This window comes from Hypanus sabinus, chromosome 21, assembly GCF_030144855.1.
Source record: "Hypanus sabinus isolate sHypSab1 chromosome 21, sHypSab1.hap1, whole genome shotgun sequence".
Taxonomy (NCBI): Eukaryota; Metazoa; Chordata; class Chondrichthyes; order Myliobatiformes; family Dasyatidae; genus Hypanus; species Hypanus sabinus.
Genome location: NC_082726.1, coordinates 56,087,290 through 56,314,951, shown reverse-complemented (window position 1 = coordinate 56,314,951; position 227,662 = coordinate 56,087,290). Strand labels below are relative to the sequence as shown.

The window sequence follows — 227,662 nt, the reverse complement described above, 5'->3', positions numbered from 1 at the left end:
CCCTCCCCTCTCTCTCTTCTTCTATTCCTCTATCACCTCCCTCTGGTGCCCCTCCTTCCCTTACTCCATTGATCCAATCTTCTCCCCTACCAGATTCTTTCCTCTCCAGCCTCTTAAGTTTCCTACCCCCTGTTTCACCTCTCACCTTCCAGCTAGCCTACCCTCCCCCCAACTTTTTATTCTGGTGTCTTCCCCCTTCCTTCTCAGTCCTGAAGAAGGGTCTCGGCCTAAAACGTCAAATGTTTATTCGTTTCCATAGTTACTGGCTGACCAGCTAAGTTCCTCCAGTATTTTGTGTGAGTCGCTTTAGATTTCCAGCTTCTGCAGACTTTCTCGTGTTTACGATCTGCAGAATCTCTTGTGTTTAAGAGTGTTATCTAGACTGTCTGGAAAACATATACAAGCTTTATAAAATATATTTTAAAGTAAGACTGTGTTTAGTGAGAGCCATCAAAGTTAATTGTTGTCTTTGTAGTAGTTTGATGTTAACAATGGCCTAGAATCTGTGCTGAGTATACTTTTCAGAGTTTTGATGCAGAAAATTTTGCAGTGTCTTCTGCTCAATTCATTAGCACAGTTAAACATGAAATCTAGAAGTCAGCTGTCAGTCATTACTGCTGTCAGCTCTACCTCACAAAGCTGGCATACATCATTAAGGACTTCTATCAGGCAGGATGTGTCACTTTCCTATTGCAACTATCAGGGAGGGGATACAGGAGCCTGAAGACACTCATACAATGTTTAAGGATCAGCTTCTTTCCCTCTGACATCAGATAGGGGCGTAGTGGTTAGCACAACACTCCACAGTACCGGTGACCCGGGTTCAGTTCCCGCTGCTGCCTGATAGGAGTTTGTACCTTCTCCCCATGACTGCACGAGTTTCCTTCAGATGCTCTGGTTTCCTCCCATAGTCCAAAGATGTATCACTTGGTAGGTTAATTGTCCATTGTAAATTGTCCCATGGTTAGGGCAGGATTAAATTAAGGGATTGCTGGGTGGCACGACTCAAAGGGCCTATTTCCCATGTTGTTTCTCAATAAGTAAATACATTTCTGAACATTACCTCACTATTTATGCTTTCTTTTTCCATTGCTTACTTAATTTAACTATTAATATATATATATATATATATTTCTTCTTTCATTTTGATTCTGATTCTGAGCTATAATTGCTACTAAAAATGCAAGTTCGTCTATTTCCTTTCCTCTCAGCTTCAGCCTTAGTGCGTGTACAAGTCATGCTCTTTATTTCCTTTCCACTTAAAATGGCTGTGAGTTTAGTGGCAAGTTCAAGTTTCCTTGATTGCTCACTTCAGCCTGTTTTTTGGATGCCATAGAGATAGTGGGGTGGCGGGGGAATGTCGATGGCATCCAAAAACAGGCTGAAGTGAGCATTGTGTGGGAAGTAGAGTTCATTGTGTGGGAAGCTTTCTTTGAGGATAGCCACATTCCACAGAGTTCATGCCATTTTTTATTGCCAAAGTGTGGAACTGAAAAAACACACCCATTTATTTTCAGTAAAGCAATACAGACTATTTCAGAAGACAAACTTAAAAAGGAGCCACACACACGTAAAATGCTGGAGGATCTCAGGAGCTCAGGCAGTAATGAAGGAAATAAGTAGCTGATGTTGTGGGCCAAGATCCTTCATTGGTCATCAGTCCTGATGAAGGGTTTTAGCCCAAAATGTTGACTGTTCATATTCCTGCCGCTGACACTGCCTGACCTGCTGAGTTCCTCCAGCGTTTTCTATGTGTTCCTCAAGATTTCTGGTATGTGCAGAATCTTATATGTCTCAGGTGTTAAAAGGAACTTGAAATTGCATGTTTACTGAATCTGGATGCCAAACAGAATGAAGTATTTATGCAGTACGGGAAAACTTTTGTTATTAGTCCTCTCGACTGAGAGGAGGCATTCACAGGAGATTGGGCACTTGTTCAGTAAAAACCATGGGACATAATCCTTCCTTAATATCAAGTCATGCAATTACTTTGTAATCTGTTTTAAACACTGTTTAGACATCTTCAGCAGTATTTGAGTCACTCAAAACTTAAAATTTGATTCAGGTTGCTGGATCATGTAACAAGGTTAATTGCTGGGTAGCAAAATGCATTACAAAGATAATTATTATGGGCTTCCTTTCTTAAAACTACATTGAAGCTAGTTACACATCAGTGGAGTTATTCCTGCCAGAGCTGTTTGGCTGTGAGGCAGTGTTGCTTCTTACACAATGGCTAACTCCCTGCCCAAATTTTATGGTTAAGTCACGTATCAGTAGTTGTACAATCTCCAGAGAACATTGTCCTCCACAAAGATTTTTTAAATATATAAGATGATAAATGATGGAAAAACTGTATGTTACACCTGTATGATTGTGTCATTGAATCCTCCTAATAACCACAGGTGAGATTGTAATAAAGAATTTTCTGTGTGACAACTTATCAGTTCATCTGAAGGTTACTTATGGAAAGGGGTCTGAAGCAGTAAAACTGTTTGGAATGGCTTGTGGGAGTTGTCAGCCGCCTGAAAGGTTTTTAAAAATCATGTGGTCTTGCAGAAAGACTCAAGCTGTCAAGTGAACATCGATACATACAGAGAAATGGGGCATTTGTGTTAATGACCAATACGCCCAAGGGTGTGCTTAGAGCAGCCCTCAATTGTCATCACACATTCCGACATCAACATAGCATGCCCACAATGCTTGGCAGAACAATGCAGAACACAACAACAGCGAGAAAAGCCCCATCCCTCCCTCCCACCTATTCACAAACACTCCAGGACTGTCTCCAGTGGGCACATATTCCAGGTTGCAGAGTTTGACCGCCCCGGTGGACTCACAGAGATTACAAACTCTGCTCTGCCCAGCTGGCCTCGACTTCCAGACCTCTGATTCATCCTCTAGCCGCGGCCCTCAGCATTGAACGCAGTACACGCCAATCACCAAACATCGGTCCTCAAATTCTGGATCTGCTGATGGTGGGACTGTGAACGCTAGGCCTCGAACTCTGGTATCACCAATTCATGAATCGAGGTTTATTAGAACCCATTCCTTCTGCCAACACAGAACTCCAAAACCAGTGTCCACTGACAACTCACTGAGCTGGGGGAGGGTCCCTCATCCACTCTCCTGTCACACATCAAAAATTCCCTGTTTGCTTTTTGATACTGATTGAATTACAGGTGTGAATGTCTTTGGCAAATGCAAATTTACAGCGGTGAAGGTCATGACAAACAGTTGGTGCTCATCTGAATTCGTTCCTTAGGAGGTGAGATGAAATAACAGACGCCCTCTGCTAAGGGGAATTTATCTCATTGACTGTACCATTGATGGCCCTCATAATTTTTCCTACTTCAGATTGGTCTCCCTCAGCTCTTTGCCCGCCATAAAACAACATCTACCAGTCTCTTCTGAGAGAATATCAATTAAGTGAAAAGGGACTTTTGCTCCATTTGAAGCGTACTGGCCTTTGAAAAGAAAGAGTTGCCTACAACTAAATCATAAACATGAAGAAGTCCACAGATGTAGGAAATCCAAAGCAACACATGCAAAATGCTGGAGGAACTCAGCAGGTCAGGCAGCACCTATAGAAATGAATAGACCATCGAAGTTTCAGGCTGAGGCCCTTCTTCAGGAGGTCTGCAGGTCCTCCAGCATTTTGAGTGTGTTACCGACACCTACATGCTCTAATGTCCAGGATTATGTACTGTGGGCACCTTCAAACCCCCCTCCTTTTTTTATATTGGCTTTCTCTCCTCTTTCTTTCAGTCCTGTTGATAGGTCCTGACTGCCCTCTTCCCTCCATAGGCACTGCCTGATCTCAAGTCCCTCCAGCGCCTTGTGTGTCCCTCCATATTTCCAGCATTGGCAGTCTCTTGTGCCCTTAAGTTGAAGTATTCCCCCTTTTGTTCCTAAAGTACAAAAAGGCAGTTCCCCACAGTGCCAAGCCCAACATTTAGCCAAGTTATTGAAACAAGTTATTATTTTATCACTGGCTTTCAAATTTGCTGTACCTAAATTCCAGAATGATTTCTAACATTACAATAATGACTATACTTCCAATGCATTACTTTAAGATAGCACAAAGTGAAAGACAAACACAGTTTTCACCTCCCTCTGGTGCCCCTTCTCCTTCCCTTTCTCCCATGGTCCACTCTCCTCTCCTATTGGATTCCTTCTTCTTCGGCCTTTTGCCTTTTCCTCTTAGCACCTCCCAGCTTCTCACTTCATTCCCCCCTCCTTTCCCTACCCACCTATGTTCCCCCTTACCTGGTCTCACCTATCACCTGTAAGCTTGTACGTCTTCCCCAACGCCCCCCCATCTTCTTAATCTAGCTTCTGACCCCGTCCATTCCTGTCCTGATGCAGAGTCTTAGCCCAAAATGTCAGCTGTTTGTTCCTTTCCATAGATGCTGCCTGATCTGCTAAGTTCTTAATCTGGATTTCCAGCATTTGCAGAATCCTCTGTTTACATTTTTGCATATCTGTTCAACATCAAGTTGCTCTTGATAGAACAATGCTTGTTGCTCTGCATTGCCTTCCTGATACCATTATTGATAAAAACGCCGAATCCATTATGTGATTAACCTTTCTAACAAATAAAACATGTTTGACAACATTTCTAAGAAATTTGTTTGCATGATAAATTTCAAAAGGGTCAATGTTCTTCTGCAGAACTCAGAAGTAATGCGTGAGTATTTGAGTTACTGTAACTTTCCTGTCAGTCAGTCTGGCCACTCTCCTCTGACCTCTCTCATTAACAAGGCAATTTGCCCACAGAGCTACTGCTCACTACATGTTTTTTTGTTGTTTTTTGCACTGTTCTATGTAAACTCTAGAGACAGTTGTGTGTTAAAATCCCAGGAGATCAGCAGTTCCTAAGATACTCAAACCACCCAGTCTGGCATCAACAATCATTCCACGGTCAGTCATTCAGATCACATTTCTTCGACAACTACTGAACCTCTTGTCCATGTCTGCATGCTTCTATACATTGAGTTTCTAACCACGTGACTGGCTAATTAGATATTTGCATTATTGAGCAGGTGTACAGGTGTACCTAATAAAGTGGCCACAGAGTGTCAGAAAGTTTAAACAAAGAAACAGGTCATCTCACACAAGAGACGAGCAAATTTAGGATGAGTCTGCTTGCTCTTTGGTCCTTAGTTAGCTAACTTACAAGGTAAAGTAAGTTAGGATAAAGTTGGCACAGAGTATAGCAGATTCTATAACGCTATTGCAGCAGCAGCAGTAAGGCAAGAGTTCAATACCCACCACTGTCTTTAAGGAACTTGAATGTTCTCCCCACGACTGCATGGGTCTCCTCCGGCTGCTCCAGCTTCCGTACACATTCCAAAGACGTATGCTTAGGATTGGTAAGCTGTGAGCAAGCTGTGTTGGCACCAGAAGAGTGGTGACACTTGCAGTTTGCCCAGTAGAATCCTCTCTAATTTGACTTGATAAAAACAACGCATTTCACTGTATGTTTTGATGTACTTGTGATAAATAAATATAATCTTTCCAAAAAAAAGCTGGTCAGTAATAAATCCAGTTGGGAACTCAGGAGAAAATTCTTTATGCATGCCCCAAGAACGCAAGGTCTATACCCAACGCCTTGACCGGTGATGACCACTGTTCCAATGCGGTGGGTAAGCCTAGTCATTTCTAAGGTCAGGACATGTTCGGCACAACTTTGTGTGCTGAAAGGCCTGTATTGTGCTGTAGGTTTTCTATGTTTCTATGTTACCTTCTTCACCACCCTCTATAACTGTCACGTGTCTTTTAGGGAACTATGCACTTGTACCCCTAAGTCGATCTGTTCTACAACACTCCCTAATGCCCCCCGTTAACTCAAAGTCCTGGCTGGTTTGATTTGACAAGATACAACACCTGATGTTTTTGTGTATTAAATGCCATTCATCATTCCTTGATATATTTATCTAACAGGGGAAGCCCCCCCCCCCCCCGGTAACATTGATAACCGTCACTGTCTACCATGCCATCTATTTTGGTAACATCTACAAACTTACTAATCGTGCTCTTTCTCTCTTCTCACTACACAATCAGATAGAAGGTTCAAGAGCCTTGGGGCTCACATCACCAGGTTCAAGAGCAGTTACTACCCCTGAACCATGAGATTCTTGAACAAAAGGGGATAGTGACTTGCCTTGTCATTGAAATATTTCTACAACCAATTACCTTACTTTAAAGGCTCTTAATCTCATTAACTCATATTCTTGTTATTTATTTATATTTACATTTGCTCAGTTTGATGTCTTCTGCACTCTGGCTGATCTTTTATTGATCCTGTTGTAATTACTATTCTGTAGATTTGCTGAATATGCCCACAGGAAAATGGACCTCGGGGTTGAATATGGTGATATATCATATATATATATTTTGATAATAAAATTTAATTTGAATTTTGTACCATCTAATCCAAATTAATTATATAAACAATGAACAACCATGGGCCCAGCACTGACCCCTGGGATACACCGCTAGTCACAGGCCACCAGTTCAAAAAACTAACTATCATCCACTGCTTCCTGCATCGAGCTAAATACCAATCCAGTTGGCTATCTCTCCTTAGATCCCATGTGGTCTACCTTCCATATAACCATATAACAATCACAGCACAGAAACAGTCCTTTCTAGTCCGTGCCGAACACTTACTCTCACCTAGTCCCACCTACCTGCACAGCCCATAACCCTCCATTCCTTTCCTGTCCATATACCTATCCAATTCTTTTTTAAATGACAAAATCGAACCTGCCTCTACCACTTCTACACTCCAGACTAGGCTTCCATGCGGAATTTTGTCAAAGCCCATACAAACAATATCCACTGCCCTGCCCTCATCCATCCGCTTCATTACCTTTTCAAAAGATCCTTAACAGATTATTGGCACCCTCTAATTCTCCTACCAAGTACTTTCACTTGATGCCCACAATATGTTGGAGGAGCTCAGCAGGTCAGGCTGCAACTATGGATGGGAACAAACAGTTGACGTTTCGGGCAGAGACCCTTCATCAGGGCACTCATCATTCTTCATTACCGGATGAAGGGTCTCAGACTAAAATCTCGACTGTTTATTCATTTCCATAGATGCTGCCTGACCTGCTGAGCTCCTCCTGCACATTGTGTGTATTGCTCTAGATTTACTGCATCTGCAGTACCTCTTGTGTTTTAAGGTTATGCCCTCTAATTTTTAACCAAAGGAGATAGGCCACATCTGTTTACTTATTTTAGTTCTCTCATATTTTGTACCCTTCAAATGAGTCTCCACTCAACCTCCCCTACTTCACCGAATCTTTCCCTGCAACAGTTTTTCAGTCCTGGCAACATCTTTATAAATCTCAGATGCCACCATTCAATTCAACTCAACCAGAGCTGAATTTTTACACCTGAATATTTTCTCCTGTAATAATAGATTGCCGCAATATGGAAATACAAATTACTTTATCTAATTCCATTTTCTCTCTCTCTCGATACCAGCCAAAGCTGACTCAGAAATCAAATTATGAGTAACTAATGCAACATCTTTCGGGGACTGGGCCAACAATTACTTTTAATTCTCACTTCTGTTCGCAACTCAAAACTTTGCTCTCAAATAACCTTTATCTGGCATTTGAATGGTGCGTCAATGTCTAAATAACTTGGCAAAAGATAATTCCTGTAATTTAGCAGTAGGTAATCAGGATTGCTCTTCAGATACCTCCTACGTTTCGGAACTGGAGGGTTGGATGCCAAGATTTAAGATTCAAGGTAGACTTAGCAGGGAGTGGAGGGATATGAAGCATGTTCAGGCAGAAGACGTGGGTTTAATTTGGCATCAATACAGTCACAATGGGCTGAAGGGCCTATTTCTGTGCCATACCATTCATGTTCTGTGTTCCAGGTAGTAATAGAAAGTACTGGACACACTGAGCAAGCAGAATTTACTGTGTAATGGGTAAGTTGTGTGAGGGTGGGGGGGAGGATGCTTCAGGAGCGTTGATGTTTTTATCATTCATTCTACGGGGTTCTTACTTCTTGGATGTCTGTAGAGATTAAGAATTTCAGGTAGTATACTGTATATGTTCTTTGATAATAAAATGAACCTTTGAACCTTTGTTAAGTTGTTCTTGAATATATCTAAAAAACTTCTCTCCCTGGTGTAGTGGTCCCTGGATCTTCTGAATGAACGACAACCTCAGGACTTTTCATAGCTACAGGTAAAAACATAATACTAAGTCTGACTATATTGGAAAATGCATCTAACTACTGATGTTGAGCTTCATGCACTATGGAAGGAGTTTAGGAAGTAGCTTATGGAGCTTTGTTTGGTCCTACCATTAACAGTCCTAGTTTACTGTACTGACCATAGTTAGGTCACAGTCACCATATACTGTAGCTTCCAACTCATGTGCATTAATCTGTTGAAGTTTTAATGCAATTGATGACATAAATAAGTTTGTTTCCACTGCCTGGGTAAAGCTGACAACATAATGAAAGACCCTACTCAACACAGGTATTCTCCCTTCTCACTAGGCAGAAGATTCAAAAGTCTAAAACTACATACCACCAGGCTCAAGGACAACTTCTACCCTGTTGTTATAAGGCAATTGAATGATTCCCCCAACTATGATAAAATAGATTCTTGATGTCACAATCTACCATGTCATGTACTTGTTTGTGCCTTACAGTCTACCAGCGCTCAATTGAAACACTTGATTCTGCATTCTGCTGTTGTTTTTCCCTTGTATTACTTCAATGCACTGTTGTGCTGAAATGATCTGTATGGATGACATACAGGACAATTTTTTTTCACTTTACTCAGTACATGACAATAATAAACCAATTTTAAAACGGATTAACACATGGAGAGGACAGGCTTTCCAGGATTTGGGAACTGCGTGTCATGGCTGAGAGTTAATCAAAAGCAATCATTGACGCAGAAAAGGTAAGCATCTAGGAAATATATAACTCATGGGAGAATCATAGGCTCGAAGACATTTTGGTGACAGAAGCTGTTGAATGCAGAGGAGACTAACTAGTGACAGTTGGTCCATTGACCAACTGTGAATCCATTATGTTCTAATAAAGAGAAAAGGAAACTTGTGCCAGTGATGAATGAGATACTGAATGTCTCTGCATCCACTGAAGCCATTAAATTGCAAAGCAAATCCTTCCACACTGGTAACAATTGAGAAATATTTGCTGGTCCCCACTCTGGCAATTGTGGATTGTGCTCCTGTATTACTGTTGGGTGGTGTGAAAGATTTAGATCTAGTAATGATGACCATATGACAATATATTCTGAGTGACCACCTTATTAGGTACACCTGTAAACTTGCTCATTAATGCAAAAATCTAACCAGCGAATCTTGTGGCAGCACCTCAATGCATAAAAGCACGCAGACATGGTCAAGAGGTTCATTTGTTGTTCAGACCAAACATCAGAGTGGGGAAGACATGTGATCTAAGTGACTTTGACTGTGGAATGATTGTTGGTGCCAGATGGGGTGACTTGAATATCTCAGAAACTGTCAACCTCCTAGGATTTTCATGCACAACAGCCTCCACAGTTTATGGAGAATGGTGGGAGAAACGAATAACACCCAGTTCCGTGAGTGAAAGTGCCTTGTTCATGAGCGAGGTCAGAGGAGAATGGCCAGACTGGTTCAAGCTGACAATAACTCAAATAACCACATGTTACGACAGCGGTATGCAAAAGATCATCTCTGAATGCACAACACATCAAACCTTGAAGGAGATGGGGTACAGTAACAGGAATCCACTTACACTCAATGTCCACTTTATTAGGTACAGGAGGTGTCTAATAAAGGGGCTACTGAGTGTATTTTGAAATTGTTGGCATTGGATTATTTTTGTCATATGCACCGAGATACTGTGAAAAGCTTTTCTTCTGCATGCCATCCAGGCAGATCATTCCATATATAAGTACATTAAGAAGGTAAAATGAAAAGCAAAATTCAGATTCAGATTCAGGTTATTGTCATTTAGAAACCACAAATGCAATGCAGTTAAAAAATGAGACAATGTTCCTCCAGAATGATTCTAACAAAAGCATATGACAAAACAGACTACACCAGAAAATCCACATAACGTTTGGCAATCCCCAATCCAGAGTCCGGAGAGGCTGCTGCGTATTGATATTGCGCTACCGTCTTAGCGCGTTCCCCGGAAAGGAGCTCCAAATCCACCAGACAAACAAGGCCAAAAACTAAAGCTACAAGACCTGCACAAAACCACATAGTTACAAGATATAGTTACAACAGTGCAAACAATTGCATAATTGATAAAAGAACAGACAATGGGCACAAGTAAAAATAGTCCAAAGATGTTAAAGGACTATAAGTTCAAAAGAAATCACCACAGTTTCCACAAATCCCCAGGGTCCCGACAGACTCGGCTTCCCACGCCGGTGGCAGAAGGAAGTACCCCCGCTATGGACTTCCAAGGCGCCGCCCGACTCAGTCTCACAGGCGCAGCACACAATGAAAGCTCTGTTGAACCCAGCCTCACAGAAGCAGCACACACCGAAAGCGACCTGACCGCAGCGGACTCCGAGTCCGTCGAACCTCCGATCCGACGACCATCCCCTCCGGCACAGCTTCTCCGAGCACCATCCTCTGCCGAGCATATTAAGACGGCCCCACCAACGGCCATCGGCAACATGACCCCGAGGACTGGGGGCCTGTTCTTCCCAGCAGAGTCCCGGACCTCACAGCAGCAGCAGCAACAAAGAAGGTCTTCCTGGAATTTTCCAATGTTTCTCTGTGCTTCCATGTCCGTTTTCAATCGATTATGACTGCACACGGCACCCCACTTCACAAATAACAGATAATCAGCTCCGGAGTGGCCTCTGCAAGCTGTGTCGCGCTGCCATTTTGGAAGGAAATGCAGAATTAAGTGTTCCAGTTGCAGAGTAAATGCAGTAAAGGCCAAAAAATAAATGCAAAGAGGTTTTGTGGTTCGGGAGGGAGCCTCCAGCTGTTCACATAAGACATAGGGCCATCGTCCTTTACGTGGTCGAGGTCAAGACCGTGCCCTCATATCTCTGTGTTCAGCTTGGTGATCTGCCTTTGCTTGTTGTGACATTGCTGCTGAACTGGACTCTGAAAAATCGCTCTTGTTCCTCCATCACACTTTATTTACTTATGCACAAGAGGAACGGCATGGCCCCTGTCACCACACTGCTTGAAAGATGAACAAAGAAATGCCATTTTTATGCAAAATCGACTAGCAGTTATGGGTATCAGTGAACTTTGTATGTTCAAATTCTTACTTACTAGATCAATACCCATTTACAATACATGTATTAAATGTCAATAAGAACAACAAGCTAACAACTGAAGCTACTTTGAAGTTCATAAAGTAATTGTCTCTTAGTTAATGTGTGTTCCTTGAACCATTCCATTACACTCTTGTCTTGACTCAGTAAGCCAAAATGGCTGCTTTCTCCTGCTGTGCAAGAGGGGTGCTACATCCATAAAAGACCTTACTTCAAAGGACTCTCTTGCCTGAAATTCACTGCACTCAATCTGTAAACAACTTCTGTTTGTGCATTAATTAACCCTTAACTTACAGCTTCCACAGCTGAACATACAATTTGCGATGGGGAGGGATGACTGTAACTGGCATGTTTGTGTTCCACCAGCATTTTGTGTGTGTTGTTGTTTGTATTTCCAGCATCTGCAGATTTCCTCATGTTTTTTTCAGACTGTGACTATAAAACTTGCTTAGAGTAGAGTCTTAAAGCAGGGTGCAGGATAGGAAAGGGAACTTACCTCTTCATCCTGACACCACATCAATACATTATTCAGTAACACTGCATGTTGAGTGTTTAATATTTCAATAACATCTAAGTCATCGTGTGTGTGTGTCTGCATAAATATATATATATATAGTATATAGTTTGATAAAGCATTCTTGTTCATTTAAAAAAATCATTATGGGTTACATATATAAATACGTTAATTGCATATGTCATCACACTACCAAGTCATACGTACACACCTCGCTTGAAGTAAAGATGAAGTTAAATCCATATTTTGGATTCCTCACATCTTCCTTTGAATTACTTTAATGTTTTGAAGTTATGAAACATGACACCGTGTGAATAATTGTTTTTGCTTTTTAACTTTTCAAAGCTTGAAGTAAAATTATTATCAAACTACGTACCTGTCACCATCTACTACCCTGAGATTTATTTTCTAGTGCGCATTCACAGAACAACGAAACACGGTAGAATCAGTGCAAAGCCACAAACAAACAAAGACTGGCAAAGGACCAATGTGCTACAAAGACAAACAGTGAAAATGAAATAAAACACAAATAATAATAACAATAAATAAATAGGTAAGTAAATAATATTGAGAACATGAGTTGTAGAGTTCCTGTGGAATCATTTCAGCATTGAGGTGAGTGAAGTTATCCACACCAGACTAGGAGCCTGATTGATGAAGGGTAATAAATGTTCTTGAATTTGGTGAACACGAACCCTCAGGCTTCTATACTTCTTGCCCATGATAGAAGAGAGTAGGGAGCGAGGCCTGGATCGTGGTGGTCAATAGACAATAGACAATAGGTGCAGAAGTCGGCCATTTGGCCCTTCGAGCCTGCACCGCCATTCAATGTGATCATGGCTGATGATCAAGGCCCGTTCCTGCCTTCTCCCCATATCTCTTGACTCCATTATCTTTAAGAGCTCTATCTAACTTTTTCTTGAAAGCATCCAGAGAATTGGCCTCCACTGCCTTCTGAGGCAGAGCATTCCATAGATCCACAACTCTCTGGGTGAAAAAGTTTTTCCTGAACTCTGTTCTAAATGGCCTACCCCTTATTCTTAAACTGTGGCCTCTGGTTCTGGACTCCCCCAACATTGGGAACGTGCTTCCTGCCTCTAGCGTGTCCAATTCCTTAATAATCTTATATATTTCAATCAGATCCCCTCTCATCTTTCTAAATTCTAGTGTATACAAGCCCAGTCACTCCAATCTTTCAACATATGACAGTCCCACCATCCCGGGAGTCAACCTCATGAACCTATGCTGCACTTCCTCAATAGCAAGAATGTCCTTCCTCAAAGTTGGAGACCAAAACTGAACACAATACTCCCGGTGTGGTCTCACCATGGCCCTGTACAACTGCAGAAGGACCTCTTTGCTCCTATACTCAACTCCACTTGTTATGAAGGCCAACATGCCATTAGTTTTTTTCACTGCCTGCAGTACCTGCATGCTTACTTCTGGTGACTGATGAACAAGGACACCTTGATCTCATTGTACTTCCCCTTTTCCTAACTTGACCCCATTCAGATAGTAATCTGCCTTCCAGTTCTTGCCACCAAAGTGGATAACTTCATATTTATCCATATTAAACTGCATCTGTCATGCATCTGCCCACTAACCCAACCTGTCCAATTCACCTTGCATTCTCCTAACATCCTCTTCGTATTTCACACTGCCATCCAACTTTGTGTCCTTGATGATGGATGTTGCTTTCTTGTGGCAACACAGTTCACAGTGTTACAAAGCAAACTCTAACCCTCTGGCAAGGATTTAATTATTCCACTACATGATTGAAATTAATACAGTATTCTCAATTGATTTTCATACTTCCTGATTTTTTAGTCAATGCTCATAAGCAGTGACAGGTGTGTTTTATAACTCTTTGCTGCAATGGTATGGCTGCCTTGAGCAAATACTTCCTTTTCAGTGCTGACTAGCCAGACCAGTAAGATGTTTGGGAGTACCACACCTTTCCCCCAAACCATCTGTCAGTCTACATGATGTACCGAACAGGAAGTATAAACCTTCACTAATAACTATTTTTCATTTGATCTCCAGAGATTAACAGATTACCTCAGAAGGACATTCTTCTATCTTATCTCCAAAGGACTGGTTTGACTGAGTTTGCTAAAGAGAGGATAATTTAAATTCCGGATGAAAGTTTAAAAATAAGTGACTGCAGATCACCCACTGGGTAAGGTTGCATCTCTGGAAAGAGAATAACGTATCTTGTTGAAGAATCTTCATCAGAACGCTGACCTCAGACCTGAAATATTAATTTTGTTTCACTTCCTATTGGAGCTACTTTGTTTGCTGACTGTTTCCAGCATTTTCTGCTTGCCTTTTAATTCCAGGCTCTTTGACAGAAGACAAGTACTCTCTGTGGTCGCTTCATTAGGTACAGGAGATACCTAATAAAGTGACCAGTGAATGTATGTATGTATGTTTATGGTCTTCTGCTATTGTAATCCATCCACTTTGATGTTCAATGTGCTGTGCATTCAGAGATGTTCCTCTGCATACCACTATTGTAATGTGTGGTTATTTGAGTTACTGTCACCTTCCTGTCAGCTTGAACCAGTCTGGATATTCTCCTCTGCTCTCTCTCTCTCATTAACGAGGCATTTTCACCCACAGAACTGCTGCTCACTGGATATATTTTTTTTTTAAATTGCACCCTTCTCTATAAACTAGAGAAAGTTGTGCATGAAAATTGCAGGAGGTCAGCAGTTTCTCAGATACTCAAACCACCCCATCTGGCACCAACAATCATTCCACAGTCAAAGTCACCTTGATCACATTTCTTCCCCAATCGATGTTTGGTCTGAACAACAGAACCTTTTGACCATGTCTACATGCTTTTATGCATTGGGCTGCTGCCACATGATTGGCTGATTAGATATATGCATTGACAAGCAGGTGTGCAGGTGTACTTAATAAAATGTGACTAAGGCATTTGGGATTAGTGTAAATAGGTATCACATTGGTATGGATGAGGAGGGCTGATAGGGTTATTTCATGTCATATATGTTCCTACGATTCCATAATTCTAATGTCACAGCAGCAGTCAGTAATGAATTAACAGCGACTGTAAGAAGCTAAATTGCAGAGGGTGAGACTAGCTTGATGAGGTATTCTCAATACACAAGAAGTGGTCCACAGCCGAGATGAAGATTCGTAGCCAAAGAAAAGGGAAGTGAAGGCTGCGGAAGGAAAGTTCAACATCTTTCTGCATATGAAATTCCTTGAGAGGGGATACAGTAGGATGAAGCCAAGGTTTCTGGTTAGGAGCAGAAGGGGGAGATCAGGAGGGGTAATATTAACACAATAAGGGTAAGGGTTGGGAGGAAAGATCCAGAGGATCCAGAAGATGCTGGAGGAGCTCAGTGGGTTCAACACTTTGGGTCTTGACCTGAAATATCTACTGTCCAGTTTTCTCCACAGATGCAGCCTGATCTATTGAGTTCCTCCAGTGTTTGTGTGTTGTTTCAGATACCAGTGACTGCAGTCTCTTGTATCTCTAAGGTCCAGAGGAATATTGGAATACAGGATTTGTTGAGGTTTGAAAGGAATTGATGGGTGAAAGGAATGTCAAAGTCTTTTGTTAAACCTGTTGAAATAGTGAAGAATTGTGGACTTCAAGGAAAATCTACCCAGTTCTCCTCAAAACCTTGCCACCCAGCTGGGAGCGTAGGAGTGGATCTGGCTCAGCATCTCAGATGATAGTGTTCACTTCCTTGGTACTCCACTGCACCAAAAGTTAACCTGGAACTTGGTATCTGAGTCATGCACCATCTTCCATTTATACACACGCAAATTCACACGTGAGTGCCTGGTGATAGGGCTGTGAAGGTCCAGAAAATGGATACTGTCCAGTTACTGTCTGATGTTCAAGTGGAGTGACTTTGTCCTGATAAAGGATCTTGGCCTGAAACATCGACTGCTTATTCCTCTTATAGATGCTGCCTGACTTGCTGAATTCCTCCAGCATTTTGTGGGCGTTGCTCTAGATTTGCAGTATCTGCTGAACCTCTTATGTTTATGCTTGGCTGAACTTGTTTTAAACTGTCGTAATGAGGTCTGTCCAGGAGGGCCCTTACATTGTCTTGGTGTCATGTCAAAAATAAGTCTTGATGTGAAATTTTTTGTGCTGGCACATTGCCCCTCCACTCCCCACTCAGCCACATGACTCCAAGGCTCTGACTAAATGGAGATGATCCGCTGACTCCTGAATACAGGACCCAATGTGAAAAGCTTCCAACACTTTGGTATTATACTAAGGATGGTTGACTCCATTTGATTGTGGTTACCAACCTTGAGTGAAAAGTTAAGTTGCTGTTTTGTAGTTTCTTAGTGTTTTGAAGTTCTTTCTGGCACTTCAAGTGTTTTAATATTGTTAAAATTTGATAAAAGTTACTAACATTAATATCACTAACTTTTATGGAAGCTTGTATCTCTCAGGTACAGGAGCCTGAAGACTCACACTCAACATTTTGGGAACTGCATTTTCTCCTTTGTCATTAGAATTCTGAATGGTCCATGAACCTACGGACACTACCCCTCTATTCTTCTTTTGGACTATTGTTTATTTATTTTTATTGTATCTTTAATATATATAGCTCAGGGGAGAATGCACGTTGTGTATGCATGAAGGTTTGGGTTCAATTCCTGGCCTCTCCATTTTGTTGACCATGAAATTTGCAGTCCCATGGTAGCCTAGCAATAAGTGTTGTGCTATTACAGCTCGGGGCATCAGTGTTCGCAGTTTAATTCCAGCACCATCTACATGGAGTTTGTACATTCTCCATGTGACCACATGTGTTTCCTCTGGGTGCTTCAGTGTTCTTCCACAGTACAAAATATACCAGTTAATTGGTTACTTGGCCATTGTAAATTGCTCTGTGAATAGACTGGTGTTAAATAGGTGGATTGGTGGTCAACGCAGCTCGTTGGGCCATGAGTGACAATAAACCTGATTCTGATACTAGAATGTCAGCCTACTTTACACATGAAGATTCTTGCTAGTTCAGTTGTTCCTGAGCTTGATTCCAAATAACATTGCGTTCCATCAGCTAGTCTCCTTAAGTTTCTGCAAACACCATGCCTCAGTCTATTTAATAAGCCAATTCTTCTCAAGAATACATTTTACAGAAAATTGCAGGTACTAATTACTTAAGGTCCAAAAATTCTTTCCATAACATAAAATAATTCTTTGTTATATTTCAGGTACACTTGAAGAACCAGTTTAAAGAAGTATGTAGCTTTCATATACTGTAATAATTGTTGCTCAATATTGTCTTCTGACTTCATGTGGTAGGGTGTGTATATATAATATTTTTGAGACATACTGCATCCTGCATTAACATTACTTCTCTTAATGGCACAATACCACTTTGTTGAAGTCTAACTGTATAATATTTCACTGGAATCTAGCAATAAATTATTGTGGAAAGCAATAAATATCAAGGGAATCTGTATGCTTACTTCTTGGTTCAGAATTCACCGGCAGTAGGGATCTGAGGGTCTGCTGTTAATTTGTTTTTTTCTTGAGTTGGAGTTGATTCTTCCATATCTTCAACCCTATCTATGACTCTCATAATTTTATGAGCTTTTTCTGGAGTCTACACTTCAGAAAAAGATAATCTAAGTTTGTCCAACTTCCCCAAGTAGCTAATACCCTCTTGTTCAGGCAGCATTCTGAACCTTCCTCAAAGTACCTCCACATTCACCTTGTAATGGGACAGCAAGAACTGCATTCAAGTGCAGCCTAACCTTATTTGCCAGTGTTTGGTTTACATCCCTCTAAACTTTTCCAATGACTGTACCTGCCTGAATGTCCTTTATACGTTGTTATTCTATCTTCCTTCACCACTTCTCTGGCAGCTTATTGCATATATCCACCATCCTCTGCATGAAGAAATTGCCCTTCAGTCCGTTTTAAATTATTCCACTCTCACTTGAAGCCTACGCCCTCCAGTTTTTGATTTCTGCTCCCTTGGAAAAAAAGACTGTGGGTATTCACCCTCTCAGTGCCCCTCATGATTTATACATGTCTATAAGGTTACCAGTCAGTCTCCTACACTCCAAGGAATGAAAACTCTTCTTAGAACTCAGGCAATGTTCTCATAAGTCTTAATCAGGGCAAGTGTAAGGTGTTGCAAATTAAGAGGTCAAATGTAAAGGGAAAATACACAGTTAATAGAATTATTAACAGCATCAATGTACAGAGGGATCATGGGATCCTAGTCCATACACCTTTGAAAATGGCAACACAGGTAGATAGGGCATGCTTGCCTTATTGCTGGGGTTTAGAGCATAAAAGTCAAGAAAGCACATAGTCTTTGTCCCAGGGAAAGGAAATCAAAACTAGAGGACATAGACGTAAGGTTGGTGCCATACCTTGAATAGTGAGAGGTGATTGTAGTTGCTGGGAGCCAATCACCTCAGTTGCAGAACATCACTGCTACAGTCCCTCAGGGCAGGGTTCCAAGCTCAGCTGTCCTTGCTATGGAAATTTATCATTTCATACAGTTATTCCTTCCAGCGTGAGGTCAGCTGGTTCCTGGTTACAAAACGTTAAAGTTCGATTCACTAGACAGTAGACAATAGATGCAGAAGTAGACCATTCGGCCCCTCGAGTCTGCACCGCCATTCTGAGATCATGGCTGATCATTCACTATCAATACCTAGTCCCTGCCTTGTCCCCATATCCCTTGATTCCCCTATCCATCAGATATCTATCCAGCTCCTTCTTGAAAGCATCCAGAGAATTGGCCTCCACCATCTTCCGAGGCAGTGCATTCCACACCTCCACAACTCTCTGGGAGAAGAAGCTCTTCCTCAACTCTGTTTTAAATAACTGACCTCTTAGTCTCAATCCATGCCCTCTGGTACTGGACTCTCCCAACATCTGGAATATATTTCCTGCCTCAATCCTATCAAATCCTTTAATTATCTTAAACGTTTCAATCAGATCCCCTCTCAATCTCCTCAATTCCAGCATGCACAAGCCCAATCTCTCCAATCTCTCTGCGTAAGACAGCCCTGCCATCCCAGGAATCAACCTAGTGAATCTACGCTGCACTTCCTCAATTGCCAGAATGTCCTTCCTTAAACCTGGAGACCAAAACTGTACACAATATTCCAGGTGTGGTCTCACCAGGGCCCTGTACAAATGTACAAATGCAAAAGAACATCCTTGCTCTTGTATTCAATTCCCCTTGTAACAAAGGCCAACATTCCATTTGCCCTCTTCACTGCCTGTTGCACTTGCTCATTCACCTTCATTGACTGGTGAACTAGGACTCCTAGGTCTCTTTGCATTTCTCCCTTACCTAACTCGACACCGTTCAGACAATACTCTGCCCTCTTGTTCCAGCTTCCAAAGTGGATAACTTCACATTTATTCACATTGAATGACATCTGCCAAGTATCTGCCCACTCACTCAGCCTATCCAAGTCTCCCTGTATTCTCCTAACGTCCTCTTCGCATGTCACACTGCCACCCAGTTTAGTATCGTCAGCAAACTTGCTGATATAGTTTTCAATGCCCTCATCTAAATCATTGACATAAATCGTAAAGAGCTGTGGTCCCAATACAGAGCCCTGTGGTACCCCACTAGTCACCTCCAGTCAGTCTGAGAAACACCCATTCACTGCTACCCTTTGCTTTCTATCTGCCAACCAGTTTTCTATCCATGTTGAAACCCTGCCCCCAATGCCATGAGCTCTGATTTTACTCACCAATCTCCTATGTGGCACCTTATCGAATGCCTTCTGAAAATCTAGGTACACAACATCCACTGGCTTACCCTCGTCTAACATCCTTGTTACACCCTCAAAAAACTCCAACAGATTAGTCAAGCATGATTTGCCCTTGGTAAATCCATGCTGGCTCGGCCTAATCCTATTTCTGCCATCTAGATGTGCCACTATTTCGTCCTTAATAATGGACTCAAGCATCTTCCCCACGACTGACGTTAGGCTAACAGGGCGATAGTTCTCCGTTTTCTCCTTCCCTCCCTTCTTGAAAAGTGGGACAACATTAGCCACTCTCCAATCTTCAGGAACTGATCCTGAATCTAAGGAACATTGGAAAATGATTACCAATGCATCCGCAATTTCCTGAGCCACCTCTTTTAGAACCCTCGGATGCAGACCATCTGGACCCGGGGATTTATTAGCCTTCAGTCCTACCAGTCTACTCATCACAGTTTCTTTCCTAATGTCAATCTGTCTCAATTCCTCTGATATCTTATGACCCTGGCCCATCCATACATCTGGGAGATTGCTTGTGTCCTCCCTGGTGAAGACAGATCTAAAGTATGCATTAAATTCTGTTGCCATTTCCCTGTTTCCCATAACAATTTCTCCCAATTCATTCTTCAAGGGGCCAACATTGTTCTTAACTATCTTCTTTCTCTTCACATAGCTAAAAAAGCTTTTGCTATCCCCTTTTATATTCCTGGCTAGACTGAGCTCATACCTGATTTTTTCTCTCCGTATTGCTTTTTTAGTTAAGATCTGCTGTTCCTTAAAACTTTCCCAATCATCTGTATTCCCACTCATCTTAGCCCTGTCATACTTCTTTTTCTTTAATGCTATACAATCCCTGACTTCCTTTGTCAACCACTGTGGCCCCTTCCCCCTCTTTGAATCCTTCCTTCTCATTGGAATGAACTGCATTTGCATCTTTTGTATTATGCCCAAGAATATCCGCCACTGCTGATCCACTGTCTTTCCTGCCAGGGCATCCGCCCATTTAACTTTGGCCAGCTCTTCCCTCATGGCTCCGTAGTCTCCTTTATTTAATTGCAACACTGACACCTCTGATCTGCCCCTATCCCTCTCAAATTGTAGATAAAAACTTATCATGTTATGATCACTACTTCCTAATGGCTCCTTTACTTCAAGATCACTTATCAATTCCTGTTCATTACACATCACCAAGTCCAAAATAGCCTCGTTCCTGGTTGGCTCAAGCACAAGCTGTTCCAAAAATACATCCCTTAGACACTCCACAAACTCCCTATCCTGGGGTCCAGCACCTACCTGATTCTCCCAGTCCACCTGCGTGTTGAAATCTCCCATAACGACTGCATTACCTTTAGCACATGCCAATGTTAACTCCCTAATCAACTTGTACCCAATATCCACGCTACTGTTTGGGGGCCTGTACACAACACCCATTAGGGTCTTTTTACCCTTACTATTCCTCAGCTCAATCCACACAGACTCTACTTCCCCTGTTCCCAAGTCACCTCTTGCTAAGGACTGAATCTCATTCCTCACCAACAGGGCCACCCCACCCCCTCTTCCCATATTTCTGTCTCTACGATAGCACGTATACCCTGGTACACTCAGTTCCCAGGCCTGATCCCCTTGCAGCCATGTCTCCGTTATCCCAACAATATCGTAGTTCCCCATTTTCATCTGAGCTTCAAGCTCATCTGTCTTATTTCTGACACTACGCGCATTCAAGTATAGAATTCTTAGCCCATTCCTCCTCTCTTTGCTTAAAACACTGTCTACTGTACCTAACCCAGCTCCTTGAACTTCCATCGGGCAAATTGCACCCTGAATTTTGATGACCTTCTCAAGATCACCCAAACCTTGTACACATTTAACCCCATGCACCTTCTGACCAACCCTTTGGATCTGGATCCCTGCCCCCTGCACATCTAGTTTAAACTCCCCCGAGCAGCACTGGCAAATACTCCTGCAAGAATGTTAGTACCCCTCCGGTTCAGATGTAGACCATCCCTTCGAAACAGATCCCAATGTCCCTGGAACAAAGACCAATTATCCAAAAACCTGAACCCTTCCTTCCTGCACCATGCTCTCAGCCTCGTATTAATGTGCATAATCATTCTATTCTTCGCCTCACTCGCACATGGCACAGGTAGCAATCCCGAGATTGTCACCCTGGAGGTCCTGCCTTTCAGCTTCACTCCTAACTCCCTGAACTCTCTAAGCAGGACCCCCTCACTCACCTTACCTACATCATTGGTCCCTACATGGACCACTACATCTGGGTTCATGCCCTCACTCTCAAGAATAGCCAGCACCCGATCTGAGATGTCCCGGACCCTGGCACCAGGGAGGCAACATACCATCCGAGACTCCCGATCTGCCCCACAAAATCTCCTATCTGCCCCCCTAACTATAGAGTCCCCTAAAACTATCGCTCTCTTCTCTTCCCTCCTCCCCTTTCTAGTTGAGGGTTCAACCTTTGTGCCAGAGGCAGGACCACTACAACTCATTCCTGGTAGGTCATCCCCATCAACAGTATCCAGTACGGTATACTTATTGTTAATGGGAATGGCCGCAGGGGTGCTCTGCTCTCTCTGCCTGCTCCCCCTGCCTCTCTGGACCGTCACCCATCTGCCTACTTCTTGGTTTTTTGGTGTGACTACCTCCTGATAACTCCTATTTATCTCTGCCTCCACCTCCCGAATGATCCGTAGTTCATCCAGCTCCCGCTCCAACTCCCTAACTCGGTCTGATACGAGCTGCAGCTAGACGCACCTTTTGCAGGTGTGGTCATCAGGGACAACTGTGTTGACCCTGACCTCCCACATACTGCATACGGAGCACACCACTGCTCTGACTGTCTCCCCCATACCTGAACTGAATTAATAGAATAAGTCTAAAAAGCACCTAGCGACCTTACCTTCTTCCCCTCAGCGAGCAATCCACAAGCTTGCCGAAGCCCACTTAGCCAAAGCCCAGGACTCTGCTTCCACGGACTCCGCTGCCCGCTCTGAAAAGAAGTCCTGCCTTTTAAAGTGCGCGCTCGACGCTGACGTCACTCGCACCTGCGCAGTTCCCCCTCCTCCACAGGTATTGACCAGGTAGGCTTAAATCCTACCTACACGGTCGAATTCTCTGAGCTCCCAGCTGAATCACAAGCTGTAACTTGCTCCCGATTCAAATTCAGGTTCATTTTATTTATTGTGTATTCCAGTTAATTGGCCATCAGTTAATTTGGGTAACTGCTTACCTAGGATAACTTTTAAAGGACAAAAACTAATCAAGAAAATAGCTGGGATTTCCTTTGTTTATTTGGGACACTGTGCTGCCCAACTAGTGTCAGACATTCGCACGTGTGTGGCTGTTAGATGCGACGCTGTGGTATGAGCGCACAGTTTTAAAATAGCATCAGTTGTGTGGGATTCTGTTTAAAAAACAGTGATTTTTGTCACTGATAAACAGTGAGAAATAAGCAGTAAGAGCTCATTGCAGTCAGGAGCATTCTGACTTGGAGATGCCGGAAATGGCCAGGAGTGAAAATGAAACAATTTCACTACTTCAGCAAGCTAGGATTTACAAAGAATTTGAAGACATTGGCAATCATCATTGAAAATGGTATGAAGGCAGTTCATTATCTACACTAGGTGTCTGTGGTGATTTTGTTTATTTTCAGTCAACCAAAAGAACGTGCACCTGTGGCCCAAAGGAGATGTTTTGTGTCACAGCTGTCACACCCAGGTACGCTGCTTGGAGAGGAGGGCAAAGCCAAGTGAGGGTAGCCAGCAGGCCTTATGGCCCGGTGAGATCGGGACATCCCTGTTCTAGCATGCAAAGTCAGCTCTGGCAGACTGGGCAAATGAGATCAACAGTGAGATCCAAGGTGGTTCGACAACACTCTGTGCAGAATGAAAGGTATGATGAGACACAGAAAACGACATGGTCAACCACTGCAACCAAGGAAGGCCCCAGATGTGATGACTTTTGTACCACTAGACCTAGACTTCTGAGGTTGAGAGAGTGGAATTGCCCCAGTGCAATGGCTTTTCCACTTTAAAACCTCTCCTGAACAGGTTTCCTGTCATTCTAAAGTACGACAGACAACCACCAAAACAACTATTAGGAATTAATAGAGAGTTTTATAGCACTGTAATAGTATTGACAGTGTTTTAAATTGTTCTGTATTTCATTAAATAAATAATTGATTAGTCCGTTCAATAGTAGTTTGTCTGTTTTATATCATTTTAACTATTTCCATGAAACTTCGGTTTATTGAGGCTGCCACTTAATTGGGCCAAAATGTACTGATCCTGATGTGTCCTAATTAACCAGAATCCACTGAATGTATATTGAACTGCAACATTTGCACTAACAACCAACACAACCTAAGGATGTGCCGGGGACAGCCCACAAGTGTGGCCACACATTCCATATCCACAGTGCTTGGCAGAACAACACAGAACACAGCAAGCAACAGAACAAGCCCCATCCCCCTCTTCCACACACGCATGTTCACAGTTGTTTTGTACAGCCGTTCCCTAGAGTCAGACCATACCTGCAAGCAGACAGACCTAGACAGGCTGACACCAACTTGGCCAGTTGACTGCAACCCCGATCGTGATGGAGTAGTCCATGTTCTGGGAGAAATTTTGGAGGCAGATGGTCCAGAATTGTAAGCAAGTGCAGGCCCCATGTCTAAAGAAGAATATGTTGTCCCTGGAGAAGATCCAGAGGAAGTATTCAAGAATGATCCCGGGGATGAAAGGCCTAGCATCTGAGGGCCAGTACTTGACAGAGTTCAGAAGGATGAGGAGAATCTCACTGAAACCTATCAGATCCTCAAAGGCCTGTTTAGAGTGGATGTATGGAGGATGTCTCCACTAGCAGGAGATTCTAGGATCTAAAGAGATAGACAGAGTAAAGGGACATCCCTTTAAAACTGAGATGAAGAGGAATTTTTTCAACGGAGGGTGGTAACCTGTGTGGCCACAGAAGGCTCTGGAGGCCACATTTTGGATGTATTAAGGAAGAAGTGTATATATCTTGACTGGTAAGGAGCACTGTTCTCTCTAAGCTGAATGGGTGCATGGCTACGCAATAACTGAAACGCTCCCGTACTCACAGCCTTTGTTGCCACACAGCTGGAATAAAGACAAATGAGAAAGTGTTTACGAAACGTGATTTACAAAACTGCATTTCATTATACCCTTCAATTAACAAATAAAATCAAAAGTATGCGATGTTTAATTTTCATTTGAAATATTCACAGTATGCATTTTACAAAAAAATACTTACGTCGTGTAAAAGTTTCCATCTCAGAGCAATTGTTGATCTGTCCAGCTGTGAAACAAAGAAAGAACATTGTTAAGGAATTTAAGAATTACGGAGAGAAGGTGGCAGAATGGGGCTGGAAAAAATCAGTCATAATTGAACAGGCAGAGCAGACTCGATAGGCTTAATAGCTTAATTCTGCTCTTATATCTTGGAAGGCACATAGTTTGCCTTCCATACTGGGTGTAGATGAGCGAGGCAGTAAGTTTGGAAGATATCCCAAGACCACTATAAATCATCCCAATAAATTGGCATCATTAGGATTAATCAGAGGGTTCTTGATTAAGACAAGTGGATTGTAGTGGAATCAAAGGTAATGTAGATTGGATAGATTCCCCGAGACATTACTCATAATTAGGCCTTTCAGTCGGGGATCATTTTTCCAGTACCATCACATCCTTCCTTAGATTGAAGTCTCTGGACCGGAAAATTGGAGATGAGTTCAAGGTGAGATCGGTTGAGATGCTTTTGAATGTTTAACAGAATTGAAAGGTTGAAGAACTCACTCCTGTTCCTATTTCTTACATCCATGTATGCTTATGTATCTACAGCTTCAAGGGTTAGATTATAAGGGAAGGTTTCATGGAATTGGCTTCTGCTATAGTGCTTGGAATTGGGAAGGTTTAGGAATGATAGGGGCCCTATTCTGGGAGGCTGCCAGTGACTAGTGGGGTTCCACAGGCGTGGGTATTGGGACTGTTCATTTTCACATTATATGTCAATGATTTGGATGATGGAATTGATGATTGTGGCCAAGTATGACAATGATACAAAGATAGGTGGAGGAGCGAGTAGTGTTGAAGAAGCAGGGAGTCTGCAGAAGGACTTGGACAGTTTGGGAGAATGGGCAAAGAAGTGACAGATGGGATACAGTGTAGGGAAGTGTAGGGTCATGCATTCTAGTGGAAGGAATAAAGGCATAGATAATTTTGTAAGTTGGGAGAAAATTCGAAAAAACACAGGTGCTAAGGGACCTGGGAGTCCTTTTGCAGGATTTTCTGAAGTTTAACTTGTAGGTTGAGTCAGTGGTAGGGAAGGCACATGCAATGTCAGCATTCATTTTAAGAGAACTAAAATGTAAGAACAAGGATGTGATTCTGAGGCTTTATAAAGCATTGGTCAGGCCACACTTAAGAATGTTAAGAGTAGTTTTGGGCCCCTTACCTAAGGAAAGCACCGACATTGGAAAGGAATCAGAGGAGATTCACAAGTATTATTCCAGAACTGGAAGAGTTAACATATGAGGAGCTTATAACACTCTTCATATGTTATTCCGTCAACCAAATCATTGATGTATAACGTTTAGAAGACTGGGGTGGGGGGGGGGGGTAATTTCATTGACACCTATTGAATATTGAATGGTCTAGGGAGAATGGACGTGGAGTTGATGTTTCCTATAGAGGGGAAGTCTAGGACCAGAGGGCACAGCCTTGGAATAGAAGGACATCCCTTTAGAACAGAGATGAAGAAAAATTTCTTTAGCAAGAGGGTGGTGCATCTATGTAATTCGTTGTCACAGATGTCTGTGCAGGCTGTGTCATTGGGCATATTTAAGGAAGAGGTTGTTAGGTTGGTGATTACTAAGGGTGTCAAAGGTTACAGGGAGAAGGCAGGAGTTTGGGGTTGGGAGGAATAATAAATCAGCCATGATGGAATGCTGGAGCAGATTCGATGGGCCGAATTGTCTAATTCTGCTCCTGAGTCTTATGATTTCAGTGAGGCATTTTTGGATTTTGAGAGAGTCAGATAGAATTTCTGACCCTTCCTCCTCCTGCTGTGGACACTTGGACCTCAACAATCACCCTGATCATCTGAACTTAGCAACGGTCCTAGACAGTCCTCATGTAGTGTTTCAAACAGAAACATGGACAATTCCTCCACACGCTGCCGCCCCCCCCCCCCCCCCCAACAACCATCCACTTTCTCCTCCACCACAGATGGTGCTTGACCCTAATTGAACAAATTAGATATGATGCAATTGGTGAATTAGGAAACACAAACATTTGTATTACATTGGTGGATTAGGTTAAAATGCAATTTTGACACTGAATTAGAGAACCATTTACAAGTTACTTTGGAATTTAACAGCTTTGGTGAGAAATACTGTTTCCTTGTGAACTCCCGGCAATAATTGGACGCTATTGAGTACAGGCTGCCAATTTCACCTTGGAAAACAATCGCTTCTATTCAAACAATGCAACATACCACTAATGTTTAAAATGCACCCACAAAATAGACTATAGGTAATAAAAGCTCCTTTGTTTATAAAAATAAAGTGAGAGAGAGCGTCACACTCAATGTCAGCAGAGCTGAGAAATTGATTGTGAAACTGATTCAGGAAGAGAAAGTCAGGAGAGCACACTCAATTCCCATCATCCTGAATTGTAGTTTCTCTGTAACTGCTACATTTTATTCTGCATTCTGTTGTTTTCTCCTTGACTACCTCAATGTAATGGTGTGATGAAATGATCTGAATGAACAGAATTCAAAACAAAGTTTTTCTGTCTATTCCACACATAATAACAAACCGATGACTCTGCAGTTTCTTAAGTAGCAACACCGCCCGGCAAGTGCAGAGAAACACACTCAGTGACCTGCTCATTAATACCAATATCTAATTGGCCAATCATGTGGTGGCAACTCAGTACATAAAAGCATGTAGACGTGGTGAAGAGGTTCAGCTGTTGTTCAGATATAACATCAGAGTGAGAAGAAATGTGATCGAAGTGACTTTGACAAGATGATTTGAGTATCTCAGAATCTGCTGATCTCTTGGGATTTTCACGCACAACTGTCTCTAGGGTTTACGGAGAAACCAAAATCATCGGGTGAGTGGCATTCCTGTGGGTGAAAACACGTCGTTAATGAGAGAAGTCAGAGGAGGACGGCCAGGCTGGTTCAAGTTGACAGGGAGGCGACTGCAACTCAGATAATCATGTGTTACAACAGTGGTGTGCAGAAGAGCATCTCTGAACACAGAAAACATGGAAGTAGGCCTTTTGGCTCATTGAGACTGTGCCAACCCATTTTTTTGCCTAGTCCCATCTGCATGCATCTATCCAAACTTCTCTTAAAATGAACCCTCATAGAACAAAGAACATAGAAATCTACAGCACATTACAGGCTCTTCAGCCCACAATGTTGTGCTGGCTATGTAACCTACTCTAGAGACTGCCTAGAATTACCCTACTGCATAGCCCTCTATTTTTCTAAGTTCCTTGTACATATCTAAAGGTCTGTTGTATCCACTTCCACCATCGTCACCGGTAGTGCATTCCATGCACCCACCACTCTGTGTGAAAAACTTACCCCTGACATCCCCTCAGTACCTGCGTCCAAGCATCTTAAAACTGTGCCCCCTCGTGTTAGCCGTTTCAGCCCTGGGAAAAAGCCTCTGGCTATCCACACAATCAATGCCTCTCATCATCCTACACACTTCTATCAAGTCACCTCTCATCCACCGTCACTCCAAGGAAGAAAGGCCACATTCACTCAACCTATTCTCATAAGGCATGCTCTCCAATCCAGGCAACATCCTTGTAAATCTCCTCTGCACTCTCTCGATAGTATCCACATCCTTCCTGAGGTGAGGTGACCAGACTGAACACAGTACTCCAAGTGCGGTCTAACTAAGTTCTTATATAGCTTTAACAATACCCCATGGCTTTTGAACTCAATCCCACAGTTGATGAAGGCTATCACACCATACGCTTTCTTAGCAACAATGTCAACCTGCTCAGCAGCTTTAAGTGTCCTATGGACACAGACTCCAAGATCTCTCTGATCCTCCACACTGCCAAGAGTCTTACTATTAATATTATGTTCTGTCTTCAAATTTGACCCACCAAAATGAACCACTTCACACTTACCTGGATTGAAGTCCAAGTATCACTTCTCAGCCCAGTTCTGCATCCTATTGATGTCTCACTGTAACCTCTGACAACCCTCCAGGCTATCCACAACACCCACAACTTTTGTGTCACCAGCAAACTTACTAACCAAACCTTCCACTGCCTCATCCAGGTCATTTATAAAAAAATCACAAAGAGGAGGATTCCCAGAACAGATCCCTGCGGAACACAACTGGTCACCAACCTCATGCAGAATACGAACCATCTACAACCACCCTCTATCTTCTGTGGGTAAGCCAATTCTGGACCCACAAAGCAATGTCCCCTTGGATCCCATGCCTCGTTACTTTCTGAATGAGCCTTGCATGGGGAACCTTATCAAATGCCTTACTGAAATCCATATACACTTCATCCACTGCTCTACCTTATTCATAAAAAACACAAAATGCTGGCAGAATTCAGCAGGCCAGACAGCATCTATGGAAAGAGGTAATAATGATGTTTCGGGCTGAAACCCTTCATCAGGAGTGAAGTAACATGGGATAGTCGAGGGGGGATAAGAAGTGGGGGGAGGGATGAAGTAGAGAGCTGGGAAGTGATAGGCTGGAGGGAAAAGGGCTAGGGGGAAGGTGGAGAATTATGGGAAATAAAAGAGAAAGAAAGGTAGGGCTGGGGGGAGAGATTATAGTGAGGGGGGAAAAGGAGAGAGAAAGAGGACCAGACTAAAATAATAGATAGGGATGGGGGTAAGGGTGGGGGGCAGGGGTATCAACGGAGGTCAGTGAGTTGGATATTCATGCCAGCAGGAAGGAGGCTACCTAGGCGGGAGATAAGGTATTGCTCCATCGACCTGCGTGTGGCCTCATCTTGACAGTAGAGGAGGCCATGGACAGACATGTCGGAGTGGGATTGGTCTGTGGAATTGAAGTGTGTGGCCACAGGGAGATCCCGCCACTGCTGGTGGACCGAGCGCCGGTGTTCGGCGAAACGGTCTCCCAGTCTGCGGTGGGTCTCCCCAATGTATAAATGGCCACATCGGGAGCACTGGATACAGTATATCACCCCAGTTGACTCACAGGTGAAGTGGTGCCTCATCTGAAAGGACTGTCTGGGGCCTGGGGTGGTGGTGAGGGAAGAAGTGTGGGGGCAGGTGTAGCACTTCTTCCATTTGCAGAGATGAGTGCCCAGAGGGAGGGATGGGGGGGATGAGTGGACAAGGGAGTCGTGTAGGGAGCGATCCCTGCGGAAAGCCGAGAGTGGGGTGGAGGGGAAGATGTGGCTGGTGGTGGGATCACATAGGAGGTGGCGGAAGTTACAGAGGATTATGCGTTGGATCTGTAGGCTGGTAGAGTGATAGGTGAGGACTGGGGGACTATCCCTGGTGGGCTGGCGGGGGAATGGGGTGAGGGCAGAGGTGCGTGAAATACAGGAGACGCGATGGAGGGCAGAGTTGATAGTAGACGAAGGGAAGTCCCTTTCTTTAAAAAAGGAAGACATTTCCTTTGTCCTAGAATGAAAGGCCTCATCCTGAGAGCAGATGCGGCGGAGGGGGAGGAATTAAGAGAAAGGGATAGCATTTTTGCAGGAGACAGGGTGGGAGGAGGAATAGTCTAGGTAGCTGTGAGAGTCTGTAGGTTTGTAGTAGACATCGGTGGATAGGCTGTCTCCAGAGATAGAAACAGAAAGACCTAGAAAGGGGAGGGAGGTGTCGGAAATAGACCTGCATCACTCATTAGCGACAGGTTTGATAACAAACCCGTTGAATCCTGATGAAGTGTCCCAACCCAAAATATTGACTCTTTCTTTCTTTCCATAGCTGCTGCCTGTGGGGATGGGGCTTGTTAGCTGTGGTCAGCAGCTCATCTAGGAGACTGAAAACTCTGATCTCAAACCTCCACTGCCTTGAGGCTATACCCACTCATGGGGAAAGCTTCGGGAGTAAACCCGAGGGAAAAATTCGGAGCTGGTGTCCCCAAGGCAGGCCTACGTTGAGTTCAAGTTTGACTGGCAATTCCTGCAACACTGCTGGCACCAAACTGTATCGGTCTCTATTTTTCCTTTGGATTCATAAAAATGTGTGTGGGGGGGGAGCTTGCTGCATGGACAAAGCTTGCTCTCCATATCGTGCTCCCCAGGCTTGCGTATCTAGACAGCTAGGATGTAATATCCGTGGTCTACTCTGACCGATGCAGGTCCTCACTAGATGCTGCCTGACCTACTGAGTCCCTCCAGCACATTGGGTGTTGCATAGGCTTGATAACAATATTAGGCAGAACACAACAAGTTCAGAGAGGTGTAGGTCACAGTGCAGCAGCTAGAGGTAAGTAGATCACAGGTGTAAGTACATAAGAAGGGTGTTTGTAGATGGGAATTCTGAACTTGAGAGAAGTACGCTATCTGGAACAATCGGAATCAAATTTATCATCACTGACATATGTTTTGAGGTGGCAGTACATAAAATTACAAAGGTAATGAAATAGTGCAAAAATAATAAGAAAATAACGTGGAGGCGAGGCAGCAAAATATGAAGCAACACGCACAAAATGTTGAAGGAACTCAGCGGGTCAGGCTGCATCTATGTAAATGAATAAGCAGTCAACATTTCAGGCCAAGACTCTTCACCAGGACTGGAAAAGAAGGGGGGAAGATGCCAGAATAAAAAGGTGGGGGAGGGGAAGGAGGCTAGCTGGAAGGTAATAGGTGAAGCCAGGGGGTGGGAAAATTCAAGGGCTGGAGAAGAAGGAATCTGATAGGAGAGGAAAGTGGACCATAGGAGAAAGGGGATTAGGAGGTGACCTACTAGGTAGGTGAGAAGAGTTAAAAGGTCAGAGTGAGGAATAGAGAAAGAGGGATGGAATTTTTTACCAGAAGGAGGAATCAATATTCTTGCTATCAGGTTGAAGGCTACCGAGACAGAATATAAGGTGTTGCTCCTCCATCCTGAGGGAGGCCTCATCTTGGCACAAGAGGAGGCCATGGACCAACATGTTGGAATGGGAATGGGAACCAGAATTAAAATGTTTGGGCACTGGGAATTTCCACTTTTGGCAGATGGAGCAGAGCTGCTCGATGAAGTGGTCCCCCAACTAATGATGGGTCTCACCAGTATAGAGGAGGCCGCATCGGGAGCATTGCGCACAATAGACGACCCCGGAAGGTTTGCAGGTGAAGTGTTGCCTCATCTGGAAGGACTCATCTGGAGGTAAGGGAGGAGCTGAATGGGAAAGTGTAGCACTTTGGCCACTTGCAGGGATCAGTGCCAGGAAGGAAATTAGTGGAGAGGGATAAATGGACAAGGGAATCATGGAAGGAGTGATCCCTGTGGAATGTGGAGAGTGGGGATTAGGTAAAAATATGTTTGGTGGCAGGATCCCTTTGCAGATGGTGAAAGTTGTAGATGATGATGTGTTGGATGTGGAGACTCGAGGGGTGGTAGGTAAGGACAAAAGAAACTCTGTCACTGTTAAGGCTGTGGGAAGATGGAGTGAGCATGTAATGTTAGTGAAATGGAGGAGATCCGGGTGAGGACAGCAACTATGGTGAGGAAGAGAAATCCTGTTCTTCGAAGAAGGAGAATATCTCTGAAAGGACGGCTGCATTTATATAGGAGGCAGAATGGGAAAAGGTATAGTCAAGATAACTGTGGAGTCATAGATTTATAAAAAAGGTCAGTTGTCTTTGTGTACAGAGGTGGAGAAAGAGAGATGGAGAAAGGAGAGGGAAGTGTCAAAAATGGACCAAGTGAATTTAAGGGCAGGGTGGAAGTTGGAGGTAATGTTGATGAAGTTGTCAAGCTTAGCATGGGTGCATGAAGCAGCACAGAGGCAGGCACCAGTGTAGCAGAGGAAGAGTTGGGGAGCATTACTGAGGATGGCATAGAACATGTACTGTTTCACAGTCAACAAAGAGACAGGCATAGCTGGGGCCCATGTCGATGCCCATGGCTACTCCTTGAGTCTGGAGAAAGTGGGAGGAGCTGAAGAAACAATCGTTGAGGATGAGGAGCAGTTCTACCAGACGAAGGAGAGTGGTGGTGGAGGGGGTTTGTTATTTTGTTGAGAAAGAAACAGAGAGCTTCAAGGCCTTCTTGATGGGGGATAGAAGTGTTATAGGGACCTGACGCCCTCAGTGAAAATTAGGCAGTAAAGGCTAGGAAATTGAAAGCTACAGAGGATATCAAGAACACGAGAAGTGTTGCGGATGTAGACAGGAAGGGACTGAACCAAGGAAGATAGAATGGAGTCGATGTATGTCTGTTTGCGAGACCATGTTTATTTACTTTTATACATTGAGTTGTAACATCTGAATTTAGTTATACACTCAATGGCCTTTTAGTTAGTTGTCTCCTGTACCTAATAAAATGGCCACTGATTATGATTGTGCTCCTTCGATGCTGTCATATATGTCAAACTCAAGGCCCGCGGTGGAATTATCTTTGGCCCGCGAGATAATATCTAATTACTATTAAAGCTGGCCCCAGTAATCGAAGCGCCTATGGCGTATGATATGGCTAATGCTGAGTTTATTCAGGTACCAGGTTTTCAGGGTTTTTAGTGTTTATTCGGCAGTCTTCTTCATAAGAAACGGAATTTGTGAAGTGAAACACTTTGTAGTTATAGCAGAGACAGAGACACATGAGAGCAGGCTGAAAAAACGGAGGCAACGAAAGCTGCGTTCGCACGCATCCGACTGATCCGGCCCGCATGAAGCTGCATTTTGCTCAATCCGACCCGTGACCTAAAATGAGTTTGACACCCCTGCGTGTAGCCCATCCACATCAAGGTTCCACATGTTGTGCGCTCAGAGATGTTTCTCTGCACACCACTGTGGTAACGTGGTTATTTGAGTTACTGTCACCTTCCTGTCAGCTTGAACCAGTCTGGTCATTCTCCTCTGACCTCTCAATAACAAGCCATTTTTGCCCACAGAGGTGCAGCCCACTGGACGTTTTTGTACCATTCTATGTGAACTCGAGAGACTGTTGTGTGTGAAAATCCCAGGAGATCAGCATTTTCTGTTTCTGAGACACTCAGCTACCAGGAGTAGCATGAACAATCATTCCACAGTCAACTTCACTTAGATCACATCTCTTCCCCACTCTGATGTTTGGTCTGAACAACAACTGAACCTCTTGACCACGTCTGTTTGCTTTTATGCTTTGAGTTGCTGTTACAGGATTGGCTGATTAGATATCTGTATTATGAACAAGTGTACCTAATAAAGTGGCCACTGAGTGTACGTGGGGCTCAGAATTCTTCGAGTGTTCAACTTTCTGATTCTCAATCCTCCCAAGTTCAGGGCGAGTAGAGATGGACAATAAATTCTGGCTTTATCGGTCATGCCAACACCCTACTAACAATTAAAACCAAATACTCTTACAAAGATTAACTCTGGTCATCTGTGGCAGTCGAATTCAAAGCTCATTGAGAGTTACACTTGAAACTGCAGATCAGATTCGAAGTTCACTCATCCAGAACAAAGCCGAGGCTGATCGAGTATCTTTTCATTGTCCTTACGGAACATGGCGTACCAATTACTGGGCTCATAAATAGACCCATTGTCCAGGGGATGGAAGAAATGAATCAGCTGATTCCAAAACTTTAAATGCTCAAGGATTCCTGCAAGAGGAAATAGATTCGCTTTGAAAAAGTCCTCCGCCGCCTGGATTCCATCCCTCTCACAATCTTCGAGGGGAGGAACAATATTTGCATAATTCTAAAGGATAGGGGAACGAATGACTATAAAATAACTCTGAAATCGCGCGCAGAAGCTGCCAAAGAAAGCCACATCTTGTTCATACTGAAAGTGCTTTGTCTGCTAAAGCGAGGTAAGTGCATGTTATGAACTTAGATATAACGACAAAACGAGAAACTATTGACTTGCAATCGGTAATAGTTCACGAGGATCTTGTTTGGTAAAATGAAATAAATAATGTATGTAAACAGTTTAGTGATATTTTTAAAGAGGCAAATGTCCCGAAGATGTTCAACAAAGAAGTGTAACGTGCTGGAGAAATAAGAGTTTTGCTGTTTGATTTTGAAGGTCCGGGGGCTTCTTGCTGCGCAGATTAACTGTGGAATGTCTGTGAAAATAGTTCACGCGAATATCAAGACATAATAAAAAAAAACAAGTTTATACCAACCACCGCTCATCTTAAATTGAATAAAAACAGGACTCGAGAATGTAGAGTGAATATTCGACGGACTGGGCAGCTTGAGTGAAGGAAGACAACCACAAACGAGAAAATCACACAAAATGCCACCTGGCCTGCTGAGTTCTTTCAGCATTTTGTGTGTGTTCAGTGAAGGAAGAACCTACTTTAATAACACTTGGGATTTAGATTTTGATGGGAAAGCCAGCAATCATTACCGGGTCTCTTATTATTCCTCACGAAATTGATGTGAGCAGACTTCTTGAGTCGTTGTCTGGATTATTTTATAGTCTATTTCACGTATTTAACACCAACGGTTCTTTCATTTAGAGCAGCTGTAACTGGAGATCCGCTGAACGCTGTAGAGTAGAAAGTAAAAGTAGTGGGTCCCATTATCCATGGTCAGAAGCATAAACCTTTGTGAATAAATCATTTAATGTAATAAAACAAAAAATGTTGCAGATGGCCAGTTTAACTTTGTCAAGATCAAACTGGTAGATTTATTTCTCCAACCATGTTACACTTGTTAGCTGAACTTCCGGACATTGCCTCTTTAAAAATCCTAGAAACATTCTATAGGTCAGGAAACATTCTGTCGTTCAGGCAGAGATTATGGAGAGAGAAGCAGACTTAATCTTTCTCTCTGTCTGTCTGTCTGTCTCTCCAATGTATTTGCTAACTTTAAACTCCAGTCAAGAACCTGAGATACAGTTTAACATCTGCAAATCCCATTTCCAGAAAAGTTGGGATATTTTCCAAAATGCAATAAAAACAAAAATCTGTGGTATGTTAATTCACATGAACCCTTTATTTAACTGACAAAAATACAAAGAAAATAATTTCAATAGTTTTACTGACCAACTTAATTGTATTTTGTAAATATACACAAATTTAGAATTTGATGGCTGCAACACACTCAACAAAAGTTGGGACAGAGGTAAAATAAGATTGAAAAGTGCACAAAATATTCAAGTAACACCGGTTTGGAAGACTCCACATTAAGCAGGCTAATTGGTAGCAGGTGAGGTATCATGACTGGGTATAAAAGTAGCGTCCAGCAAAGGCTCAGTCTTTGCAAGCAAGGATAGGTCGTGGCTCACCCCTTTGTGCCAAAATTCGTGAGAGAATTGTTAGTCAGTTCAAAAGGAACATTTCCCAATGCAAGATTGCAGAGAATTTAGGTCTTTCAACATCTACAGTGCATAATATTGTGAAAAGATTCAGAGAATTCAGAGACATCTCAGTGCATAAAGGACAAGGTCGGAAACCAGTGTTGGATGTACGTGATCTTTGAGCCCTGAAGCGGCACTGCCTAAGAAACCATCATGCTACTGTGACAATTATAGCCACCTGGGCTCGGGAGTACTTCGGAAAACCATTGTCACTTAACACAGTCCGTCGCTGCATCCAAAAATGCAACTTGAAACTGTATTACGCAAGGAGGAACTCATACATCAACTCTATGCAGAAACGCCGGCGAGTTCTCTGGGCCCAAGATCATCTCAAATGGACCGAAAGACTGTGGAACCGTGTGCTGTGGTCAGATGAGTCCACATTTCAGCTAGTTTTCGGAATAAACGGGCGTCGAGTTCTCCGCGCCAAAGATGAAAACGACCATCCTGATTGTTATCGGGTGCAAAAAGCCAGCATCTGTGATGGTATGGGGGTGCATCAGTGCCCACGGCATGGGTGAGTTGCATGTATGTGAAGGTACCATTGACTCTGAGGCGTATATTAGGATTTTAGAGAGACATATGTTGCCATCAAGGCGACGTCTCTTCCCGGGACGTCCATGCTTATTTCAGCAGGACAATGCCAGACCACATTCTGCACGGGCTACAACAGCGTGTGCTTGACTGGCCTGCTGCCAGTCCAGATCTAACTCCTATTGAAAATGTATGGCGCATCATGAAGAAGAGAATCAGACAACGGAGACCACGGACTGTTGAGCAACTGAAGTCTTATATCAAGCAAGAATGGACAAAATTTCCAATTGCAAATCTACTACAATTAGTATCCTCAGCTCCAAAACGATTAAAAAGTGTTATTAAAAGGAAGGGTGATGTAACACAATGGTAAACATGCCTCTGTCCCAACTTTTGTTGAGTGTGTTGCAGCCATCAAATTCTAAATTTGTGTATATTTACAAAATACAATTAAGTTGGTCAGTAAAACTATTGAAAATATTTTCTTTGTACTCTTGTCAGTTAAATAAGGGTTCACGTGAATTAACATATCACAGATTTCCGTTTTTATCGCATTTTGGAAAATATCCCAACTTTTCTGGAAATGGGGTTTGTATATGCAGTTTGCCTGGGCATTTATTGAATTCACTTATCATTATAATGGTACAAGTATAACAGTTAAAGAGCTTGTAACCTATTGAACCACATCCTCACAACTTGATTAGAACCAAGGTTAACTATTTGAACTTGCCATTTGACTTTTAAAACTACGATGACAACCGTGCAGCTTGTGACAAATAGTTTTCTAAGACTTGAGGAAGTCACAGAAAAGTACAACAGGGTGTCTAGTGGGAGGATAAGTGACTAGAGGCTTGTGGCAATCTGCAACCAGGAAAATAATTATTAAAAGTTCAATGTAAATAGTTTCAAATTCCACAGCATCTGAGGTAGTGGTTTGAAGATTACTCCCAGTAACAAAAATAGCAGTGCAGCCTATTAAAAGCAATCTGCCTTAATGTCCTTACATCCGAACAGTATCTGCTCACTTGCTTATTGGACTCCACCCATGACTGTACGAAACTGCAGAAAGTTGTGGGTACAGCTCAGTTCATTGCGGAAACCAGTCTCCACTCTGTACACAACACACAGAAGATGTTGGAGAAACTCAGCAGGTCAGACACTGGAGGGAAAGGTGAAGCCCAAAACATCCACTGGCTATTTCCCTCTGTAGATGCTGCCTGACCTATCGAGTTCCTCCAGCATTCTGTGGGTGTCGCACATGATTTCCAGCATCTGCAGAACTTCTTGTGTTCTCCTTCCATGGACTCTGTCTACTCTTCTTGCTGTCTTGGTAAAGCCACCAGTAAAATCAAAGGCAGCACAAAATGCCGGAGAAACTCAGCAGGCCAGCCGGCATATAGGAGAATAGTACAGTCAACGTCTTGTGCGGAAATTTCTCCTGAAGGGTCTCAGCCCGAAACATCGACTGTACTTTTTTCCTAGATGCTGCCTGGCCTGCTGAGTTCCTCCAGCATTTTGTGTGTATTGCTCAGATTTCCAACATCTACAGATTTTCTCTTGTTTGAGTGTAATCAAAGACCCCACCCAGCTCGAGCATTTGGGCAGAAGCTACATGTACTTACCACTAGCCTCAAGGACAGCTTCCAGCCTGCTGTTATGAGACTTTTGAATGGCCCCAGTACAATAAAATGGACTCTTGACATTACAATCTGCCTTGTCATGGCTTTGCACCTTTTTGTCTGCCTGTAGTGCACTTCCTCCGTAACTGCAACACTTTATGAGGCATTCTATTACTGTTTGACCTTGTATTGTTGTAATGAAGTGATCTGTATAAACGGTTATCGCTGTTGTGACAGTGATACCTCTCACTGTAGTACCCTAACTGTCCCTATGCACAATGTCTGTTAAATGGTCTTTTCTGCTGTCCTTGTTGTGTTGATAATTATTGAGTCTGTTCATACGCTCACATTTCTTTAAGTTGATTATTGACATTTGCACATGTGACCGCAATCAAACTGTTGACTGCTCATGGCTGCTTACACTATTGTCTTGTAACTTGTTGATTACCATTGTGTTGTCTGTTGTGATGTCCTGTGTTTTATGCTTGGCTCCCAAACCACAATCAATTCTGGTATGTTTCTCAGAACTGGCAATAAAGTGATTCTGATTCTTGTATTGATATCATTCATTTCCAGGCAACCACAACGGACAGCAAATATGACCTTTTATGATGGCCGCTACCCCTTCTATCCAATAGCACGGCCACCAGTCGTGTTCAACACCATTCAAATCGTGGTTATTATCATCTTTTTAGTCTTCCTGCTAGCTTTTCTCATTGTACTTATTGGCATTCGTGGAACTGAAGTAAGTACTTGTATCATTTGGTGTTTTATTCACTATTTTAAAAAAAACATGGGAATTATCAAGGAAGACTTATTTAATCAAAGGCTTTAGATCAGAGGTTCCTAACAAAGGGTGCAGAGGAGATTTACAAGGATGTTGCCTGGATTAGGGGGCATGCTTTATGAGAATAGGTTGAGTGAACTCGGCCTTTTCTCCTTGGAGCAACGGAGGATGAGAGGTGACTTGATAGAGGTGTACAAGGTGATGAGAGGCATTGATCATGTCGATAGTAAGAGGATTTTTCCCAGGGCTGAAATTGATAGCATGAGAGGGCACAGTTTTAAGGTACTTGTAAGTAGGTACAGAGAAGATGTCTGGGGTAAGTTTTTTACGTAGAGAGTGGTGAGTGTGTGGAATGGGCTGCCGGTAATGGTGGTGGAGGCGGATATGATAGGGACTTTTAAGAGACTCCTGGATAGCTACTTGGAGCTTAGAAAAATAGAAGGCTATAGGTAACCCTAGGTAATGACATGTTCAGCACAGCTTTGTGGGCCAAAGGGCCTGTATTATGCTGTAGGTTTTCTATGTTTTTATGTTAGGAACTATATTAAAAAATTGTTGGTTATTGGAAAAAGTGTTAAACATGAATGTTTTAAGGGGCTAAGAATGGATAATTTACCAATTGAGCACTATGCCAACATTTACTAGATGATATTCCTCTGTTGGTAATCATTATGAACTAATATACAGTTTTATAGTACTGTAGTGATACTGGTAGTATTCTACTTGGTTCAGTATTCACATCAATACATAATTTGTTAATCAGTCAAATAGTAGTTTGGCTTTTTTAAAATACCTTTTTTTAACTATTTCCATGAAAATTCAGATAATTGGTGCAGTTACATAGCCCAGCACATCACACAAACCAATCTTCCATCCTTGGACTCACTTTACACCGCACGCTGTCGGAGCAGTGCTGCCAGGATAATCAAGGACACGACCCACCCAACCAACACACTTTTTGTCCCTCTTCTCTCCGGGAGAAGGTTCAGGAGCATGAAGATTCGTAAGGCCAGATTTGGGAACAGCTTCTTTCCAGCTGTGATAAGACTGCCGAACAGATCCTGACCCAGATCTGGGCCGTACCTTCCAAATATCTGGACCTGACTTGCACTACCTTACTTTCCCTTTTCTATTTTCTAATTATGATTTATAATTAAAATTTTTATTTATATTTACTTCAATTTGTACTTCAGGGAGTGCGAAGCACAGAAACAAATATCACTGTGATGATTGTACGCTCTAGTATCAATTGTTTGGTGACAATAAAGTAAAGTTGCTTAATTGAGCCAAACATAATTGGTCTTGATGTGTCCCAACTAACTGGAATCCACTGTAATTAGTTTGAAATGCTATGAATGATTGTAGTCACAAAACTTTAATTGTGCCATTGCTCTAACTGAGATATTTAAAAAATCTATTTATTTGAACATTATCTAACTCGAAATAAGAACCAATGATATGAGTAGCTTTCGTGCACTACAACAAAGTTAGAGTTGGTGTGATTGACTGTAAGAGCTCCACTTTCTGATTTAGGTGGATGCAGCCACTGCCCAAGGTTCTTGGTGGCCTCGTGGTCTTTAACCTATGACTAGATTAATAGGGAACTGAGAACATACAAAGCATATATAACACATAGAACACAGGAGATATAATTAGAGGTTTTTGGACTGTGGGAAGAAACTGAAGAACCTGGAAAAACCCGTGCAGTCCACGGGGAAGCGTACCAACTCCTTACAGATAGTACCAGAATTGAACTCTGAACTCCAGAATGCCTTGAGCTGTAATCATGTTGCACTAATCACTCTGCTACCTTAGTGCTGATCTAGAAGTAGCTTTCTGCTAAATCGACACTGCAAATCCATTGCATTTGGTGGCCAGCTGTGTTTTATAGTATTTCTCATGTGGCCTATGCTATGTTTCCTATAACCTGAACGTAGTTTCTACCCTCATTTTGAAGCACTTGGATAAGTACATGGAGAGGAAGGGTTTAGAAGGATATGGGCCAAACACAGGAAAATAGGACTAGCTCAGTGGGCAATGTGGTTGGCATGAACTAGTTGGCTCAAAGGGCCTGCATTTGTGCTATATTGCTCTATAACTCTTCTGCTCCTGTCCTCTGTGTATAAAGTCCAACAACCATTTTGGCTTTTTGATTATTTACCAATTCTATCCATGGTATTTCATTGATTACATAGTAACTTAACAATCTTTGGACCGACCAATATAGTTGACTTTTACTGCTTCCTCAGTACTAGGGAAGTTTGGAATAAACCTTTTGTGATGGCATTGTAGTAATGAACGCAAATTAATAAATAAATGTATCGCTAAGACTTTTTTTGACTTATCTACTGGTTTCCATGTACATTATAATTGATATATTGGTGAGGAATAGTCATTATAACATCTGCATTCTCTATTAGTGGATGGTATTTTGTGCTAAAACTCTTTGTGATCGTTTTACAGAGACTTCATGGGCTTATGAAAGTAACTCTAAGTCTTTTTATCGGAGTTGTTATCGTTGGTGAGTATCAACTCTTGTTAATGTCATTCTACATTGATTGTGTAGCAACTCTTAAGACAAAAAATATAGCAGGCTGAGAGGGCTGTTGAAAGATAGGTACTTATCATTCCCAAAGGAAATTACAGTGTCACAGTAGCATTACAAGTGTAATACAAATAGTAGAAGAAAAGAAAGAAAGAATAATGAAATAAATTACTTCAAACAGACTAACAGGAAGGGAGTCATCACTTCTCTATAGGTTGACTCATTAGGGCCTAATGGCCGAGGGTAAGAATGACCTCTTATAGCACTCTTTGGAGCAGTATAGATAAGGTTTAAGGTAGTGTCTTATAGGAGGTGAGAGCAATAGAGATGTTTAAGGAGGGAATTCCAGAGTAGTGATGTTGCAGCTGAAGACAATGTTCTAGCATGCTCAACCTATCTTCTTAAAACATTGTTCTTCAATCCAGGCAGCATCTTGGTAAATCACCTCTGCATCCCTCCCCTAGTGAGGTGAACAGAACTAAACACAAAGTACCAGGTGTGTTCTAACCAGGGTTTTATAGCGATGCAACATCAGCAGTTGGCATGACTCTATTACAGCTCATGGCTTTCCAGAATTCAGAATTCAATTCTAGCACCATCTGTAAGGAGTTTGTACATTTCCCTTGTAAGTGCATGGGGTTCCTCTGGGTGCCCCAGTTTCCTCCCACAGTCCAAAGGCATACTGGTTAGTAGGCTAGTCATTGTAAATTGTCCCATGATTAGGCTAGTGTTAAATGGGTGGTCATTGGGCAGTGTGGCTCGTTGGGCTGGGAGGACCTCTTCCATGCTGTATTTCTAAATAAAGAAAAAGACAACATGACCTCACAGCTCGCGGGGCTGCTGAAATTGATTGGTATGCTGTTGCTTCTATGAATGGAATGAGGCTCAATTGGTTGTTTGTCATGGGTTCACTAACCACACATTGGCACAGTAAGGCACGCTGATGTTCTTTTCCTGATGAGGGTGAAAAGCCCAGAAATAAAGGGGCATTCATTGTCCAGCCTCTGTCCATGAACCACTGCGATACTTCTGGCCAGAGTCCTCCCACCATGCCGTGAAATTGCCAGGATTTAAAACCTCTGATGATACAGGGACAGTGAGAAGCTTCCTGGTCAGTATGGAGATGTAGCTGGAGCAGTGGGCTTTGTCTTTCTCAGTGGTGGGGTTTGCAAGTCTCAGTGGTGCAGGCAGAGTAATGAGAGTGTCAGGGTCATAGAGAAGTACAGAAACAGGCCATTCAGTCCATCTAGTCCATGCTAAATGATTTAAATTGCCTACTCCCACCAGCCTGCAGCAGGATCACAGCCTTCCGCCGTCCGCCTGCCTGCTGTCCGCGTACCTATCCAAACCTCTCTCAAATGTTGAAATCAAGCTCCCATGAACCACTTGTGCTGGCGGCATGTTCCACCCTCTCACAGCTCTCTGAGCAAAGAAGTTTCCCCTCATGTTCTCCTCAAACTTTTCACCTTTCACGCTTAACCCATGACCTTCTCAAATGCCTTGCTGAAGTCCATATAGACAACATTCATTGGCTTGCCTTCGGCAACTTCCTCAAACAACTCGAAAATTGGTTAGACATGACCTACGATGCATGAAGCCATGTTGACTATCCTCAGTCAATCCATGTCTATCCAAGTATTCATATCTCCAGTCCCTTAGAATATTTTTCAGTGACTTTCCCACTACTGATATCAGGCTCACCAGCCTATAATTTTCTGGTTCATTTTTAGAGCTTTTCTTTAACGATGATCTGCACAGCTTTTTGAAGATGGAACTCCCTGTCATCACAGTGCATAATGGTGGAGAGAGTGAATATTTCAAGATTCAAGTTTATTTATCACATGTATATCAACACATATAGTGAAGTGTGCTGCTCATGTTAAGAATCACCATACCAGAGTGTTGATGGGTTGGAACACAGAACGGAGAACATAACAGCACAGGACAAGTTCTTCAGCCCCTGATGCTGTTCCAACCTTTCGTCCTGCTGTAAGCTCAATCTAACCCTTCCCTCGTACATAACCCTCCAATTTTCTACATTCATGTGATTATCTGGGGTTTTCTTGAATGGCTGTAATGTATCTGCCTCTACATGCACACCATTCCCTGTGTGTTTTTTTTTAAAAAGCAAGAAAAACCCAAAAAAACCTTACCTCTGACATCGCCCACATACTTTCCTCCAATCACCCTTAAGTTATGCCCTCTCATATTAGCCATTTTCATCCTGGGAAGAGTCTTTGGCTGTCCACTCTATCTATGCCCCTTATCTTGTACACCTCTATCAATTCATCTCATCCTCCTTTGATCGAAAGAGAAAACCCCTAGCTCGTTCAGCCTATCCTCATAAGACACACACTTTAATCCAGGCAGCATCTTGGAAAATCTCCTGTGCACCCTCTCTAAAGCTTCCACATCCTCTCTATAATGAGGTGACCAGAACTGAACACAGTATTCCAAGTGTGGTCTAACTAGGGTTTTATAAATATGCAACATTACCTTGCGGCTCATGGGGTTGTTGAAATTAACTGATATGCTGTCGCTTGCTGTGGAATGGAATGATGTTCTATTAATGATTTGTCATCTGTTCTAAGTATGGGTTCTCTAACCCCATATTGGTGCAGTACTGTGTGCTGGGGTTCCTCTTCTGAAAGGGATCCAGGTTAACAGTGAAAGCAGCAGTCAGGTGGAGGTGGTGGTGGGGGGGAAGAGAACTAGGTTAAGAATTAACTCAATATTTCAGAATTTCTGTGTAGGCAAACCCAGGACACAAGAACATAAGAGCAGGAATAGCTCATTTAGACCACTGAGATGACCCTGATCTGTCCCTGGGCCTGTCCCTTTATCTGTGCCAATTTCCAATGTTCCTTAATTTCCTAAACTTCTACAAATGTACTTGCGTCCTCTGGATATCACCGATTACCTAGCCACAACAACCTTCTGGAGTAAAGGCTTAAAGGATTCATCACAGGAACAGGGCTGTGAGAAAGGTTTCCTATGCACCCCAGTTTTAAATGACATCTCCCTAACCTTGTAACTATGTTCTCTCATTCAAGGTTCTCCCACTAATGGAAGCATAGCAGGAAAATGGGGTTGAGGGGGATAATAAATCAGCCATGATGGAATGATATAGTAGACTTGATGGGCTAAATGGCCTAATTCTGCTCCTATGTCTTATTTTTATTTCTCTCAGACCCAGGAGTTACTGCAAACAAGAAACATGGCTAATATTAGGATTAAACTCTTGTCCATGTTAATTAAATGCAACAATTCATACCGTTTGTATATTTCTAAGGCAGAAGTAGATAGATTACTGGCAGACAAGAGGTTATCAAGGGTGGATGGTAAAGCAGAGTTGAGATTATAGTCAGCCATGATCTGTTGGAATGGTGGAGCAGGCTTGAGCGCTGAACTCCTGGTAAAAATATTTGTATGTTTTTCATTCATTGGATTCTTTTAGAACCAGTGAATCTTCAGGTTGGGCTAGCGTCACGTGCACAAACTGTATTCAGTCATACCAGATCTAAGATAGATTTAAAAAACATTTGGATGAATACATATATTGGAAAGGCTTGGAGGGATGTAGGGCAGACATAGGCAAATTTACTCAGAGATTCAGCACGGAACAGGCTTTTCTGATCCAAATAGCTGTACCACCCAGCAGGCTACCTGTCTAATCACAGGACAATTTACAATGACTGATTAACGCAGTAACCAGAATGGCTTTGGACTGTGGGAAGAAATTAAAGCTCCTGGAAGAATCACATGCAGTTCCTGGAGAGAACGTACAAATCTTACAGAATTGAACTCCAAACTTCAGATTGTCCTGAACTGGACCAATGTCACTCTAACTACCACACTATTTTTTTATTAAACAAAATATACTTTATTCAAAAATAAAATTATTTACAAAGAACCATTCTATGACATTCAATCCGTTACAGACATTTCCTCTACAATTCTATACATTTCCACACTTTCAGCCACTCAGGTGGCCCTATGTTGGTTCATCTTTACCCACCATTGTTGAGGGGTAAACTCCCCACTACCTGACCCCTCAACTCCTGTGGGAGAAGAACCCTAGACTGTGGTCCTTCCCCACCGGGCCCTTGCAGTGGCTGTACCAAGTTTGAGTGCGTCTCTCAGCACGTACTCCTGCAGCCCAGAATGTGCCAGTCGGCAGCATTCCCCCACGGACATCTCCGTGTGCTGGTAGACCATCAAGTTTCGGGCCGACCAAAGAGCATCTTTGACCGAGTTGATGATCTGCCAGCAGCACCGGATGTTGGTCTCGGTGTGCGTCCCCGGGAACAGCCCGTAGATCAGAGAGTCCTCTGTTACGCAGCTGCTGGAGATGAATCTCGACACTGCCCCTTCCATCCTCCTCCACACCTTCTCCGCGAACCCACAGTGTGCAAAGAGGTGGGTCACTGACTCCTCCTCTCTGCAGTCCTCCTGTGGGCAGAGGGGTGTGGAGACGACGTTCCGGGCGTACAGGAGGGATCGGACGGGGAGGGCCCCTCTCACCGCCAGCCAGGCGAGGTCTTGGTGCCTGTTGGTGAGGCATTCTGCCAGATGAACTGGACTGTCTGCTCAGGGAACCACCCCACTGTGTCCATCTCATCCTTCTCCTGCAGTGCCTGCAGAACATTACGTGCTGACCACTGCCTGATCGCCCTGTGATCAAAGCCGTTGACCTGGAAGAACTTTTCTATGAAAAACAGGTATGGTGGCAACGACCAGCTGACAGGTGTTGCGCAGGAGTGGTGCCAGACCCATCCTTCGTAGCCAGGGTGACAGGTAGAACCTGGGCACATAGTGGTACTTGGCGCCCACGTACCTGGGATCCACACACAACCTGACATTGGGAACCTGAGGGCGACATTGGGAACATTTTTGCCCCCATTGTCCAGGGATTTGCTCTATCTACTACACTACTTTTTTTTAAACAAAATATACTTAATTCAAAAGTAAATTATATACAGTAAACCATTCAATGACTTTCAATCCTTTACAACTGTTGCTGTCTTTACATTTTCACACCTTTTGCCACCCATGTGGCGCTCTGTTATTCCATATTTACATACACTTGTTTAGGGGTATATACCCCACACCCCCTACCCCTCAACTCCCACGGGAGAAGAACCCTAGACTGTGGTCCTTCCCCACCGGGCCCCTGCGGCTCTAACTACTGCGGCACCCTGTCAGACCACCTTAACCGGCGTGTGAAAGGTGGGGCAACAGAACTGGTTCTGTGCTACATGACTCCATGCCTCCACTAACTTGCAACTAAAGACAAGGAAATAGATTGTAAGTGGCTTCAAAGTTGAAACAAAAAACACAATGTGTTAGTCCAAGTTCTTCAATGCCAAAAGTCTCCACAATACGCAAGTAGTTTTGCAGCGTTTTTCAAGTGATGTAAATTGTTCAGCCCTGTTCCTGTAATGTCACAGCATACCACAGTAGCTAGAGGGGAAATTCAGCCTGAAAATAAAGACAATTATAAAAGTGTACTTTATGAAAGGAAATTCACAATCATGGGAGAAATGTGCCTCTGGGAAATCCCCAGCTTAATAATTAGGCACATCTTTCTACAGTAAGAAGATAGCAACATCACTCCTGAGTTGTGGAGTATTTAGACAGGCATTATACAGTAACATGTGTTTCCAAGAGAGGGCAGCAGATAAACCCAGTGATCACTGATTTGGAATGGACCATTGAAGTTAGCTGCAGGCATCTGTGAAAATTAACAGAAAGTTTATTGAACTAACAACAAAAAAATCCTTGCGCAAATGATAAAGGAGCAGTTATTTTTACATAATGAAGTACTTGAAGGCTTAAGTATGTGGCCAGGCAAAATGTACTTTACACAACACTTTTACAGGTTGAATGAATTGGAATCATAGATCAGTACAGCACGTAAACAGGCCTTTCAGCCCATCTAGTCCATGCCATACTACTAAGCTGCCTGCTCCCATTGACCTGCACCCAGATCATAGCCCTCCATACCCCTCCCATCTATAGTATGTACTTACCCAAATTTCTTCTAAATGTTGAAATTGAGCCTGCATCCATAGTGGCACTGGCAGCTCATTCCCACACTTTCACTACCCTCTCAGTGAAGAAGTTCCTTCTCATGTTCCCCTTAAATATTTCACTTTTCACCCTTAACCCACGACCACTGGTTCTTTTCTCACCCAACCTCCATGTTAAAAGCCTGCTGGCATTTACCCTAACTATATTTTGTTAACCCCTATCAAATCTCCCGATTCTCCTACCCTCTGGAGGATAAAGTCCTAACCCACAGGGTGCCGCGGTAGTGTAGCAGTTGGAGCGACACTGGTAAATTCAGGAACCTGAGAAATCTGGCAGGGAGGAACCGGTGACTTGCGGTATTTCCACCTAATGAAAGAAAATCTCCAAGCATAATCATGATGACTTAGATATAAAATAGAGAAACTCAAAATCACACGTTGGTTTAGATTAGAACCTCCTTGCATGTTGGTCAGTTACAATCCAATGAAGTGGGACTACTGATGCCATCTCCCACAGCTATCATCAGGCAGAAGGTACAGAAGCCTGAAGTTCCACACCACCAGGTTCCAGATCTGCCACTTACCTTCTTGAACCAACTGGCAAAACTCTGATCACTACAACATCTAATTTACACTAAAATGGACTTACTTCTTTTTATTCTAATTGTGTCCTTTCCTGTAAAAATTGCATGTAATTTATATTATATTTATGGTTTTCTTGTGAATACTGATTATTTGACGCAATGTACCTGTGATGCCACTGCAAATAAGTTCTTCATTGCACCTGCACACACAGGGACTTGCGCATCTGACAATAAACTTGACTTTGAAGAATTTTTTCATGAATGATGGGGCACTTCAATCATATCATTTATTTCTCTTGCAGTTGTTAATTTCACCACAAACTGGGAAAGGGGATTTGCCATAGTGAACACAACGTATAAATCATTCAGCAAAACTAATGTTGTGGCAGAAGTCGGGCTTCACGTTGGATTGGCAGGACTAAATATAACCCTAAAAGGTAGGGTTTCTTTCCTCCTTGACTGCCGAATGTGACTGTGACATCAGATCAGGAACCCAGGCTTAGTACAAAATTTTGATGGGTTTAATGGAAGCTGATAGAGAGGAACAGTTTCTATTAACCAAGGGTGTGAAGACCGGGTGCTTTGGGTCAGAGCAGAAGCTTAAAGTGATTGGCAAACTTCAGAGAAGGGAGAGAGGTGAAAATTGATGCTCAGGGTGTTGGAGTTTGGAGTTCAATTCTGATAACCTTCTGTAAGGAGTTCATATGTTCACCCCGCGGCCACATAGCTTTCTTCCAGGTGCTCCAGTTTCCTCCCACAGTCCAAAGATATACTGGTTAGAAGGTTAGTTAGTCATTGTCCATGGTCCTGTGATTGGGCCAAGGTCAAATAGGTGGGCAGCTGAGTGGTGTGGCTTGTTGGGCCAGAAGGGTCTGTTCTGAATTTTAAAATACTTATTAAATTCTCTACCTGCAAGAGTGGTGGAAGAAGGTGATTATGTCATAAGGGGGTGCTGGGTAGTGGGCCCAAATGCAAGATATAGGCACTGAGGTACTAGGAACAGGACTAGGTGTGTGAAGAAAGCAAGGGAAGTGGGGATGAAACGACACTGGACAATGACACAGGCCCTGGATGAGACTAGGACACAGGGCCTGGGCTAGGACTAAGACTAGGAAAGCAGGACCAGGATAAGGAATTAAGAACTAGGAGCCTGGAGATGGACTCCGAGCCAGAAGCCAGACGGGGACCTGGAGCATGGGTCTTGACTTGGGCTCAGAACCCGGATCCAGGCGGGGACATGGGACTAGGATCATGGCAAGGACAGGACGTGGCTACAGCACAGGACAAGGAATCTCCAGCACCGGGCTGGGCAAGGAACTCCTGGGCTGGGCGAGGACACGGAGCTCAGACTTGGACAGGGCTGGAACATGGTACTCCAGAACAGAGCCTGGACAAGGACCCGGAACCTAGGTCTTGGTTGGAACTCAGAACCAGAACCCGGGTCTAGGCTAGGACAAGACGTGGCTACAGGACAGGATGACACACATGGACAGGACGAGAACACAAAGCCTTGACTGGGTCTTGGGAAACTGGAAACACGGAGCCTTGGCCTGGGCAGGACACAGGACTCCTGGGCAGGCAAGCCTTCATACATGGCTGCACAAGGAAGGGAACAGACCAACAGCCTGAAGCTGAATCCCAAAACTATTTATGGAGCCAGCCCAAAACGAGAAACAGGTGCCTTAATTAAGGCACCCAGTGGAACCAGGGAAAACAGGAAAACCCAGAATAAGGATCGATGGACCGGACCATGAACCGGAATGCAGACTTCATGGACTGGACCGTGACAGATTAGGGCTTTCAGAAGTTTCATGCAAGCAAAGAATTTCATTGCACCCTGCAGTATATGACAGTAAACTTCTCTGAAGTCTGACAGGCATAAACAGGACTGTGAGGAAACAGCAAGGGAAAGAGAAAGCTGAAGTTGATCTAAGGAAAGCTGGTGTTGATTTGGAGGGACAAACATCCTAATGCTATTCTACAATAATTCCAGAGCAAGTTGCGAAAGTGAATTCAATAAATCTGACTATTTGTGTGCTGGGATTTTAAAAAAAAGATTGAGAATGAAAGATGTCAGATTAATGTACAATTCTCCTGAGGGACGGGAGTCTATTAACAAGACTTAACAAAGGAGTTCCATTGGCCAGCATTCTCAGTCTAAGCCAAGGAATAACAACTCTCACCTTTAACATTGAAAATTATCTCAAAGTGCTTTGCAAGAATGCTATCAATCGAATATGAGAATAAGCTACTTAAGACACCAAAAGTTTATCAAGTCTTAAGCAAGACCTTGGAAGAGTTGAGAGAGAGGGAAAGGTTTCGGGAGGGAGTTCCATTTCGGTGCCTGGCACCCAAAGCTCCTGCTGCCAGTGGTAGAGTGATTAAGTTCAAAAACATTCAAGGGCCCAAGGTTAGAGAGGCAGGGATAAGGCGGTAATTCTGGAGGAGGTTACAGAACAAGCGAAGGGTAAGACTATGGAATGTGTTGAAAACAAGAATCTTAAAGATCATGACAGTTCATTAATGGAGTCGAGTGCCAATCGGTCCAGGTGTGCAGCACATTAGTGCAGCAGCTGGTGCAGCTCTTTACACTGCCAACTGTAAGATTGGGGTTCAATTCCTGCCGCTATCTTTTAGGAGTTTGTACGTTCTGTCTGTGACAGCATGGGCTTCCACCTGGGCAAACCCCAGCTCATCCCTAATATGCTGGTCGTTGCCACAAGTGATGCATTTCACTGTATGTTATGATGTTTCAATGTATATGTGACAAATAAAGCTAATCTTTAATCTGTTGGTGGAGACAGAGCGCACGAGCGAAATGCACGTGGCATGATGTAGAACATGGCAGCGGAGATGGACTTAGCATAGTGACTAACTTAATGGCTCTTCAAACTAGATTTTAATTTAAGTTTGTTTAAATTTAAGTGCTGAATTTACTAATAATTGGCTCAATGGCCAGGAGTTTTGCATTAATGACATACAAGCAGAGGAAGAATTTAAGTACATTTTATTAAATAGAAGAGTTTGCATAATCACTCAGGGTATGCATGGAGTCACCACTTTACATCACTTTATTGGAAACCTCTTGTACCTAATAAAGTGGCCACTGAGTGTATACTCACGATCTTCTGCTACTGTAGCCCGTCCACTTCAAGGTTCAATATATTGTGCATTTGGAGATTCTTTTCTGCACACCACTGTTGTAATGCATGGTTATTTGAGTTAATGTCACTTTTGGGCCAATTTAAACCATTCTGGCCATTCTCCTCTGACCTCCATTATCAAGGCATTTTCTCTCACAGAACTGCCACTCACTGGATGTTTTTGTTTTTCTCACAATTCCCTGTAAACTCTAGAGACTGAAAACCCCAGGAGATTAACTGTTTCTGAGATACTCAAACCACCCCATCTGGCACCAACAATAATTCCACAGTCAAAGTCACTTAGATCACACTTCTTTGTCATTCTGATGTTTGATCTGAACAACAATTGATCATTTCTGCATGCTTTAATGCATCGAGTTGCTGCCATATGATTGGTCGATTAGATATTTGCATTAATGAGCAGGTGTACATGCGTATCTAATAAAGTGGCCACTGAGTGTATTTAGGAATGACCAGTACTGTAGGCAAACTCTTACTTGCTTTCATTAGGTTTCAGGGAAGTAATTTGTTCGTTGTAAGGCTAAACCTCAAGGGAACGATGAGCTTATTCGATATCTCATGATAATTTTCTTGCAGGGCTCCCTCAAAACCAGCTGAATGAAACTATCAATTACAATGAAGAATTTTTGTGGATGAATGGAAGAATCTATGAAAACGAGTATCGCAAGGGGCTGGAGAGGGGTCTTCCAGATCCAATTTTGTATGTAGCAGAAAAGTTCACTCCAAGCAGCCCCTGTGGTGTTTACTTACAGTACAGAGTCTCTGGTACTTATGCCTCAGCTACAATGTGGTAAGTCACACAACAAAGCAAAGAGCACACACATTATACTGTTCACTTATAGTCCCATACATGACTTACTGTGCAGAGGTTTGGGGAAATACATACAAAACAAATACAAATTCAATTTTTCTACTCCAGAAGAAAGTTATACGAATTGTAAATAAGACAAGTTATTATGAGCCAACCAATCCACTATTTATTCAACCAAACACTTCAAAATTCAGAGATTTCATTGACTTTAAAATAATGCAAATTATGTATAAAGTAAAAAAAAATGGACAGCTACCACAAAGTATCCAAAGGTCATTTAAAATGAGAGAAAGTCAACATGATTTGAGAGGAGCATGTGCATTTTAAATTCAAAGGATAAGAACAAATGTAAAAAATCACTATTTCAATCAGAGTGGTGAATCTATGGAACAGTTGTAGTAAGAATTTAAAAACATGCACTACACTTAACAAGTTTAAAACATTATTTAAAAATTATTTAATGGATAAATATAAAATAATTGATTTTAAATGAATGGGAGTAATGTAAATAAATGATATTTGGAATTGGATTTTGTGGTAAAAGATTGAAATTTTTTGTTGTGATGTGATGATTGACTCCAAATATGTTTTTGTATCAGTAAGAGGGGTAGGCGTAATAAGCTGTAGCTTCAGCCTACACCCTTTCGGTCTGTTTTAAAGAATAGCTGTGTTTCCTGTTGTAATTTTGTCCAGTGAAATCATCGTAATGAAATCATTGTTGTAAATGATGCTTTTTGTTATGTTTGTACTGACCGGAATAAATTAATTTCATTTCATTTCAAAAAAAATACTGGAGGAAGTCAGCAGGTCAAGCAGCATCTAGGGAAGGGAATAAGTAGTTAACACTTCAGCTGAGACTCTTCATTAAAACTGAGAAGGAAGGGGGAAGAAACAAGAATAAGACAGGGGAGAGGAAGAAATACATTCTGGCAGGTGATTGGTGAAACCAGATGAGAAGGAAAGGTCTTCTCTATAAGACTGTGTTCATAACTGTTCCTGAAACTGGTGGTGGTGAGTTTTCAGTCTCCTTCCTATCGGCTGACTCATCACCACCTTCAATTCAGCCAGCAACAGCATGTGGTTTGGAGCTGAAAGGCTGTGGCAAAGTCCAAACTAGGCATTGGCAAGGAGAACATGCATCCTCACAAGAAACATAGTAACAAGTAACATAGAATCACGGAGTCACTGGGTAACTCAAAACAGAAATAGATTCTTACATTCTTATTCTGGCTTCTCCTTCCTTTCCAATCCTAATGAAGGAACTTGCTCCAAAACATCAACAGTTTAAACCCCTCCATAGATTCTGCCTAATTTGTCGGGTCCCTCTAGCACTCTGTGTGCACCTTGAGTCTAAATTAAGCAACAATTATGGACAAACTAAGCGCACAGGCCTAACCTGAAGGAAAGATTTGGCCATTTTTGGAAGATCAGAAACTTGAATAAATGTGACAAAGCTGGAAGTGTTGTTAAAGGAATTTACTGACTGAGCATCACTTAATTGAATTCAATATGACTGTGAAGTTCACAGTGTTAAATAACAATCAATCACCTTTAATAAGTAACTTTAGAAGCCTTGATTAAATATTTGAGGAAACAGTGAATCTAACCCTTACAATTGAAAGAGAAAAGGTTAGCTTTATTTGTTACATTGAAACATACAGTGAAATGTGCCATTTGCAGCACCTTTTGTGATGTGCTGGGAGCAGCCCACAAGTGTCGCCATGCTTGTGTTGCCAACTTAGCATGCCCACAACTAATCTAACCCGTACGCCTTTTAGGGATGTGTAAGGGAACCGGACTATGCAGGGGATTCCCACACAGTCACGGGGAGAGCGTACAAACTCCCTGCAGACAGCAGTGATCGCTGGCTCTGTAAAATGTGGCACTAACCACTACGTTACTGCACTTTATTGTTTTTTGGGTGCTGTGACCCTGGAGATTTGGAAGGGGCTCCTTAAAATCAAACTATACTTTAAAGATTAGATTTGCTTATCGTCTGCATGAACGGCCAACACAGTCCGAGGATGTGCTGCGTTCAGCCCAGAAGTGTTGCCAAGCTTCAACGCCAACAGAGCACGTCCAGAACTTACTAACCCTAACCCTCATTTTTGTTTGTTTTTTGGAATGTGGGAGGAAACCGAAGGTCCCAGGTGAAACATACCGACTCCTTACCAGCAGGAGCAGTAAGTGAAGCCCAACCTTTTGATCGTTGGCATCGTAAAGCATTATTCCAAACTCCGCACCATACTACCATGCCATGCTTAACCCCTCTGTTCCAAGTTGTACAAAAGAAAGATGTATGCTATTAAGTTAATTATTAAAGGTGTAAATTTATTTATTTCTCTTACTTCCCAGGGTTGCCCTTGTTGCTTGGATGCTGGCCAATATCCTGCTGTGGATCAATGTCCTTTTATATGGAGCCTATATGATGCTGGTATCCGGTTTCTTCATGATATTTTCAGTGATCTCCTTCGGCACGACAAGGAAGACACCACTCTGTGATATTCAGTTTGACCAAGTGAAGCTGGATAGTGCTCTTGGCCCATCCTTTTGGCTGTCATTGGCAACAGGTGAGCACCAACTCAGCCGATGGGTGCACTCAAAGCAGAGGTTCTTGATTAGTAAGAGTATCAAAGAAGGGGAAAGATGCCAGAATAAAAAAGGGGAGAGAGGAAGCTGTACAAGCTGGCAGGTGATAGAAAGGACAGAGGAGGGAGGTGGGTGAGGGAGCTAGGGAGATGCAGTTAAAAGATAGTAGGTGATAGGTGGAAAAGCTGAAGGGCTGAACAAGAAGGAATCTGATAGGAGAAGAGTGTGGACCATGGGAGCAAGGGAAGGAGGAGAGAGAAGCTTTCATTCTTGTTGTCAGAACAACTGGAAATGCTAGAAAACCGCCATTGGGTGAGGCAGCGATTGTGATGAAGACCAGCGATAATGAGCAACTAAAATGATGGAATCAATTGAGGGAGAGTGGGTGAGAGTTACTGAAAAAATAAAGATAAACCAGGAGGAGGTCCACATGGGAGACAATTGACAATAAAGAAGAAAATACTGAAACTGGAAATGTGAGATAACAAGGCTGATTGTCAACAAATGTGGAATTCAGTGTTGATTCTGACACCAAACCATGTACTCAACCTTGCCTCAAGACAACCTTTCAAGGAAAACCAGTTTCTGAGCTACTTTAACAAAGAACTGGGTGGGGCAGGCCAGAGTGAGGTGGCAAATTCATTTCTGCGGGTCGTAAAGCAACACACACAAAATGCTGAAGGAACTCAGCAGGTCAGGCAGCATCTATGGAGGGGAAAACAGTCAACATTTCAAGCTTCAGAACTGGAAAGGAAGGGGCAAGTGCCAGAAATGAGGGGGAGCTGTACAAGCTGACAAGTGATAGGTGAAAATGGGTGAGGGAGAGGATGAATTGGTGGGCAGAGGAGAAAGGGGGGATGAGAGAGTGGTTGGCAGATGAGGGGGAGAATGAAGTAAGAAGCTCGGAGGTGATGGGTGGAGAAGCTAAACTGCTAAAGAAGGAAGATTCTCATAGGAGAGGACAGTGCAATGTGGAATAAAGGGAAGGAGGAAGGACATCAGTGGGATGTTTCAGACAAGTAAAGAGAAGGGGTGAGGGAGTAACCAGAAAGAAAGATGGCAAAAAAGAGAAGTGGGCATGGGAGAATAATTACCAGAAGTTAGAGAAATTGATACTCATTGCATTAGGTTGTAGGCTACCCAGAAATAATGTGAGGTGTTGTTTCTCCAACCTTAGTCTGGCTTCATTGTGGCAGTGGAGGAGGCCATGGACAGACATCTCAGTGTGGGAATAGGATGGCCAATTGAAATGGGAGAGCTAGTATTAGTAAAGTATTTGTTTGGCCTTGGAGAACTTTCACCCTGAGCCTACCTAATGGTCAGCCAATCAAAATTGGGGAAACGATGGGTCCTGGCCGTTGGTAACCAAGACCAGGTTGGTTCATGTTTGGGGTAAAAAAAAACACCACAAGACTCTCTTCAGGAGAGAGGGAATTATTCAATGTTTTGTGAATCTTTTACACAGAATTACAGAAATGTGAAAAGTGAAAGCAGTTTATCTCTTTTTGTATTATCACAGCATTGTTGACTTTACTCATTGGAGCAACCATCACTGTGCTGAGCTTCTTTGCTCCAAAGGTCTTGAGCAGAGTATTTCTAATAAATGACGATAACAACGATGAAGATGCATCGATAGATCATTATTATAATGTCAGCTTCCAGGAGGAAAACAAGCCTACCAATGGTTTACAACTGAAAGTGAGTACTAGACCATACACTTTCCTGAGATCTCCATGCTACCCTTGCATGATAGCTGTGGACTTCAGTTGGAATTTTCTCCCTGAACCTCTGACCCCTCTCTGTCTTGATGAGGAGTCTTGTCCCAAAATATGAACTCTCCATTTCCCTCCATTGATGCTACCTGACCCACTGAATTCCTCCATAATTTTGTGTGTGAGAGTTGCCCCAGCACATGCAGAATCTCTTGTGCCCCTCTCTCTCTTCCTTTAAGATGCTTCCCTGTAACTTGTAACCAAGGTTCTCGTCATTTATCCCTCAGCAGCTTGGGAACTTGTCAGCACTTTTTCTTGACGGGCAGCAATTAGTGTGGGGCCAATAAAAAGAAAGGAGGTGTAAGCAGAGCAGCCGTTATTGGAGTGGGGCATTGTTAGAGTGGTCTGGCTTTGGCTCAACAGGCTTAAACAAGAACAGGCTTGCACAAACACAGGTGAAGATTCTAAGAAAGTAAGAAAGTTTCTAGTAACTTTCTTTTCTGTTAGTACATAGCTAGTGCACAGAGGATGGATCCGGAGGTAGTGGTATGTTCCTTGAGTGTGATGTGGGAAATTTGGGAGACCTCTAGTCTCCCCGATAACTACATCTGCAGAAAGAGCATTGAGCTGCAGCTCCTTAGAGACCATGTTAAGGAACTGGAGCTGTAGCTCAATGACCTTTGGATCATACAGGAGATTAAGAAGATGGTAGACAGGAGCTACAGGGATGTAGTCACCCCTAAGTTGCAGGAGGCAGGGTGACTGTCAGGAGAGAGAAAGGGAATAGGCAGTGCAGAGTACCCCATTCCCCTCAATATTGAGTTTGGTTCTGTAGGCTCAGAAGGGAAGGTGAGGGGAGGAGAAGAGGAATACAGTTGTGATAGGGTATTCCATAATTATAGGAGCAGAAAGCGGATTGTGTGGATGTGAAAGAGACCCACGGATGGTATGTTGTCCCACAGGAGCCAGAGTCAAGGATATCTTGGATTGGATCCATGGCATTCTAAAGAGGAATGGTGAACAGCCAGAGGTCTTGGTACATATTGGTACCAACAACTGGGACTGTTTTCTAAGTGACATGCAGAGTCAAATTTGGACTCATTAGGGTATATGTGTACTGCACTTTGGCCACACCACCTGTGGCAACAAATGACAGTTTTTCTTTATCAAGTTTTTCAAAAATAATCTTTCAGGATTTATGCGCTGCTGCCAAACCTACTAATTATACCCATGGTAATACCCTTAAGATAAATGGTATTGGGTCAATCATCTTCACTGCAGTCCTTCTGCTGAAGTTGCTCCCACAGTTTTGCTAGATGGGAAATTCCAAGACTAAGATCATAGAAACATAGAAAACCTGCAGCACAATACAGGCCCTTCGGCCCACAAAGCTGTGCCGAACGTGTCCCTACCTCAGAAATTACCTAGGCTTACCCATAGCCCTCTATTTTTCTAAGCTCCATGTATCCATCCAGGAGTCTCTTAAAAGACCCTATCATTTCCACCTCCACCACCGTCGCCGGCAGCTCATTCCATGCACTCACCACTCACTGCATTTAAAAAAAACTTACCCCTGACATCTCCTCTGTACCTTGTTACGAAATCCCGTAACTGGATCACTTACTAACAAAGATAGAGAAGTCCGTTGAAGTCTGATGGTACTATTTTTAAAAGTCTTTATTTATGAAGGGGCGCAAAAAGAAGATTAATACAAACATTCAGATAATATACGTCGTCACTACTCAATCTAAAAGCACGGGTCTAATAATAACCATCAATAAGAAATAGCTCGATTGTTTGTCTTCGGCCCCTCAGAGCTGTGGTACATTCATAACAACCTACTTCCAAGCACCTTAAAACTATGCCCTCTCCTGCTAGGCATTTCAGCCCAGGGAAAAAGCCTCTGACTATCCACATGATCAATGCCTCTCATCATCTTGTACACCTCTATCAGGTCACCCCTCATCCTCCATCACTCCAAGGAGAAAAGGCCGATTTCACTCAACCTATTCTCATAAGGCATGCTCCCCAATCCAGGCAACATCCTTGTAAGTCTCCTCTGCACCCTGTCTATGGTTTCCACATCAAATGGAATGGCAATATATTTTCTTGTTGGAATGGTGTGTGACTAGGAAAGGAGTCTATATGTGGTAGTGGTCCCATCTGTCTCTGCCCTTGTCCTTGGTGACAGAAGTCACAAATTTGGGAGCTGTGTTGGAATAGTCCAAGTATCTGCAGTTGGAGGGCTCTGCAGTCACAGTGCCACTGGTGGGAGGAATGAAAGATGGCCAATGGGAAGTCAATCAAACAGACTAACATCACCCCCCCCCCCCCCGAGAGTGTCGACATTCATGGACATTGCTGGAGCTACGTGCATCCGGGCAAGCAGAGAACAAAGCAGCACATTCCTGATGTGCCTTGTTGATTAAAGAAAGGCTTGGGGTTTTCAGGAGGTTAATTTTCTCAGCAGGGTCTGTCAGACCAGTGGAGAAATAAATGGAACAACACCAAATCCAGGTCACTTTCCAAATTACACACCCAAGTCTGGACACAACTCAGAAAGGTGTTCCCAGCCTTTTTTATACTGATGAGCTGGGGGTCTGTGGACCCCAGAGTTGGGGACCCCTCTTTTAATAGAAAGTTCCACTTAATTCTCTCTAACAGCACAGACTCGACTGGGTAAGAAGCTAACTTGCTATAACCTTCTCAAAGTGAACAAAGGATGGGAATAAATAATGAACTTGTCAGTCATGATTATAGCTCCAGTGTTAATACACACAGAATAAGAACCTCAATCCCAACAAACAGTGACCCTTTCATACAAACCTAATAATATGCTTTGGGAAATTAATGTTTTGAAATTCAAAGCAATTGTTTCTTTCATTTCAACAAACATTATAAACAATTTCCAAAACTTTTTTATGCTAATCTTTCAAACATTACACATGAATAACATATGTTTTTGTGTTCTTTGTTTCCAGAGTATGGAAGGTGCTGTATAATCAGCTGAGGGATGATTCCATGTCTCCAATATGTATCTACTTGATATCTACTTAGTACTTGGACGTTAATCCACATCTGTGCAAAAACTGAAATTTCAGATGTTAGATGGAAGGAGAGAAACACTAATAATTTTAAACTTATTTCTAATTTACTATGAAGTTGGACACAATTGAAGCCTCTGCAAGGTGAATGTTGAATGTTAGATCAACATCAAATTGTGGTATAAATAAATTGAGCACTACTCAAACCTCATGAGTTAAATATTACAAGTGATTCCGGAAATGAAAGGGTTAACATGAGGAACATTTGTGGAGTTTAGAAGAATGAATGGCGATCTCAGTGAATATTGAAAGACCTAGATAGAGTGGATGTGGAGAGGATGTTTCCTGTAGTGGGGGAGTCTAGGACCAGAGGGCCACAGCCTCAGAATAGAAGGACATCCCTGTAGAATCTGTTGAGATGAGGAGGAACTTCTTTAGCTAGAGGGCAGTGACACTGTGAACTTCATTGCCACAGACATTGCGAAGGTCATGTCATCGTCTATTTAAAGTGGATGTTGATAGGTTCCTGATTAATAAAGGGGTCAAAGGTTACAGGGTGAAGATAGGATGAATGCGGTTGAGAGAGATAATAAATCAGCCATAAGGGAATGGTGGAACACACTTGATGGGCCAAATGGCATAATTCTGTGCCTATGTCTTATAGTCTATTGTCTTGTACCTGTAGAATATGAAAGGTGTCGCAATTGCTAAATGATTGAACAGGCAAGTGTAAGTGACAGGCAGATGCAAAGTGAGCACCTGCAAATATTTCTCGATTGTTACCAGTGTGGAAGGATTTGCTTTGCAATTAGTGGTTTCAGTCAATGCAGACATTCAGTATCTCATTCTTCACTGGCAGAAGTTTCCTTTATTTGTTTCTTAGGACATCTTGGATTCACATAAACATTTTTACAATCATTGAATTTGTGTGTGTGTGTGCACAAAATGAAGAATAATACATTTTATTCATTTTCCTGAGCTGTCAATGGATCTAAACATTGTCCTTTGTAAATGTACATATCATGATAAGCATGTTAATTTTATATTTGTTTAAAAAGTAAATAAAGTACCATTGCTATACTCCCAGTGAGACGTTAAGTATTTAAGTACCTTGGCAAATGAGATGCCTCTTCTCAATAAGAGGAAGGCATTAGTAACATATTCTATGATCTGTGGACACAAGCTACAAATGCTGAAATTTGGAACAAAAATCAGATTGCTGGAGGAACTCAATGGGTCAGGCAGAGGGATGGTAGACAACACAGTCTTGACTTGAAACATCACCTATCCCTCTGCCACCAATGATTCTGCCTGATCCACTAGGTTTCTCCAGCACTTGTTTCTTGTTATTGGACATGTAGTGAGTTCCAGTGAAAAGTCTTCACACTCAAAACTCTGGAACACTCAGCAGTTCAGTCAGCATCTACAGAAAAGAGTAGAGAATGTACATTTCAGGCTAAGATCTTTCTGTAGAACTGAGAAGGGAGAGGGAAGATGCCAAAAAAGGTGAGGGAGGTGGAAAGAGGCTAGCTGGAAGGTGATAGGTGAAGCCAGGTGGGTGGTGGGAAAGAACGTGTCCTTACCCAAGGGCTGCAGAAGAAGGAATCTGATAGGAGAAAGGGAAGGAAGGGATGCAGGGGGAAGCAATAGGTGAGAAGAAGTGAAAGGTCAGAGTGGGGAAAAGAGGAAGCGGGGTGGGGAGGGGGAATTAGTTCACTGGAATGAGAAATCGAAAAGCTTGTCTTGTACACTACCTGCACAGATCACTACACAGTCCATTGAGGTGGAACAAGATAAAACAGGGACAATGCAGAATAAAGTGTAACAGCTACTGAGAAAGTGTAGTGCAGGTAAGCAAAATCATAACGAGGTAGATTGTGAGGTCGAGAATCCACCTTATCATTCTAAGGAACTTTTTAAGGGTGAACTGAAAACCCTGAAAGAAGTAAGTTGTTTTCAAGACAGCAAAAGATCAGTTACATTCAGTGGCCACTTTACTATCTACCTCCTGTATCTAATAAAGAGGCCACTGAGTGTCTTCTGCTGCAGTACCTTATTCTCTTCGAAGTTCAGCGTGTTGTGCGCTCAGCTCACCACTGATGAAACTTGTTTATTCGAGTTGCCGTCACCTTCCTGTCAGCTTGAACTCGGCCGGCTGTTCTCCTCCGACCTCTCTCATTAACGAGGCATTTTCACTCACAGAGCTTCCGCTCTCTGGATGCTTTTTGTTCCTCGCACTGTTCTTATTGCCCCACAGTGATGTAGCTGTTAGTGCGATGCTGTTATAGTTCAGAATGGCAGAGTTCAATTCTGCTGTCATCTGTAAGGAGTCTGTACGTTCTTTTGGAGTGGTCTGGTTGTCTCCCATAGTCCAAAGACCTACCTCTAGGTAGACTAACCGGTCATTGAAAATTGTCCTGTGATTAGGCTGGGGTTAAATCTGGTGTTGCTGGATGGTGCAGCTTGAAGGGCTAGAATCTTAATAAATAAATAACTAAATAGATTTGAATACTGTTGTGCATGAAAATCCCAGGAGATCAGCAGCTTCTGAGATACTCAAACCACCCCGTCTGGCACCAACAGTCATTCTGCTTTCAAAGTCACTTTGATCACATTTCTTCCCCATTCTGATTTTGGTCTGAACAACAACCGAACCTCCTGACCATGTCTGCATGATTTTAATGCATTGAGTTACTGCCACATGATTAGCTGATTAGATACTTACATTGACGAGCAGGAATACCTGATTAAGTGGGCACCTGGTGTAGCCAATAAACATCTGCCTTGTGCTAGTCACTTTGATCAGAATTCATTTCAGTTGCTTTGAGGTTTAATATCTGAGGCATCCATAGAAATGTGTTTGCAAGGTTTATGTAATCACAAAACAATCAGGATCCTTCCCTTTATTAGATAGAATATGTAGTTCATATATTTAGTTTTATTCCTTGGAATATAGGACAGTTAGAGTGAACTGAAAGAAATATTTAAAATTATATCCGGTTTAGATAAGGTTGATGGTAAAGTCTTTTTCCCAACGTAGGGGCATCCCTCCCTCTCCAAGTTCCACCTATCACCTGGTGGTTCTCTCTCCCCTCCCCCCACCTTTCAAATCTGGTCCTCAGCTTTTTTTCTCCAGTCCTACCGAAGAATTTCAGCCCAAAATGTCGACTGTACTTTTTTCCATGGATCCTGCCTGGCCTGCTGAGTTCCTCCAGCATTTTGTGGGCATAGACTTGGTATGAAAAGAGAAAGATTTAAAAGGGAACCAAGGGGCAACTTTTCTTCATGCAGGAAGTGATGAGTATATGAAATACGACCATAAGACATAGGAGCAGAATTAGGCCATTCAGCCCATTGAGTTTGCTTTGCAATTCCATCAGGGCTGATTTTGGATCCCACTCAACCCCATACACTTGCTTTCTCCCCATATCCAATCAGGAAACTATCAACTTTCACCTTAAATATACCCATGGGCTTGGCCTCCACTGCGGTTTGTGGCAGAGCATTCCACAGATTAACTACTTTCTGGCTAAAAAAAAATCCTCATACCTCTGTTTTTAAAAATTGTCCCTCAATTTTCAGGCTGTGCCCTCTTGTTCTAGATCAGGCATGGGCAAACTACGGCCCGGGGGCCATATGCGGCCCGTTAAGCTTTTTAATCCGGCCCGCAGAACTTGATGAAATTATATTAATAAACCTTGTTAAGGTTTTTTCCCCGCAATTCTGGCGTTTTCCCAATAGATGATGCACTCTATATACATCTGTGGCGACCCATTTCCTGGCACATCCGAACTGGCTCACAATTAGCCAACGTTCCGGCTAAGGGAGATAGCCTGCGGGAATTTGCGAGCACAGAGCTTTGGAGCCTCTGCGCCACGGGGGGGCAGGTTGAGGGAGGCTTAAAAGTGAGGCTGGGGATTTCGAATAAAGTTTTTTTCTTCGACTGCAGTTACCGACTCCGTGTCGTAATTTTAGCGCTGCATGTAGCACACCGCTACACATTGACCTTTGTTGAGGTGCAGCGTATTACTCCACATTTGCGCTTTACTCTTTGTTCGGCTCGACCTATTTGTGTGAACAGGCGTTCAGCGTCATGAACATCAACAAAGCCAGCCACAGATCCAAGTTAACTGACCAACACCTCAGATCCATCCTGAGAATCGCCACAACAAAACTAAATCCAGACTTTGATGCGCTGGCTAAAAAGGGAGACCAACAACACTGTTCCCACTGAAATTAAAAATAAGTTTCTTCGTTGTGTTATGTAAAAAATACATTTGAAAATATTTTTTTCAATAAGCCTTACATGTTACATGTCATTTCTGTTAAGTGATGGACATGAGTAGTGTGCAGGTGCACGTACATTCTCAAAATAAAAAATGCGCTCCAGATCAAATAACGCGCTCCGCATACTGGCACGCTGTCGCTGTTCTGTCCTTGTGCTGGTCGTTGTTGAGTTTTGGCACAGGGGACAATTGAATAAGAAGGAGTAGGACAAGTAGACCTGCATCTCCTACCGTTTTTGAAATAAAGACAGGAGGAGAGTGATGATGATAATATCTTGAAGGATAACAGAATTTTCAGTGCTTTAAAATAATAACTGTTACTATTAAAAAAGCTGTATTTTATTCATTTAATTCTCAGTGTTTTAAAAGTCATTTCAATAAATAGCTAAATACCATGGGACTTCAAAGACAGATATTTTGTTGTAATGCATTTGTTCATTTTCAATTGAAATTAAAGCACATGTTTTTAACATATCCCATGATATTTTATTTTCTCTTATGAGGTGTATTACCAAAACACTCCATCCTGGTCCGACCCCCTGTCAAATTTTAGAACCCTTTGTGGCCCACAAGTCAAAGAGTTTGCCCACCCCTGTTCTAGATACTCCCACCATAAGAAACATCCACTCCACATCCATCCTATCTGGTCCTTTCAAAATTTAATAGGTTTCAATGAGATGCACCTGATTCTTCTAAACTCCAGGGAGTGCAGGCCCAAAACTGTTTTCCACCTGCCACTTTTTTGCCCATTCTTCCAACTTGTCTAATCCTGCTGCAGTCATATTGCTTCCTCAGCACTCCTTTACCTATCTTCGTATCATCCTGCTATAGGGTCTCGGCCCAAACCATCGACTGTACTGTTTTTCACAGACGCTGCCTGGCCTGCTGAGTTCATCCAGCGTTTTGTGTGTGTTGTTTGGATTTCTAGCATCTACACATTTTCTTTTGTTCATATCATCCACTTACCCACTGTAAGACCTTTCAATTTGCCTAGCACTTCTTCCTTTGAAATAGCAATGGCATTCACTCCTGCTCTCTGACACTCATGAATCTCTGGTCTATAGCTAGTGTCTTCCAATGTGAAGGCAGACAGAAAGTACATATTTAGTTCATCTGCCATTTCTTTGTCCCCCATTGCTACCTCGCCAGCATCATTTTCCAGTGGTCCAAAATCAACTCTCAACTCCCTTTCATTCTTTATATAACTGAAATAACTTTTAGTATCCTGCTGTATATTATTGGCTAGTTTGTCCTCATGTTTCATCTTTTCCCTCTTATAGCTTTTTAGTTGCCTTTTGTTGGATTTTAAAAGCTTCCCAATCATCTAACTTCCCACTCACTTTTGCTACTTTATTTGCCCTTTCCTTGGCTTTTTTGCAGTCCTTAACTTCCCTCGTCAGCCACGGCTGCCTAACCCTGCCATTGAGAACAACTTCTGTGGGGCATTTCTATCCTGAGCCTTGTGAACTATTCCCAGAAACTTCAGCCACCTCTATTCTGCTGTCCTCCCTGCCGGTATACCCTTCCAATCCACCTGGGCCTATAGCCACATCTTCTCTTGGGCCTTTGTAATTCCCTTTGTTCCATTGCAATATTGATTTATGTGACTTGTGCTTCTCCCTCTCAAACTACAGTACAAATTCAATCATATTATAATCATTGTCTCCTAATGGTTCCTTTACGTTCCGAATAAGATTTGAATTATTACACAACACCCAATCTAAGATAGCCTCTCCCTGAGTAGGCTTGAGCACAGCTGCTCTAAAAAGCCATCTCTCAGGCATTCAACAAATTCCCTCTCTGACGATCCGACACCAACCTGATTTTCCCCAATCCCTTTGAATGTTGAAGTCCTCCATTACAATTTTGTCATTACTCTCATTGCATGACTTTTCCAACTCCCTTTGCAATCTCAACCCCACATCTTTGCTACTATTCGGAGGCTTATATATGATTCCCATAATAGCTTTTATTAACTTTTGCGGTTTCTTAACTCCACCCACAAAGATTCAACATTCTCTGCTCCTGTATCACCTCTTTCTAAAGACGTAATTCCATCTCTTACCAACAAAGCCACACCACTGTCTATGCTTTCTTGTCTGTCCTTTCAATATAAAGTATATCCTTTGATGTTAAGCTCCCGACTATAGCCTTCTTTCAACAACGACTCAGTGAAGCCCATAACGTCATAGCAACCAATCTCTAATTGCACCATGAGTTTGGCTACCTTATTCTGAATGCTACGTACATTTAAATAAAACACCCTCAGTCCTGCATTCTTCACCCTTTTGAATTTTGCCTCTGTGGTACAATTTTACTCTGCTCTGTCTGCATTTGTACTTGATCATTGGCTTGTCCTTCCTTATATTCATGTTACATCCATCATCTGCTTGTAAACCTCCTGGCTCATTCTCAGCTCCTGATTCCCATCCCCCTGCTACATTATTTTAAACCACTCCCAACAGTTCTAGCAAAGCTGCCCGCAAGAATATTGGTCCCCCTCAGATTCAAGTGCAACCCATCCCTTTTGTACAAGTCACACCTGCCTAGAAGAGGTCCCGATTATCCAGAAGTCTGAATCCCTACCCCCTGCCATGCATTTATCTGCCACCTCATTCTATTCCTATCCTCTCCGTCACGTGGCACAGGCAGCAATCCCGAGATTACTATCCTTGAGGTCCTGCTTCTTAGCTTCCTTCCTAACTCCCTATATTCTTTTTTCAGGACCTCCTCCCTTTTTCTACATATGTCGTTGGTACCAGTATGTAGCACAAATTTGGGCTGCTCACCATCCCTTTTCAGGATATTGTGGACACTCTCAGAAACATCACTGACCCTGGCACCTGGGAGGCAAACTACCATCTGTGTTTCCTTTTTACATCCACAGAATTGCCTATCTGTCCCCCTGACTATAGAGTCCTCTATCACTGCTGCCATCCTCTTCAATTCCCTACCCTTCTGAGCCACAGGGCCAGACTCTGTGCCAGAGGCACGGCCGTTGTTGCTTCCCCCAGGTAGGTCATCACCCCAACAGTACTCAAAGTGGAGTAGTTATTGATGAGGGAGACAGCCACATGGGGGCCCTCCTCTATCTGATGTTCCCCCTTCCCTCTCCTGACAGTCACCTAATTATCTGTCTCCTGTAGCCTTGGGGCGACTACTTCCCTGTAACTCTGGTCTATCACTGCTTCACTTTCCCTGACAAGTGAAGGTCATCGAGCTGCAGCTCCAGTTCCCTCACATGGTCTCTAAGGATCTGCATCTTGATGCACCTGGCACAGATGTGGCCATCGGGGAGGCTGGGAGTCTCCTGGAAATCCCACATCTGACCCCCCAGAACAGAACACTGGTCCTGTAGACACACCCCCTATCCTCTCAAGAGTTAAATAAGAAAAAAGAAATAAGGAATGAACTTACCTACTTACCTTACCTCCTTCTGTTCTTGCTGAAGCCCTATTGAGCCAAAGCCTTACTACTCTGACTCAGACCACTCCGATGACGACTACTCCCATGATGACTGTTCCTCTAGGCCATACCCCTCTTTTATAGACTGGGTTTTTAAAGCTCTTTATCAGAGCTGTGAGATGGCATCAGAAAGGATTTGGCAAGTGTGGATTGGGATGGGTTGTTTTCTGGCCGAGGTGTACTTGGTAAGTGGGTGGACTTCAAAAGTGAAATTTTGAGAGCACAAAGCTTGTATGTGCATATCAGAATAAACAGGAAGGATAACAGGTTTAGGGAATCTTGGTTTTTGAGAGATGTTGAGGCCTGGTTAAGAAAAAAAGGAGGTGCATAGCAGGTATAAGCAGGTAGGAACAAATGAGGTACTTGAGGAGTATAAGAAATGCAAGGAAACATGACAGGAAGAAATCAGGAGGGCTAAAAGAAGGCATAAGGTTGCTCTAGCAGACAAGGTGAAGCAGAATCCTAAGGGCTTCTACAGATATGTTAAGAACAAAAGGATTACAAAGAACAAAATTGGTTCTCTGGCAGATCAGAATGGTAATCTTTGCATGGAGCCAAAAGTGATGGGGGAGATCTTAAATGGATTTTTTGCATCTGTATTTACTTAGGAAATGGGGACGATATTGATAGATGTGCATCAGGGGCTCTCTGCAGATTACAGAGGAGAAGGTGCTTGCTGTCTTGAGGGTAGACAAATCCCCAGGAAATGACAAGGTGTCCCCTTGGACCATATGGGAGGCAAGTGCAGAAATTGCAAGGGCTCTAGCAGAGATATTTAAATCATCCTTAGTGACTGGTGAGGTACTGGAGGATTGGAGGACAGCTCATGTTGTCTGCTCTTTATGAAAGGCTCTAAAAATAAACTAGGAAATGATGGGCCAGTGAGCCTGACTTCAACAGTGCGAACATTACTGGAGAGTGTTCTAAAGGACCCGATGTAAGAGTATTTGGATAGACATGGACTGATAAAGAATAGTGTTGGTAAGAAAGAATGACAGTGAAAAAAACAATGAATTCAAATGAGTTGAGGACAGTCGAGGCAAACAAATTAATTGTCTTTGTTCTTGCCGCATGCTTTGGGATGGATGTTGCTATTTTGAGTAGGTACTCTGGTCTCAGTTTTGAGGGCATGATCAATGTCTTAAGGTAGACACAATAATGCTCCAGGTAATCTGCTGGACTAGATATCATTTCCAAATAAGTTACTTGTTTGTTTGGATGTAACATGCAGGTTTATCAATGTTGGGGTTGGTGCCTGATTGAGAACAAAGAGGCATTAATAGTCGACTGTCACTTGCTGGGAAGAGGGCAATAAGTGGATGATAGCCTGGAGCAGAGCCAATAACAAAGTGTAAAAGGTCAGGCACATGACCTGTGGCCAATGACACTGGAATGCAATAGTTGAATTGAAAAGAAATGGATATAAAAGTGAAAACTTTGTGTATGCTGGCAGCAGTAACCTCAAAGAACAATTATAAAGAACAGATATAAGATATAAGTGTGAGTGACCCTGCATGGAACATGTGGTGAGTGAATCAGGATTACGAGAAATACAAACACAAGGAAATCTGCAGATGCTGGAAATTCAAGCAACACACACAAAATGCTGGTGGAACACAGCAGGCCAGGCAGCATCTATAGGGAGAAGCGCTGTCGACTTTTCGAGCCCAGACCCTTTGTCCCAGCCTGCTGCGTTCCACCAGCATTTTGTGTGTGCTACGAGAAATACCTTTGCCTGGGTAATACCTTTGCTATTCTTTGACTATTCAGGAAAGTCAAGGATACTTAGTGCATGTGCACACAAGGTATTCAGTGTACTAATTCATGTACATGTTTGTTTAAACAATAAAGGTACTTGTCAGTAAGACCTCTCTGTGTCTCTCTGATCATTATTAAAATATTCAGCATGGCATTGTGCATGGCAGGGCATGTCAAACCAATCTTATAGAGTTTTTCGAGGACGTCACCAGGGAAGTTGATGAAGGTAAGGCAGTGAATGTTGTCTACACAAACAAGGCATTCGACAAGTTCCTGTATGGGAGGTTGGTCAAGGAGGTTCGGTCGCTCGGCATTCAAGATAGGGTAGCAAATTGGATTAGACATTGATTTTGCAGGAGAAGCCAAAGAGTGGTACTAAATGCTTGCCTCTCTGACTGGAGTTTGTTTCTAGTGGAGAGCCACAGGGACTGGTGCTGGATCCGCTGTTGTTTGTCATCTAGATCAGTGATCTGGATGATAATGTGATTAACTGGATCAGCAAATTTGCAGATGACACAAGATACAATGGACAGCGAAGAAGACTATCAAAGCTCACAGTGGAATCTGGACAGCTGGAAAACTGGACTGAAAAATGGCAGATGGAATTCAATGCAGGCAGGTGTAAGGTATTGCATTTTGGGAGGACCAACTAGAATATGTCTTACACATTGAGCGGTAAGGCTCAGAGGAGTGTGGTAGAACAAAGGGATCTGGGAAAACAATACATTGACAGTAACGCCACAGGTAGATGGGGTCATTAAGAAAGCTTTTGACTCTTTTGCCTTCATATATCAAATTACTGAGTACAGGAGATGTAATGTGATGTTATGTTAAAGCTGTATGAGATATTGGTGAGATGTAATTTGTGTACAGTTTTGATCACCCACCTACAGGGAAGATGCAAATGAGATTGAAAGAATACAGAGAATACTTAACAAGGATTTGCCAGGACTGGAGGACCTGATACAGAGAGAATGAAAGTGAGCAAGAAAAAGAAAGGTGTGAAAGAGCGAAGGAATGTGAAAAAGAAAAGTGCAGGATAAAGAGAGAGAAACAAGTTGGGATTGAGAGAGAAGAAAGGATTGAAGCAGATCCAACAGCTGTCAGAACCACTTCCTGAAAACTCGGAGACAACTCTATATCCACCATGGAGGAGGCCACAGAATCTGAGATTGTTTTCGCAGTTACAATCTCACCTGCCAAGCAAAGTGATCCCCCTTGTCAGGAAAGGCGTTTACCCACAGGAGTATGAAATTCTCCACAGTGATTAAATCATTAGACCTGAATGAGACAATTTAAAATTTTTGTTGCTGTAAATGTCTATAGGATTTGTATTATATAGTACACAGTGTATATAGTGGTGATACATTCCATATTGAGTTGTAGGGTGTTTATAAGGAGGACTGTTGTGCATTTAATGTTTCAGTAGTATTTAAGAAATATTGTAAATGTATTGTTTGATTAAGCATTCTTGTTCATTTAAATAGTTTGTTACATATTATATGTAAAACTAAGTGAACTGAATATGTCATTACGCTACCACATCACATGTGCACATCTTGCTTTAAAAAGGAACGTACATGAGTTATCTTCCGGCTCCCTTGTCTTTCTTTCAAATAGTTTCATGTTTTGGAGTTACAAACCATAACAGGAAGTGGTTTATTGACCAATTATTGAGAAGTTCACACTATAGGGAGGACAAAATCGGCAGTCACAGGCAGAGGCTTTTACCAGTGCTATTAAAGGGTATTTCACATATTTATACTACGAGAACATACTGTCAATGTTACTATGACAGCACAAAATGTCACCCGTGCACAAAACCCCAACACTATGTTCCTGACCCCTGGCGAGGACGATGGGGGAAAGCCAAAGATTCCTGTTCCTGTCTGCTGTTCTGTAAAGTCTGTGGCAAACGGCTGTCTGTGGACAGGACATGGGAAGCAATGGTGTGGGACTTCATTCTTGTGAACCAAACAAACAACCAGGGAATGTTTTCAGTAGGTGACCTATGAGCTACCAGAAGGCCACTAACACCAGAGAAAAGGTCTGTGTGCTCATGGCCTCTGGAAAGGTGGCAAGGGTGATGGCCTTACTTGGAGGCAGCAAAAAAAGGAGGAAAATGCTGGGCATAAATGAACAGTTAAGAGTGATGAGTAAATTAATGCAAATAACTACTTGTTACCACCCCACAGACCTTTCTATCCTCCAATATGCTTCCCAAAACCTCTCTTTTTGACTTGAGTTTTCAATCATCTATAATTTGTCTCTTCTCTAAGGATGAGAGGTAGAAATTGAGAGGAAGTTAATGGTAATTAACTTCGGACCGGAAGAGATATACCCTAGGTTACTGTGGAAGGTGAGGGAGGAGATTGCTGAGCCTCTCCTCTCAGTCATTCTATAAAATGAATTTGAACAGTATTTCAAAGATACCAAACTAAAACCTGTTGAGAACTCATACTGGAGCAAAGATAACATCTGTGGGAATGACATTCGTCCCATGAAATACAACAACCAGCAAGCCACATTGAGCTTGTATGTGGCTAAAATGGGAGGACAGGCATTGTGGGGGCTTGATTGGCTGAGACAAAGCCAATTTGATTGGAGATCCAGCCAACATTTGCATGCCACATCCCTGGCAATGAAGCCAACGAGAAGCGAAGTAAGAAAGTTACAGGATGATGCCACAGCTGGATGTGGAATCAAGGATTCATTGCTTGGCAAGGATGCCATTGGAAAACTCAAACATATCAAGGGTAAAATAGTGTTAAATGATAATTCTTCACTCAAGATTTGCAAAGCCCCTCCAGTTGCTTATACCATCCATAATAAAACAGCCAATGAGTTAGATTGCATGGAGACTGGAAGAATTCTTTCTAAGGTTGAGTGGAGCCCATTGGCAATGTCAGTGGTCTCAGTAGCCAAGAAGAATGGGTCTTTCAGAATTTGTAGTGATTTTAAAGTTACAATGAGCCCAGTGAGCCAAGTAGATCAATACCCTCTGCCCAGGATAGAGAATATATTTGCAAACCCTTCTGGAGGAAAACACTTCAGCAAAGTGGACTTAGCTAAGGCCTATTTAAATATTGAGGTGGAAGAAGAGTCCAAAATGTTTCTCGCCACAGACATTCGCAAAGGGCTTTAGTGTTATAATAGGCTTAATTCTGGAATAGTGTCTGCATCTGTACTCTGGCAGAAAGCTATGGACCAGGTCCCATAGGGCTACCCAGGCACCCAGTGTTACCTGGATGACATGACTGTTACTGGTCAGGATGACAAAGAACATCTACAAAAACTCAGAACAGAGTAAAAATGTTAGAAAATTATGGGCTCAGAGCACAATGTGACAAGTGTGAACTCTTTAACCCAAGCATCACTTACTGTGGCCACACCCTCAACACACAAAAATTATACAAGTGTGTAGAGAAAATTCATGCAATGGTTGATGTCCCAAGGCCAAAGGACATGTCACAGTTGTGATCCCTTTTAGGTTTTGTCAATTACTATAACAGGTTCCTGCCAACCCGGTTACGGTGCTCCACCCCTTGAACTCATTATTGCAGATCGGGAAGAAATGGCAACGGACAAAGCAGTGTGAGATGGCTTTCAAAAAGGAAAATGAAATGGTGACATCAAACTCTGTTCTCACATATCATGATCCACGTTGTCCAGTGAAACTTGCCTGTGATGCCTCACCTTATGCAGTCATGTCATGTGTTATGAGTTATGGAAGTGAATGCATTTGCATCATGATCCCTTACCACTGCAGAGAAAAATTACACACAAATTGACAGAAAAGCCTTGAGTCTGGTTTGGGGTGTAAAACATTGCAACCAGTACTTGTATAGGAGATAATTTACTCTCGTTACTGATTATCAACCACTAGTGTCCATTTTCAGTCCACAGAAGGGTGTTTCACTAACAGCAGCAACACAATTACAGAGCTGGACTCTGATTCTTGGAGGACATAATTAAAAGATTGAATTCAAGAGGACAACTAATCATGGAAATGTTGATGGATTGGCCCATTTACCCTTGGGAAAGGAAACACTGGAATAATTTACGGAAAAAAAAGACACTTCGCTGGATGTGCTCTCCTCAAAGTAAATCAAAAGTCTCCCAAAGGGCAACCAGAAAAGATCGCACACTGTCTCAGGTCTACATGGCCACCAAAAGCAGCTTGAATGTGCAATAGAATCTCCAGTTTCCTCATTGTCACCAGTGCCGAGGTGAACCTGCACTTGATGGATTTGTGAGGATTTGTGTACCTTCCAAGCTGAGAGCTGAAGTGTTGGCGGAGCCACGTGCTGGTCACCAAGGCGTGGATTAAAATGAAAGCATGGGCTCAAAACTTTGTCAGGTGACCTGGGATAGATCAGCAGATCGAGCAGCTTGCCAGGCACTGCGCAGGATACTGACATGTCCAGGAGATGCCAAGAGCAGTGCCTCTCCATCCTTGGGAATGCTCTGCATTGCTCTGGCAAAGTATTCATGTGGATTTTACAGGACTATTCATGGGCACACATTTCTTGGTGGTAGTAGATACAGCTATGAGGTGGCCAAAACTATTCCTAGTAGCCTCCACTACAGCCTTGCCCACTGTTGATGCGTTGAGAACCCTCTTTACAAGGACTGGTGTTCCAGAACATTTAATCTGTGACAATGGACCACAGTTTGTGATGGAACAGTTTCAGTCATTCCTGAAAACTAATGGAATAATATATATTACATCTACACCAAAAGTTTTGTTCAGAGCCTAAACGATGCACTGTGAGCAGTGTCAGCAGAACACACTAGAGTAACACTTGCCAGTTTCTTCCTTGCATATCACAATGCAGCACACCGATAGCTCACCAGCTATGCTGTTCCCGGGTCATCCTTTGGATCATGCTTGGATCTCCTCAAACCCATTCCCAGAAGGAAGATGCAGGACAAACAGCTGAGGCAAATTGAAGGCTCCTCAAACAAGGAGGTTCAATGTTTCACTCCTGGACAAGCGGTCCTGGTGAGGGACTACTGAGGTGATCAGAAGTGGGTAACTAAGAAAGATTAAGGTCAGAACTAGACTGCTCTCCCACGCAGTGAAGGTTACATCTGATACCATCTGGAGGTGACACATCAATCATTTGAGTACAACAGAGTCAATTGTTGAATACGAACAGTAGTTACCATTGTCAGAACCACATCCTGCATTCTCAGAGTCAACTCTTACAGTTAGGATGCATTCTATTGAGTTGGAGTTTATATCTCAGTAACATTTGAGTAACCTTGTATATAAATTGTTTGATAAAGCATTATTGTTCATTTAAATAATTCATTATGGGTTACATGTATCAATATCTGAATTTCATACGTCATCATGATATGTACATGCCTCACTTAAAGTTAACCACAAAATTACTCACATTTCCGACACCCGTGGCTTCCTTTGAATTAGTTTAATGTTTTGAAATTACAAAACATAACAATTGCACTAACCGCCATGCTACCGTGGTGACCAATCCGGGTGCTTGATGGTTGTTGTGGATTCAAAGCGCCATTAGGGCTTGTACCTGTGCCATATCATTTCATGACTCTATCTAATATCTCCTTCTTCACCCATCTTGAGATCCACCTCAAGCCATTTTGCTGCATTAAATACTGAATAAATAATATTCCTTTTTTTTGGCACAATTTGCGTATTTTTGTAATCTATAGTAATTATGTCTTTGTACTGTTCTGCTACCGCAAAACAACAAGTTACACATTATTTGTCAGCGATAATAACTCTGATTCCGATTTCCGAAGAGCTAGAATACACTCAGTGGCCACTATATTAGGTACACACCTGTACGTTAACACAAATATCTAATCAGCATATCGTGTGGCAGGAACTCAATGCATAAAAGCATGCAGATGTGGTCAAAAGGCTCATTTGTTGTTCAGACCAAACATCAAAATGGATAGGAAATGTGATCTAAGTGACTTTGACCATGGAATGATTGTTGGTGTCAGACAGGGGGATTTGAGTATCTCAGAAGCTGCTGATCTCCTGGGATTTACGTACACAACCTTCTCTAGAATTTACAGAGAATGGTGTGAAAAACAAAAAAAAACAACCAGTTAGCGGCAGTTTTCGTTAGTGAGAGAGGTCAATGGAGAATGGCCACATTGGTTCAAGTTGACAGAAAGGTGAAAGTAACTCAAATAATCATGTGTTACAACAGTGGTGTGCAGAAGAGCATCTCTGAATGCACAACATGTCAAACCTTGAAGTGGATGGGCTACAGCAGCAGAAGATCATGAATATATAATAATTGTCTTTGTACTATAGTGCTGTGATAAAATAACAAATTTACGCCATGTACATCAGTTATAATAAATCGGGATCTGATTTTGAGTTTCAAAGTGCCTAGGGAAAATGAGTTTTCAGATGGAATATTTGCTGTTACTTCTAATTGCAACAGGTACAGTAAAGATCAGATTCAACAAGTTTAATATCCCCTTAACATCTTAAAATCATATCCTACCAGCCTGTAAGTAAAGATTGCTCTACACATTGAAGAGGTACGATAGCCCAACACATATAAAAACAAACAAACAAATATAATGAACATACAGATATGAAACACTAGATATTGCTACCCTTACATTTTGTGCATAAACACATTTGTTTGGCATTAATAGCAATGATTTAAGAGCATTTGTTAAAATTAGAAAGCATGCAAATCTGGAAAGACACAGAAATGCCTGAATCTGTTTGCCCAGCCTAGTTTTAAAGAGAAAGGTCCAAAGAGGAAGGAGGGAAAAGGAGGAGAGAGAGAGAGGGGAGGGGGAGAGTGGAGGGGGTGAGAGGGAGAGAGAGGAGGGAGAAGAGAGAAAAGGGGCAACAAAGAATCAAGTAAAAGAGAAAGAAAATGGAGAGAAAAGAGGTGTGAGTGAGGGAAGGTGGTAAGAGAGAGAGAAGAAAGCAAGTGAGAGAAGGGGTAAGAGGGAAGGGGAAGAGAGAGAAGATTGCAAGAGGGAGAGAAGGGGGTGAGAGAGAGAAAGAGGCCAGAGAGAGAATGGGGCCAGAAAGAGAAGAGTACAGAGTGAGAAAGACAAAGAATGAGAGGAAGTGAGAAGGAGAGCGAGTGGGCCACACAATACCAGAGTAGTTGGTACCACTACCACACCGAGCGTCAGGTTTGATTGACCGCTGGTGCTCTCTGTGTGGAGCACACACGTCTGCCTATGACTGCATGTGCTTTCTCTGGGTGCTCCAGTTTCCTCCCAAAGCCCAATGATGCATTGCCAGGTTATTTGTCAAATGTACATAGCTCCCTAATGAAGGGAAACAAGAGAGCAGTTGATAGAGATTTGAGAGGACAAGGTCACAGGAAATAAGAAGGGGAAAGCAACTGCTTGGAATGATCATTGGGGCATAGTCTCAATGGGCTGAATAGCCCCCTTCTCTGAAATATGACAAAAAGAAAGAGTGAAAGAATGAGTAAATAAAATGGTGAAGGAGGAGGAGAAGATTTAAGATTCAAGGTAGTTTATGGTCATTCTTCTGTACACAAGTGTAAAGAAGGAAATGATTGTTGCTCCAGATCCAATGCAGCATAAAATTCATAAAGGGGAAAGCGGAAGGAAAGAGAGAGCGAAAGGAATGGTAAGTGGGTGAGAAAGAGAGGGAGAAATGATAAGAAAACAAGAAAACTGTATTTGTATGTATGGAGGCTCTGAAGGATCAAGTTGGAGAAACAGAGACAGAGAGAGAGAGAGAGTGTGAGAGAGAGAGAGGATGTAAGGGAGAGAGAGAAAGGGGGAGGGAGAGGGTGGAGGGAGAGAAACTAATGGATGATGATATATAATCTTCTGTAGTTCCAAAACATCCAAAATTGTCATTATGTTGTAATGAAGAGAGGATTCCAGTTTGGATTTAAACAGCTCTAACACACCATCTTCATGTCAAGCATTTGGTTCATACAGCAACAACAACCTTCATTTACACTGCAGCTTTGACATAGCAAAATTTAACAGTCAACTTGCAGGAATATTAGCTCCCGCTGCCCCAGGGTTTGGACTCTCCCTCCACCATAAACCTGTCTGCACCCTAAAGACTTTTTTGCTTTGCTGTTTGTCTGAAGAGGAGAGCTAGAACTTGGGGAGGAGTCAATGGGGATGCAGAGAATTGACTCTGAGGGTGAGAGTAGCATTACTGCAAATATGGGTGCCTGATGTTGGTGTGGATTCAGTGAGCTAAAGGGGCCTGTACCTGTGCCATATCATTCCATGGTTCCAACTCTATGACTCTAATATCTCCTTGAGGTCTTGAGATCCACCTCAAGCCATTTTGCTGTGTTACAGATGCTACATAAATAGAAGTTGCTGTTCCTTAGGGTTTCTTTTAAGTAGATTGGAATGGGAAGAGAACCTTTGTCATTATTTCTACAACTTCATTAACAAGGTCACATAATTACCTCAACTAGATAAAGTTTACTGTGTCTGTATATCACTTTTACAGGGAACATTTCTGTCACTAGCGTAATGAATGACAGAGGCATTTGTTCCCCAGGGGTTAGTGTTTATATTTAGAATTCCAAGCCTAGATCAAATTTGTTCTCTTAAAACACCAGAAACAAAGGTTAACAGATTGCTGGTCAGGGTGATAGATTGACGGTCAGAATTGACAAGAATTGCTGACTAGTATATACATCATACACACAGCGTATTGCAAACAGGAGCAGATCTGTGTCTAACTATCGCATTGCCTTCACTGGGATATTACTTTATAGATCAATGTTTAACAGGCTGCAAGTTTGCAGTTTTGATTCAAGTCACTGTGAACATTATGAAAATAAGTCCCATAATTTTTGTTTCACATGACACAACACTTCTCTGCAGTATGCTTGAAGTCTTCCAAGGTGGCTTGGGCCTTGTCCTTCAAGCTGTCAATGTCGAGGTTCTGAATGTTGCTGAGCTGTCCCATCAAGGAGTCCTTCTCAGCTTCTTCCTCATTGTCCTGTTCAATCATCTTGGCCAGCTCCTTTGGCAGTTCCACCTCGCCACCAGCCAGCTGGATCTGGCTCTCATCTATTTCACTCTGGTGGAAAGAAATCGTTGATTGAAACTTTTATACCCCCTCTGAAACCTGGCTGATTATACATCAAGTCAAAGTCAGAACTTATCAAAGCACTTACATAGCACCATAGGCTACCTAGAGATTCATTTTCTTGCAGGCATTTACAGAAAAGTAAAGAAATACAATAGAATTCATGAAAAACTGTACATAAACAGAGACTGAAACAACAAACGTACAAAAGAAGTCAAACCGTGCAAAATAAATAAATAGATAGATAGATGATACTGAGGACACCAGTTATAAAGTTCTTGGAATGGAATCTGCAGGTTGTGAAATCATTTCAGGGTTGTGAAGTTACACCAATTCAGGAGCCTGGTGGTTGAAGGGTAATAACTGTACCTGAATCTTGTGGTGTGAGACTTAATTCCTGTACCTCTTGCCTGATGGAAGTCATGAGAAGAGAGCATGGCCTGGATGGTGTTTTATTCTGGTAGCACTCCTTGTAAATGTGCTCAGTCTTTGCCATGTGATGGACTGGCACCGCATTGGCAAAGAGGCCACGGCATGCTGGTCTGGAAATATAGGTTGCAGTACAAAGTCCTTTTCTATGTTTGGAAGTAATCAGAATTGGGGAGGGGAGGTGATGGACTGGGCAGCATCCACCACTTGCTGTAGGATTATCCATTTCTGGGCATTGGTGTTTCCACACCAGGCCATGATGCTCCCACAGTGCATCTGTAGAAGTTTGTCAAAGTTGTTGGTAACATGTCGAGTCTACATAAAGGCTGCTACAGGATTAGTAATGCGTCAGATTTACTGGAAGCAGGACCAAACAAACACATGTCGACGTATGAGCAGCTGTATAAAGATCAAGAAATTAATTCTTCTGGTTATTAATAGTTCACTTAAGGAAACCTTTGCTTCGACAGGGGATTGATCCCAGTAAATTATTATCCTCACAGGGACCATTTAACATTCAAGGTCAAATTACAAGGTTGAGATTGTTTCTGCTGCAGGTGTCAGACTACCTTTTAATTAGACTCTCATTCGCAGAAGCCGACAGCCACCCCCATAACAATGCATCAAAACAGACATCAGGGCAACCTCATCTCCCTCAATTGTTTAAAACACTCTTTAATAAGGTGGTACTCATTCTCTCTGCTTGATTGGTACAAGAGTCATAGTTCTTTTGGAACGCAAACCCATTCTGAGAGTCACGTTGTCCTCACATATTCTCTCTGCAGTGCGTATGTTTCCTGCATGAAAACAGGGCAAGACAATCTAGAGGCCATCATATTCATAAGACATAGGAGCAGAGTTAAGCCATTCAACCCATCGATCCTGCACCATTGTTCCATCATGCTGACTTAATATCTCTTGCAACCCCGTTCTCCTGCTTTCTCCCCATAACCTTTCGCGCCCTTACTAATCAACACCCTATCAACTTCCGCTTTAACTGTACCCAAAGACTTTGCCTCCATAGCCGTTTGTGGCAATGAATTCCATAGATTCACCGCCATCTGGCTAAAAAAAAAAATTCTCAGCATCTCTATTCCAAAGGGGCATCCCTCTACTCTGAGGCTGTGCTCTTTGGTGCTAGACTCTCCCACTAAAGCAAATAGCTACTCCACAACCACTCTATCTTGGCCTTTCAATATACAGTCCAATAAGTTTTAATGAGTTCTCTCCTCATTCTTCTTGAACTCCAGCGAGTACAGGCCCAGAGCTATCAAACTTCCCTCACACATTAACCCCACACTCTTGTTACAGTTCTCCCTGCTCCCACCCTCACAAGGGTTAAAACAGAAGCCAGGTTCTTTTATTCAACCAGAGATGTTCCAAACCTTTACTTTAATTATATTGAAATACCGTTCAGATTTGAACCTTTCCTCTATGTGATTGGAGAGGGGGTTCTTAGAATCTCACTGGAGACAGTTCAAACTATTGGGAAAAGCCACAAATACCAAGCTAATAATAAGGCACATGCAGAGATCAGGGAGTATATTGAGCAGCAAAAGTTTTTCTCCCCTTATCAGTTTACCATACTATTTCTTCTTGCAGAGGGTGGAATGGTAGCGTAGTGGTTAGCACAACACTTTACTGTAAAGAAGACCCAGGTCCAATTCCCGCCTCTGCCTGGAAGGAGTTTGCATGTTCTCCCTGTGACCACTCGGGTTTCCTCCAGGACCTTCAGTTTTCTCCCACAGCCCAAAGACGTAATGGTTGGTAGGTTAATTATTTTTGTAGACTCAGATTAAATTGGGCAATTGATGGGCAGCGTTGCTCAAAAGGCTGGAAGGGCCAACACCGTGCTGTATGTCAATAAATAAATAAATTCTCGCTGCTGTCACAGAGAGACTCCTCACATCAGACATTACTGTCTGGTTTGGTGCAGCATCCTCTCACATTGTACAAAAATTACAGTGATCTGTCTGGACTGCAGCAAAGGTCACTGGCTGTACTCCACCATCACTGCAGGACTTGTACCTGACCAAGACGAAGAAACAGGCAGAAAAATCATTGTGGACATTACCCACCCTGCAAACTGCCTTTTACAGAAGTTCCCTTCTGGAAAGCTGTCAGCAGAAATGGTGGATGTGGGTTTGATTTCAACATTTAGGAGAAATTTGGATAGGTACATGGATGGGAGGGGTATGAAAGGCTATGGTTTGGGTGCAGATTGATGGGACTACACAGAATAATAGTTCAGCACAGACTGGATGGTCCAAAGTGCTGTAGTTTTCTATGGCTCTATGACTCTAAAGCACAATAGGGCTATTCGCCAAACTTCTCGCCATCTTAAATGTGTCTTCTCTCAGGGCATTAATCTGATCAACCATTCTAGTTTGCCCTCCCGTTGCCCTCTACCTATAACCTCATGACTCAGTACTGAATGTGCACTGTAAACCAATGTAAATTGTAAACACAAGCTGGTATTTATGTATTTTTACATATTTTATTCCATATCGGTACGGCTAACTTTATTTGGTATAATTGTTAAACATTGTTTTTGATGCATGTAGCTCCAATACACCACAGCAATTTCCTAATACATGCTGATCTATATGGTGAAAAAGGGTGTTCCTTGATATTAAGTGTGCTGACTAACCAAGAGGACAAGCTCCACTCATGACTAGAGCAGGTTAGGATCCTTTAGAGAGCTTCTGCTTCTTCATAAAATACTATCTGATTACTTCATGAAATCACAAATTCTCACAACTGGAATGTAATGTTCTGAAGTTTCAGTTAATAAAGGTGTCTGTTAGAAGCACCTTGAGCTCACCCTACTTTCCAGCCAGACCAAGCCCACAGAGATGGATATCACCGAGACTCTCTCTCACCACACTAAGTAAAATCTTATGATCACATCTCTTCACCCTGGAAAGGACTGTTAGGCAATTGCAATGCGTCAGATCGCAAGGCACTGCAACGGATAGTGAGGACCGCTGAAAACATCAGCGTTCTCTGTCTCACCCCCCTCCCCATTCGGGACATCTATCAGAAGTGTTGCATTAGTAATGCCTCCCACCTTCCCCGCATCCTGCAGACAGGCAGAAGGTATCACAGTATAAGAACCAGAACTGTTCAGCTGGGCAACAGCTTCTTCCCCCAGGCTGTTAAACTCATTAACACCCTGCTGCCACCCAGCACACGTGTACACTCTGTCTGAATATCTTGCCAATCCCAGCACCCGTCCCACTTCCCAACTTACAGACACACTCTCATCCTGCACTGGTCCCTCTTCATCGTTTATTGCTGCTGTTTCACACATTTATACGACTGCTTGTTTTATTATAACAGTGCCAGAAACATCATACAGTCTTATGGCAACCTGTCAATCTTTAGGCCTTGTCACTCAGGGACATGTGACAGAATGTGCTGGATCGTAACTATATGTATTGAGTGTGACTGTATGCACTGTGTTTTGCACCTCGGCCCCGGAGGAATGGCGTTTTGTTTAGCAGTATACAGGTGTATGGTGGAATAACAATAAAGTTGAACTCAAACTTGATACTAAATATTCAGAGTGAATCCTTTTTAAACTAATATTCTAAATTGACCTTTTGCATCTCACTTCTTGTGAGTTCTCCATTAACTGTTTACATTGAGTTAATTCAAACTGCACCTGCTGTGATTGCACTGGGAATAACCCACAAACCAATTAAGTGCATCATTAGGCCTAATTTTTTTATCTCTTCATTCAGTTACTGACTCATGATTTCTTTCTCTCTCGTGGCATTAACTTCAGCTTAATTATGACTTTATTACCTTTGAGTTTTCAGATTACATTTCTTGGTGGATCGAAAAGATATTGCAATTAATATCACAATATATTTTGCATCTGATAATTTTGGAACTATTTACTATTCTAAATATAACAATGATAAAGTATTTAATGTCCTTTTCAACATGAGGATGTCCCAAAACACTTGTACCAAATAAGATTCCAGATATAGAAACGTAGTAATGTCATCGGGGCAGGGAATGTTTGCTGACTGTTGAAATAATTGCTAGCCAGGACATATATATTTAAAAATTAATCCACACTGAAGAATTAAGGGGTTTTTTTTAAGTTATAATATTCACAAAAGCTTCCTGGTTACAACACATAAGGATAAAAGTTCACTTTATCATTCATGTCAGTAGAACTATGTAATCGTGCATAATGTTTTTCCTTTGTAATCAAGATAATATCGACAATGAGTCATATCAGTATCATGTTTGCATGAAATTCATTGCTTTACATTCTGCATAGAACAATGCAGCACAAGAACAGTCCGTCCGACTGACAATGTTGTGTCAAACCAGCTAAAGGGCAAATCAAAAACACTAAACACTACTTGCACAATGTTCATATCTCTCCACTTTCTTTACAATCATGTGCCTGTCCAAATGTCTCTTAAAAGCCTCCAATGTATTTACCTCTACCGTCATACCAGGCAGCGCATTCCAGGCATCCACCACTCTCTGAGTAAAGAACTTTTCCCTGCACATTTGCCTTGAGCCTACCCACTCTCGCCTTCAATGCATGCCCTCTGGTACTAGACAGTTCAACCCTGGGAAACAGATACATTCTGTCCACTCACTCTATGCCTCTTATAAACCTCTACCAGGTCTCCCCTCAGCCTTGACTGCTCGAGAGAAAACAACCCAAGTTTATCCAGCCTCTTATGATAGCTCATGCCCTCTGAACCAGGCAGCATCCCGGTGATCCTCGTCTGTACCCTCTCCAAAGTCTTCATATCCTTCCTATAGTGGGGGTGGGCAGCAAAAGAATGCTTACCCATTTTAATTAATTCTTTGTTCAATTAGATAACAGAGGAATTCTTCTGCTTCAAATTGCAAGACATCTGACTACAAATGATTGTGAAGGTGACTGAGAGAATCACTGGGTCTTCTTTTCCATGCAGTTGAGATATTTACCAGGAGCGCTGTGTACACAGGGCCCTTAGCATTGTCAATGATCCCTCTCATCCACCAAAACAATCTGTTTGACCCCCTGCCATCAGGCAGGAGGTACTAAAGCATTAGGACAAGAACCATTAGAGTGGGAAACAGTTTCTTCTCCCTGGCCATGAGATTATTGAGCTCCCTGCCACAACCTAGGGCTCACCACGTATGAAGAACCAGTAACATTATAGTGCTTACTTTTTAATTTGTGTTGTAAATGCACCTTATTATTTGTTAATTTATTTGTCCTGCCGAAGGGTCTCAGCCTGAAACGTCGACTATATTTTTTTTCCATTGATGCTGCCTGGCCTGCTGAGTTCCTCCAACATTTTGTGTGTGTGTTGCATTTGCAGATTTTCTCTTGTTTGTGTTATTACTTTGTGTGTTGTGTGTGAGTTATATGCACTGCGTTATGCACCTTGGTCTGGAGGAATGCTGTTTCTTTTGGTGATATACATTTATGCAGTTGAAAGGCAATAAACTTGACCTTCAACTTGAAGTTGAATTTGATCTCTGTTAACGTAATGAAAACAGAAAGTGAAAAATTCTCAGCAGCTCAGGCAGCATCTGGGTAAAAAATCTTCAGACTGAAGAAGCAGCCTCCAAATTCATAGAGTAACGCACACACGATACTGGAGGAACTCAGCAGGCCAGGCAACATCTATGGAGAAGAATAAACAGTCAGCGTTTTAGGCCAGGACCCTTCATCAGGATTCCTTTCAAAGTTTAAAGCAAATTTATTATTAAGCTGTATGTATATCACCACATACTATCCTGAGATTAATTTTTCTTGCGGGCGTACCAATAGATGCAATGAAACACAATAGAATCAATGAAGAACTTCACACAAATAAAGACAAACAACCAATGTGCAAACGACAGCAAATTGTGCAAAAACAAAAAAAAATCAATAAATATAAATAATATTGAGAACAGGAGTTGTAGAGACCTTGAAAGTAAATCCATAGGTACTGCAATCATTTCAGTGCTGGGGTGAGGGAAGCCTGATTCAAGAGCTCTAACTCTGGTTTGGGAGCCAGAAAGTTGAAGGGGAAAACTTTTCCTCAAGCTGGTCCTGTGGGGTCCAGGGTTCCAGCACCTCCTTCCTGATGACACCAGTGAGAAGAGAGCATGGGCTGGATGGTGGGGGGTCCTTTTTCATCAATATGCCCTGATCAGGCAAGTGTTTCCAACACATTCAGCTTTTATTTCAGATTTCCACCATTTTGATTTTCAAGCATTTTTTTTGAATCTTCATTTACAATTTTCAGTTTTGCAAAGACAAAACACATTGAAGACGTGCAAAACAATACAAAGGAGATGGAGCAGAGACAAATCAAATCAAATCAAAAACAAAAAACAAAAAGATGCCAGACAATTTACAAGATTACATATATAGACTTTCAAAAAAAGTTGGCACAATAGCGGTATCACGAAAGCAATGTAAAATAAAATGAATAAAGGAATCCGGTAAGGCACTACACCCACTCGTGAGATGAGACAGGTCAAGGTCACCATGTATGTAAGGTAACATGACACTGATCCAAGAAAGGTCCCCATATTCTCTCAAATATATTCTGTGTATTGGGTTTGTGCAGACATAGTCTTTCCATTTGTATAATAGATAACATCTCCCTGAGCCAGTGTGCAAAGGAAGGTGGAGTAGTCAACTTCCAGGTCAGAAGAGTAAGTTTCTTAGCCACCACCATTCCTAGATGCAGAGCAATCTGCACGTCGTGCGGCAACTCAAGAGTCACTGCCGAACATTCAAAGATGGCGAGGTCGTGATTGGGCTGAATGTCTCTAGAATAGGCTTTTGAGAGCCACTCAACAATTGCAGTCCAAAAGTTGTATAATGTAGCTCAAAGCCAGAAAAGGTGTGCTAGTGATCCCTCAGCAGAGCGGCGCCTGTCGCAATCAGGAGACACAGATGGGAAGCTGCGATTCAGTTTTGTTTTTGATTAATACAATCTATGCATCACCTTGTACTGGATTAACCTGTAGTGTGAATCAATAGAACAACAGTGAACCCGGGACATTGCCTCCTCCCAAAGTCCCGCTGATATCTCTGAGTTCAAGTCTCTAGCCCAGGCTTCCCTAGGAAAATCTGTAAAAACCAAAGGAGTAAAGCAATTCACAAATTTCGATATGAACTGTTCGGAGTCTGGAGGGAGCAAGAGGTTTTCAAGAAAGGGATGGGTGGTGAAAATAGGCTCGAAGTATGGGCACTTGGAGATAGTGAAAAAATGTGAATTTGGAAGGTTAAACTTGGTGCTTAATTGTGTGAATGATGCAAATTGGACATCGATGTACAGATCTAAGAAAGTTTTGATACCCCTCTCTCTCCAGACTGCAAACACCCTATCTAATTGTCCAGGCTTAAATGAGTGATTTTGACAAATGGGAGCATGTGTGGAAATACTGGGAATTTGGTGAGCCACTTTTATCTGGTTTAATATTCATAAAGAATTCTTTAAGGTAAAGTTTTGTTGGATTGGCTTGGCTGTTGAGGCATAAGTGGAAAGCAGAAGAGCAGGAAGTGAGGAATATTTAACAGCAGAGGCTTCCAGCTGTAGCCATGAAGGTTTTTCTTCGGTCTCAGCACCTCCACGTTTCCAGTGTGTAAGAGCCCTGGAGTTCGCTGCCCAATAGTCATGTTTGAAAACTGGCAGACCAAGACCGCCCTTCTTAAGAGGTTTGTGTAGGTGAGCCTTAGATATCCTGTGTGATTTATAGCCCCACACAAAGGGCAATATGATAGAGTCAAGTTTCTTAAAAAAGGATGCATTTAAGTATATAGGCAGGTTTTGAAAAAGATATAGAAACCCGGGTAGGGTCACCATTTTGATCGCATTTACCCGTCCAGTCATGGATAAGGGCAGCAACCTCCAGGACTCGATATTTGTTCTGAGTTTTTCTAAGGATCCTGTAAGTTAAATTTGAAAAGAGGCTTTGGGTTCTTAGTCAGTTTAATCCCAGAACAGGTGAAACAGTCCTTCTCTACTCTAAAAGGCAATTTTTTCAGGAAGTCTTCAGTAAATTGATCCACAAAGGGCATGAATTCACTCTTTCCCCAATTTATGGTATAGCCAGAAACGCTCCCAAAGGAATTTATATATTCTAGTAGGATGGGAATAGACACCGCTGGGTTGGCTAGACAAATGAGATCGTCCACGTACAGGGTCACACGGGTCTCAATATTGCCCAACTTAATACCTTTAATGTGTGGGTGGCCCCTAATGCCAATCGCCAGGGGCTCCAGCGCTATGTTAAACAGCAGGAGGGACAATGGGTCCCCTTGGCGAACACCACATTGCAGGGAGAACGGATCGGATTTATCCCCATTTGTGAAAATGGAGGATTTTGGATTGGTATATAATACTTTACCCCATTCTATAAAAGTGTCGCTGAATCCGAACTTCTTGAGTGTTGCAATTAGATAGGGCCACTCTATCATATCGAATGCCTTGTGGGCATCTATGGACAGTATAGCAGCTCTATCATCTTTCCCATAATCGGCATACAAGATATTGAGAATCTTGTGGATTTTACAAAAGGAGCACCTGCATGGGATATGTCCCGTTTGGTCCGGGTGAATGATATTTACTATATGCTTTCCAGGCTGATTCGCTAACGCTTTTGTAATTATTTTCAAATCATAATTTAGTAGTGCAATGGGCCTATAGCTTCCAGGGTCCATTTCATCTTTATCTTTTTTTAATAAGACACAAATATTTGCTTCACTGAGAGAGGGTGGGAGCCTCTTGTTTTTAAAGGTATCCTGAACCATTCTCAGCAAAGTCGGTGTAAGGACATCTCGGAAGGCTTTGTAGAAATCTAGCCTGAACCCGTCAGGTCCAGCTGCCTTCCCAGTGGGAAATGCTTTGATGGCATCCTGTAACTCAGATAGCGAAAAACCCAAATCCAAATTCTCCCTGAAAGCTGCATCTAATTGTGGGAAGTAAAGCGGATCAAAAAAACTTATCAAAATCTTCCTGTGCAGCTGTTGATTTGGAGGTGTAAATTTCTGAATAGAGCTCACTAAATCATTTGTTAATATCTTTTAAGTCCATAAGCATCGGGCCAGACTTGGATTTTATTTTGTAAATGGCTCATTTTGCTTGTTCTCCTTTTAACAGCCTTGCCAATAACTTCTGTGGTTTGTCACCAAACTCAAAATCTCACTGTTTAAGTTTAAGTAGAATGTTGCCAATTTGTTCCCCTAGAATGGAGTTGTATTTGGATTTTAATTTCAGAATGTTATTATAATCAGATTGGAGCAAAGAGATTTTGTAAGCCTGTTCAGCCGCTGGTAAATCTTTCTCAATCACTTCCAATCTACTTTGTTCAAGCATTTTAACAAGTTAGTTTTTCAACTATCATACACCTCACCATATTTTCTTGAAATTTTCTTCTTCAGGCCTTGAGGCTGAATTATAATTGAATGGTAAAATTATATCTTTTGATTTAGAACATAAAACACAGAATGGTAATCCACAACACCACCGGTTTTGTTATCATCTGCAAACTTACTAATCCACACACCTACATTTTCCCCCAAATCACTTATATACATCATAAATAGCAGAGGTCCCATTACAGATCCCTGCAGAGCATCACTAATCACAGACCTCTAGCTAGAATAATTCACTTCAACCACTACCATCTGTCTTCTATGGGCAAGCCTGTTCTGAATCCAAATGGCTAATTCACCATGGATTCCATGCATCTTAATTTTCTGGATGAGTCTCCCATGAGAGAGACCTTGCCAAGTGCCTTACTAAAATTCATGTAGAGAACATCCACAGCTCCACCTTCATCACCTTGTCAAAAAATTCAATCCAGTTAGTAAGACACTACTTGGCCCACACAGAGCCATGCTGGCTCTCCTTACATAGGTCATAGTTTTCCAAAAGCTCAACAATTCTTTCCAGTAGCTTCCCTACCACTGAGGTGAGACTCATCAGTCTCTACTTTCCAAGATTATCTTTGATTCCCTCCTTGAATCATGGAGCAACCTTAGCTACTCAGTAGTCTTCTGGGACCTCGCCTGTGGCTAGAGAGGACAGGAAGATATTGGTCAAGGCCCAAGCAATCTCTTCTCCTCATCTCAATAACATGGGATATATCCCATCAGATCCACCTTAATTCTCTTTAAGAGACCCAACACTACCTCTCCCTTTACCTTGAAATGCCCTAGCATATCAATGCACTTGGCACTAATCTCCCTATCCTTCATGTCCTTCACCTTGGTAAATTCTGATGTAAAGTACTCATCAAGGACTTCACCCACATCCTCCGCATTCAAGCATATGCACCCTTTATCCTTAAGTAGTCCTACCCTCTTCCTAGCTATCCTCTTGATCTTGATGTGTGCATGGATGCCTTGGGATTTTCTTTAATCCGAACCAAAGTCCTTTGCCAAAGGCTTCCCTGACTTTCCTAGTTCCCTTCTTCAGTTCTTTTCTAGCTTCTTTATTATCCTCAAGAGCTCTCTTTGATTTGAACTTCTGAGGCTTTACACACTTTTCTTTTATCTTCTTTACTAAATTCATCACCTGTAGACATCTAAGGTATGATTCACAAGATGGAATTGGATAAACTCGTTTCAAAGAAACCGATTTTAAAAACATAATGATTCAAAATACAGAAAATAAGCAAATTTCCAGGGTAAATAAATTATCTAACTCAAAATTGGAGTTTATTGGCACAGTTTTTCATTGAATCTTGTATGCAGAAGTGCAATGAAAAACTCACTTGCAGCAGCATCACAGGTACATAGCACCAAATAGCAGCATTCATAAATTATGCACAGTTTTTTAACAAGAAAATCACAGTTAGAACAAAAATAAAACCAAGTCCACTTTAGTGCAAAGTAGATCATAGTGAGGTGGTGATTAGGGCTGTGTAGTTTGGTTCAAGAACTAAATGGTTGATTTGGCATCAGTGTTCTGCACAAGCATTGTATTGTATACAAGTAAAGATGAAATATTAGCTTTATTTGTTAAATGTACATTGAAACAGTGGAGTAAGGGGAATTACAGAGGCATGAGAGAGGAGCTGGCCAAAGCTGATTGGCAGGGAACACCCGCAAGGATGATGGCAGAACAGCAATGGCTAGAGTCTCTGAGGGTAAGTCTGAAGGTGTAAGATAGACACATCCAAAGATGAAGAAGTATTGTAAAGGGATGTAACCATGGCTGACAATAGAAATCAAAGACAGCATAAAAGTGAAAGAGAAGACATAAAAAAGCAGAAGTTAGTGGGTAGTTTTTTACAAACCAACAGAAGGCAACATAAAAAAAACTTAAGGACACAAACAATGAAATATAAATGTAAGCCAGAGAATTCATAGAGAATATCAAAAGTTTTTCAGATATACAAAGAGCAAAACAGAAGTGACTATGGATATGGGACTGCTGGGAAATGATGCTGGAGAGGTACTAATGGGAAACAAAGAAATGGCAGACAAACTTAGTAAGTATTTTGTGTCAGTCTTTCCTATGGAAGACACTAGCATATGCCAGAAATTTGCGAGCTTCAGGGGACAGAAGTGAACGTCATTGCTACTACTAAGGTGAAGGTGATGAGGAATTTGAAAAGTATGAAGGTAGGTAAGTCACCTGGACAAGATGGACTATACCCAAGGGCTCTGAAAGGGGTGTCTGAGGAGATTGTGGAGGCACTAATAATGATCTTTCAAGAGTCACTAGATTCTGGAATAGTTCCAGAGGACTGGAAAATTGCAAATGTACTCCACTCTTTAAGAAGGGAAGGAGGCAGAAGAAAAGAATTTATAGGCCCATTATACTGATTTCAGTGGTTGGGAAGATGGTGGAGTCCATTATTAAGGATGAGGTTTTGGGATAGTTGGAGGCCTGTGATAAAGTAGGCCAAAGTCAACATGGTTTCCTTTAGGGGAAATCTTGCCTGATAAATCTGTTGGGATGTTTTAAGGAAATAACAGGCAGAATAGACAAAGGAGAGTCAGTGGAAGATGTTTACTTGGATTTTCCAAAACGGCTTTTGACAAGGTGCCACACATGAGACTGTTTCCCAAGATAAGAGATGATAGGAAAGAAGACTGATTGACTGGGAAGAGTCAAAGAGTGGGAATAAAAGGGCCTTTCTCTGGTTGGCTTCCAGTAACTAGAGGTGTTCCACGGTGGTCGGTGCTGGGACAACTTCTTTTCACATTAATGTCAATGATTTGGATGAGAGAATTGGTGGCTTTGTGGCACTCCACCTACCTTGATAGGCAGAGGGACAGGTGGTGAAGAGGAAGCAGGGAGACTGCAGAAGGACCTAGACAAATTGGGAGAATGGGTAAAAGAAGTGACAGGTGGAATATAGTGTTGGTCATGCACTTTGGTAGAAGGAATAAAGATATATAGTGACAGCATTCATCTGTGGCTGTGCTGCGCAATATAAGGAACAGCTGCAGGTTTGTCCTTGCAGAAACATGGCTCCAGAACAACCATTATCCATCAGTCTACAGGCCATGGCCTTCAGCGACTTTGGCTATATTATTACTTCTTTTAGTAACTGTATGTTTTTCTACAATCATAATTATATGTGCCGTGTGTGACTGTTGGCTCTGTGTTTTGCACCTTGGCCTTGGCTGTTTCCTTTTGCTGTATTCATATGTATGGTTGATTGACAATTAAACTTTAATTTGAGAAAATTCAACAATCAGTGGTGCAAAAAGACTTGGGAGTCCTTGTGCAGGATTACTTGAAGTTTAACCTGCAGGTTAAGTCAGTGGTAAGGAAAGCAAATGCAATGTTAGCATTCATTTTAAGAGAACTAGAATATAACAGCCAAGATATAATGCTGAGCCTTTATAAGACATTGCTCAAACCACACCTGGAGCATTGTCAGCAGTTTTGGGCATCTTATCTAAGAAACTATGTACTGGCATTGGAGAGGGTCCAGAGGAGGTTCATGAGAATTATTCTGGGAATGAAAGAGTTAATGTCTGAGGAGTGTTTGATGACTTTGGGCCTGTATTCACTGGAGTTTAGAAGAATGATGGGATATTTCAATGAAACCTATTGAAAGGCCTAGATAGAGTAGATGTGGAGAGGGTATTTCCTAGAGTGGGTGAGTCCAGGACCAGAGGGCAGCTCAGATAGAAGGATGCCCGTTTAGAACAGAGATGAGGAGGAATTTCTTTAGCCAGGGGTGGCGAATCTGTGGAAATCTTTACCACAGACGGCTGTGGAGGCCAAGTAATTCAATATATTTTAAGCGGAGGTTGATAGAGATTCATGATCAGTCATGGCGTCAAAAATTACAGGGAGAAGGCAGGAAAATAGTATTACGAGGGATAATAAATCAGCCATGATGGAATGGCAGAGAAGACTCAATAGAACAGATGGCCTAATTCTGCTCCTATATCTATAGACTTATGGTCTTAAAAATAGAAAGTCTACCTTTGGGAGCTTGTACTTGTCACGTAAGTGTGTCCTCATTGTTGCACGCTCTGCCTTTTTCTGAGCAAAACTGGCATCACGCTCCATCCTGTAATCAAATATATAATCAGTGACGCTTGACACCTACATTCAGCAGGCCCAGCACTGTAAAATGTGCAAGGAAGATCTTCTATAAGAAGTCACATTGTGCCTTGGATAGAAAACAGATCTATGTGCATCCCAAGTACTCTGGTTGATTAAATCCATTTATAGTGCAGATACAAGGGGCTTGGATCAATAGCTCCGGTTCCCAATTAATATCTTTTATTCTTCAACTAAATCCATCAATTTATCTCTCTATTCTTTTCTCCCTCTTGTGTTCATCTTGAATCCTATTAAATGCATCAATGGATTTTGCTTCAGCTACTCCCTCTGGTAACCACGATTTGTAGGTAAAGTTATTACTTCACGGATTATTCCTGCCGGTTAACTGTTGGCTAACTATTACTTGGATTGCACTACCTGTATGTATAATCTATATTTTCATTTATATTTATTATTTTATTGTTATGAGCAGAGAGACAACATCTGCCGGAAGTAAATTCCTTGTATGTGCACAGGTACTTGGCGATTAAAGTCTGATTCTGATTCTGATAAAGATATTTCCCTCAAATTTATGTTTATTTAAGTTTATTGTTCCCACCAATGGAGTCATTTGCTCTTGGGCTACTCTGTTTGAACCACCTCATTATTTAAAAAATCCGAATCAAATTTGTTTTTTTTTATTTTAAGGAAAAGACCATTAAGAGCTTCAACATTTCTTTCAGGTATTTCAGCTGGCATTTGTCTATTTCTCATTCCAATCCTTAAGTAAGAGGATTATAGGTAAATTTATTCATCAGCTTTTCACTGATGAATCAAGATACTTATAACCTTCTTCCTTAAAACCCAATGGGTTTCAGGGAATAATTCCTCATGTCGGAAATTAGTGCTGTCAGCAATTCGTACAGCAATTTACCTGGGAACAAATATCCAAATACCTTGGGGACAAATGGAAATCCAACTGAATAGAGATGGAACATTGTCAACTTTCATTCATACCTGATTGATAAAGCACTCCAAATCTTCTGGTGAAAAATCTTTGCAATTTCTAAGTGAGGCTTCATTCCCTCTCCTGTTTTTAAATATGACCTTGTAATATTTCTTATTCATATGACTAATAGAACAATGAGTAACTGTTTTAAACATAATAAACCTTATTTGATATATCACCAAAACTGTCCTTTAGCTGAGATATTGAAAAGGCAACATAGTTTACATTGGCTGGACTGAAAACAGAAAATTTTGGAAGCACTCGGCAGATCAAGCTGACCGTGAACGAGAAGCTAAATGTTGCAGGTGAAAGGGATGAACTTTCAACCTCAAACATTAACCCTGTTTTGCTTCCCGTAGATGTGTCTTTACAGCATTTCAGGAAGTCTGAAGTGGCTTCAGGTGCCATTTCAGACCTAGTGTATGACAATTTTTTATTTTCATCTAAACTTCTTCTGCTCTGACTCCTGTGAAATCCCATTACAGGAAGAAAGTGGAAGCTTTGGAGAGGCTGCAAAAGATCTTCACCAGGATGCTACTTGGAGGAGGGAGTATGAGCTGAAAGGACAAGCTGGGGAAACTTGGATTGTTTTCTCTGAAGTGCTGGGGCAAAGTGGAGACCTGAAAGAGGTTCATAAATGTAATAAGAGGTATCGCTCAGGTGTTATTGATGTGGATGCTGTGACATGTCTAGTGTGATAGTGTAGTGGGTAGTACTTGTTATTCTCACTCTCAGCTTCCACCGCTGGCTAGCAGTCTCACAAATAGGAGAGCTGAATGTGAAAAGTCTCTCCCTGTCAGTATATAGCCTCTCCAACGCAAGCCTCATGTAGCACCTCCTCGCTGGTGACACATGGAAAAATGAACTCCTTTCAGACTCGGGCTAAAATACAGAGGACAGGGAGGAAGTCTGGTCCCTGCACACGTAGCACACAGGTCAACCGACGTGTGGATACACCCTGGTGCTCGTGAACAAGATCCCCAGCTATGGGTAAGTAGCTGCACTGCCTTGTGGGCAGCCTCAGGAGAGAAGAAGGCTACGGGAGTACATCCAGACAGCAAATCCAGAGTGGAGCCCCTAAGGCGACTAGACATCATTGAACATCCTTCCGGTAGCTCCTGCAGCCAAGCTGGTGCAAAACATATTGCTTCATAAGCTTTCCTTTGGATTACACTGATGAGCCAAGAGGACGATCTGGACAACTGGGCATCTCAGGATCTCCATACCTTCCACCCAGACTTGTGATGATCATCATCTTTAACCAATGTCCTTTGAGACAGACGGATGCCAACCATAACTAGGGTAGTTAGTGCTTTCCCAGGGATGAAATGTCAAATACTAGAGGACATGGATTTAGAATGAGTGGGGGAAAGTTAAAGGAGATGTGCAGAGTAAGGTTTCTGCACAATAATAGGCACCTGGAGCTTGCTGCTGTGGACAATGGTAGAAGCAGATGTGATGGTACTTAAGAGGCATTTAGACAGGCATTTGAACATGCTGGGAATGCATGGGTGGTTAGGTTTAGTTTAATTGGGCATCATGGTCAGCATCAACATTATGGGCCAAAGGGACTGTACCTGTGCTGTACTGCTCAATGTTCTGTGTAATCAGTTTGCTGCGAATGTGAGCCAGAGAAAGTGAAAGAACATCAGTATGAGAGAATGTGCATGAGCATCGAGAGTTAGTTAGTTCCAGCATGTCAACACAAGAAAAAATTGGACAGGCTGGGGCTGCTTGCTTTGGAGCTAAAGGCATTGGAACTAGAAATGGATTTGGCTTGTTATTGTAATATGTACCATGATACAGTGAAGAGCTTCTCTTGCATAATGTTTATCGCCAATGGCATCTGGCTGGCAACTGAAAGTCGATCTTGGCAAGCAATTAAAGTTCCCTGACTTCAGCACGCCATCATCACTGAGGCCTGACATGATTATTCTGTCAGAAACATCAAAGAAGTGGTTTTGGTAGAACTGACAGTTCCTTGGGAAGACTGGATGGAGGAGACATTTGAGCACAAGAAAGCCAAATACCAGGAGCTGTTAGAGGGGTGGAGGGCGCGATGTGAGCCTGCAGAGGTGGGGTGTAGAGGTTTTGCTGGCTCCTTGCTGTGCAGAACCTACTCTCCCCTTGGCATGAGGGGGCTATCAGGACCCTCACAGAGGCTGCTGAGTGAGTGTCCAGGTGGCTATGGATCAAGAGGTGTGACCCGTGGTCCAGTGCTGTTGGGACACAAGCCATGCCCTTCTCAACCCTGGCTGGGTTCCCTGGACAAGAGTGTCTGACATTGAAAACCCTGAAACACCTGATGACCCCAGCTTACATCACTGATGATGTGTTCAGAGCATCCTAGGAAGCATCTCAGCATCATACAATCCAAATCATTACACAGCATAGTGAGGTAGTACTGTACAAGGTAAAACAATAACAGAATGCAGAATGAAGTGTAACAGCAAAAGAGAAAGTGCAGTGTCAGCAGCTATTGGGTTCAAGAACATAAACGAGGTAGATTATGAAGTCAAGAGACTATTTATTATATTAGGGGACTGTTCAATAGTCTTACAACAGTGGGGTAGAAGCTGTCCTTGAGCCGGGTGGTTCGTGCTTTTAGGCTTTTCTATCTTCTGCGTAATGAGTGAAAGGAGAAGGGACAATGTCCAATGTCTTTGCATATATTGGTGCTTTATCAAGGCAACGAGAGGTATAGACCATGGAGGGGAGACTGGTTTCCCTGATCTCCTGAGCTAGACTGTGGCCATTTGGGACCAGATTTTCGCTGCCTGAAAATGAGGTAGAGGCAGGAACCCCATCAGATATCAGTGACTTCAGAATGCGTAGTGAGAACCTTGACCAGCGAGGCTGCAGATCCACATCTGGAAGATGGGATTGGGTTGTGGAGCTTTTTATTGGCTGGTACAAAGGACTGCATGACCTCCTTCTGTGTCATTAGTGTCCTCTGAATATATAATTTTACAAGGCTGAACTTTAGCTTTATGTTGGCATTTGAAATCAACAGAAATACAAGCTTACACTTACACTGCACACCTCATACCCTGGGTATACTGACATAGTCACTGCCCTACTGTGTTTTCATGTACCCTGCTGCTAGCCAGAAGAGTTCCTCTGGTCAAGAGTCACCTCGTCACCTCATCATTTCCTGTCAGAGTCACTTTGTACCAATTGTCACTTTATGCACGTACATTCAATCTATGTATATAAACCAGTCTTACATACAGGTTAAATACATTAAGGACACACTCAACAATTACTTGTATGTTGTGTTTTATAGAATTGTTTTAATATTTATATTTATTTTCTATTTGTTTCCTGTTGTGTTCTTTTGTGCTCATTGTGTTTTCTTATGATGCATTGGATCTGAAGAAACAATTATTTTGTTTTCCTTTACATTCATACTGAAGAACAATAAAGAAAAATCATAAATCTTGAATTGGTCCAGTCAGCCATCCTCCCATCGATAGGGAGGACATCTAGGTGACAATATAGATGTGATGGACACACAAGAGACTGCAGACACTGGAACCTGGAGCCAGGCTGGATGCTGAGTCTGAAACCTGAAATGATTACTGTTTCCTCTCCGCGGATGCCGCCTGACCAGCTGAGTTCCTGCAGCATTTTGTTTGCGTATATGATATTCCAAGAGGACGTGTATGTCTGGAAATCATCATCTGAAACTACATATAGGTATTGGCAAATAGGTCACAGCCTATTGTAAATATCAGCAGCGGCACAGCAGGAGATTTCAAATGAAGCTCAGCTAAAGAACAGTTCATGTTATCTTTCTTCCGACCACTAAACATCATTTAAGTTGCAACATTTAAAAAAATTAGATTTTAAATTCAGTATTAAATGGACTGATGTAAATTATGTAACTTTTATAGTTCGCAGAAAAAAATTGGTTAAAAAAAACACTTTATGCAACATAATTCAAGATTCAAGATTTTTTTGTCATTCTTCAGTACACAAGTGTGAAGAAGAGCAAAATGATTGTTACTTTGGATTCAATGCAACATAAAAAACATAATATCAAGAACACAATAAAAAAGCAAAATAAATGTAAATATGAAAGCAATCCTATAAAACACAATATAATTGTTATATACTGCACATAGGCTGATTGTATATACAAAGGGTGTCACTAGGTGACGTGTATGTGGTGGTCGTGGGGTGGGTTGATGGATGGAGAAGTGGATCAGCCTGACAGCTTGGGGGAAGTAACTTTATAAATCTGATGGTCCCGGCATGGATGCTGCGTAGCCTTTTCCCTGATGGGAGTGGGATAAACAGTCCATGAGCAGGGTAGGTGGAATCCTTCATGATATTGCTGGCCTTTTTCCAGCACATTTCTATACATACAAGTCCTTCATGTTGGGTAGGCTGGTGCTGGTGATGCATTGGACAGTTTTAGAGCCCTCCTGTCTGCCTCAGTGCAGGTTCTGTATCACACTGTGATGCAGCATGTCAGGATGCTCTCTACTGCACACCTGTAGAATAACATGAGTATAGATGTGCATAGAGCACCTCTCTGCAGCTTCCTCGGAAAGTAGAGGCATCGGTAAGCTTTCTTGACTGTTTGCGGTGCGTTCTGCGATCGTGAAACATTGTGCAAGATGTGGACTCCCAAGAGTTAGAAACTGCTCATGGTTTCCACTGCTGTGCCACTGATTTAAAGAGCTGTGTGTTGGTGTGAGTTCTCCTGAAGTAGAGAACTATTTCCTTTCTCCTGCTGAATGAGGAAGAGGTTATTTATCTGGCACCAGGCCTGGAGCTCTTTTAGAGTAAAATGTTCTTTGTAGTGAAAAATATTTAAATATTGACATTAAATTATGTCTGCAGAATGTTTTACTTTGGTTAGTATTGCTCTTATGCCAAGTCACATCACTTGGCACACAGTAGTTTGCTGTTTCAAACTAGGGATGTGATTGGCTTGCCGAGCAGGGGTTACTTCAGAACCCAGTGAGCATGGCATCCAGGATGAGTTAAGCAGGAAGGAAACAATGACTGTAACTGAGCAGGAAGATTGTGAAGTCGAGAGTCCATCTTATCATACTAAGGAACTGTTCAATTGTCATAAGCATCAGGGTAGAAGCTGTCTTTGAGCCTGCAAGTATGTACTTTCAGGCTTTTGTATGAGAGAGGGGAGAAGGGAAAATATGCAGGGAGGGTGGAATTGTGTACTGTATATTTGGATGTTTTGCTGAGGCAGCAAGAGGTATAGATAGAATCCACGGTGAGCCGGTTAGTTTCCCTGATATACTGAGCTGTGTGCACAACTCTACAACAAACAGTATAATACAAAGATGAGTCCAAATGCAGTGCAGAGGAAAGGGCCATTCTTCTCTGTAGATGGACTATAGCCCAAGGTAATTGGTAGTAGGATAAGTGAGGAGACCTAGCAAACTCCAAAAGGCTGGGATCTGGATTTCACTGACTGAAACCAAGGTATAGTCAGGAGCCCCATCAGATTTAGGTGTCTGAACGTGTAGTGAGGAGCCATGACCAGTGAGGCTGCAGGTCCACTACGAGAGGATGGGATTAGGCTGTGTAGCTCTTTATTGGCTGGTACAATGGACTGAGTGGGAAGATACACTCTCTGGAAACAAATGCAGTGGAGCACAAGGTCGCCAGAAGTAGAAGCGAGGCATGTTTGGACAATCAAATCCTTCATAGTAAAAATCAGATCACATGAAATCTGCTATGTCCCCAACACAGCAGAACACCATTAATGTTTGTGGCTTTAGTGGACTATTGACTGTTATTTCTATTAATATCCAATACACTTACAATTCTCTATATTTGGATGCTACATGCTGTTGTTATAAATCTTTCACTAAAGCAAGTAATTTGAAAGGGATGGTGGTAACTGGTCCCTGGGTGAGAGGTAAGACTGTGAGAGTGAACTAAAAGCTGAGCTGTTGAGAATTTCAGCGTTTTACTGTATTAGACTTCAGGCAGGGTCTATAAAACAATTTAGTTGGCTAACCATTTATGATTAACACTACCACTATCATTGCCAGAGAAAGAGCTTTTGTTCCTTAACATGCTACGTTCATGAACTGGAATAGGCCTTTCACAGTGAGAATCAAGCCTATTAGATCAAAATTGAGTTGACTTTATTACTTACATCCTTCTGTAGGAGGATTTTTACACGAGGAGTAAAAATGTTTTACCTTACGTCTCCGTCTAAATGTGCAGCGTGCAATTGATAGTAATTTGCAATAAATAGTATGTACAACAGGACAGTCAATATAACATAGAAATACAGTTGTATCAGCGTGAATTGATCAGTCTGATGGCCTAGTGGAAGAAGTTGTCTCGAAGTCTGTTGGTCCTGGCTTTTACGCTGCGATTCCGTTTCCCGAATGGTAGCAGCTGGAACAGTTTGTGGTTGGGGTGACTCGGGTCGCCAAATGCATTTAACCTCATTTGCTGTTAAATGCAACTTTCCTCTTTAATAGAACAGGTTAATAAGGGGATGCTTTACTTTGAATCATCCCTGGAGAAGTATAGGAAATCCCAATGACTTTTTCCAACTGGAAGAGATTGTATTCAATTCTCTCTCTTTTTTTCTGGCCTGGCCATCACCGAAAAGCAGAACAGTTAAATGTTCTCTTGTGATCAGTTTTCATAACATACAGTCCTCTCCACCCATCAACACTACAGTTGATTATTCATTGTACAGTTGAATTCGGCCAGCGGTTGGAAATTTACAGACTAGTGCGAGACCGTGCAATGAAAATTAATCTGCAGCACAATTTAAGCAACTTTTATCTTGAGATGAGCTGGATAGATCTGGAATAGCTGGACTTGTTCCTCTTAGGAAAAGTAGAAATTTGAAAGATTTCAGCAGACACAGTGCATCAAAGCAACAAAATCTGAGGGGTAGCTTTTTCACTCAAGGGTGGTGTGAGTGTAGAACAAGCTGCCTGCAGCGGAAATGTTGGATGCCGGTTCGATTACAACGTTTAATAGAAAGTTAAATATGTAGATGAAAAGGAGAGGTATGGAGGCTAAGGTCCGGGTGCGTGTCGATGGGACTAGACAGAATAACAGTTCGGCATGATTTAGATGGGCTGAAGGGCCGGTTTCTGTACTGTAGTGCTGCATGATTCTATGACTCTAACCTCCTTCCAGTTTCTGAATGGTTGCTCGCCACCAATGAAACCCGTATGGTAATAGCAAACGGTGGAAGCAGTTTAATAAATTCACAGTCCTCTCCTTTGCATTCCTCAGCTCCACATAGCAATCCCATCCAGCACTTCTTCGTCCATACCCTGTCCCGGGGACAGGTCGCCAGGAGTGATCTGTCAATTCGTTTTAGTACACCAGCACGCGTACTCGGCCGAGGTCAATGGCGAGCGCCCTCAATTCGGCTGAGTTACTTTGCGAGTCTGGTCCGATCGTGATTTTTATGGATGTTATCGTCGATCCACAACACTGACATTAATCCTAGGGATTATACACATATAACCGTAACACTCCTTTAAGAACACTATTTGATACTTCCCATCAGGTTTCCGGAAAGTCATATTTTCAGGCAGAATAAATGGGTCAGAGATTTTTGAAACCCTTATTCTCCCGGGCTTCCTAATGTCTAGACAATGTATAGATAACTTAAGTTTGTGCGCTTTATCACAACAAAGCTGGAGTGAATTTATTTTCAACGTTGCCGTGGCATAAATAAATAAGACCTATAGTTACGCAAGCTGACGTTACAAGGTTAAACACAAACAGCTAGAAAGGCCCATGTAATTGTTGATAAATTTTGAGGGCATATAATAATTGCAATATCTAGAAAAACGGTGTGTCAAAACTGTTTCGTGCACCATAGGTTGATTTGGATCAAGGGGGTTCGGCCTTTTGTACCGGAAATGAAACATCAGTTATTTTTATTGCAAATTGTATAGGAACGGAATTTAAGAGTAGGCGACAAGTCATACACATCAGGGTGTTAGCAGGCAGACAATTAGCATCCCCTATGCACTCTCGGATATTTCAGCAGTGGGGAGCACTGGCAACGAATGAGGCTTGTCTCAGCACGATGTTTTAACGCTGGGAGTTGGAACTCATTAATGATAATGGAAGTATCAATTACAAATATATCAGAGGAAGACATTTATAGTCCATGCTTGGTTTTCAGAAAGGACCCGCAGATCTTAGAGAGGGTATGGTTGAGACTTGTTCGTGGTGCAGACGAGAAAGTGATACAATGAGGCCGTGTTTCTTCTCTTTAGAGGAATTCCACATTCCCAGGTTGTTTAGTAGATCAGAAAGGAAGGCACCGCTTCCTCTGGCAGATGAGTGGGAATGAAAGGACAGAAGTTTGCAATAACGAGTAAAGGTATTAGAGGGAAAGTTAAAAGTGATGCCTGGATTACAGAGCACGTTGTATAAGGATAGATTGAGCGAGCTAGGGATTTTCTCTTTGGAATGAGGGAGGATGAGAGGTGACATGATAGAGGTGTACAAGATGATAAGAGACACAGATAGAGTGGATAACCGGACATTTCCAACAGGGCGGAAATAGCTAACACAAGGGGATATATTTTAAGGTGATTGGGGAACTTTAGAGGGGAGTTCAGAGGTAAGTTTTTTTTTACAGAGAGTGGTGAGTGCGTGGAATGCACTACCAGGGGTGGTGATAGAGGCAGATACACAAGAGTTATATAAGAAACTCACAGGTAGGCACCTGGACGATTGAAAAACAAATGGAGGGCTGTGTAGGGAAGCAGGGTTAAAATGATCTTAAGGTATATTAAAATGTTGGCACGACTTCGTGAGCCAAAGGACTTTGCTGTGTTGTGATGTTCTATAAAGAATTTCTTCGTGTAGAGGGAATGGTTAAAACTGAGAACTTCCTTAAGGATAGGGGGCACCATTTTCGACAGGTGTTGCTAAGGAAAGAAAACTAATTTGGCGGGGCCGGTAGTGAAACTACCAATAAGTTCCTTAGAAGAGCATGGAATCCCGAGGGTATTCTGGCCCTCGAATCTGCAAAGCCGTTCGACGACATTGCAGCAAATATTGTGTCTCAATTCAACGTTCCTTCCAGTTTACACACAGATTTTTTTAAAGTGCTTAATGTGCCCAAGAGCCGACCATCCGGGACGAAGGAACTCCTCCTTCCCCTAAATCTCCAACGTTTACCCCGAGAATGTAGACCCTAGTTGTAGAACCAGTAGAATTAGCACTTTCTCTCTCAACCACTGTCACCTCCTCCCCTCGGAACCCTGTATATCCCAATGACATCACCACATTTCATATCAGCTCTACTCCACTGATCCAGCCACTGATGATCTCGCGCAGAAAGTTGCGAGACTGGCTTACGCGAACAACTTTTGACAGAATTTTGGCACGGAATTGTACTCTCTTGGTCGAAAATACGATGAAAACATTGAAAACATCAGTTCAATGAATTTGAAGACTCTCGCCGAATCTCAAAATCTCGAGTGTACAAAAGTATTTGCCAATTAGCAGACAAGATTTTGTTCTCTATTATTTAACATAAATTGTAACGGATGAAATGGTGACTGATAATTAACGAGGCACCCTTTACAGAAACTAATATTTAGAATTAGTTTTCAGTCCTTATTTTCTAAGAAAACATGTATTCCTGCTACTGGGATCATATGAACTGCATTGAAAAACAGCTGAAGAACTATTTACGTTATTAAGATGAATTTTACCCTGATATTCCTGCCAATAGGTTAGATATTTAACTGTTCGCTTTAATTTTTTTGTGAATGTAATAGAACAAGGACCTTAACAGCCTTGGCTGCGATCCAGAATTCAGTTCACTTACTTTTCATCGAGCAGCTGCCTTTCGTATTCTTCGAATTCCTCTCTCGTCATCCCTTGAGCTGCGGCGTCAGATTTCTCCCCGTCTCCTTTTTCCTCGCCTCCGAGTCCTCCGGTCAAATTCTTCAACTGTCCCCCGACCATAGACTTCACCATGAAAGCCATAGCTGGAAGTTGCTGCCTGCAAGATTCAGTAGCGAGACGACCCAGGAGCAGCGCCCAACGCAGTGTGGGTCGGAGGGAGTTTCAGCACCAAGCTTTGTGGACAGCTCTCTTCTCTGAATGGACAGAGGACAGCCCACACCTCCTCCCCTCTCAAACAGCCAGAGTCTGCTCCCATTCCACTAATAAAAGCGGATTACATCTGCTGACGACTTCGGCACGAGGTACACGCTGCCAGGAGGAAACAAATAGATGCTGATAATTTCAGATAATAATTCGTGTCCTCTCATTTACACCCCTATAGACTAATCCCTTGTACCCTTCACTTGTAACGTCATTCTTTTCAACTCTCGATCGCTACTGGCTTCCGCCCTTGCAGATCTCCCCTTTCGCTCTTTATATCACGCCTCTCCCCCACAATATTTTGGTGGAACTTTTCGATATTTTGGCAAAAGGTCATTGTCCTGAAACAGAGTCATGAACACTACAGCACAGAAACAGGCCTTTCGCTCCACCGAATCCTTGTCGAACTCCCTAATCCCATTGACCCGCGGTCCATGGCCCTCTCATCCATGTACCTATTCAAACTTTTCTTAATTGTTGAAATTAAACCCGCATCCACTATTTCTGCTGGCAGCTCATTCTGCACTCGCTCCACCCTCTGAAAGTTCCCCCTCATATTTGCCCTAAATATTTCATGTTACTATCCCCATTCATAATAAGTTTTATATTAAATTTCATGTTAAATGTTGGTACTCTCCCTCTGTAGGTGCTCCCAAACCCATTAATTTTTATCTTAGTTCTTGATTATGCCTGTAAAAGTCGTTGAAGTTCCATTACATGATCCAATCTCAACCAAACTTTTCTGCTTAGAAAAAAAAACTGCACTCCCAACGAGCGTTCTCGAAATAGTAATCGATGTGGATGTTACTTTATTTCGTCCATCCAACATACAGTGGGTATTTACTAATCTCTACACATCGCCACAAATACCTATAGCGAAGATGGGCGATTTGGACGATGGTTAAGCTATCAATTATGTTTACCGTAAAAACGACAACCTAACGGGAATGAAGAGCACCTTCTGCATGGTTTACATAGTGTCAGACAGCACAGAAACCAGCCATTCCATCCACTAAATCTGTGCCGACCATCACTTTGTGACTAATCCTACACCAATCCTCCCACATCCCCATTAGCTCTCCCCACGCGCACATTAAATAATGAGCAGTATTTTGCTCTGTAAAGGTAACCTTTTATTCTGCACTCTTGTTTTACCTTCTGCCTCAACGCACTTTTGTAAAGAAATGATCCATATGAACTGTAAGTTTTTCCACTGGACCATGAAACTTGTGGAAATGATAAACCGATTTATTTTGCTGAAAATGCGGCCGGAAATATTAGAAATAAAACACATCGCATTTACCACAAAAGACTGCAAATGATTTGACTTAGAAAATATGGTTAATTCGCATCAACAAATTGCCATTTCAATGAGATTTAGGTGGTGTTTTCATATAACTTGCAAAAAAACAGCCTCTAGACCGTAAAACTTGAATAGAATTAGCCCGTTTGGCCTACTGATTCTGCTTTGTCATTCGATGACGGCTGATTTATTTTTCCACTCAACCCCATCCTTCTGCCTTCTCCCTATAACCTTTGATGTCTTTATTAATCAAGAACCTATTCACCTTTGATTTAAATATACCCAACGACTTGGCCTCCAAAACCGTCAATAGAGCAGCCTAACAATTTGAGTACATCTCCCATTTGAACTCTGGGCACAAATATTGATACATCCCAATACAAAAGGATATCTTGCTGACCACTGATTATGTTTACAGCCCTGGAGTAAAATCCAGCTTAAGTGGATAAACTGATTATTGCTGAAGGCTAACTAATGCTGTTAAAATAACAGGACCTGATCTCGAGGTTTAATAAGGCATTGTCCAGACTGCTGGAGGTAAGATCTTTAGGCACATCCCCTGCGAATGACTCCGGCGAAGTGGCTTCCAAATCAAGAGCCTGTCTCTCTGACCCGCGACCTTTCACCTCGACAGAGGCCCGGGGACGCACCTCACCCCCAAATGGTATCCTTCCATGACAAATCCATGAGAAAAGTAGGACTGAAAGCAGAACTTTACCAAATGATTTCTGGTGGTATGTACTTAACTCGCCCATAATCTTCCTACTACCATGTAAGGACATTTAAGGAATTGAAGGAAAGATTTAATACTCTTAGATATGCACACGGATGATAGAAAATGGCGGGCTCTGGAGGAGGGAAGGGTTAGATTGAGTACGTTAAACGGTCAGCACACTATTGTTGGGCTGAAGGGCCTGTACTGTGCTGTAGTGTTCTATGTAACACTGGTTACAGGTTGAACCACGCAACTTAAAAAGTCTGTTCTAACAAGAGGGCTCATAACCCCAATTTACAATTGATTAACTACTTATTTTTCTGTATTTATTTTTTTTTAAATCAGCAGCTGGGGCGAGAACAGTACCAATTGGTTGCAATTGAACACAATTGCCAAAGCTGAACACAACAGACATCCGGAAACAGCGTCAACAATCCCCCGGGCCCCGATTCGCCATCCAGATTGGGCCGCTTTGTCTTTATAAATTTCTTCTTTCTAAGTGAGGCTCCAGGAGCAAATATTAGAGATATTTCCTTCTGGGTCATAATTGGAAATTGGCTCGTGTGATCCTTAGCCCGCACCTGAGAGGGCAGGCGGGACTTGGTTTGTTCTCTCACGCGGAAGACTGCACAGTTTTACCTCGGGGCTCTGAAATGTCTGTTTAAGTGGTATGTTCAATGGATTTGAAAGAACATCTGTCTGTTTTAAGGGGCAAGTGTGCAGCGACATAACTAGATGATTATCAGTCTTGCACATGACTTACTAACACTGGGAACTTAGGCTGAAAGGTCTGAATTAGTCTGTTCCGTTAGTGGAGCGCACTTGCTTTGACGAATAATTTCAATGATTAATACAAAGCCGCGTGCATTGTACAAAAATATCAGAGCACGGAAATAGCACCGAGTCCGCACCGATTTTTAAAACTCATCAGGCACGATCACAATTCCAAATTAAGGATTTCATTCATCAGCAATGGTGTCACTGTTCAAGTTTAGACCAGAAGAGAAAAGAGCTGGATTAGGCCACTCGGCCCATCGAGCCTCCCCGCCATTCCATCATGCCTGATTTATCATCTCTCTCAACCCCATTCTCCTGTCTTCTCCACGTATCCTTTTGCCATTCTTACTAATCCATCTCCACTTTTATTATACCCGATGACTCGACCTCCACAGCAGTGTGTGGTAATGGATTCCACGATTCACCATGCCCTAGCTAAATAAATTCCTGCTCACCTCTGCTCTAAAGGGACGATCTTCTATTCTGTGGCTGTGCCCTCTGGTCCTAGACCCTTCCACTACTGGAAACATCTTTTCCAAGTTCGCTGTCTAGAAAGGTTGCAATGAGATCCCCTAGTCATAAGGAGCAGAATTAGACCATTGAGCCCATCGAATCTGCTCCACCATTCCGCCACGAGTCATCAAACATATGGAATAGAAAATAAATATCCGTAAATAAAATCTGAACCACGTCAAAGATGCAACACATTTCATTGCCATATGAAGCAACAACTTATCCTGGCAGACAAACAAGAGTGTAAATTTAGGTATAAATTTCCACGCATTCTGACAGTGTTGTTATGGTCTTTATCACCTTTCCATCTGTGACTTGTTGGATTCTGAAGCTTTTGTGTTCCAGAGATTCTTTGGAAGCGAAGAATAAAGCATAAAACTGACTGCTAACAATAATTTTAATTTAATATTATAAGGCCAGAAAAACAAACCAGAAAGGGAAGCCAAGAGACCAAAGGGAAGACAAAAGAAAAAGTAGCTGTGGTTTTCTCATACTCAGACTAGAGATAACAAAAATTCCCGTAATAACAACTAACCTAGAAAATAGCCAGATTTAAGCAGTGTGACACATGCTACTGAAAACTAAGAAGCTTCTACTTGACTACAGAAGCAACTGTACCCTAATTACTAGAAAAACTTCTGAACAATTACATATATATAGAGATTATATAAAAATATAAGCATGCATAGGAAAGTTAAACTACAAGAAAAATAAAAGTTCTATACTATAGTACAACAGGCTTAATCTCAGAAATTAGCCAATGGCAACAAAAATATTACTAATTAGAAAATTTGGCATACCATGAACACACAATAGAAGGGCAGCTGTCCTTGTAATAGTTACTTAAAGTACAGCACAGAAACAGGCCTTCAACCCATCTAGTCCGTGCTGAACCATTTAAACTGCCTGGTCCCATTGACCTGCACTCAGACCATCCTGCCATCAATTCTAACCTCTCTTAAATGTTGAAATTGAACTAGCATGCAGCATTTACATTTGCAGCTCATTCCATATTTACATGACTCTCTGAATAAAGATACTTCCCCTCATGTTCAGCTTAAACTTTCACCTTTAACCCATGACCTCTAGTTGTAAACTCACCAACCTCAGTAGAAAAAGCCTGCTTGCATTTATCCTATCTATACCCATCATAATTTTGTGTATCTCTATCAAATCCTCCCTAATGTAATCCAAATTTATCTGCATTCAATGATACACAAGTGAGAACAAACACCTTCACACATTGTTACTAACGGAAAAAGAAGCATATCCTTCTGATCCAGCACCTAGGGAAACAATGTGATTAGAAACTTAATTCTACAAATTACATGAATAAATTCAATCCAGAACATTACAATTTGAGAAAGGTCAATTCCTCCAGAGGTACTGAGCAACCTCCCTCTCTCAAGCAATACCAAGAAGAAATTAACCAGTCGTTTTTTTATAATTATTTATAGAATAATGGGATTTGATTATCTCCATATTATTAAAAGTAGAATATAATGAATTAGTAAAGTGTTAAATGGACCAGTATTCGATATCTTGGCAATTATGTACTGGATGGCATCAGCAAGACCTCAGACACATAATTACCACGTTTCATGTATGTTGATTAATTTCAAAGTTTTTAACTGTTATTATATGGTTAAAAAAGTCACATTCTGGAGATTCCTTTAAGGATATTGCAAATTCTCTGCTGGAACCAACAGATAAGTGGCATCATGAAGAAGCCATGACAGTAGTTATTTCTTTTAACTACCGGTGTTCGTAGGTTCAGCACACCACCAAAAACTTTGACAAACTTCTGTAAGTGCATAGTGAAGGGTAGACTGTCTGGTTTCATCATGACTGAGTATAGAAATACCAATGCCTAGGAACAGAACAGTAAACAGAAAGTGGTGGATACAGCCCAGTCCACCACAGGCAAAGCCCTCTGCACCATTGAGCATATTTACACGGAGTACAGCCACAAGCAAGCAGCATCTATCAAGGACTCCTACTATCCAGGCCATGCTCTCTTATCGCTACTACCATTGGACATGAGGTACAGGACCCTTAGATCCCATACCACCAGATTCAGAAACAGTTACAACCATCATGCCCCTGAATCGGCATGGGTAACTTCACTCACTGCAACTCAACTTACAGTTTCACTCTCAAGGACTTTTTACAACTCATGTTCTCAGTGTTACTTATAGATTTGTACAATTTGTCTTCTTGTATACATTGGTTGCTTGTCTATATGTATAGTTTTTCATAAATTCGTATGAGTTTGTTTATTTTCCTGTGAATGCCTGCAAAAAAATGAATCTCAAGATGATATATACGTAAGCTGACAGTAAATTTGACTTTGACTTCGCACTTGTTTGTTTGCACAACACTTTCTCTGTAACTGTAACACTATTTTCTGCATTGTTTCCTTTTCACTACCTCGATGTGCATATGTACAATTTGGTCTGCTGGAAAGCACGCAAACAATTTTTTTAATGTATCTCAGTACATGGAAAGAATACAGGCCAATAATAATGATTAATTCAATTTTGAAGCAAATTTCTCTTGTCCTGTTCAATCTCCCATTCACTGCATTTGCTAGAGAAATTGCTATGTTTTAATTTGACAAGTGTTTGCTGCTGCAGTCATGGAGTGATAATGTTTAAACTGAACGCACATGCTGAATACATTCCTGACAGAAATTCTGCTCACTTCTCACTGTGGCTGACATAATGGTACCAAAATTCACTTTGTATTTACTAGGGCATACTTTCATTATACACCACTCTGCTTGAAATATGCAATATCACAGATTGTTCATCTCAAGATGCCAGGATTTTGGAAAGAGGAATAGCACTTCACATATCTTAACTGGATTAGCCAACTTTCATACTAAATGAAATTTCTATCATCTGTTATACAAAAAAAATTAAATGAAAAGGAAGAATAATTGTTAAAATAAATCAGCTACCTTCCAGGCAGATTTATAATTACTGTCTGTTATAATGAGGTTCTGAACATTGGTTTATTGAAGCAATGATCCAAGAGATGTTTGAATGGTGTTGCAACAATACCCTTGCACTCAACAACAGTAAGAGCAAAGAATTGATCATGGACTTTAGGAAGGGGAAGTTGAGGGAAAACACATGGGTCCTCATCAGGACTCAGCAGTGGAAAGCATGAGCAGTTTCAAATTCTTAGGTGTTAACAGCTCCAAAGTTCTATCCTGGGCTCAACATATTGATGCAATTATGAAAAGGGCATGCCAGCAGCTATATTTCATTGGAAATCTGAGAAGATTTGGTAAGACACCAAGGAGCAAAATGGGGGCCAGGATCAGAAAAAGCAGTAGAGGGTTGCAAACTCTGCCAGTTCCATCATAAGAACTAGGCTCCTCACCATTAAGGAAATCTTAAAAAGGTGATGCTTTAATCAGAATCAGAATCAGGCTTAATATCACCAGCATACGTTGTGAAATCTGTTGTCCTCATGGTAGCAGTACAATGCAATACATAATCAAAATGTACATTACTATATAAATATATGTTAAATTAAGTAGGTAGTGCAAAAATAGAAATAAAAAAATTAAAAAATAGTGAGGTAATGTTCATGGTTTCAATGTCCATTCAGAAATAGGATGGCAGAGAGGATGAAGCTGTTCCTGAATCATCAAGTGTGTGCTTACAGGCTTCTGCACCTGCTCCCTGGTGGTAGCAATGAGAGCAAGGCATGATCCCGGTGATGTAGTTGCTAATGATGCTTCTTTTTAAGACATTGCTCTTTGAAGATGTCCTGAATACTATAGAGGCTAGTGCCCATGATGGAGAAATTACAACTCTCTGTGTCTTATTTTGATCCTGTGCAGTAGGCCCCTCCCCCATGCCAGACAGTGATGCAGCCAGTTAGAATACTCTCCATGGTACATCTGTGGAAATGTGCACGTATCTTTGGTGACATACTCAATCTTCTCAAACTTCCAATGAAATATAGCCACTATCATGTCTTCTTTGTATCTGCATTGATATGTTGGGTCCAGGATAGATCCTCAAAGGTGTTGATACTCAGCAACTTGAAATTGCTCACACTTTCCACTTCTGATCCCTCTCTGAAGACTGGTGCGAGTTACCTCATCTCACCTTTCCCAAAGTCCATAATCAGTTCTTTGGTTTTACTGATGCAGAGTGCAGGGTTGTTGCTGCAACACCACTCAACCAGCAGATCTATCTCACTCCTGTCTGCCCTCATGTCACCATCTGAAATTCTGCCAACAATATTTATATCATCAGCAAATTTATATATGGCATTTCAACTCAGTCATGGGTGTATGGAGAGTAGAGCAGTGGGTGATGCACACATCCTCGAGATACACCAGTGTTGACTGTCAATGAGACAACACCCATCAATGACCTCCACCACCTTGGACATTTTAGAATCAGCTTCTCCCCTTCTGCCATCAGATTTCTGAGTGGACTGTGAACTCACAAATCCTACCTCAATTTGTTTTGCTCTCTTTTGCACTGCCAATTTAATTGGTATAAGGAAGTGTTTCACCAGCTTCAGAGATTTAATATTTCCTAGAGGACAAAGTACGGATTAGAGAAAATGCCAAATCAGTTTCAGCAGTAATACAAATTTCCCATCTGGAGGGGGTTTCTGCAGAACACCAGGTTAACATTCATAAGTCAGGCAAGGATTACAATCATCTATAATTTGTAGATATTAGGAAGATGATGGGTAGCAATTTGCCACATTATAATTCCATACTTGAATTAAAATTACCTGCAGAAGGCAGACGTTTATTTTGAGGGTAACTTTATAGGAATGTTCAGTTTATGTACAGTAATGTTCAAAATCATTCATAAAAATTCTCAATGGGAGGTTTCAAAGTCATGAGTCATCTTAATATTTTGATTTGAGTTTAAAATCTTAATTGAGTAAATCCATGCACAAGGAAGCAGATAGCAGGTTATGAAACAAAATCTATAAACCTAAGTACATAAGGAGTCAGTCATTTTGGAAATTTGACATTAGAACAAAATGCTGTACATTTTCTCCACAAATTATGGTAATTCTTTTTTAAAAATTAAATTTCAACAGCACAGCACAGGTCCGGTGGTCCACAATTATCTGCACTGAACACGGCGTCAAATTAAACTAAATCTCTGCTGTCTACACATGACCCATTTCCTCCTGCATTCATGTATCTGGTTAAAAGCCTCTTAGAAACTACTATTGTATCTGTTTCCAACACACACTATATATGAGAGAGAGAGAGAGAGGATATACTTCTATTGTAATTTATAGTCTTTGATTATTTTGTATTGCACTGTACTGCTGCTGCAAAACAACAAATTTCACAGCATATGCCAGTAAAATTAAATCTGATTCTGAAATATCTAATCATCCAATTATGTGGCAGCAATTCAATGCATAAAAGCATGTAGACATGGTCAAGAGGTTCAGTTGTCTTTCAGATGAAATATCAGAATGAAGAAGAAATGTGATCCAAGTGACTGTCCGTGGAATGATTGTTAGTGCCAGTCTGAGTGATTTGAGAATTTCAGAAACTGATCTCCTGAGATTTTCATGCACAACAGTCAGTAGAGTTTACAGAGAATGGTGCGGAATACAAAAACGCATCCAATGAGCAGCAGTTCTGTGAGCAAAAACACCTTGTTAATTAGAGAGGTCAGGAAATGGCCATATTAGTTCAAGCTGACAGGAAGGCAACAGTAACTCAAATAACATTGTTACATTCTCATGGTCTATTGAGACTTTTAAGTATTCTGCAGCTGGAATATAGTGGTTAGCTAACTGGAGTAGTAATCCAGAAGTATAACTTAATAACATAATATCGAGTTCACATTCCACCCTGGAAGCTGAGTTATTTGAGTGCTCTAGAATGGGTGGCATGTAACTTTTTTTTTGTTTTTGTACCATTCTCTGTAAACTCTAGAGTCTTCTGTATGTGAAAATTCCAGGAGATCGGCAGTTTCTGAGATACTCAAACCACCCTGTCTGGCACCAGCATTCAGTCCACAATCAAAGTCATTTTCTTCTCCATTCTGATTTTTGATCTGAACACCAATTGAACCTCTTGACCATGTCTGCATGCTTTTACACTGAGTTGCTGCCACATGATTGGTTGATTAGATATTTGCACTAACAATCAAGTAAAGGTCTACACTAATAACGTGGCCATTGAGTGTAAATATCAGTCTTGTCAGTAATATTTCAGAAGATTAATGGCTCAAGTCCATTGGTAGGTAGAAAATTCCTTCACATGCAGTAAAAAGGAAACGGTTAGAGTTGCCAGGATGGCAAACTACGGCACGTGTGCTCACGATGGGACATGCAATGTTTTGCTGAAAATGGCACACAATGCGTCCCCTTGATTCTTTAAACACCACCCATAATAAAAAGATGTGAAATGATTATTGTTATTACTAAATGAAACAGCAAACAATTTTTTACACACACAAAATGCTGGATGAACTCAGCAGGCCAGACAGCATCTATGGAAAAAAAGTACAGTCGACGCTTTGGGCTGAGACCCAAACATTAACTGTACTTTTTTCCATAGATGTGTCTGGCTTGCTGAGTTCCTCCAGCAATTTGGTGTGTTGCCTGGATTTTCAGCATCTGCAGATTTTCTCTTGTGTTTAATCATTTTTATAACATGAGAGATGTTTACACAGGAATCGTCTCATGTCAGCTTGCTGCCAGCTAGACAGTTGGCTGACACATTTTGAAATCCTCAAAAACCTGGTGTACACATCATTATTTGGATAGTAAATTATAATACTATGTAGAAATTATGTTATTTTTCAGTTTGTCTTTTTAAGAGTAATACTAGTAAGTTTTGAACAGGTTTTCAAAAATTTTTCAGTTATTTCAACCTGTCTCTTACAATTTTATCAATGGCAAAACAATTACATAAATAAACAATGGGATTAATTTTTTTCCATAAAACCTTTTCGATTTCAGGTTTAAACATGAGGGAATCTGCAGATGCTGGAAATTCAAACCACACACACAAAATGCTGGCGGAACACAGCAGGCCAGGCAGCATCTATAGAAGCACTGTCGACGTTTCGGGCCGAGACCCTTCGTCAGGACTAACTGAAAGGAGAGATACTAAAAGATTTGAAAGTAGTGGGGGGAGGGGGAAATGCGAAATGATAGGAGAAGACCGGAGGGGGTGGGATGAAGCTAAGAGCTGGAAAGGTGATTGGCAAAAGTGATACAGAGCTGGAGAAGGGAAAGGATCATGGGACGGGAGTCCTCAGGAGAAAGAAAGGTGGGGGGGGGGGGGGAGCACCAGCGGGAGATGGAGAACAGGCAGGGTGATGGGCAGAGAGAGAGAGGAAAAAAACAAACAACTAAATATGTCAGGGATGGGGTAAGAAGGGGAGGAGGGGCATTAATGGAAGTTAGAGAAGTCAATGTTCATGCCATCAGGCTGGAGGCTGCCCAGCCGGTATGTAAGGTGTTGTTCCTCCAACCTTAGTGTGGCTTCATCTCGACAGTAGAGGAGGCCATGGATAGACATATCAGAATGGGAATGGGACGTGGAATTAAAATGTGTGGCCACTGGGAGATCCTGCTTTCACTGGTGGACCGAGCATAGGTGTTCAATTTCAGGTTTATTTATTTACTTATCACATGTATATCAAAACATTCAGTAAAATGAATTGTTCGCTTTAACAACTGACACAACCTATGGATATGTTGGGAGCATATCCTAAGGGCCATGGCCCAAGACATCAACTGTGTAATCATTTCCACAGACATTGCCTGACCTGCTGAGTTTCTCCAGAATTTTGTTGCGGGTTGCTCTGGATTTCCAGTATCTGCAACCTTAACTCTGAGCTGGACGGATATCGCAGTTCAGCACCAGCTTGACCAGAAGTACTTTACATGACAACCTTGCTCCCACTACTCTTTGAATCAAATCCAAAAATAGATTATCGGGGCATTCAAACCTCAATAATCTTGCACAACAGCTCTTGCATTCACCTATAAAACAGCTAACACTTCAAAGTCATTCATTGCTTTCTGGACCAAAATCTGCTTGGGAGGTTTAAACTGCCTTTCTCACTACTTACAGAGCCATTAGGATGATCTGTCCAGCAGTTATAGTCAAAGTACAAAGTAAATTTATTATCAAAGTACAAAAATGTCACCATATACAAACCTGAGATTTATATTCCTGTGGGAATGCTTAAATAATCTATTGAATAGTAACCATAACAGAATTAACGATAAATGCCAAACTAGGACTTTTAACTGGAGTGCAGAAGACAGCAAACTGTGCAAATGTAAAAAGAAGAAACAACAATAAATAAATAAGCAATAAATATCGAGAATGTGAGATGAAGAGTCATTGAATGTGGGTCCACTGGTTGTGCAAACCAAGGTATTTTATTAACACATTATCTGCCATCAATTGTCCTTGGCTGTCAAGATTCAAGGTTCAACTTTTTTTTATCATGTGCACATCGAAACGTTTGAAAGAGTGAAATGCATCCTTTGCGTTAACAGCCATCACACGTCGAGGGCTGGCGGGGCACTCTGCAACTGTTGCCACTCATTTCGTTGCCAACATCGCTTCAGAGAACAACGCAGAACAGAATTAGCAACAAAACTAAATAAGCCCAGTTTCTCCATCCTCTGAACCCAAGACAGACTGTTTCCAGCAGCACAAGATATTCTAACCACTTATCTCCCTCCTGGCACCTATATCTTGCCAGTAGAAGTGCTACACCTGCTGGTTTACTTCCTCCCTCATCTCCATTCGGAGCCCCAAACAGTCCTTCCAGATGAGGCAACACTTCGACTGCGAATCTGTTGGGGTCCTTGACTGAATCCGGTGCTCCTGATGAGACCTGAAGTAGATTGGGGACCGTTTTGTCGAGCACCTTCACTCCATCCACAAAAGGCAGGATTTCCTGGTGGCTAGCCATTTCAATTCCAATCCCCATTCCCATTCCAACACGCCACTCCATGACCACCTCTTCTGCCACAATGAGATCACTCTCAGCTTGGAGAAGCAACACCTCATGTTCCATGTAGTCAGCCTCCAACCTGATGGCATGAACATCAATTTCTCCTTTTTCCAGTGATCTTTCACCTCCCCCTTGTGCCTTTCCTTTCTCTCATGGTCTACTGTCACCTCCTATCAGATTCCTTATTAACCAACCATTTACTTTTTCCACCTATCACCCCCCAGCTTCTTACTTCACCCCCGGCTCCAACTACCTGGATTCATCTATCATCTTTTAGCTTGTACTCCAACTCCCCCACCTTCCTATTCTGGCATCTTCCCCCTTCCTTTCCAGTCCTGATGAAGGGTCTCAGCCTGAAATGCCGACTGTTTATTCTTTTCCATAGATGGTGCCTGACGTACAGAATTCCTCCAACATTTTATGTGTGTCACTCTATCTTCATTTAACCTCCAGCATACTTGGATTCAAACACGAACAATCAGACATTGGGCTTCCAAATATCCCAGTAGACTCACAGAGATTACAGACCCAGGGGTCCGGCCCATTGGCCTGGATTTCCAAATCAACCCTCGGGCCTTGATACACAACATTGATCCAGGATCTGCCGATCAATGAACTGCAGGCCTCGAACTCCAGACTTGATGATTTGATCCCAAACACCAGGCCTCAAACTCCGGTCTCACCAATACACGATCCCTGGAGGTCATTGGACCTGGCTCCCCCTGCTTGCATGGAAACCTACTGACAGCTGGCTGCCCTTGGTGGGGGGAGGTGGTCAACAGCCCATGCCCACGCTGATCTGCCCTGCTAGCCCGATATCTCGCTGGACATCCTGGCCTACTCTGCAGATGCCTCATGTCTATGTCACTGGCACTTGAACACATCCTGTATTAAGTCTTAACACAGAATAGGGACTTAAGACTTTGGCCTGTGCTCTAATTCCTCTACTTCTCCCAAATCCCTGTCCCTAATCCCTAACATGACCACTATCTCTCCTCTTTATCCCTAAACCAATGACCCCAAAAAATACTAAAATTCAACTAAAACTGAAAGGAGTTTGCAGCTTGCCACCATCTTGAACGAACATATAACCCTAACCCTACAGTGGCTCGATGATATGGTAACCAATTTCAAAGCTTAAACACGTGGGTGAGTCGAGGAGCATGGAAGTCTATGCAAGCTGATATCCTTCAGACTTAGGATTAGCAAGTCCTTAACTCCCACACATTCATACAGAAACACTCCGGCAAGGATTGCAATTCATTTTATTGTCAATTCCAGTTGTCGCCACGATGTTAAAATATTTATAAGACAGGCTGAAATAAATTAACATGTAACATTTGGATTATTCCTTTTAATTAAATGAAAATAGAATAAAGATCCGAGAACACACTTACACTCATATATCTGATATAAATCTATAAGTTTTACATTTTTAAAAATTCCAAAGTAAACACATTCTAGGGTAAGTTAATGGCTAGCATTTCTATAAAGTGAATTACTTTTTAAAAACATTTCGGTATTAAATTTGTTCACTCTATATTATGGTGGTAGCTGCAGATTACTCATCTTTTAGGAGAGCAGCACATTAAAAATGGCATAATTACTCAAACATTTACAAGTACTCCTTAAAACTATATACCCAAAGATGATCCAGTAAGTCCTCAGTAAACTTTCTTTAAATTTGTTTCCCTTCCGTTCCTGTAAAACAAAAAAAATTGAAGGTTTTTATTGAAGATCAAAGTAAATTTTATTATCAATGTAGATTATATGCCACCATTTGCAATCTTGAGATTCATTTTCTTGTGGGCATACTGAACAAATCTCTAGAATAGTAACTATAACAGGATCAATGAAAGATCGACCAGAGTGCAGAAGAGAACAAACAGTGCAAATACAAATATAAAAAAAAGAAATAAATGAGAACATGAGATAAGGAGATAAAGAGTCCTTAAAAGTGAGATCATTGGCTGTGGGAGCATTTCAATGTTGGGGCAAGTGAGTGGTGTTATTCCCTTTTATTCAGGAGCCTGGTGGTTGAGATGTAGGAACTGTTCTTAAACTGATGGTGTAAGTCCTGAGGTCCTTGTACCTTCTACCTGATGGCAGCAGTGGGAAGAGAACATGGTGCATTTATGTAACCGCATACAACCATGAGATTTGTTTTCTTGTGGGCACACTCAGTAAAGCCAAGAAACATAATAGAATCAATGAAAGACTTCACCTAAAAGGACATGCAAACAATCAAAGTACAAAAGACAACAGACTGTGGAAATACAAAAGAAAGGAAAAGAATTATTAATGATAAATAAATAAGCAAGGAACATTAAGAACATGAGAGGAAAAGTCCTTGAAAGTGAATGCATAGGTGTCGGAAACAGTTCAGTGATGGGGCAAGTGAAGCTGAGTAGAGTTATCCCCACTGGTTCAACAGTCTGATGGTTGAAGAGTATTAACTCTTCCTGAACCTGGTGATGCGGATCCATCAGCTTTTAACTGATGGCAGCAGTGAGGAGACGGCATGACACGGGTGGTGGGTCCCTGACGATGGATGCTGCTTTCCTGCTAAGCGCTCTGTGTAGAGGTGCTCAATGGTGGGGAGGACTTTACTCATGATGGGTGGGCAATATCCTCAATTTTTGTAGGAATTTCCATTCAAAGGCACTGGTATTTCCATACCAGGCCATCATGCAACCAGTCAATATACTCTCCACCAAGCATCTATAGAAGTTTGTCAAAGTTCCAGATGACCTGCTGAATCTTTGCAAACTTCTAAGGAAGAAGAGGTGCTACCGTGCTTTCTTTGTTATTGCACTTAAATGCTAGCCCAGGACAGATCCTCTGAACTGACAACACTGAAGAATTTAAAGTTACTGACCCTCTCCTCCGCTAATCCACTGATGAGGACCGGCTTTTGGGCCTTGGGTTTCCTCCTCCTGAAGTCAATAATCAGCTCTTTGAGGTTGCTGTGTGGCACCACTCTGCCCGATTTTCAGCCTCCCTCTTATATGCTGATTTGTTACCACCTCTGATTTGGCCAACGAGAGTGGCACTGTCAGCAAGCTTAAATATGGCATCGTAACTGTACTTAGACATGCAGTCATTCGTATAGAGCAAGTAGAGCAGGGGTCTAAGCACACTACCTGTGGTGCACCTGTGCTGATGGAGACTGTGAAGGAGATGTTGTTGCCAATCTGAACTGAGTGAGGTCTGCAAGTGAGAAATTCGAGAATTCAATTGCACAAGGAGGTGTTGAGGATAAGGTCTTGAAGCTTATTGGCTTTTTTTGAGGGGACGATGGTATTGAATGCTGATTTATAGTCGATAAAAAGCCTCTTGACGTACAGAACTTTGCTGTCCAGATGCTACATGGTTGTGGCAAGAGCCAGTGAAATGGTATCTCCTGTGGACTTGATGTGGCAGTAGGCAAATTGAAGTTGCTTCTCGGGCAGGAGTTGACATGTTTCATCACCAACTTCTCATCGCACTTCATCACAGGGGAAGTAAATGCTACTGAATGACAGTTATCGAGACAGGTTACCATATTCTAAGGCAACAGTATAACTGAAGCCTGCTTGAAGCAGTTGGGTACCTCAGACTGCCAAAGCAAGAGGTTAAAGATATCAGTGGAAAATTCAGCCAGTTGATCAGCACAGTATCCCATCTGGGCCGATTTCCATTGGTTCACACTTCTGAAGGATGCTCTCATGTCAGCCTCACAGATTGATATCACAGTGTCATTGGGGGTTGCAGGAGTTCATGAAGGGTCATGAATGCTTTGAGGATCAAAGTGAGCACATAAGGCATTGAGTTCATCTGGGAGCAAAGCCTTGTTGTCATCTATGTTGCTTGGCTTCATTTTGTAAGAGATAATTGCATTCAAGCCCTGCCATAGCTGCCAATCCTTCACCAAGTTTGGTCTGGAATATTGACTTAGCCTGTGAGATGACTTTCCAAAGATCGTACCTGGGCTTGGCCAAGACGTCACATGGTGATGTGCTGCGGGCTGCTTACAAAACTTCTGAACAAGGCTCTTTTGAATCACTCTCATTGCAATCTGCAGCCCGTAATTTCCTGCTAAACAATCTACTTTTGAACCTTTTTATTGAACTATCAATTTCCTGATCTTCTGAAGGATTCAGTGGACTTAACTCCCAGGCACACAGATATGGCACCTTTAAGCAGACAAATGTACATCGCCGTGGCCAAAAGGGAGAGAGAAGGGGAGGACTCCAAGACAGACTGAAATGCAGAGTAATGAAACTCCTTCTACCCAGCATCTTGGTAGCAAATGTACAGACACTGGAGAAGATTGAGAACCTAAGGGAAAGATTGCAGTATCGGAGGGAAATGAGGAATTGCTGTGTTCTGTGTTTCATGGACACATGGCTCCCTCCAGAAAAGCCAGACGCGTTGGTAAGACTTGGAGGCTTCTTGATATACAGGAAGGATTAAACTGCTGATACAAAGAAGGAAAAAGGTGTGGGGGGGCGGGGTCTGTGTTTCATGATAAAGTCATTAAGGTACTCAGTTGTGGTGGTTTTGTCTTACTCTTGCTCCCCCCAGCCTGGGACATCTATCGATTAATTGCAGACCGTTCTACTTACCAGGAGAGCTCTCCTCTGTAATCCTGATACTTGAGGTTTTTTTTAGTTTATGGAGATACAGCACAGAATAGGCTTTCCCGACTCTTCAAGCCCTGCCGCACAGCAATCCTGGCCTAATCACGGGATAATTTACAATGACCAATTAACCTACCAAACCTGCTTGTCTTCGGACCGCGGGAAGAAACTAAAGCAGCCATTGGAAACCCATGTGGTCATGGGGAAAACATACAAACTCCTTACAGGCGGTGGAAGGAAATTAACCTAGGTCGCTGGTACTGTAAAGTGGTGTGCAAATCACTATGTTACCATGCTACCATGCTACCCTCACCAAACATGTTGCTATCACCAAAAAAAAAGAAACAGTTCACTCCAAAGTATTTCATATCAATAGTCAGACGTTTCATGAAATCTCTACCCAGTTATCATCAACATATAACCTGCAGCACCAGGGGTCGCACACACTAGACTAATGCAATAGCAAGATTACAAATAAAAGGTTCTTTCAGAGAAGGCTGGACGTTATTTTATTAATTGTTCACTAATATTTCCACTTGTATAGGAAATTAAGAACAGCATTGGCATTTCATCATCTCCAGCTTGTTTTATCTTTGGGGAGCTCCTCGAAACCTACCAAATGTTGAAAAGCCTAGATAGAATGGATGTGGAGAGCATGTTTCCAATAGTGGGAGAGTCTAGGACCAGAGGGCACAGCCTCAGAATATCAGGATAACCTTTTAGAACAGAAATATGAGGAATTTATTTAGCCAGAGGGTAGTGAATCTGTGGAATTCATTGCCACAGATGGCTGTGAAGGCCGTCATTGGGTATATTTAAAGTGTTTGATAGGTTCTTGATTAGGAAGGGCATCAAAGGTTGTGAGAAGGCAGAAAAATTGGTTTCAGAGGGATAGTAAATCAGCCATGTTTGAATAGCAGAGCAGACTTGATGGGCCGAATGGCTTAATTCTGCTCCTATGTCTAGTGGTCTTTCACAAAAACACAATGCTGAGCGTTCAAACTAGTCAGGACTGAGGCTATTCTTCCATCAGTCCACAAATCCTGTGATCAAGGAGCATTTACTCAACTCATTCACCATGATATGAACTCTGATCTCACAGATAACACGTTTCTATGTCTGCATCACCAAACCCCTGACAAACTGGGAGTGTTCAACGATACAAGTTTGGAGGAACTAACAATGTATCTTGATGGCAAGACATTATTATTGTCAGGTACATAATTAAAAGGGTTTTAACACACACACACACACACACGTGTCTTCTTTTATTTATTCGGCCTCCTGATTGTGTGGGCAATGACAATAAACCTTGGTGCAATGGCACCTGTCCCCAGGATGACAGTTCAACACTTCGATGCCTTGGATGAGTCATTGTGTTTTCATTCCTGAATGATAATCGGCCCAGATCACAAGTCAAGTCTAAGACATTCTTCTGTATTTTCATAAGCTAACAGATACTGTATAGCAGAAGGAAGTCATTATAGAGGATCATTTAACTTAAAAGCAAATTCTACCTCCCTCCTGTTCTGATGATAGGGTTGTGGCCTGTTCCATTGACACATTGTTTTGTAGAAAGTTCAAAATACTTGTGATTCAGTACCCAGTCAATGTTCATTGGAGATAATTTATTAGTCAATATGTTCTGATACAAAACATGTCCCAGGAATCTTGGGTACTTGATTCATCTTTTCCTCAACCCTCAGGAGTTTAGATGAATGAGATGGGGTGGGGTCTCTTTGAAACCTAACGAATATTGAAAGGCCTAAATAGGGTAGATGTGGAGTGGATATTCCTTATAGTGGGGGAGCTAGGAGCAGAGGGCACAGCCTCTAAGTACAAGTACTTCCCTTTAGAACAGAGATGAGGAGGAACTTTTTGTCAGAGGCTGGAGCATCTGGGGAATTCATTGCCACAAATGGCTGTGAAGGCCAAGTCATTAGGTATACTTAAAGCAGAGGTTCTTGAATAGTGAGGGTATCAAAGATTACCGGGAGAAGGCTGGAGAATGGGGTTGAGAAGGGTAATAATTCAGGCATGATGAAATGGCGGAGCTGACCATATTGTCTAAATGGCCTAATTTTGCTCTTGTGTCTTATGGTCTTGTGAGTGGAATTATCTAACTGCCAGGATTGGCTGAGTTAAACATGGGATCTCCTTTGTCTGTTGTTACCTGCCTTCAAGCAAATTTGCGCACTTATCCATCAATTAATCCGAGGAACCCAATGCAACATTTCAGAGCAGGCAATGAAGCAATAACCCATAATGTTTTCAATACCACCACACCGACTTTTGGAGGGCATGGAGGGGCTACTGTACAACACTAGATAAAGCGGCAGAGGGTTGTAAACTCATCCAGCTCCATCACAGGCGCTAGTCTCCCCATTATTGAAGACATTCTCAAAAGGCAGTATCAGAAAGGCTGTATCTATCATTAATGACTCCCACCACCTGGACATGCTCATTACTACCATCAGGGAGGAGGTACAGAGGCCTGAAAGATTGAAGTTGTTTAATGTCATTTCCTGTACACAAGTGTAAAGGAGAATGAAATTTAAAAAATACAATAAATTTAAGCACATAAGATAGCTTATATGTGTACATAGATTGATTGTATGTGCATAAAGTGAAACTTGACACAGGAGTGTCTGTACATAAAGTGACTGACAGGAAATGATAAAATAGTGGTGGTGGGATTTATGGAGGGGTGGGTTAGTGAGTGGTGGTGTTGACCAGACTCACTGGCTGGGGAAAGTAACAGTTTTTGAGTCTGGTGGTCCTGACATGAACAGTACGTAGCTTCCTCCCTGATGGGAGTGGGGCAACAAGCATTTTGGGAACAGCTTACTCACTTCTGTCATCATATTTCTGAATGGACAATGAGCCCATGAACACAACCCCACTATTTTTGCTCTCTTATTGAACTACTTATTTATTTTTGTTTATATATGTGATGCTTATCGCAATTCATAATTTATTTTATGTATTGAAATGTACTGGTGCTGCAAAACAACAAATTTTGCAACAAATGTGCGTGATTATGAATCTGATTCTGATTTTTTATTGCTTCTTGGCATTATAAATAATGAATAGCAACATAAGAATGCATTTTAATAGTGAAGCTGAAATCTGTGAAGCAGAGATTCCCAACCTTTTTTATGCCATGGATCAATGCCATTACTTAAGGGGTCCATCAACCCCAGGTTGGGAACTCCTGAGGCAAACTGTACAGTATGTGAAATATCCAACTAGCTTTGCAATTTTTGCCCTGTGTATGAACAAGCCCAAATGCAGTGTCAACAGTCCATTCTTTGCCACTTTGCACCTCTTTCAGGTGCCCCAAAAAAAAAAATTACCTGTGTATTAGGTAGTAGAGAAAGAAGACGGACTGGAGGACGATGAATAGCAAGAAGTGCCACATTGAGAGGCAGGAAGGGACAGGAGGTGACTTTGGACAGCTGATGTGTTGAGCCTGCGGAACAAATTATAAATACAAGTTATACCATTCTACCAGATCAACAACTCACATTCTTAGCTGCCAAGTGTTAGCTCCTAGAGATCTGACTATAGTGTTGCAAAAGGTAAATGCAAAATTGAACACAATTATCATATCACAGCAGGGCAGGCTGTTCAGCCCATTAAGACGAGACTTGGCTCTCAGTCTAAACAAATTCCACTCTCCCACCCTGCATAACCAACTTTCTCTTAGATAAGACATAGGAGCAGAATTGGGCATTCAGCCCGTTGAGTCTGTTCCATCATTTGATCATGGCTGATTTATTTTCCTTCTTAATTCCATTCTTCCGCCTTCTCCCAATAATCTTTGACGTCCTTACTAACCAAGAATCTTCACTTTAAATCTACCCAATGAGTTGGCTTCCACAGCTGTCTGTGGCAATGCATTCTACATATTCACTACACTCTGGCTAAGAAATCCCTCCCTACCTCTGTTCTAAAGGAATGTTTTTCTGTCCTGACGCTGTGCCCTTTGGTCCTAGACTCCCCCACAATTGGAAACACCCTGTACACATCAACTCCATCTAAGCCTTTCAATATTCGATAGTTTTTAATTAGATTCACCCCCTCCCCATTTTAAATTCCAGCAAGTACAGACCCAGAGCCATTAAATGTTTTTATATATCTATAAAACTCCCCAGATCTACCTACTGTCCACCTACACGAGAGGGGTCAATCAAAAAGTATTCTTTGGAACGAGGGAGGAAACTGGAGCACTTGAAGGAAACCCACAAGTTCACAGGGAGAACTCCACAAACTGGGGAAATTGTCCGTGCAAAGCTTTGAAACCAAACACTTCTTCAAAGCAAAGTTCCACACTTCAGAAGTAGCCATGGTAACTAGGTTGAGCCACATCAGAACTTGAAAAGAGCACAGGCCTTAAAATGATGAGCAGGATATTTTTATTCAAAGATGGATGAACAACAGAGGGTCCAATGTGAGAACCAAAAGTCCAAATTTAAATCAACCTTTGTGCCACTTTTGCATCATGTTTTTGGACGTGTGCTGATTACATTCCCGATAAATGCACTTTCATTACGTCTACCTACAAGGCAGTTTTTGAATGTTCTTCCCAATGCGTTTTATCAGTTCTAGTGTGGCACTTACCAGATAACTAACTACCAATTTTGGCAAGGATGTGGTTAAAATGGAAAGCAGACAGAGCACATTCATTTGGATATTACCAGGACTGTGGGACTATGGGGTTGGGACTTAAGTTATGAGAACAAACATTCAGGATAGGTTCGTTTTATTTCTCCTACAGCATAGGAGGCTGAGGGGAATTGATAATTCTTTCTCCCAGGTTCGGGAGTCCAACACTGGAGCAAAGGGTGAAGTTTCAAAGGGGAACCAGGTTTTTCCACTTAGATGGTGGTAGATATGTAGAACAAGCTGTTGTATCTGCGAACAAAGTCACTGGAGAGGCACTGAAGCTAGTGGATACAGAAGTGCTAATTCTGGCAAAACCAGAATTCATGCATCATATTCGAGACACTCTTGGAAGAAGATGCCTGTCCAACCTAATATTACATGATATTTTTATATGATAAATATCAAAAGTAACATCAGGACAATTCTATAGTTACAATGTATCTACAATGCTTCCTTTGAATTACATATAGTTTCTAAACACCTCCTTCATCACACTCACACTCCAGACACCCGAATTAAATGTTAATCCCCACTGACTCCAGATTGCATTCATGCATATACAGGCATCTGAGGTCTAAGTGGACTGTTTTTTTGGTTGCAATTGACCCTAACCTCCAACTCCAGGAAACAAATTGTTCTGAGCTGCACTTTGAAGTCAATCTGCAATCCACATTCAAATCTGAAGAATGGCTGCTGTTGCAATTAATATTTGCTCTATACCAGGCATGGGCAAACTACGGCCCGGGGGCCACAAGTAAAAAAGTTTGCCCACCCCTGGTCTATACCCTAACTCCAGAAAATGCCAGAACACAAGCTGCCAGTGGGAATATAAAGGTGAATACAATTATAATGTTAAAGGACATTTGGGTGGGTACATGGACACAAAAGTTCTAAAGCAGCATGGGCCAAATGTAGACAAATGGGATTAACTCAGGTAGACTTCATGTGAGATTAGTTAAAGGGCCCATTTCCACGTAGTATGAACCCAGCTTCCCCAGTCGCCATCTTCCACCAACTCCTCAGTCATCATGGACCCAACTTCACTACTGAGCAGGTGAAAAGAGCTCTGGGGAAACTCGGACATGGCAAAGCATAGGGACTGGATAGTGTGAAACCCAAGGTCCTGAAGGAGTGTGCCGGGCAGCTGTGTGGAGTTCTCCAGCCCATTTTCAATCTGAGTCTCAGCATGGAACGGGTCCCCACTGTGCAGAAAACATCGCGTGTGGTCCCAGTACCCAAGAAGGGCCAACCGAACGTCTTGGATGACTACTGTCCAGTGGCCCTGACCTCACACATCAAGACCTTAAAGAGGCTGGTCCTGGCTCACGTCAGATCAGCCCTTGATCACCTGCAGTTTGACTACCAGGAGCACATTGGAGTCGACGATGCTGTCATCTACCTGCTGAACAGAGCCTACTCCCATTTGGATAAGCAGGGCAGCACTTTGGGGATGATTTCTGATTTCTCAAGTGCCTTCAATACCATACAGCTCTCAATGCTGGGTTGGCACTTCCATTGTATCCTCGACTGGCAGACCACAGTTTGTGTGGCTTCAGAGCTGTGTGTCAGACATGTCTACAAGCAGCACTGGGGCCCCACAGGGATTGTATTGGCTTTATTCCTGTTTACCCTGTATACCTCAGAATTTAGATGCAACACTGAGTCATGTCATCTGCAGAAATTCTCTGATGACTCAGTAATAGATGGGTTTACTAAGAGACACAGGAGGATGAATACTGGGATCTGGTGGAGGATTTTGCCAAATGGTGTAAGCTGAATCCTCTGCAGCTCAACATCAGTAAGACAAAGGAGATGGTGATGGACTCTAGGAAGACTAAGCTTGCACTGTTCCCTGTTACTATTGAGGGTGAGGATGTGGATGTGGATTCGGGAGGAAGGCCCCTGAATCCTCGGCTTTGCCTGTTGCTTGGCAGCCGGTGCCGGGGTCGAAGCGCTCGGCAGAGATGGTGCTCTGTGTAGGAGGGCTGGTCGGAGGCTCGAAGTTTTCGGACAGACTCGGAGTTGGCTGTGGTCGGAGCTCCCAGAGTGCTGTATCGGCAAGCTGCGGCGCTGGAGGTTCATGGCAGGAAGAGTTTTTCTTCCTTCTACCGTCTGCGTGAGATGATGGGCTGTCGGGACTTTGAGACTTTCTTTTAAACCGTGCCATGGACCGCTCTTTATCAGATTACGGTATTGCTTTGCACTGTTGAAGCTATGTGTTATAATTATGTGGTCTTTGTCAGTTAGTCTTTTATCAATTATGGTATTGTCTGCACTGTTGAAACTATATGTTAACTGTAACTATATGTAACTATGTGGTTTTGTGTTGGTCTTGTAGTTTTAGGTTTGTCTGATGGGTTTGTAGTTCCTTTCTGGGGAACGTGCTAAGACGGTAGCGCGATATCGATACGCAGCGGCCTCTCCGGACTCTGGGTTGGGGATTGCCAAATGTTATGTGGTTTTTCTTGTGTGGTCTGTTTTGTGCTTTCTCGTGATATCATTCCGGAGAACGTTGTCTCATTTTTTAACTGCATTGTATTTGTGTTTTATAAATGACAATAAACTGAATCTGAAAAGGTCCGAAAGCACCTAGGGGTGCACCTGGATGACAGGCTTGAGTGGAGCACTATCACCGAGGCTGTGTACAAGAAGGGCCAGAGTCACCTCTGCTTCCTGAGGAGACTGAGGTCCTTTGGAGTGTGCAGGCCTCTCCTTCACACATTCTACCACTTTGCTGTTGCCAGTATAATTTTCCGTGTGGTGGTGTGCTAGGGCAATGGCATCAACACGGGTGATGCCAACAGGATCAATAAACTGATTACAAAGACTGGTTCTGTGATAGGAGTCAAACTGGACACACTGGAGGATGTGGTAGAACTAAGGACCCTACGGAAAATCCTGGTGATTCTGGACAATGTTTCTCATCCTCTGCACACCACCTTGGCTGAACAGAGGAGCACTTTTAGTAATAGACTAAGACAAAGAGTGCTACATGAAGTCATTCTTACTCTCTGCCATTTGGCTCATATATGAGTCAAGTTGAGAATAAAATATAACTGCAGTACCAGAATAACACACACAAAATGCTGGAGGAATTTCACAGGTCAGGCAGTATCTACACAAAGGAATAAACATCAATGCTTTGGACCAAAACCCTTCATCGTGAATGGTAAGGAAAGGGGAGAATGTTAGAATAAGGTAGGGGATGGGGAAAAAAGTACAAGCTGCAAGGAGATAGGTGAAATCTGGTGAGAGGGAAGTAGATGGGTGGGGAGGGGATGAAGTGAGAAGCTGGAAGGTGATAGGTGAAGTCTGGTGAGGGGGAAGTAGATGGGTGGGGAGGGAATAAAGTGAGAAGCTGGAAGGTGATAGGTGAAGTCTGGTGAGAGGGAAGTAGATGGGTGGGGAGGGAATGAAGTGAGAAGCTGGAAGGTGATAGGTGAAGTCTGGTGAGAGGGAAGTAGATGGGTGGGGAGGGGATGAAGTGAGAAGCTGGAAGGTGATAGGTGAAGTCTGGTGAGAGGGAAGTAGATGGGTGGGGAGGGGATGAAGTGAGAAGCTGGAAGGTGATAGGTGAAGTCTGGTGAGAGGGAAGTAGATGGGTGGGGAGGGGATGAAGTGAGAAGCTGGAAGGTGATAGGTGCAAAAGGTAGAGTGGCTGAAGAAGGGGGAAGCTGATAGAAGAGTAGAGTGGACCATGAGAAAAAGGGAAGGAGGGGCATCAGAGGGAGGTGATAGGCAGGCAAGGGGAAGAGATGGGGAAAGAGGGGAGCCAGAATGGATAAAAGAGGAGAGGGGTGAGAAATTACTGGAAGTGATGCTCATGACATCAGATTGGAGACTACCCAGACAAAATACGAAGTGTTGCTCCTCCAACCTGAGAGTGGCTTCATCGTGGCAGTAGAGAAGACCACAGACCGAATGGGAACGGGCAGAGGAATCACAGTGGCTGAACCCTGGAAAATCCTGTTTATCGTGGATATACCTAATCCCTCTGCCTCCACTGATGCTACTTAACTCTCTGAATTCTTCCAGTTTGCTTTTTTGCTCTGGACTGCAGAGCGCTTAAAAGACAGTACCCACTGACTGCTGTATGAGCAGAGGGGACGGAATGGCTTCTTTGCATCTCAAGCTACAGTGACCCTGTGGAACACCCTGTATTGCCGCTGAGAATACAACTAGGACGTCCAGTAGCAAAACTGAGTGCAGAGCGAGGTCTCACCTCCTCTTTAACATAAGGCTGGCAGGCTTTTAAAGGACATCTCTGGGAAACCGCCTGGCAAAGTGAATATCTATCAAAAGCCTGTCTGTGTCTCTTTCTCTCCCTGGGGAAATGCCATTTGCTTTCTTGGATGCTTTCAATTGGACAGGATAAGTATGACTTCCAATGAATTTTAACCCCAAATGCTGCTTGACACATTGGGTAAGACACACAGATAAATTACTTAAAGCAAAGAAAAAAATGCTGGAAAAGAGACAGTACTGATTTAATGTAGTTAAAGTACTTAGATCAGTCAGTAAGGCAACGTTAGCAAAGGCCTGGCAATATACTTTACAGCATAATTAAATAAGAGCATATGGAGCATTGTGGGGATGCCATGATGGCACCAGAATGTGTGGCAACACTTTTGGGCTACCCTCACCAAACCCTCAGGTGTGTCGATCGTCCACACAAATGACACACTTCACTGTATGTTTCCATGGACGTGGAACAAATAAACTTGAATCCTGAATTGGTAGGAATGTAGGGAGAATTAGGATAAATGGTTGATATGGACTTGGCAATCTATTACTGTGTTTTAAGACTCAACACTGTCTAGTAGAAGAGCAAATTCATAACAGAAGCAAAATTCAGAATTACTCAAGTCATACCTTAGTGTTTATTAGACTGCTAATATCCTTCTTGACAACATTGATGTGCTCTTTGATCTCCCAAAAATGACCCTGGTCTGCAACCATGACGTTTAAGGACTTCTGGCTTAGCCTCACCTTTGAAAGAATATTTTCTATGTTTGTCCTGGAAAACAGACCATAAATTCATTAATATCAAGTGGTCAGACCTCAAGACACTTCTGTAGCAGGACAGCATCATTTAGGGCTTAGAATAGTTGCTCTTATTTGCAAATGATTTAAGGGCTGGGAACAAGGATTCAAAGTGAATTCACATATTTGGAAACCATGAGATCCAACACCATTTCATATGGAAAGAGATCACAGAGGAAATGAATAACTTGTTTTGCACATTTTTATCTCTTCACTGTCTTGCATAATTTACATTTTGAATGTTCTCTGAACCTAATTGTCTGAGACACTGTAGCAAGGAAGTCTTTATGGTACTTCTGAAATGTGACAGTAACTTCAACTTGAATGTAGAAGTGCAAGATATTGTTTTAAAAGCAATCTGCCTGGTTATCTTGGGAAACCCCCACAAAGAAAATTCTGTTGCTGACTGGGAACTAAAGGGAATGCAGTGCATAGTTCATCGGTCATGACACCCACATCATGCACAGATACAGCAGCCTGGCTCTACTCCAGCGCCATCCTCCAGTTAGCGAAACAGCAGATGGTTTTGCTTTGCTTATTAAGTCCCTGCCGTGGCAATGTCCACCGCAAGTGGGAAAGGACCTTCTCAGTTGTCACTGTTAATGAGGAAGGGGATTAACAATTTAAACAAGTGAAATTTCAGAGCTAACATCTAAAACAGGTCTATTTTGGGGGTGCAATCTCCAAATTGGGCTCCATCTGCATTTCATTCCTTAGTAATAGTGAGAACACTCATCAGAATCATCTGGGTTAATCTTCCAGGTCGCTGACCTTTCTGTGCTCACAGATGCTGCCTGGTCAGGCCAATCTTTCCAGCATCATTTTTGTGCTTGTTCTGAGTCATTTCACACAAAATATTTTTTTTTAAATGGCTGGAGAAACTAGAGATTCTGTAACTCCAGAGCAAAACACACAAAATGCTGGAGGAACTCAGCAGGTCAGGCAACATCGATGGAAAATAACAAAGGGCTGATTTTTCAGGCCAAGACCTTTCTTCAGGACTGGAAAGGAAGAGAGAAGATGCCAGAATAAGAAATGGGGGCAGGGGAAGGAGAGGAGGATGAGCTGGAAGGTGATAGGTGAAAGCAGGTGGGTAGGGGAGAGGGATGAAGTAAGAAGCTGGAAAATGATAGGTGGAAAAGTTAAAGGGCTGAAGAAGGAATTCGATGGGAGAGGAGCATGGACCATGGGATAAAGGGATGGAGGAAGGACACCAGGAGCGGATGATAGGCAGATGAGGAGAACAGGTAAGAGGTCAGAGTGGGATTGCATAAGAGGGAAGGGGGAGAGGTAAAAATTACCAGCAGTTGGAGAAATCGATGTTAACATGCTGGAGAAATTCAGCGCATTAAAACCAGCATCTACTGAGGCAAAGGGATGACTGAAATTCCACAAATGCAGTTTGGGTCACTGAGTTCCTCCAGATCTGGCTACTTGGAAAAAGACTGCGAGCCCGTTAGGTATTTTCCCCTTGTCTCTCCCCACTGATCTTTCGCCTGCTATTTATCCCTGCAAACATGACAAGTGCTACAACTTGCCCCTACATCTCCTCCCATTCTTCACAAACAGTCCTTCCAGATGAGGAAACACTTCACCTGTGAGTCTGTTGGGGGTTTTCTATAGTATCTAGAGCTCCTTCCTCTACATCAGTGAGACCTGACACAGCTTTGCCTCTTACCTTCACTCTGTGTGCCACAAAATTCAGGAGCTCCTAGTGGTAGCCCATTTCAACTTGACTTTCCATTCTCATTGACATGCAAACTCATAGACTCCTTCACTGCCACAATGAGGCCATACTCAGGCTGGAGAAGCATCACTTCATATTCCATCTGGCTAGCCTCCTACATGATGCATGAATATCAATTTATCTTACTTTCGATAATTAATAAACCTTTCTTCTCGTGCTTTCCATTGCTCATTCTGGTTACCCTCTCACCTCTTCCCTTTTTCCTCACTTGCCCATCACCTTATTCTGGTACCCTTCCTCTTTCCCTCTCTTCCATTGTCCACTGTCTTTTCCTATGAGATTCCTTCTTCTTCAGCCCTTCCTTGCTCTGACTTGGGTCTGAGAGTGAGGAACGCCCTGCTGTTTCGCTGATTTAAATGCTGGGCCAGATTGAAAAGTGTCAGGGTGTTGGGGTCAGAGAGACAGGCCAGTATTTGGCTCACTGCTCAGTGAGGTTTACTCATCTCTGCACTGAAATGAGGCTGTGGCTCCTGGACTGACTGTGACCGACTTCATGGCTGTGGACTCACCTCTGTGAACTTAAGTTATGAATGTTATTTGCTCACTTTTATGGTTTGCAAGATTTGTTTTTTTCTGCACATTGGGTGTTTGTCTTCTTTTTAATGGGTTCTATTGGGTTTCTTTGTTAAGGGGATGAATCACAAGGTTGTATAGAGTATATGTAATTTGATAATAAATGAACTTTGAACTTACCTCTTTCACCTATCACCTCCCAGCTTCTTTTGCCATCACTTCCTCCCCAAACACCCACCTTCCCCCTCACCTGATCTCCTCTTCCCCTCCTCCCAACCTCTTCATCTAGTTTCTGCCCCCTCCTTTCCAGTCCTGAAGATTCTCAGCATGAAATATTGACTGTTTTTTTGCTGTCCATAGATGCGGCCTGACCAGTGTCGACAGAATATATTGTGTATAAAAGTATTTACATAATTTGCATTTGTGTAGTGGAGCTCACAAAACTCTCTGGAATCAAATTAGAGACCGGGCAAGATCTTTCAACACAGCAAGATCCCCCAACATCATCAAACAAGAGTTACTTAGAGCAATGCAGACAAAATGCAGGAGCAGCGCAGCAGCCAGACAGCATTTATGGAGGAGAATAGCAGCTGATGTTTCGGGCTGAGACTTTCGAACCATCAATGTTGCCCGTCTTGCTGAATTCCTCCAGCATTTCTTTGTGCACGTATCGCTCAAGATTTCCAACATCTGCAGAACCTCTTGTGTGAGGTTGCAACTGAAAGCCTACGCTTGTGCAGTCAGAAGCTGAAACACACTCAAAGTAACCACAAAAAAAATACACATCCAAAAGCACTTTTAGAGCCTGAGGGAAGAGTTGGGGATAGGTCCTGACGCAATGTAGAGAACTTGTTTATGGGCAGCAGCCTACTGCAGAGAACAGTGCAATAATGACAGCAAAACAGAAAATGCATGGGAAAGCAACTCAGCATGTGAGGGTGTATCCGCGGAAAGAGAAACAGTTTGGGGACCGTGACCCTTCATTGCAACCGGGAAAGAGAGAAGTGCAAGGCTTTCAGTATGGGGAAGGTGGAGAGAATGAAAGGTGGGTCAAAATGGCTCAGTGGGGACAGTTATCAGAACATTCAGTCTGTGTAGTGAGTAGCTGATATCATGGAAGTGGGACACGTCTGAATACTGAACAGAAGCAGAATCAGAATCAGGTTTAATATCACCGGCATATGTCGTGAAATTTGTTGTCTTTGTGGCAGCAGTACATTGCAATATACAAGAATCGAGAAAAAAAACATAGATTACAGTAAATATATATTTAAATACTTAAATTAAATAAGTGCTGCAAAAATAGAAATAAAAATGTAGTGGGGTAGTATTCATATGTTTGATGTCCATTCAGAAATTGGATGGCAGAGGGGAAAAAGCTGTTTGTGAATCATTGAGTGTGTGCCTTCAGGCTCCTGTACCTCCTCCCTGATGGCAGCAACGTGAACAAGGTATGACCTGGGTGACAGGCGTCCTTAATGATGGTGCCTTTTTGAGGCATTGCTACTTGAAGATGTCCTGGATACTATGCATTTTTATGTGCGTAAAATGAAAAATGCAGGAAAGCAAAGCATCGGAGAAAAAGTTAATGTTTTTAGATGAGGGGCACCATCATCTGACAAAGACAGAGAATTAAGCTGGTTTAGTGGGCTACGTGATATCAATAGAACCGATGGGACTTCTCTGTTAGCGAAGAGCAGTAGCAGATTGGATACGGTATGACCCAATAATATGATTATCACGCAATAACCACCTGACACAAGAGATTCTGCACAAGCTAGAAATCCAGAGTAACACACACAAATTGCTGGTGGAACACTGCAAGTCAGGTAGCATCTATGGAGAGAAATAAACAGTCAATGTTTTGGGCCAAGACCCTTCATTAGGACTTACAACCTGCTTTAGTGATCATATTGAAGCCGTTGTCAAAGACCCATGGAGATCTCTCCCAAATTCTTCAAAATATGCCAGAGGTAGATATTTCCAAAGAAAACCAGAGATTGAATCCATCCCTAAATCCACAGATTTATTCAGCAAGACTGGAAAGCAAAACAACAGGAATGGTCCAAAATTCCTTTCCTCAGCTTCCCCCCACTCTCCCCTTTGTTTCTTGTTTCTATATCACAAGTACTATTTCTTGCAGAGGCCACAAAACAAAGATAATTTTTTACAGCATCTTAACTTATCCTTCTAGATACATCCAGGAGCTTCCCTCCTACACACCATCTGCCTCACAGTTGGTTCAAAGTTTTTGCCTCCGCCATCCTTCTAAGCATGCTATTCCTGTGACTACCCTCTCTCGTGAGGACAACATGGCATCTGTCTTAAGTTTAGCTGGCTATCAGTTTGAAGTTCTCTCATATGTGCTATCTGTTCAAACTACTCTCATAGAGAAAAGCCAAATTCTCTCTGATTTCCTCATGACCCAAGTCTTACATCACTTGAGATCAAAATTCAATTCAATTCAAGTTTGTCATTCAACTATACGTGAATACAGTTGGCCCTCCTTTTCCGTGAGGGATTGGTTCCGCGAACACCCCCCCCCCCCCCCCGCAGATACCAAAAAACTTGGATGTTCAATTCCCTTATATAAAATGGCATAGTATTTGCATATAGCCTACGCACATCTTCCCGTATACTTTAAATCATCTCTAGATTATTTATAATACCTAATACGATATAAATGCTATGTAAATAGTTGTTATACTGTATTGTTTAGGGAATAATGACAAGAAAAAAAGGTCTGTACATGTTCAGTACTGAACCATCGTAGCTCTTCTGGGAACACTGATGCCGTCTTGGCATCAGCTGATCCAGATTCTCTCGTGATCTTTACGTTCTTGAGGTTGTAGCGCTTTACATAGCTAGCCAGCGATCCCTTACTAGCCTTAAGCTCCTTCCTCTCGCTCGCAACACAGGACGCGAGGCAAACAATGCTCAAACAACGAGTGCTGAAGAGAGAACTTCCGGGTTTTCCCGATCCACGGTTGGTTGAATCTGCGCATGCGGAACCCGCAGATAAGGAGGGCTGACTGTACTCACGAACACAGCCAAACGAGACAGGGTTACTCTGAGCCAGGGTGCAAAACACAGTTACCAACAGTCGCACATAGCACAAAGCCCACACAGCATGCCTAATGTAGACAGATACGGCCACACAATAAAGAGTCCGAACACAAGCCATCCAGTGCCGACGACCACAATACAGCTTGTCTTCTGCCGAGGGAACAGCGGGGGGTTGGACAAGCACCAACTCCAGCCTGGATGCCACGCCACACTGCCCCCAGAGCAGCGCACCGGATCAGACGCCTCTCCCCTGGCGGCTGTAAACCAGCAACACCACAGCTTGAGGCCTAGTTCTCACAAACACAAGATAGCAAGCACAAATAGGTTATCAGTAAAATATAACTATGCAATAAAAATATATATATATACATATAGCACAGGCACTGAGTGCATTGAAATCTTCAGGCGACCACCATAGACCTTGTCTTCTACTGAACAAACACTGGTGGGGGGTGGGGGCAGCTCCAACTCACCCCATATCCATAAAATGCACATACTGTACCTACACCATACGGGTTACATTCTAGTATACCCCATTGTTATTACATCAATGTATCTAACAGGATGGCACGGTAGCATTGTGGTTATCGTAACACTATTACTGTGCTAGCTGTAAGATTGTGGTTCAATTCCCACCACTGTCTGTGAAGAGTTTGTACATTCTCCCTGTAACCACATGGGCTTCCTGCGGGCGCTCTGGTTTCCTCCCACATCCCAAAGGTGTTATGGCCGGGGTTAGTGAGTTGTGAGCGTGCTATACTGGTGCCAGGAGCGTGGCAACATTGCCAGGCTGCCCAGCACAATCCTGAGCAAGACACATAAAATTCTGGATGAACTTAACAGGTCAGGGAGGATCCAAGGAGAGGAAAATAGCGATCTGATGTTTTAGGCTGAGACTTCATCAGGATCTTTAAGTGGAACATGGGGTGGGGGGGGGGTGTGGAGAACAGAGATAAAAATAAGTTTGATAGGAGGATCCCGTTGAGGATGGTGGAAGCTACGGAAAATGCATCCGGCATAATTCTCACTGATTTAATTTGAGGCAAACAATGCACTTGACTGTAAGTGCCGCTGTACATGTGAAAATTAAAGCTAATCATTCATCTTTAGAAGCATTGCACAGCCTCCCCGGGTTACAAGTAACCTGACAGAAATCTGACTTTACACAGATTCTCCCGTACACTGTTAAAGCATTTTTCATAAATAATAATATACAGCATATCATAGTATTCACTAATGGCTGGATAGAATACCAATACCATTGGTTTAATTATATACAAAGTTCAAAGTACATTTTATTGTCAAATTATGTAAAAATTTTACAACTTTGAAAATCATCCACTTAATGGGCAGCCACAAAACAAGAAACCAAAAAACCAAAAAGAAAATTTGAAAAATCATATCCAATGAGCAAAGAGGGAAAAAAAAACAAATCAAATGATCCATGCAATAAAGCAAGCATCAGCAGATTCCGAAAGAAATTGAGTCCATAAACCTGAAGCCAGAGCTGGAACAGCCAGAGCGGGCCCACAGTCTCAGCGTCAGTCCATCAGACAGAGGCCAATCACCACAAAGCTCACAGGCACTAACCCCAGACCTGCCAGGGTATGATACAACCTCGGTGTCGAGGAGTGCAGAGTAACACGTCACGGAGCAGAACCGGCTCCACCCTTGCCACCGGTCCCGAAATCTTGCCTTTTCAGTCCATCTGGCCTGGCGTTTAACTTGTCCAAGCAACGGGTGGTTCCCCAAACTTAGGCCCAGGCTCCACTGCAGTGACACACTTTGGGCCGCTTCTGGCCCATACGAGACCTTTCCAAATCAGCACGGCACTTAGATGGATCAAAGCTCGCTCCTGGTTTAGGTGGACAGGTTCTGAAACAGCTCCGCTTCAGTTTTTCGCCACTTCTCTTGGTTCAACTATGTCTCCAATTCCAACTCCAACTGACTCCATCTTCTCCTGGAAAACGCCTTGACCTCGCTCCAGCCGTCTTGCACCAACACACCCCGACCTTTGGATCAGCCTTGCTTTTGCAGTGATCGTTGGCCAGAATTTTCCATATTAAAAGTGTTATTTACTCAAATTTCTTGCTTTGAGAACCACCAGTAAGCTGTCACCCACGTTCAGCAGCGCCATCTTAAACTGGAAGGTTCAGTGTTAAAGAGTGAACATCCAATGAACTGAGAGAATTTGTATGTATGTGGAGTCATACAGCATGGAAACAGGCCTTTCATCCCAACTGGTCCATACTGACAATCTTCCCTGAGTGATGCAATATGGGCCACCACAGAAAACAGACGGAGAAATCAGATTACAGACTATTCTCAGGAATGGATCCCAGGATCTGCCTGTATATCCTCTTCACTGCAAGTGCGTAGATACCTTGAAAATGCACAGAGGCACGTAATACCGCCCACTTAATTCACAACTCCATCACTAAGTGAAGACTTCTTTCCTGGCATTAGGCAGCGTCTTTATAAGACTGCTTCGGGAATGATGTTTACAATTCTGGTCCCTCCACATAAGTTTGCATTTGGAACAGAAAGAGTTCACGGGCACCCTAGATTGCAGAGATGCAATTTACTGTGCCTCAGGGACTGGTCTTATATTCTCTGGAGTTCATAAGAATAAGACCTACTTCTACCAGCTACAAAATTTTTGGTTGACAGAAAAACAACTTTACTGAACATTCTCCTGAACATTGTCAAAGCCACATCACACATGAAAAAAGTGGTCAACCATTCGGGACTGAGAGAAGTTTCTTCAATGACAGGGCAGCGTACACTCAGTAGTAACTTAATTAGATACCCCTGTACATCTGCTCATTAACACATTACCCAATTAGCCAATCATGTGGCAGTAACTCAAAGCATAAAAGCACACATCCATGGTCGAGAGGTTCAGTTGTTCAGATCAAACATCAGAATGGAGAAGAAATGTGATCTAAGTGACTTTGACCATGGAATGACTGCTGGTGTCAGATGGGGTCTCAGAAACTGATGATTGCCTGAGATTTTCATACACAACAATCTCTAGAGTATATGGTAAACAAATTTGATCCTTGATGCACTTCCCTGAAAATGCTGCTCACTGTTTTAAACATTATCCACTACCAATGTCTTGTTTATGCTTTCTTCACTGTCTTATGTAATTTATGTATAACTAATGTATAGTTATGCTCTGTGTATTGTCTGTGTCATCATGGATGTGATGCTGCTGCAGGTTTTTCACTGTACCTGTATCTCACCGTACTTGTGCATGCGACAATAAATTCCACTTTAATTTGGTCTAGAGATTCCCAAGAAATGCAACAGAAGAATGCAAGAATTTATGTCTAGCCAAGGTGAGCGGGCTTCAGCTGAATATTCAAGAGTAGTGTCAGGAAGTATTCCTTCACTCAAGCAATAGTAGGAATCTAGAACAAGTTGTACATCAAATGATAAAGTACTACATAACAGAAGCAGGCTATTCAGCCCATCTAGTCTGTACTGAACTGTTATTCCGCTTCATCCCATTGACCATAGCTCTCCATAACCCTCCCATCCATGTACTTATCCAAACTTCTCTTAAATGTTGCAACTGAACCCACATCCACCACTTCTGTTGGCAGTCCGGTCCCCATGCTCACCACCCTCTAAGTGAAGAAGGTCTCCCTTAAATATTTCACCTCTTCATCCTTAATCTAGTCTCAATCTCAGTGGAAAAAAAAACATGCTTGAACTTACCCTATGTATACCCCTCATAATTTTGTCTACCTCTATCAAATCTCCCCCTCATTCTCCTACGCTTCAGGGAATAAAGTCCTAACCTATCCAGTTTTTCCCTATAACTCAGGTCCCACTAACATCCTTGCAAGTTTTCTCTGATATTTTAAGGGATAATTTTATAATGATAGGACTATGAAACCAGGATATGCCAATGAAATTGAGAAACAGAATCACGTACAATCTAACTGAGTGACAGAACAGGTTTAAGGGTAACTGGCCCACCTCAGCTGAGTTGTCGATAACCACATCCATTTCTTGGTATCTCCTGTTGGTTATCTGTTTCTGCCTCAGTAACGATGTCAAGCTTTGAATCGCTCTCTTTGATTGCCATCAAATCAAGCAAAACACATTTGCATGCTGCAGTGCTTTCTTGGAAAGTGCATCTATTTGAAGGACACGCTTGTTGACACAAGTCACCCTTCCACTCTACTGGACACAATGAGGCTGGAAGCATGAGGTCGCCGATGATGTCATAAGACAGGACCTTGAACATTATAAGCCCAGAGCAAAGAAATGTAATGTGATCTTGAGCACGGTGCTGTCAAGGACAGGAGGATGGCAGCTCCAGTTCAGCTGATCCTACAACAGACTGAAAACACTATGAACCGTCAGCCGAGAAAATAAATTAAGACTAATCTGATTATAAACAAGAGATTCTGTAGATGCTGGAAATCCAGCATAATACACACAAGATCTTAATGGAACTCAGCAGGTCAGAGAGCACCAATGGAGAGGCCAAGATCCTTCATCAGGATTCCGTTGTCTTGATTAAAGGTCTCAGCCCAAAACGTCATCACTTTATTAATCTCCATTGACGGCTGCCTGACCTGCTGAGCTCCATTAATACCTTGTGTCTGTTACTCTGAATTTCCATCGTCTGCAGAATCTCTTGTGTTTATGGGTAAATGGGTTTAGCTTAGTTAGGCAACTAGGTCAGCATGGACCAGTTGGGCCGAATAGCCTGTTCCCATGCCATTTAGCTCTATGATTCGACAACCCTATGATCTGCTGCATCTTTGTCCTGCCCAACTTCCTTCACAACTGGCTGAACTTCAAACTGTGCTACTGCGGTGTTTTCATCGCATAGAATTTGCCCACCTCCCCTCCCCTCCCCACCTTCGCAGTACTCCTCCATAGACATATGTACTCCTCCATAGTACATTGTTCATCTCACCCAAAAGGGTGGTGGCTCAAGCCTTCACTGTTCCCTGAAATAAATTTCACATGGTATTTAGTCTGACAAATCTAGGTCACAAATGGTCAAAACAAGCTGTCACAGTGAAAGCAAATCTGGCCTCAGTCCAAACGTCAGCTTCCTTCTGAGTTTATGTTTCGAACTAGGTTTCAGCCCCGGATGGATTAGTATCGGTTTGCTTTGAACACGGGCAGAAGCAAAGTAATCTGCTCGAGGAGGCAATGCCACTCCTCTCCATGAGTGTAACTCCGCCCTACAGAAAGGAAACAAGCCCTGGAAAATGTCAGCCTTGTCACATTCCAGCCAGGTCTCATCACACATGAGGTGCCAGTAACATATGTATTGTTTACTTTTTTCATTTGTGTTGCAAATGCACCTTATTGTTTTGTTTATGTAGAGTTAGTGTGAAACAGGCCCTTCCAGCACAACGAGTTGCCCCTCCCAGCCACCCACCTAGCCAAAGTGCAGGACAATTTACAATGACCAATTTACCTACTAACCACTCGAATTTCCCTAGCGCATAGCCCCCTATTTTTCTAAGCTCCATGTTCCTATCTAAGAGGCTCTTAAAAGACCCTATTGTATCCGCTTCCTCCACCGCCACCGGCAGTGCATTCCACACACTCCCTCTCTGTGTGAAAAACTTACCCCTGACACCCTCACATACTATTTCCAAGCATCTTAAAACTATGCCCCCTCGCGTTAGCCATTTCAGCCCTGGGAAAAAGCCTCTGGCTATTCAAAATGATCAATGCCCCTCATCATTTTATACACCTCTATCAAGTCACCTCTCATCCTCCGTCGCTCCAAGGAGAAAAGGCCAAGTACACTCAACCTATTCTCATAAGTTACATCCTCCAATTCAGGCACCATCCTTGTAGATCTCCTCTGCACTCTCTCTATAGTATCCACATCCTTCCTGTAATGAGGTGACCAGAACTGAACACAATACTCCCAACTGTGATCTAAACAAGGTCTTATTTAGCTGTAACATTACCTCACGGCTCTTGAACTCAATTCCACGGTTGATGAATGCCAACACACCATATGCCTTCTTAACAACACTGTCAACGTGTGCAACAGCTTCAAGTGCCCTATCGACACAGACCCCAAGATCTGTCAGATCCTCCACACTGCCAATAGTCTTACCATTTACATTATATTATACCTTCTGTGTTGTGTGGCAGTTATATGTACTGTGTTGTGCACTTTGGTCCAGAGGAACATTGTTTTGTTTGCCAGTATACACCTATACGGCCGAATGACAATAAACTTGAACTTAATCAGAAGCAGCCCTAAGCACTTTACTGCCATCATGTCTGGAAGGCCTCTACTCAGGTTGGATGCAGAATGGAAACAGTCATCTGCTCAAGAACATGCAGTAGCAGCCAATATTACAGTGAAAATGTCCTTTCTATTCAAAGCAAACCATGCTTAAATTTACCAACTGATTACCAGTACAGTCAATTACAATGCATGTTAATCATCATAGCTTAATGTACATACTTTGCTAATATGTATTAACAAATAACTACAGTCTGAGAGCCTTATCAAGTCCATGACAACCGTCAAGCATCTACGCCAATGCCTCTCTTTCCTCAGCAGGCTGAGGAAATTTGGCATGGCCCCAATGTCCCTCACTGATTTTTTATTGATGTACCATACAGAGCATCAATTCATATGCACCACAGTTTGATATGCCCACTGCCAGGCCTAGTAGGCAGGCTATACTTGCGCCAGGATGTGAGCTGCTTCCAGCACATTTTCGGAAGCATTGGTTGTTCACACAGACAGCACACTTGACTGTATGTTTCGATGTACTGTACATGTATTAATAAATCAGAACCTGAATCTGCCTTGTCCACAATGTTCATGATAGGACCACTTCCAGTTTGGGGAATTCTGTATGGCTAGTGTCCAACATGGGCATCAATTCCTCTAACTTCCAGTAATTTTTCACCCTCCCACTTCCCTTTCTTCTGTTCCCCACTCTGACTCCCCCTTGCCTCCTCTTCTCCTTGCCGGCTTATTGCCTCCCCCCAGTGCCCCTCCTCCTTTGCTTCCTCCTCTCTGATCAGATCCCTTCTTCTCCAGTCCTTTTCTTTTTCCACCCATCACCTTCCAGCCTCTCATATCATCTCCCCTCTCCCACCCACTTGGCTTTACCTATCGCCTTCCAGCTTGTACTCCTTCCCCTTCCCCCACCTTTTTCTTTTCAAATCTTTTTATTATTATTCAAAAATAACACAGGTACATCGAAGTAACAACTCTTACAATGTCTCAAAAAAAAGTACTCCTTCCCCTTCCCCCACCTTTTTATTATGGCATCCCCTCCCTTGCTTGCCAGTCCTTGTAAAGGGTCTCGGCCCAATACGCCAGCTGTTTATTCCTTTCCATAGAAACTGCCCGACTTCCTCCAGTATATTGTATGCACTATTCTGCTCAGTCCAAGAGTGTAAGAAGCAGCAGTTGTGAATGCAGAGGAGTTCATCCCTCAAACCAACCTCCTCCTCCAATGACTTTGTCTTCACTTCCCACCGTCTCTGGAGAGTGCTCGGCATAATCAAGGAGCCTCTCTGGCACTTTAGTTCTTTCTTCTCCCTCTACCGATGGGCAGAAGATACAGCACAAACCAACAGAGAGAACATACCACCAGGCTGCAGTGCAAACCCACTGCCAAACTCTCAAGCAGATTAAAATGAAAAGTTAATCTCCCAGTCTGCCCTGACCTTTGCACTTTGTCTACCTGAACTGCACTTTCTCTGTAACGATAAAAGCTCATGCTACACTGCTTTCTCAGTGTACAAGATTCAAGTTTATTTGGCATGTATACATCAAAACACTCAGAGTAACGTGTTGTCCTGTTCGCAATTTACATATTGTTCTCACTGTTACCATCGGGAAGGAGGTACCGAAGCTGAAGGCACACACTCAGTGATTCAGAAACAGCTTCTTCCCTCTGCCATCTGATTTCTGAATGCGCATTGAACCCATGAACACGATCTCATTACTTATTTAACTACTTAATATATCGTGGTGAGCATTTGGGTCCACAATGACAGGCGAGGAAGCTTGTTAACTCAGCAACCGTTATATTGTGATATACACAAAACAGACCGGGCACCACGACCAGGAGAGCGGAGAGTGAACCCAACCCGTCTCACGCAGGGGTGGGAGGAGACCATCACACACTCTGGTTACACTTAGGGTGACCCACAAATACTCAAGTGGAAAACTTTATAACCCAAGCTAAAATGTAACAATAAATGAACTAGAACTTCCCACCATAGTCCCACAAAAGCATTTTAACACAAGAACAATAAACAGTACTGGTTGACCACCCTCTCCCCACCCAAGGGGTCAGCCGCCCCCGGCAACCCCAGAGTCCACAGCAAAGTCCTAAAGTTCCAGTGGGCATCAACACCTCCACCTGTTTGAACGGGCACCAGGAGAGTCACTTCCTTCTTGGAGCCTCGCTGGCTCAGCGGTGGCCAAGGCTGACACGGTACCAGCTGGTCCCGGTGCAACTTGACTGCCTTTCGCCACCCAGGCAACCGGAATCGATATAGACAATAGACAGTAGGTGCAGGAGTAGGCTATTCGGCCCTTCTAGCCAGCACCGCCATTCACTGTGATCATGGCTAATCATACACAATCAGTACCCCGTTCCTGCTCTCTCCCCATATCCCCTGACCCTGCTATCTATAAGAGCTCTATCTAACTCTCTCTTGAATGCATCCAGTGTGTCCAATCCCTTAATAATCTTATATGTTTCAATCAGATCCCCTTTCATCCTTCTAAATTCCAGTGTATACAAGCCCATCGGAGACACAGTCGAGCACCCCTCCCGGCCCCTTCCAATGGCTTCCCAGTCTGGGGGATAGTCCCTTCCTCCGGGAGGGGCAGCAGACCCATACTAGGGCCCCACCTGCATCAGCGCCCTAGACTGGCGGCCCGGCCCCATCCGGGATGTGGAAGCGTCATGGCGGTGCATGAACAGCTGGGCTAGTACCAAGGCCAGTTGAAGCGTTCGTGAAGCCTGCCCAACGTCTTTGCAACTCTGAGATGGCTGGCCCCCACCAGCCCATGCATCGACAGCACTGTAGCGCCGAGTCCCCAGAGGACCACTAACTGCAGATGTCTGTCACCACCAGACAACTGCTGCCTGTCCCTGACCTCCAGCATTCCCCACTGCGAGTAAAGGGCCTTGGACTCTGGGTCCATGGCCCACTCTGGCTGTCATCCCACATTCAGCCGCTCCCCCACCCAGGCCAACGTGGGATCGCTCACCTGCTCACTGTGCAGTTGCTCGTGATCCACGATGGGGAAGCTGTCGCTGGCTGTCATCGTCCCTTGCCCGTGGTTCAGCTGAGTTGCGTTGGGCCGCTGTCAAGTGTAGTGCACTGCCCCGGGCCGCTGTGAAACTCGCGGTGGTTGCTGCTCCCACTGGGACAGCTTCCTGGAGCTGCCCTGCCGGAGAGTCACGGCTTCAGTACCAAGGTAGAGTGTTGCCCCCAAAACATCCACACGGGCCCCCCAGCAGGGCAGCAGGTCCAGGCCAATGATGTAGGACACTCAGATGTCAGCAGCCTCCTCTTCTCTCTCATCGCTGCACAGTCACTAGTGACGGCAGCCAGCTGGGCCACCGTCATTGTCCACCTAGGCGGGGATGCTGGTCTGTGTTGGGGAGAACACCGGGATGGATGATAGTGATGGTTGACCCTGTGTCCACCAACGCATGGCATCTGACGCCCTCCTCCCCAACGCAGTCCACGTATAAACCTTGCTCTTCACCGAAATGGCCCTCCAGAGGGATTCTGCTGGAGGTTTCGGGTGGCGCGGCCCGATTCCCGAAGGCTGCTCTGAGCTGTGGTGTGGGGCAGTCCCAGGCCAAATGACCTGCCTCACTGCACCGGTAGCAAAGGTCATTTCGTGGCCACTGGCAGGGTCGGCGTGACACTGGTCGGACTGGTCTCATTGGCTCCTCATCAGTTTCGTCCTCACCCTCAGTGACACAAGCCCGGGCTCGCGGTGTGCGGGGTGACGCTGAAACACCTTGGGGGGCTGAAATTGCTTCTGCCCTCTCCACCTCGTCCAGCGACGATGGTGATGTCAAGCGAACGTGCTGCCGAAGGCCTTTACAAAGGGATGGAGGGCAAGTTCTTCCTGGGTCACGGGAGGGAACGGATGGTGGCAAAGGTCATCTGCCAATGCCCCAGACTTCCTCCCATACAACGCCGTCTGCCTCACAGTACTTGCCCTCTGCTCGAAATGCCGTTCCATAGCCACTGTGAGGGCCCTGTAGTCACACTGCTCTGCCAGTGTAAGGTCGAGGAGGGCCCGCAGGGCATCTCCTCCCAGTGCCAGGGCAAAGGAAGTCTGTCTCAATGGGGCTCCACCTGTTGTGCTATAGCTGAGGCTCCAGGCGGCTGGTACCATCGTATCTGGGGAGCTTCAGTGTGGACTTTGTGGCGCTAAATCGTTGAGGCCCAGTGATCTTCGTGCTCCGGCTGCATCTGCCATGATGCCCATCCCCCATGGCTATGGCGTCTTGGGTTCTCCAGTGTAGGTCACTACGGACGCCAGTGATGCACTCCACTCTGTCCACCTGGTTGGACTCACTGGGTATGCTCACACCGTCGGGGCTCCCGGGAAGGCACAAGGCTCGGTTCCCAGGTCCTCCCTCCGGGTCTCGTCTTCATGAGCCCTGCCCGTGGGTGCAGGGGAGGCATGGTCCCTCATCTTAGCCCCCAGGTCTTAAGGCACTCTATCCAACATTGTAGGTCTTCAATCTCGTCGTCGATCTCGCATCCTTCTCCTGACACCAATGTGGCAAGCATTTGGTCCATAATGACAGACAAGGAAGCTCGTTAATTCAACAACGGTTTTATTGTGATAGACACGAAACAGACCAGGCACCGAGACCCACAGAGTGAACCCAACCAGTCTCACACCGACAGGGGAGGTGACCATCACACACCCTGGATACAGTCAGGGTGACCCACAGATACACAAGCAAATAACTGTATGATCCAAGCTAAAATGTAACAATAAATTAACTGGAACTTCCCACCATAGTCCCACAAAAGCATTTTAACGCAAGAACAATAAACAGTACTGGTCATTAGAAATGCAGGTGTGGGTTGTTGCCCCCCACCAGGGCATCACAATATCTATATACTCATAAGGTAACGTAAATGGTGGAAGCATAGAGAATTCACAACCACCGACATTGAGTTGGGGTTTCACTTTAAGAGGCTGGTCTGATGTCATGACGTGATTATGTAAAGGGTTTTTAGTGCACTTTCTGTTCAGTTATTTGGTGTTCAATAAGTGAGTTGCCATGGCCTTTCTGAAACACCTCCGCCGTTTTATTTGCGAAAACCTACATACCGAGTGTAATTCACAATCTTTTCTATTAGTGTGTATTGTATTGCTGCTGCAAAGTTAACAAATTTCATTATATATGCTGGTAATCTTAAACCTGATTCCAATTCTGATATTAATATTTTTATGATCTATGTTAACGGTACACAAAACACAAGCATCTCAGTACATGTGACAATGATAAACCAGTACCAAACCAAAACTAATCTCAACTGAATCACCCCATATTCACATCAACTCCTTCAGAGGCTACCCCTCAGCCACACACATCAAGGGAAATTAATAGTGACCAATTATTAATCAAATGTAAAGATCTAATCAATCACCTGCAACACCCCACCCCACCCCACAGCTTCCTGCTAACCTTGGGGGCAGAGGTGGTGCCAATGTACTGTTCCTCCTCTGTGCTGGATGGCTGATTGATAGAGAGTGGTACAAAATGGTTCTTCGTCCTATAGAACAAACAAACACTATCCAGAGATTCCTGTAGGCACCAATTCAACGATATTATTTCAAACAGTTATCAGGAAAATGAACAATGACATTAATTCAGAGCTTGCCACAGTGACCGGGCAATACTTACCCCTCCATTAAGAATCTGAAAATAGATCATCTACTCCCATTTATAAACAGACAATTTAGGAACTGAAGTAGGCCATTTGGCCCCTCTGGCCTCATTCACCATGCCATAAATTCACAGTTGATCTGACTCAGTTCAACTCTGAATTCCCTGCAGCAACCTTTCATATCCACGCTTATTAAGAATCGTCCAAGAGGGCCACCACCTTGTTGTTGGGTTTGGAGGCTTGCGTGCCTCAATGACCCGGTGAGCTATATCGGTAGGCTCTTGGTAGGGTCATCCATGCCAAACAGGTCAAAGAGTAGTGAACAGGTTAAGAGTGGTCCACTGGTCCTCCAGGTTCAGGGGTTCAGCTCAGGGCTGACCAACCTGACTAGTAAAACAAAATTGCTACGGAAAAAGCAAGGTAGAATCCTTCTACCTCTGAGTGTGCCAATATTCCTGAGTCTCCACCTGGGATTTGCATAACAGACAGTAGTGAAAACCGAGAGGAAGCTTTTGACATGATAAAGGAAGCCCTGGATGCTGCCAGAGATGGAAGACCTTCATTTCTACCATAAATGCCAGCAACGTGACAGGCAGTCCGTAAGTAAGTTACGAAGAATCTAAAATACTGAAGCCTTGGCTTCCGCCTGCCTTTGAGGGACAGAGTTTTGCATGACACACAGCCCTTGGAGAAAGAAACTATTTGCTTCATTGCTTTCTTATTAGCTTGGCAGCTTGGAACTCTGCTTTACTAGAATGTGTGGAACTTATGTAATGCTCCCATTCACTCCCAAGCTGGTTATGTTTTGTTCTTTATAACAACAGCATTCGTGACACCACCCAAAGTGAACTCATCACACATTATTTACATTTCTATGGGTGAAATCATTTAGGGTTTAACTATTAAAATAATTTTTAAAAACTGAGGAATACTCTGCCCTGCCCACTAACCCTGAAGTTAAATCAGCAAATCCTGGGGCCGATGCCTGTGGATGTAATCTGAGATCAGTAAGTCCAGGGACTGATACCCAGAGATCAGCGAACCTCAGAGGGCAAAGCTGAAGGTCAAAGTCCAGAGCTCAGTGCGTTAGGAGGTAAAAGTCTAAAGGTCAAAGACCAGAGAACAGAGTCCAGAATTAGGAGCCCAAAGCCGAAGCCACAAGCCAGCTTGTCCAAGGGTCAGCGGCCTGATGTCTGCAAGTCTGGGCCAGGGATAGAACCTGGAACACCGACAACTGCAAGAGTGAGAATCCAAAGCCAGGGACAGGTGGCACGGAGGAAGCCCATCCTGTGGCTGGAGGCTGCACGTCGGGAAAGAGGCCTGCTTTGCTGCTGTTCTGCTGACCATTGTGGTGCCGGAATGTGTGACAACACTTGCGGGCTGCCCCAGCGCACGGTTGTTAACGCATGCAAGGCACGTGAGTCTGAATCTCACTCACAGGTCTACGTAATGCCATCACACCTGCTTCCAGCACTTCCCCTCAGCAGCTTCTTCCAGGCACGTACCACTCTGTATAAAGAAATGAACCATACAACACTAATTCCTTAAGTGGGGTCATGAGGAGTTGTCCCAGACTATTCAATGACTTTGAGGTGAAGGTTGGGCATGGTAACACAGCAGTTAGTGTGATGCTATTACAACTGGGGTATCAATCCCGGTGCCCTCCGTAAGAAGTTTGTATGTCCTCCCCATGAACATGTGGGTTTCCTCCGGGTGCTCTAGTTTCCTCCCACTGTCCAAAGGTGTACCGGTTAGTAGGTTAATTGGTCATTGTAAATTGTCCTGTGATTAGGATAGGGTTAAATCGGTGGATGGTGCAGCTCACTAGTCTGGAAGGACCTGTCCACCAGTGTACCTTTAAATAAAAATTAAATAAATAAATAAAACCTTAAAGTCAGGAAACGCCTCCAGATTGGAGCTAAATCCTCAGGATATTCATGCTGCTCTGGAAGCCATGATACAGCCCACAATCCCCGACCCAGGCCCCATCTGACCACTTCAGAACCAGTGCCTGCATTTGTGGCACATCACACCTCACGCCCACTTAACCCCCAGCCAAGGCTGGAACGGCGCTCCCTGAAGCACGCACGCACGCACACACACACGCCAAACTGATGCCTGGCTCTTGGTGTCCAAAATTGATAGTGAAGCCTGTGTTTGTCAAGAGATAGGGAGAAATAACAGCACATTTATCCATCTCTCTCTCTCTGTATATATACATACACATTTACACACACACACAGAGTATATATTCTACACAAATAGACACACACACATATATACACATGCACTGTTGAGAGTGTGACTGTGAGTGCGATTGTAAGAGAGTTAGAGTAAGTATAGGAGAGTGAGTGAGAGCCACAGCAAGTATAATTATATATTCTTGATAAAAATCTCTCCCACGAGTCTGTACCCCTGGTCATCTCTCATTTCCTTGATATATCCAGTGTTCCTACAAAACTTACTGCTGGACCCATTTCTATACCCTTTCAGGGACTGCAGAGTCGTACAGCAGGTAAACAGGTCCTTCAACCCATGTGCTCCAGGCCGATCAAGATAGCCGTCGAAGCTAGTCCCATATTCCTAAACCTTTCCTAACCGTGTATCTGTCAAGGCATATCACAACAAGTTGGTATACCGAACAAGCATCTCTTCAGCTGGGAAAAGAGCTCAGTAGGACTGTGTAGTAGTAATGGACACAATCCAAAGATACAAGCTCAAATCAATGTGTGTTTTTATTTTCTGTAGCAGAACTGATTGGAACATTTAAGAGGTATTTACATAGGTATGAGGGACATAGACCACATGCAGGCAGGTGTGCAGGTTAATTTGGCATCATTTGACAGCATAGACATTATAGACCCAATGGCCTTCTCCTGTGTTTTCCTGTTCTGTGATCTCTCCCTGCGGAATGAGGATTTCAATTCAAGTAATTGAATTTTTAAAAAGTCAGAAAGTTAGTCTCAATAACACCGACCATGAAATTCCACAATTTTAAGTAAGAATGCATTTGGCTCTCAAATGTCCACTGGGGAAAGAAATCTGCCGTTTAATCAGTCTGGCCTGCGTGCAACTCCAGACCAACCAAACCGGCCGAGGCTCATTTTCTCTCCCAAGATGGATGAGTCTGTTATTGCCAGCAATATCCACAACCTGTGAACAAATTTAAAAAGTGATTATTAAATCTGTGCCCTTTTGCTACTAATAGTACTTCTGAAATTACATCCAGGCTGATTTAAGGCATCAAATACTGCAGAAGCCTTAAATATAACACAAGGAAGTGTATCGGGTGCCGTACAAATCCAATAACACCAGGGACAAAGAGGAAGATGTGTCAGGGAGCCCAATTGAAGGAGAAAGGCATCAAATGTCCTAATCATTCTTTCGCTGTTCTGAGGATGACTAACTAGTTATGAATTTATTTAATATTAATATAATTAGAAAAGAACTCTAGAACAGAATTAAGGAAGCCAGGAGGGGCCATTAAGAAGTCCTTGGCAAGTAGGATTAAAGAGAATTCAAAGGCTTTCTATACATATTTTAGGAGTAAGAGGATAACTAGGCAAATGGGAGGACCAGTTTAGGATAATGAAAAAACAACGTGCTTGGAGGCAGAATACTTTGTGTCAGTTTTTACCAAGGAAGCCGTGGAGGATCAGTGTGGAAACTGCTAATATGCTAGGCCATTTTGGAGATTAAGGAAGAGACGCTGTTGGGTCTCTTAAAGAGAGAGGATCAGCTTTATGTGTCACACATGCATCAAAACATTCAGTGAACTGCATTGTTTACATCGAATCAGAACCAGCGAGGATGCGCTGGGGCAGCCCACAAGAGTCGCCGCACATCTGGTGCCCACAACTCAGAGCACACACAGGAACGCTACGCAGTCGTGGGCAGAAGGTACAAACTCTGTACAGACAGCATAGGGAACAGAACCCCTTGCTAGTGCAGTAAAGCAAGAGCACCCTGCAACGCTACCAAGCTGCCCACTTAAAGGACATTAAGGTAGATAAGTCCCCAGTGCAGGTGGGGTATATCCCAGGATATTGAGATACTGCTGAGGCCTTGACCAATAATTTTTTTGTGTGGCGTCTAGCGACATAGTAATTGATTTACTTGTTTATTAATTATTATTATTATATTTTATTTTATTTATTATTACTATTTTTCTCTCTGCTAGATTACGTAATACATTGAACTGCTGCTGCTAAGTTAATAAATTTCACGTCACATGCCGGTGATAATAAACCTGATTCTGATTCGGGCAAGGTCCTGGAGTAGCTAATATTGTTCTGCTGCTTTAGGAGGCAAATAGAGATAACCCTGGAAACTATAGACTGGCGAGTCCCATGTCAGTGACAAAGAAGCTGTCGGAGAGGATTCTTAGGGGTAGAATTTGAGTTTTTGGAGAGTCATGGCCTAATTAGGGGTAGTTACCATGGCAAGTAATCTCTTACTAACTTAATTAAGTTTTCTGAGGGGTGACCATGGTAACTGATGAAGACAGAGCTGTAGACATTGCCTGCATTGACTCAAGTAAGGTGACAAATACTGTGCATTTGTGGAAAATCAAAGTTTTGAGGAAGTAAGTTGGGTATTAGATTTATTTGAAAACTATGGAGTTCTCTGAATTTGCAAGCTTTCTCAGCAGCTGTTGGCCACCTCCTGAATAAAAGGGGAAAGGAAGAAAGGAAAAATTGAAGATTGGCAGAAGACTTGTAATGTACATCTCTGGTCAGTGAAAGAGATGGGAAGCCATTTTGTTTCTTGGTGAATTGTGTGAGTGTGGCCACAGAACGCAATGGGGTGTTTCAAATGGACTACAGCTTGGCAAACAGATCAATAACCCACTGAGACCCACACAAGGAGATGAGTGAAAAACTAACTTGCAAATACAGTGCGTCTTTATAACATACAGGAGCCTGAAAACACACGCTCGGCATTTTCGGAACAGTTTCTTTCCCTCTGCCATCAAATTTCTGAACGGTCCATGAACGCATAAACACTATTTCACTATTTTAGTTCTCTCTTTGCACTACTTATTCAATTTTCTAATGTATATTAAGGTAGCACGGTATCGTAGTGGTTAGCGCAACGGCCCACAATACCAGCAAACCGGTTTCAATTCTTGCCGCTGCCTGTAAGCAGTTTGTACGTTCCCTCCGTGACCGCGTGGGTTTCCTCCAGCAGTCCAAAAGACACACTGGTTGGTAGGTGAAGTGGTCATTGTAAATTGCCCCATGATTAGGCTAGGGTAAAATTGAGGGTTGCTGGACAACACGACTCAAAGGGCCGGAAGGGTCTACTCTTCAGTGTACCTCAATCAATCAATAAACAAACACACACACGATTATTTGTTTATCATTGCAACTTATAGTATAGTTTATGTTTTGCATGGTACTACTGCCACAAAACAACAAATTTCATAGCATGCGATTTGACATGAATCTGACTCCGCCTCTCTCTTGGCTAGAAGTGCAGTTCTTCTTAGGTGGAGAGATGCTGCCCCACCCACCCATGCTCAATGGCTCAGAGACATTATGTCCTGCTTGGACCTCGAAAAGTTTCATTATTCACTTCTTAATTCAGATATAAAGTTCCAAAAGATGTGGGGACCTTTTTTTGAATATTTTCATAATTCCCATTCAGGGTGTATCCCTCCCTTCTTCCTTTTGCACTTAAATCCCTTACTTCCAGCTTCTTTCGATTAAGATTTATGATTTTTTTAAATGTGTAAACATATTATAGTTCAGGTAGTAGGCAGTATACCTTCTTTTTATAAATACAGCTCTGTGGTGATAAAAGTTCTGATTAACTTTTTTATATATTGGAAGGTTGGCTTGGAGTTGGGAAGTGGGAGGGTGGGGTGCTTTATGCGATTCTATTATGGATGCTTTTTCTTAATTGTTATCAACTGTACATTTGATACGTCTGTTTTGCACTGTATAAACCTCTTTTTCACGGTTTTTTTTGCTTAGGCACATCGCAGAAACTCATAAAAAATTAATTTTAAAAATTTCATAACATGTCAGTAATAATAAACCTGATACTGAACAATTCAGAGTTAACAATCAAATCTAATTTTGTAGAGCTGATTTACTTGTTATTTATAAAAATAATTTACTCTAACAAAACTAAAGTTAGCTCATATTGCGCAGAAGGGCCAGCAGATTTCTTGACGAATGGTGGTATGCTGGGATAATTTAGTTCACTTAATTATCAGATAATTATCACATATTTTGAACCCAGAGTTAACTGCCTGAAGACACACAGGATTGGCACTCGCAAGGTTTAATTCCATAACTGCTGATGATCATTAACCAGCAGGGAAGTCCATTCATAAAGTTGGGTGTTATTTTGAGCATTCATCATAGATAAAAACCATCTGGCCCAGATCATCTCCACCAGATTTCCACAGGTTTGATACAAATTACTTCACCATATGGTTCCTAATTTCAAAACGCTTGGCTTTTAAAGTAACACACACACACACACACACACACACACACACACACACACACACACACAAAACGTTGGAGGAAATCAGTAGGTCAGAAAGCATCCATGGAAAAGAGCAGAGCCGAACGTTTGTGCTGAGACCCTTCATCGGAACTATTAAAGAACGGGGAAGAAACCAGACCAAGATAGAGAGGTGGGGGAGGGGAAGGGGTACAAGCTGTAAGGTGAGAGGTGAAGCCATGTGAAGGAGGAGGTTTGTGAGAGGGGGAAGGGTTAAAGTGAGAAGCTGGGAGATGACTGGTGGAAAAGGATCTGATAGGAGAGGAGAGAGGACCATGGGAGAAAGGGAAGGAGGAGGGCCACCAGAGGAAGGTGATAGGCAGGGGAGGAGAAGAGGTAAAAGGGGAAACAGAATAGGAAATTGAAGAAGAGGTAAGGAGAATGGGGGAGAAATTACTGTAAGTTAGAGAAATCAACATTCATGCCTGATTGGTCTGGCTCAGAAATCAATGGACAGAAGCGTAACGAAGACCCAATTTGTTTTGTGACTCTGGAGCAGCAGGCTGGAATATTAGGATACAATGCCAACGAATCCAATTTGTGAAGATAATGGACATATTCTATAAATTTATGAATTATGAAGAGGCTGAGGCTTTAAAAGACATTGGTCAGACTTCAGATAGTGAGCAGATTTGGGCCCCTTATCAATAGATAGATAGATACTTTATTGATCTCAAAGAAATTACAGTGTTGTAGCGATGTGCTACACACAGCGCTGAAATAACGACACGCAGTCGGTAAGTCGTTTCAAGACTAGTTTATTCAAACTTCGCGGCGCCCGCCCTCTCTGGGTGGAAATAACGTCAGGGGTGCATTACCAAAGTCTCCACCCGCGCGCTGGCTATTTGTGAGCCGGTTCGCCTGTGCAGAAAGTGGGTCGCCACATAACCGCACCCCCCCCCCCCCACAGAACCGGCGATACACCCCCCAATGTCCACAGTCTGGATCAGCCTCTGTTTGGGAGGTCTGCCTCTGCACCGCGGTGCCTGAACCTCGACCGGCTGCGCCAAGTCCACATGGGCTGGTTTGAGTTGGTCCACCGTGAGAACCTCCTCTCTCCCCCCAATGTCCAGAACATACGTGGACCCGTTGTTGTTGATCACCTTGAACGGCCGCTGTAACGGTGCCCGGTGTCCGCCCCTTCGTACAAACACAAACTTACAGTTCTGCAGGTCTTTGGGTACATGGGTTGGGGTCCGTCCATGCTGTGAAGTCGGTATGGGGGCCAGGTTGCCAAGCCTTTCGCATAGCCTGTCCAGGACTGCTGCGGATTCTTCCCCTTGCCCCCTTGGGGCTGGTATGAATTCTCCCGGGATGGCCAGGAGCGCACCATACACCAACTCGGCCGACGAGGCGTGCAGATCCTCTTTGGGCACTGTACGAGCTCCAAGCAGGACACTGGGAAGCTCGTCCACCCAGTTAGGTCCTCTCAGGCGGGCCACGAGAGCCGACTTCAAGTGACAGTAGAAGCGTTCCACTAGTCCGTTCGACTGTGGGTGGTAGGCAGTAGTGTGGTGTAGCTGCGTTCCCAACAGGCTGGCCACAGCCGACCACAGGCTGGAGGTGAACTGGGTGCCTCTGTCGGAGGTAATGTGGGCTGGTACCCCGAAGCGTGCTACCCAGGTTGCAATCAGTGCTCGGGCACAGGAATTGGCAGATGTGTTGGTGAGCGGGACTGCCTCTGGCCACCTCGTGAACCGCTCTACCATAGTTAGGAGGTACCGCGCTCCTCGGGACACTGGTAGGGGGCCCACGATATCCACATAAATGTGGTCGAACCTCCAGTGGGTGGGTTCGAACTGCTGCAGCAGGGCTTTAGTGTGCCACTGCACCTTGGCTGTTTGGCGCTGTGCGCACGTTCTGGCCCATTCACTGACCTGCTTGTGAAGTCCGTGCCACGCGAACTTGCTGTAGACCAACCGGATGGTTGTCCTGATAGATGGGTGCGCCAAACCGTGTATGGAGTCGAAAACTCGCCGCCTCCAGGCTGCCGGGGTGATGGGGCGAGGTTGGCTGGTAGACACGTCGCACAGGAGGGTCCTATCACCTGGGCCTACGAGAAAGTCCTGCAGCTGCAAACCCGAGACTGTGGTCCTGTAGCTGGGCATCTCGTCGTCTGCCTGCTGCGCCTCTGCCAGAGCTGCATAGTCCACCCCCAGGGACAGGGCCTGGAGAGTGCGTCCGCCACGACGTTGTCCTTTCCCAAGACATGCTGGACGTCCATCGTGTACTCGGAGATGTAGGACAGATGTCGCTGCTGGCGAGCTGACCAGGGATCGGACACCTTTGTGAACGTGAAGGTCAGCGGTTTGTGGTCCGTGAACGGGGTAAATGGCCTGCCTTCTAAGAAGTACCTGAAATGCCGGATTGCCAGATACAGTGCCAACAGCTCCCAGTCGAAAGCACTGTACTTGAATTCGGGTGGTCATAGGTGCTTGCTGAAGAATGCCAGGGGTTGCCAGTGCCCCTCGATGAGCTGCTCCAGCACCCCACTGACTGCTGTGTCGGATGCGTCCACTGTGAGGGCGGTTGGAACGTCCGTTCTGGGTTGCACCAGCATCGCGGCATCTGCCGAGGCTTCCTTGGCTTTAACAAAAGTGGCCGCGGCCTCCTCGCCCCAAGTAATGTCCCTGACTTTACCCGACATCAGGGTGTACAAAGGGCGCATGATACGGGCTGCTGAGGGGAGAAAACAGTGGTAGAAGTTCACCATACCAACGAGTTCCTGCAGGCCTTTGACGACTGTGTTGGGCCGGGCAAAGTGGCGGATCGCGTCTACCTTGGTAGGCAGAGGTGTTGCCCCGTCTTTGGTAATCCTGTGGCCCAGGAAATCGATGGTATCGAGACCGAACTGGCATTTGGCGGGGTTGATTGTGAGGCTGAAATCACTCAGGCGGGAGTAGAGCTGGCGGAGGTGGGACAGATGCTCCTGGCGACAACTGCTGGCTATAAGGATGTCGTCCAAATAGATGAACGCAAAGTCCAGGTCGCGTCCCACCGCGTCCATTAGCTGCTGGAACGTCTGTGCGGTATTCTTCGGGCTGAACGGCATTCGGAGGAACTAGAACAGGCTGAACGGGGTGATGAGTGCTGTTTTGGGGATGTCTTCAGGGTGCAGCAGGATTTGATGGTATCCCTGGACGAGGTCTACTTTGGAAAAGATTCTTGCCCCTTGCAGGTTTGCTGCAAAGTCCTGTATGTGCAGCACAGGGTAGCGGTCTGGAGCTGTAGCCTCATTCAGTCTGCGGTAGTCGCCACATGGTCTCCAACCCCCGGCTGCTTTGGGCACCATGTGCAGGGGGGAGGCCCATGGGCTGTCAGACCTCCGTACGATCCCCAATTCCTCCATCCTCTTGAACTCCTCCATCGCCAGATGGAGCTTTTCTGGGGGGAGCCGGTGCGCAGGCGTGGAGGGGTGGTCCGTTGGTCGGGATGTGGTGCTGCACCCCGTGTCTGGGCATGGCTGCCGTGTACTGCGGTGCCAGAATCGATGGAAAGTCCGCCAGGATTCTGGTGAATTCGTTGTCCGACAGCGTGATGGAGTCCAGGTGTGGGGCCAGCAACTTGGCTTCACCCAGGGAGAACGTCTGGAAAGTCTCGGCATGTACCAGTCTTTTCCCTCACAAGTCGACCAGCAGGCTGTGAGCTCACAAGAATTCCGCCCCCAGGAGTGGTTGGGCCACCACGGCCAATGTGAAGTCCCACGTGAACCGGCTGGCACTGAACTGCAGCGGCCCTCAGGGTGGGTCCTGGCTTCCTGTTGCGGGTGTCGTACCGCGTCGGGGGCAAGATGCTGATCTCCATTCCAGTGTCGACCAAGAAGCAGTGTCCAACTGTTTGCCCCAGACGTACAAGAGGCTGTCCTGGTGGCCAGCCGCTATAGTCATTAGCGGCAGCTGGCCCTGGCCCTTGCAGGGCGGGTGACAACAGCGGGCTTCTGTGCCCCACCGCTGGTGGTAGAAACACCACTGTTCACTGGCCTCCTCACTCCTGCCTCTGTGTTGTGTGCACCCCCCTGCCGGGCCTGGTCTGGTCTGCTGTTGGGCGCGTGGCCTGGTAATCTGACCGATGGACGCCACGCTCTCCCTCTTGGCTTTCCACAGCACGTCTGCCCGGGCCGCCACCTTCCGGGGGTCACTGAAATCTGCGTCGGCCAGCAGCAGATGTATGTCCTCGGGCAGTCGCTCTAGGAACGCTTGCTCAAACATGAGGGCCTGTGTCCGTCAGCCAGGGACAGCATCTCGTTCATCAATGCTGATGGCAGTCTGTCTCCCAAACCGTCCACGAGAAGCAGGTGGGCACCTCGCTCACACCGTGAGAGGCCAAAGGTCCCAATGAGCAGTGCTTTGAATGCCTCATATTTGCCTTCTTCCTGGGGCGACTGTATGAAATCCGCAACCCAGGCGGCCGTCTCCTGGACAAGGGCGCTCACCACATGGTAGTAACGCATGGAATCAGAGGATATCTGCCGAATCTGGAACTGGGCTTCTGCTTGGCTAAACCACACGCGTGGTCGCAGACTCCAGAAAGTCGGCAGTTTTAGTGAAACTGCGTGAACAGATGAAGAGTCGGTCATCTTTGTTCCAAATCCCGTTTGGACCGTCAGGATCACCAATGTAGCGATGTGCTATGCACAGCGCTGAAATAACGACACACAGTCGGTAAGTTGTTTCGAGACTAGTTTATTCAAACTTCGTGGCGCTGGCATTTAAATCCCTAGCGCCCACCCTCTCCGGGCAGAAATGACGTCAGAGGTGCATTACCAAAGTCTCCCCCCACCCGCTGGCTATTTGTAAGCCGGTTCACCTGCGCAGAAAGTGGGTCGCCACAGTGTCACCATAGCATTACCAGTGCACAGACATACAAATATTAGAAGAGAAGTAAGAAAGAATATAAAAATACATTACCTTAAAAATAAGTTCACACTGATGAGATGGTAGTGCAAGAATGACCATAATATAGAGTAATGGGTCATATTCACACTGTCAAGATGAGAAGTGATTGGAGTTTTGCACAGGGTGTCCATGATAGCAGGGTGTGGTAAACAGATCTGGTAAAACAGAAGTTAATAAGAATCTAACAGGAGGGGGTCATCACTTCCCCAGCTATAGGTTGATTCATTATAGAGCCTAATAGCCACAGGTGGGAATGACCTCATACAGCACTCTTTGGAGCAGCATGGTTGTCTTAGTCTATCACTGAAAGTCTCCTCTGTTCAGCCAAGGTGGCATGCAGAGGGTGTGAAACATTGTCCAGAATTACCAGGACTTTCTGGAGGGTCCTTTGTTCTACCAAAACCTCCAGTGTGTCCAGTTTGACTCCTATAACAGAGCCAGCCTTTCTAATCAGTTTATTGAGTCTGTTGGCATCACCTGTGTTGATGCTATTACCCCAGCACACCACCACATAGAAGATTGTACTGGTGACAACAGACTGGTAGATCATGTGAAGGAGACGTCTGGATACACCAAAGGACCTCAGTCTCCTCTGGAAGTAGAGGCGACTCTGGCCCTTCTTGTACACAGCCTCTGTGTTGGTGCTCCTCTCAAGTCTGTTGTCCAGGTGCAGCCCCAGATACTTGCAGGTTCTCATCACATCCACATCATCAATAGTAACAGGGAGCAGTGCAGGCTTGGTCTCATCTCCATTGTCTTACTGATCTAAGAAAGGATGTGCTGGCAATGGAGAGCGTCCAGAGGAAGTTCCTGAGTATGATCCCAGGACTGAAAGTGTTAAAGTACGAGGAGCATTTGATGGCCCAGGGCCTGTATTCGCTGGTTTAGAAGAATGTGGGGGAGATCTCAATGAAACCTACGAAATATTGAAAGGCCGAGAGAGAATGTATCTGATGTTTCCTATTGTGGAGAGTCTAGGACCAGAGGTCACAGCCTCAGGCTAGAAGGAAAGATAAGGGGGAATTTTAGCCAGAGGATGGTGAATCTGTGGAATTCATTGCCACGGACGACTGTGGAGGCCAAGTCATTGGATATATTTAAAGTGAAGTTGATAAGTTCTTGATTAGTAAAGGCATCCAAAGTTAAGGGGAGAAAGCAAGAAAACGGGCTGAGACGAATAATAAATCAGCCATGATAGAATGGCAGAGCAGAACTGATGGGCCAAATGGCCTAATTCTACACCTATGATTTATGGTCTTGTGACCCTCCAACATCAGGTTGTAATTCTTGGATATGATCTCAGATGAACTGATTTGTGAAGATAACGGAATTCTTTTATAAGTTTATGAGTTATCAAGATCATGCAAATCCAGTGGCTGCAACCCCAAGTCTGTGAATTCCTGTGAGGCTGCTGGGGAAGTTGAAGGCCAAGACCAAGTCTGCTGGGGGCTGTAGGCCAAGGTAGATGGCCTGGTCTGTGATTAGAGGACTGTGTATGTTTGTGGGTGAGATGGAGGAAAGGGGCGTGTTTTTGCTGCTTTTGGTTTCTGCTCACTGTACACAAGCCTGATTAGGAATCGTCAACATGGTTTTGTGAGAGGTAGGCTATGCCTCACGAGTCTGAGGTTAAAGAGACAGCACAGCATTGTGGGCTGAAGGGCCTGTACTATGCTATACTGTTCTATGTATATGTATGCACAGACGCAATGAAAAACTTACTTGCAGAAGCATCATAGGCACATAGCATTGACATCATATCCACAAGGAAAACAAGAACAAAAATAAAAAAGTTTGTTGTAGTGCAAGATGATCAGAGTGCTGTGATATGGAGAAAGTGATTAGGATTGTGCAGAATGGTTCAAGAACCAAATGGCTGAAGGGAAGTGGCTGTTCTTGACCAAAACAAGATTAGTCTGAGTAACACACCAATGCGGCATGAGCAAGGATTTGTTTTTTTAACCTGCACACAGGATGTGATTGTTGCTTCGATACCCTGTAAAGACCCATGAACTCAACACCACTGCTGGATCTAAAGTCAGCTATTGGTCAGACTGGGAAAGAATGGCAAGTTCCCTACCCTGAAGGGCCCACTGTCAATCAGCTGGGTTTTCCAGCTATCTGGTAGTCTAAGAATCAAAGCTTTTTACTCCAGATTTAATTGATCTGAATTAAAGTGTCCCTGCTGCCAAAGTGGGATTTGAAACTAAAACTCTGCATGGGGACATTAAGCTTTTACATGCTTAGTTAGTGACTTAAACAGTGTGTTAACTCATCCACTTCAAGGTTCAAGATTGTTTATCATCATTCTTCAGTACATGAGAGTAGAGGAGAATGAAATAATTATTACTCTGGATTCAACGCAGCACAACAAAACACAATTAAAAACATAATAAACAATATAAACGCAAATATAGAAGCAATCCTATAAAACTGAATGTACAAGTAACTGTTGTGTGTGGCCATATATTCATAAGATCAGCTTATATACATAGACTGATTGTATGTACATAAAGTGACTGGGTGCAGGAGAATGCAAACAGAAGGTGCCTCTGACAGGAAATGATAAAGTAACAAAGGGACCCTTGGCAAGACGATCTCTTCTAGGTAGCAAAAGGGCGTATGAAAACACGGTAGGACGGTGACTTTGTCAGTGTAGGGATGAGGTGAGGTGTGGAGTGGAAATGTGAAGTGGCAGTGCATGGGGGGGATGTAGGGTGCTGAGGGGCTAATATGGGTGAGAGGTGGGGTGGGTTAATGGGTGGAGGTGTTGAATGGCCTAACAGCTTGGGGCAGTAACTGGTGGTGCGGGCATGGATGCTGCATAGCCTCTTCCCTGATGGGAGTGGAACAAACAGTCCATAAACTACTAAATTACCAACAAAAATTAAAAACAGTGGGTGCCCATTTGTACATTCCTTCAACCTCATCTGAAAAGTTGGTTGAAGGAGCCCTTGTTCTTGCTTTAACAGTGTACATGACTTAAATAAGCATTATAGAATATTTTGAGAGAATACTTTAGGATACTCAGGATAGTGACAAAGATTGCACACAACCCATGACCTCATAAGCAAGTCAGGTAAGTGTGGGTACAAATAACCCAACTTCTAATCTTCTGTAAATCCAACATAGTCAAAGTAACTTTATTATCATGTCCTCATGTACCACAATGAAATTCAGGGGACATACAGACACAGACTGAGAAATGACTAAGGTGCAAAAAATGACAAACTCTGCAAATAATAATTAAAAAGATCTCAGCACATGCATTGTAAAGAGTCCTTGAATGTGAATCTGCAGGTCATGGAATTAGTTCAGATTTGGTAAGGTGAGTGAAGTTATCCACACTGTCGATCAATATGCCTGTTACGTTGTTCACCTTTAGGGCAACAACGAAGGTCCTTCATCTCTGTTGCACACACATAATGATTTGTTGCTGTTTCTGTAACAATTTTTTTTGAGCAGTCAAGGTTGTTAACCCTGAGCTAAACTCCCGAACCTGGAGGCCTGGTGGACCACTCTTAGTTTAGCCTCTACTTTCCGACCTGTTTGGCATGGGTGACCACACCAAGAGCCAAAGCACAAGGCCCTGACTCCAGCCAATATAACTCTCTGGGTCATTGAGGTGCACAAGCCTCCAAACCTACAACAAGGTTGTGGTCCTCTTGGAGGCTGATGGTTGTGGGGTCATAACAATTCCTGAATCTGGTGGTGTGGGACCCAAGACTGTTGTACCTCCTCCCCAACGAGTTCCAACAAGAGGAACTCTACCAGAACAAATGAGTTTTGTTAGAATTCCTTGTTAAACGTGGAAACGTATTTATTTCCTGCAGGGATTAAAAAAACAGATACAAAAAGTAAGATACACAATTTTATGAAGTGAGGTTATAGTGACAGAACATATTAACGGAAGTTTTATAGGGACATAGATGACAACATAGGTAGAATGGTCTCCGTTTGAGCAAGAAACACTCAGATTTCTTCAGTAAAGTAATAACTTTGGAATAAAGTAATAACTCCGTTCATTTTCATAGATCACCTTGATTTGTAACGTAACACTCCTGTCCAAGAGAAATCCTGCTCCGTAAGGGCAGAGTTAAAACACAGATTCTAAATATGGATGTTCACATTAGATGTCGAAAATCTGATACAGTAAAGGTTTACACAAACAAATCCTGGATGGGAGGGTTCATCTACTAAGAACATAGACGTAGTAATCTGACACAAAGAGATATTGGGGTGAGTTAGCACAACTATTTATAGTTGAGGACACAGGTTCAATATCAACACCAGAAAGAATATGGAGAATTGTTTTTAATGTAGGAAACAGAAGGCCAATCAGTCCATCAAGCTTGTACTAGTATACCTTCCAAGTACACTTTAGCTCATCAAAATAAGAAGAAAATTAAGTAGTCTGGAATCTGCTCCAGTTACAATCCTAGTTCCCAGTGATTCCATCCACAGATTCCACTGCACAATGGGCCAACTCTCTGGACCTCACACTACTCGTGTTTCTAGCCCCTGCTGATGCCAAAACTCTGCTTCTCAACCAATCCACCTTCTGGGCTCTGCTCCTAGCACACATCCAGCCCAGCTCCACTGCAAATTCCTAACCCTAAATGACCTCACACCAGCTAGAACAGGGCAACACAGCAGCGTAGCAGTTAGCCTAGTGCTTTACAGCACCAGTGATCAGTGATGGGGATTCAATTCTCACGTTTATACATTCTCCCCATGACTGGGTAGTTTTGTAACTCCAAACATAAATCTAATCAAAAGGAAAACAAGAGACTCCAAAACGATGTGAGTCTTAGTTCAGTTTACTTTACGTGGCGGCATGATGATGTATAGAATTCACTTATTTTTACAAATAACCTGTAATGAATTACTTAAACGAACAATAATGCTTAATAAAACAAAATATTCACAATATTACTCAAACATTACTGAAATATTAAATACACAACATATGGGTTTCTTTTGAGTGCTTTGGTTTACTCCCACCTTCCAAAGATGTACAGGTTAGGGTTACTAAGTTGTGGGCAGGCTAAGTTGGGACTGAAAACATGGCAACACTAACGGGCTGCCCCCAGCACACCCTCAGACTGTATTGGCTGTTGACACAAATGATGCACTTCATTCTACGTTTTAATGTTTCGTGACAAATAAAGCTAATCTTCATTTTAGTGACCACTTCGCTAATGCCAGCATAACACGGCAAAATGCAACCCATACCATGGCAAAGCAGGACTCACCGGACACTGCAGGAGAAGGGTGCGCGCAGGACAGGGGTGGGAAGAACTGTGACACATTCCCAATACTCTCAGTAATGCACTGCCCACCTCAAAAGTCTGCAAGCGACAATGAGGACTTAATGCATTCGCTGTTTTGCTTTTTAAAGTATTGTTGGGACAAGGAACAGTGATGAGATCTGTAAGGTGAGGTCATGATGAATGGGTTTGCATGAGAAAGCACGGCTATGGGGATAAATGCATTGGTTCGATTAAAGAGTGGCAGAGATAACTTACACAGGCATAGTTGAGGTTAACTCCTTTCGCCAGGCCCTGGTCCAAAACTGACAGACCACAGCTCAGCATTTGCTCACCTGGGTATTTTTTTTAACTGGGCTGAGGTAACTTCTTCTCAGGCAGTGAATTCCCTCCCCTACCCCCAACTATTTATTAAGTATAAAGCACTAGGTATAAAGCCAAATAGTTCACCTAGGCCTCTGTACCTCCCTCTGTAATTGAATCCTCGACTTCCTAACCGGAAGGCCACAGTCTGCGCGGATTGGAGATAACATATCCTCCTCGCTGACGATCAATGCTGGCGCACCTCAGGGGTGTGTGCTTAGCCCACTGCTCTACTCTCTGTATACACACGACAGTGTGGCCAGCCCAGGCATGGGCAAACTACTGCCTGGGGGTAAGCTTTTTAATCCGGCCCGCAGAACTTGATGAAATTATATTAATAAACCTTGTTAACGTTTTTTCCCCGCAATTCTGGTGTTTTCCCAATAGATGACGCACTCTATATACATTGACCTTTGTTGAGGTGCAGCGTATTACTCCACATTTGCGCTTTACTCTTTGTTCGGCTCGACCTATTTGTGTGAACAGGCGTTCAGCGTCATGAACATCAACAAAGCCAGCCACAGATCCAAGTTAACTAACCAACACCTCAGATCCATCCTGACAATCGCCACAACAAAACTAAATCCAGACTTTGATGCGCTGGCTAAAAAGGGAGACCAACAACACTGTTCCCACTGAAATTAAAAATAAGTTTCTTCGTTGTGTTATGTAAAAAATGCATTTGAAAATATTTTTTTCAATAAGCCTTACATGTTACATGTCATTTCTGTTAAGTGATGGACATGAGTAGTGCGCAGGTGCACGTACGTTCTCAAAATAAAAAATGCGCTCCAGATCAAATAACGCGCTCCGCATACTGCGGCGCTGTCACTGTTCTGTCATTGTGCTGGTCGTTGTTGAGTTTTGTCACAGGGGACAATTGAATAAGAAGGAGCAGGTAAAGTAGACCTGCATCTCCTACCGTTTTTGAAATAAAGACAGTCAGGAGGAGAGTGATGATGATAAAATCTTGAAGGATAACAGAATTTTCAGTGCCTTAAAATAATAATTGTTCCTATTAAAAAAAGCTGTATTTTATTCATTTAATTTTCAGTGTTTTAAAAGTCATTTCAATAAATAGCTAAATGCCATGTGACTTTAAAGAAAGATATTTTGTTGTAATGCATTTGCTCATTTTCAATTGAAATTAAAGCACATGTTTTCTACATATCCCATGATATTTTATTTTCTCTTATGAGGTGTATTACCAAAACACTCCGTCCATCTGCTCCTGGTCCGGCCCCTCTGTCAAATTTTAGAACCCTTTGTGGCCCACAGGTCAAAAAGTTTGCCCACCCCTGGGCTAGGCATAGCTCACGCACCATCTATAAATTTGCTGACAATACAACCATTGTTGGCAGAATCTCAGGTGGCGACGAGAGGGCATACAGGAATGAGATATGCCAACTAGTGGAGTGGTGCCGTAGCAACAACCTGGCACTCAATGTCAGTAAGACGAAAGAGCTGATTGTGGACTTCAGCAAGGGTAAGACGAAGGAACACATACCAATCCTCACAGAGGAATCAGAAGTGGAGAGAGTGAGCAGCTTCAAGTTCCTTGGTGTCAAGATCTCTGAGAATCTAACCTGGTCCCAACATATTGATGTAGTTATAAAGACAGGGCAGTGTCTCAGAGAAAGCACAGAGCAGGGTGCCCACACACAGAGGTAGTTTCATTTTTTGCCCCTTTTCCTGTATATTTAATACCCAGTTTCCTCATGTGGTTTGAATTCTTTGGCATAACCACTAGCATTATTGAATTTATTGATTGATGCTGAAGATGTATGATCAACAAAGACCAATGTTTATACCACTCCCTTAATCCAACGAGTTAAAATTAAACCCAGTTTTCAAGCAATGTGTATCTCAGAATATCAAATGTAATAACTAGGAGAAAATAACTGCAGAAGGTAGAAGATATATCAACCATAAAGATCATAATAATCCCTATTGCCCAAGTACAAAATGGTTTGGTTTAATTTTTATAGTTTTACTTTAGTTAAACAATTACAATTGGACTCTGAACAGCTGTCATATTTCATACCTGCTTAACTCAAAACTATTTATATACTATTTTAAGCCTATGCAAATGTAGACTCAGATATTATCAAAATATTGCTATTAATTATACAACACATGATGTGGTTTGCTCAAATATACTGTCTTTAAACAGATTAAGCCTTTCCACACTTCAACAGATGTTCTCCCTTGTATGCAGCGCAGAGCCGCAAGGCAAACAAATGTTCTATCATTTCTCAGAAGGTTAAGGAAGTCAACATGTCCCAAATGACCCTCAACAGTTTTTACAGATGCACCATACCAAAAAAAAAATCCTTTCCGGATGCATCACAGCTGGGTACAGCAACTGGTCTGCCCAAAACTGCAAGAAATTGTAGAGAATTGTGAACACAGCCCAGTCTATTGTAAAAACCAGCCTCCCCTTCACTGACTCTGTCTACATTTCCAAATGGGAGAGCTCCTTTTTTACGTTGGCAGCTTTCCTCAACCTCCTTCCATCAGGCAGAAGATATAAAAGCTCAGCAACATGTACCACCAGGCTCAAAGACAGCTTCTGCGTCATTTCTGCAGGACTCTTGAACAGACGTCTTAACAACAGAGAACTCCTCACCTCTTTCTCTACCTCACATGGCCCTTGCACCTCACTTGACTACTGCATTTCCTCTGTACCTGTAACAACACATTCTGCATTCCATTACTGTTTTTCCTTTCAAAATTCCTCAATGTACTTATGTATGGAATGATCTCTCCGGAAGACACACAAATGAAAGCTTTTCACTGCGTTGCAGTAGATGTGATAGCAATAAACAGAATTAACTCCCACTGAGTCATTGGCGACCATAGAGGGCACAGAAGTGTAGTGGTTAACATAACACTTTACAGTACCAGAGACCTGAATTCAATTTCTGCTGATGCCTATAAGGAGTTTGTACGTTTTCCCCGTGACCATGGGGTTATCATACGAGAAACGCTTGATGGCTCTGGGTCTGTACTTGTTGGAATTCAGAAGGATATGGGGGGAATCTCATTGAAACTTTTCAAATATTGAAAGGCCTAGACAGAGTAGATGTGGAAAGGATGTTTCCCATGGTGGGAGAGTCTAGGGCAAGAGGGCCCAGCCTTAGGATAGAGGGGCATCCTTTTAAAACAGAGATGTGGAGAATTTTTTTTTAGCCAAAAGGAGGTGAATTTCTGGAATTTGTTGCCATATGCATCTGTGGAAGCCAGGTCATTGGGTGTATTTAAGGCAAAGGTTGAAGGTTCTTGATTGGACATGACACCAAAGGTTACAGGCCGGGAACTGGGGTTGAGAAGGAGAAAAAAAGGATCAACCATGATTGAATGGCGGGGCAGACTCAATGGGCAGATCGCCTAATTCTGCTCCAATGTCTGATGGTCTTATGTGGGTTTTCATCAGGTGATTTTAAGTTGTCCTGTAAGGCTAGGGTGGCTGGGAAGTGTGGCTCACAGTGCAGGAAAGGCCTACTCCATACTGTATCTCAATAAATAAATAAACACTACAGCATAATAGAGACACAATGGCCCACGATGTTGTGCTGACCTTTTAACCTACTCTAAGATCAGTCTATACCTTTCCTCCAACATAGCCCTCCATTTTTCTTTCATCCATATGTTTGAGAGTTTCTTAAATGCCCCTAATGTACCTGCCTCTGCCACCAACCTTGGCGGTACGATCCATGAACTCATCCACTCCCTGTGTAAAAAAAACTTACCTCTGACATCCCCCATAATTTTTCCCCAATCACCTTAAAATTATACCCCCCTCATCTCCACCCTGGGAAAAGTCACTGGCTATCTGCTGATCTATGCTGCTTATCACCTTGTAAGGTCTACACCTCTACCAAGTACACACTCATTTTCCTTCACTTCAGAGAAGGGCCAAAGCACACTCAACCTATCCTCATGTATCAGACCAATCTGGAGGAATCCTGGCCAAATTTTCCCTCACAGAGATGCAAAGGCCAGTTCAACAACTCCATTGCTGCTGAGACTGGCTAGCTCTTCATGGACACCTCTCAACCTATCCTCCTTCTGCCAGCCCTTTCAAAGACCATGTGTCTTGTTAAACGCAGCTCCGGCAATGTGGCTTTAATGCTGTTAAGATAGATTGTTCTCATGCTTTGTTTCTGTTTAATCAGACAGACAGACATACTTTATTGATCCCGAGGGAAATTGGGTTTTGTTACAGCCGCACCAGCCAAGAATAGTGAAGAAATATAGCAATATAAAACCATAAATAATTAAATAATAATAGGTTAATCATGCCAAGTGGAAATTCGTCCAGGACCAGCCTACTGGCTTAGGGTGTCTGACACTCCGAGGGAGGAGTTGTAAAGTTTGATGGCCACAGGTAGGAATGACTTCCTATGACGCTCAGTGTTACATCTCGGTGGAATGTGTCTCTGGCTGAATGTACTCCTGTGCCTAACCAGTACATTATGGAGTGGATGGGAGACATTGTCCAAGATGGCATGCAAATTGGATAGCATCCTCTTTTCAGACACCACCGTCAGAGAGTCCAGTTCCACCCCCACAACATCACTGGCCTTACGAAAGAGTTTGTTGATTCTGCTGGTGAATCAGATGATCCTCGATGCTCCATGTTTCCCTTCAATATACTTAACTTTCACAGCTTCCACAGCAGGTCTTCTCTACCTCAGGGAGATGCAGGAGCCCTGCCTCCAGAAACCCCGATGGCCTTTTGGCAGCTTGACAGCAAAGGCCCTTTCACAAACAACAAAGCCAGAGTCAGCAATAGAAGCAGAGGGGAAGGGGAAGGAATGTTTCTTTTAAACCGGAAGAAGAAATCGTTATCCCTGTCATCAGGTTGGAGGCTACCCAGATGGAGTGTAAGCTATTACTCCTCCACTGAGGGTGGCTTCATCATGGCACAAGAGGAGGCCATGGACCAACATGTCAGAATGGGAATAGGAATCAGAATTAAAAAATGTTTACCACTGGGAAGTTCTGATTTTGGCAGATGGAACGGAAGTGAACGGTCCCCCAATTTACGATGGGTCTCACCAATGTAGAGAAGGCCCTTTCAGTTCATTTTTACCCTCACTGTGAGAGATATCCACAAACAATTCAGATAGAACTTTCTAAAATATTATAAAAATAATTTCAAAATACCATAAACCATAAGCAAAAATTGTTTTCAAGAAAACATTTATAAACAATTAATTGAAAGAGGCGAAGAGTAAACAACTCACTTCTCTGCCCTCTTCTTGTCACTGAGAGTCAGTGAGTGCACGCATACAAATTAATTTGCTGTCCTGAAGGAACCTTGGATGAGACAAACCCGAGGGGCCAGGTGTGTGGATCCAGTCCCACAGCACATTAGTGTTGTGTTAATGGGCTCACATGTGATGCTGAGGTCAGGTGCACTACAATATCACCTCAAGCTACTCCTTGGCTCCTACATTTCAATACGAGGAACAGAAGCCCAGAGATAACCTGATCCACACATGCTCCATGGAGCTGTTGTCTACTTATCAATCCACCTTGTCTGCTAGGTATAAACAACACTAATCTCTCACTATAAGAGGAATGGATTTAGAACTGGAGGACAGAAGGAGATTTAATTGAAAATATTTGTTTGAAAATATAATTCAGGAGGTTGTTAGAATTCAGATGCCTCCACAGGAGAGGCGAAACAGCATGAGGTAAGTAGTTTTTCCCAAAAAATGCATAAATGAGTTATGTGGTAGGGATTTCAGATATCCTGCCGTGGACCAGTTCCCCTGGCAATGATTTCTGGAGTTTGTTTCACCTTTTGAACAGTAAATTTGCAGGTGGTTTCACCCAGTTGTGAAAAGGAAACTTTACTAAATGAAATAAAAACCGCACAATTGCAAATTGGAGGAAATTAAGTCAGAGTTACACGGCACAGAAACAGGCCCATTGACCCAACTCAACCATGCTAATCTATAGATAGTCCTAAAAAGGTCACCCCTCATCCTCTTACACTCCAGTGTTAAAAGTCCCAGTTCATCCAGCCTCTCCTTATCATTCACACCCTCAGGTCCCAGTAACAACCTCATGAATCTTTCTGCTGGTGAAAATGTAGTCTTATCATCTGTACTGGGCTTTAACTAATACAGTCATAGAGCATTTAGTACAGAGACAGGCTGTACGGCCCACCAAGTCCACGGCGAATTGTTATTCTGCTTAGTCCCACCAACGTGTACCTGGACTGTAGCCCTCCGTACCCCTCCGATCAACGTACCTGTCCAAATTTCTCTTAAATCTAATTCTGTCTTAAATGCACCCAATGACATGGCCTTCACAGCTGCTCTTGGCAACAAATTCCACAGATTTACCACCCTCTGACTAAAGTAATTTCTCCACATTTCTGTTCTAAATGGACGTCCTTCAATCCTGAAGTCGTGCCCTCTTGTCCTAGACTCCACTACCATGGGAAATAACTTTGTCATATCTAATCAGTTCAGACTTTTTAACATTCAGAATGTCTCTATGAGATCCCCCCTCATCCTCCTGAACTCCAGGGAACTCAGCCCAAGAGCTGCCAGATGTTCCTCATTCTTCAACACTCTAGGAAATAAAGTCCTAACCTATTCAACCTTTCCCTATAACTCAGATCCTCAAGTCCTGGCAACATCCTTGTAATTTGTTTTTACTTTCTCTCTATCTTATTGATCCTCATCCTCTAAGTGGGTGACCAAAACTAAACGCAATACTGCAAATTAGGCCTCACAAACATCGTGAACAACTTCAATCTAACATCACATCTCCTGTACTCAATGTTTTGATCTACGAAGGTCAACGTGCTGAAAGATCTTTTTACCAGCCTTATCTAAGATATGAGAGATCTTGCTGTTTTCAAGCAAATCTGTCATTAATTATTATAATAATAAAAAATAGCAAATATATGGATAATGTGGTTACTTCATTCATGTAGGAATTTACTATTTTTCAACAATCATGTGGGAATAACAGAAATACATTTAATAAATGAAGATCATTGAATTAATTCATATTTGCAGCTTTTTACTCACTTTTTGTGCAAACTACAAAGGTCTGTGGAATTTTCCAAAGATTTTTCTCTCTCAGCATACCTGAATACCTCAGCTGAAATTCCAGAATATCATCTCTCTTCATGATAGTCAGTGTCCTACTCAACCATACCAGAGGCCACACAAAAAATGGTAGTTACCCAATTTCTTGCACCTGCTGAACCACGTTCTTCTGACCATTTAGCACGTTCATCAAGCTTTCTGAGTTAACAGCATCCTACCAAAACAAAGGCACATGTCAGTCAAAGGCATTGGCTGGAGACATTCTGATGCTAGAGGAGACATTGAGAAGCAGAATCAGGTTTGTATATGTCAGAGATGGCATGAGAAGTGGTGCTTTGTGACAGTAGCACAGTACAACCACATAAATGACTGACAATGGAATAATGAGGTGGAGTTCCTGGACCAGTCAGAAAGCAGAGGAGAAGCTGTTTCAGAATCATTGAGTCTGGATTGTCAGGCTCCTGTCCCTCCTCCATGATGGGAGTAATGAGAAGATGCATGTCCTGGGTGGTGGTGGCTCTTAATGAGGCAACGCCTTTCGAAGATGTGCTTGACCCTGGGGAGGCTAATGCCCATGATAGAACTGGATGATTCTGCAAGCCTCTGTACCTTTTCCCAAACCTCCACACCAGAGAGTGATGTATCCAATCATACGCTCTCCCTATTACATCTGTAGACATTTGCTAGAGTTTTGATGCTTTATTAAATTTCCCATTATTTTAGAGGGGTGTACTTGTAAAACAATTTCTCTACATCACGTTCTACTCCCTCAGAGCTACATAGGAATGTCAGCCTTTTTGTTTTTTTTTTGCCCATTTGTCATTGTGAAAGTAATTGAACCAGCAGACTAACTTCACTTAGTAACTTTCATCCAATGGTAGAACATAATCTTGATTACATAAAGCCAGACGAGATGGGTGTTCACAACGTACAGGGGATATGTTCCATATCACTGCTATTATGGAAAATAAAACAACGGGAACTGGTTGCAAAGTATTTCATGCAACAAGTGGGTACTTGTCTGAACAATTGTCAACATATGTGAACTCCTCTAAGTCTTTAAACACAAATATTTAACACCGACTGTGCAACAAGAAGACTAATAGGCACTGGAGAAGTTTTTTCCCTACTGCGGTCACTTTGCTGAACAGTTAACCGCTGGTTAACTGTCGGCTAACTATTACTTGGATTGCACTACTTGTATGTATAATCTATATTTTAATTTATATTTATCATTATTATTGTTATGAGCAGAGAGACAACATCTGACGTAAGTAAATTCCTTGTATGTGTACAGGTATTTGGCGATTAAAGTCGGATTCTGATTCTGATAAACTTAAAACCTTGAACTCCTCAGAGGAAGTCAGATTTATACAGCACAAAGCAACCCTGTATGACAATCAAGTTGCATTGCAACCAGCACATCTCATGTGTGTTGTCTCTTAACACAAATGACATATTTCACTGTATATTTTGAGGTACATTTAACAAGAAAAGCTAATTTTTTTTAAAAAACTGTCCAGTATCTATTTAACAACACCAATTCCATCTTTTGTTTACCCTATATTTCCCTCCTCTCTCTCCTCAGCTCTACTCTACAGCTATGGACTAAGCGTAACTTACATTGTCCAATTACCCTTCACTGTGATGTAGAAGGAAGTCCACACAGTCACAGGAAGAAATGCAAACTCCACAGAGAGCACTGGAGGTCAGGTTGAACCCAAATGCCTGGTACTGTCAGGCAACTCTACTAGTTGTGCCAACTTAAATGTTAAACTTCTCGCCATATAAGAGATGATAACTTTAATAAAAGACCATATTTCAAAGAATTGCAACCCAGTGTTCAAGATCACAGGTACTGGATAACCTTCAGCATCAACCCCAAACTTGTAAACTCACAGGACCCTGTACATTATACCACCACACCAGTGTTAGAAGCCAGGCTATCCAAGAAGATCTAACAAACCTGTCTTAAAAATCAAAATGCTTAGACCCAAACAATTTTTGCAGAGAGCCAAATGGACAACTTCATTCACCATCAGTCTGAACTGATTCTATGACTACAGTCATACTTCAAAGGATTCTTTACAACTTGTGTCCTCAGTATTATTTGAGCAGTTTGCCTTCTTTTGCACAGTGGTTGTAGAAGAACACTAAATATTAAATTGACTGCACAACCTATAGATTCTTTTCCAAGGACTGAAGCACAGCAGTGCCTCTACTTTCTTGGAAGTTTGCAAAGGTTCAGCATGTCATTAAAACATTTACAAACCTCTATAGATGTGTGGTAGAGAGTATATTCACCAGTTGCATTACAGCCTGGTATAGAGATACCCTTGAATGGAAAATCCTACAAAAAGTAGTGGATGTGGCCCAGTACACCATGGGTAAAGCCTGCCCCACCATTGAGCACATCTACATATAGCACTGTCGCAGGAAAGTAGCAACTATCATCAAGGACCCCCACCATCCAGGCCATGCTCTCTTCTCTACCTTCTTCCTGATGGCAGCAATGAGAAGCCTCGGCACCCGCAACTCCTGGTTCAGGAACAGTTATTAACTCACAACCCTCAGGCTCTTGAACCAGAGGGGATAATTTAACTCAAATTCACTCACCCCAGTATTGAACTGTTCCCACCCTATGGACTCGATTTGAAGGACTCTTCATCTCAATATTTATTGCTTATTTATTTATTAATCTCAGGTTTGTATATGATGTCATATATGTACTTTGATAATAAATTTACTTTGTACCACCATCCTTGATACTTGTAAAAACATCACTGGATACAAGAACAGGAAAAACAAAGATAGGTTTGATGAAAATAACAATGAATTAGAAGAGCTAATCAACAACAAAAGGAAAGCTGGCAGAAGGACATCAACTGCAAGGTGAAAAGAGAAGCCCACTCCAAAGCTAAGGTCGTAGTCCAGCGCAGAGTAACGGAAATAAAGAATCGGTGGTGGACTGAGAGGGCCCTAGAAATACAGCAGCTTGCTGACTCTGGTGGTATCAGGGGTTTCTTTATTGCCACCAAGGCAGTGTATGGCCCAAATCATCATGGCCTAAACCCCCTTTGCTCCAAAGATGGACGAAGGCAACAAACAGATAATGATGTCATCAACTCTCAATGTAAGGAACACTTCCAGGAGCTACTTAGTCATAACGCCACTGCTGACATTGAAGTCATCAACCAGCTCCCACAACGACCCATGACGAGGACATGAGTAAGCTTCCTAGTATCAAAGAGGTGCAGAGAGCTTGCAAGAAATTGCAGAACAACAAGGCCACCGGGCCTGATGGAATTACAGCAGCAATCCTCAAGGAAGGTGGCAGGGAATCTTTAAATCATATCCATTAACTACTTGTCAAGATCTGGGACCAAAAGATTCCAGCTGAACTCAGAGACTTAGATTGCCACACTCTTCAAAAAGGTGACAAGGCTGACTGCGGAAACTATAGAAGCATCTCCCTCCTCTCTGTGACAGGAAAGATGCTCACCTGAGTTTTATGTGATCGGCTTTCACCTCTGGCAGAATATCTCCTGCCTGAGTGCCACAGTGGCTTCTGTCCAGCCAGAGGAACATCTGACATGATTTTTACTGCATGTCAATTGCAGGAGAGAGCCCAGGAACAAAATCTCCCACCTTATATGGCCTTCATAGACCTCGTAAAAGTATTTGACTCTAAATCGTCCTGTCCTTTGGCAGGTACTGTCCAAAATCAGACGCCCAAAGAAATACCTCAAGCACTTACGCAATGACATGAGTGCAACAGTGGCTCTGAAACAGCACCCTTTAAGGTTGAGACCAGAGTCAAATGGGTGCATCATTGCCCCAACTCTGTTTGTTGTTTTCATTGCAAACATTCTTCATCTCACAGGCCAAGACCTCCCACAAAGAGTCCAGATTCTCTGCAGGACAGACAAGGGGCTCTTTAACCTTAACAAGTTCAAAGCAGAGAGCAAAGTGTCAATTACTTCCATCATGGAGGTCCAATAAGCAAATGACAACACCATTGTAGCTCACCCTGAGGAGGATCTGTAGTGTATAATGGATGCTTTTGCCAGAGCATACAAGCTCCTCGGACTTGACCTAAACATCAAGAAGACATCAATCATCATATCAGTCCTGACGAAGGGTCTTGGCCTGAAATGTTGACTGCTCATTTCAACGGATGCTGCCCGACCTGCTGAGTTCATCCAGCTTGTTTGTACATCTTGAAGAAGACCCAAGTCCTGCTCCAGATCAAGCTCCTAAACCTCTAACCATCCATGTTGACAACATTCCTCTGGAGAACGCTGATCGTTACCCACATTTTGGCGGCCTTTTTAATTCAAGAGCCAACATTGACCTTGAAATAAATCACAGAGTAGGCTGTGCGAGTGGAGCTTTTGTCAGGCTGAAAAAGAGGGTTTTTGATGTTCGGGATATCAAGACCACCACTAAGCTTCTGGTCTATAAAGCTATAGTCCTCTCCTCTTTGCTATACAGAGCAGAGTCATGGACAATATACAGCAGACACATAAAAACCCTAGAAACTTACCATCAAAGATGACCCCAAAAGATTCTGAGAGTTAACTGGAAAAATAGGTGTACTCTCTCCAGCTATCATTAACTCCATATCTACAATTGTGACTCAACACCAGGTGCGATGGGTCGGCCGCATCATCCATATGCCCGACTCCCACCTCCCTATAGAACTCCTGTTCGGCCAACTCAAGGATGCAAAGTGCACTCCTGGAGGGCAGAAAAAGTGTTTGGAAAACAATATCAAGACCCACCTGAGGAAGTGCCACATCAACCTGAATGGATGGGAGAAATTAGCACAAGACGGGAAAAGCTGGAGAAGGACTGTCTACAAGGGGACTGCACAGCTCGAAGAATACCTCCACCATGCCATTGAGACTAAGTGGCTTCAACATAAGGAGAGACTGGGAAAGACCCATCTAGCTACATCCACCATCATTTCAATGACCGACACTTTCCTGCACTGCAACAGGACTCGTGGATCATGGATCAGCCTCTTCAGTCATCTGAAGACCCACAAGTGACCAGATTAACCATCAGGAGAAGAATCGTACTCGACTATAAATGATTGCTGATGATGATGATGATGATATGTACTTTGGTAATGAATTTATTTTGACCTTTGAACAGTATTATTTATTTACAGTTTTATTATTTGCACAATTTGTATTTTTCATTTTGGTTGTTTTTCCAGACTTTGTGTGTAGTTTTGCACAAATTCTATTGTACTTCTTTATTTTCCTATGAATGCCTGCAAGGAAATAAATCTCAGGATAGCATATGGTGACGTAAACGTACTTTGATAATAACTTTATACTTGAAGGCTTGTGAACAGGGAGGGGTAATATAATCAAGCTTCTTCCAGGATTTATCACAATTTTATTAAATGTGAATTTTGTGTGTAGCAGGTTACGTGGTGCTCATTCGCTTGAATCATAATTATAATCCCAATAATCTCCTAGTCAAAGCCTCTTAGCAGACGGCCTATAGAGATATTCAAATGAGATCGAGTACTCAGGATTATCTCCTGGACCGTCACGTGTATTAAAAAAAATTATGAAGCAAAGAAATAAAGGCTGGTGGGTTATAAACAAAAAGATTTAAAACCATTCTCCAGTGCACTAAAGACCTTTAAACAATGTATTTATGCAGTAAGCTGGGGTATTTAATTCTCTGACTATTTAATTAAAATGGGTGCACTGAAATCAACCCAGCGGGTTTACAAGCATACGGTCAAAGTGGCAATGAGCTGCGGCCGCCGACAAAGTCGCAGTTTGGACTCAGTTGTTTTATAGTGTTTTTAAGTTTGTAGGGATGGTTTGGGGAACAGAGAGAGAAGTTAGGGTTCAGGGACAGGGAAGTGGGGAAATTAGAGTTCAAGCCAGATTCCAAGCCTCCACACTGTGCTTGAAGGCCAGCAACGTGAACATGGTCGGACTTCAGGCCAGCAGACCAGCTAGTGTTTGGGCCCCTGTCATCAGCAAGTCCGGAGCGTGAGGCTTAGAGTTTGGGTCATTATCCAGGGTCCTCTATCGTTGTCATCAGTGAGTCCTGGTCAAAGGTTGAATGGAAGTCCAGAAAGGAAGGTCTAATGCCAGAGCCCATACCTGTGAATCTCTGCAAGTCCATCGGGAAAGTCAAAGGCCCAATGTCCACAAACCCACTGCAGACTGGAGGCCAAAGACAACCTATCCTCGGGTTAGAGGACTTTGTATGTCCATGGGGGTGGGGGGCGTGGGAGAAACTGGGCTTGATTTGTTGTTGTTCTTCGTTGTCCTGCTAAGCATCGTGGGCAAGCTATGTTGGCGCCCAAATGTATGACAATGTATGCCTGCCCCAGGCAATTCTTGGGTGTGTTGGTTTTGAAAGCAAATAGCATATTTCACTCTATGTTTCTATGTATTGTACATGCAATAAATAAATCTAAACCGTTAGTGTTTCAAGGTACATTGGAGTTCTACATTTCATTTCCAGCCATTTAACATGCTGCTCCTTCGCTGCTCCATTTGGAAAATGTTATATTGGGATTCAATCCACCAGGCGCAACCTAAGCTACAGAAAAGTGTGGCACTTCCTTCAAATTCCTGATCTATAGACAGTTTGTAAGAACAGCATTCCTAATATAACTTCAGGGGAATTTCCAGATTAAATCTCCCAGCCTCTCCTTTGTTTTTCAAAACCCGTGTACAATATTTGATCAAACAAGAGAAAATCTGCAGATGCTGCAAGTCCAAGCAACACACACAAAATGCTGCAGGAACTCAGCAGGCCAGACAGCATCTATGGAAAAGAGTACAGTCAACGTTTCAGCTGGGCCCTTTCATCAGGACGTCCTTTCAGGACGACCTTCCTTTCCTGTCATATTCGATCTGCAACCCTATGTTGCCTCCACCTATCACCTCCTAACTTCTGTCATTATGTCCACTCATCCCTCCTCCATCTGCCAATCACCTATACCCACCTATCTCCTGCCAGTTCTTGTTCCACCCCTTCCCCTCACTTCTTTTTTTTTTGGCTATCTCCCTCTATCTTTCAGTTCAGATGAAGGATCTCAACCCAAAAAGTAGATTGTCTATTTCTCTCCACAGAACAGTCTTGGCCAAACCCTGAGAGGAGCGAATGAATAAACAGCTTGGGTCTGTATCCCTGGAAGATTAGAAGAATGAGAGGTGATCTTATTGAACTACATAAGGTTCTATGAGAGCAAATCAGAATGGGTTTCAGGATATTTATCACCTCATTATAGGAAGGACTTGGAAGCATTAAAGAAGGTGCAGAGGAGATTTACCAGAACACTTCCTGCATTGGACAGCGAGCTAGGGATTTTCTCTTTGGAGTGAAGGAGGACGAGAGGCAACTTGAGAGTGTACAAGATGATAAGAGGAATCGATACAGTGGACAACCGGAGATTTTTTCCCCAGGACTTGGAAATGGCTTTTACATAGGGGCATAATTTTAAGATGATTGGAGGGAAGTGTAGGGGAAATGTCAGAGGCAAGTGGTGAGTGTATGCAATACCTGCCAGGGGTGGTGGTAAACGGCAGTAACATTAGGGGCATTTAAGAGAATCTCAGATAGGCACACAGATGGTTGAAAAATGGTGAGCTATGTAGGATCTAATTTAAAAGATTGTCACCACATCGTGGGTCGAAGGGCCTGTTTTGCGGTATATGGATCTATGTTTCCGCTAGTGGGAGGGTCACAAATGAGAATCTCCCTTAAAAGAGTTAAAGGACTGGCCATTTAAAGGTGAGATATGAAGAAAATTGGTCTCACATAGGACAATGAACCTCTGAACTCCTCTGCCTCAGAGAGTGGTGGAGGCTAGTCTATTACGGTAAGTATTAAGAGTCATAGAGCACTATAACGCACAAACAGGCCCCTTGTCCTTTTCCCTCTGTTATTCTGCTTAGTCTCATTGACCCACACCCGGACCAGAGCCCTCCATACCACTCCCATCCACGTACTTATCCAAACATCTCCTAACTGTTGTAATTGATCCACCATGTTCGCCGGCAGCTCATTCTCTTATTCTACACTTGCATCATTTCCTGAGCGACGTTTCCTCTCAGTCTCCCCTGAAACATTTCACTTTTCACCCTTAACCTATGACCTCTAGTTCTGGTCTCAACCGACCTCAGCGGAAAAAAGTCTGTTTGCATTAACTCTGTCAACATCCTTCACAATTTTGAAATGGAGCTAGATACATTTTTGGAAGATCAAGGAACTGAGAACATCGAGGAACTGGCATAGGAGAGGGCATCCTGGGGAGATCAGCCACAATCATATTGAATAGTGGGACGGGCTAGAGGAGCTGAGTGGCTTTCTCTTACTCCCATTTTCTTGAGGATGCACTCAATGGGTTGAAAGGCTTCCTCCATTGTAACAATTCTACACTTCTATTGAACACTGGTTTAATGATTGAACTTTCAACCTCTGAAATAATTCTACAGCCTTCACAGAAAGAAAGTCATTCTCACCCGTTTTCTAAACAGTCAACCCCCTCACCCTGATGCAGTGCAGGAGCAAACAGATTTACAGCACTACCCAGTCTCTCCCATACAGAATCTTACCCAATTAACTCAACCCTCTGTGTAAACTTCCAATGAGTATGGACTAATCTTCTTCAAATCCCCCTTCAGAAAACAAGTTCTTTATCCCAGGATTCAATCCAATTGCACAAACTACAAAGTAAGCATGTCCTTCAGGTACAGAAACTTTTCACCCATTGACTCAGTCTACACTTTCACTGCCTGGGGAAAGCAACCAGCGTAATTAAAGACCATTCCTACTCCGATCATTCTCCCTTCTCCTGTGGGGCAGAGGATATAAAACATGAAACAGGCTCACGGTCAGATTCTAACCCACTATTACAAGATTCTTAAATAGACTTCATATGATAAAGATGAAATCTCGATCTCTCAATCTATCTTATCACGGGATTGTATCTTATTGACCACCTGCACTGCACTTTCTCTGTAACACCACATTCTACATATGTTATTGTTTTTAAGTTTGCACTACCTCAATCTACTTCAGTTTGGAAATGATCTGACTGGGTGCTATGCAACTCGGCACAAGGTAATAATTAACCAATTACAAAATACTCCAAGGTCACACATGTCCCAATGCAATCTACTATCTCAGAAAGGCTATTCCCACCTTTGAACATTGTTTAACAGCACAGCAGCTCAAAGACAATTGGGGACTATAAATTCTGGCATGATCAGAACAATGCATGTCATGAACAAATATATATTTTAATAAAACTCCTGTGAGATAGATTCATTGGTTAAGTTGTGTTACAACAACAACCTTGCACTCAATGTAAGGAACAGCAAAGAATTGTTTGTGGACTTCTGGAATGGGAAGTTAGGAGAACCCACATCAGTCCTCATTCAGGGATCAGCAGTGGAAAGGCTGAGCAGTTTCACGTTCCTAGGCATCAACATCTCCAAGGATCTATCTTGGGCCCAATATGCTGACTCAATCACAGATAAGGCACACCAGTGGCTATGCTTCATTATAAGCTTGAAGTGATTTGCTTCATCACTAAAGCAAATTTCCACAGATTCACGATGAACAGCATTGTGACTGTTTGCATCACTGCCTAGTATAGAGGCTGCATTGCACTAGATCGAAAGAGGCCAGCTCCATCACGGGCAGGAGGCTCTCATAATCAAGAACATCTTCAAAAGGTGTTGCTTCAAGAAGGCAACATCATTAATTGACTCCCACCATCTGGGGCATGTCCTCTTCTCACTACTACCATCAGGGAAGAGGAATGGGAGCCTGAAGACCCACACTCAAAGTGTGTAGGAACAGCTTCTTCCCCCATTACATCAGATTTCTGAACAGTCCATGAACCCATGAACACTCTCACGATTACTCTTCCTCACTGTTTACTTATTTTAATTTTTTTCTGTAACTTATAGAATTGTTTTGCCTTGCTCTGCTGCCACAATACAACAAATTCATAGCACACATCAGCAATAATAAACCTGATTCTTACGTATATAAACACCACTTGTAATAACTGTGCCTGAATCTGCTATTCAAATAGAAATATATTTTCACTCCCAACCAAAACTGTTGGAGACACCAACTTGCCTGACGTCCGCTTCCTCTGGCTGTAGTGCTTGTATGTCGATCCTTGCTCAGTTTACTGAAGTTCTCCGTATGTTGCTTGTGCTCGTCAAACGCGTCCGCCAACCTTTCCCTAAGTTTTGTCAGCTCCTCCTGAATTATGGACTGCCCACTGATAACCATTTGCATCTCCCGCTGGCTCTGCGTCTCAAACGCTTCTTCATCTAAGAACGTTGGAGTGAAAGAGAAATTGGGAGTGTGAGAACTTCCGCAGAATGAGAAAAGAAACAACTATCAAATCGGGTAGAGTTCATTATCATATGTACAAGTACAGTGAGGCAGAGTCACAATGCAGCATCACAGGCATGTAGGTTTGTCACTAGGCTCCCTCAACAGCGGTCAGGACGCCAACAGTTATATCGTAAAATGGATTACAAAATGGCCAACATATCGCAGCAAATTCCTAATCCATATAGATGTACATAGCAAGTAAGTTTGACCGTTACAGTTGACAATGCCAGCTAGATAACTCTGAGGAAGCCGAGAGATGATTCTTCCAGCCATTATATCGAACGGACTCAGAATCCGAGGAGGAGCAAAGGTTGCATCCCGAGTGGTGGACCTGACAAAATCTTCTAGATTTCTGTCCGCATGGAGCTTTCCGGTAACTGTCATGCAAAACCCTCTTCTCCCAAAGGGCAACTTACTTCTGAGAGGAGGTAAACTGAGTGAGACAAACATGTTTACTGGGAAATGCATTACAGTTATTAGGGAGCAAAGTAGATATTTAATTCAATTCAATTTAGAGATAACAGGCCCTTCCAGCCTAACGAGCCTGCACAACCCAATTGCACCCACATGACCAAGATGAGCTGACGTTAAAAGAGACGATGAGAAGCAGTGGGCAAGTGCTATACGTCTCCTGTCTGGCACATCACCGTAAGTGGGCCACGTGCCAAAGTGGGAAGCATTTAACAGGGTTGACAAAGATAACGAAGGAATAGTCCGACTCTTCGATGGGACAGCAGGGTAGTGTAGAGGTTTGCGCAATACCATTACAGCACCAGCTATAAAATCAAGGTTCGATTCCTGCTGCTGTCTGTGAAGACTTTGTGTGTACATTCTCCCTGTGAACACATGGGTTGCCTCCAGGTAGTCCAGATTCCCCACACATTCCAAAGTTGTACGATTATGGTTAGTGAGAGGGCACCAGAAGCACGGAGACACTTGCAGGCTGCCCACACAACCCTTGCCGATTTGATTTGACACAAATGGCGCATTTCACTGTACGTTTCAAAGTAAGTGAGACAAATAAAGCTCATCTTTCTTTCTTTCCGTACCTGGAGTGTCTAGCTCGGGGTGCTGCTTCCGGAACTCATCCTTGCGCTTCTCCAAGTCTTTCTCAAAGCGCTCATATTCCCTCTGGTACTCATCTTCCTCTTGCTGCTTCTGGGCCTGAGCCGACGTATTCTGCATACGACAGGAAAGGCAGAATACAAGTTAGATCCTTGCATCAACCATCCGTGGCTTTACCCAAAGTCTATGTAATGGACACACACACACACACACACGGCGACGGTGTTCACTTGTCACTTCCGACACCGCCTCACAACAAGCAAGGGAACTTGGTGTCTGGAACTTGCCTAACACCCTCCGTTTGCTGGCCCTCAGTATAAATAGCTCCTGCCACCCAGTGACTGCAATGCCATCAAGATCATGAACAGAACAGAATCAGAACAGGGTTATTATCACTGCCATACTATATGTCATGAAATCTATTGTCCTCTGGTGGCAGTGCAGTGCAATACATAAAATGTAGTATAAATTACAAGACATACATATATCTGCTGCAAAAAAAGAGCAAACATAGTGAGGCAGCATTCCTAGATTCACACAAAATGCTGATGGAACACAGCAGGCCAGGCAGCATCTATAGGGAGAAGCACTGTCGACGTTTCGGGCCAAGACCCTTCGTCAGGACTAACTGAAAGGAAAGATAGTAAGACGATTTGAAAATAGGAGGGGGAGGGGGAAATGCGAAATGATAGGAGAAGACCGGAGGGGGTGGAGTGAAACTGAGAGCTGGAAAGGTGATTGGCAAAAGGGATGCAGAGCTAAAGAAGAGAAAAGATCATGGGACGGGAGGCCTAGGGAGAAAGAAAGGGGGAGGAGAGCACCAGAGGGAGATGGAGAACAGGCAAAAAATGATGGGCAAAGAGAGAGGAAAAAAAGAGGAGGGGGAAAAAGAACTAAATATATCAGGGATGACGTCGACATTGCTTCTCCCTATAGATGCTGCCTGGCCTGCTGCATTCCACCAGCATTTTGTGTGTAATGCTTGAATTTCCAGCATCTGCAGATTCATGGACTGTTCCGAAATCTGATGGCGGAGGGGAAGAAGCTGTACCCAAAACAGCGAGTGTGTGTCTTCAGGCTCCTGTGCCTGCTCCCTGATGGTAGCAATGAGAAGAGGGGATATTCCAGGTGGTGGGAATCCTTAAAGATAGAGGCTGCATTTTTGAGGAAATGCCTTTTGAAGATGTCCTCGATGGCAGGGAGGCTAGTTCCCATGATGGAGCTCGCTGAGTTTGTAACCCTCTGCAGCTTTCTCCAATCCCGTGCAGTGGCCTCACCATACCAGACGATCATGCAACCAGTAAAAATGCTCTCTACAGTACATTTGTAGAAATTTGCTAGATTAAACATTCCCAAGTGGACAAGTTCTGCCGAAGTGTCTCAGCCTGAAACATCAACTGTATTCTTTTCCATAGATGCTGCCTGGCCTGTTGAGTTCCTCCAGCATTTTGTGAGTGTTGCTTGGGATTCCAGCATCTGCAGATTTACTCTTGTTCCCAAGTGGATGGTAAACTTTTGGAACAACTACATTTAAAACACAGTACCCAGCCCTAAAGATGGGAGCACAGAGAAAGGCCAAAGGAAATTAAGTATCATTTTTTTAAAAAATATTTTACAATTTCAAAAGTTCTGTGGTGGGATAAACATCAATAAGTTAATTTGCATGCAGTGCTGCTTCAAAGCAGCACCCGTCATCAAGGTCGCCCAACATCCAGGTCGTGCTCTCCTCCCACTAATACCATTGGGCAAGTGGTTCAAGAACCTTAGGACTCACATCACCAGTTTCAGGAATAGTTATTAACTTACAACCATCAGGCTCCTAAACCAGATTGGATAATCTCACTGAATATATCTCCAAACTGATTCTAAAACCTGCCAACTCACTTTCAAAGACTTTTTACAACTCGTTTTTCCAGTAAATGTTACAAAGAAAATGAATCTCAAGGAAGTATATGGTAACATACACATACCTTGCTAGCAAAATTACATTGAAATTTGAAATGGCAGGAACCTTCCTGGTAAGACAATTAGACCATATGACATAGCAGGAGAATGAGGCCATTCAGCCCATCGAGTCTGCTCTGTCATTCCATCACAGCTGATTTGTTATCCCCCAACCCTGTTCTCCTGCCTTCTCCCCACAACCTTTGACACCCTTACTAATGCAAACCCCATATATACCCTTTCTCTTGTGGGGTGTCATGGTAGTGTATGTGGTGATATCATGCGTCAGAATGTGATTGGACAGAGTTATGAGCAGGTGCAGAAATGATAGAATGATCTAGAAACATCGAGAAGCATGGCACTGTAAGACACATGTGTAGTTCTATTCTTCCAGAATATGGTTTGTTCTTAGTAACCCATGGGATGTATAAAGAACACAACAGCGTAGTGCTTAGCAAATACTATTACAGTTTAGGCATTAGAGTTTGGAATTCAATTTCGATGTCATCTGTAAGAAGTTTATATGTTCTCCAATGGGTTTGCTCCAGTTTCCTCCCATTATCCAAAGACTTACTGGTTAGTAGATTACATGGTCATTGCAAATTGTCCTGTGATAATGCTGGGGTTAAGTGGGTGGGTTACTGGGTTGTGTAGCTCAGTAGGCTAGAAGGGCCTATTCCAAGCTGTATCTCTAAATAGATAAACAATATCCAACTATTTGGCCTCCATAGCCATCTGTGGCAATAAATACCACAGATTCACCACTCTTAACCTAAAGAAATTCCTCATCTCTGTTCTAAAGGGATGTTCTTATATTCTGAGGATGTGTCCACTGGTCTTAGGCTTCCCCACTATGGAAAACATCCTCTCCACATCCACTCTATCTAAGCCTTGGAGTATTTGATATGTTCCTCCCCACCACATTCTTCTCAACTGTAGTGAGTACGGGCCCAGACTACTTTTCTGACATTAATCCTTTCGTTCCAGGGATCATTCTTGTGAATGTCCACTGGACCCACTCCAATGCCAGCACATCCTCTCTTAGATACAGGGCCCAGAACTGTCCAAGAGTGGTTTCACCACTGCCTTAAAAAGCCTCCTCGCATAAAAGCATCCTCACTTTTATATTCTAGTCCTCTCAAAATCCTTTCACGTTCACAGAGCAATTTCTGTATAAATGAAAACTCTAGACTCTCCACCAGGGCAGAGTCTAAAGCTATATCATTGGCAAACCTTGTAATTACTCACCCTTCCTTCCCCCCTCCCAAAAGGCACTAGGACCACACCCACATCCTGTGCGACTGGAGTCACAAGGAGTAGACAGAACAAAACAGTCAGCTTCCATTCACCTGAGGAAAACAAAAGGTGCATTAAGCCGAATTTGGCAGCTGCCTCCATTTTACAGGGGCAGATTGGCATGTAGACAGGGAAAACCCTTTCGTTTTGTTTTTGTTCTTTGAAAAGGATTAAACCATGCAGTTGCTCAACCGAGCCCACAGAGCAGATGGGCGGAACAGCAAAAGCAATATCTCACAGCTCCCACAATTTGTGTTCAGTCCTGGTGTCTGCAGGCTGCCCCTGTGACCACAAGGGTTTCCTCCCACATCCCAAAGACCTATGGGCTGGTGGGTTAATTGGCCACTGTGAGTGCGTAGGAGATTGGTAGAATCTGATGACAGTTGATGCAAATGTGGGGAGAATATAATGTGGTCAGCAGAAACAGGGACTTGAGTGTCATCATGATGTCAGTAGGCCAAACGTCCTAGTTCCATATCGTATGACACTGTCACAAGACATTTCCTCTTCCAAATGAATAAGGAAGAAAAGACAGTCGAAATCATACTCACCTCAAACACTTCCTCTCGCAACTCATTCTAGGTGTTCACTACCCTCTGTGCAAAGAAGTTACCTGTCAGGTTTCTTTTAAACCACTCCCTTCTTAACTTGCATCTGTGCCATCTAGTCTTGGACTCTCCAACGTTGGGGTAAAGACAATGATGGTCTATTTTATTCATACTGCTCATGATTTTATAAACTTCTGTGAGGTCACCTCTCATTCTCTTATGCTCAAAAGAAAAAAGATACAACATGGCCAACCTCGCCCTATAACTCAGTCCCTCTGGTCCAGGCAACATCCTCGTAAAGCTCTTCTGTACCCTCTCCAATCTGACAAATTCTTTCTGTAATAGGGCAGCCAAAACTGTATACAATTTTCCAAGTGCAGCATCATCAAAGATTTATGTAACTACAACGTAATGTTCCTACTCTTAAACATGACGCCCTGATGAAGATAACCATGCTAAATGCCCCCTCCACCAGCCTGTCCACTTAGAGTGAACTTTGCACTTGTCACTCTTGGCCTCTGTACCATGCTCCACAACACTCACCTGTGCCCTATCATCCACTGTATGGTTTGAACGTCCAAAATGCATCTAGCAACCTTTCCCCTCAAAGTCAACAAAACAAAGTAGCTGGCCACTGACTTCGGAAAGGGGCGCAGTGCACATGATCCTGTCTACGTCAACAGTGCTGAGGTTGAGAGCTTCAGGTTGCTCAGTGTGAACATCACCAGTAGCCTGTCCTGGTCCAACCACATAGATACCGTGGCCAAGAAAGCGCACCAATGCTGCTATTTCCCCAGGGAGCTGAAGACCCTTCCCAATTGTTATTAACATGCCATAGGAAGCATCCTACCTGGAGGCCTAACTGTTTGGTTCGGCAGCTGCTCCACTCATGATTGCAAGAAATGTCAAAATGTGAACATTTCTTGGTGCATCTTGGAAACCAGCCTCCCTTCTATGGACTTGGTCTATACTTCTTGCTGCATAAGAAGACATAATCAAAAATCCCAGCCACCTGGGACCTTCTCTCTTCTACCTTCTCCCATTGAGCAGAAGATACAAAAGCCTGAAAACATGTACGACTAGTCTCAAAGACGGCTTCTATCCTGCTGTTAATGAGACTACTAGTAAGTTGAACTCTTGATGTCACAATCTACCCCACTGTAATCCTCCACTTGATTGTCTACCTGCATTGTACTTTCTCTAGTAGCTGTTATATTTTATTCTGTATTCTGTCATTGTTTTACTTTGTCTACCTCAATGCACTGTGGAATGTCCTAATCTACATGAACATATGCAAGACAGTCATTTCACAACATTAACAAGAGAAAATCAGCAGATACCAGAAATCCAAGCAATACACACAAAATGCTGGAGGAACTCAGCAGGCCAGGCAGTATCTATGGAAAAAAAGTACAGTTGACATTTCGGGCTGAGACGCTTCAGCAGTCACTAAACCAATTCCAATTCCATCCTCCCGCTTACCTAAATTGAAGTTCAGTTGCCTTTCCTCAGCCTCTCTCCCTTATCCCAGAGAGTTGTTGAGGCTACTGCATGGGAGGTACCATTTTTTTTTATTATTGTTTTACTGAGATACAACACAGAACAAGTCTTTCTTTCCCTTTGAGCCACACCACCCAGCAAACCTGTCGATGAATCCAAGCCCAATTATGGGACCAATTACAATGACCAATTAACCTGCCAACCAGTACATCTTTGGACTGTGGGAGGAAACCCCAACCATCTTGAGGAGAACGTACAGACTCCTTATAGGCTGTGGTGGGAATTGAATCTAGGTCACTGGTGCTGTATTGTGCTAACCGCTACACTACTGTGCCACCCCAGAAGGAAGACGTAGGTACATTCCTGAAAAATTAGGGAATTGAAGATTATGAAGAACTGGCCTAGAAGAGAAGTAGAGGCCTGGGGTTGGTCAACTACTTTTTTTCTTAAATTTAGTGATGCAGCACGGTACAGGACCTTCTGGTCCATCATGCCTGCACCACCCTGTTATACCATGTGACCAATTAACTTACTAACCCCCAAGTCTTTGGAACGTGAGAGGAAACTGGAGAATCTGATGTAAACCTATCGAGTTTCTTGGGGAGTCTAAGAACACTAGAGTGGAGATGAGGAGGAATTTCTTTCGCCAGAGAGTGGTGAATCTGTGGAATTTGTTACCACAGGTGGCCGTGTATATTTAAGGCAGCAATTGAGGCTAAGATGGACAATGGATCGGTCATGCCAAAATGGCGGAGCAGACTCGATGGGCCAAACGGCCTTGTTCTGCTCCTATATCTTATAGTCTTAAGGTAACAGGACCTTCTGGTCCAATATGCCTGTACCACATGACCAAATAACCCACTAATCCATAGGTCTTTGGAAAGTTAGAGGGAACAAAAACAACTGGAGGAAACCCTCAGGTCATGGGGAGAACGTTCAACCTCCTTACAAACAGCGGCCAGAATTGAACCCGGGCTGCTGACACTATAATAATGTTACACTCACTGCTACACTTTCATGCTTCCTGGACTACGTTCATAGGTTTGAGGGGCGAAGTGGCTCCCTATCCCAGTTTCTTTGGAAAGCCCCATTTCACTTGGTTTCCACCACATAAAAGAATCGAGAGATCCTGATTATAATAGCCCTCGTTGGCAACATACTTCTCCACATATCCTTTCTGCATCTCATGTCCTTGAAGCTTCTTCAGTGATATTCACCATTTCGCTGCAAGCACTTGTCCCCGAGTCACAAGCTAAATCAGGGAATTGATTAGTGCTCAACTTCCATATAATTACATGCCATCTGTGCAGTTACACACAAGGCTGGTCATGCCTCCTCACACAGACAAAGGTGGTGACATTGCTTAGTGGCGTGCAGGAATGACAGATGACATTTGCAGCACAAAGCTTGTTCTCAGAGTTTACATCTCTCAACTTACCGGTGTCACAGGATCACTCAAGCTGAACGTGACAAACGACAGCACATCGTGGTCATCTGGAAAATATGCACAAGATATTTCAAGCAACTTGCTTGCTCTGTCCTACAAGTAGGCAAATTTTACTTTGGAAATAGCAGCCGCACACTTTTGCCAGCCTCATGTTTAAAAATGTCTTAAGGCCTTTCCTTACTCAAAATATCCCTTGTACATTAGTCTCCTACTTTGGAGAGACCAACCAAAGACTGGGTGACTGCTCTGAGGACACAAGATTCAGTCCACAAGGGTGACGCCAAGCCAACAGGCACAGTCTATCCCTATTCCACTCTGACCTTGGCCTCTTTCATTTCCAATGAAATTTAAGAGCTTGAGGAATCATCCTCCTGGGAACATTAAGACCATAAAACTTCAAACCACAAAGGCCCGGATGAGGGTTACAGCAGAAGCTGGGCTGGAGACGAGCAACTTTGAGAAGTTATTTTGTTTCAGAACTAAGAGAGTCAGAATTGTCACCACAAGGTTAGCAGGATACAAATCTGCAGGGTGTTGCCGATGACATATTTGGCAAAAGACACCAATTTTGTAGAAGAAGTTTTGTTTTAAAATTCTGAAAAAGTCCTTATGAAGCGTCTCAGCCCAAAATGTTGACAGTTTATTTTCATTCATAGATGCTGCCTGACCTGCTGAGCTCCTCCAGCACATTGTGTGTATTGCTTTAAAAGATAATCGATGTTGGAAATCTGAAATAGAATCAGTCTCAGAAACATTCAACACAAGAAAGGGAACTCACAACTCAGCTCATCTATGCCGACTAGAGGAGAGCTTTAACTGGAACCTGAAGGGCCCAGCGAGTGGTTTGTATATGGATCAAGCTGCCAGAGGAAGTGGTAGAAATAGGTATGCTAATATTTAAAAGACATTTGGTCAGGTACACAAATAGGAAAGGTTTAGAGCAAGGTACACGAATAGGAAAGGTTTACAGCAGAGGTTCCCAACCTATTTACGCCATGGACCAATACCCTCATGTAAGGGGTATGTGGACCCCAGATTGGGAACCCCCTGGTTTAGAGGGACAAAGGTGGGCAAATGTGACTTAGCTGAATGGGAATCAGGCTTGGACCAGTTGTGCAGAAAGCCAGTACATATGCTGTATGACTATGACTGTGATGCCTACCTTTGCCAATCCCAATGGCCTACGTTAGGTCGTATCCCTCTACACTTGTCCTTTCAAGTACCTGCTGAAATGTCTTTTAAATGCCCTAATGATGTTTGCGTCTACCCCCTCCTCTGGCGGCTTACAGATATTCACCAACTTGTGTGTGAAGAAATGTCCCCTCAGATCTCCTTTTATATTCCTCACCCCACATTAAAACTATGGCCACTAGTTTTAGACACCCCTGGCCTGGGGTAGGAGTGGAAGAATCTACCTATCCTATCCTCTATAATGAAACCATAAATTCCAGTGGGAATAAACACAGCCTTGCCTTGTTAACCACAGTTCTCCTTTCTGGGCAACATCCTGCAGAAATACCGCAAACGTAATTAGTAAACGCTAGAAACTCTCAGCAGGTCAGGCAGGAGGAACAACTAAGAATTCAGGCGTGGGAATTGTTTTGAAACAGAAGTGCTAACTTTCTCTTTCCACAGACAGCACCACTGAGCAGTTTACCCTCATTCTCCAAACGGTGGCCCAGAACCATACAGCCCTGCTTAAATCTGCTTACAGGTCCCTTGATCGTCCGACTTCTTGGAGGAACTAATTTGTTTAGAAGTACAGCATGGTAGCAGGACCTTCGGGCCAATAAGTCCCTACCACCCAATTATACCCAATCTAACCCATATGTCTTGGGAACGTGGGAGGAAACCAGAGCACCTGGAGGAAACCCCTGCAGTCATGGAGAGAATGTACAAACTCCTTACACACTATAGACAACTACAGAATTGAACCCGGATCGCTGGCGGTGCAATGGTGTTGCACTAACTGCTATGCTGTCCAATGCATTGTGCGAACATCTGGACCTGTTCAAGTGTATTAAACAGAACTCTTGTAAGATAAAGTTGGACCCTTGACCTCACCGTTTACCTCGTCGTGATCCTTGCACCACACTGTCCACTTGCACTGCACTTTCTCTGTATAACACTCTATTCTGCATTCTGTTGTTGTTTTCCTCCTTGTACTACCTCAGTGTGACTATCTTTATAATGCTCTGTATGGACGGCCTGCATGTTCACTGCACCTCGATTCATGTGACATCAATAAACCAGTTACCAGTTATTTCAGGGACAATTGTAGGCAACTCTGTTGGCAGCTCAATGACTAACCAACTCCAGCCTTATTCCTGCCACTAGATGGAACCACATTCACACCAAAAACAACATAAACACAAGCAATTCTGCAAATACTGAAAATCCACACACAAAATGCTGCAGCAAGGCAGCAGGTCAGGCAGTGTCCATGATGATGTCCTGATGAAGGGTCTCGGCTAAAAATGTCAGCTTCTTATTCCTCTCTGATGCTGCCTAACATGCTGAATTCCTCCAGCATTTTGTGTGTGTTACCCCATTCACCAAGCTTTTTTGCTACGTCAGAGCTGCGCATTTCTGCCTGAAGTTATCTATCTGCATACTGGCTCAGTTACCCCCCTTCCCTTCCCCACCCCCACCTTTCACATACACACCTCCAAACCCTCTAATTGCCCCATTAACAACTCACCTCCACCCTGGCCCCAACCTACCACTGATGACTATTTAGTCCAATTTTTCCATCCCTACCCCAATCTTCTCTGCAATTAGACCTAACGTCTTTCTCTTTCAAAGTTCTGACACAGGGTGTTTGGCCTGTTTACCCCTCCACAGGTGCTGCTTGACCTCCTGAGTGTTTTTTAAAACCTTCTTTGCTTTTTTTCTGGGTCCCCACATCTGCAGGTTCTTCTGATTATCAGAACCACACCAGAGGCTTTACCATAGCCCGCACTACACGACAGCACTCATTTTATCCTGCCACTTTGAATAAATTACTTCCCCCTAGCTGAGGATGTTAAAATTCCCTGAATTTGCCTTGAAGTGGTGATGAAGGCTGACCCCACCACAACCTCATCTCCCCTCAGCAGCAACTACTCATCAGGCACACGGGAATGGAACACAGTTGTAACCCAGGGACAACTTGCGCCTAACTTTACATTTAAAAAAAGGGAATCTGATCATACAACTTATCAGATGTCAGATACAGATATGACAATAACAGAAACTGTATGAAGCTCACACGGGAGGCTGATCAAGAAGGTTCAGTCGCTCAGCATTGAAGATCAGGTAGAAAATTAGAGTAGACGTTGGCTCCGCTGGAAAAGCCAGAGAAGCGTTGTAGATGGTTGCCTCTCTACCTGAAGGCCTGTGACTAGCGGCGTGCCGCAGGGATCGGTGCTGGGTCTGCTGTTGCTTGCCATCTATATCGACAATATGGTTGATAATGTGGTAAACTGGATTAGAACATGTGAGGATGACACCAAGATTGGGGGTGTAGTGCACAACGAGCAAGGCTATCATGGCTTGCAGAGTGATCTGGATCAGCTGGAAAAATGGGCTGAAAATGGCAGGTGGAATTTAACGCAGACAAGTGTGAGGTATTGCACTTCGGTAGGACCAAGAAGGGCAGGTATTACACAGTGAACAGTAGGTTATTTTGATAACCGAACAGAGGAAAAATACATTAAAATATAGTATAAGCTGCTGGCAATCAAAGTTCAAGTTCAAGTTTATTGTCATTTAACCATATATACTGCCAAACACAACAATGCTCCTCTAGTCCAAGTTGCTGTACATATAAATCACTCACAACAAATGCAACCAATATGGAATAATTGAAGCTTAATGTTACATAGCACAGAAACAGGGTTTGTTGCCTACAGAGCCCATACCAGCTATAAAATACCTACTATAAGACCATAATATAGAGGAGTGGAACTGGGCTATTCAACCTGTAAACTTTGGTTGTACTGACTGTGGATGATCAGCCATGATCACATCGAATGGCGGTGCTGGCTCGAAGGACCGAATGGCCTATTCCTGCACCTATTGTCTATTGTGATGCCTGACTACAGCCTACCAACCTCCGTCTTAAATATACCCAAATCCCATTTTACTCTTCCCACTTTCCAACAGCTTCTCCACTCCCACCACCCCACATTCCATCACACATCTCCACACAAGGGAGTATTTACAGTAGTCAATTAAACTACTAATCCATTTGTCCTCGGAATATGGAAGAAAACTAAAACACCTGGAAAAAACCTACATGATTACGAAGAGGATATGCCCACTCCACAAATATGTGTATTATTTTCCTGCATTAATCAGAAGCAATTTAAATCCAAAGGAAATGCAAACATTGAATGGTAACATTCAGAGTTAATACAAGATGCAAGTGAGGTCATGTTTGGAAAACTGGGTTCAGTTTTTGGCCGATCTGCTATAGGAAAGACGTCCTTAAGCTAGAAAGAGTGCAGGAGGATTAACAAGGATGTTTCCAGGACACGAAGGACTGAGATGTAGAGAGAGAGAGCCTGGGCAGATTACCACTTGATTCATTGCAATAAAGCCAGAGAGAGACTGAGAGGTGATCTTACAGAGCTAAAGAAAATCATGAAGGGCATCATTAGGGTGAATGCATGCAGTCTTCATTCCAAGCTTTGGGAATCAAGAACTAAAGGGCACAGGTTTAAGGTGAGAGGAAAAAGGTTTAATAGGAACCTGAAGAGCACACAGCGATTGGTGCGTATATGAGACAAGCAACCAAAGGAGATGGTTGAGACCAGTACATCAAACTTGGCCGGTGCGTGGATAAGAACATGGTCAAATGAGACTAGCTTAAATGGGCATATTGTTCTGCATGACTAGATGGGCTGAATGGCCCATTCCCCTGTTGTATGACTCTGTGACAATCACCATAAACATAACCAACCAGTGGTCACTGACACTCACCAGCAACTGCCCCTGTGGCTGCGGATACTCCAAAGTGCCCATTCAGAGGCAGGTACACGTCCGTGACTTCAGAGCATAACTCGTAGTTCTCAGAGATATCAGTTCTCCCCAAATTCAGATAAACCTGCAGAGGAGGACAGAACTAAAGCATTGACTACATTTTCCAAAACAATTCGGTAAAGAGTAACGCACTGTACTCCTGTGCCAGAACAGAGTTTGTGTAACACTTTACAGCACTGGCAACCTGCGTTCAGTATCCGCCACTGTCTCTATGTAGTTTGTACGTTCTCCCCATGCGTTTCCCCTGGGTGCTTGTTTCCTCCCACAGTCCGAAGACATACAAGTTAGGGTTAGTGAGTTGTGGGCATATTATGTTCACACCAAAAAGAATGGTGGCACTCGTGGGCTGCTCCCAGCACATCCTCAGATGCCATTTCACTGTATATTTCAATGTACACGTGACAAGTTAAGCTAAAATTTTCTTTGAAAGAACAGGGTCCCTCAAAAAGGTGGGAGCTGCTGTTGACATCTAATGTCCTGGATAAGTCTCAACCGCTGAGTGGAAAATTGAAGAGGAATTCCTCATGTCTTTTTCTACCATTCAGAATTAACTCCAGCTTTAAAAATCACTTCCATGCGGCTCCAGAAGATCACACATTTCCGGACGAGATACAGGACTTCAAAGGGTGAACAGGACGGATTAGAGCATTCGCTCAGTATTTTTATATAAGCTTCTAGGCAGACAGAATAAACAACTTTAAAAGAAGTGACTTTGGCTAACTATATCTTTGGGTAAAGTCCTTCATTTCTGTGATTACACTGATATATGCTGAAGTCCTGAAATAATGAGAAATGATTACTTTGGATCATTTGGGTAAGGATGGGGTGGAGATGAAGCTGATTCAGCACGTCACTAAAGACTGGAGCACATTTCTACAAGTATACTGTGGAGGGCATCCTGACTGGTTACATCACTGCCTGGTGTGCAGGATCCGATCCACAGGATCGAAAGAGGCTGCAGAGGGTTGCAGACTCTGCCACCTCCATCACGGGCACATGCTCCCCACTGACGTCTTCAAAAGTGATAACTCAAAAAAGGCAACATCCATCTCTCAGGACCCTCACCATCATCTCATGACTATCATCTGGGAGGAGGTGCGGAAGATCCACATTTAACCTCTTAAGAACATCTTCTTCCCCTCTGTCATCAAATTAATGATTCATAAACCCCTGAACATTACTCACTACTTTGCTCTCTTTTTGCACTATTTATTCTTTATCTATATCTCTCTTACTGCAATTTAAGTACTGCACTTCACAGCTTGTCAAAAACAACAAATTTCCCCACATATGTACTGTGCGTCAGTAATAATATACCGTCCCAATTCTGATTCTGATTCTGGAGTTAGTTCAGGGAAGTGATGCTGAGGTAAAGCTTCTGCTGTTGGATCTTAACACTTTCGTGATGCAAACACAAGGAAATCTGCAGATGCTGTAAATTCAAGCAACACACACAGGCCAGGCAGCATCAGCCTGGCTTGCTGTGTTCCGCCAGCATTTTGTGTGTGTGACCTTTGTGATGCAAAGGTCCTTTACAAGTCAAGAATGAGGTACAAAACCTGGTGCTTACGACTGTTTTATTCAGCATTAAAAGAATGAAGAACGAACAAAAGAGACCAGCAAACAAAGAAAAGACAAAGGAAAAAGCAGCTGTGGCCATTTCATACTCTGACCAGAGGTAGCAAAATTCCCATTCACCTATAAAGTAGCCAGATTCAGGTGGCATGACACTGCTGCTGAAAACTACGATGCTTCTAGAAAAATGCAGAAGCAACTGTACCATAATTTCTGAAACATTCACTGAACAATTACACATAGGATTGTATGAGAATATAAGAAAGCAAAGGAAATCAAAACTACAAGAAAAATAACAATTCTACACCCTAATTCAACACTGCTCTGATATTAGCAGTTATGAGGGGCATGAGGAATAGAAAGGGTAGGCCATTTGGCCCCTTGAGCTTGCTCTGTCATTCAAATCAACAGTGCATGATAGACAACAGTAATTTAATTTTGATTCTCTGGTCCAGCCAAGGGCAACTCTGAACCCTACTCGAACAAACTATGGTAGACATGAAGACTTGATGGACCAGTGGGTGGGTGAGAACCCTCCAGTGTGAGATGCACCATCAATAACTCTCGGAGACAGGAGGCGAGCAATAGGCTTTTATTAGCTGCAAGAGACCACGATTAGTAGCAAGAGACCACCACACAGCATCCTGGAGACTGAGGGAGGAGCAGTGCCTCTAATCGCCTTTATACCGGGGTCTGTGGGAGGAGCCACAGGAGCAGTCAGCAGAGGGGCGTGTCCAGACAGGTATATGTAGTTCACCACGGTGTGGTCATCCAGAACATGACATGGACATTCAACATCTACTACGGAGCTACTCCTAAAACCATGGCAGTCACTTTGTAAAACTGTACCACTTCAATATCAAACCATACCTATCTTTATCTCTGCCGTCTGCATGAAAGAACAAGGCTCTGAAGAAAGAGAGAGAAAAAAGGAGATATAGGCTCTAAGGAAGCCAAGTGGAAGCAGGAAACATGTCAAAACGCAGAACTGTCAATTAGTATTAAAGCACAGACATTGAAAGACAAGTCAAAATTAATTATCATTGTAGAGTTGCCTACCTGCAGCGTCTTCTGGTAATAGCGTATCTTGGCTCGGACAGCGTGATAACTGTTGCGATAATCCCGCACACACATACCCAAAGCCTGCCCAGCACCATCACTGTCAGGTCGGATTGAAAGACAAACATGTTGGACAGTTTTATTCATTGTAACCGAAGTGGATGAGCTAGTTCATGAAGCAAAAGTTCTCGTTTCAAAGCGACTTCAACGTACAATAATAATGATTTCACCCAGTAATGGAAACATGGCAGAAAAAAAAACACTCGGCCCACAGAGCCCATGCTAGCTGAAAATGGAGGCACTTCCATTTTAGCATCCAGAATGTTAATTGGATTGGGAAATTAAGTTTGGGATTAAAAAGATGACATCAATGAGCCAGGTTTAATCGACATGGATTGTAGATTTGAACTCCAATTCAGGTTTATGACAAGTTCTATTTCTTTGTTCGGGTAGGACTCAGAGTTGCTCTGGCTGTACCAGAGAATCAAAATTAAAGTCCTGCCGAAGGGTTTCAGCTTGAAACGTCGACTGTACCCTTTTCCACAGAAGCTGCCTGGCCTGCTGAGTTTCCACAGCATTTTGCGTGTGTCATTTAAATTACTGTTGTCTAGTTCTGGTAGCTCTTGTTTTTGTTACTACTAATTGGCAATTTTTGAATTGGGTGGCCCGTAGATAATGAACCCTGAGCTGAACTGAAATATGCATTTTGTGTTTTATATTCTGTGTTTTCAATCTTTTTTTTGTTTCCATTCGTGCGATTTCTTTGTGCGTGGGGGGGAGGGGGTTTGACATTCAATGTGTTTTTTTTAAATAGGTTGGTTCCATGGTTCTTTGTTTCATGACTGTCTGTGGGGAAGACAAATTTCAGGGTTGTATACTGTATAAATACTTTAATAATAAATGTACTTTGAACTTCAAAATGTGCATGGAATCACAGATTTCCTTTAGGTAAGGTAGACTGCTGCCATAACAACTCCTATACTCGAGCGATGTGGACCCAGTGGGCCACTCAGATCAATGCGTTGTCAAGAATTTGTAATAAACTCTTGATTTCTTGGGAAAAAAATATCGAGAACCAAAGGAAAATTCAAATCTCTACAAAATATCAATATACAGATTGGATGTTCAAAGGAGATGCAAGAGATTGCAGCAAATCGTGCACACAAAAGATTCTGCAGATGATGGAATTTCAGAGTAACACACTGAAAATGCTGGATGAACTCAGCAGGTCAGGCAGCATCCGTGGAGAGGAATAAAGATCCGACATTTCTGGCCAAGACCCGCTTCAGGACAGGAAAGGAAGGGGGAAGAAGGCAGAATAAGAAGGTGGGCAGAGGGGGAAGCAGAACAAGCTAGAAGTTAATAGATAAAGTCAAGTGAGGGGGGGGGTGGTTGAAGTGAGAAGTTGGGAGATGATTGGTGGAAAAGGTAAAGGGGGTGATGCTGGAATCTGGAGCGACACACAATCTGCTGGAGGAACTCAGTGGGTCAGGCATCATCATCTGAGGGAGGAGAGGAAAGGAAAGATTAACGTGTCGTGTCCTGTTAGTAGGTTTTGACCTAATATATTGACCTTGTCATGACCTTGCACCTTATTGTCTGTCTGCACTGTACCTTCTCTGCAAGACTTTAGTCTGCATTCTGTCCCTTTTTTCCCTTGTACTACCTCAATCCACAGACGTAATTAAATAATTTTTATGGATGCTCCACGACCACTGGACTAAGTGTCCACATGTAGGAGGGGACCATGTTGAAAAATAAAAGCGCTAGGTTTTCTAAAATTGACTTCTTCTATCTTAGGCCACAAACTTATCAATCACCCCTTGTAGGTCCCATAGAAAGTTGTTCTCAAATGGCAGGGCTAGGCAACCATGGCTGACAAGGGAAATGAAGGACTGCATTAAAGCCAAGGAAAAGACATAAAAGGTAGCAAAAGTGAGTGGGAAGTGGATAATTGGGAAGTTTTTAAAATCCAACAAAAGGCAACTTAGAAAGCTATTAGAAGGGAAAAGATGAAATTTGAGGGCAAACCAGTCAATAATATAAAGCAGGATACTAATAGTTTTTTCAGTTATATAAAGCATAAAAGGGAGGTGAGAGTTGATATTGAACCACTGGAAAACGATGCTGGTGAGGTAGTAATGGGGGACAAAGAAATGGCAGATGAGCTAAATGGGTGCTTTGCATCTGCCTTCACTGTGGAAGACACTAGCGGTGTGCCAGAGTGTTAAGGAGCAGGAGTGAGTACCATTGCTATCGCAAAGGAAAAAGTGCTGAAAGGTCTTAAGGTGGATAAGTCACCTGGACCAGATGGACTACATCCCAGAGTCCTAGACAGAGGTAGCTGAAGAGATAACAGATGCATTGGTCATGATCGTTCAAGAATTACTTGATTCTGGCATGGTCCTGGAAGACTGGAAGATTGCAAATGTCACTCCACTCTTTAAGAAGGGAGAAAGGCAAAAGGAGGAAATCACAGAGCAGTCAGTAGTTGGGAAGTGTCTATTATTAAGGATGTGGTTTTGGGATACTTGCAGGCTAATGATAAAGTGAGTAAAATAAGTCAAAGTCAGCATGGTTTCTGTAAAGGGAAATCTTGCCTGATAAATCTGTTAGAATTGTTTAAGGAAGTAACAAGTGGGTGGACAAAGGAGAGGCAGAGGATGCCATTTACTTGGACTTTTGAAAGGTGTTTGATGAGCTGCCTCATATGACACTGATTAACAAGAAAAATCATATGGTGTTACAGGAAATATACAGACACGGATAGAGGAATGGGTGACAGGCAGCAAGTGGGAGTAAAAGGGGCCTTTACTAGTTAACTGCCGGTGACTTGTGGTGCCCCTCAGGGGTTAGTATTGGTACCGCTACTTTTCACATTGTTTGTCAATGACTTAGATAGTGGAATTGTTGGCTTTGTAGCAAAGTTTGTGGATGATACAAACATAGGTGGAGGGGTAGGCAATGCTGAGGAAGCAATGTGATTGCAGCAAGACTTAGACAAATTGGAAGAATGGCCAAAAAAGTAGCAGATGGAATACAGTATTGAGAAATGCATGATAATGCATTCTGGTAAAAGGAACAATAGTGCAGACTATTTTCTAAATGGGGAGAAAATTCAAACATCAGAGGTGCAGAGGACTTGGGAGTCCTTGTGCAAGACTCCCAGAAGGTTAATTCAAAGGTTGAGTCTGTGGTAAATTAGGCAAATGCAATGCTGGCATTCATTTCAAGGGGAGAATAGAATATAAAAACAAGGAATTATTACTGAAGCTTTATAAGACACTAGTCAGGCCACACTTGGAGTACTGTCAACAGTTTCTCTTATCTCAGAATGGATGTATTATCATTGGAGAGAATCCAGAGGAGGCTCACCAGGATAATTCCAGGAAAGAAGGGGTTAACATACAAAGACTGTCTGGCAACTTTGGGCCTGAATTTAGAAGAATGCGTGAGGATCTCATTGAAACCTACTGAATGTTAAAAGGACTAGATAAAGTGGATGTGGAGAGGATGTCTCATCTAGTGGGGGTATCCAGAAATAGAGGGCACAGCCTCAAAGTTGAGAGCCAAACTTTTAGAACGGAAGTAAGGAGGATTTTTTTAGCCAAAGAATGGTGAATCTGTGGAACGCTCTGCGGACTGCTGGGGAGGCCAAGTTCGTGGGGATACTTAGAGCGGAAGTTGATAAGATTCCTGATTGGTCAGGGCACCAAGGTATATGGTGAGAGGGCAGGTGTATGGAGTTGAATAGGATCTGGGATCAGCCATGATTAAATGGCAGAGCAGATTTGATGGGCTGAATGGCCTAATACTGTTCCTATGTTTTATGGAAACCAGGAAATTGGGGACCTCTAGCAATGTACTCAAATCGCTGGTGAAACTCAGCAGGGCAGACAGCATCTACGAAGGAGAATAAACAATCGACGATTTGCACCGAGACACTTCGTCAGCACTGGATTGGTGCGAAGAGAGTGGGGGGGGGGGGGGGGAGGATGGGCATTCCAGAGGGAATGAGGTTCAAATAGGAGAGTGAAGTGGTAAAGTCAAGACAGTTGACATCTCGTTGGCAATTAGAGACGAAGAGATCCAGGGCGGGGTGTACAAGAAGATGAGAATGGTTGAAGAAGGAAGAAGGGGTCATCAATGAGGAGTGGTGAATCCTTGCCAAAGGGGAACTCTGGACCAGTGACCATATCTCTGCTGCTGCACAGCTCCAACTGATAACATTAAGGTTACGAAGGTAAGTGAACACTTTGCAATGAGTGGCACTATGCTCAGTATATTAATATTGAACATTATAGGCATGCTATGGTAACGTTCTATGTGTGGTGACAATCGTGGGCTAACCCCCAGTACATCCTTAGGTTGTGTTGGTTGTTAACACAAATGACGCCTTTCACTGTATGTTTCAATATGCACGTGATAAATAAAGTAATCTGAATGTGGTTAATTATTGTCATGTAAAATGCTTGTCTTGCATACTGTTCATTCAGATCAAATCACTACACAGTGCATTGAGCTAGAATAAGGCAAAACAATAACAATGCAGAATAAAATGTAATAGCTACTCAAAAAGTGCAGTGCAAGTAGACAGGACTGTGCAAAATTCTTTAGGCACAAATATACTGCTAAGGTGCCTAAGACTTTTGCATAGCACTGAAGTAATTTTATGTATAGGACTGCACTGCTGCCACAAAAAAATTGAATTTCATGACACGTGTGAGTGATGATAAACCTGGTTATGATATGGGTCTGTATTGTGGATTGAGAGATCAGGTGTCGTGGAAGGGGTCAGGGAGAGAGGAATCATGGTTAGGAAAAGGGGAAGGGTGAGGGAAACACCAGAGACACATTCTGTAATGATCAATAAATCAATTGTTTAGAATCAAATTACATTACCTGGTGCGTCAGGGTGTATATTTATAAATATTCACACACACATACCCAAAACTTTTGCACAGTACTGTGTGATGAAGTGCAAGATCATAATAAGGTGGATTGGGTCAAGAGTCCATTTTATTATACAAGAGGATCATTCCAGAGTCTGATAGAGTGGGAAAGAAGGTTAACTCCAGCTGCTCTCCGAGTTGACCGAACGGTTGCTTGGTAACAGCTCAAAATATGAGCAACAAAAAAACTTGACACACATCCAGCTATCAGTAAACTGAGAACTGTTCTTTGGAAATTATGATCCAAAAGCTTTAAAGGTTAATGTTAAGAGTGGCTGTCCATATTTTCGCTATAAGGTTTTCCATGGGCGTTTAGGACTCACAGAGCATTTGACAGACAGCTAAGTTATAACTGCAATGCACGAAGCTCAGCAAACAGTAACAGCACACTGAAGTGCCCACATTACTAGTTTTAGTGAATGAAAACCAAAATTAAAAGTACAGATGAGATATGAAAAACAAATTTACTGTTGGAAACACTCAGGAGATCAGAAAACATATGGAGGAGAAAGGGGATTAACATTAATATCCATCAGCCCGAAACATTAAGTCTTTCTCTTGTCATAGATGCTGCCTGACCATCTGTGTACTTAGTTTTTAAAACAATTTTAGAAAATGGTTAATTAAATAACAGAAAAACAGTTTTTTTGAAAAAACATGCTGCTAGGGGTGATGGTAGAGGCAGATGTATTAGGGGCTTTTAAGAAACTTAGATAGGCACAAAGATGACAGAAAATGGAGGGCTATGTAGGAGGAACGGGTTAGAATGGCCGTAGAAAGTCTGGGCAACATTGTGGAAGTAAAGTTGAAGAAAGACCAACAAGCCTCAGGTGGGTAAAGGAAATGCTTCAAGGCTCAGATCAAAATCAGCCTGAAGAAATTCAACATTACAGCTAAAATCTGGGAAGATATTACACTCAGTAGATACACCTGGAGGAAATGTGCTCAGGAGGGAGCTGCAGGACATAAGATCGATCTCTGATGTGCCACAGAGAACAAGCTTCAGCTGCGAAAGGAGACTGAACAACCAAAAGACCCACCCAGTAACTTACTCTTGCCCACACTGCGCCAGATTATGTGGATCCCAGACTGGACAGAGGGCTCACCAATAGGCAAACCCATGGGAGAACATCATACACGACTTGAGAGGTCACTCTACTACTACCATTACATTGTGGGCTGAAGGGCCTGCAGTGGGCTGTGGTGTTCTACGCTCTGAAACCTGGGGATATTTCCACTCCTCAGAGGTAGTGTACCATGGGATCTTCGGCATCCATTCCAACCGAGCAAAAGGGAACTCATTCACCTCAGAACGCGGCACCTCCAACACTGCAGCCCTCTCTCAGTGAAGCTCAGGGGTTCCTGCCGTGACGGTAATGCTCCAGTCTCAAGACTGGCGTTCGAATCCACAAACAGCCAGCACAGAAGCTGAGGGCATTACTGACCCAGTTTCAAATCAAAACATGGAAAACCTTCCTCTCAAGTCTAACTCAGCCACAGGTACAAAATGCAGTTGTAATTGGAGTCCACCCTCCTTGAAAGGGAAAACTATGAAAAAATAGAATACGCGAGGAAATCTGCAGATGCTGGAAATTCAAGCAATACACACAAAATGTTGGTGGAACACAGCAGGCCAGGCAGCATCTGTAGGAAGAAGCACTGTCGACGTTTCAGGCTGAGACCCTTCGTCAGGACCAACTGAAAGAAGAGATAGTAAGAGATTTGAAAGTAGGAGGGGGAGGGGGAAATGCGAAATGATAGGAGAAGACCGGAGGGGGAGAAGCTAAGGGCTGGAAAGGTGATTGGCAAAAGGGATACATAGCTGGAGAAGGGAAAGGATCATGGGACGGGAGGCCTCAGGAGAAAGAAAGGGGGAGGGGAGCACCTGAGGGAGATGGAGAACAGGCAAAGAGTGTTGGGCAGAGAGAGAGAGAAGGGCCTCGGCCCAAAAAGTCGACATTGCTTCTTCCTATAGATGCTGCCTGGCCTGCTGCGTTCCACCGGCATTTTGTGTGTGGGAAAAAAAGAATGATGGCTAAATACCCATCCAGGGACAAATCTTAGAAGACCATAAGACCATGTGACATTGGAGCAGAATTAGGCCATTCAGCCCATCGAGTCTGCTCTGCCATTCCAGCATGGCTGATCCCTGATCTCACTCAACCCCACACACCTGCCTTCTCCCCATATCCTTTGGGGCCCTGACCGATCAGGAAACAAATCAACTCCTGACTTAAATACACCCATGGACTTGGCCTCCACCACAGTCTGTGGCAGAGAATTCTACAGATTCAGAAATGTGAGGCAGCATGGTGGCATAGTGTTTCGCGTAACGCTGTTGCAGCGCCAGCGACCCAGGTTCAAATCCTATTGCCTGAAGGAGTTTTTACATTCTCCCCGCGATCACATGGGCTTCTTCCAGACTCCTCCCACATGCCAAAGATGTTGTGGGCTATATTGACACTGGAAACATGGCAATACTTGTGGGCTGCCCAGCACAATCCTCACTGATTTGATTTGACACAAATGGCACATTTCACTGTATGTTTTGATGTACATGTGACAAATAAGACTAATCTTTTTCTTTATTTCTCTGTCTAATCTCTATATATTAAAACAAATTTAAGGGAAATTTGTAAAGATCTGCCTTTGATTTCCTACAAGTTTCAGCGGACAGATAATTACTTTTCAAAACAATCAATTCACAATTTAACACCAAAGATAAAATAACAACTTACTTCAAGTGATCATATGTGAGCTTCCCGTCGTTTCCCACCACGAGTACAATTGGATTGTTTTTCTAGAAGGCATAGAGAGAAGGCTGAGTTAAGGAAACTTTCAGCTTATGGTTCCAGTTCAACACTGAACTGATTCCATAACTCATGGACTCACTTTCAATTAACATGTTCTCAGTATTATTTATTTATTAATGTTTGGGTTTTTTTGTATTTGCGCAGTTTGACTTCTTTTGCACATTGGTTGTTTGTCAGTTTGTGCGTAGTTTTCATTGATCCTATTGAATTTTCTTTGTTCTACTGTGAATGCCCACAAGAAAATGGATCTCAGTGTAGAATACAGTGACGTATACATACTTTGATAATGAATTTACCCTGAACTTTGAGACAGCAAAGATCAGCGATCAACATGCAACAAAATCCCAGCATTCTAAAGGCGATACTCCATCCAAAACACGGACTTCATCACCCACCCCCCGGTAGTGTCATCTCACACAATGAGAAGCCCTGTGCTTAGTGTTCCCAATGGATACAGCTTCCTGCAGCCCCAGAACTAGGAATATGCTCCTACAAACTATAGTACAAGAGGCCCAGCTTTATTCTTCTGGTACCTTATGTCTAATCATCGACCTTCATCATTACCCACACTGGCATTTGAACCTAGCCCCAAAAGGATCTTTTTTTAATCTTCGTTTTCTAAATCTTTAGTAATGGTATTGCAACTTCACTGCATTTTCCATACCTGCCCTTTAAACAAAATGTGTATTCTCCCACTCTGAATTTGAGAGGGTCTACTTATTCACATAATCTCACTCTTCAATGTTATTTTACTGGAATACATGTGATTACTTCTCCCTCATTCAAACCATTTCACACCACTCTTCTGGGATTCCAGTTCACAATTGTTGTTCCAAAGTGGATAATATTACTTTTCTCCTTCAATATTCACCACCCTCTTCCTTACAAGTGCCCAATTTCATTCACTATTCTTTAATTACACACAAAGCACTTCAGTCGCCATCTCCCCAAACAATCTCTTATCTTTCAGTTAGCTGCCTGCCTTCCTGTACTCCACAAACCACTTCACAGTACGGGGGATGCTCACTTGACCCATATTCACAGTACCCCGCTCCCAAAGAAATCCTCTTCAATTACATTTTTCTATTTCCCCATCTTGGTTGAAGTACGTTTTCCAAGCAGGTGGTCAAAGTATCTCACCTTCCCAGCTGACCTACAGCTCAGTCCAGTCATAGAGTGCAGAAGCAATTCCTATGATCCGTGCTGTTTCCATATCAACCTCAAGCACCTACCTACACTAATCCTCTTTACCAGCACTTGGACCATAGCCCTATATTCCTTGGCAATTCAAGTGCTCGTCCGGATATTTCGATTCTGAGGTAATTAAAACCGCCTGTATTTAAATCTTAATGCTCATCTCTGTGCTATGCCTCAATCTCTTTTCCATTTTATATCACCGCTGTCAGGCAGACAAAGAATATCTTATGCAACACTAATCTCAAAAGTTCTCGGTATCTCTTAAAAAAAATCCTTCCAATAGACTTTCATTAGAAGCCAGACAGCAGCAATTGTTTGGTGTTGACTGTCACTGTCAGCCTATATATCCTTGCAACAACACATTTGGCCCAGATTCCAGCATTTACACACATTACAATGACTGTCTGATGTGCAGTATCACAGTACACAGGCGCTCAGATAACTGCTTCTCAGTGCAAACCTCTGTCTGAAGATCAGGATTTGATACCTGTTCTAACGGGCCACACAAACATTTCGTATTTTTTGTTTTTTTCCAAAATAAACTTTGTTCATAATAAAAAGTATATAGACCATTAGACCATACGATATAGGAGCAGAATTAGGCCATTTAGCCCATCAAGTCTGCTCCACCATTTCATCATGGCCGATCCATTTTCTCTCTCAGCCCCAATCTCCTGCCTTCTCACCATATCCCTTCATGCCCTGACTAATCAAGTATCTATCAGCCTCTGCTTTAAATATACACAATGATTGTGTCTGTTCCATTTGACTATGGCTGATTTATTTTCCCTATCAACACCATTCACCTGCATTCTCTCTGTAATCTTTGATGCCCGTACTAATCAAGAAACTATTCAACCTCTGCTTTAAATATACACAATGACTTGGCCTCTACAGCCATCTGTGGCAATGAATTCCATAGATTCAATATTCTTTGGTGTTCTAAAGGGACATCCTTGTATACTGAGGTTGCACCCTCTGGTCCTAAACTCCTCCATTTTAGCAAACATACACTCAATGACCCCCCCCCCCCCATTCTTTTAAATTCCAGCGAGTACAGGCTCAGAGCTATCAACCGTTCAACATACAACCTTAACCCTTTCATTCTCTGGATCATTCTCGTGAACTTCCTCTGGACCATCTCTAATGCCAGCATACCTTTTCTCATAAGTGGCCCAAAATTGCTCACGATACTCCAAGTGCAGATTGACCGATGCCTTATAAAACCTCGGTATTATGTCCTCACTTTTATAAACAAACAAATAAATAGATATTTTAATCATCTGAAAAAGAATGCTAACATTTTATTTGCCTTCCTTACTACCAACTCAGTCTGCAAGTTAACCTTCAGAGAATTCTGCCTTTGCACCTCCGATTTCTAAATTCCATCCCCAATTAGATAATAGTCTACACCTCTATTCCTTCTAGCTAAGTTCATGACCATGCACGTCCCTACACTGTAATCCATCTGCCTCTTCTTTGTCCATCATCATAAACTATCGAAGACCTTCTGCACACTCGCCGCTTTCTCAACAGTGCCTGTCCCTCTACCCATCCTTGCACCATCCAGTAACCTGGCCAAAAAGCCAACAACTCTGTCAACCAGATTGCTTTGCTGGCCTCTGCCAAGGGAAATAGGTCACCATATATCCCCACCTACTACTACTACTACCACACACACACACACACACACACACACACACACACACACACACACACACACACACACACACACACACACACACACACACACACACACACACAATTAACCACCCTCTATTACTTCACAGAGACTAATTCAACAAAAATTCATGCCCTGGACAGTTATAGTTGTACTTACACTGTCGTCGTTGTCAAAAGTATCAAAGAAAATGCCCACACCGTGCCAGCGGTCAGCTGCTCCAAAGACCGGTCCAGTTGGCCCTGTCTCGCTGGTGTACCAAATGGCCTGAAATGGTAGCAGCAGTTACAAGGTCATAGATTACTATAGCACATAAACAGGGCTCTCTGTCTGTCTGGTCCATGCCAAACTACTAACTGTAATGTGTCTCAGTTCTGAGACAGATTCTTAGGTCCACAAGCCAGGCCGAACACTCACTGTGGATCTACAGCAAAGCACCACCCCACTTCACTCCCCACCACCACATTTCCTGGTAGAGTCACCTCACGTACAGATGCTCCTGTACTTGGCATCACTTATGCACAGATTTATGTCAGCCTATGTTTATAAACCAATCTTATGCATTTATATTTATTGTGTTCTCTATGCAGAGTAATAATCATTCAGCTCTCCTCAAACTTGTGCACTGAAGGGTGACAATGAACAATCTTGAATTAGGTGCTTGTGATTATCCACACAGCAGTTCATCAACCCAAGCTGTACGGCATCAGAAGATAAACCACCTGAAATGCTCACTCTCTCCCATAGTCACTATATAATTTACTGTCAATAAAATGCATTGACAATTGGTTTATTGTTGTCACATGTACCAAGCTACAGTGAAAGGCTTTGTTCCATCCAGACAGATCATTCCAAACACAAGTACATCGCGATGCTAGAAAAAGCAATGACTGAATATAGTGTGAGAGAACATTTCATTTGTCGAACAGAAAACAGTTACCAGAAACTGCAGTTCAGCTAGACAAGGGTCATAGCCAGGTAAAGACCAAGACTTCATCTATATCATTAAAGAGGCCCGTTCAGAATTCCGATAAAAAGCCAGAGAGAATCTGTCCTGACCCTGATGGTACATGTTCTCAAACCTTTGAATCTTCTGCTAGAAGGGGGAAGAAGAAGGGTGGGAGGGGAATTTGATGACATCCGCTGCTTTCCAGAAGCAGCATGGAGTGTGGATGGAGTCAGTGGAGGGGCGGGGGGTTAAGATGCTGCACTCACAATCTGCAATTTCTTACATCTCATTCATGTCACTCTCAAATCCACAACCTCTACCATCAAGGAGGATGTGGTCAGCAAGGGCAGCTGAACACCAGCACATGCAGTCAGCTTCAAGTCCACACTATCCTGACTTGGAAATATATAGCAGTCCTTCATCACTGGCTCTGACCTTGGAAGCCCCTTCCCCAGCAGCACGATGCAAGCATGTTCACCATAAGATCTGCAGTGACTGAAGGCTCACTACCACCTTTCACAAGGTCACTACGGATGGGCAGTTATTGCCGAAGCTTGCTAGTTACTCTCAGATCCTTAAAGTGAAGGAAAAGATGTGCAATTGGGCCACCATCTTCAGATAGCAGATAGTAGGCAAACTTAATCTCAAGGTTCTATCACTTGGGAATGAAGAGAGAAGATTTAACACTAAGCAACACACACAAAATGCTGGTGGAATTCAGCAAGCCAGGCAGCATCTATAGGAAGAAGTACAGTTGACATTTCTGACCGAGACCCTTCATCAGGACTAACTGAAAGAAAAGATAGAAAGAGATTTGAAAGTGGGAGGGGGAGGGAGAGATCCAGAATGACAGGAGAAGACAGGTGGGGGAGGGATGAAGCTAAGAGCTGGAAAGTTGAATAGCAAAAGGGATACAGAGCTGGAGAAGGGAAAGGATCATGGGACTGTGTATCCAGAGAGCTGTACCTGTCATGTGACAGCACTGCTCTCACCTGGTCGGAAGGAACACCACATGCCAGTCAACATTTCGCCCCTCCCAACTAATCAATGCACACTTAACCATTGGCCACCTTAACTGGATTAACCTGTCTAGCACCAAGCCATTGCCCCCCCCCCCCCCCCCCGGTGAATCACCTGCACTGGACTCTCCAGCCCCCTGACCTATAAAGGGTGCTCCATGTGCTTGGCTCACTGTCTTTTTGCCATCCTCGAGGGACCACCCTGCTTCATTCTGGGCTGAAGACTGCAATATGGTGCTGGAGACACGTGGTGAACTGTGCATCAAATAAGCATTTATTGTTGTCCCTGCAGCAGAGAGCCATGCCTGCCCTTAGTCAAGGGGTGGTGGGTATCATAGTAACTTTTCCATTGCTTGTATGTGTATCTGTGCTCCGTCCCCACACTGTTTTCCCATGTATTGTACTGCCTACCCGACTTTTCCCACGCTTGTCTATTCTAAGCGCGCTTGTGCGAATATTGTAGCCCCTTGTGTTGTTCCCAAGCTGTTCACCCCTTGTAAATAAACTCCTTCTTGTTAAAACTGTGTGTCCAGAATCTATGCCTTTGAGACCCAAAGAATCTATCTCATTTCCACCACAACAGACGGGAGGCCTTGGGAGAAAGAAAGTGGGAGGGGAGCACCAGAGGGAGATGGAGAGCAAGCAAGGAGTGATTGTGAGAGGGACAGGGAGAGAAAAAAAAGAGAGGGAAAAAAAAAGGCATGGGGAAAGAATAATAAATAAATAAATAAACAAACAAACAAACAAACAAATAAATAAATATATAAATAAGGGATGGGGTAAGAAGGGGAGGAGGGACATTAACAGAAGTTAGAGAAATCAACGTTCATGCCATCCAGTTGGAGGCTACCCAGCCGGTATATAAGGTGTTGTTCCTCCTACTTGAGTGTGGCTTCATCTTGACAGTAGAGGAGTCCATGGATAGACATATCAGAATGGGAATCGGACGTGGAATTAAAATGTGTGGCCACTGGGAGATCCTGCTTTCTCTGCTGAACAGAGCCTAGGTGTCAGCGAAATGGTCTCCCTGTCTGCGGCGAGTCCCTAAGGTATATTGGGTACATGTGTGGCAATATACAGTGAAAAGCTTGAATTACAAGCTGTTCATACAGACCAAATCATTACACAATATATTGAGCTAGAACAAAGTAAAATAGTAACAATGCAGAATAAAGTGTAAAAGCCACTGATAGAGTGCAGTGCAGGTAAACAGACAAAATGCAAGATTACAATGAGGCCAAAATTCCATTTTATCACACAAGAGGTCTGTTGAAGAGTCTGATAGCAATGGGATAGAAGCTGTCCTTGAGTCTGGTAGTACATACTCTCAGGCTTTTGCATTTTCTGGACGATGTGCGACGGGAGAAGAGAGGATGTCTGAGGTGGATGGTGCCTTTGATTATCTGGGCTCCTTTTACTGAGCCAGTGAGAAGAGTGGCGTGCATGAAGGGGAGGCTGGTTCCTGTGACGAGCTGTGTCCACAACTCTCTGCAGTTTCTTGCAATCACGCACAAAGTAGTTACCGGACAATTTCAGTCAAAGGAGAATCGGTTGATATTGTGTGCTTGGATTTTCAGAAGGCCTTTGACAAAAGGTACCACACACAAAAAAGGAAAGATTCTAACACGGATAAAGCAGTGGCTGATTGGCAGGAGGCAAAGAATGGGAATAAAGAGAGCTTTTTCCGGCTGGCTGCCAATCACCAGTGGTGCTTGACAGGGGTCTGTGTTGGAACCGATTCTGTTTACATTATGTCAATGATTTGGATGATGGAATTGATGGCTTTGTTGCAAAGTTTGCAGCCAATATGAAGATAGGTGGGGGGCAGGTAGTTGTGAGGAACTACAGAGGCTACAGAAAGGCTTAAGACTGATTAGAAGAACAGGGAAAGAAATGGCAGAAGGGATACAGTGTTGGGAAGTGTATGGTCATGCACTTTGGTAGAAAAAATAAAAGAGTTGACTACTTACTAAGTGGAGTGAAAATACAAAAACTGAGGAGCAAAGGGACTTGGGAGAATTTGTGCAAGGTTCTCTATGGGTTAAGTTGCAGGTGGAGTCTATGGTGCAATGTTAATGCAATGTTAGTGTTCATTTCAAGAGGACTAGAATATAAAAGCAAGGAACAAATGCCAAAATGTTATAAAGCACTGGTAAGGCCTCACTGGAGTATTGTGAGTAGGTTTGGGCCTCTTATCTTAGAAAGAATGTGCTGAAACTGGAGGTTCACGAAAATTATTCCAGGATTGAAAGGCTTGTCATATGAAAAGGGTTTGATGGCTCTGGGACTGTACTCACTGGAACTCAGAAGAATGACAGGTGACCTCATTGAAACCTATCGAGATGTGGACAGAATGTTTCCTTTGGTAGGAGAGTCTAAGACCAGAGGACATATCCTCAGAATAGAGGAGCGTCCTTTTAGAACAGAGATGAGGAGAAGTTTTTAAGCCAGAGTAGTGAATCTGAGAAATTCTTTGCCACAGGCAGCTGTGGAGGCCAAGTCTTTATGTATATTTAAGGCAGAGGGTGATAGATTCTTGATTGGTCAGGGCATGAAGAGATACAGGGCAAAGGCAGGAAATTGGGGTTGAGAGGAAAATTCGATCAGCCATGATGAAATGGCAGAGCAGAGTTGATGGGCCAAATGAACTAATTCTACTCCTGTGGTCTTAGTGAGAGATGTCAGAGGAAAATGGCCAGACTGGTTCAAGCTGACAGGAAGACGACAGTAACTCAAATAACCACACGTTACAACAGTGGTATGCAGAAGAACATCTCTAAATGCACAACACATTGAACTTTGGATGGGCTACAACAGCAGAAGGCCACAAACACACAGTCTGTGGTCTCTTTATTAAGTACAGCAGGTATCCAATAAAGACACCACTGAGTGCATATTAAGTATGTTGTTAAAAACAACTAAGTATTTCACTGTATCTCTGTGACAATAATAAACCAATATGGAAACAACAATTACAATTTTAAAACTGTCATAGATTCTACCCTATAAGTCACAAACTTGTAACGGATTCCGGAAAGCTGTAAACACTAAGGATGGAGGTCAACATGGAAACGCACCAGCCCATCAGCGCCAATTCGATTTCTGCCAATGATCCGAAAAGCAACCTCCACTTCCCAGTTTTCAAAAGCTACGTTATTTTTGGTCCAAACAGATCCACTTTGGCTTCGTATCGAAGGCACAATTCGGACTTGGTCTAAACTTGGAAGGGCATCTGAAAAATAATGGAATGGAAATGGTTACAGTTGTTGGTTGTGTAACAAGATGAGCGTGATCAATGAGAATATCAGAACCACATTTATCACTATTGAAATACTGTCATAGCTTTAGTTCATTTGTAGCAGCAGTACAGTGCAAAATGGAGAAAAAAAATCACCATGAATTATATTAAAAAATGTTAAGTACATCAATAATGCAAAAGAGGAATAGTGAGGTGGTGTTCATGGGCCATCTAGGAATCTGATGGCAAACGAGAAAAAGTTGTTGCTAAAACACTGAGTGTGTGCCTTCAGGCTCCTGGATCTCCTTCCTGATGGCAGCAATGAGAAGAGGCAAAAAGGGTACAAAAATATGAGGAACTTTCTACCTTTATGTTGTAAGTTTAATGCACCAAATATCAGGGTATGGAGGGCTATGTGACTGTATGTCGATGGAACAAGACTGAATAATAGTTCCGCACAGACTAAATAGATGGAAGGGCCTGTTTCTGTGCTCTACAATTCTATGACTCTAAGAATGAGAGAAACTCCTATTTTAATCCTGGATAAGGTTTGTTACAGCATGTTGTACTAAAGTAACACTTAGATGTAGTCATAGCAACATTTATTGGATTAGACAGACCTGGCAGCTTTTATTAGTGTGACAGGCTATAATCGTATTACAGGTCCCAATCCGAAATCAGTAATCACACTACCCAGCACAGAAGGAATCACTACATAAACACCACCTTGTAGAATAAAAAACCTTCCATTTTGTATTCCATCTTTGGGGGGTGGATTTCTAAACAGAAGTCTACCTTGAAAGGAAATCAGAGGATGCAGAGAAGACTTGTGAAGCTGGTCCATTGACAGGAGGGTTCACATAGGTTACACCAGATAATGCAATGAAATATTTGGCAAAAAAGTTTCCTTAGTCAAAATATTTCCATTTTAGAATAATCCATGGGACATAGTTGACCATAAAGTAGGCAAAATGCAATGTTAGCGTTTATTTTGACAAAGCTAGAATATAAAATGACGTACAACTGAGGCTTTATAAGATATTGGTCAGACAACATTTGGAGTATTGTGAACAATTTTGTGCCCCTTTTCTGATGAAAAGTCCTCAGAGTGGGTCCAAAGGAGGTGCATAAGAATAATTTTAAGAACGAACAGCTTAATGTTTGGGGAGAATTTAATGTCTCTGGCGTTCGGAGAGATGAACGGGGTGGGGGCAGGGATCCTATTAAAACCTACTGCATACTGAAAGAGTTGGAGGGAATGGATGCATGGAGAGGATTTTGAAAGGGATAGGTAAGATAGGAGGAGGAAAGTTGTTTCCATTGGTAGGTGAGACTAGAACGAGGGGCCTCAAGATTCAGGGGAGAAGATTTAGGACGGAGATGAGGAGTAACTGTTTTTCCCAGAGAGTGGTGAATCTGTGGAATTCTCTGCCCAGGGAAGCAGTTGAGGCTTCTTCACTAAATATATTTAAGAAACAGTTAGATAGATTTTTATATAGCAGGGGAATTAAGTGTTATGGGGAAAAGGCAGGTAGTTGGAGCTGAGTTTATGGACAGAGCAGCCATGATCTTATTGAATGACAGGGCAGGCTCGATGGGCCAGATGGCCTACTCCTGCTCCTATTTCTTATGTTTCTTATTAATAGGAGAGTCTATGATCAGAGGGCACAGCCTCAGAATAAAGGGACAGCTGTGAAATTCATTGTCACAGAGGATGTGGGCAAGATTTTGGCAGAGGCCGATAGATTCTTGACTGAGCACAAGACCTAAGTGCAGAATTAGGCCACCAGCTCATCCAGTCCACACAGCCATTTGATCATGTCTGATTTATCTTTCCTCTCAATCCCATTTTCCTGCCTTTGTCTCATAACCTGGGACATCTTAGTAATCAAGAACCTATCAACCTCCGCTTTAAGTATACCCAATGACTTGGCCTCCACAGCCGCCTGAATGAATTCCACTGACTAACCACCCTCTGGCTAAAGAAATTCCTCCTCATCTCTGTTCTAAAGGGAACATCCTTGAATTCTAAAGCTGTGCCCTCTGGTCCGAGACTCTGCAAGCTTTGGAAATATCCTTTTTACACACAACTGATGATTAAGTGTTGCGGGAGATGGCAGGAGGTAGGGGTTAAAAAACTGTGGCATGCTTTGTTAGCACCAAGAGCACAAGCAACACTTGTGGGCTGCCCCCAGCACATCCTCGTAATGTGTCAGTCACTGACACAAATGATGGATTTCACTACATGCAGCAGATCTTTAAAAATATTTATCTTTAAAATTTTACCCGTGTCTAAAGAAATAGATGGATACGGGATTAGTGCAGGAAGATGGCACTGAGGCAAAAGATAATTTGTGAATTCATCATTGTTTAATGTCATTTCCTATACACAAGTATAAAGAAGAGTATATACAAGTATAATTGTTATTCTGGATCTGATCCAGTACAAGGAAAACACAACGGATAAAGAACACAATAATAATATTATTAATAATAATGGGTAACTTAGAAACATAGAAAACCTACAGCATAATATAGACCCTTTGGCCCACAATGTTATGCCAAATGTGTCCTTACCTTAGAAATTATCCCGGGTTACCCATAGCCCTCCATTTTTCCATGCTCCGTGTACATATCCAGGAGTCTTAAAAGACCCTATCGTATCCGCCTCCACCAGCATCACCAGCAGACCATTCCACGCACTCACCACTCTCTGCATAAAAATCTTACCCCTGACATCTCCTCTGTACCTACTTCCAAACACCTTAAAACTGTGTCCTCTCGTGTTAGCCATTAACTTATAACTTACAGAAATCAGTAAGTGAAAAACACCAGATATATGCTGAATTAAAATTGAAAGACTATGGAACGTGAATAAGCTATACATTGTCCCAATAGTAATATCTACAGCTGGTATCATCACAAAGGCACTGTACAATAGCATTAAACAATTAGGGCTACACAGTAATATCTACGTAAGTCTCCAGAAAGCCACAATACTAAACACTACTAGGGTATTCCTAAGTTCCTAACAATTGTGAAAAGAGTGTGCCTGGCTATGCACGTAGCTTAGGTTTTACCAGAGTGAACGGAGAGGAAAATAAATAAATAATAAACACAATAAATATAGATAAACAGCTTAAATACACACATAGATTGATTACATGAACATAAAGAGACGTTAAGCACAGGAGTGTGTGTACATAGGTGACTGACAGCCAATAATAAAAAAAAGTGGTGGTGTTGTGTTGGTCAGCCTTACAGCTTGGGAGAAGTAACTGTTTTTGAGCCTAGTGGTCCTGGCATGGATACTACATCACCCCCTCCCTGATGGGAGAGGGACAAACAGTCCATGAGCAGGGCAGGTGGGATCCCTCATAATAATACTGTCTCCTTTCCAGCACCTTCCTGCATACATACCCTTGATGGCAGGTATGGCCTGATGCCTGTGATGCATTGGGCAATTTTGACTACCCATTGTGGAATCTCCTGGTCTGGTGCAATGCAGCTTCTGTGTCAAGCAGTAATGCAGATTTCTCTACTGTGCACTTGTAGAATGACATGAGTATGGATGTGCATAGTCCAGCTACCCTCAGCCTATTCAGAAAGTAGAGATGTTGGTGAACTTTCCTGACTATGTGGGATGTGTTCTGGAACCATGAGGGGTTGTGTGAGAGGTGTGCTCCCAGGAGTTTGAGATTGCTCGCAGTTGCCACTGCTGTGCCCCGTATCTGCTGAATCTCTTTTATCTTAAACATGAACTTTAGGTTTGGAATCCAAACAAGCTTCTGCATCATGCAACAAAACTACAAAGATCAGAAATTGCTTTCACAACTGAAATACAATTAGTACTACAGAAATGCAATGGGCATTGAAGTGTGCCAATCAATCTAGATTACACTGGACAACAATAATTTGGCTTCATGAATATTTTTGGGAGCAGATTATGAATTTAGGTCTGCTGATCATGAAACTCACTGTGAAAATTCCCTGTCACATACCATATCTTTGAAATTGCCTATATTTGTAATTTCAGTTCATAATTCACGAGAAAATAATGGATGTTAAGATTAAGGAAAGAACTTATGTTGGTCCACAAATCAAACAGTTAGCAATAAGACATAAGAGCAGAATTAGGCCATTCAGCCCATCAAGTCTGCTCCACCATTCCATCATGGCTGTTCCCAGATCCCACTCAAGCCCATACACTTGCCTTCTCGCCAAACCTTTGATGCCCTGACCAATCAGGAAACTATCAACTTCCAACTTAAATATACACAGCTGTCTGTGGCAGAGCATTCCACAGATTCACTACTCTCTGGCTAAAAAAAAATTCCTCCTTACCTCTGTTCTAAAAGGTTGCCCTCAATTCTGAAGCTGTGCCATCTAGTTCTGGATACCCCCACCAAAGGACGCAACCTCTCCACATCCACCTTATCAATTCATTTCAACATCTGGTAGGTTTCAATGAAATCCCCACACATTCTTCTGAGGCAATTTGAGAAAGACAGCCATCAATTTGCAAAAGAGCAACACAACAAAATCTTTACAAACACAAAGGTGGATTCTAAATGGGGAAAAAGGCCAGTTTTGATGGTATGGGAAATGATCTGGCAAGTGTGTATTGGGACAGGCTGTTTTCTGGCCAAGGTGTACTTGGAAAGTGGGAGTCATCCAGAAGTGAAATTTTGAGAGCACAAAGCTTGTATATGCCAGTCAAAATAAAAGATAAAGATAACAGGTTTAGGGAACCTCGGTTTTCAAGAGATGTTAAGCCCTGGTTAAGAAAAAAAGATGACTTGCATTTCAGGTATAGGCAGTTGGGATCAAATGATGCACTTACGAAGTATAAGAAATGCAAGACAACACTTAAGAAAGAAATGAAGACGGCTAAAAGAAGACGTGAGGTTGCCTAACAGACAGGATGAAGGAGAATCCGAAAGATCAGAAGATCAGAATGTTAATCTACACTTGAGCCAAAAGTGACGGTGGGGGGGGGGGGGGGGGGGAGAGATCTTAAATGGATCCCCATTTTTTTTGCATCTGTATTTACTCAGGAGATGCACATAGACTCTATAGAAGTGAGGCAAAGCAGCAGTGTGATCATGAATCACATACAGATTACAGAGGAGGAGGTATTTACAGTCTTGAGGCAAATTAAAGTGGATAAATCCCCAGGACATTACACCCTGCAGAAGGCAGGAGCAGCGGCCTGAGCAGAGATATTTAAATCATCCTTAGCAACAGGTGAAATATTGGCGCATTGGAAGATAGCTTATAGTGTTTAAAAAAAAGACTCTAAAAACAAACCAGCAAATCCTAGGCTGGTGAACTTGACATCAGTGGTGGGAAAGTTATTGGAAGGTATTCTAGGGGGCCAGATATTTAAGTATTTGGACTGACATGGACTGATTAGGGATAGTCAACATGGCTTTGTGCATGGTAAGTTGTGTCTAACCAATCTTATAGTGCTTTTTGAGGCAGTTACCAGTAAAGTTGATGAAGGCAAGGCAGTGGAGGTTGTCTACATGGACTTTAGCAAAGCATTTAACAAGGTCCCGTATGGGAGTTTCGTCAAGATGGTTCAGCTGCTCAGCATTCAGGGTGAGGTAGTAAATTGGATTAGATATTAACTTTGCGGGACATGCCAGAGAGCGGTGGAAGAGAGTTACCCCTCTGACTGCAGGCCTGTGACTACTCAGGGATCAGTGCTCAGTCCATTGTTGTTTCTCATCTGTATCAATGATCTGGATGATAATATAGTTAACTGGATAAGCAAACTTGCCGATGACACCAAGATTGGGGGTGTAGTGGACAGCAAAGAAGACCATCAGAACTTGCAGAGGGATCTGGACCAGCAGGAGAAATGGGCTGAAAAATGGAAGATGGAATTTAATGCCGGCAAGTGTCAGGTGTTATATTTCGGTAGGACCGACCACAGTCTTACACAGTGAGCGGTACTGCAGTAGAACAAGGGGATTTGCAGGGCCATTATTCATTGAAAATTGTGTCACGGGTAGAGCAAGCTTTTGGCACATTCCCCTTCATAAATCAATGTATCGAGTACAGGGACGTTATGGTGAAGATGTACATGACATTGGTGAGGCCTAATTTGGAGTATTGTGTGCAGTTCTGGTCACCCACCTACATGAAGGATGAAGGATGTAAACAAATTTGAAAGAATAGAGAGAAAATTTACAAGGATGTTGCCTGGACTAGCGGACCTGAGTTATAAGGGAAGAATGAATAGGTTAGGACTTTATTACCTAGAATGTAGAAGATTGAGAGTTGATAGAGGTGACAGAAAGGGTGGTTTTGAGATTCTCAAAAACTGATCTCCTGGGATTTTCACACACAACAGTCACTAGAGTTTATAAATAATGGTGTGAAAACAAAGAAGATCCAGTGAAGGGCAGTTCTGTGGGTCAAAATTGCATGTTCATCAGAGATAACTGACTTGACAACACAGACCAAATGCTGGCAAGTCAGGCAGCATCTATGGAAGGAAACAAACAGTTAATTTTTCAGGCTGAGATACTTCATCAGGATCCAACTGAGGTCCTGATGAAGGGTGGGTGCATGAAATTTTGACCGTGTATTACTAATTTGTAAATGACCAGGTAATCTATTCAAGCACAGGCAAGAGAAAATAAAAATGGAACTTCCTTCACACAGCTCCTCTCTTTTCTTTAAAAATAGTGCAAAGGGATCTGTTCCATTTACCTATACGAGCAGACGGGTCTCTACTTAGCAGCTAAAGCACAGTACCACTAGCATCAGTACAAAAACAAACAACTTTTATCGACCATATTTAAATATTAAATATGGTATATCCAAAAAGAAATGCCCCAAAAAGCAATACAGTACTGATAACAACACACACAAAATGCGGGAGGAACTCATCAGGTTGAGCAGCATCTATGGAGGATAATGAACAGTTGACATTTCAGGCTGAGGCCCTTCATCAGGACTGGAGAGGAAAGAGGAAGGCCAAAGTAAGGAGGCGGAGGGGAACAGGGAAGGAGGGTAAGGAGTAAAAGCTGGCAGATGATAGGTGAAACCAGGTGAGGGGAAGGTAAGCAGGTAAGGCGGAACATAATTCTTCCATCCATCATCTTCATAGACACTTCTTCCAAAATGTTGGGAAGTGCAGTGACCTTTCTATAATGTTGAAGCCTTCAACTATTGTCAGTGATTTAGACAGTGGAATTGATGGCTTTGTGGTGAAGTTTGCGGATGATATGAAGATAGGTGGAGGGGTAGGTAATGCTGAGGAAGCAATGCAATTGCAGCAGGACTTAGACAAATTGGAAGAATGGGCAAAAAAGTGGTAGATGGAATACAGAGTTGGGAAATTTATGATAACGCATTTTGGTAAAAGGAACAATAGTGCAGACTATTACCTAAATGGGAAGAAAATTCAAACAGCAGAGGTACAAAGGGACTGAGGAGTCCTCGTGCAAGATTCCTAGAAGGTTAGTTCACAGGTAGAGTCTGTGGTAAAGAAGGTAAATGCAATGTTGGCATTTATTTCAAGTGGAATAGAATATAAAAACAAGGAGATAACACTGAAGCTTCCAATCAGGCCGCACTTGGGAGTATTGTCAACAATTTTGGGCCCCTTATCTCAGAAAGGATGTGTTGTCATTAGAGAGAGTCCAGAGGAGGTTCACAAGAATGATTGCGGGAATGAAGGGGTTAACATATGAGGAGCATTTGGCTGCTTTGGGCCTGTACTCACTGGAATTTGGAAGAATGTGGGGCGAGGGGGTGGGGATAGTCTCACTGAAACCTACCGAATGTTGAAAGGACTAGATAGGTGGAGGTGGAGAGGATGTTTCCTCTGGTGGAGGTATCCAGAACTAGATTGCACAGCCTCAAAATTCTGTTCTTTTAGAAGAGAACTTTTTTTATAGCCAATGAGTGGTGAATCTGTGGAATGCTCTGTCACAGACTGCGGTGGAGGCCAAGACCATGGGTACATTTAAAGCAAAAGTTGATAGATTCCTGACTGGTCGGGACCTCCAGGGATGTGGTGGGAGAGCAGGTGTATGGAGTTAAATGGGATGTGGGATCAGCCATGATAAAATAGTGGAGTAGACTCCACGGGTCGAATGACTTAATTCTGCTCCTAGGTCTTATGGTCTAACTATAAATGCGCAGGTTTTCAAAGATTCCTCCGAGTCCCCGTGTAGGCCTCAGCAGTTTGTTCAGCTAGATTCTGGAGCCATTTACAATTGCTGGTCACACACAAAAATACTGGAGGAACTCAGCAGGTCAGGCTGCATCTATGAAGGGGAATGAACAGTCTATCTACGAACAGTCAACACTTCAAGCCCTTCATCAGGACTGGAACGGAAGGGAATAGAAGCCAGAATAATAAGGTCGTCTGGGAGAGGAGGCAAGAGAGGAAGGCACACAAGCTGGCAATTGATGTGTGAGATCAGATGAGGGGGACTGTGGGTGGGCGAGGAATTCTGGAATCCTGGAATTCCTAAAGGGAAGGTCATAGAGGCGGCTGGCCTCTGTAAGTTGAGTGCTAAAGTCACACAGCAGACAACAGAGCACAAAAGTCAAGGTCAACAGTCCACTGCAGTAATGTGGGGCAGTGACAACATTAAAGTTGTCATCTTTCAGGTGAGGTACTAAACTAAAATCTCATCCCATTTTAAGATGGAGGTGAAAATTCTTTGACAAAAGCCACAGGGTTCCAGGTTGCAGGATCAAATGCATCCCTCAAATCATCAGATAGCAGGGCTAGGGCCCATGTGCAAGTAGATGGGACAAGCAAGATAACGAGGCCATCACAGACTGTGCTGTAGTTTTCTAAAATAATTCTAAGGGCTGTTCTGACAAAGGATCTTTGATCTGAAACCTTAACTCTATTTCTCTTTCCACAGTTGCTTCCTGACGAGAGGTGCTTCAAGCACTTTCATCTCATATGGGTGAAAAGCACTTTGGGATATAAAGGTAATGTAGGGAACTACAGAAATTCAAGACCCTTGTGTACTGGGAGGAAAAAGTTACTCAGTCATTGCTTGTTCATGAGAAATGACATTGTGTTACAAGAAAAAAAAGCTACACAATATCTGCAGCAGAAACCTTCACACATGAGTACATCAAATTCCCATTATCGTTAATTTTTTTCATTTATGTAGGCTGTGTAAACTGTTTTAAAATACTTCTGCAGAGGAAACATTTGTTCTATCTGATTTTCTAAAGCTGGGATTGCCACACAGTAAACAAAAACTGTTGATGTCAGACCACAAGACAAGGGAGCAGAATTAGGCCATTCAGCCCATTAACTCTGCTCTGCCGTTCCATCATGGATGATTTATTTCCCCTCTCAAACCCATTCTGCTGCCTTCTCCCTGTAAGCTTTGGCACCCTTACTAATCAAGAACCTATCGGCCTCTGCTTTAAATTTACCAGTGGCTTGGCTGCAGAAATGAATTCCACAGATTCACCAAACTCTGGTTAAAGAAATTCCTCCTCATCTGTACTGAAGAGACATCTTTCCATTCTGAGGCTATGCCCTCTGGTTCTAGACTGCCTCACTATAGCAAACATGCTCTCCAGGGTTGATAAGGTTTCAATCAGATCCCCTCCTTATTCTTCTGAACTTCAGGTCCACAGCCATGAAACAGTCCTCAAATGTTAACCCTTTCATTCCTGGGATCGTATTTCAGAAACCTCCTCTGGACTCTCTCTGAAAGCACAGCGGTGCAGCAGTTAATGCTGCTGCCCCTCCACTCTATTCCAATCCCGACCTCAGGTGCTGCCTGTGTAGATTTTCCACGTGGATTTCCTCCAGGTGCCCTTGTTTCCTCTGGTAGCCTCACTCCAGAGGCTCCGGTGCTCAGGATTGAAAGCGACTGCAGAGGACTGTAGACTCAGCCAACTCGACCACGGGCACAACCCTCCTCACCATCCAGAGGTCAAGCCTCAAGAAGGCTGCTTTCATCATTAAGGACTCTCACGATCCAGGCCACCCCGCTTATCATCGCTACCATCAGAATTGTTTCATAGCAGCAGTAGAATGAAGTACATAGTATTAAAAAATATAAATTACAGTAAAAAGTGTGTATGTACATATATATCTATATATTTTATATACATAATATTTAAATAGGAACTGCAAAAAGGGAGAGGAAATACTGAGCAAATGTTCATGGGTTCACCGTTCATTCGGAAATCTGATGGCAGAGGGGAAGGAGCTGTTACTGAAATGTTGAGTGTGTGTCTTCAGGCTCCTGTATCAGGGAGGAGGTACAGGAGCCTGAAGGCCCACCCTCAGCATTTTAGGAACAGCTTCTTCTCCTCCACCATCAGATTTCTGAATGATTAGTGAATTCATGAAAATTACCTCTGCTCCTTTGCGCTGATTATCTAATTGTAATTTATAGTAATTTGTTATGCTTGTTTATTTATTATTGAGATACACTGTGCAATAGTCCCTTTCGATCCCAGTCTTATCACAGGACAATTTACAATGACCAACTGGCCTACCAACGGTACGTTTTTGGACAGTGAGAGGAAACCCACGCAGACCACGAGGGGAATGTAGGAACTCCTTACAGGCGGAGATGGGAAGTGAACACGGTTCACTGGTACTGTGAAGTGTAGTGCTAACCACTACGCTACCTGTTGTGCCCACTCAAGTACTGCTGCTGCAAAACAACTAATTTTTCAATTCTGGCCCATATTCTTAGCCCTAGATCTAGAAAAATGCACTGGCAGGTTAATTTGTTGCTCTAGACCTGCTTTCATATAGCCAGTTAATCTGTTTTCCACTCCAAGCTAATCCTATCTACCTGTACGTGGGTCAGTTTTCCCCATTTCCTGCTAACACATGAACCTGTCTCCTGACTCCTTCTGTCCATCACCTTTCACCCCGCCTCAGTCCACAATTCGCTGACTACTTTTTAGAGATACAGCTTTCCTCTTTGTAGGTATATTGTCTTTAGGCAAAAGACGGTGGGAGTCAATGGGCCTGCCCGAGAGAGATTAAATTACAGCGGTACAGATAATTAAAGCAGAGTAAGAGTGAGACTGCTCCCGTGGGAGCGACATGGTTGGGGAGGGGGGTATTAATGGCCTCCTTTTATCATTACAAGAATTAACTGTTCAGAATCTCATGCACACGTATCGGAAAGGGGATTGGGGTGGAAAACAAGACCACGTGCAGGCAGATGGGATTAGTTCGGACTGGCACAGACACAGTGGGCCGAAAGGCCTGCTCCTGTGCTGTACCACGCATCAGTGTTTTCTCTCTACACGTGTTGTGACTCCTCACGGGGAAGTGGAAACATTGCGGTCACAAGCGAGCGCTGCAAAGACCGGTAAGTACGAGAAGTTTTACAGCAGCGCAGCAAACAATTCATCTTTCTCCCGTCCATCTTTTGGTTTTATTATTTTCCCATCAACTTTTACCGAACTATTCAAATACGGGAGGAAAGTTTATTTAAATATCTCGGGGGGGGGGGGGAGACGCACTATATTTCCGAATAACCTGAATTTAACAACGTAGTAATGCTGTAACAACCGTGGTATCGTCAATTGCGATGAGCAGTCAGTTCAGAAGCAGACAAGCTAGAGGACGGGGAAATGGGTTCGGGGGGTTTACCGAGTTTGGAGAAAGTAGAACTTACTGCCATGGTGCGTCCAGAAAGGAATTGAATCATCCCGGAACACTAAGTGCGGTCCTTTGAAGCTGTACTTATATTCGAACCTGCGGCGCGGCCCCTCCGCTTTCTGGCTGGAGGCAGGAGCTGCGATCATGCAGAGCAGGGGCGCGATTAGCGCGACACAGCCCACCATCGCTCGCCCTTCACCGAGCCGGCGTCAAGCCCTGGGCGATAGAGCCACCAGGCAGCCACCCATTGGCTGTCGCTGCTTGGGTCGAGAGCTTCGAACGTGGGTCAGCCAGATACCTTCCTCAACGTGGTATTCACACAGTTACAGGCAATAGTATCTCAAAGTACAGTCAGGTTATTAAAGTACATAGATGTCACCAAACTCTACTCCGAGATTCATTTTCTTGCAGGGATTTACAGTGGAATAAAGAAGTGCGATAGAATCAATGAAAAGCTACATATAAAGAGCCACAATTTGCGCAAGTACAAAAAGAAACAAGTAAAAATAATAAATAAATAAAATCAAGCAGAGAACATAAGTTGTAAAGTCTTGAAAATTGTGAACTTGACAGTGAGTCTATAGGCTGTGTTCAATGATCAGTTCAGTGTTGTGGTGAGTCAAAATGTCCACGTTGGTTCAGGAGCCTGTTTGTTGAAGGGTAATAACTGTTCATTCACCCCAAACTCCACCATCCTGTGAAGTCTCAAATAAAAAATTTCGTGGCTCACTGAAAATATATTTTACAAAGAAATTGATGTTAGTATCTGCAAACGGAATTAAAATCTTAGATATAACTCCTACTTCAGAATAAAAAGCTGCAGATACTGGAACTATGAAATAAAAACAAAAAATGCTGGATACACTCAAAAGGCCAGATAGCAACTTAGTGTTTCCAGTATATTGTGCAAAATCTATCTGGGTACTATTTAAATAAATGTTTACGCATGTAATCGTTTCTGGATGGCATTCAAACTCAAAATTTTCACAATATCTCAGTATTCAGATAATAATAAGTCTGATTAGTTATTAATTATAAGTGTAATTAAACTAATTATTTATTAGTTTTAAATAGGGCTTCTCACTTAGCCAAATGTCCCAAGGAACTTTATAGGAATGGGAAGAAATTATTCCTAAACACAAAATACACTGCAGATGCTGTGGTCAAACCAACACGTACAACATGAAGGAGGAACTCAGCAGGTCAGGCAGCATCCGTGGAATCAGGACGAAGGGTCTCAGCCCGAAACACTGACTGCTCGTTTCCACGGATGCTGCTCGACCTGCTGAGCTCCCCCAGCATGTTGTAAGAAATTATTCCTGATGCATAATAGATTTTAGGGACAGTAATTAAAAATGAAATGGGTTTTAAATGAAAGTGTTAATGGGTTCCAGAGATAAGGAGGTTTCAGATTATGAATTTACAAGGGGTTTGGAAGTTGAAGACAACTCAAATGTTTATAAGCATGGGCTGCATTCTGCCACCCCTTCACCTACTTCACTCAGAGTAGGGTTTCACCCACTTTATACAAATGACTGTACCGCCACATTAAAATCCTGAAGTTCACAGATGACATGATCGTGGCTGGTCTCATCTCTAATCATGTGACCTGCTATCAAAGAGAGGTAGACAGTCTTGCAGCATAGTGGGCTCATAACAACTTGGAGCTTAATGCTCACAATTCAGTGGAAATAAGTAATGATCTCTGCTGACAACCCCCTACCCATACCCCCACCTTTGGAAATTGATGGTCATGCTGTGCCATTCAAATTCCTGGGGACTACCATTACCATGAAGTGGGACATGCACATTACACTCATCACTAGGAAAACCCTACAAGGATTGTTCTTAATTTGTCAGAGTTCGAAATTTAACATCTCAGGGTGTGTCCTGGTGAATTTTCAGTCAACCATCATTGAGAGTGTTATGACCACCTCTATCACTGTTTGATTTCCCACTGCCTCCTCCCTCTCCAAGTCTAGCTTGCAAGTGGTCCACAGCTACCTACATTAAGAGACCTGTTCATCGTCAGAGCAAAGGAAAGAGCTGAAAAAGTTACTGCTGACTCCACCCATCCTAGCAATCCTACCAAATTGCCATCAGGAAGATGCTACAAGTCCATCACCACCAGGACTACACACCAACTCTGGAGCTTCTTTCCTGTAGCTATCCAACTTCTCAACAAAACTCATTCAGGTGTAACACTCTGTTCCCTGCACAACATCCATTAAATGGTCTTTCCTGCTCTTCTTGTTCCATGGATAATTATTGAGTTGGTTCACATTTGTTAATAAGTTCGATTATTGATGTTTGCAATCTGCTGATTGTCGAATGCTCATGACTGTTTGCATTATTGTCTTGTAAATTGTTGGTTGCTTTTGTGTTTATCTGCTGTCCTGTGTTTTATGCTTGGCACTGAACCACAATCAATTCTGGTATGTTTCACTCAAGTGAGTAAACCAAGGATTAAGCAAGAACTGGAAGTTAGAGATGGTCAAAACTTATTGGAAGTTGGAAACAGCGTTTTGGGAGGCCCGAAAGCAAGGATGAGAATTTTAAATGTGAGTACAGAACTTGCATGTGAAAGAGGCAAAGTTGGCAAACATGAACTTTGATTACCAAGCATTTACAGAGTAGAACTAGGATATTGATCATGGTGACACTTTGAGGCAAGGATGATGGTTGCAGCAGATTATAGTCAATCATGTTACAGAGGTGGTTGTGAGCAGCCTTGAACAGGAAGGTCTACAGCTCAAATCCACACACCATACCAAAGGGTACATACAATATGGAAATATTAACACCATTCAAATCTTGGGAAATAAACTGTGGAATAATCTGCCAAGTAATTAGAGGCAGAAAGTATATTGTAAATTACTTGGTGCATGGTGCTAGGTAATAAACCAAAAAATATTGATGGTTTATTTCCTTCCATAGGTGCTGCCTGACCTAATGAGTTCCTCAACCATTTTGTGTGTTGCTCAACATTTCCAGCATCTGAAGAAACTCTTGTGAAACCGTTTTAACAGGCTTGAGTATTTTCCCCATGTTATTTGCTATTTACTCAAAGAAAGTGCACAATTGAGGATTAAGTAGACGGTCCATTTGGGACCTGTATAGAGTGCATTCATGTGATACTCCACCACTGGCTGGCCTGATACGGGTGTCAGCAGGCAGATAGTATGACTTGGCAAATAATTCAGAGGCCTCAAGTAACAGTCTATTT

At 43.0% G+C, this 227,662-nt stretch overlaps 3 protein-coding genes across 6 annotated transcripts; 1 reads left to right on the top strand and 2 right to left on the bottom strand.

Moving 5' to 3' along the window:
• The first annotated feature begins 34,490 nt into the window (after positions 1-34,490).
• LOC132379256 (dual oxidase maturation factor 1-like) lies at positions 34,491-60,503 on the top strand. Its single transcript, XM_059946958.1, has 8 exons — positions 34,491-34,553; positions 38,779-38,947; positions 41,453-41,510; positions 48,453-48,587; positions 51,891-52,104; positions 54,481-54,695; positions 56,234-56,412; positions 59,408-60,503. The coding sequence occupies exons 2-8, from the start codon at positions 38,801-38,803 to the stop codon at positions 59,426-59,428; spliced, it is 969 nt and encodes a 322-aa protein (XP_059802941.1). The 5' UTR covers positions 34,491-34,553; positions 38,779-38,800; the 3' UTR covers positions 59,429-60,503.
• A 13,960-nt stretch (positions 60,504-74,463) lies between these two features.
• LOC132379255 (complexin-3-like) lies at positions 74,464-102,961 on the bottom strand. Its single transcript, XM_059946957.1, has 3 exons — positions 102,801-102,961; positions 91,912-91,999; positions 74,464-78,046 (listed from the first exon to the last, which is right to left on the bottom strand). The coding sequence occupies exons 1-3, from the start codon at positions 102,959-102,961 to the stop codon at positions 77,822-77,824; spliced, it is 474 nt and encodes a 157-aa protein (XP_059802940.1). The 3' UTR covers positions 74,464-77,821.
• Positions 102,962-116,647: 13,686 nt separating this feature from the next.
• Positions 116,648-224,751, bottom strand: LOC132379066 (protein ERGIC-53-like). 4 transcript variants are annotated; one of them, XM_059946589.1, is made up of 13 exons: positions 224,453-224,745; positions 212,641-212,795; positions 207,755-207,862; positions 204,643-204,704; positions 196,953-197,052; positions 194,259-194,382; positions 189,285-189,340; positions 182,543-182,672; positions 181,227-181,426; positions 171,224-171,300; positions 129,551-129,695; positions 123,367-123,482; positions 116,648-117,089 (listed from the first exon to the last, which is right to left on the bottom strand). In XM_059946589.1, exons 1-13 carry the CDS (start codon positions 224,619-224,621, stop codon positions 117,053-117,055), a joined length of 1,479 nt encoding a protein of 492 aa, XP_059802572.1. In that variant the 5' UTR covers positions 224,622-224,745; the 3' UTR covers positions 116,648-117,052. The 4 variants fall into 4 exon arrangements, with proteins under 4 accessions (XP_059802572.1, XP_059802574.1, XP_059802573.1 ...); XM_059946591.1 differs by lacking the exon at positions 116,648-117,089 and adding an exon at positions 146,762-146,849 and having other exon boundaries at positions 123,366-123,482; positions 224,453-224,749; XM_059946590.1 differs by lacking the exons at positions 116,648-117,089; positions 123,367-123,482; positions 129,551-129,695 and adding exons at positions 133,653-133,817; positions 146,762-146,849 and having other exon boundaries at positions 224,453-224,751.
• Positions 224,752-227,662: the final 2,911 nt, after the last annotated feature.

What these genes read in the sequence shown, in the direction of transcription:
- LOC132379256 (XM_059946958.1), top strand. Translation starts at nt 38,801, where the DNA reads ATGACCTTTTATGATGGCCGCTACCCCTTCTATCCAATAGCACGGCCA. An exon ending in TTGGCATTCGTGGAACTGAA is followed by an intron (nt 38,948 to 41,452) that starts GTAAGTACTTGT and finishes ATCGTTTTACAG; the next exon opens with AGACTTCATGGGCTTATGAA. An exon ending in TTGGCTGTCATTGGCAACAG is followed by an intron (nt 54,696 to 56,233) that starts GTGAGCACCAAC and finishes GTATTATCACAG; the next exon opens with CATTGTTGACTTTACTCATT.
- LOC132379255 (XM_059946957.1), bottom strand. Translation starts at nt 102,961, where the DNA reads ATGGCTTTCATGGTGAAGTCTATGGTCGGGGGACAGTTGAAGAATTTG. An exon ending in AGGCAGCTGCTCGATGAAAA is followed by an intron (nt 92,000 to 102,800) that starts GTAAGTGAACTG and finishes ATTTGATTACAG; the next exon opens with GATGGAGCGTGATGCCAGTT. An exon ending in ACAAGTACAAGCTCCCAAAG is followed by an intron (nt 78,047 to 91,911) that starts GTAGACTTTCTA and finishes TCTTTCCACCAG; the next exon opens with AGTGAAATAGATGAGAGCCA.
- LOC132379066 (XM_059946589.1), bottom strand. Translation starts at nt 224,621, where the DNA reads ATGGTGGGCTGTGTCGCGCTAATCGCGCCCCTGCTCTGCATGATCGCA. An exon ending in AGCCACAGGGGCAGTTGCTG is followed by an intron (nt 189,341 to 194,258) that starts GTGAGTGTCAGT and finishes CATATTTTCCAG; the next exon opens with ATGACCACGATGTGCTGTCG. An exon ending in TGAGTGATCCTGTGACACCG is followed by an intron (nt 182,673 to 189,284) that starts GTAAGTTGAGAG and finishes TGTCGTATGCAG; the next exon opens with AATACGTCGGCTCAGGCCCA.